Source organism: Indicator indicator, chromosome 2, assembly GCF_027791375.1.
Source record: "Indicator indicator isolate 239-I01 chromosome 2, UM_Iind_1.1, whole genome shotgun sequence".
Classification (NCBI taxonomy): domain Eukaryota; kingdom Metazoa; phylum Chordata; class Aves; order Piciformes; family Indicatoridae; genus Indicator; species Indicator indicator.
In genome coordinates this window covers 29475957-29752593 of record NC_072011.1, presented here as the reverse complement: position 1 = coordinate 29752593, position 276637 = coordinate 29475957, and the positions used below count along the sequence as shown (strand labels likewise).

The following is a 276637-nucleotide window of genomic DNA, read 5'->3' as shown; positions in this document are numbered from 1 at the left end:
GAGCTCCTAGGTACCCTGAATCACCAGCAGTAGCTTGGTTTCTCCAAGATGAAGAAGTGAAATAAAAGCTTCAATTACTGGCCACAAGCATTTGCAGTATTCTGTGCTTTGGAGGAACTCAGTTCCAGCCAAACAAGGGTGGAAGCCAAAGAGTTTAAATCAAAGCACAGGCTAGAGCAAGATTTCTTAAACATAAGCTTATAGGTACACACCAGAAGTTTCCTTCTTGGCAGATGTAAGCTCTGAAAAATGTGGCAAGGAGAGCAGGATGTTCAGTCAACCCTTTAATAACAAACAGCTGTAATACAGTCTGGGCTTCCTACAAGTAAAATAAATTTTGCCACCAAGATAAGTGGAGCCAGTGTTTCAGCTCACATAGCTGGGAAATGTCAGGATGGAGAGGACCCATGCAGTGAATTTTCTCCTTCAGTTTGAACTTTGTTCCCTCTTCTGCCACCTTTCTTTCTCTTGCCTCTACTGAGATGCTGTGTGCCACTCCAGCTCTTAAAATCATAGAATTGTTAGGGTTGGAAGGGATCTCAAGGATCACCTCGTTCCAACTCCCCTGCCATGGGCAGGGACACCTCACACTAGATCAGGTTGCTCAGAGCCACATCCAGCCTGGCCTTAAAAACCTCCAGGGATGAGACTTCTACCACCTCCCTGGACAACCTGTTCCAGCATCTCACCACCCTCATGGTGAAGAATTTCTTCCTAATATCCAATCTAAATCTACCCATTTCTATTTTTGTTCCATTTCCCCTAGTCCTATCACTATCTGATATCCTAAAAAGTCCCTCACCAACTTTCTTGTAGGTCCCCTTCAGATACTGGAAGGCCACAATAAGGTCTCCTCAGAGCCTTCTCTTCTCCAGACTGAACAGCCCCAACTCTTTCAGTCTGCCCTCATAGGAGAGGTGCTCCAGCCCTCTGATCATCCTCATGGCCCTTCTCTGGGCATGTTTCAGCACATCCAAATCCTTCCTATAATAGGAGCTCCAGAACTGAATGCAGTACTGCAGGTAGGGGTCTCACCAGAGTGAAGTAGAGAGGGAGAATCACCTCCCTCAAACTGCTGGCTATGCTTCTCCTGATGCAGCCCAGGATGTGATTGAGTTTCTGGGCTACAAGTGCACACTGGTGGCTCTTCTCATCCACCAGAACCCTCAAGTCCTTTTCTTCAGGGCTGCTCTCCAGCCAGTTCCTGCCCAGCCTATATCGGTGCTTGGGATTGCCCCACCCCAGAAGCAGGACTGTGCACTTGGTCTTGTTGAACCTCATGAGGTTGGCTTGTGCCCACCTCTCCAGCCTGTCAAGGTCCCTCTGGATGCCATCCCTTCCCTCCAGTGTGTCTGCTGCACCACACAGCTTGGTGTCATCAGCAAACTTGCTGAGGGTGCACTCAATGCCACTGTCCATGTCAGCAACAAAGATGCTGAACAAGACTGGTAAGTAGTGACAGGACTAAGGGGAATGAAAAAAAAATAGAAAAGGGTAGATTTAGATTGGATATTCGGAAGAAATTCTTCACCACGAGGGTGGTGAGACACTGGAACACGTTGCGCAGGGAGGTGGCAGAAGCCACATCCCTGGAGGTTTTTAAGGCCAGGCTGGATGTGTCTCTGAGCAGCCTGATCTAGTGTGAGGGGTTGGAACTAGATGATCCTTGAGATCCCTTCCAACCCTAACAATCCTATGATTCTATGAATCCATTTGTCACTGGCCTCCACCTGGATATGGACCCATTGGCAGCCACTCTTTGGGTGTGGCTGTCAAGCCAGTTCTTTATCCACTGAATGGTCCATCCATCAAACCCAGGCTTTACGAGCTTGGAGACCAGGATGTGGTGTGGGACAGCATCAAAGGCTTTGCTCAGGTCCAGGTAAATGATGTCAGTTGCTCAGCCTTCATCTATTAATGTGTTGACCTTGTCATAGAAGGCCACCAGGTTTGTCAGGCAGGATTTGCCCTTGGTGAAGCCATGCTGACTGTACCAAATCACCTCTTTGTTATTCTTCTGCTTCAGCAGTGCCTCCAGGAGGATCTGCTCCATGATCTTACGAGGCACAGAGGTGAGACTGACTGGCCTATAGTTCCCTGGGTCATCCTTCTTTCCCTTTTTGAAAATGGGAGTTATGTTTCCCCTTTTCCAGTCACTAGGGACCTCCCCAGACTGCCAGGACTTTTGGAATATAATAGAGAGTGGTTTAGCAACCTCATCCACCAATTCTCTCAGCACCCATGGGTGTATCTCATCGGGTCCCATGGACTTGAACACTTTCAGGTTCATCAGATGGTCATGAACCTGATCTTCACTCACAATGGGCAGTTCCTTCTTCCAGCTCCTGCCATTATCTTCTGTGATTCCCGGAGTGTAGCTGGAGCCCTTTCCAGTGAAGACTGAGGTAAAGAAGTCATTGAGAACCTCAGCCTTCTCCATGTCACTTGTCACCAGTCCACCTGTTTCCTTTCTGAGGGGGCCCACACCTTCTTTATTCTTCCTTTTGCCATTAATGTACCTATAGAATTTTTTACTGTTCCCCTTGACCTCCCTGGCTGGATTTAATTCTAACTGAGGTTTAGCTTTTCTAACCAGGTCTCTTGCTGCTCAGGCAGCTGCTTATATGCCTCCCATTCTAGCTGTCCTTTCTTCTACTCCTTGTAGAGTTTCTTTTTGTGTGACAGCATGTCCAGGAGCTCCTTGCTCATCCAGGATCTCCTTGTTCATCCAGGCAGGCCTCCTAGCATTCTGTCCTGGTTTCTTTTGTGGGTATACTCTGCTCCTGGACACAGAGGAGGTGATCCTTGAACATGGAGCAGCTGTCCTGGGCCCCTTTTCCCTCTAGGCCTTTGTCCCATGTTACTTGGGCCAGCAGATTCCTGAAGCAATTGAAGTCTGCATGCCTAAAATCCAGGGCTGTAAGCCTGGGATATGTCCTCCTAGTCGCCCTGAGGATCTTAAACTCTATGATTCATGGTCACTGCAGCCAAGGTTATCCCTGAGCCTCACATTGGTCACCAGCCCTTCTCTATTGGTGAGAAGAAGGTCCAGCATAGCACCTCTTCTCGTTGGTTCCTCTACCATTTGGAGGAGGAAGTTGCCACCTCTGCATTCCAGGAACATCCTGGAATGCTGCTGCCTAGATGTGTTGTCCCTCCAGCAGATGTCAGGGTGGTTGAAATCCCCCATGAGGACCAGGGCTTGTCACCACAAAGCTGCTTCTATTTGCCTGTGGAGGGCCTCATCTGCTTGGTTCTGCTGGTCAGGTGGCCTCTAGCAGACACCACCTTTCCCTGCCTTCCCTTTAATCTTCACCCACATGCTCTCAAGCAGCTCATCATCCTTCCCCAGGAGGAGCTCCACTGATTCCAGCTGGTCACTGATATAGAGAGCAACACCTCCTCCCCTCCTGCCCTGCCTGTCCTTCCTAAGGAGCTTGTATCTGTCTATCCCTACATTCCAGTCATGGGAATCATCCCACCAAGCCACTACATCATGGCTTTCCAGCAGCACAGTGGCCCTTAATTCATCCTGTCTGTTGCCCAAGCTGCCTGCAGTAGCATAGAGGCACTTCAGCTGGGCTGGCCGTGGCACCCTCTTAGGTGAATCCCCCTTGATTCCCTTGGGGTGTCCCAGTGCTTCCTCCTTGGCCTGCCTCAGGGCAACAAGTTGAGAGCCCTTGGCAGCACTCCATCCCTCTGCCTCTGGTGAGCTGCCCCAATGCTTGTCACAGATTCACAACTCCTTCCCCCTTCAAATCCAGCTTAAAGCCCTATCAATGAGCCCTGCCACCTTCTGCCCTAGAATCCTTTTGCCCCTCTGGGACAGGTGCATCCCTGGTTGCTTGCAGCTCTGGTGCTCTGTAAACTGTGCTGTGATCATAAAATCCAAACCCTGTCAATGACACCAGTCCTGGAGCCATGAATTGACCTGTTGGCTCTTCCTAAATGTTCCCTCATCCATTGCCAATGTCAGAGGGATGGAGGAGAACACAGCTTGAGCTCCTGATCCCTTTAGCAGTTGCCCCAAGGTCCTGAAGTCTCTTTTAATTGATTGTGAGCCTCTCACTGCTGCATCATCATCACTACCCACTTGAAAAAACAGAAGTGGGTAACAGTCTGAAGAACTCACAAGGGTGGGAAGTTTACCTACAACATCCTTTACCCAGGCACCAGGGAGACAGCAGACCTCTCTGTGAAGCAGGTTTGGACTGCCTATCAGGCCCTCTGCTCCCCTCAGCAGGGAGTCACCTACACCACCCTTCGATTTTTCTTTTCAGGGTCAGCTTTTACAGTTGGCCTGAGGCGAGCAGCTGGCATTTTACAGCAACAACAAAAAAATACCCTTGTGAAACACTTACCTAGCCACAAGCAGGAAATTTTCAAAGGCTGCCTTCACTCTGGTTATTTGGCTTCAGAGAACAAGCCCAGGAGACAGCTGAACTTCAGGGTCACAGGTAGTCTTGCCACATTTGGTAAGGAGGGAAGCTAAGGCTGAGGTCGAACCCTTGTGTAAACCTCTGGTTGGTTACTGAAATCACTGAACTATCTGAAAACCACAGAAGACTCTTTCCCTCCCTCACCCTGTTTTGGGTTTGGTTTTTTTATTCCCTCATTCATTTTGGAGACAAGCATTATAGGAAGACTGCAGTAAGCTATTTTCAGAGTAGCTACATGTTTTTTGACTTTTTGGCATCCCAGTAAAATCCTGATCTGCCAAGGGCATTTGGCCCTGTATCTTGGTATTGTATGAGGGCCAAGTTTCATAGCCATTAGGCAGTAGATATGATGAATGCTATGATTTAGAGGTTACCTACTGGAATCTTTTGCTCCAGGAGATTCAGAGTGAAATCTCAGGGGATGCTTGCATAAAAATGATGAGCTTTAAAAGTAACTTGTTGAGATAAAAGTGAGTAGAGATGGCTGCCAGGCTTCAGCCAAGCCTGGCTCAGGGGTAACAGGCAGTTGTCCACCCCAGCAGTTGCCCTGAGAGAAGGTGCCTTTACTGTGCCAAACACATGAAATTGTCCTGGCAAGAAGATCAGGCAGGGTAAGCTGTGGTCTGTCCCTTGGCACCTTCACCTGGAGCAGCTGGGAGGAGAACAGGAAGGTGCAAAGCTCCTGGGAAGCTCAGGGGAGAGAGGGTCCATTGAAAGAGGGATGAACTAGTTGTGATAGTTCCTTCTTTGCTCCATTAGGATGGAATACACTTGATCTCAGATCACCATCCTTTGGGGGCCATTCAGTACCACTGGGGAACTCCTGGATTAGGGATGCTAACAAATCTTGTGATCACCTCTGACCTCACATTCACTGACTCTGGAGAGGGCTATCAAAGCTCGACAGATGGTAGAAGGACAAATGAAGACATATATCCTCATTGTGTACTACTTGGTTACACCAGGTGTTGCGGTGTAAAGCCCATTGTGAAAAAGTAACAATAACAGATTTTCAACAGAAACGTACAAGTGTCCTGCTGAGAAGAATCAGCTGTGTCTGGTTCACCTGCTCTGTAAAGGCTTTCACTGGTATTAACTCATTAACTTAAAAATGTAGGACAACAAAACTACTTATTTGTCCTGACAGTAATGAGAACAGACTGACTCAGGTGGGTCATGGGCAAAGCCTGGGGGCCCGTCAGTGATTGCTGTCTACAAAGACAGTTTTGTATCTTACAGATGTGACTTGTGAGCTCTTTGGGGGTGCTTTTGCTGAGTGATCAGCAGGACTCTACCTGCTGCATGCTGCTTCAGCACCTGCAGCCATGACTTCAGAGGCTGTGCTGTCTGAACTTCAGCAACTATGACTGAAGTCAGCAATAAATAAATTGGTAGCTGCCTTTCAGCAGGCACATTTTCTACTCTGCCTTTACTAAGCTTCACTCAGTCATGAGACCCACTGAGTCCACATGCTAAGGCAACACCCACATGCCGTGAATTTGCCTTTATCAGAGAGAACGGTTAAAAGTTAAGACAGTGTTTAGGCAAGATTGAAGCAAACTATGGGTAGGTCAGATCCTAAACACAGATGGAATACCACCTGTTAATCAGCTGTTGAGGCTCTCCAAATGAAATTCTTCTTCAAATGCATTTTTAGTTTTTGTTGTTAGAAATTCAGCTGAAGAATAAACCAAATTGTGTTGTTTTACAAAAGCATTTCTGGAAGAACTGGATGAGGGCATGCAGAAATAAAATTGTCCTTGTAACTGCACATTTGATTCTCTTACACTTTGATAACTTGCTGCATAAGACAACAGACAGAGAAGTGAGACTAACTACTGGCTCTGACAGATTCTTCCTTTTTGTGACACGCTTTTAAAACCTGTACATAACCACCAACCAATAGAAAAATGGCCTGAACGTTTGTCATTGCCAGCTCTGGTCACTTGCACCACTTACAGTGAGCCTGCTGGTGGGAAGCAGTGAATGAATTCCTTATGTTGCTTTGCTTGCATGTGCAGCTTTTGCTTTACCTATTAAACTGTCCTTATCTCAAGCTACAAGTTTTCGCACTTTGACCCTTCCAATTCTCTCCCCAATCCTGCTGAGGGAAAGTCAGTGAGTGCCTGTGTGGTATTTAGCTGCCAGATGGGATTAAACCACAACATACAATTTTCAAATTGTTCCTGCAATATTGATCCAGATACTGCTTTGGATTGCCTGAAGATGACACCTTGCTGACGACACCAAGCTGTGTGGTGCAGCAGACACACTGGAGGGAAGGGATGCCATTCAGAGGGAACTTGACAGGCTGGAGAGGTGGGCACAAGCCAACCTCATGTGGTTCAACAAGAACAAGTGCAGGGTCCTGCATCTGGGTCGAGGCAATCCCAAGCACAAATCCAGGCTGGGCAGTGACTGGCTGGAAAGCAGCCCTGAGGAGAGGGACTTAGGGGTGCTGGTGGACGAGAAGCTCAGCATGAGCTGTCAATGTGCACTTGCAGCCCAGAAAGCCAACCAGATCCTGGGCTGCACCAAGAGAAGTGTGGCCAGCAGGTCAAGGGAGGTGATTCTCCCCCTCTACACCACTCTGGTGAGACCCCACCAGGAGTATCCAGTTCTAGAGCCCCTATTACAAGAGGGATATGGACATGCTGGAACGTGTCCAGAGAAGGGCCACCAGGATGATCAGAGGGCTGGAGCACCTCTCCTATGAGGGCAGACTGAAAGAGTTGGTGCTGTTCATGCTGGAGAAGAGAAGGCTCTGAGGAGACCTTATTGTGGCCTTCCAGTATCTGAAGGGGGCCTACAAGAAAGTTGGGGAGGGACTTTTTATGGTGTCAGGTAATGATAGGACTAGGAGGAATGGAACAAAAATAGAAATGGGTAGGTTTAGATTGGATATTAGGAAGAAATTCTTCACCATGAGGGTGGTGAAATGCTGGAACAGATTGTCCAGGGAGGTGGTAGAAGCCCCATCCCTGGAGGTGTTTAAGGCCAGGCTGGATGAGGCTCTGAGCAGCCTTATCTAGTGTGAGGTGTCCCTGCCCACAGCAGGGGGGCTGGAACTACATGATCCTTGTGGTCCCTTCCAACCCTGACTGATTCTATGATTCTAAGACAATGAGGGGTAGGGGGATATCAGATTTGAGTCTGTTACAGTGAAGTTCAAATAGATTTTAGTCTTTACAAAAAGTTCCAAATCTCATTGTGTCCACAGCTGTCATATAAAATGATAAAGCAAAGATAATTTCCCCAACAGCCTAATTTAAAAGCTTGGAAAACAAGTGCAGTGTATTGATTTCATTGTTTTTCTTGACCTGAAAAATTCAGTTTCTAAATTCTAGACAAAACCATTCTCGGCTGCCTCAGGCAGATTCAAGATGCCCCAAAGAACTCCAATGGCACTGAGGAAAGCAGAGTGTAAAGGATAATATAGAAAGCAGCACAAAAGCCTCGAATGTTCTATTTAAAGTGACTTTATTAAAACATTGTTAATATAAAATGTGACCAAGTACAATTTTTTTTTATAAGAATGCTTAATAAAAACATATTAAAGAAAGAAGGAGAATCAACTCTTGTCAAAGCACAGGAAAAACCTACCAGGATAAGTAAAAAAGTTCTGCAGCATGTTCTACCAGCTGGTCCCAATGTGTACTAGGGTTGAGTTAGTCGATGGAAGAGGCAGGCAGCCCACATTCTTCCCTAAGAAGCTTTAAGGTATTTAGCAGAGGCTTAAAATAGCACTCCACAGTAGTAGGAGACTTTGCTTTCAGCTTTCCCTATATGAAAGTCAGATTAGAATGTGCTTCTTCACATGGGATTTATAACTTTTCAGCAGCTGAACATACAGAAAATTAGATTCACTGGTAACTGTAAACCCCTGGGTTAACATTTGTCAGCTTTAAAAAGAAGGTGCGAGTCAATACTAATACACCTAAAGCACTTCTGCTAAAGTTGTTCTAAGCTGTATTAATGCTGGATGCTTCTAGCAAATGCTACAAAAGGTCAGCTAAGAGAAAAACCCCAGCAAATTCCAGGCTAGTAGAAACAGCAAGTATTGTCTCAACTGCTGAAACGCAGAGACAATATTCACAAATTACAGGAGTTTGTGCATCTCGGGAAGCATGTAAAGAAGCTTGCAGAAGTTTACTATGCAGTGACTTACACTCTGTGGCAATCCTCCCTTTCAGCTAAGAAACCTTTATAAGAAAGTATTAGAAAAAAATTGAGAGTTTGGCCTTGGTGGTTTGGTTTTGGGGTTGTTTTTTTTTGGTATGTGGGGTGGGTGGAAGGCAGGGAGAAGAGAGTGACTTACAGCATTTTCCTTGATCAGCAATTAAGTTTTAATGCTCTACCAGCATCCTCTGCTTGTTCAGGGCAAGCAGCACACCAATTAGAAGAAGGATTCTTACAGAACATCCCAAACTCTTCCTGTAATAGGCAGAAGAAAATCTTGCAGCATCCAGCTCTGCACACTTAACTGCCCCTGACGCTGAACCAAATGTCAAGTGCTAATCCATGAAAAGCCTAGCACAATTAAGGTCTAGGAGATGGTGACCTTCCTATAGCCTTGGCTGGGATCCATTAGAGCCCTGTGTTTTGCCTTCTACCCCAAACAAATCCTATGGGACTATTGCTGAGGTAAAGGGAAAGGTCAAACCTTTGGCATTGGAGCAGACCAGTCACTGGCTGTGTAGGGGGAGTTAAGGCTTCAAGGTGAGGTAAACACAGTGAGAATCAGTGTGTAAATCATGCTGCATTTCAGAGACAATAGATTCAAACAATAAGCTAGTCTTGTTCTCTACATTTTAAACACCAAACAAAGGTCATTCAAATGCAGAACTGGAGGCAAGTCTGCTGAGGGCCATCTTGAGGTGCCTCTCTGCACCTCAGGGACAAATGCAACCCAGATGCTAAGCTCTTAGAGAATGTACCCACACAGAGGAAAAAGCACCAAAGTTGATGAGTCCTTGAGACGATAAGCTGCTTAAAAAACAAAGAAGCCTTATACTGCTATGACCTCCTATAAACATAGTGGTTTCCTGACACATAGGTAATCTACACTCCAGCAATTCCCAGTGCTGTACTTCCAGCACTACTCTAGTAAGGAGGCAGTGAAATCATTAGGCTTGTGTTCCCTGAAGAGAGTTTCTCCCACTCATTAGGTGTTGTCCCATGTCCTTCCACCCACCCCCAAGTCTCTAATCCAAAGATCAGAAACACCTGTCATTTTCCCAGGTTATTTTTCTAATACTCTTATGTTATTTTAGCAGATTTGAAGGGTACAAATATAGTGCATCTTTGGATCCATCATTTTGCCCTCTTGAAAAAAAAAAAAAGGTTTCAAATAAGTGGTGCAAAAGTTACTTTCAAATTAAATGAAATATAGAAATCAATGCAATTCTTTTGTATGTTTATTTTTCATACTGGTTTTGTTTTGCTTTTTCTAGTTATCTGACCCATGGAATTATTTGCTTATTTGGAACCACTGCGTGTGGAATGTTCTTTCTCACAAGCCATGCTAGCAAGGTTTTGACTGAAAACAGGAATCCAGTCCTGTAGTTCCCATTTCTAGAACATGGAGACTCATTTGTTTTTCTTTAACATGTGCATGGTAACTTCACCCACTCTCTCAATACAGTAGCTACTAAAAACTTTAACAGATATTTAAAAAAATCCAAGTGAAACCACACTACTATCACTGTTTAAAAACCAAAACCGCATATGGTATTACAAAAGTTTATACAAAGGCAACATTTAAGAGTTTGAAAGTTACTTCTAGAAAAAAGACACAAATGCTAGTAAATTAACATACAAGGAGAAACTCCACTTCTTCCCCAAAATTGGTTTGATCTAAAGTATCTTTTACCAGTTGTCTAGAAAATCAAAGCCAGTCTTCAAGATAACATTACTTGTACTAGTCTGCAAGGGAAAAACAAAAAGAAATGAGATGTGGTTGTTAATTACGGTATTACAAACTTAGTACTTAACTGCCTATATATAAAAGAAAGTTTAAAATGTTGTCTGCCAATATTTCACATTCTTCACCTTGCCTTAGGATACCTAAGACCCACATCAGAAAAAAATACATCTGAAAATGCTACACATGGGAAAATACTCACAATGAGCAAAAAGGCAACTCCAGACAAAAATAAGTCTTGTAGTGGTCTGTGGGCAAAATGTCTTTTTTCCCCCCCATGGAAAAAAAAAAAAAAAAGAAATCATAAAGATCAATTTTTAGGCTGGAGTGCAGAGAATGAAACAAACACAGAACATAAGCATCAGTAATTCAATGGATTGCCTGCTGCCATGGCAGCCAGCTCATTCCAGAAAACTAAACAGTTTAAAATTTGCTGACAAGTTATTTCCAGGCTCTCAAGAACATGCTCACTCCTGCAGTGCCATGACATTTGGAAGTGATTTTAGTGTTCAGGAAGACTATTCATGAGATACAGCTGAGACTCTGGATTCTCTTCCCAGAGCACGGCTTTCTTCCCCAGAGCAGGGAGGAAAAGAAGAAAATTCCATCCTGTCCTCTGCTACTCTGTTCACTTTTTCACATGGGAGGTTGATCCTCCACAGAGAGAAAAGTCAGGCTTTAAAAACTATTTCAGTTAGCTAGAAAACATCCACAAATTAATTAAAACTGTAACAGACCATTAACAGAAATTTAACTAAATTTAACCAGAATTAAAGGACTACTGTGGTTTGTAGTAAAATGGCTCAAGAAGCTTACATCCTAGCTTCAGAAAAATACTAAAACGGCTTAAGTTTTGTTCTAAGTGCTGCCACTTACTTCTTCTGCAAGTATTTACCTCATCTTTCTGACCTTACATCATCTTTTTAGAATTTAAACAACCACTGTTGGGAAATACAGTAGAGAAAAGCTATGCAGCATGCTTAAAATGTACAGTAACATATCAGGCTTCTGCCAGAACAATGCTACAGATTCCAAACAGAACTGCACAGCTCTGTTTGAGGAACTATTCCCTTCTTTCACAGCTTTCAGGCTTTACATCTCTTCTTTCCCTCACCATGACATATCCTGTTATTCCTTTTCTTTTCTCACAGATCAGCATCTGCTTTTTAAATAACTTCATCTGGCTATTGAGCTGCTTAAGGTTATTTTTTGTTGTTGGGTTGTTTGGGTATTTTTATTTAAAAAAAACATTGCAGAGGCTAATTCTGGAAGCTCATTCCATTTCCATTTTGGACTTTAAGAGAAAACACATTTGAAAGCAGCCCAGCTGTCTGGGACAAAGCACTGAGAAGTGGCTGTTGGGCTATCACTTAAAACAGCTGAGAAACTAGCTTGCCATTCACTCTTGTGCTGCATGTACCAGTCAAGTATCCTAGACTGTACTTTTATGTACTCTTCAAGTTAAAACACTTATTTCTGTTAAATGTTTTGCTGTTTCAAGAAAAAATAAAACAGAAAATCCTCCTTGAATTGATATAGCAAGCTTTTTACCACATGGTGTTAGGTTTTGCTGTCAGTTAGCCACTGGATGCCATGTCAGCATTTCTGGTATTACATTTAAATGATGCCTTTATCCTATCCACTCTACTACATTACAAAACACTTGACTGAAAAAAACACTGTCAGTTAAGATTTTGATCAAACAGATTTATTCAGATTGGCAGGATCAAAAGCCAGAAAGCTTAGTTTTATAAAGCTCAATGCTTTACAGAGTCCCTAATCTTCCAGAGCAGCACCGCCATATTTTAATGTACTATATAGTTTTTAAATATAAGGACAGTGGATATAGCAGTCCTTACCTGTCCAGGAATTTGTGGATCTGTAAGTATAGTACCACCAGTATCTTCCTTGTTTGTCCTAGAAGATGCCAGGTCCTGCGGTGGGTCAGGAAAAAAGAAGTCATCTAGAGAGCTAGCAGGGAGTTGAGTGGGTTGAGCCTTCTCCCATTCGAGAGATACGGAAGGTAAGCTGGGGGCAACAGACTTCTCTGGTTTAGTTGTGCTGGGTTTCTCAGCTTTCACAATCTCCTTTGGAGTAGGCTCTTGTCTGTAAAACGAGGGAAGGGGTTTCTCTCCTTTCTCCATGGACTTGATCTGGCTGGGGGTCAAGGACTGGAACTCAGACTTGTCTCCTTCAAATTTTGAGCGCTCTGCATTTATCTTCCAGAAAGAGGACTCCTCTTCCTTTCTGGATGCTATCAACCCATCAGAGCCAGGAGTCTTACTGGCCTGAGAAGATTTTGGGACTTGGACACCAGGTGCTGCTTTAATGGGCTGCCTCTGTTCATTTTGCACTGGGGCACCACCTTGCTCTTGTATGGACAGAGATGCCACACTGAACTCCATCTGACTCTGTTCAGGGTTAAAGAAAAACAGTATTTCAAAGCCCTTCGCAAAGACACAGTTTTGGACATCTGATCTTTATGTACATAGATAACCCCTTTGACCACAACTAGGCAATTCCCAGCCAGATACCACAGTAAAACTAACTTATTTTCTCTGCAAATGCCTATTTTTGCAGCTACATAAAAACGATAATTTTTGAGTCTGAAGGGCAAGCATACATGAGTCCTAGACCTGCTGCAGAGGAGTCAAAGAAATCAACTGCGTTTGAGTTGGTGCCATCCCAGACAGCACACACAGCACTAAAACACTGGAATAGCGGCACTAAAACATCAGAACAGTTGCGAATGCATTTTCAAAGCCGCAGCTGTTTTGCATGAAAATAGAAAGCAAAAAGCTTTACAAGGTAGTTTAAAAGGCAGACTTCCATTATAGTCCTTGAAATAGCTGGCAACACACTACAATGCGGTAAGGATTAGATGTAATGGGTATATGCAAATACTATTCTAAGGAAGGAAGAGGAAACAACACCAGCAGGACCAGTTTCTCACTTATTCCAGAGCCCCGTTGTACTTTTGCTTGCAGTGCAGATAGCTATACTTATTTCTGAGAGGTAACACTGGGTCAAAGGGAAGCAAGTGGTCACAGTCAAAGAATGATACAGACCCCAAAGCAAACAGTTGTTCAATATGTTCATTTTATTTACCACCACTTTGCTAATCTTGATTGTCAACTACTTGGACATTCTTTAGGCTAATAAAACTTAAGTCACTATGAGGAAGACGTAAGTGTTACTGTACTTAGGAGCACAGCACCATCACAAGAGCTAGAAAACCACCAATTGTCTATAGACTTTTTTTTTTTCCCTGTAAATTTAAAAAAAAAAATCCATGTAATAAAAATTACATTTACTGTTAGAGCTATACTGTTGTCTTTACAGGCCTGGTTAGTTATGAAAAATTTCAGAAGGCATTTCAAATACTACCTTTGCTACAAATTGGTAATAGGTATTTTGAAACTTGATTATGAAAGTGAGGTTTTTCCCATTGTACTCCACTATCTGTCTTTTCCTGAATAAAAAAGCAATAGCACCTAAAGAGTTGGAAACAAGTTCTAGTTGCACATCATTTTTCACTAGAAATGTTTGATCTTGAGTCCTTAATCACCGCACATGGTAAGTTCAAAGGGATTCTAAATCTAACAGGTCCCACATGCCCGCTATTTAACATTCAGAAATTTCTCACTGAAGCACCAATGTTAACTCAGCAACTGATTATTTATAAAACAACCTCTTTTTTTAAGCAGTCAGCAGCTGCCTACACAGGTTCATGGACTAACCTCTGACCGTTCTAAAGAATTAGATACTTTAGATATCTTTTCCAAGGTTATAGACAAGTACAGAGTTCTGTGTTTTCATTAAGAATATATTGTGTTATCTAAAGGTGCAGAACACAAAACAAGCTGCAAGTAATTATAGTTTAGCAAGAATAAGGTGAGTGCAAGGATGCATGCAACTCTTACCAAACAGCTGAACACCCCACCCTGCCTGCTAAATACTAAGACGAAAAACCTTAGCGATCCAATTTAATTAAAAAAAAATTATGATGTAAAATTAAGAGCAGGGGATTTTTCCTTAGATAAATTCTGCATAAACAAACTATGGGTGCAGTGATGCTGAGAATTGTATATGACATTCCCTGTATTAAAGTATAGGGATTTATTTCCTAAGCTGATTTGGCAATACTACCAAATAGAGATTTACCACCCTGAAGTTAAGATGCTTTAAGACTTTAGAAATTATAAAATCCCAGCTTAAAAAAAAAAAATCACAACACAATATAAAATAGACTGGCACTTCTCCAGTATCCAAGGGGAAAAAAAGAAAAGAAATTTAAAAAACTTTCTTTCTTGGAAGACGTAAGTACCTTATCATGTAGGAATTAAAACAGTGCTGTTTTCTGTCCTTCAGCAGTCTTCCTTCTTCTGAGTAGCCTGGCCCTAGAGATGACAGTAGCTGAAGGCCACCACAGCAGCAGTCATTCTCAGTAAAATTCTTCCTTTACCCCCCAGCCCAAAAGAGAGGGAAGGTCAGTGCCCAGAGGGCAGAGGGGCCATCATAGCCTCAGATCCACCAGAACAGCATTGGAAAAAAAATCCAGGAAAAACACTGATGGAAGGGACACAGGAGGCTGTTAGAACAAAAATTTGAAAAAGGCAAACCAACAGGATGGCTTTGCTTTTCAGCAAGAGACAAGCAAAGCCAGGCCTCCTGGGAAGTTCTTATGATGTGGAGCAAAAGCCACTGCCTGTGTTGTGTTTTATGTTCTTTTGTATGAGTCCAAATATCAACTCTGAGGTCTAGTTTGGAAGTCGCAGACCACTTCTAGTGTGCAGAAAAACATGACACTGCAGCACAACTTCAGGCAGTTGCACTCTTTTCAATCCACTCATGGATGCATGTTCTGCAGAGGATGCCCTCTTTGTCCTTCTAGAACAGAGACCATGGGCTGTACCTTTTGATCTCAGAAGACAGGACCACCCGACCTGTGCATTTGTTGCTTTGGGGATCAAACCATTCATAACCTGGCACAGAATGATCTGATTGAAAATACTTCTTTGGGAGTTTGCTTTTTCCCTTAAGGAAGGCAAAGAAGACAAGACTACCCTGACAGGTTCTGAAAGGACTACATCTCAGCATGATGTAAACACTGCCTGGAGAGGTCAGATGTGTAATTCTGCTTCTAATATTTAGCTTGAAAAGATAAGAACTTCTGTGGACCAGTCACAAGTTATTCTATTTTCCTTCAAATATATAAATGCTTCTATTTGACTTTCAAGGTTACTTAAGACATTTGAATCCCTAAGAAACGTGGCTGATGAAAGGAAACTATTAATATGCCGTATCCTTCAAGTTACAAAATTGGCAATAAAATACTTAAGACACCCTGCTCCTCCAAAACAAAAAACAAAAAAAAAAAAAAACAACCAACAAAAAACAATGCAGCAGCAGTATAAGTAGGGAGATAATTTCACAGAAGACCCACGTGTGAAGCAACCCATGCTGACATCTAAGTCATGAGTAGTAATGTATGTTTTAATGAGTCACTAGACACTAGAAATGTGAGTTTAATTAGCATTCTGTTCTCAGTTTCTTTATCAGATTGCAAATTGGCAATTGATTGGGAAGGAAACAACATTTAAGACAGTTACTCCCAACATAACATGTCCTCTTCCCTTAGGTTTGCCAGCTGTGAGATGTACATCTCTCCTGGCCCCTGCTAACTTACAGTAGCAGCTGGTCCATAAAGGGCTGTACTGCATGTTTGCTCTCCTCAGGCTGAGGCAGAGCTGCAGCTGCACGCAGCAGAACTGCACTTGTGATACTCTACCAGCTGCCACCTTGAGGAAGCCAACACTGAACACTGTGGTAAGATTTGATGGTCAAAAGTGAATTGTCCTTTTGGCACAGTTTGGGATTCCAGAGAGAGAGTTTCAGTCCCCATCTGCTTTCACAGATTTTGTATTACTTTGAATGAGCTGCAGTTTCTGAATTTTAATTCCCCATGTATGGCACAAAATGCAAATACTTTCTTTTTCCTACCACTTGTTGAAGTTGTAATTCTGGCAACTGTTCAGCCCAGAAAGTCTTGAGAGTTTACAGACAGGCTAGTAGAGTCTCAAGTGCAATTTCTAGAATTTGTCAGAAATCAAATAACAGCAGTAGTACTTCCAAGATATTGCAAGAGCTCATTTTTCAACACTTTAAGAGAGAGAGAGAGTGTGTGAAAGCATGCATTAAGTAGTATTTTGAAGCAAAGCAAACCTTTAAGTCTGTGTTCTTTCCAGTCTTAATGCTTTGGTAGTACACCACTGCAAATAAAGGATGCCTAGGTCTTGGATCACCTTCCTAATAAATTCAAATAATATTAAAATCGCAAGTTTTAAGAAGTCTCATGTCCACCTCTCCTTAAAAAGATCATGTTATGACAGTTACCAATTTCATTTACTGAATTAAAATGCTTAGACCTAACCTCAGTTTCAAGGCAGGGATAACCCACTAAATTGTACTACTGACTGTATCTGCTCACAGGAAACAATGTATTCTCAGAGAGGCACCAAACACTAATAATAATACTGTATAAAGGCAGGTCTCAGTTCCTAAGTCTACATTAGAAACAAGAAGACCACAAAGAACTCAGTAGCTCTTTTGTTTGTTTGTTCCAAAGCGTCTTATTCACTCATCAGGAATGTGTAATATTTTACTAAACAGTCAAGCAAACACAGCCAAAACATACTGTTTTCCTTGGCAGCCTGAAAAAAAAGAAGATTTTTAAGACAAAGACTGCAGTAACACTGTAAAAGCAACTTGTTTTAAGCACAGACTGATACATGGAGAAAGTAAGAAAGCCAAGTTCAAAATTATTTAGAAGATTACTTTGCTGAATGGATGAAACCAAAATAAATACGGGATCCAAAGTAACTGCAGTTCTTGTTTTGTTTCCTGTCCACACCATGGGTGTTTCCAAGATGTTTCCAGAGCCAGAAAGAAATCCTTAGGTCAGCAGAGACCAGTTTCAAGGAAAAAAAAAAAAAAGAGCAGCAAAGTACTCAAAACCTAATTAGTAATTTTAGTCCCTACAGAAAGACAAAGCCAAACATATATGGCATGGAGCTTCAGAGAAAACATCATGATAGGTGATATGAACAGCATTCTAGTCTGTCACAGTTACAGGTTAGCCTGAGCAAAACCATACTGACAGTATCTGGTATGTGCATGGCTTTACACACAAGAACAACTCTCTAAAGATTGATGCACATAATTGAACCCTTAGCTGAGAACATCTGACTCTGTAGATGAAAATAAACATGGAGCACAGCTCCTGTTACCACAAATTGAGGGGTCCGTGCTCAGGAACTAATAGTCAACAGTAGTCTGATAGCACTGTGGTTTAAACATCTGTAGTCTAGATCAAAAATGGAAAGGAAAACTCAAAACCTCAGGCATCACTCTTCTTTCCTTCCAAGGAAGCACTGCCATTTATGCCAGCATGATAAAAATAATCACACTGAGGTACAGTTTGTAACAAGCAGTTCTAATATCAGGCTTCTAAGCAAGGTAAGGGGGAAAAAATTGTGCCACTGTCTTCCTATTTAAAAAATAAACAAAACCAACTAGGACTTGTACAAAGAATGGTATTGAGGACTGCCTTTTAGTTTTAGCTAAACAGCTTGCAAATATTATTTTTTAAGTGTAACATCATTTTTTTTCTTTCTAAATAATCACTGGGATTAGATCACTTCTGCAGTGATGTAACTGGGGAATTCAAACAGGGAAGGCAACAACCAGGTTACTGAAGAGATTGATGCTTGACACTGGCTTTTTACTCTTTTTTTATTTGTTTGCTTTTGAACACACCTTGAGGGCTTCTTTTTCTGTTTGTTTGTTTTCTACAAATATCTGAGAACCTGTTGAAAGTAGAAGAGAGTTAAAGCAGAAAAAGCCAGGACTTAGAAAAAAAAAATACAAGAAGGACTCACTAAAGCTACTTTCACAGCTACTCTTCTACCTGTATTAAGACCAACAAACTTTTAAATCTGCATGTGTCAATTTTAAGCATTTGGAATAAAACCTATTTTAGTTAACAGCATTAATTAGGAATAGATTTGAACTTACTCCTATGCTGCTCTCTTTGCATTTGATATGGTAGTTGAGATGACAGACCAAAATGGTGTTTTCTGTCCACTACTAAATTAATTTTAAAAGAGCACAAACAACAAAATACACCATAACCCAGAAAGTTGTGTGTTCAGGAATAGTTGCAGAGAAATTTTATTTCCAAACCCAGGCATGATACTTGTTTTCCATTTATACCTCAGGGTCTATGCTAAGTTTCACTGAACTTTTACTTCAAATAAACCAAGAAACCTCAAAGGCTAAACTCAGCCAAAAAATGTCAGCTTTCATCTCACTTAAACCTGAAGCCATAAATAGAATGCCCTAAATTCATAAACCTGGCTTTAGCTTCAGTTAAAAATGTAACCCACATTTAAAGATGTGTTATGCTCATGAGGGCTCCACCCATGAACCAAATCACTCCCTCCAGTTCAATCTCTAGTTTTGACATGTCAGCTCATTTGCAGTACCATGAAAACTTCTTGGTTATTGAGTAGTTTTCCTTCTGAGAAGTGCTCATTTCCCATTAAAAATTTTACTATTTTAAATGCACTCTAACAGATAGCAATTCTCCTTGCATTTCAGCTTTGCTTGCCTTGCTTAAGGGTTTTAAAATAAAAATGTAAGACAAGAACTTTAAATACACACCAAGCTGCTAAACATGGTGGAGATAATTGTGTCTGCTGTGATACAAACTTTCACTATGTTTCACATTTGTGTTTAAAAGGACAACACAAAGTTTACTTGTGACAGAAGTTGCCAAGACCTTCAATAACGTTCTGCCCAAAATGACAGTAATTTAGTACACTGCTATCTGGGAAAGACTGACAGCCATGGAATTAGTGAATGCACTTTGCTAGGAACTTGTCCATGTAATCGCCATTGGTATCACATTTAACAGCTGGGAGAGGCTCCAACTTGAAGAAAACTTGCCCTCCTCTCTTCTCATTACCCTGTCAGTTGGTTACAGACAAATACTGATTTTGCTGCTTTGTTGTCTTAGTCTTAATGACAAAAATAATAAATAAATAAACAAAACATAAGCCTGTTGCTTTTATTGATTTACATCTCTCCTTTCTCATTCTTTGCAAAAGCAGAAAGTGGACACCACATTCCCTTCCTTGGCTAAGCCAGAGCACATTCATGCAAAGCTGCAAAAGAATGAAGGAATTTCCTCATCGTAGCAATAACATGTAAAAATCCAAATTAACCCAAAACCTCTGTGTTAAAGAGAGATCAAAGAAAAGATTAGGAAAGAATAACCCATCATAGGATAGAGCTCATAGAATGGAAAGAGCCTGAAAACCGGAAATAACAGTGGGAACAACAGATATGGTTCTGAAAGTTGGCATTACAACGTGCCAACCTTATAGAACAGCTCACTCAGGTTTCTTCACTGTTTCCCCATGCTGGGCCAATTGAGCAAGGATGTTTTGTTCTCAGCCAGCATCTCATGGAGAAAGTGCCTTCCTATATTATTTTATTAAAGTACTGGTTATGGAATAGATCAAAGAGTAAGCATGAAGCAAGATCTCCACCCTTAGAGATGGAAGACTCAGCAGCTGAAGGTTTCGGCTGAAAGACTGACATGATATGAGGTACTGAGGAAAAAAAACAAAAGGAAGAACCTACACAAACCAATGACCTCAGCCCATAATGCAAGACAAAATTGATTCTCTACAGTTTTGCTAAAGGAAAATGTCATGCAACTTTTCGACCTACAGCTGATGCACAGCTTTTATCTTGGGTCAGTAAGGAGGGAGCAGGAGGGAATAGGGAAGTACAACTTGATTAGCTGAGACAAGCATTCCTAAAGCAATCTCCTCCTCACCTCACTTTTCAACAGCAGTCACATGAGCAGTCACACATTCTGCAAATCTCCATTCGTTGCAGAAAAGCAGGAAACTAGAGCATGTATCCATTGTGGTCCCTCATTTTGAGACACCAGGAGGACAGTGAAAATACTCAGCAAGTGATAAACAGCAGGCTAGATTGAAAAGCACTTCACCAGACATACTAGCATTTAAAAGACAAGACAACTACCAATTAAATAGAAAATCCATTTGAGCGAAGATGCATCTCTTCAAGGATCTCCAGTATGTACTTTACATAAAGCACAACCTCTAGGAAGGTCAAGTATTCTGAACCTAGAAAATCCTGTCAAGGCAGAGCTTCGAACTATGATTACAGCTGCCATGCTCCCAAAACTGAGTTTTAGGGTTTGCACTAAAAACAGGGCAGAGGGAATACTGTTATCTCCAATATATGATTTATTTCACCTTATTGACAATGGGGTCTACACTCGTCTCACTATTTTTCTTTTCTTGACAGCTTCGCCCAAGTACACCCATGATAAAAGCCTCTTTATTATACTACAAGACACTGTCTGCTTCTTTTAAGGGTCCTCAAAGACAGAAGGGTTTGCCTCAGCTACCAGGCTTCCAGTGCAGGAAATCCTCCACTGCCTCTTGAACCACCACAGTTTACAGGGGAGTTTGAAAGCAAGTGAAGGCTAACAATTGTTTCTCTTAAACTGCAGCACTGTAGGGTGCAAGGCTCCAGAAGTCACATCAAGTTCTAGGTTAATCAGCATTTGCAAAGCACAGATGGGATGCTAGCTGTGGGCAGTGACCTCGAGCAGGGAAGGCTGACAGCAAGTCTAGGGTCAACTGGATTAATTTAGTATTCACTGGTATTTCCAAAATAATTACTCTGCATTATACTAAGATTATTTTCAGAAGCTCATATATGATTATCTACATAGTTCAAGGGCAAAAAAATGGAAAAAATAGGGCAGAAGCAGCTATCTCTGGCAGATTAAGCCAGAAAACACAAAATCTGAAATGTGTGATTAAATTAACATGCCCACCATATCCAGCTGAGAAAGGCAAAGAGAGATGTTTTTGCACCCCAATTTTCTTCAACAAGAATTGAACTTGATTTCCCACCACAAATATGGCAAATAGTATTTCCTCATGCTGCAGTTTCAGAAAGATGGAGAACTCTGGCTCTATGCTAGTCTTACCACAATCCCATTGTAAATAATGTTTTAACAAAACACCAGAGGTAAAGCAAGGGGAAAAAAACCCAAACAAACAAACCCCAAATCGGAAAAATCATAGAAATATCACAGAAAAATACTTTCTATTTTGAAGGCTCTGCCTTTTGGAGAGGAAGTAGTGCAATGTTTCTAGCACAATCTAAGGTTATGAAGTTTCATTGCATTCTAGAATGTAACAAAAAGATGAAGCATAGGACAGACAGAATCCAATGAAGTTACTAGATGTCTGTTCCTTTCTCACCCAACTTCCTAGCTACTTTACTCTTAACTTTAAAAGTGAAATACATTAATGTTTATGCAATATCTGAGACACTGGTCTTGCTAAACATGGCAAGCTGTTTAAAAGGTTTACAATGTCATGAGTCAGTTTTACATCTGTACTTGAAGCCAGAGTATCAATTCACAAAGTACATTTTGTGTTTCTGTTGATATAAATCAAAACACACCAGCCCCCATTTCATTTGCAGGATGGTCACTTTACAAAGTTCTTGAAGAATAAAGGTGACATTAGCCTACTGAGTTTCAAAATTAAGACAATATAAATGCACAATCAACAGTGTAAAATGACAACCCAAATCTAAAAATAGCACTGCTGCATATTTACCTTTGTTTCCCAGGAGAAGGGAGCCGAGTGTTCATCTTGCCAAGTGATGTCCTGAAATAAAATTCAAGAATGACTAAAAATCACACGAACAGCTTTATCTGCTCAAAAGCATCATACAGATGACATTATGTTGCACAGCTGGAAGCATAACAACCACTACCATGGAATGTGCTAGAAACTATGAGCACTACTTAAAGATGGCACTGATTACATTTTGATATTGACTGAGGGCAAGTTCTCTGAGGGGAAGATTACAAATTAGTACACCAGTTTAACCTACCAAGTATATGGAGGTTTAACCTCATCTAAACCCCTTGAAATAGTTTCTCTACAAATAGCTTTAAAACATATTTCTGTTTTTATGCCAGGCATTTTAATAGTCACTAGCAACACCCTGGGACAGAAATAGTAAGAAGAACAGGAGCTTTAAAGGAATAAAGTCCTATTTCCACCCCTTCACAGACCAAAGAGCATGTGCGCACCCAGGCAATCACATGGCAGCAGAACAGCTGCACATCCATCAGGCCAAGTCACAACTGGATCCAGCCCTGATAAGACACATCACTGGGCCACTTCAGTGATGATCAGTCTGAAGAAAGCATTCAGTCCTGTTGAAAGGGCCACACAGCCTCCAGAGTAAAATCCCAACCTGAAAGAGCTTCTTGGCTTTGCAGAAGCAATCCCAATTTGAGAAATTAAAACAATCTCTTCACACACAGCCCTCCAGAAATGGATGCAGTACACATTGAAAAAGGAAGGGGTGAAAAAAAAGATAAATAATTATTGCCCACATTTGTTCAAGATTTGCAACACAATGGTCACACTTCTATTCTTAGTCATAGGTGAGACTCCTTTGTACACTGGATGCTGGAAGAGGTAATGAGTTGCACCCTCCATAGTGAGTATACTGCTGCTTGGCCACCCCAGTACTTCAGAGGAGGAACAGGAAATAGAACAGCAGATGGAAGAAGAAAAGCCCGAAGTAACTATGCACAGGGAAGGAGAAGGCAGGACACGAGCTGGAGTGCTTGTTTCACACTTCTGCTGTTCAAAGAATAACAGAACTAGACTATGTTTTAAACTCACACAAGAATTCCAGCTCTTGCCATGACTGCTCTTTTCTTATTTCTGACCTCTGCCTTTACAGAAGCACATTTCTCAGACATAGCATTCTCCTGATCTGACATCTCTTACTTCACCCTAGGCAGATTTTGCTGGCCAAGGACTACAAAATCACAATTAGAAGTGTCTGAAACCATCTCCTAAACATGAAAACATGGCATTCTCCAGCCATTACTCATTTGTAAAACACAAAGTTTCTAGTAGTGAAAACGGCTTGTGGAATATACGAGGGTGATCCTATGCTTTTAAAAGGACCTGGGCTGATAGAGACAACCTAAAAGGAAAACTCTGGGCTCTGATGGACAATACACTCTGGACAAAACAGAAATTTGGTGCAGGAAATTTTTGCCAAGGATACAAGTGTAATATCAGGTTCTCTCACTCCAGCAAGTGGATACTTATATTTATTAATATTTAAGGGGAACAAACAGAGTAGTCTTGCTTTTTAGCATCTGTTCCAACTTCTATCAGCATTTGTACTGTGGAGTGCTGCTGACCTATGGGAATGCCACATCACTTAGGTGAGATGCCTAAAAGCCAACGGATTGTCAAATTAGTTCAAAATCATTTTAGGACCAGATCCTTTGCCTATGAAACTGGTGAAATTGCAGAATGCATGACAGGAATCATGGTCCAGGAGGGAAGAGACAGGAAAGCTCAATGGCTGCATGGAGTCTGACACCATAACCCTTATGTCCACATGGGGTCTGGACAAATCAGTATTGGACTTTAACCAGAGAAGCAGAGGACGGAAATTGAGTCCAGAAAATTGAATAACACTCCTGCAAGCTCACACAGCACCTTAAATCTCCAGACACATAGGCATAGCTGTCAGTAGGTTTTACCTAAGGAGTTTAAAAGAATATCTGACTTCTTGCCTTTCACAGGACCCGCAAATCAGCTGTGACCAGATTTAAGTTTATGAGCAAGCCAAGACCATCCTCAACCCAGATCTGAGAAAGCCAGCTCTTTATTTTCTTGTATAAGGCAATGTAGACAGCACTTCTTCACCTATCACTCTGCACATCCTCAATTCAGCAATGACACTGTGGCTGTAACAAACCCTTCTGACAAAAGGCTGCCTGCAGAAGGACAGAAAAGCAGCATAGGGAAGGCAGAGTGAATGTATAATATGGTTGTGCACAGGGCTACCTTATTTCCTACAGACCACAGCAAGTCATCTTCCCACTTCCTAGAATCTGATGTCTCCTCAACCACCATTTCACTTGTTGAAACCTCAACTTGTAACCTCAATCTCAAGTTTAGGCAGAAAAAAAACAAACTCCTGAAATGAATTAATGGTATTTTGGTACTGGTTGTTAAAAAGTTCCTGTCAGAGACAAAACCTAACACTTTTGTAGATTATTTCAAAAGATAAAAGTAGTAGTCCATTGTTAGGCAGGAGCAGGTCCCTGAAAAAAAAAAGAACCATAGATTTTTTGTCTTAGAAGGATGGCTCATTGTATCTCAGGCTGCAGAGTCTAGGACACCTCAGGGCCAGTAAGTCTGAGGAGCTTTTCCCACATTCAAGAGATTTTCCATGGGATCTATCAAAGGATAAAATAGGACAAGACACAGCTCGAGGATACAAAGCTTCAAGTAGTTGATGTCTATGGTTATTTGAATGTACTTGAAGCTAGGATGAAGGAGACAGTTGTTAGCTTCTGTCCACTATCGGGGAAGGAAGTTTGTGGTCTCCATCTCTTGTGCCCTCACATAAAAGACATGGAGAGGATCAAGGGAGAAACAGAAGAACAACATAATTCAAGAGAAAGCAAACTCTAATGTGCCTGATTCATGTTTATCACCAACAAAATAAGTAACTTTTCTTTCTGTAGAAAAAAACAAGTTCTCACATGCCTGAAAAAAATACGAGCAAAAGCAGCAGCTATTATGATATTCACAAAAGTAAATTACAAGTGGAAATTCTACAGAAAAAAACTGAAGGCTATTTATCATCAATACAGATTAGAAGAGATCCATATCTGGTCAGCTTTTGTTTTCAGCACACAACAAAGCCTTCTTCCAGAAAAAGGCAAATAAACAAATTTTTGTTCAACAGTGTTAAAGAACCTATTTGTAAGAAAAAGGGCCTCATGCAACGTATTTCCGAGCTGAAAAAAGAGAGAATGAGAGACAAAAATCCAGCCATGCACTTGACTTCAGCAACCAGCTGCAGAATACATAAAAAAGAATCACAAAGTGTTTGCTACATGCAGACAGCTTGTTACAAAACAGCACCTGAATTTGAAAATGGAAGGCACTGGTAGAAATGTGCTAGCATATCTGGCATGCACATTGCTCAGTGCAGTTGACAGTAACCAGGCAGTCACCAACAAATGAAATGTTATCAAAACACCGCCATGCATTTGGGGTTTTTTAAAAAGCACAAATCTCTATCAAGCCCAACACAAAAAAATATTGTTATATTAAATATTTGTTGCTTTAAAGCGTTTTTAAGTAGGAGATAAAAGGGTTGATCCTCGGGCTTGGTGCCAAAGTTCTAAAGGTTAAACAAAACAAATACTGCATCTGCCTGTCAAGCTTTCCTATAGAAAGATGATTAATTAAGCTAACCAAACTCTCTTACCTGTGTTTTCTTCATATAAAATGTCTACCCCTTCCTAAAGCACATGGCATTTTCTTCAATTAGAAGTTTATTAGTTAGTCCAATTCTTTGAGCTGCTGGGTACTGCTCAAACACTCCCTTTATAGAAGAACAAACCCCAGAAAACAAAAAAACAAAAAAATAAAAAATCAGAAAAACAAGACTTTAAATCCATGTGTATGTCACACACTTGTGGATAAAGAGTGACAGTATTAACAGAAGAGTGAGAACTCATTGTAAACTGAACATGATTTCATCTTTCACTGAACAAAACAGAGAGGATCCAGTGGCATCAAGTAACATCAAATCAAATGCTTAACACAAACTGACCACGACATTGAAATTTTTCTACCTACTCTCCTCAGGGTAGCCTACAATTTATGGTGTATTCCAAAACTAGCCCATTTATATTACGTCAATCAATACCAGATTCTATTGCCAGATCTTCCTCTTCTCAGTTAACCTTATTTTTTTACCATTATGAGTATTAGACATAAAATGGAGAAATGCCAGCAACTGGAGAGTTGTTGGGAAAGAGGAAGCTCTGCTTGAAGGTTGTGGCCTCCAATAGCCCTCAGTCAGAATGTCTAGGCTGTCTAGAAGGAATATGATGGTGAAGCAACAAATGTCTCTTGGTGCTGAGCCCATGTGCAATGACAAGTCAATCTTCAGTCAACATGACAAAACTTCTTTCATGGGGGTGTTAAATGACCCTATTAGCCTGGAAGAGCTCAAAAACATATGCATGACTCTGGAAAGCACACGAAGATAGAGAAGCAAGAGATGTTTGGTTTCACTAGAAGGTGGTATTGGAAAATTGCAAGGCCTGTAACTCTATCAAGATTATTGAACTGGTGTACTCTGAGGCCTGTTTCAACCAACCCAACACTGTGCTTGAGAAATACTATTTGGGGAATCAGGGAGCCCAGTTCCTGTAGTTTCCCTTCTTTCATCAATCTTTTCAAGACTTTTTAAAACACCTTCAGTTCTTTGACAGCAAGATGGGAGAGTAAGAAAGAAGCGCTGGTGTCCTGGCACTGATCCTCTTAGGTACTGCATTCACGGTGCACACACAGCTTCAATTATTAACTATATGACTGGGACTGCTGCAATGAGGGTAAGGTAATGGAGAAGGTACAGTGGCTCTCAGCTGACTCTAGGCAGTTCTAATGTCTGAACAATCTTCATCATCCTCAGACTCTGAAGATGAGCTATCTGAACTGGCATATGAAAATGATGGGGGATCAGCTGCCAGAAGAGAAGAGGGATGTAGAAGATGACATCAGAGATGCAAAGCTGCAAACACTGAAGGAGCTTTTTCTCCAAAGAAGTGACATATGATTTGCTACAAGTAATAATGCTCTGATCTTTTTTATTTATTTTGATCTTTTTATATATTTTGTTTACAGTTTTCCTAAGCCTCTGGCTTCATTAGAGGGAAAAGCCTTAATACTTATTAGTAAAATGTTGTATCAATGTCATGTATTTTAGGGAATCTGCAGCCATGTAATGCCATATACACTTGCACACATACACAGACATTTATGTATATATAAAAATGAAGATATATCTGGAAACACGATGGAGCAGCTCATTCTGAAGGTCATCTCTAGGCACTTGCAAGAGAAGAAGATTATCAGAAGTGGTCAGCATGGATTTACCAAGGGGAAATCATGCTTGACTAATCTGACAGCATTCTATGATGCCCTAACTGAATGGGAAGATGCAGGGAGATCAGTGGACGTAGTCTACCTTGACCTTAGTAAGGCTTTTGACACTGTCTCCCATAGCATCCTTGTGAGCAAGCTCAGGAGGTATGGGATAGAAGAACAGACACTGAGATGGATTAGGAAATGGTTACAAAATAGAGTCCAATGAGAGCTGAAGAGCTGTGACTAGTGGAGTCCCCCAGGGATCAGTGCTGGGTCTGGTCCTGTTCAGCATCTTCATCAATGACATTGATGAAGGGACAGACAGACAGACAGTCTGCTCAGCAAGTTTGCTGATGTACCAAACTGGGAGGCTTAGCTGAGACACCTGAAGGCTGTGTGGCCATTCAGAGACTTGGACAGACTGAGAGCTGGGCAGAGAGGAACCTAATGAGGTTCAACAAAGATACGTGAAGAGTCCTGCACCTGGGAAGGAAGAATAAACTGCACCAGTACAGGCTGGGAGGTGATCTGCTGGAGAGCAGCCCTGTGGAGAAGGACCTGGGAGTCCTGCTGGACAAGAAGTTCTGCATGGGTCAGCATGGGTCAGCAATATGCCCTTGTGGCCAAGAAGGCCAATGGGATGCATTAAGAGGAGTGCGTCCAGCAGATGGAGTGAGGTTCTCCTCCCCCCCCTACTCCGCCCTACAGGCCCCACCTGGAATATGTCACCCAGTTTTGGGCTCCCCAGTTCAAGAGGGACAGGGAACTACTCGAGAGAGCCTAATGGAGGGCTATAAGGATGATTAAGGGACTGCAGCACTGCCTGATGAGGAGAGGCTGAGAGGCCTGGGGCTGTTTAGTCTGGAGAGGAGAAGACTGAGAGAGGATCTAATCAATGTCCATAAATATCTGAGGTCTGGGTGTCAATAGGGAGGGGACAGGCTCTTCTCAGTTGTACCCTGTGATAGGAAAAGGGGCAATGGATATAAACTACAGCACAGGAGGTTCTACTTCAACATGAGGAGGAACTTCTTTACTGAGGGTCCCAGAGCACTGGAGCAGGCTGCCCAGAGAGGTTATGAAGTCTCCTTCTCTGGAGACTTTCCAGACCCATCTGGATGCATTCCTGTGCAACCTGTGCTAGATTCTATGGTCCTGCTCTGGTAGGGATGTTGGACTTGATAATCTCTGGACATCCCTTCCAACCCCTAACATCTTGTGATTTGCTAAGAGTCACGCATGGTGCTTGCTGCAGTGCTGTGGCACTATGAAATGATGGGATTATGGCTACAGGATGCCATATTTTACTGTCCTTTTACTGCACATCTATTTTCTGTCACAGCCTTCCCACACAGCCATCATACTGAAAGGTGTTTTGAAAATATAAGAGATGCTTATACCTTGAGAACTTACCTGTCCTGGGCTACAAGTCCAGGAGATGAGCTTGGTGTTAGAAAAGATACATGGGAAACTGGGGGGGTAAGAAAGAGGCAACCTATTATCCTGTGATATAAAACCACTACATATATCCTCTGAACCACTTTATCAAAGTAGTAACATGCATGAAACTTGGGGCATGAAAGAGTGAGAGCCTTGGATGGGTAAATCTGTATCTTCAGCACTCACCCTTGTTTTGCTTTCTCTCACGTCCTCCAAAGAACAGAAGGTGAAAGAGATTAACTTTCCATGCTTAACCAAGCACAGGTAGATCACTACAGATTTCAACATCAGTTAACAGGGAAGATGAGCTGTAGCTGGAAACATGAAGCTTTTGGAGCAGGTGTCAGCAAGAACATCATCAGACCAAAACACTCACACTGAAAGTGCTGCAACATTAACAAGTGATTCCGAGGCATGCAGACTACTCTCCATTTCCTTGCCTCAGGGTACCATACACTAGGAGCCACGGACAGCAGTGAGGACGGATCTAATTGCCCCGAGCAAGGGTTAGGTGAACATAGTACATGCAGCAGTTACATCTTACAAAGACGGCAGCAGTACAGCTCAGTAAGCTGTCAGACCACCAGAAGACAGCAAGATAATAAAGCTCAATATAGACAAAAGCATTTGCATGCCTAGAAATCTGAACCAAAAACGGTTCAGAGATCAGCTTCAGTGGCTGTGTAACAGGAGGACAAGGAGCCAGGGCAAATATCCAAGAATCAGGTTGAATGCCAGCAAGGGAGCAGGGGGAGAGGAAGCTATCAGATGAGGAGCCAGGAAAGGCTCCAAGGCTCAACAGTGCACTTGGAAGAACTAAAATGGCAATGAAGGATTCCAAAACAAGTGGAATCTCCTTTCTTCAGAAATTCAATTTATATTAACTTCAGCTTAGAAGTCAAGGAGGAAGTCCGTTTGGGCAGATGCTTCCCAAATTAAACAGTTGGCATTAAGTATTTTAATGGAGCATGCTTTCTTTGGTTAATAGCTACACAAATGCTGACAACACCACTATTTGTATCACAGCTGTATTTCATGGCAAGAGGGGAAAGAAAAAATACTTGCCAAATTTCAGATGGACGCTCTAGCTGTTCTGTCAAGCAGGAAAGTATTATTTCCATACAGCACAGCACAGCCCAACAACCTACAACATGCTTGCTCTCCTTTCTGATCCACGTAATTCAAAGCAAAAAGTACAGCAGAATTGCCTAAGAGTGGGAAAGCTAAACATGCTTTCTACAGTCGCTAATGTAAATCCTTTCACAACTAACTTCAGGTTTAGCTTTCCTGTCAAATATTACTTACACAACAAAATTTACTGTCTTGCACTCCTCAATCTCTTTTTCACCAGGAGTTATGGTCTATTACTAGCAAGTATTTACCCAGAATTTCTGGTATCGTGGACTAAAAAAGACTGAGTTTGACCATATGTTCTCTAACTGTAGATACGTGTGTGTGGCACATCCTCACACCTTCCTGACAGGTGAAATACAAGCAGCAGTCTTCTAGCACAAAGCTGATCGGGAACCATGATGCTAGGAATCTCTGTGCTTCAACCACTCCTTACAAATCCCATTGCAAGGTATACTGGTGAGGAGGCTACAAGCAGCACTAGTGCAGATTTTTAATTTTTCTTTTCCTCGTAGAGGACATGTAAGTTAATAACTAATAGGTTACTTTTAAGATAGTGTAAGAACATAGTGAAAGAAGTTAGCTCTGTAATCATACCAAGATGTAAAAGAAAATATACCAAAAGGAAATCTCATACACAATAAGAGAGATACCGTATCTGAAAAGCATGGTCAGCAAGCAGTTAGACCTTCCTCTTCAACAGATCACACTCAGTAACACAACCCACTGCCACCAGATCAGGCACCCCTACACCTATGAATTTCTAGAAGGGCTGATAGACGGTTCTAAAACCACATTTTTTGACATCTATCTTTCCACACCCTTGTTTTTCCTGGCATATGATATGGAACAGTCCGCATTTTTTTAAGGTGTCAAAAATACCAAGAGCTGTAACGTTTTCAATGTTGTATTTTTAACTGTGTCTAAAATTAGAAACAAAAAGGAAGGTATTTATTTCAGTGTAAACATTCCCTAGAGCCCATTTTCAACAGGGGGCTATTTCCAGAGCTAGGCATGGACCATGCCCCACTGCCGGCGGGAGGTAGTACCGGCCTCTTCTCTAAGACTCCGTTTGGCAAAATCCACTTGTGCTTATCTCGGACAAACTCCAATTCGGTGCCTTTCCTGCCTCTACAGTCTGAACAAGTCATGGAGAGGAAAAGAGAAATCAATCTCATCACTAGGGCAACTCCCCTCACCCTTCTCAACTAGAGCCGCCCGCTCCCTTCCACAGCCGGCTCGGCGGCGCCACAGGCCAGCAGAAGCAGCCGTGAAGCCGGAGCAAGCCTACGGCCACCCCACCCACCGACGGCCCGTATGGCGGCGGCAAGGCTTGGAAGTGCCCGAAGCCCCGCCACGGAGGACCCCCCACAGGCGATCCAAGGCCAACTGCCCCCGTCCGGGCATTGAGGCGAGAGGGGCGGACCCCACCGGCGCCCCTTCCCACCCGTCCCCCGCCGGTACCTCGTCGCCGAAGCGCACCACCTTCTGGCCCGTGTTGAGGCGGAGGCTGGGGTAGCAGGAGGGCGGCGCTGCGGTCCGGGCGGCGCCGCGGTGCGCTGCGTAGCGGGCCTGAACGTGGGGATCTACCAGGCACTTATCGATGATTTCGTCCTGCTGCCGGGGCGGCAGCCGCTCCCACTCGGGCCCGTAGCGCTCGCGGATCCGCTCCTTCTCCGCCATGATCTTGCGCGCCATGGGGCTCAGCGAGGAGAAGTAGCTGAACCGCTTGCGCTCCCGCTCGTCCAGTGGCCGGTTCCCGTTCATCACGGCCGTGCGGGAAGCAGCAATCGCCGCCGCCATGGAGGCCATGGCTACCTCACCGCCGCCAGCCCCGCACACACCAAGCCGGGCGCACTCACACGGCGGGAATGGGAACCGCCTCCTCCGCCCTTCCCTGCTCTGCTCCTCTCCTGGAAACACCGCCTCCACTCGCTCCCTATAAAGACCCGCCGCCGCCCCATACACCCCGCCTCCCGCACGCCCAGCACCGCGGCCACCCCTGCCAGCCTCTCCCGCGGCGCCGGCCGCCCGGCCGTCTCAGGCGGCATTTTGCACTCTGCCTCGCAGCTGGGGTGTCCACCTCCTGAGCATGCTTCGGTAGCGTTGCTGTGGGTAGCGCGGGGCTGAGCGGGTCAGAGCGAACCCAGGCGTGCTTAGCCGGAGGCGAGTCCCAGGCTGCCGCCACCACCATGCCCTCCGAGGGCCCATGGGCTTAAGTGCCTGTAGTGTTACTCTCGCGTTCTCGAGGAGTCAAACAGTAGTATTCGCAAGCTGCCGAGGTCAGGAGCCGCTGGAAAAACTTGCCTCAGTTGGCAAAGCAGTGTCAAAGCCGAGAACCTGCCTTTCCCAATTTCTAAGTATAACATGTTTCTAGTACAAAAGAAGGTCCAGCGGCACTAGCTCTAATACCCGGGATAGGCTAGTTCATCCAGCGCATCGTTTTGAGCAGCAAGTCAATCCAAAGCCTCGGTATTTTTTTAATTTTCCCAAAATAAGCTGCAGACTAACTGTAACAAGTCCATGCAACACTAGGTATTACGTTGAAATAACTAGTTTTGGTTTCAGCATTCTTCCTCCAGGACACCTTTCTCCCAACTGTTAATGACTTAGGAGAACAGGGGCAAAAGGTAGTTGGTGAAAAATAATTGCAGCATGACACAAACGTTTTAAAAAAATGTTTCATTACAAAATTGTTCCATCTTTCTGAAAACAAGTTGTCAGCATTGTGACCAGCTTGCTTCCAGAGTAGGCTGTTTAGCGTTAACTCTTTTCTCCAAGTGTAATGTACTTACAAGAGTACATTACAAGAGGAGCTTGTGCTAAATCAACCTTCACTCCAGCATCCTGCTTGTTCTATTGGCCCTTCTCCATGCTTGGTGCTGTCCAAAGTCATCTTTATTGACCACGGGTGGCTGCAGTTGTCTGCCAGAACTCCCTAATACACCAGTATTGCAGATAGCCCATCAGCGCTGTGTAATATCTTAAAAAAAAAAAAAAAATTGACTAAGCATAGCCTTCCTGGTACCTGCAAGGGTTCCTAGATGCATTTTCTACAGGCAGTTGGTCATAGCAAATTTCATTAGTTGCAATTTGTATTATCCAAACTTGGAACTCAGTATTTGGAAATTAGAACATAATTCAGGTGAAATTGTACTCAAAGCCATTTCAGGTACTTTAAAATACTGAATTCTCCCTTAAGCAAAGACAGGTAAATAAGTCAGAGGATTTATCTGAGACTAAATCTGTTTTGGCTTTTATCCGAGGTAGTTGCATGGGAATTATTACCTTCAAAATATACATTCCATATTGAGGTTCAAATGAATGGGTTTTCATTGCTTAGTCCATTTTTCCTCATTCTGCTTTCTTTAATAGAGAAGTAGATGGGGCTGCAATACATTAATGCTCCCATTTAAGAGTTCAATTGATATCACTAGACCAGCTGTCTGAGATGACATGGAAAAAGGTAATTAGATTTCTCCACATATCTGGCTCTTAGGAGCCAACTGCAGTTCTCAAAGTCATCACATACCAGTTATATAATCCTGTTTTGTTTGTTAAACTTGTTTGAGAGCATCTGACTTTAGCTCACTTTCTTAGTCATCTGTATCACGCCCAGAGAAACAAGTCTTTGAAACACGTATACACACACACGCACACTCACACCTACCCTCCTCCCTACCTCTCCCATGAATATCATCTTTTTCTCTGTCGGTGGGGGGATGGGTATGGAGAAATGAGAAGGAAATCTGGGCAGCTGTAGAGGGTTGGCTTGTCTGTGGAAATTTCTTCTTCCCCACCACCCCTTCTGGTCTAATCCCTGAAACTAGAATCCTCTTGTTTTATAGTTCCAAGAACTGTCTGGTCAATGCCAACAGGTCCCCTTTCTCAATGAGTAATATAAAGTGTAAGAAAACTTTACAGGCTTCATACTATTAAAATACAACAAATGCGTGAAGTTAAGCACCTCTTCCTGGCTACTGTACCTGTTTCTCCATTAGGTAGGCAGAAAATAAGAATTCTTTTCCCCCATAATGAAATCTAACACAGGTTTCTGAAACTTCTAGACCTTTAAATGGAAGCAAGTAGTGCTTATTTCTAGTGGGGAAGGTATTCAAGCAGAAGGGTGGGAAAATACCTTTGTCACAACTGGACAGAAACTTAATTCAATGGAAAGTAATAACTACCTTGTCTTTTATATAAATTCTGATCAAGAAAGTTTAAAATGCATGTTTATTAGCATCAGCCAGACAAATTTGCCTTTAATGTATTTTGGTTAATGAACTTTATTTTAGAATTTCATATGCAGAGCTGCCTTTTTTTTTTTCTCTCCTTGAGTTTTACCTACTCAAAATTATACTTCTCCTTCTAAATGCTTAGCAAGATTATAAAGTGCATTAGTGCTCAATAATAGCTAACAACTTGGAGTCAAAGTGTTTTCCCAGCCTTCTGCATTGTCTTGAATTTTGAACACTCATCTGTTATTCCTCCCCTGATCAGATATACATACTTCAACTTAGTTATTTTTCCCTGCAAACAAGCAGAAGAGGAAAAAAAAAATAGGAAAAATGGGCTTAGACGTGTGCACAGCACTTGCTTTCTCATATTTGCAAAATGTTGATTTTTACAGCTCAAATATTACTCATTAGACCAATAATGATACAAAACTGGGGAGAAGTGGCTGACACCCCCTTAGGCTGTGCAGCCATCCAACAAGATTTGGACAGGTCGGAGAGCTGGATGCAGGCAAACCTCATGAAGTTCAATAAGGACAAGTGCAGGGTCCAGCATCTGGGGAGGAACAACAGGCACCAGTACAGGTTAGGGGATACCCTGCTGGAAAGCAGCTCCATGGAGAAAGACCTTGGAGCCCTGGTGGACAGCAAGTTCTCCATAGGACAGCAATGTGCCCTGGTGGCGAAGAGGACCAGTGGTATCCTGGAGTGCATCAAGAACAGTGTGTCCAGCAGGTCTAGGGAGGTTTTTCTCCCTCTCTGCCCTAGTGAGATCACACCTGGAATACTGTGTTGTTTTGGGGTCTCCAGTCCAAGAGAGACAGGGACCTACTAGAGAGAGTCCAACAGAGAGCCAAGAGGATGATTAGGGGACTTGAGCATCTCCCCTATGAAGAGAGACTGAGAGACCTGGGGCTGTTTAGTCTTGAGAAAATGAGAAGGGATCACAGTGCAGAGGGGTTTCAGAATACATGTTGTTTCACCCAAAAGATGTCCAGACTGAGTAGATGCATTTCTAACATGCGCTCCAAGGGCAATGAGCAGCCAGTTCATAAGCTAGACAAGCAGACAAAAGTAAAAGCTCTGAAATGCATATAATGCGGAAAGCGAGCTAGTCATACTGGGTGGGATGTACTGTCTCCTAACTTAGATGTAGTGTGCATCCAGTTTCTAGGATTCACTTTTTCTCTGAAAATCCTTCATACATGTAACAGTCATGTCTCCATTCTGCCAGTGATCAAGGTAACAAGTACTGAAATCCAACCTTAAAGCACCAGGGCTTTTCTTCTAATGGATGTCAGAATTCACAGCAGCTTCTAATTTAGCTTGTCACACTCCCCACCCCAATTCCCAAACTTAAACATGCGTAGAGACAGAGTCCACTTTGAACCCACTACATACTTGTGTGGAATAGTCAAGAAAAGACTCTCCATTCAATAAATTCACCCCATTCCACTTTTAAAGTAGGTCACCGTTCTTGATACTTGGCTGCATTTCTTTTTTCATTAAAGAGGGGATTGCGATTGCTGTAGCCAGAGGAAAGTAACCACAGTGTTGCTATTGGTACACTTGTGGTATGCAAGGTGTCTTCCCATTTGCCTTGGTAAATAAATTATTCCTGAATATATCTCATATTGCAAGGTCAGGACAGATATTTGCAATTGCCCAACAAAGCCTTTAACTGGAAAATTAGAAGCAAGCAAAGAAGAGAATATTTTTGTGAGAGACAGCAACAGAATCACATATTAGATCATCAGTATTAAACAAGTAAAGAACAGTTCTGTAGACTTTCTGGAATACTAAATATTCAGGCAGGAAAAAAAGGAAAAAAAAAAAAAAAATCAAAGCCGTGAAGAAAAATCAGACACTTGCCCATCCTGAAATCACTTGACCTGATAAAAGAGATCTAAAGTCAGAGCTCAAGCTAAAATGAGCAACATTCAGTTAGTGACAATAATATCATTATTACAATCAGAAATTGGTTCATGGTACTGTCCATGTTGTTTGAACTGAATTAGTCCAGCCCCACAGGAAGCCTGCCTTTCCAGAATGCTACCAGGCCCTTCCAATAAAAACAGGCCAAGGAGCTCTCCCAACAGACTGTCAACTTGCTGATATCTTTTGACAATGTGTCCCCCCACCAGTGCATACTTGGAAAAGGAGACTGATGTGTTTCTGACATTTACTCACCAAGAGCCTAACTCCAAATATGTCATTTGTTTGTTTTTGTTTCCAAACGATGTTTTCCTGAAACTCATTCTTTTAAGCTGACATCTGTTCCCTCGCTGGATTGCATTACATGAAATGCCTGTGTGTTTACCAGTTACTCACATGTGTACAGCTCATGAAGGTTTCCATGCAGAAGACAGAGGCTTTGAAAAGAACAAATGGGAATTAGAATAGTGGCGTTTCCCAGAAAAACTACTTTTCTCTTGTTTGGTTTTTGATGTTGTGGTTTGGTTTTTTTTATATGTGTGTGTGGTTTTTGTTTGTTTGTTTGTTTTTAATAAAATTTTAACTGCAGTCTGTTCAGGTAACTGTGATCCAGTTTCTGTTTGCTCTTTGGTTTGGCCCCTGAACGACTGTATTCCTTGTTAAGAGTATGTCTCAATACAAGAAATCATCTGTATTACTTTTTCCTCCTATTATTAGTCACAGAAAGATTCATTTTATTGTAGTGATAGCTAGTCAAGTAGGCTTACTCTATTAAAAAAAAAAAATCAAACCCAACCAATTTTGACTATAATATCCTCTTCAAAATAATTTATGAATCAGTACATCTTGTCCTTTTATTTATATAAATTATACAACAACTATAGTTTTTTTTAGACATTGAGATGAGTCTGTATTTAGTACTTCAATCATCGTTCTCAGGGTTGGGAAGGTCTCTGATACTGATGGTAGGCTCTTGTAAGAAGGTGAAATACTGAAAGAGGAGAAAAAAAGAGAATTATTTTTCTTTTGCTGAGTTTTATAGTTTCCTCAGAAGTTAGCATGTTAGCTTATACTTTTCTTCATCCCCTTCCTCCAACAAATTTGAGACATGAAATCAAGAATTTGTTGCCCACAATCAGCTTTTGTTTCTCATGACTCCTGACTCACAATACAGAATGAAAATAACTACATAAAAGAGTCTTTGTAAGCAGCAGAAGTTAAAGCAAAATTTTATTGCTTTAAGTCTTCAAGCTTTACTTACCTTACCCATTATTATTCTTCTAGCACCACAGACAAATTAGCCACTCAGGTTAATTACCATCCTATTATTACTTCAAGTCCTTTGGGCTGTGGTTCTACAGATATTTTTTCCTCAGCATCAGGCAATGAACAAATTTAGCATTTTTTCCACTCTTGTTCATTTCTTGCCCATTATACATCTCTCATTTAAGCCAGCAATACTATCAGTAGGACTACACTATGAAATGGTCTTGGTTAAAAATTAATTTTGGTTTTGGCTACTTGATGTGGCCCTGGGCAGCCTGATCTAGTTGAAGGCATCCCTTCACCCCCGTCACTACGGGAGGGTTGAACAAGATGACCTTTGGGGATCCCTTCTAACCCGATGCAATCTGTGAATCTATTTAGCACACCTCAGTTCCCTAATTTGGCTTGCTATGGATTCCCACAAATTTCAACAGAACAACTGAGTGGGTCAGAAACACATAGGCAGGGTAGAAATAGCTTAAGAAAGAAGTTGAATATATGAACTGGGAGATTTGCTGTAAAAATATTGTAGGAACTATAAATATTTTATATTTCCAAGACAACCGAGTCCCAATATTTGTGCAGACAACTTTTAATAAAAACTGCAACTCGCTACACTACAGTGTAAAAATGTTCCTCCTTAATAAATGTTGAATTTGACTTCATTTACATGTAGATTCTTAGCCCAAGTCTGACAAAGATATCCCTGAGTCTTTTTAATAGCCTTATTTATTTAGGAAGAGCTTTTATAGTCTAGTGAAATCCACCAGGCTGAGAACCACTGATAATAAAGTTAAACATTGATAATCAGTATGAGATATTTGGTATTAATAGCAGTTGTAGAGTTTCTCAGCCTGTCAGAACAACTCAGGTTTGACCCAAATTCAGGAGGTCTGTGATCTAACAAAGTAAGGTCAACTGCGAAGTCAGACTGGAGTGTCAGATTTTTATCCTGTCAGGTCTTTAAAACCTTCAGAGATTGAGACTGAACAGTCTCCCTAGGCAGCCTGCTCCACTGTTTGATTACGTTCAGTGTGAAAAGATTATTCTCAGTCTGAATCTCATTTCAACTCCCTCCCAGCACTGCCTGGCTCCAATTTCTCAATACTCACAGGCACTACAAAGCTTCTGCTAGGACAAAGCCTTCTCCAGGCTGAACAAGCCCAGTTCATGTCTGTTAAGGCATGTGCTCCAGACCCCTGACTATCTTGGTATCTCTCTACTTAGTTTGCTCCACTTTATCAGTCTTCACTGCAGATGCCCTCAAGCTGGTGTGGTCTAAAGTGTTGAGTATGCCCTAAATCTGATTATCCAAACAGCTGTATATCTGTCCTAGCTGTCCATTTGTCCAGATCATAATGTGCTGTCTTGGTATGAAAGTATTGCAGGAGTCCTAGCTGAAGTGTAAAACAAACATCAATTGCTCCTTCTCATCGCCAAATCTAGTCACTTTATCACAGAAAGGAACTACACTGGGTCACACATTTGTCAAACCCATGTCCAGTGACCCTAGTCACTTTCTCCATATACCCTGAAATGCTTTCCTAGAGGACTCACTTCATGACTTTCCCAGTGACCAAAGTGAGGCTGACCAGCAGGTCATCTTTCTGGGGTTCTTGAAGAAGGATGCAAGATTTCCTTTCTTGAAGTCCCTAGAAATGCCCGCTAATGTGCACAACCTTTCAGAGGTTATAGATGGCCTTGTAAGGACATTGCCAGTTCTCTCAGCACCCTTTAAGTGTCCTTGACCCTGACTTGAAGGATACTAAAACTGGTTTTACCTCTGGCCCCATTTGTAGATTCTGTATGGGAAATAACTACTAAGGGGTAAATTAAATGTACTGAATTAATACTATTGACAAGGAATTAATGTGTTTAGTATTCAAAAAGCAATATGAAAATAGAAATTTTAAAGCATTATAAAAAATACGTACAGTTATACTAAGTAGTATAATTCTGTATTCTGAAAACTTCCATCTACTTTGAAAATCTCCCAGTTAAAATAGCACTAAAGGATAAATGAATGACTTTTGACATATTAGTTTGAAGAGGTAAGAATGGAGGGGAAAAAAAAAAAGGCAGTCAAAACTTTTCCCAGCTTTGTTCACTAAACTGCCACATATATTAATGGTAAAAAATTACAATAGAAATGGAGATTTGACCACTGGACAAAAGGAAGAAGATATTAACCCAAATAATTGTTTGCAGAAGATAACATATAAACAAATGTTTAGGGTAATAACTACTCTGTTAAACTAAAATACCGTGTTTGTAAATTCAACTCTTGTCTTTTCAATATCTAGCTAGAGTGAAAAAAATACACTAAATCATTTACTAAACTCATAATTTCTAAGTAACACTTTTTATAAAGATTTAAATTTTATATATAAAGTCCTTCATATTTGATTTCCCCACACTCCCTCTGAACAAAAAGATTTACCTTTTTAGATTCATCCAACTCTTTGCTATTTTGCTAAAAGCTTCAGACCCTGGTGCTGTCATTGCTTCAAAATCCACCAGCTGTAAATGCAAACAAATAAAAACAAAATCTTAAGAAATTAGAGAAGCTTTAAGTTCTCTAATTTCAAGAAATTAATCCTCAACTATTCTTAACATATAAATTCAACTTTAAAAACATCCTTCCTTTTGTGACAAAATACAGCTTTTCTTGTAAGTTGTTCACACTCTTGAGTCAGTGCCAGAAAATACTGCCTTCTGCCCTTTTTTACAATGTCCAAATGAAATGGGGATATTTCTCATTTCTAATCTGCAAAATATTGTATCACGTGATTTGGTAGATTTATATTTGGCTTTCAGACATTCTGTATAATTTCCACAGTGGGTTTTCAGACAACTTGACTATATATAGCCAAAGACTCTTGCACCTTCATATCTACAGCTGAAAGTAAGTTTTCAGGAAAGCAAAAGAAAAGAAAAAAACAAACCAAACAAAACATAGTATTGAAATATTTAAGCTGACATATTTTTGCTTACCTATGCTCATAGACATAGAGTAACCTTAGACTAAGGTGGGTAAGACAAGAGTAAGCCTACCAACTACTCTGTGCCCAGACTACTTTGTTCTTCATCACCAGTCTGGAAGTCGGCATGCATGCCAGGCAGTAAAAGTCTCTGCAGGTTCTGTACGTTTGCACACTGGGGAAAACAATTTCTTCCAGCTGGTGAAAACTTCTCTAAAAAATGGTTTTGTTTAAATGCAGGCATTCTGTTCCAGGAAAAAGAAACTCAAATGTAAAAATGTCTTAAAAGCTTCTTGCAAGTCAGAAATCCTGTAATTTTGTAATCCTGAAACTCTGCTTGCCTGCATAAAAGCAGCCAGCAAAATGCACTACTGTATGAAGTCCTAAGAAGATGCATAAGAAAACCCACATAAGTGTTTTACCTTAGCTTGAACTCCCATGGAATGATGGGAGATACCAGCTTAACACCATACTGAAGCTTTCTTGCTACTAAGCAAGTGCAGTTTGCTCTTAAAAGCTACTAGGAGTTCATTATCCTGAAAAGACAAACTTCATTGTCTTCACGGCTTTCTAGAACAGGAAAAGTGCTCCTTCTTCCCTTATGCTGGATAGTCTCTTCAGCACCTTTGAGCTCACTGGAATCTCACACATTCTTTTGACAATACATTAGAAGAGACAACTCTCAACTCCTCTCATGCTGAAAAGGTAACACAACTAACAGACTAATAGTTGACTAAAGAAAGGAAACGCTTTTTTGAGCAAGGTGGTATAGTATTCAAATGCAGTTACTTACATACTAAGACTTATTTTAAATTAAGCAGAATACAGAGGACAACGAAATCGAGAGAAGCTGCAAATACATTTCTGCTTAACAAGCCCTAAATGCTCTGGAACACATTGAGAGAAAAGACAGAAAATTTCTGCTGTATGTCAGAAAAGTCATAAATTCTGCTGAAGTATTTTCACAGCCCTTCTCAAAGAAAGCTGGAAAGAACAAGCTCAGCACACTAGAAGTGCTTCAGTTACAAATACCTAACTACTGTGGGATACAAACTGCTAAAATTTGACTAACCAGAATTACTGCAAGAACTATCTCTAAATCTTACATGCTGTCAGGACAGCAATGACATCTTCAAAACTGTCTCAGGCTGTAAAAACATGCAGCTAGCCCATCTGCAGTAAAGAAGTGTGCAACTTCTGGTCATTCTTATAGCTTCTTCACATTTACAAGTATTACTTCCCACATCAAGGCTGATCCAAGTGTATTTTGATACTTGCCTTTCCTTTAGGGATTTTTCCTGATACTTCTTTTCCACTAGCCATTAGTGCTCCCATGATCACTGAATAAGCTATCACACTAAAATAAAACAAACAAATGAAGTACAGCAAGTCTTTCCATAACGCTATTTTAGACTACAAAACAGCACTGTTTCACAGAAGGTTCATAAAAACCTATTGTACTAGTTACTTTACTTTAGAAGCAAATCTGAGCATAAAACCAAGAAGTGAAATCTTTGTTATTTTCCACCACCACTGGAATGAAGTTACAATCCTGTGAGAGTTTAACTCCTGAAAAGCACTCTTTCTACAGTTGTCAGAATCATAATTTCAGACAAGGCTTCACAGAGGAGAAAACAAAGCAAACTTCTGTTCCTAAAAAGCTTAGCTGTAGCCAGTTCATGAACTTTACTGCAATAGAGCTAGAGGCACTGTTCAGTTACATCTTTTCTTCTCCCCCCCGCCCCCATTTAAACTTAATTCTTCAGTTGTGAAATTCAGACAGAATTTCGCTTAGTCTTTACATTCTGTAAGATAAAGAAAGTCTGATTACGAAAACGAAGTCTTAGGGTTTTTTAGAATTTTATTTTCTAATGAATTTTGTTTAATAATAAGCTTAAAGTCTTAAGTGCATTGGAACAGAGATTCATAATAGTCTTAGATGTAGCCAGCTTTGAATTAAAGCAGAATTTCTGTTGAAGAAATTTGTGATATATGGGACTTTATAGTTTTGTTTGGTGACCCTGTTACACTTACAATAAAATAATATACTAATATAATGTGAAATTTCAGTGCTGTTTCATAATATTGATCAGGAATCTAAGCATTACAGTTTAAAAATGATACTTCTCAATCTGTGAGCTAGTGTCTGTAAACAGACCACTCAGAATTTCAAATATACATGCAGCTATCAACAGCAATTACAAACTAGCTTTTAGAACAGTTCCCATTGCTGTTCTAAATGAAATGCACAAAATGAAAGATTGTGCAGGACACAGAGTGCAACCCAGAGCTTTTTTACCCTCTATTTATTAAAAAATATATTAAGATACTGCAACAGATGAACATTTTACAGCATGCATTCAAGATAATATACATGATAAAGACAATCACTAACCTAGATCCTCTTGAAAGTGGCATTAAATTATAGAAGTAATAAACTAATGACAGGATCAAGTTGCAAACTGCATCTACTTCCTAAGCAAGAGATAGATAAATAAATAAATAAATAAACATTAAATAAATAAATAAATAAATAAATAAAAGTGAATCAAAGAATTTCACAGCCAGGTAATACCATATATCAAGGAACACATACTGGAAAGTCTGAGAGTACCATGATTTTCTTTTTTTTTTTTTTTTTAAAGAATCATTTCAAATGTGAATAATGCCAAGCTAAAAAGCTGAAGTCTGATTAAAAGATGTTCAAGCAAATTTTGTTTTGTCATTAAAATTAATGTGAAACTGTTCATCTACACTGTGTTAAAGGATGAAAAATGGAAAGCACAAGCTCAGTTGCAGTCAGATTGTTATTGCAGTACAAATCAAACAATTATAGTGCTTCTCATGCATCCGTGTTACTTCTCATTTGTAGCCACCATGAGCCAAATCCTAAGCAGTGGTTATAAAGATGATGAAACAGTGTACACAGACCCATGAGAACAATGCAGAAAATCAGGTGGGAATGGGGGGAGAAAGGAACACACTGTGATACCGAGACCTTGTCTGGAGTCTCTCTATTACAGGAGAAAAGCACAGCAAACTTTACAATAACAGAATTATGGCAACTTCTTATGGCATTTGCCACATTTGGGCTTAAGCAAGCAGTCGATTTTATTAACATCTCTGTCAAAATTATTAGAACAGTGACTGTTAAACATTAGGTATAAAAGCACATACAGAATTTTGTTGGCTAATTTACCATTTCCATTAAAACAGCCTTACCCCCAACTCTGCCGACAGAATTAGGATTTTTCCTTTAGCTGTTAGATCCTTATATAGTGCATCTATTTCTGCATGATACAGCTGTGTTCTCTCTTCTGTTGTCTGAGTTTCTACTGAAAACAGTATGTTCCCCACTCTATCAAGATGAAGCAAAAAAGGGAGGTTAAAAGCTTTCTGAACAGAACTTGATGCATAAACTAATACCCAGGGTAAGTTAGAAACGTACTACAATTAAATACAGCACAATAACCTTTTTTTACTACAATTTTTCTTTAAGCATGATATTATATCTGTTACCCCCCTTTTCATAAAAAATATAATTAAAAAATGTTTTGTCACACTGTAAGTTTGTCTGAGAGAATATAGAAAGATTGCTGTCAACTCACAGATTAATTATTTCCATAGGAAAAAAAATACCTGACAAGCATTAGTGTTTCATTTGATAGGTAAAAGGTAAGAAATATGAAATATTTGTATTTTATATAATGTAAAATACATTCTATACAAAAATCTCAGGCCCGTGAAGATAAACCAGAGTTTTGCTATGTTTTAAACTACCAAAATGGAATTGTTTTGTTATGAAAGCATAGCTAAAAACCATGGATCAAAACACATTGACTGACACAGAAGAAAAATCTGTGTAGAACTTTTCCCCCCAAACAGTGAGACAGTGACATATATTTAATGTCATTTCACTGTATATAGGCATATGATTCAGACTATAAAATAAATTTTAAAATAGAGGTATGTTACCATTTTAGAAGAGAAGTTTAGCCTCCATACCACTCATTGGAAGTACACAAATTTTGGGAAAAGTTCCAGTGCATTGAAATTTAAATTTCAAAACCCAAAGCTTTTAGTTAGTGGCAGAACAGAGCTTCTGAGCCTCAAATTAATCCTCATTCTTTAGGAAGACAAGGAGCCAGAATCCATAAAGTGAGAAATTTACTATCTCAGCCAAAGAGTGGTGCAAAGCCACTTAATGCTATTTTTATATATCCAGGTATTATTTAAGTTGGCATTTGCAGATGGAAGGTCTGTAAATATCTCAAAAAATGGCCAAAAATCCAACAGGAAAATAACTTTTTTCCATTCTTAGATCACAGAGATTTCTATTCAGGATATTTCGTGACCATCAAAGATAAGGTCTAACAAAAATAAATATGCTTTCATATAGATATAGACTGAATAAGAAGGTCTCTCCTCACTTTACTGCTAGATGTTAGAGAATCACCTCAACTGAACCTAACCCATCAATGTTACCCATATTCCCCTTGTTAGGGAACACAACAGGAATCAGAAGTCCTCAAATGAACAACTTTTTTAGTTATTTACAAAAATACCACTAGAGAAGAAACCCACTTTACAAAAGTAGAATTTCATTTGAGAAGATTAATTGCTAATACTTCATCATTACTTAATGTAACTGAATCCCTGAAAAAACCAAACACGTACTTATCTCCTGTTATTGTAATTGTGAATCCATCATATTCTTTCCCTTGATCCTTGAGGCTGGGGACTTTTGTGTTCACAGTAAACCCATCCCTCGTTTTACTGTTAAACTGCTTTCAAAAGAAAAAAAATTAGCATGAACAGGGACAGACTGCCTAGCTATTGCTTTGAAACACCCAAAATACATGGAACAGAAATGAAAATAGATGAACTGAGGGAACAGAATGAAGAGTCATTGCCAGCTACATTATTTAATTTATCCTGTACTTCCTGCTGAATAGAACTCAAATACTGAATGAGGTATACTGACAGTCAACTTTATATAGCATATCTAGATTGGCACTGTTTATAAAAAGCAACTGTACAAAGCAGTTTGAGTTGCACAGATTTCTCCCCGTTACATGTTGAAAGTGACCTTGTGGTGCAACAATGTAAATGGAAAAGCAGGCATCTGAGAGCCTGTTTTATGTTTACACTAAGAATCAGTTGCATTAGTCTAAGTGTGGGTTCCAGAATACAGCTTGCAGCAACAATTTTACTGTGATCCAGTTTCAATTAGTGTTTATCCTCACCAGAAGGAAAAATATCATGATGTAGCTTTGTAAATTTGTTCATCTAAGTGTAGCCAAACTGTTATATAAACCAGACAAAACTACATTTAATTAAAGCCAAAGTCTAGCTTTTGACATACCACATTCTCCAGCTACCCCAGTAACCAAACTACATCCATATTAGCAGACATTCCTTTTACACAGGCACTATTAATGACTATTATGCAGTAGTGTTGAATGAATTACTCAGGCAATTATTTAAGATAGATTTTGTGATCCAGAATGTTTTGTTTAAAGACAATCTGTGTTTATTTCAAAGAAACAAATCTAAAAGCCTCTAATGAAAGACAGCATTCCACTGCAACGTAATTCCGAATGGGATACAGGAGATTCGAATCACAGCAAAAGGTACAGGTTATAAAACCCAGAAAGAGTATTTGCTGCCACCTGAGACATTTATTTCAAAGTAAGTCATGCACAGTCCACAACATGTATGTATTTACATCATCCTCTTGGAATAACCTACTTTTTTATCTCCACTAATAGCATCTCTTCTGGCCTATAATTCAACAGTAGCCATATTCAATGCTCTGCAAAGCCCTATTTGCAGGTTTATGTGTCAGTAGGGAACACTTAATTGTCTATCCACCCCAACATTTACTACTTCAGCATAAGTTTTTGCTTATTTTCAGTTAGTATCCACTTGGCACCATGTTTCAAGGCCAAGAATACAATAATATAAAATAAAGTAACACAGCAATATAAAAAGGATCTCCAAAATTAGGGTATGCTCTTTGAAGACACTTATTAGTAATACATATTTTAAAAAATAATTTTAAAAAGCATAGAAAAATGTAGTGCTTGAGCTAATGTAGCTTCTGTAAAGCAGAGCATGAGTGAACACTACTACTGTGAACGAATGCAAATACAGGCAGTCTATAAATAATAGCAGTGCTGCATCTTCAGAGATCTGTGTTCTGTGGCAATCCATTAGCTTTGCTTAGATGTAAAATCGCCATGTGGACACACCCGATAAGAAAGCAATGAGTTTGATTCTATTTAGAATTAATGTTTCTTCCCAAATTTTACAATATGCTAAATAAAATCCTGTTTAATCCTTTAAAAATAAACACTTTGTAACAGTGTTTTCCTAAAGCCAAATACTTGCACACTGCTTATCCTGGATTAAATTTGGAGGAGTTGGGGGAGAGGGGGCAAGATCATTTACTTAAACTCAGTTCAAGTCTTTTTGCTAGAGTATAAATCACTTTGTATATCGTATACCCAAAGCCCTTCTGCAAAGACCACCACCAGCAAGAAGAAAATCTGCAACTTTCCACGCTTCTTTTCTGACTGTCTTCCAAAGCACAAGAATGTAAACCTAGATTTCATTTCAGATTAGCTATCAGTCACTAAGGGCAACTATTCCCTCATTTCCCCGTCAGCTCCACAACATACTGATCTGCACCAATGAACCTAAGGTAAAAAGAGCTTCCATGTTTCAGGCACACATCTTCATTGTTTTCCTTGATACTGTACAGGTATAGTGGGAACCCATTATAGTGCATCTGACCATAAACACTCCCACAGCTGACAAAGCCAGCTTCATAGAACTACATACAACGTTTTATTTTCCTGTCATTTCATTACCAATTCACAGTTAGGCCGAGCCTTTCAAACATGTATCACATATCTGCACCTACACCCTACATATGCAGATTTGAAATAACCTGTTAGTGTTTCTAGTTATTCATTTCAGGCTTATGTGCAATGGTTATATTCTAAGGAACTGGATATCTCCTAGAATTTGCAATATTTTGAAAATTTTATTTAATTTACCTTCATTATGGGAAGAAGATCTTCTACTTTATGTACCTTTTCCAAAGCTTCTCGAACCTCTAATAGTCCTTTGGGGTTATTAGCACTGGGAAACAAAAAAACAAACAAAAAAAATAATTGCAATGGTTGAACACATGTAGCATTTCTGGAAATCCATCTGTCTTAAACATAATTAGTCATAATGAGGTAAGTTATGGAAAGTTATTTTATTATTTCTTATCTGAAAATTAGTTCCTTCACATTTGACCACACACTTTCCTCCTATTCAAAAAGCCATTTTCTCCTTTATTAGCTCAGCTTAGTTTTTCAGCTTGAAAGGTCAATTCCAAACTTCAGATTTATCTTTATTTGCTGTTGGCCACTCTAAAGCATTACCAGGACAAAGATAAATTAGAGAGTTTAAAGCTAAACCAGTTTCTTAATTTTTAATGTTATGAAAAGAACACTGTTGCCACAAATAATCCACAGGTGGGGAAGATGTTCTACTCAGAAAAAAATCAAGACACATTAAAAAAAACAAACAAACCACAAAACCCCCAAACAACAACAAAAATAGCAACTGAACCAAAACAAGACACCACAAAACAACCACCAACCAAAACACAAACACCACCACACCAAAGAAAAAGAAAAAAGGAAGAAAAAACTCCCCAAAACCCAACAACACAACACCCCCCCTCCCAAAAAAAAAAAAAACAAGGTTCAAAATAGATGCCAATAATTTTCAAATTTTTAGTCGCATCTCTCATTCAAGATTCTAAAACTGCCTTCCGTTCAATGACAAATTCATCTATGTAACAGGCAGTAAAGATTTTCTGCCCCTTTAAAACTACCTATCACACACCAGTCTCAATTAAAATTACCTCCCTATCTTCTTTTCTATTTTGTCCTCATTTCTATAATTTAATAAAGTAATCTCAAGATTCAGAGACACTGTACTTTATTCTACAAGGTGGAAATCAAACACCTTTAATAAAGAATATATTCTAGAAAGAACTAATACCCACTCATGCCAAAACTGTGGGGACAAATTCAACACTGTTACTAGTTTCTAGGTAGACTACACAGGTAATACTAAGTAATTCACAATTTTTTTTCCTATTAGTTTAAGTTTTTATACATGTCAATGAATAAAATTTTACATTTCCAATAGGAAATAAGACAATTGCAGACAATAAGAAAACAAGAACTTACTAAAATTAAGAACATATCTCTTGGATTTTCTGAAATTAGTATTATGTAAACTGCAAATCAGTATTAGCAGAGGAGTGAATCAAGGGGGGGGGAAGCACATCAGTGATTTACCCATGATAAACAAGGATCCTGTCTTTGATAAAACGAAGAATTTTCTCAAAATATTCCAGATATCGCATGTTGATGACCTGTCCCCTACAAAGAAAGGAAAAGGTTTTTTAAAGTCTTGTTTTCCAACCCAGCATTACAGGACTAAAATACAAATATTACTCATTAATATTTGACAAAATATTATCCACAGATGCTTTGTAAATTAAAAGGAAAGCATTACGTTTGTCTTAAGTGATGAATTGTCCATTCTCCATTTTGAATATGGATGCCATCATGAACTTGCAAATATTAGTAGTGTTCTCTGATATACATTTAACACATATTTCCCCATTTTCAGTGGGCCCATGTCTAGTAAATTTTATCTGAAAATTACCAATTTGTACAAGGAGATAATCTTTCTCAGTTATTTACACTTGTAGATATTACAGAACTAGGAGAGAATTCTCAGTCTGCACACAGATTTACTTTGAGAACCAACACTCTCCAGTTTATGTCTTTGCCAGTACATATGTGGATCTGCTCTGACAGTCCACATACATTTTTATTTATTCACTTAAGTTCCTCTACACTGAAGTAATTTTGCTTTTGACTCCTAACAGTGACAAGTAGTACTGTTAAAAGCAGGGGAAGGTTTTTTCTTTTCCTGAGTGGACTACTAAGGAAAAACTTGGTAGAAACCTGCTAGGATTAGAACCACTCTGAGAGGAAAAATTACATACCATTATTGCATTTGTAGGAGTCCTTCCTCTTCTCCCAGTCTACAAAACAAGATTTTATAAAGCAAATGTTATTGCTCTCTGAGGAAGCAAAACCACTGTCAATCACAGGAAGGTGTATACACCTAACTCTTTCCACTCTAAGTGATTTTTGGCAGCTTAAGTCCCTGTTTAGTACTGACTCAATCTCTCAGTAAGCCTAGTCTCAGAATAGTGGCAGACTCAGTCTTTAAAAACTGAACAGAATTAGAACATATATATGTATCTGCACATACGAAAGGGAGGTAGGTAAAGCAGGAGGATGAAGACAAACCTATATAGATAATTTGCCCTTGTTGTACGTCCCATCATTTTCCATCTGTATTTAAAAAAATATCTGTACAACAGGCAGAAGCGTGTCAGTACAAGGAACTGCATCTTCCTTTAGTGGCATCTTGGCAAATATATCCAAATCAGACCTAACGTTCTATAAGGCCATCCAGAACCAGTAGCACCCAAAAAAGACTTCTGGTGGGTGGTCAAAAGTGCTTTGTGTTTTTTTCCCCCCACTGTTTCTCCTTGTTAAACAAACACTCCCACCAAGAATTTAAAAGTAGCAGTGTTCCAGAGAGTGTCATAATGTTTTATAAGAATATTGAGTGTGTCATTACTGTTTAGCTGATCTCAAATCCTTGTTTAGCCTATGGAAATAACATTAGCTTTCAAAAACATTTTCTTTACTTTAAATGAAACCTGATAGCTTTGATAATTTAAGGCCAAAAGGAGATAAATCAAAGTTGCATTTGTCTATAGACTCATGAAGTAGTGATATCTGATATACTTGCATTTTGGAGAATGTTAAGATCTGGAATTATATTATATTAAACATTGTGAACTGCAATGTATTGCTTACACACCTTTTACTAACGGTCCCCAAATTGACTCAAAACAAAAAAAAAAAGGTTTTGTTTCCTAACACTCTCCAAATATTTTGCCAGTCTAGAAAAGAATCTTTCATTCAGCAGTCACTGGATGCTGGTAACTCATTTGACAGGAATTACTGAACAACAATGGACTTCAAATGCAAAGAATTCTGAGTAAAGAAAAAGGTTATATCACAAGATACCTAATCCAAATATTCTGGCACACAGAAATTACTGAAGTACAATTTAGAGCAAATAAAACCAGAGACAGCTTGAGCTCAGCATGACTACATATGTTACAGATACTAGAAGAACACCCAGGTGTTATTGTTACACTTCTATTTGACTGAACAGCTGATATCTTTGTATATTTAATAGCCATGAAAGGTGCCACTTGTCTGGCTAAAGAATCCACTGTTACATCTGGTTTACAGGTGTTCATCCTATAGAAAAAATTCAGCCTCAGTCATACAGTTATGAAAATAACTGCCAAATCATAAGCCAAATATAAAGCAATATATTATGTCTTCCAGAAAAAGTCAAGAGACCATAAAGTGATCACAATTATCAACAAAAAGGTATGAGCCCTGTAGTCTCTATCCTCAATCACCAGCCATTTTACAGTTGAATAGTGCAAGAAGATTATCCAAAATTGTACAATCCATTAAGAGTAAACTGTCATTTAGAAACCATAATGGACCTGAATATGCTTGAAAAGTAAATAAAACTCCCCACTGCCACTTAATATATTTATTTATTTTATCCCTCACTTCATGTGAAACCATTGTGAGAGAATCCAAAAGCAGTAAGAAATCACTACAAAAGAGCTGGGTCTCTTCAGCTTGGAGGAGACTGCAGGGTGACCTCATTAATGTTTATAAATATATGAAGGGCAAAGTTTTGGGAGGACTGAGCCAGGCTCTTCTCAGTGATGTCCAACGACAGGACAAGTGGCAACGGGTGCAAGCTGGAGCATAGGAGGTTCCATGGACACATAAGGAAAAGCTTTTTCAATGTGAGGGTGACGGAGCACTGGAACAGGCTGCCCAGAGAGGTTGTGGAGCCTCCTTCTCCAGAGACATTCAAAACCCACCTGGACGTGTTCCTGTGTGACCTGGTCTAGATGACCCTGCTCTGGCAGGGGGGTTGGACTAGATGATCTTTCAAGGTCCCTTCCAAACCCTAACATTCTGTGATTGCTTGTAGTGCTAAATGGGTTTCCAGATACAGAAAGGATGGAATCACCATCAGGTACTAAAGTATGATCAGTTCCTCAGGCAGCAGTATTTTTGCTGGTTCAAATCTATTATTCCTTCAAAAAAGTCCCAAATCAATAATTTTCAGAGGACCACTACCTGGGTATCAAAAAAGCACCTCTAAAATGCTGATGAGATACCCAAAAGTCAAGGATGGACAAATCCAAAGAGTTAGAATTAGATTCACTGTGGGCCTACCATTCTGAATGTTCATTAAGCTTATTTCAGACTTTTATGAAGTCACCAAAATAGCTGTTAACAATAAATCATGAGTTTTGCTAGCATTCCCTGTTGTGAGGAGAACAAGTACAGTATGTTGACCAGTGAAAAACAGGGTTGTTGACAGAGAGTCCCTGTACTTATTCTGGGACACATTTCCCCAGGTTAAATGTTCAATAATACTTTCAACATGGTAATCAAAGAGTTGTTATATAATGCCCTTCTGCCAGCACAGATCACCTAGAAATTAAGCTTTTACTCTGACATGTAAAATAAAATCAAGAAGAGATGACGTATGAAATGCATCCTTCTCTCAAAGTACAGACGGTTGAGGGTTTTGCTGCCTTGTACATGTGAAGAGAAAAATACAGTAACGGCAAAGATGGACAGAGCTTGGAATGCAAATGTGACACTTGTCTTGGGGGAAGGCAGAGGCCTGAGCATAAGACTGTTCAAGAAACAGCACATCCTGCATGGCACCTACAGATCTAGGCTGCGGCTTAACACTACATTGTAACCACCCCCTGAAGTAAAGCAGAGGCTGACAGAGGCTAATCCATAAAGTGGAAAGGAAGAGCATGGACAAATTATTATTAGCCTTTGTATGTGAACATTAGAATAATACTGATTTTCTCTGCCTGAAATAATTCTGGATGAGGCTTTACTTCCCTTACCCTTTTTCCACACAGCTTCTCAAAAAAGAAAGAAATAAAAGCAGAATGACAGATCAAAGATTCAATACTTCCCATAGGGGAGGGAAAAGAAGAAAAGAAAAAGAAAGGGAATTAAGATGAAACCTAGCTACGTATTTACTTAAACACACTCTGCTCCTGTGATTGACAGTGATGTTGCCACGCGGAGTCTTTCACACTTCTACCACATCACGGGAAGTAGCACAGTCATGGCTACCACACCAAGTCTTGCAGCATGGGAGAAGATGGAACGTACAACAGTGGTTGAATCTTTAAAATTTGACCTTGGTCTGCTTTAAAGACAACTATGGTTTTCCTCTCTATTTTAAATTGGTATTAAAGCTAATAGAACAGCATTGTTTTATTACTAAAATTTTAGGTGCAAAAAATCCAAATGTTCCACTAGAAAACAGAAAACGAATACTAAAGCAATACAACAAGCAGAAATACATTCAATACTGTAATACTGTGTTTCATGAAGAGTTTTTAAGTTTTGTTATAATCCCTCAGTATGTGTGGGAAGGCTGTTTGGTAAAACTCTCATACCTGATTAAGTTAATGTGATTATTGAAACCTCTGCTAAGGCTTCGGGCAGGCATTTGGTCCAACCAGAGCACAGGTTGGTCAGGGTCAGCTATCCTGCAAAGGATATTAATATTGTCACACATTTCACTCCATGTAATATTTTCAAATTGAGCATTGTTCACACACAGAGTAATTTCAGGCAAAAGCTGGAATTCAGAGATCACACACACACACACACACACACACACCACTTTTTATTTAAATGCATATAGAAATTTCTTAAAGAAAAAACCCAACTCATAGTATTTTATGCTGTAGGTACTTGAAGCCAGTAATTTTTGTTAGCCTAAACAGCTATATACCCCTCTATGGTCTTTCACAGCTTTGCCTCAACTACAAAATGCTATTCCCAACTCTTAGCCTCTTTTAACAAAGAAGAAAAATGGAGTATTTTCAGAAGTACATTCCCTGTATCTACACCATCCTCTTCCTTTATCAGAACACTTTCTAGTTATAGAGTGGGAGCAAGCGTTTGTCTCATCTGTGACTTCATTATTACAACCAGTGTAAGGCTTGTTCTCTCTGTCCTTTTACCATTACCTTCGCCATTTCACAGCAATATCAAACATATCTCTCCACTGCATCAGTCTGGTTTTGCCATTCATCCGAACTTTAGAGTTTGCCCAAGTCCGCTGTACAGCTTGCATCACTTCTAGAGTGGCCAATCCCATTGCTGGGGGTGAGGGAGGAGGAGAGAGGTACAAACAAAAAACAGAAACAGAAAAATCAATTTGAGCCAAATATTCGGGTTTGTACACAAAAGAAAACTGAAGAAGAAAAGTGACATATTTACAAGAAAAGAATTGCTAACATAATAAAATCTGGGAGATCACGAGCCCAATTAGGTCATGAAACTGCTGACATAGTATTTTAATTTTAAACTTTTTATCTGATCTGAAAGGAACAGAGCATAATACTAATTGGCAGATAACAAAGGTACAGTGTTAAACCAGCACCACATTGATTTCCCCCCCCCCCCCCAAATTTATGGTATACCTCTATGTATTCTTTTATTTGGAAGAAATCCTGGTGTCTCATACTGCATCATGGAACCCAGGTGATCTGCTGCACATATGAGTTCTTGCACATCAGGCTTATAGCTTTCAAAATTCTGAAACAACACATCTCTTACAGAAAAGAAAAACATGCATCAGACATAGGTAGGCAACAAAAATCCTGAAGCTTGTAAAATACAATGTTTGTCTTCTAATCACTACAATTTCTGTGACAAACACTCGAAAGCAACATAACGAGCACTTGTTCCTCCTCCCACCCTACACTGTACACTGCAGTTACACTCAATATCACAAATGAGACCTTGGTCTTACACTATTCAGTGGTAGACAATATTACTGTCACAACCTTCAGACATGCTCATAACAAGTGGTACCAAATAAAGTTCACAGACAATACATTATCCTTCAGTGTTACACTCACCCTAAGGAACTTTAACACTAAGTAAGAAAAGAACATGTAGAAACCAGAAACCTTATTCCATAACTTCTCATATAATTGTGTAAAAGTTTACTACGCTAAAAAAGGTGCATTGTTTTCATACAGACAAAAGGCCATAAATTTTTAACTCTGCAATTTTATTTTTTTTTTTTACACAGATGCACAAACATGTATCTAGAAACTAGTTTACAGAATGAGAAACTGCTATCTTTCCTTCACCTACATATTTTTGGATCCTATTCTAATAAATCCCCTGCTTTGCTGACTGAAATCACTCTCCTCCTAAATACTGGTTACCTAAATTACTCCCAATAATTTTTCCTAGAGAAACCCAGCTGCCATTAAAATGGATCTATTAAGTATCTAGGAAATCACACATATAACAAAATAAAAACTAAACACACAAGAAGGAACTGTAATAACAATACTACATAATGCTACACTGAACATTACAAACTTAATCAATTCCCTAATTCAAGAAAAAAGAAATAGAATAAGCAATAAGACCATACAATATGAAACAGTACATGATTACTGATTATATGAAGACAGAGATGAAGAAAATGACCACAGATCTAATTCTTCTTCTTGTACGAGCTAAACCAACTCAAATCTCTATGATTTTGAAAACGATTTCCACACTCAGTGAATTTCCACTTTCTCATAGTGTTAAACATTTATTAAAATATGCTCTAACAATGACTTGGTATAGCACTTTAAAAAGTCAAACTGAAAAAAAGCCACAACTGGCATAGGTGTAAAAATAAATTAATTACTCACTTTATATGTGGCTGTAACCCTGGCTGTTCTTCATAGTTTTCTATAAGAAAGGGAAGATTTTTGGCCCAGTGGTCCTTGAAATTTCCAGGAAGATCCATATCAACATTATACTCTGTCAGAGGAGTATCCAAATGTGCATGCAAGTATCTAGAATACTCTGGAGGAAAGAAATAAAATGAAATACTGTTTGCACAATCAGCCAATTCCTGTAATTACCAACAAAAATCAGATTATGTTTGTCAGTTATCCAACATGACTTATTAAAGTCATTACTTTTAAATAATTTAATTTTGCCATTTGCTAGTTTCCCAGACAGAAATAAGTTTATTTCAACTAAGTATTGCAAAACTCTTCACTATTACACAGAGATGTATATTTAATTTGTGGTCTTAGTTTAGCCACATGAACAAGTAAGAACCAGTGTACAGATTTTTAAACATACACAGCAGTGCTCAGGAGAAGGTACAAAAGGCCATAACTACGAGCGTGCTTGTGCTTTCAGGGTTCTTCAAAGAAAATTTAGGGGGGAAAAAAAAGGGAAAAACAAAACAATTCTAACTTACCTCGGAGGTATTTAACTTTCAGATATTCTGGGCTGGCCTTCTGACCTGGTAGTGGATCATTTAACATAACTTTAGTCTGAGCTTTTATACCTTCATAAAACTGTCCCATCGCAACGTGGCTGAGCCCTTTCATGTATTGGCATACTTCGTTGTATGGTTCTAGCTGTAGACATCTCTAGGAGATTGAAGGAAAAAAGCACCCAAAAATCAAAGCAGAGAATAAGTATCATTGAATAAATTCTTTGTCAGAAGCCTGTATGAAAAGATTTACTGATTATTAAGATCTGCTTACATCACAATTTTCTTTAAAATGATGCTGAGCACTTATATTGTTAGTGAATGTAAAATATTTCCAGCTTCACAGAAGGGCAGGTGAGAAAGGAACCACTAGTGCAAATATGCTTTTTGTCATACTTGAATTGTTATGAAAATAGATCACATTTCTCTAATGTGATAACTTTCAACATTAGTTGAATGAAATTAGACAAAACATACTCCTGGCAATATTAGTAACAAGTCATTTTTTGCTTGTTCAGCATACATATTGCGCCATTTCTTCCATAAATATCTTCACTAGCTCTTGTATTTGTAAACTTCACTCTGTTAGTCAACTATTCACTGCATGTAAAACGTGTAGCAGATACATATTTTAATTTTTTAATGATATGTTGTCATTCTTCAATTGACCAATTACATGTCTTTAGAAGAGTATTTCCATCTTAAAAGCTGAGATATCTTTTCAATTACACCAGTATTAACAAATTGTGGTATAGAAGGCGAATACATAATTGCACAGAAAGCATTCCACACACGTATTCAGGAACGGATGCAATTGTTTCCACACCTCATTTCATTCCTTGTTCTAAGGATATGGACATACAACTAACACAGACCTTTAGCGTTCTGTCTACAAAACGAGACTGTTATTTAATGACAGCGGAGAGGGACAAGATTATGCTTACCCATGGAACCATGCACATTTTTTTTTACAAGCTCAATGAACTGCAACATATTCCAAGTTTTTCAAAAGAAAAAAAATACCTCTGAAAAAATTAGAGAGATATTGGAACTTTATATGCTTATTGTAAGCTTAAAAATACAGAGAAGGCTCATTTCTTCATCTATCATGTGAAAAAATTTTAACCCAAACTAAAATATCAGCAAGAACACATTTACTAGCTTTAAAAAAAAAACAAAAAACAGAAAACATTTAAATCAGAGCTTGGTTTTAGAAAGTCATAAAACAGTTAGAGGAAGTATCTTAGATTTAGGAAAATGACATTTTTCATTAAAAATAATAGGGTTTTATGTAACGTTAAGGCAGGCTGCTCAAAAAAATAACTGTAGTTCAGGTGCACATCACATTCTGAATTAAAAACTTTGACATTTATTCATTTTATTGCATTTGTTGAATACTAGTTCCTGTTAAACTATTTTCGTTTTATTTGGGGTCTGCTTACCTTAAAATTCTTTAGTGCTTCATCTAAGCTACCATGATGATAAAGCATCATTCCTTTGAGCTGTAGTGTCTGAACGTGATTTTGATTTAGCAGCAAAGCCTTCTGAAAGCTCTCTGTCGCAGCATCAAAGTTGCCAAGTTCTCTAGGTGATCCCATAAAAAGCGGCAAGTGAATAATATAAAAGGTAACAGTAAAAAATGAAATTACTTGTTTAAAAAGCTGTTTTAACACATCCAAAGACGAACACAGTACCAATGGAAAACTTCTTTAACAAAGGCAGTAATTCTGCAACTATTATTCAGTGGTAATAACAGTTTTTCACTCCCAGAAATGCGTACTCTGAAATACAACCATAGAAGACCACAAATTTTCACAATCCTCAGTGGACATAAACCATAAAACCCCAGAACTACAGTATTTCTTCAGAAACTAAAAGAAACAAAGTTTCCACAGCAAGAATTCTTGGATAAATGTCCAAATTTGTGACAGATCTTTTAACTTCTAAACATAAACATATTTAAAAAAATACAATAACTATTTAAATGGTGAATAAGGAAGCATTTGGCGTTTGAAAGCTGAAACTAACTGAAAACACATTAACTGGAATTGCTCCATACACAGGATAACTTTTAATAAAAATAGCAAACAGAAACTATAATGAAAACTTAAAATAGAATGAATGAAAATGAAAAATTGAAATATGAAAATATGTCAAAAAACGAAAATAATGAAAAATTAAAATAGAAGTTGTATGCAATTTTTCTTCAGTTTAATCCAATACACTGATTTTAAGATCATGAAATTCTTTCCACATCAAATTATATTAGATGGAATTAATCCAAACAAGCAATGTTAGAAAGATCAAGATTTACTAAATACGGTTGCCAAAAGGAATTTTTAGACAGAATAGCAATTAACCACAGCTTCAAATAAATGCACAAACACTGGAGTCACTGTATTTGAATCAAGAATCAATAGGTAAAATGCTATAACTCATATTATATAGAAAGACAAATCAGACTAAGAATTGTCTATTTCCACTATAAAAAGAATTCCTTAAAAGGCATGTTTTAAAGCATTGTATTCAAAACTTATCTGATGCAGAAGAAAGCATTAACTTAAAATATAAGATTTTAGAACACAAGAATTTGGCATCTGAAGTTAAGGTCCCTGGTGAAATGAGATTACTTCTTCCTGTTTTAAGACCTGAGTGTTCATGGTTACAAAATTTAGATTTATAGCTGGACATCAGTTAGTGTCCTCACTTAGTAACCATATTCTATTCAGTTTCTGGCCCTCTCTAACTGCTGAGCATTTATAAAAGTCAACAATAATCAAGCTTTGCACATTGGGTTTTTTTAAAAGAAAATAAAATCCTTCCTCTATTTTGTTCCAAAAGATCAGAGAATTTTTGGAGGCAGGGGCCAGTGAAATGGAGTAAAAGCCACAAATCTAAGGTAATTAGGAATACTCCAGTTGAGTAACTCTCTTGTTTTGTAAAACAACAATGTGATGCAAAATTAAATATTTTAAGGCTTGCTTTTTTCTCTCCTTCAAAACAAAACTTATTCAGATTAAGCTTTCTTGGGCACAGCTGATGACCTGGAGAGGGAATCTCACATACAAAAAAAAAAAAAACAAAACCAAAAAGTTAAAGCATTTATTGGAAACACAAGAAGGCAAATGGCTCTCCTCAAGGCTGAATTGCTGACTATTATTTAGCATCTTGAAAATACTTACACACCACAATAATTTGTAACAGAAAAACTCAAGAGGAAGTGAGTGATTCTACAGTAAGTTCACAATTTAAATGCTGTGGTAAATAAGACAGAAGTCCACAAAGCAAAAAAATAACAATAAAAAATTGCCACTGTCTTGAGGTAATATTGCATGGTTTGTATGCCAAAGGATGCATACAGCTTAAAGAGCAAGCACGCAATCGTGCAATGCTTGCACATCAACCCTACCCAATTTAATCCTTGCTACACAAAACCCATTTACGTTTCAGCAGCATCTATGCTGTATATCAGTGCTCTGCAAAAAAAATCCAGAAATGTAAAAGAGGAAATAAAAAGGTAATAAATAAAGAGACAGAGCAGGTTCCAAAAAACTACAATGGGTAGAAATACTCAGTTGCTGACTGTGTTATGTTCTTGTATCATTATATACAAGCTACATCTACTTTTCTCCTTAGAAATTATCTGCAGACCATCTTTAAAGCAATAAATTTTATTCAACTACAAATTAAATTTTATTTTTAATGTAAATTAATGAAAAAGTGACTAGCAACCCTAGTAAATAGAGATTGTGTTTACAGTAAAAATAGCCTAAACAGGAATTAGATAAATTCTCAGAACTGTAAGTCTCTTTGGTGAGAGATAACTGATATAAGATCCAGTTGTTGTATGCAGTTTTTCATATATTTAAGCAGCATATTAATCAACAGTTTGTATTAAACATTTCCACCACTTAAAAATCATACCTAAAATACATCTTACTGAAAACTGCTATTTACCTAATCTTTGAGTCTGTCAGACTCTCAGACTCAAAGAGCTACTAGAGACTGAACATAAAAAAAATACAAAGTAAATCTAGAAATTATGTATATTGACATATGCTGACATAGTCACACTGGCTGGAAGAGCTACCAAATAAACAAATTTGTAGTTCTGTAACAAACACACAAAAAATAAAGAGCGCCATTTAAAGCACACCATCAGATAGAAAACTGATTTCAAAACTGTTTCTGAATGCAATTACCTGTAGGCTTGCCCTAGACTTTTATACGCATCTATGAAGTCTGCTTTCTGTCTCAGAGCTTCTTTGAACGACTCAATGGCTTCCTACGGGAAAAGCAACAACAGAATTTGTCACTTCTTGCCTTCATTTTAGTATCCTCAGAAGTTACTAGCCATGGATTTGCACTTATTCATGAAAATATTTGGAAGAAACAAAAGAAGGCATAAATTTATTACAAAATCTATAGAGTAATAATCATATAAATTCTTTACAGTAATGACCAACTTAGGTGGAATTCCTTTGTCTCATACGCTATGGGAATGAGTGATTCTTCTAGTATTTTAACATAATTTGTAGATTAAAACCCTTCAGAGTTTGCTGCTAAAACTCAGTCTGGTCCCCAAGGCAAAGCAGTCTCCCCTTATAGTGTTACTTTTTCATTCATATTACACCTCTTGATTTTTACAGTCCAAGACTCTGCCTTTCATTAGTCTGTTGCACAGTCAGCAAACACTCTCTCAAGGGATTACAGAGTAAATGGTAATCATCACACAATAGCCTGTACAGCTAATCTGAGGAATACAATGTATTAAAAACAAAATAGCTAAAAATAATTTTATACATACGTTCAAAGAAATCTTCCTTTTCAAAGGATTCGATTAAAAAGTCAGGCTTTTAAACTGGATTGGCTAGATAAATTGGTGTCAATTACAGAGACAACTATATAACGAAGGAATGTCTGAAAACCATCTTAAAGTCTATAGTGCAAGGCATTAAATGCTGTAAGGAAAGAGTCATTTGAATCTTTAGTTAATTTATAGATTCTTATTTAGAAAAATTATCAAATACATTCTGAGCACTATGACATGCACAAAGTATCTACTGAACAAAAAATATAAAATAATCACCTGCCACTGCTGATAAGCTCATGTCCTCTAGACAAAGTTTAACTCCAAGAAGGTTATTCCCAAAAGCAACAGTGTATTTTCAGACAAAAAAAAAAAATTAACATTCTCCCACCTTCATCCCAAATCTCAGTTTTCAGCAAGTCTGGTAAAACCTAACAAATGATATGTATAGCCTTCCTTTAAGAAGCAGCCTGAACCTGACTGGAAGCTAGGGTATACCTGCAGAGTATAACATTTCAAGGAGCAACTATGTCCCCTCAATTTAGATAAGAGCATTTCAGAATCAACATATAACTGAAATACACATACACAGATGCAGGGTTCTCCGTCAGCAACGTCCTTGATTACCTTCTAGCTCATTTGATAAAGAATTTTAAATTATTTTTCTCTTCATCTCTTTTCACAAAACCTAGGAAGTATCCATTCTATTGAAAGAAATTTTGAATAAAACCATAGAGATATTAGCAGTGGTGCCAAATACAAACATCTTTCAAAGCACTCCATAAACATATTAGTTATCACTGATTTATCAAGATTCAGCAAGACCAGAAGTATTTACATGTCATACTATGAAGCATTACAGTCAGCAGTGGCACCTTTTCTTACTGCTTGCACTCTTTTGCCTTAAAAAGTGTTCCTTACATGAGAGAAAATATGTGATACTTAAGTAGAAATATATGATATTTCTAATAGTATATAAAAGTAACTTCAAAGAGAGTGCATTGTACTACATAAACTATTATTAAATATAGCTTTACCTTCAAAAGTCCTCTGTGGAAAAAGGTTAAGCCTTTATAAAGCATAGCTATAGGCTGATTTTTGTTCAGTTCCAATGAGTGCTGAAAATCTTCATGGGCTGTTGCATAATCCTGTGATAAAACAGATTACGTATTAGAGACAACACCATATGAATATAGAAATATACATATTTTTATTTTCATCAAAATTAACTACATAATTTTGTTTAATATATTATTTCCGTCTCACGGATAATCTGCAACAATTGACAACTGCTAGTCAGAATATCAAATGAGGAATATACAATACACTTCCAATCTTACATCAAGTGCTATATAAAACAGAGCAAAGTGGAAAAACATCTGCAGAGCAAGTGAAATCAGAAGAATAAAGCGGGGAAATCAGCCATTTAACGTTCACACAGTCTTTGAAGATAAAGTCACTTGTTTCACATTAAAGTGCAAGAACAACACACACATATTACACAGCAAAAATAGGATGTTAGCATTTTTGTAGGGTTTTTATGCTTGCTGTGTAGAATGGATTTTTTTTTTTTCCCCAGGGTATATGGCAGTTACTGCCTTGGCCAAAACAGCTTTCCTTTTCAGTCTGACACACTACTTATATGGAGCTGTAGGTTGTAAATTAAGTTTATCCTCAAGCACCCAAAACAATCTGAGAATGTGCCCGCAATGTATTTGCACTCTGATTCTCCACATTAAGTTGATATGCAGAGGGAATACTTGAAGAATACCTCTGAAGTGTCAAAAAATCAACTATAAGAAAATCAGGGCTTTTGCCATTATTTTGGTTTTTAAAGTAGACAGGAAATAAACTCTTGAACAAAAGTAACAACTGGCACAAACAACAGCGACAAAAATCCACAACCAAAACCAAACAGGATCCCCAAAATCTACTAACCTCAGATATGAAGTATAGAGTACCTCTGTGCCTGTAGAGTCGTGCTGATGGTTGTAGCTGAATAGCTTTGGTGAGATCTGATAACGCTTCACTGATTCGTCCTAGAGGGGACAATATCTAAGAATATAAAAGCATAGTTCAGACCCAACAGGCTGAAAAGATTGTTTAAGCAATACGATGATTATTCTTTTCCATGTTCAGCGGTAACAGAATAAACTTTATTTGTTAGTACAGGATGGAGTTCTACAAATTTCAGAACTTACTGCTTTTAAGCCTATCAAGGGAAAACCTAAATGCATTTTTCTCAAAGAAAATTGCAGACATCTAGTATTCAAAACCACTCCTCCAAGTCAGCCAAAGCAAAATACTCTCTTCCAAGTTACTTCAACACGATCAACTGAAAATTACTTTCAAACTTTTTTGACAAAATATAACCCCCCGTGCAGAATGGTTTGTTTTCTGAATTATTTCAATGTCTTTCACATATTAAAATCAAGATTAAAAAAAGTATTTAAAAATATTAAAACCAAGAAAATTGTGAATTACAATTCCATATTACAGCAGTTATTATACAGTATGCTGAACTTAATATTCTTTGTCTACAAAGCTGCTTCTTGAAACCCTTTTGTAATTTAATTGGCAAAACAAAGCACAATTTTCAAAACTAAAAACATGTGTATATATAATATTTAACATATATGCCTGAACATAAACCCAAACCATTTGATTAAAAACTCATTCTTCATGAGTCCCACCTAATCCTAGCAATACATTTACTAAGGTGACACTAAGTGCAAACAATGAAGTTGGAGTGATATTTTAATTCACTATATTAAAAAAAACAAAACCAAAAACCACACACAAAACCAAACCTGAACCACACATGATCTTGCTATAGCATGCCAAAACCTAAAGACTTAAACACAATATATGCTATTCTATTGGCTATAGTAACTCCATATGCTGTACATTTCATTTTAAAAATAAACACTCCACAAATTACACTGTTTGAGAACAAATACATATGTTTTAAAAGAAAGGAGGACTGTTCAGAGAAAGACACAGTAAAAGCTTCAGTCAGGGAATAAACACTTGAAAACACTGTATAACAGCAACTTCTCCAAAAATCTGAAAATAGATTAAAACAACTCACTTCTGCTCGCTGTTCAAACACTTCAGGATGATCTGGTTCTAGACTAACCACTCTACTGAGCTCAAACAGAGCAAGTTCAGCATTTTTCATATCCTGAAAGAGAGAACACCAAGGTAAACAACTGTGCATTCTTAGAGTAATATATTCTGAAGACTGAAGAACAACTAAATTGATGAAGTTTTTGAAAGTGTTATCAGTTTACACAAAAAGCCCTTCACAGTTTGCTATGAACATTAAGGTGCAGCATTCTACAAACAGCTAAAAAAAAAAAAGCCCAGTTTTCCTCAAATTGTAGGCTGGGTTATTTAACTGAGAAAAAAAAAAAACCCACACTGGTTATATAGCAAGTTCTGTATTAAATTTCATCAATCTTTTTCTTTTTTTTTCAAGACAAAGAAATTTTGCATGTGCTTAATATCATCCTTTGTGTCTTGAAAGTGTCACTCACAGAAACTTTTTGAAGTGAAGCTGTTCAACATCAAACTGAACTGAGAATAACTGGGGTGTTACAAACATACAAGATCCTTTCAGCACCACTAATGAATTATTGTAAGTAATTTAACTCTGAATTTTTTTAAAAAACAAATTAAAGTCAGTAAATATATCAAGAGGAGCAATATAAAGCCTACTGGATTGCAAGAGCTGACAATGTTTCCAAGCTACAACAAAAGACTTTTGTTTCCAAATACAGACTAGATGTGAGGACAGATCCAGTGAGACTTCAGAAATCTGCCTCTCAGAGGCAAGATACAGCCTGTTATCTTATTTGTAATTCTTTCAAGTGGCTGTGGCTCCCAACCTTACCATCTACCATGAGCAATTGTATCTATATTCTCCTTTGGCACCCTTGCTTCATGTGCTTTACTTCCAGTCCCACAAAGCAAAAGCACCCACGGCTCTCATGATACAGAGCACCTGTCAAGGGATGGACCACTATAGTAGGACAGCACAGACTCTGGCATGTACCTATCAGGTTCTAATCAGTTTAGCTCCTCCTGTTACAGGCTGCCTTATACTTTGGTTACAAATAATTTAGATATTAATTTAAATAATTATCTACTCACATGTAATCCTTTTTTTCCATATGCTATCCCTCGTCCATAAATTGCACTAACCAGATCTGGTTCCTCCTGTTAAGATTAAAAATACCAAAATCAGTTGTGGTTGTTGCGGGGAGGGGAGGGGTTCTTGTGGGTTTTTTTTGTTTTGTTTTAATAAAAATTATCTTTCTTCAATATGTATATAATTCCTGCTGTCTTAACTTGTAAGCAACGAACAATCACAGCTGTCAGGCAAAAAAATTGATTGTATTACAGTTCATACTTGCATATGCTTACAACTTCCTATTCAATTTACTGGAATTGTTCTGGAGTATTTACCTGGAATATTTCCTAAAAGAAGTGTGGTTATAGTGCCAGTGATGACCTACCAGAACTATGTGCACATTAGGTTAGTATGTTGTCCAAACTTCATTACTTTTAACCTTATTGGTAATTATATGATTTCTTTTGTCTAAAGTCACTGAAGTGATAACAAACAAATACAATTCAGCCATTCAAAGTTTGTTCTGTTCTTAATTTGAGATTTAAAATTAGGAAACAGGAAATTGTGATATCCCAATGAAATCTGTACTCAGGTAGCAACTAAAACTAGAGGTATTCTGCCAAAATAACTCTGCAAAACCTTCCTTGGGTTAGATTTAAGTCTGTGGCTTTCCAGATTGAGCACCTAAACGGACGCCTCTTACATAGCAAATCTTCTACTTAGGACCATAGAATTGTTTCAGTTGGAAAAGACCTCTAAGATCTTTGAGTCCAACCATCAACCTAAGACCACCACAACCATTACACCATGTATCAAAGCTCCATGTCCACAGGTTTCTCAAACACTTCCAGGGGCGGTGATTCTACAACCTCCCTGGGCAACCTATTCCAGTGGGAAGTGGTAGAATCACTGTCCCATTCCTGTTCAATGTTACTTACTCTAGCCATGGTTTTCCATCCAAGTTTTAAGAACTACAACAGCACAACAATGCCTGTGCAGTCAATTTCCCTGAAAACCAGTCAGAAATGATACTGTCTTCACAACTGCAACCAACACAGGTGTGCTACAAAAGTTTGTAGCATAGACCTGCTCTCATATAACTGGGACAACTGCCAAAAGACAAACACTTTCACTGACAAAACAGATACACCATGGCACACCAATGCTGGCAGCTTGCCACATATAAGCAAGTTTACACTTGCCAACACCAACTTGGGTAACCTCCCTACTTTTAATACAGTGACTAAGCAAGGCTGTTTTCTTCTGTTAAATGTTTTAATTCTCCCTTCATATGTATTTAAAATTGCCTGATGGAAGACAAACAATCATAACTGCTTTACAGTATTTCAGGCATATAATGGAATGAAAAAAAAAAAAAGACAACAAAAGAAAAGAGCCCCACAAGCATTCTAGACCTCTGATAAATTCCCTGGAACAATTCCATTAAATTGTTACACTTTCACTCAATTTAAGGATAGCCCATATGACATAGGAGTTTAAGAAAATACATGCTAGTATTTGCAATACTACTTTCAGCCTCGCATTTGCATACTAAAATCAGTTTAGACCTAAAAGCAGGTCCATACTTCATGTAGTCCCAGGTTTTCAGCCATGAAAACAAAATCAGCTCTAGTTGAAGCTTTCAAACTGTTTAAACTATTGGTGTTGGTTTTGTATTAAAAGTAGCTGTCTTCTACTTCATAGAAGAAGATTCTGAATTATTTACCTTGGTCAGAAAAAAAAAGTTAGTTATATTTTACTTATCTGTTAAATTCACCAAATACTACTGAAAAAGGATAAACCCAGCATACAGAATCATTTATCATCAGCAATGTGGCACTTTCCACTAGCAATAAAAGATGTCAGGGCTTCTTTTCTGATGTTACTGGCACTATGCTAACACTTGCCAAAAATATTCACATTAAAATATCTCGGCCTACTCAGTAAAAGGATACGTACAGGAACATCAGTTCTACACATGAGATTTCTGAAGATGCCTTTTCTTTCTTTGTGTCAAAGTGCCACAAAAAGTTTATTCCTATAAATGAGAAAAATACTCACCAAATATCAGGTGATTCAGTATCTCAGTTTTTAAGAGTATTGTTTGTTTGGATGGAAAAAAATGAACAGACAGTGGCATTGAGTGCACCCTCAGCAAGTCTGCTGACGACACCAAGCTGTGTGGTGCAGCAGACACACTGGAGGGAAGGGATGGCATCCAGAGGGAACTTGACAGGCTGGAGAGGTGGGCACAAGCCAACCTCATGAGGTTCAACAAGTGCAAGGTCCTACATCTGGGTCAAGGCAATTCCAAGCACAAATCCAGGCTGGGCAGTGACTGGCTGGAAAGCAGCCCTGAGGAGAAGGACTTGGGGGTGCTGGTGGACGAGAAGCTCAGCACGAGCCACCAGTGTGCTCTTTGGAGCCCAGAAAGCCAAACACATCCTGGGCTGCATCAAGAAAAGTGTGGCCAGCAGGTCAAGGGAGGTGATTCTCCCCCTCTACTCTGCTCTAGTGAGGCCCCACCTGGAGTACTGCATCCAGTTCTGGAGCCCCTATTACAAGAGGGATATGGACATGCTGGAACATGCCCAGAGAAGGGCCATGAGGATGATCAGAGGGCTGGAGCACATCTCCTATGAGGACAGACTGAGAGAGTTGGGGCTGTTCAGTCTGGAGAAGAGAAGGCTCTGAGGAGACCTTATTGTGGCCTTCCAGTATCTGAAGGGGGCCTACAAGAAAGCTGGGGAGGGACTTTTTAGGATATCAGGTAGTGACAGGACCTGGGGGAATGGACAAAGCTGAAAGTGGGGAGATTCAGGCTGGGCATAAGGAAGAAGTTCTTCACCATGAGAGTGGTGAGAGCCTGAAATGGGTTGCCCAGGGAGGTGGTTGAGGCCCCATCCCTGGAGGTGTTTAAGGCCAGACTGGATGAGGCTCTGGCCAGCCTGATCTAGTGTGAGGTGTCCCTGCCCATGGCAGGGGGGTTGGAACTAGATGATCCTTGTGGTCCCTTCCAACCCTGACTGATTCTATGACTCTATAGTAATTACTCTCATAGAATAATTATTTTAATTTTAAAATCTTGATTGAATCTTTGTTTCAGTAAAAGTCATATATGTTTCAATGTATTTTAGGGGTCCGAACAGAAAACTTACCTGCAGCATTGTTGAAAAATGTCGTATGGCTTCATCATACAAGCCATTGCCAATCAACACATACGCAATTGCTAAAAAAAAATTACAAATGTAAATAAACAGAAAAAAAATGTGACTTTTTTTTTTTTTTAAATACATTTTACACTTTGGTTGGATTTAATGTTAAGTGCTTACACTGCACTAAAGTATTCAAATGACTTCTGAACTGCCACTGAAATGACCTCCCTCAACCACTACATAGCATTCATTATTATTCAGTTCATACTGTGCTCATCAGAATTGCTCTGGGGGGGTTGCGTTTTGGGGATTCCCTCTGCTGGGAAAAGGTCCATGTTTGCTTCAAAAGTACACAGGACCAGAAAAGGTACCATAATCCCACCCAGTGGCCCAAGATGCTTTCTTAATTATAAGTGAGCCTGGCTAACACTGGATAACTTTTTTGACAATTCCATTAAGAACATCTGACTGTACTTCTTTGTACACATCTCACTAAACTTTACTAGCTGACAATAAGTTTTTCCTGCATTTGAATTATCTAGAAAAACCTCAGCTGAAGCAATTCCTGTATTTATAAACGTGATTGAAACACTACAGAATCTTGACCCATGTTAAGCTTACAAAAATAGTTAAAGCTTTTGCCTACCTCCCAACTTTGGGGTAGAAACCAAGTGTTTTCAAAAGAAACAGAACACTGTTTTAGAAACATGTCCCTGTAGCCTCCATAAGATGTGAAAACACAGTCAAGTCACAAGCCTGGAAAGCTGTGATTGTGCTTGTAGGTCTGAAGTTCAGTTCTGACAGTTGAATCTCTCAAGATTGTGACACGTAGAATGTGTTAATCTTCCACAGTTCTTAACTCTGGACTAAGCTGTGTCTGTACCACCCACAAAAACCCCAAGTGTCTCACAGACCCAAGCTATGAAAGAAAGTGCAACTTTTCCTCAGGCAGTCTGCACAAACAGCTGACAGCAGAACTAAGAGCAGGAATTCACCTTTCCCCATACTTTTAATGAGTTTTAGCAGTCATATAAACAGAATGGGAGAGGCATCTATCAGCTTAATTATTTACTCAAACATGAGAAATGACCAATAAGCCAGTTAGAACAAAGGTATTTTTAATAGGACATAGACACTTATCTTTCATGCAGGCTAAGCCACATTGTTTTGGCAGTGTACCTACTCACTGTTCATTAAAGCAGGGAAAAAGTTAAATAAGAAATGTATTTAATCCAGAGCTTGCCTCACCCTTGGAACATTTCTATTATGCAGAAGTAATATAACCTTTTTCCACAATACATGAAGTTTAACTTGGTACAGATACAGCACTGCCAGAAAAGGAGTGAAAATAAGCAGAGTGAAGGATAGGTTGGAGAGCTCTTGAATTTTCCTCATTACATTCTCCTTCAAGACTACACAGTTCTTCAAATTGTCTTTATGGTTCCGATCCCAGAGCAATGAACAGCTGGCACATAAAGTAAAATATAACCACCTCAACCAAGACAGTATTAAGGAAAAAAGCAGAGAAAGCAAGACAGTGAAGACTCATCCTCTTGCTGATAGTGTATTTCTTTATTCAAGACTCTTGGAAAAATATAGGAAGCTGTAGACTACGTATGTAAAACTACAGCAAGTGATTGGCAGCTAGCAGCTGCTAAGAGCATCAGCTTTTAAAATTTTATCCCTTTGATTAAACGTTTAGTCTTTAATTAAACACTGCAAAAATAACTAAGTTTTATGAAAAATCTAAGGGCTAATAATGATCCATTAGCCCAAATATGTGGGTACCAGCACTGCTTCACAATGTCCCATACATTTCACACTGCTTTTCCTCAGAACAGTTAAAGGTAACACACACAAACAGGAAGGACCCAGGGGTCTCCAAATCATGATATACTTGAAAAAGTGGGTAGATATGTGCCATCTTACAGGCCATCTTGATAGGATAGGGACCTTCTGGCATAGTCTACTAAGCAGATACTAAAAGCATCAACTATTTTCTGCTGGATTGAAGTTTGGTATTCTCAGCAGGATTCTATCAACATAGTTAGGTATGCTAGGAATATGGAAAAAATATTAAGATACCAAATTTTCCTTGATAAGTCCATGATGGCAGAAATTATGTAATTTAAAAAAAATGCTCATTTGTTTTAATTTTGCTAGACAACTCATGAGCAAAGCCTCCCTTTGCTCATCTATAAAAGACTCTGCTGTCTTCCTTGACACACATCTTCAACAATCACATTGCTGCCTCTGTTTTTTATAGAGGATACCAGTTTTGGGGAAGCATTTGCAACTAACTCCCTCCTGAAGTTCTTTGAGAAAAATATTTCCTGGTTTTTTTTTTTTCCCTTTTTCCAAATGCCTCCACAGAAAAAGGGAAGCATGAAGCAGCTGAGACTGCTTAACAGGATGTAATCAAAATGCTTTTTGAACACCTGCTTAAGCCGACATGGTGAAGAATTCTATTGAGCAAATTAGAAAGATATTTTAGGAAGAGAGGTACATATTTTCTTTGCATGACCAGAGAAAATTCACTGTATTTTCAAGATCATTAGGGTCACTTTAAAATTAATGAATCACTAAGGAGTCAGTTTAGTTCAAAAACACTCAGTGCTAATAATTAGCACAAACCTTATATAAGGCATCTTACCCAATTCTTCATTTGTGTTGTCATTATCGGTAGCAAATGGAAACCGTTTTTGCTCTGCAAGCAGCTTTGCTTGATTCTGTAAAACATCACAGTTGTTGTAAAGGTTCAGCAAACAACAATAAAGAATCTAATAGAAATCCCATGCCTCAAATCCTTAAGAGAATTCCTTAAAACAAAGAGTTAAGACTAATGTGGTTGTTACTTTAAAGCAGATTCATTCCTAGTCTTCCACAGAGAGAAAACTTATCTTCAGTCTGGTGCTGCTGTTATTCTCTCTAATGTAAGGCTAACCAAATCTTTCAGATGAAAGGACATTGTCAGCACTTTACTAGTGGCTCATGTTTCTATATTACATCTGCTTAACATGAAAGTTTGGAATTATTTAAGACACATGCTACTTCATAGGAAAATTTACACTTTCTAACTCAAATTATTCCTTTGTCTCCTGCGAAAGGAAGAACACTACAGAAAAGTAGAAGACTAAAAATGAAGCACTGAAAAGAATATCACTCCAGCAATAGGCAAGTTTAACTTAACAGTGCTGTACTAAAGTAATAAGGCTGTCTTTTTAATAATATCAGCTACAGACTTTGTTCAGCCAATCGTAGCCTAAGATTTCTGTTCCACATGTAGCACGTCTACAGAAAACAATACTGCCAAATACAACCACTCAGAAGCACAGAACCACTCTACTGTGTTCATTATCACAAGTGGTTTCCACAGACAGCTCTAAGACTACAAAAATACCAAACTGCTCATTTAATAGGCCTTTCCACTGTTCACTTCTCTTCTTTTGCTTCAGCACGTATGTGTATCTTCAATTTCAGGGAACACAGTTAAACACTTTAAACTGAAGATCATATATTTAACTCATCATTTATCTACTGAGAGGACTGTACTTTGTCCTCCTCCCTTCCCTTCCTACCCTCATTACTTATGTCCATGATATATACATTTCAATGACCAATAAAGAGCAAAAGTAATTGGGCAAATTCCATTGCAGTTTCTGCCCTGATCATCTAATAATCTTAGGAATTAGAAGAATGTTTGGTCTGCTCTAAATACTCGAGTATTTTGGAAGGTACAAACAATTAGCAAATGGAATTTTACAAACCTTGTTTTTACTGAAATTAGAGATCATGTAAGAGCTGTACTTTACACTATAACGATCTGAGAATTATTACTCCACTTACTGCTGCACATACAGTAACAGAACAGAAAAGTTCTTTTCCTCACAGAAAAAAAACATTAAAACCAGCAAAAGAATGAGCAGTGTTCAACAGGTATATCAATTATAAAAACAAATCTACACTGCAGACCATGTATATTTGCAAATCACATGCCTCCAGAATTTCTTTGTATCACCAATGGCCTTCAGGTAATTTTCAGAAAATCTGCTTCAGAAAGTGATCTTCAGCATTTAACTCTGCAAAACATTATTCTTCCATGATTGTCTTAAAATTAGAAAATAAATCAATCATTTTTACTGAAGTACTAAACCCCCTCTTTGGCAAATTTACCAAAAAGGCCTTATACTTCTTTATCTGTGGACAAAAGATAAGATACAGCAAGATTCCACACTAGGTATTGGGAAAGAGCTACAACCAAAAGAATCTGACATTACATCAATATTTTATGAATTACAGAGCTGTATGTCACACTAAGCAAGTTTGCCCAGTCTTCATCTACCTCATCTGTTTTGTTATCATAGAATAACAGAGTACGTTTTGCTCTTGGGGTAGAGGAAAAAGGGGATTCATACTTCAACAAATTCTGAATCCAGTTAGAATCATAGAATTAGTCAGGGTTGGAAGGGACCACAAGGATCATCTAGTTCCAACCCCCCTGCCATGGGCAGGGACACCTCACACTAGATCAGGCTGGCCAGAGCCAGTTATAGGTTAGAGATCTGAAGCTCTACATGCAAAAAACTGTGAGTCATTCTGCCTTCAAAAAATGGGAGAATTTTCATCACAGCACCAGGCTGAACTGTTGATCTCCTTGAAACTTTGTTTTTTAAAAAGGTAAATTTCTTATGAACTAATATACATTTCACTGCCTTAGAAAGAATTGCTGGTACCACTAGACCAGCCTAGACAGAAGATCTGACCAATATTTGATGAAGCAACGTGTAAGGAGAATATTCAAGTTAAAAACTGGCTCGGTGGACTTGCAGTAGAGTAGTTTCCAAAGGCTACCTTTGAAGACATTCCTTCTACATTCCCCATAGCTAGTCAACTCCACAAATTTTCCAAGGCTTCTTTGTATATGCACTTGGGAATTATTTGAAGATTTTTGAGTATCTATGACTCTAGTGGACTGAAGAAGTAACATCAAACCTGTGTTCTGATGTAGACTGAAGTTTACGTTTGTTCAAAATCAATAGGTTAACAGCAGTATTGCAAGAAAACTCCAATTCCAAAATAATTCTTTTGAGGTATTCTTCTTTCGCTAAAATATTCTCCACACACCACGTCTGCATGAAGCCTCTAACACTTACCATCTGTGCACAGTGTTATTTCTGTAGCAATTTGCAAGTTCTCGCTTCTGCTTCTACTCGCATTTTGTGGCAAACCTCCTCAGGCAGTTAACATGAGTAAAAACTAACACATCTTTCCCTTTTGCAGCTATAGCCCCTGAACCTCTAAAAATAAAAAATTGGTAGAATAATCCATGTGAAGATCAGCTTTCAGTGGAAATACCAGCTTTAATTAGTTAAAACTGCTGACAGCTATACACACTCATGATGAAGTACAACAAAATCATACATTCATGAGCAACTCGAGTTCATACATACTTAAGCCTTTTAATGACTTATACCTACAGATTAATAAATTCCATCTGTCACTATTTGCCTGAACTTCATTCTAACTGGCCATTCAACTTAAGTGATCTGCAACTTCAACAATCTATTGAAAACCATTTTGTACATTATATCCTTGATACCTACCACAATTTTTTCTGTGTTGAAAGATAGCACAGATTCACAAGATGAAGACCCTCCAATGTCACAGTCTGATTCACGGAAGTGCAAAAATGATGAATCTGGAGGGAAAGAGAGAAAAATACCCTTAGGAACTCAAAGAATTACATGTACATTTTGTTATCACATCTCACATTTCCTCATGTTCATCTGAACAGCTTTCTGACTGAGCACCCCCTAGGACAGAACTTTCTGCTCACAGCCAGGGAAGCAATAGGTGACTGCTTTTATATACTTAGTTTTAGCACTACTTCTGCTTATGCTTTTGGCTAAAAATACACAGGGGGAAAAAAGTGCCCAAAATGGGGGGTAGGGTGAGGGATAAAAAGGGAGGAAGCTGGAAGCAAATAAGAAATATTGGGGGTAAATCTGTCCCCATTTGGTAGTATGATTTTGTATTCTGATCAACAAATCCAAGACAAAAGTGTAATTCCAGTTCCAGAGACAAAAATAAATTGAATAGACCACACAGAGTTAGGGCAAGATCTGCTGCTGGCAGTCCAGGAAACAGAGGTATTAAGAGCATAGAAAGCAGACAAAATAGTAAACTATAACTGATTGAACATATACAAAGGTCCTCACAAGTATACTACCAAGAAGGCTATAACAAAAAATCGTAAGATTGATTCAAATCGATGAAAAGTCAAACATATCTTCTGTCCAGAGGACGGCAACAAAGCTGGTGAGGGGTCTGGAGCACAAGCCCTATAAGGAGCAGCTGAGGGAGCTGGGGCTGTTTAGCCTGGAGAAGAGGAGGCTCAGGGGAGACCCTATTGCCATCTGCAACTGCCTGAAGCGAGGCTGTAGGCAGGGGGCGGATGATAGGTTGGACTAGATGATCTTGAAGGTCTTTTGCAACCTGGTTAATTCTGTGATATCTTGTTGGCACAGCAGAGGAAAAAGGTTAACAAATGAAACAAGCAGATAACAACGATAACTAAAAAAAAACCCTCTAGATTACTATAGTGACCTCTAGATTACTACAGAGGTCACTACTGCGCCTACATGGTGCTGTAACTGCTACCTGAACAGAATTGTTAGCTTTTAAATCTTCAGGTCTTAAAGCTTCTATTATTTTTAAATATTTCAAGAGTAACAATAAAAAGCAAACTGTATTATCTGTTAATTCCATGTCACAAGTACATAATTTTACCATCTCCCTTATGTTAGTAAATATAAACTTAATGCCAATTTTGAAAGGCCAGGAATCAATGCATTTTTCTAATTCACTTTTACACTGTTATTCTTACATTTTTCTTACATGACAGCTGCAGTTAGTTAACTCCTTATTTCTCAAATACAGTGCTGTAAGAGAAGAAAGTCTTCTAATAAAGAGAAGCCACAATACCACCTAAAATAACTCCCTGTAAATATAAACTTGGAACTAAGCTGAGCTGGGAGAAGTTTTACAACAGAAGAAAGATTGATGAAAAGCAGAAGGTCAAAGTTTAAAGTCAGGAAGTCCTGCGAGAAGAGTGGTTCACCACCCATAGCTTCCAGAAAAATCATTGCCAGGTTTCAACATAGCCCTTTGCTCTTCACATTGGCCAAACCCTCCTATGCTATGGCAAGCATTAACACATTATTTGTTCTGTATTGGTGTTTGTAAGTCAGTAACAGTTAAGAGCCAACCCTGCACTCACCGAGCTATTTTTACTCCACAAACCAAAACAGGTTTTGTGAAGGCACAGGCTAGCCTCCAGAAGATTCTTCCGCGTAACAGCAAGAATTCATTGAAAGATTTTTTTTTTTAATAAGGTGGCAATTAATAAGAACATCCTATCTGTTGTTAAGGGGAAAAGAACCTTTCAAATCTTTCAGCTCTTGAGGCAAAATATTTCTTTACTCATAGGGAAGAATAGATCCGCTTTTGTCCGCAAGTTAGATAGAGTCAAGCCTGTACCACACTGCCTCATTAACAACTTTATGGAAAAGCAGAAACACCAACCAGTGAAGTTACCCTGGACCTTGTAATAGCCTACAAGAGAAACTATTTGAGATAACAGTATTCTTAGCTTCTGGGAAAGCTGTACTAAAACAAAAACTGAGAGCTTAAGGGAATGTTTCAAATGGCAATTTATTTAGTGAACTGGTATAAAGCTATTTCAGGGTAAATATGCTGTTCTGTAATTAAGGGCTATCTTTTTTACCAGTGTATGCAAAGTACCTGAGGAACCTGATGACTTGAGAAATCCTTGTATCAATCCCAGTTACACCAGTCTCTTAAAAATAACATCCATCATTAAATCAAAATCTAATCTTCCAAATACACCTCTGAAGAAGTATCCCCAAGTCATTCACATCCTACTAACAGGAGAGATGTAATCAAATGCTTTGCCATTTATTGATTCGCGTGGTACACAGATTTTATCACAACACCAGGTGAAGCTCTTTTCAGCTTGATGCTTAAACTTTTAATTATTTGGAACAATGGTCACCTGAGATAACTTTCACTACCTGATTTAGTGCAGCCACTGCAGCCACCCCCAAAAAAAGCAGCTGATGTGAAATACCTGCTTAACACAGTTGATACAAATAAAAATTAACCAAAGAATTTTAAGCTGTGAACACAAAGGCACACATATAGAGGGAAAAAAAAAAAAACAAACAAACTGATGTAGAAAACTCATCACAAGGTTTGCAATCTTGAGTGGATTACACTAGCATTACATTGTTCTTAGCGACCACAGCAGTTGTTGATATGGGCACAAACTTTATGAAAAAGGGGAGAAAAGAAAAAACACAACCCTGCAGACAGTTAAGCAGTCATGACACATCACTGGTTATTCTCATACAAATAATTAACTGTCTGTATTGAATCGATAGAACTGTTTTCTTCATCAGTATTACATGTACATTGTGATTCAGACTGGCATAGTTGTATAGCACGTTCACAGTATGCTCGTGATCAAAGATCATTACAGATTACTTAAATCATATAATCCTGATGCAACAGATATTTAAGCACAGTCTGAACTGTGACTATATTACAAGCCATCAATTAACTTGAAAAAGTCCAGATCTGCTATCTGAACTTGGTGCTCATAAAGAAAAAAGCATTCCGTTCACCAGCAAAAGCTGAAAATTAACCAAGCCATATTCAACTCATAATACGAGCACAAGGCGTGGGCATGTTTGTGTACTACTGAGTGCAAGGATGAAAAAAGCAGAGTCCAGCAGCTTGGCAGGTCGGTGAGCGAGACAACAAAAACTCTCCTGCATGATACTATAGGCTCTGCGGTTTACGCGTCAAGGGGTAAGAGCTTTTCCCACGTTCACTGCCATAGCGGTGTTGCTTCAGGCAACACAACGGCACCACGTTACCGGCGGATGCAGCTTACACAGAAGATCCCTCAGTATGAGTCAGCTAAACAGCAGCAACGTGTACAGCCCGCCCTCCCGCCTCTAGGACCCCGCACCGCCCCGGGCTGACGTCCCCTTGGCCACTCACGGCGCCTCACTAGGAAGCGAGGCCCGGCCCCTCTTTCCTCTTCCGTTCGAGCAGGACCTCCACAGGGTAGAAAGAAAGGGGCGCACACCCCGGCGATCGCACCTCCCACCCCCGGCCTCAAGGCTCCTCAAGGCCGGCCAGGCTACGCGGTGCCGCTAGGCTAACGGCCCCCGCAGCCCGGAGCTGAGGGGCAGTCACCCTGGCAACGCCCCCCGACTCACCGCACTCTGCTGAGTATTGCTCTGCCCACTCCCCTGCTGAGGAGCAGCCCCCCGCCGGAACCTGGCGCTGCTGGTGCAGCTCCTGCTTTAGCAGGGATAAGGTCGGGTACTGCTCAGTCAAGGCAAACGCGGCGCAGACCAGGGCCAGTACGGCCAGTGGCACCCACAGCCCCGTCACGGCCACGGCGCCGCCGGCAGGTGCCATCTTCCCAGGGCGCATGCGCACCGCTTCCGTCTTGGCCAGAGCCAGAGAGCACCCCCACAGCCCCTCCCACAGGGCCGGCGGGTAGGAGGGCGCCGCCGCGCTGCCCCATGGGACATGGAGTTTCGCTTCGCCGAGACCCGGCCGACAGTGGCAGCAAAAAACCACAACTCCCGGAATGCACCGTGAAACGGGTCTTACCCGGTTTCGTCTCTGAACGCGGAAGTGAGGCGGTTTGAAGTGCTGACAGGCTGGGGCGTGCTCTCTCAGGCTATGGCAGCGCTTGGCGCCTATCGCTGCATCGAGTGCAGTAGGGAAGCGGCGGAGCTGTATAGGGACTACCAGCGCGGGGTGCTCCGTATCTCCATCTGCGTGAGTCGGGCCGACGGAGAGGGGAGGGATCCAAGCAGGAGGCTTCGAAGTCACCAGGTGGTGACACGTGGTGGCCTTGCCTGCCTGCCTTCACGCTGGGGCCTCGGTGTCGGGCGCCCCGTGGCGCGCCGCAGGCGGCGGGAACTGCCCCTGCTTCCCGCCCTTTTCCCAAGTGTAGGTTTTCCACTAGCCGTGCTCCTTACGCTTCCCGCTGCCAGTTCCTCTGGTCCTGCAAGGGCATCTGTGTGGTAGCACTGGCCCAGCGGGCCTCTGTGCTCCTATGCAGGGCGCTGTGATGGGCCCATGGTAGTGCTCTGCAACTTTTACTTATTGAACGACAACTCTGAGCACAGCTCTGTGGTTAGGCAATTTAAGTGCAGTTGGGAAACGGACCTAAATGTCGTATTTTGACATGGTGATTATTTAATGCACATGCACAAACTTCTGTACGGCTTGGCCAGCTGCAGCGGTTGTACTTTGCAAAATGGTATCAGTATGCTCTAGGCCGTTTACTGCTCTCCCTTTTCGCTCTGCCTTTCACAGGGTTCATTTTTTTTCCACAGTATTTCAATAATGTTAAAATAACTCTTTTGTCTTTTTCCATCACCAGCGTTTACTTGGTGGTTTTGCAGTGGCAGCAAAAAAACCCCCAAACAAACCCAAAACATTTACCTTTTCAGCAATGTTTTCAACTATTTCTAAGTTACTGGTTTTGTTAGTGTTTCACAACATCCTGTCTACTCCTTACAAAATCAGGAAACTTTGTACTTGAACCAATTGTTGAATATTTTGTAAGAATTTCATTGTGTATCATTCAAACTTCCTTTATGGTTGTTTCCCCCAGTTTGTAGCCCATTTTGAGAATGGTCATAGAAGATGGGTTAATTTACTAATCACGAAGCTATCAAGAGTTATCAACAAGAGGTTGTAAAAATGAGATATGTACAAATTACTGATGATAGTAGAGAGAGATGATTCATATCCTTCTCAGCAATCATTTAAAATGGCTTGTAGCACATGAACCACCTGAAAATGTACGTAGAAATCTCTGCAGATATGTCAAAAACTGGAGAGATCATTAGTATTCTTAGGTGGAAGACAAAGTAAGAGACTCATTTCTGCTGGCTTTAGACATGCATACCACAAGGAAAAGTTGATTTTTAGTTGCTTTTTATATTAGTATTTGTGGTAGGTTGAAGACTACCCCAGTATTACATGTCATGTTTTATACTGGATATGTAGTGCATGAGTCATTGGCAGTCAAATCATGTATTCAAAATTTTTCTTTGGTAAACAATAAAAATGGGAATTGTTTTCCTTGAAACTGTTTCATGTGGAGCTTCAAACTTGGCTTTGAAATCAAGGACAAGTTGGATACAAAAGGACAGGTATGAAGCTTGTGCCTGCAACCATATCACATAGGATTTAGCACATCTTGTAAACCCAGGTCAATAATTAAGGTTATTGATTTGGCTATGATGATCTCTTAAGGTGATCTGAGAGCCAGTAGATGGCACACATTCCTTTTTAGCATTTACCCATTTGAGGATTGAAGATTCGGGTCTTCTGGAGCTGTAGCATCTCATGTAGAATCAAAGACTTAAGTCCCAGCTGCCGTGAGAGATGCTAAACTATTCCAAGAAGACTAAAGAACATAGTAAAGGAAAGAGCAAAGAATCACATGTTCCTAGCAAATTTGAATTCTGTCCACCTTTCTTCATGCAAGTTAAGATCGGTAACATTTTTCATTTACTCCTACCAATCTGTTTCTTTTCCATTTTGTGGGTTATCCTGGTTCATTTTCAGTCTTGGTCCTAATTGCTCTTACGTGATGCATGTCATATCTCTAAGCCTTGCTCTCCATTTCTGGCCACCCAGGGAGTGTTGAGGGTAGGGTCAGTCCCCAAGAGTAACAGGCAATACAAATAACCTTAGTGAGAAACGTTAGCTCATGGTTTATAATGCGGAGATGAGAATTAGCAGATTGCCATGATCAAAACATTCCTGCAGTTGAACTGAATTCAGCTTTATCTGTGTATTGCAGGAAAGCACTGCTGTTTTCTCCAGCTACCAAGATCTCATGATTTTTAATAGGGCAATTCTTGGTTTACTTTTTCCTTTCAATCTGGAAGAGCAACTATGTCACTGCACTAACCCTCTGCAGGCTTGCTGCTGTATGCAAGGCAATGCTGTGCTCTGGCCAAAGACTTGAAAAGTTGGTTAGTGACAACAAAAGATAGTAAAATACAGAATGTCATTTGATACCTTTCACAAACTTTCACAAGCAGTGTCAAAACGAGTTTGTCAGTGTTAAGAATCACCTTAACATGAAAATAATTATACTTTAGAATTATCTACTTCAAAAAACATGAAGACCCTACTTAACAGTGTGAAACATCATTTATATCAGTTTTTTATAAAACTATAGGCCTCTAAAAACCTTTTTAAAAGATTGAAGGTCTGAGTTGAGATTAGAGCATGGGATCGCCCAGCCTGAGAAGTTTTCATCTGTATCTGAAAGGTCTTTGCCATTCTCAGGATGTTCCTGTCATTCAGCACTTTCTAAAACATCATCTTGAGGTTGATTGTATCTAAGTTCTCCCAACAGCATCTCTGTCTAGTCCTGCATTTATTTTTCAGGATATATAGGAACTGATCTGGGTGTGATTTTCAGATGGAAGATTTAAATTTGAATGCCTAAATAAAATACCATTATTTTGTATACTGTTATTAATCTGAGGAAAAGAATGGATCTTTCTTTTTCCAGAGGCAAACACTAAAAGCTTCCATTAGGGAACATGTGTTTCCAGTCCACAATATTGAGTACAACTTTTGCAATTCAGCCTAATATTCATAGTGCTGCTTCAGTTTAGTTCCTGTTGCGTTTGTTACTGCTCTTAAGATAATTAAGCGTTTCCTATTGTAATTTTAATGCAAGCAAGCATTAAGGACCTTACAAGTGTTACTATGCCCTCTGGAAATAAATTTGCAGCAGATACTGAATAAACTAAAGAGACCTTCTTTCTGTCAAACATAGAAGTCCACACAGTACCATGAAACTCCAGATGGAAAGGTCATGTCTTTTGTTAAAAGCCCTACAGGATGGCTAACTGACAAATTCCTCAAGTTCTATAACATTTTTTTTGGTCTGTTTTGTTTAGTCTGTGCCCCTTTCAGCAGAAGCCTAGCACAGACCTCTGGTTTTGTGTGTTCCTTCTTGCTTGAAATTTGCTTTTAGTGAATGAACTTTTTTCTTATCCAGCATATATTTTGCTGTGGAAATGCAGTTGCAAGAGATATGTAAACTACTGCTGCTTCAAAAGAACTTAAAGTTACTTAAAAACTGATAATAAAATTCTGAGGAAACTCACCCCCTCAATATGTTTCAATGGGCTTTTTCAATATGTTTTTATTGAGTGTGGTAATTGAGGGGTAGCAGGTTATGCAGGGTGGCATGTTGTGCAGGTGTGTTAGGCTTGCTTCCAACACAGGGTATTTCTCATAGTGGTTTTGCAACTCACTGGTCTGTTTCTAGTCCTGTGCTGTGAATGTGCTGATGTTTTCCCTATTCTGAACCAGAAGCAACGGTGAAAGTAAGCATAGGTGGTTCTTTATAAAGGAGGGCTTTTTTATTATTTTGAAATCATTAAAACTTAAATAATCTGTAAATAATACAGCAAAGCTTCCCTGAATATATTAGGAACCAACCATTAATCACAGTAATAAAAATTACTGTTCAGATAACATTGCCACTATACCATTAGTGCTACAGGGGAAAGAACCCTACACATGGCAAACCTGGAATAAATTCTGCAAAGTGCAATGAACATAAAAAGAAAGTAGCATATTGGCTTATTCAAAAATAGAAAAATGTGGCTTTAAAAATAATGTGGTTTTAGAATACATATGTGTTACTGTGTTTTTAAAATGTTAATCATTCCAGACCCTAACAAAAGGAAAAAAATCATTCATTACAAAATGCAGAGCTCAGTCAGGATCCCCCGTGGGTTTTGTAATAAGAAAGCCAAATTGCCTGCACAGTGCACACTTCATTTAGCTTTTCTGCCATTATAAAATAATTGAGAAGCTCTTTTATTGCAGAAAGGCAGAGAGACTGTAAATCCCTTGAATACTAAGCATTTATGTGGTAAGGTAGAAAATCTATGAAGTACAAAGGTAATCCTAGAAAATAAAGCATGTTATTTTTCATATTTACATAATTCAATCTACAGACCATGTAACTACTGGGAAATGTATCATATAGAAAAAAATTGTAAACTGATATTTTTAGTTTCCTGAAATAGAATGCATCTAAAACTTGGCTGTTTTGTTTTTCAACTTATTATGATATTTAGCTGTATCCCTAACAAAGAACCAATTCCTGAAAGAAGCAGAGCTAATTACGTGTTACTGTTCAATGGTGCAACTGAAGTTATGTAAATGTTGCTAAAATTTTCTGTGTATATCATCAAAAAATGTAGCTTAATTTTGCCAAACTTGCAAACATTGGCGAAAAGAATACTAAACCAAAACTGCTTCACTGGTGTTTCTAGTGTCCAGACATCTGCAAATCTCTTCCTTGTCTGGTTTTTCCTGTTTTGTTTTGTGTTGGTTTTTTTTTTTTCTATTCAGGATGGAGCTTGGTTATTCAATGTATATTTGTTGTTGTGTCCTGTGACTTCCTCTTCAAGAACATTTTTCCATTCCATCACTTCCATCCCAAAATACTTTAAAAGTAACTTTAATGTTGGAGAGAGCATTCTAAAAAGTCACTTTCTTATACTTTAGGAACTTTACCTTTCAGTGGCAGTAGGTGTTTCCTCAAATATTTGTACACTGTGTTGTATTTGCCATACATTTGTTTGTGATCTGTGTTCTCAGTTAAGTTTCTTTGATGAACAAGGAAGCAGTATGTCTTCTGAGTAGTGTTTTCTTAAAGGCTGATAGACATGATGTCATAATTAACATTTTGGTACTTCTTTTGTCTTATTTAATACAACGGAGATGCTAAAGTATATGGTATTTTGTTAACTGTTTTGGATTACTTTGATCAGAAATAAAACTTTATTTGAATAAAGGGAGAGTCCACAGGACAAACCCCTGTGGGGTCTCTGAAATTGCTGGAAGGTGCAGCTTCCCTTTTATCCTAAACTGGATGCAAATTTCCCTCTCCCTTTCTCCACTGGCTCAGATACTCAGGATTTGCAGTCTTCCTGATACTACTACATGTACCCCTTCACATGTAACCCCCCTGCATCATACATTGTAATTTCATTTAAATTAGGTTCTTCACTTCTCTGAGTGGAAAAGTTAATATTCAGCAGTCTGTCCTAAAAGTTCAGAAGTTCAGGCTGTGTTCAGTGTCTGTTGTCTTCAGACAGCCCCCCAATGATTTACAGCAAGACCCCAGATATGGCCCTTAGCAGAGGCCATTTGTAATTTACGTACACATAGATAAGGTGAACAGTCTGGTTCTTTCTCTGTTATTTCAACTCCCTCTTAGCCAACTCTTTATTTGTAAAGACACTACCCACCTTAATCCTATCACTGCTTTGGCTCATTTTTTTTTTTTTAAGTAACAGACAAGCATAGTCAAATATTGCTAAATATTTGATTACTCAAACACTTTCTGCGCTAATATCCATTTAAATTCATGAGAATGAAATACATTCAGTACCCTTCAATACCCTTTCTTAGGGGAGCTCAGGATCAAGCTCAGTATCAAACATTCGTCATTTTTCCTAAATTTAGCAATTTGGAAGAAGATGTGTAAATACAGCTTATGGTGTCAAGCTTGACATTTTCGAACTGTTTATGATGACTGAGGCGTTTCTGCAAGAAAGCCCAAAGAAGATTGAAAGAGCTAAGTTTATGCCTTCTTCAGTCATGCTGAACAGGCAATTGACTATGGCTGTGCAGAACTGCACATGGGAAGGAAATGTGAGCACGAATGTTATAGCTCACTCTAAACTGCTTGAATGAAATCCTAAAAGTAATTGTGCAAGCAGCTCTCCATAGCTGAGCTGCTCATACTATTCCCTGAAAGTCAGTGATTATTGATGTTCATAACATTGTATCAGTTTACCTAGATAAAGCAATCTAATTAAACCTATATTTACTTAAACTGCATTAATCCTTGCTTGCACTGATTTTGCTGAAGCCATGTTCACTTAGTTAGGAGTTTCCTTCCTAGGCATTTGTCAGATATTTTAGTAGTACAACTGGAAAAAATAACAAAAAAAGCCAGATACGGATAAAATTTCCTCCTAGGGAGTATATTAATTCTGTAATGTTTTCATAGTGTAGTAAGCATCATCTTCATTTTGTCCAATTACTCTATGGCAGCTTCTGCAGTAAGGTGATTCATAGATCTCACAAGTCCCTGCATGAGTTTACACTGGCTAGGTCACTGGTTGAATAAGCATAAAGGACTCATCCATCATATGATTGATATTCAAATAGAAATAAGGTATGGTAAGAATAGGGTTCTTACCTAGCTTTAGAAGACAGGTCAGACCTGAATGTTTTTGTTTCTGTGTGTGAAAAGTCCTTGAAGATGACTGCTCTTTTGTGATGATGACAGATTTATTTTTTTTTCCTGTTGAAATAACACGAGAAATAGGATTCTTAAGTGTTTAGTGGTGATATCATGAAATACTGAATTAAACATCATCATCACAACTGCAGAAGATTTGGTTGGGGCTGCCAGAAGCTGTGGAGCAGAAGACCCATTCTTAAGGGTAGCACCAGAATTTGTGTATTTGTTTCTAGCAGTCTCCTTATATATCCGCAGTATAATTTCTGTATCATTGGATTTGCCTGGAGGGTTGGTCTGATATTTTAATTGTCTAAAATTTATGTCAGCTCTCAGTGAAAACTTTTTAGTACCTCTTAACTGCAAGATTTTGGGCCAGTGTATGGCTGGTGCCGTTCACTTGAAAAGATTGTGTGATGGTTTGAAACTGTCTTTTTAATTTTTCCTTGCAAAGTGCAGAACAGAGAAAGTGAAAGAGTGTAAATAAGTCACTATTGGGTGTAAGAAAGCAAAATAACGATTGTTCTAAACACTTCCATTGGATAGATAGAAATGTTTAAGAACTATTACCCAAAACAAAGTGGGGCACTCTGCACATTCTGCGTTCTGCATTGGGGGCAGTTGCTGGGCTGTCTGGCTGCTGTTTCTTCTTCTCTTCTGGCTGAAGATAACACACTGACCTTGGCAGCTAAGTTAACAACTTTCTGCTTAACAAACTCTGCTTCTCTGTCCAGGGGGGTTTGGGGGGAAGCTCCTGGGAGAGAGAGAGGCCCCTTTGGGAGGGTCCCCTTGGGGGGAAGCAAAGGGAGATCGGTTGTGCTTTTCTGTTGATTGTATATATTTGTGAATGTTGTGAGTTTTGTATATTTGTACATACCCATTGCATTTCATTGTAGATTTTAGACTCTGCTTGTAAATACAGCCTTCATTTGCTTCCAGACTGAGCTAGCCTGGTTATTGTTGGTGGGGGGGGAATTTCAGCTCACACCAACACAGATTGTTTTTCTCAGAAAGACTTTTGATCCTAGTGAAAAAAATTCCTGTTGTAGGAAAATTGAGAGCATGACAAGTCTTGGGGTATTTAGGATATGCTAAGTCTCACTTTTGTATGTGCTTGTCCAGCACTTGTGTGAATAAGCCTATAAAAAAATTTATTTCCTGCACTACATCAACCTAGAGATTTGACATATGTAAATTACCACCTATAAGAAAATCTGTCCATGATTTGCCAGTAGAAAGAAACGAAGCAAGACACTGCCCTTAATTATGGCTGCAATTTCTTTTTCACGCTGTTTCACTCTAAATCCTGTGCCTGTGGTGTTCTGTTAATTACATCCTTTCTTCATTCTTGCTCATGTTAATTTTAGACTTAATAAACTGTTAGCTAAGTGTTGGTTAACTGCATAAATTTTGTAATTCGTTACCTCTAACTTGTGTGCTGTCATGCACAGTATTTTCTTGTGTAATCTGAATGAGCTTGGCTTATTTTTCTTGAGTTGGACCAACAAACACTGATTGGTGCTAGCAACATTCCTTGTGCACTGTTCTACTTACACATTTGTTTAGAAATGTCTGTTGATATAGATGTTGGACTTTAGAGTCAATTTGCTAATGAAATTTTGCTTTCTCAAATTCTTGAGAAATAGCAAGGCAGAGTTAATTTTGGACATAAGAAATCCCTGTAAAATTGGAAAAAACCTCTTGCCCTTTCCTGAGAGCTTGTCTGAAGATGTGTGTTGTCTAATGTTGCATTTTTGACTGTTACAAGGTTTTGGAAAGCTCTGTGTGTGTGTGTAGGTTTCTCTTCTGGCATTGCACAGCCATAAGCTCATTAAACTGGCAATAGAGATCATTTCTATGGCTGTTGTGGGGCATGCATGGCAGCTAATGGAACAGCCCAGGGGAGTGGGATTAGCTGAGGACGGGCTGGAGGAAACAAGTAGCTGAACTGGAGGACCAGCAAGAGAAAGCTGACCTGCAGGCCAAGCACACTTCTGCAATTGCACTTGTTTGAGCTGAAGTGGTTGCTGTGATCAAATGCTGCTGCTCTTCAGTGCTCAGCTGAAGTTGTTTCTCCCTCAGGTCTGTTAGATGAGCCTTTTGTAAGGCTGTTATTTGACCATCCTGTCTACAGGTAGTATAATAGCCTTTTCTTAGTCCTTCTCATTTAACTCAAGAGTGATTACTCATGTAACTCAATAAATCTGAAGGGGGTTGATGATAAGCAGTTCCCACTGGTCTAGGTGAAATAACCTCTCTAGTAGGCACCACAGGAACCAGCAGGTGTATGGAAGATTTAATGGTCTAGGGTGTTACTACTGCTTAGCAGCAACTTCTGGCTCTTTGGCTATATCTCTGTGTGAATACTATTGGTATTTGTCCAATAATGGAACATCATTTGAAACATCTGGACAATTTACTACTACAGAAGAACAATCCATCAGCAAAAACACATTTACTGTCTTCTTGACAGGAAGAAAAAGACAGGATAGGAGGATAAAGCATTCTGAAAAGAAGGAAGATGATCAGTTAACCTTTAACAAGATATTGGTGCATTTCTTGAATCTTGGGAAAATAGTTTGGTTTTTTGCATCTGCAGGGCACAAAATTATAACTAAGTACATCTTTGGATAGTGTGTTACCTTTGTTAATCAGATGCCTGTAAAAATCTGTAATGTATCTTTATGTTTTATAAGGGAAGTCTGTGTAGCTATAGTGTCAATAGACTATTTTTATGGATGAATTAAAAACCTATTGAAACTCAAGATTAAGGAAGGAATAGTACGAATGAACAGCTGGCTTGAATTTACACATTTGTGCTAAGAGCAGAGGAACATTTCATAAGCTTTTTTTGGTTGGTTAGTTGGGTTTTCTGTTAGGTTTTTGTTTGTTTGTTTGTTTTTTCCTTCTTAATTCTTGCTATTTTTGTGACTTTCAGAAATCATGCCAGAAACCTGTGGACAAATACATTGAGTATGATCCTGTTATCATCTTGATTAATGCTATTTTATGTAAAGCACAAGTATACAGACACATTCTTTTCAACACAAAGATAAATGTGAGTTGCTCTCTCTGAGATTTTTTTTTTTTTTTTTTTTGTTAAAGATGTATTTAGATTCGGTAAGGTGATCGTAATAGTTGTAAAGTTTTAGAGATTGTTCTTTTCTTGCTGTTTCCCAGATTCCAGCAAACCAAAGCAGTTACATCATGAATACACATGATATAACACATGACATCTCGAACTCCAGCTGTTACTAAGAACATTACTATCTCCACAGTAGTGATGCGCCAATACTAGCAAATACAACAATCATCTTACATATTAATGACAAGGAACTGTTCATGCAGTTTTCTACACCCTTTATCGTGTTAATTGACCTTAAAAGGATGAGGTACTAAACAACATTGGAAGAGAAAGATGTCATTCCCAAACTACATTTCTGTTGGAAACAATTCTTTCTGAAACGGGCTAAGGTAGTTTAACGTATCATATTCACAATACTGGGCCAGTTAAAGCTACTGTATCAATTTCTCATGAGTTTCTTCCTGAGCAATTAACCATGCCCTCAAAATTACAGCAACACAATAGTGGCTTTCACATGATATGTTGATGCAGATTTACATGGTCAGCTTAGTTGTGCTGGCCATGCTGGAGTGTACAGATGTAGCTTTTCTTCAGAACTGCATATTTTTACTTTAAGGACTGATATTCCAGGAGAAGGAATCTAATCTAGAACAAACAACCCAAGCATTAGGTGTACCTCTTAGCCAGTCCAGGTTAAGCAGTGTAGATAAATATACTTGCCTTGTCTTCCAAGTATAAATCTGACTAAAGATTTTTAATTAATTCAATGCTTCTGGAGACTGATAATGATGTCTTCTGTGAGACTTCTGGAAGAAATATACCATCTGTGGAAATGTGCTAATTTTTCTAAGCTAGTGGCTCAACGCAAGTAATTTGCTTGTGTTTCTAAACAAAACCAGTAAACATAAAGACATTGCTTGTGTAGAGATGTTGAAATGTATTTTAAATACCAATTTCATACTAATGCTTTAATTTATTCTGATTTAATACTAATGCTTTTATTCTTTCATTTACCAGATTCATGGGAAGCTCTACGTATTTTGTTTGCTCTGTGAAGCTTATCTCAGGTGGTTGCAGCTACAGGATTCAAGCCAAAATACAGATCCTGATGACTTAATCAGATATGCCAAGGAATGGGATTTTTATAGAATGTTTGGTATAGCTTCTTTAGGTAAAATCAATGATTAGTTCATGTCACTATCTACTCTTTAAGCATTGAATAATTTCATGAGTCTTTTCACAAACTTATATTGCAAAAATTAGTAGAGAGTGGATTAAATAATTATATGCATACTCTCTAACTTGCTTTCATTTAATGCAAATGCATATTTTCATCCTGACTACAGCTCAGACTGATGTGGTCAGCATTAGATATCAAAACACTACAGAATGCTAATATTCATAAATCTTCATCTGAATCCATTTGCGTAGTTTGAACACTAATATAGAGCTCAGCCTTGTTCCACATTTCATGCTGACTTCAAGGTTTGTTATTCATTAAGGTGATACAACATTATGGATTATCTTTACAGAAGTAAACAATAATTGGGAAAAGCAATATCTGGGGTTTTTGGGGGCTGTAATGAATACACAAAAATACAGAACAGTGTCCTCACTGGTAAAGACTAAATACTTCTATGTTTTAAGACTACATTTAAAGGTAGGGAAGGGTTTTTTCGTTTCATTTTGGTTCATACCTTTATTCTTTTATACTTTTATTCTTTTATACTTTTATACTTTTTCTGGTACTAACGTTTAAATTGAGCCCACAGACTAAAACTAGTATTTCCCTTAGACATTCAGAGATTAACTGAAGCCATTTGTTGTGTAATGTTGCTCTTACCAGGTTTTCATAACACGTCAGTAAAAACGTTAGAACTAATTTTTCACTAGTAATTCATCTGTTACAATTGTCATGAGAGTTGCTTCAACATCTGCATTAATTTCAGTGTTACACAGGATGCAGTATCAAAAAATGTCTGATAGCTCAATGATATTTTCACCTTAATGTTCTGTCTCATTCTGAATGAAAATGCTTCATTGGTGGTGGCCTTTTCAAAGAAAACAGGGTAACAGACAGTAGAAAAATCCCTCTTTTGTTAAAAAGGAAAAGTAAGAAAGTTCTTATGCTAAAATTCCTCTGCTGTATGGTGTTAGAAATTATGGCAATCCTATAGAGAATTCTATGATAGAATTATTCTGAATGTCATGATACTGAATTACTTTAAGTGATAGTAGCATTTGCCTATTAAAAAGATCACAGGAGATGGAGGCCACATTCATATTTATGTATCTCCTTAAACAGCAGTAGCTCGGATTCATTTGGAATATATCATTTCACTGAAAGTCATCAAAAAAAGGACTTGATTTTGACACTCTTTTTCCAACTCCTCTTATTTCTTCTTAGAACAAGCTTCGTTTTTGATTGGTATTTTTATTATCTTATGGCGGATGAGACCTGAGATGCTGAAGACAAAGTCTGACTTCATTTTACTTCTCAAAGCACTGCTGTTATCCAGCTATGGAAAGCTTTTGCTAATTCCAGCTGTTATTTGGGAACATGACTACACGCCTTTGTGCCTTGCATTTATAAAAGTTTTTGTCTTGATATCAAACTCTCAGGCAATTAGAGGTATGCTTCTGATTTTTTATAATTAAACTATTTGTATAAAATGTTTGTGAGAGAATGCAGCTGTTAATAGAAATCATTATTATTTGTATATTTTTTTAATTGGTATCAGATATGTGCCAGAAATAGCTCTAGCTTAAAACTGTGTTATTTAGGCTAATAGAAAGTGAATAAAACACTTTGTGGAAAAAAAAAGAAAAAGCACTTCTTATCTCACCATCATCTCTTTGTACATGCTATATTGTATCCATCAGATCCATGAGTTAGAATTTGAGACAACTCACAAATCATTGAAACATAAACCAAAATTCTTTTTCTGCCTGGAAAATGCAAAATTCATGTTGATTTTATGCATGGCTTTGAAATGCAACCTTTTAACAGATTTTGTGATTTCTTATACATACCAATTCTCACATTTCTATGATCTTCTTAAATGGTGATAAATTCATTCTGTTTTCCTTTACAGTTACATTGAACTTGAACCGAATGCTCCCGTGGCTGGCGATCTTCTTTGGATTAGTTTTGGAAAATGGTGTGGTCTGTTTGTTCCAGAAAATGGGATGGGATGTTTGAAATGTTAGTGCAGCTCTGAAGAAATATCAACATACATGATGATCATTTTCTAAGAATGATCTCTGCCAGCAGGCTCCAAAGGCATAGTGATAAAGAAGGCCATAGGTAACAAAAACTTGAATTACTGATGAGTGTAGACACTTTTAGGGTGAGTTAAAATGAGAAACTTCAGAAGTTTGGATGTTTAGTGTGGTAAGGCATAAAACTTCAGCCTTATCTTGTTTATTTTCTGATTTAAAAACCTGAATTTGTTACTGTCCTAACAGGTTTATAAATCTGGCTGCACCAAAACAAAAAAAGGGTACACTGAAAAAGTTCAGCACTGCTACTAATCACTGCATTATTGCAGAAAGAGGAGGATGAACTGTTCACTTAAGAGGAAGGCAGAGAGTCAGTAGAAAAATGTAAAAGCCAAGTTTGATATTTCCTCAAAAAAAACCCAGATTTTTCAAAGACAGAAGTAAATATGTGCAAACAACTTACTCTGCCTGCCTTTTCTCTAGTAAAACTGCAATGGGAAACTAAGTTATGTTTATGTAACAATTGAAAATAGTAAAATATCTAAGTTCTAGAGTAATCTCTAGAAACTAGTTTTAACTGGTTTGAAATTTTATGTGATGTCATGAATGCTGCTGCTTTGTCCTGGAAGTTGAAAAGAGTAAAAGGACTCTAATCTCCAGCATACAAAGTTGTTTGGGATACCACATCTTCTGCCCTTGATATTAAGCCACATCCTTCACATGCAGCCCTTATCTTAGCAGAAGCAAAAAGTGGTATGAGGCTGCTCAGCAATAGAGCAGTACTTGTTAAAAACAAACACTCCCCAAAGACACAAGAAACCCCATAAAACCTAAGCAAACCACAATATATGTTTAGACCTAAGTTAGTGAAGAAACATTTGTAGAAGTCCTGTACCTTTTTTCCCAGCAGGCAAAGAGAGCTGGATGGCCCACAAGTAACTGGCAGAATTGGTTTTCCACAAGACAGTAACTAGAACATGAGCCTACTTCTTTTGTAGAGACCAGCTTCCATTACATTCCATACAAAGAGTAATCATCCTGCTTCCATTCCAGAAGGTTATAATGTCTATAGGTTTCATCAGATGCAGTCTCCTCCTGTTTTGCAAAATGCATCAAATAACATTTTGCAGTATCTTCAATTCCATACAGGTTTAGAGTAAGTCTAGGTTATGACCACAGAAGACACCAGATGTATTTGTCTGATGCAGTTGCCCATACTACAGCAAGTTATTGATCAGAAAAGCAAATCAGTGCTGATTCTGTTTTCATAGGTCAGCGGCCAACACCGCTCGTGCCATTTGTGCTACACTTTCTGAGCATGTAGAGAAGGCAAAATAATTCCAAATTGCAACCTCTTAAATTGAGTCAGCTGAACACTGCAACTGCCCCACATAACTTGGAAGATGTATGAGGAATCCACCTTGCTACTAGTATGAATCAGTGGCCAAATGAGCATAGGTGTGCAGCTGCTTGTTGGGTGAACAGTAGCTTTGGCAGCATGGTGCCTAGAGCATGCTTTGCTTTACATAATGAGATCTGGGGAGGTACTCTGCCCCCAAAAGCTCTTGTAAAAATTGTATGTTGCCAAAGGTGCTTTGAATAGTGCTCATATTCCTCCCACAACACCAGCATATGTCATTGCACAGAGGCTGCAGGTTGAGAAAGGAGCAAAGGGAAAGAGCAACAGATGATTTAGAAAAGCTTCAGGAATACTGAGGTGGCCTTGCTTCTATTCTCCTCCTTCACCTTACATCTTGAGTTTAAGAGGGAATGAAGTGCTGCAGCAGAGAAAATGCTGGTGCCTGCTGAGCCAAACCCTGTTTGCTATTGTAGCCATCATCTGTTTTTTACCCAGCTCTCTGTTCATCTTTATATGAACTTTATAGCATTGCAGCTGATAAAAGTTTCTCACCACTTATGGAAATGTACATTATTTCTACTGCCAATTTTGTTAGATATTTATTTATTATTACTAATTATATGTGTCATTGCTATGCACAAAAGATTAATTTTTTTCCTGCAATTTCTCCCTTGTCTGTTCTGGCATTGGTTTTAGTCTAAAGGCTGAGTAAAGCACTTTTAAATGCAACTAATGTAAAGGGAAGATTTTGCATTATATGTAATGTAAATATTACCTAGTCAGCAGCTAGTAAATACAATGTATGTAAATTTTGTTTGGATACAGGTTTCTTAACATTTATTTGAATGTAAAAAAAAAAAGATTCAGAACATTTTCTGAGTTCTATTCAGAAGACCTGGAATGGACATGAACACATTCCAAAAGAGGCAATGCTTTTCTATCATGTCACGTGCCAATAACATACCAGCGTTGTACTCTGCGATGCTATTAGGAGCCACCATTGTCCTTATGTAGCTCTGAGGATGGAGAAGACAATTGAGAGCTACAGACCTGCAGAAATAAAGCAGGTGTCAGGCAGATTTTCAGTCTTCAGAGGCATCATTATCGTCTAGCAATGTAGGACATTCTGCCTTGTGTGGTTTTATGGCTACTCATTTGCCTTAGCTAACATGGCATATACACTGATGTTTCATGGATCTAGGAGGAACTTAAGAATGCCCTCTGTGTGTGGTGGTAGGTAAGTGTGCATTTTGAATGCTTTTGGAAAAGGGCTTCATAAAAGACTATTTTAAGGGCCTGCCTGTTTAGAACACTCGTCTCTCTCACTTTTATTCATTTTTGTCATTTGAGCTATTCTTCTTTCATAAATTCTTTGTAATTAAATAGTCATTTGTGTTGGATGGTGTGTGACAAATAGCCTGTCCTTTCTTTAGGTCTTCAGTTGCTTCATTAACGTATTGGAAAGGATTTACCTTGTTTAAAAAGTACAACAGCCTGCAAATTAATCCATGTAGACTCTGAATTTTGCTTGGAATCAAAAGGGTTATTGTGGCCTATAGTAAATCTGCAGCCCTATGGAGCAAAATCCAGAATTCTGCCAGGTGAAATGCAAAGAAGAATTAGTGAAAGAAGAATGTTATCTGTTGTAGACCTTTTTTAATAGTCTAAGTGGTAACATGAAATGGTGAAGGACACCTTCCAAACAGTGAAACCTATGAGTTTCCATAGCAAAGCTATTGATAACCTCGTTACTTCAGTGGTTTGTACCCCATCCTTGAAGTAATACACTTTTTAAAGATTTAACAAATACACAGAGATATAATTTGTCACTGTGAATAGGAAGAGCTGTGTGACAAGGGAGCTTCTCCATTCTACAACAGGGTGCACTGCTTTGTGTTTTGCTGGTGGAGGCAAGGGATACTACCCTTGTGACCTCATGCAAGTACAGACAAGTGAGTCCTTTCTTCCACATCGGGTTATATCTTTAGCATATAAACTGTTAGCCCAGTCTTCAGCGAATTGAAAGTAAAATAGGACATCTGCACTGGAAAACTAATAGCAGCTGATTTCTCATGAAACAAGAAAGCCATTGTTTTTAGGAGCCTGCATGGCTTTTGCAATCCAGCTTTCCCCGAGCTAGTTAGTGTTAAGCACCACAGTGCCATCTGGAGTTAAAAAGTAAAGTCCTTGTGTCCAAAGCTGGAAGGAACATAAAAGCACCAGAAGTACGTATTGTTTGAATTTGTGATTTCTAGAAAACAAAAATTCAGCTTTTAACATTCATTTTCAATTTGGTGAAATGTTAAAGTTAAGTTGATGATGAAAAACATGTCACAAAATACTTGTTTTGGTGACTTAGTGTCAAGGTCAATTCAATATATGCACCATGAAAGCTGTAAAATGCAAACTGTTTTAGCATAGCATCTCTTTGTTGAAGACATAAACAGTCCTGCAAGCTGGGGATATTCTGAGTAGTCTTGCTGAGCTCTGAGAAAACTCATGTGATGAAAGACATGATGAGTGCATTTCTGTGCTGCTAAAAATCAATAGGAATTTTGTTGCTGAATTAATTTGAAACCCAGGTTGCTGCAGTTAGAATTTGGAGGAAGATGCACATAACAAGATTCCCTTTTTCTCTCCTACCTCTTATAAAGCTGTTCTAACCTTCTTAAGCTTTCTACTAATGCTTACTATATTATTGAGATGGCTAGAAAGAAGATCTGAACATGAGGAGCTTTGTAAAGTCTTTTTCCTAAACATGATCTTCTGTGCTAAATGTATAAAGCTCCTTTGATCCCAGTATAGATAAAATACAGGTCTGCAAAGCAGCTAAGAAATACTGCCAATGATGTTTTGATTGCTGTTCACTAGGATAATAGATACTGGTTTGGATTTAGTTTTTTTTCCCCTGAGTAAAATTGTGGTTTAAATTCCTCTACATAGTAGCATAAGACTGTGAACTCACACAGTTTGTACATGTGCTGTCTGCTGCAGAAATAAATACAGATAACCCCCAAAATTTCCTACAATTTCTAACTGTAATTCTGAGTACAGTTTTAGGCGAAAGAACTGTTGCTCATAAGCTGCATGGAAGTGCTGCCCTAGCTGTCTGAGCAGAGGAGTGGGGTCCTGAAATAAGACCTGAATCCTAATCACAGCTCTAAGACCAACTGCTACTGTGACCTTGAGTAAGTCATGTATGTGGCTGCATAATATTCTTGTACCTTCACCACCACGGGATTTGGGGGAGGATTAATTTGTTCATGTCTGCTTTAAAAAGATGAAAAGCATTAAGTCCTCTCAGCTGCAGGTTGTTGGAAGTCAGTCAACACCTTGAACATCAGATGTTGAAACAGACATGTCAGGAGCCAGAAAGTACAAAAGTTTGAAGGTGATGTGTTTGAGTCTTCGTTATGTTAAGCTGTACTTCTCACCCTTGCTGTCATACAGTTCTATCTACCTGAAGACTTTTAGGGGTAATATACAGCAAATCATGAAACCCTTATCATAAATTTTAATCTGAAATTGTTTAAAAAACTTGGAGTGGAGAGAGCTGGAATTTTAACTCATCTTGCTTTCAACTGAAAGGAGAACTAAGCTATCTTATCTGACAGTTTAAGGCTTTGAGGTAGAAAACATGGGTAGATCTTGCATAAAAATTATCTTTAAAAATATTACGAACCATAGTTGCTTTTCAGTAAATTAATCCAGTAACATTGCACAAATGTAATTAAGGAAACAAAATCTCAACAACACAGAAGTGCTTCTACTCACCTTGAACTCTCCTCAGAATTTCTAATTCATTCCATAAGCATCTGTGGGTGTTACCTTTACAGTGATTCCCTGCCACGTGTGCTGTAGCCCATCCAGTGCTGTCATATGTGCATTACTCCTAAGCTTTGATCCCTTCTTTGGTCTTTCACTTCACTTGCAGTGTAAAGCTTTGGTTCTAACCCTCAAAGTCACTGGTGTATCATGTCTGGGCTACAGAAAAGATAGCATCTTTTTTCTCTCAGCAGGACTACAGCATTCTTTTGATCACCAGAAATCAAAAGACAATGAAAGTGTAATAATAACTAGGAAGAAAGCATTCTCCATAGTGAGCATTCACTACATAATAAAGAGCCACATACCAGCACTAGAAGAAAAGGCTTGGACTGTGCTGGGATGGAGTGAAAGTGAAGGTATCACCTTGAGCGTACTCCTTGTGGATTTTTTTTTAACAACAGGAAGTTATGTTTCTCTGTGGACACATTTCTTCTATTTAGTAGTGTGGAAATGGCAGGTGGGTTGCAGAGCAAGGAAAACACAATGCATCTCCTACTCATTCTGCCCTGGGAAAGAGCAAAATGAAAATAAGACGGTGCTGATTAGTGAAGAATTTTGTCAGCATGGGTGGACACATGATTCAAAACATTTCCTTTGGAAAAGCAAATTAACTTTGCTATGGATGAACGCAATGGTATTTGTGCCTCAGCCACGTGACAAGACTTAGTTTGTATTAAAACATTTTTTCAAACTTTTATTTTACACTTTTCTTGTTTTAAATGGCTTTTCCCCTAAAAATTTTACTGCTCGACTGATTTGTGCAATTTATGTAAATTATGGTGAGAAGAAAGGTCAATCCTCTTACAGTCTGTGCATTGTCTGCCTGCCTTATCTGTGTATAAAATTATGCATATAATTTATACCATATAAAGGTCTTACACTGAAAGAAAAAGGCCACCTGGGAGAAAGGCATCATATCCCCACAATAGTTTGACTTTGTTGAACAGGACAGACTTTTCAGTTTAAAAAAAAAAAAAAAAAAAAAAAAAAGTCATGTCTCTGACAAAACAGCATCAGAAACATCCAGATCATGTCTCCCTTCTCTCGTTGTTGCTAATCTGCTTTCATTTTAAAATCGCCTGTTTGGTAATGCTAATCTAATTCAGCTGCAGGAGCTTTGACAGAAAGTTGAGAGATGTGTTTTTAATTCTCTACAATACATCCTGATATAGGACAGCAAAACAGGAAGCCCTCATATGCAGAGCCTTCCTCACTGTAATGACAGAGTGGTAGGTGCTGTCCATAATTTCATGCTATTATACAAAAAAGTGCTGGCTCCTCTGGACTCCCCTGCAGCAGCTGCTCCTGAAGGCTCAGCTCTTTGTCCTGAGCTAGCAGCTGCCTCTGCCACCACGAATGGGAAGAGTTTTGTTTTCACAGAATCGGCTAGGGCTAGAAGTGAACTCAGAGGTCATTAGGTCCTTCCTCCAGCTGTTAGGCTGGATGGTCTCTCTTGACAGATGTTCTCACTGACAGGCAAAGATTCTGGCTCTGAGAGGCCAAAGCTACCCTTTCTAAATCAGGAGACTTGTCAGCTCTTACTGCATGCAGTCACAGTTTAATGCTCCATTGTTTTTCAACCATTTATTCAAGTAATATGATTTTGTGAAAATACAAGATTTCACTTGAGGAATCCGGACTGAACAGTGGCTTAATCTTATATTTTGTGTCCTCTACTTTTATTCTTCAGGTTGCACACTTCTGATTCCCTGATATCCCCTGCAACAGCCTTGCTAAGCCAGCAACATGAGGATCCATCAGATAGATTCCTTGGCTTTAAGGATGGCAGAACGTTTAAGACTTTTAAATAAATAAGGTAGCCTGTACCTCTTCATATCTACTTTTAAGACTTTTAAATAAATAAGGTAGCCTGTACCTCTTCATATCTACTACATGCTTCTTTTAAGGGCTTACACACTGAGTTACACACAGTTAAAAGTTGAAAAAAAAATATGATCACTGGCTACAAATGAAGGAAAAAGAGAGAATGGGCATGGTGAATTGAGAAATTGTTCCTGTGTAATTTCCATGGTGAGCACACTGTTGAGCAGATGCTCTTCCACATTAACATCTGCAGCAATAGTGAGCTATGCTTGGCATCTCTAATACTGACTGACGTATTCTGTCCATACACATCTGCACCTAAAAGCACAGAAAAGAGTATTAGTCTCTGTGAGAAGAAGACACTGAAAGCCTAGAACAGTCCTACATTTGCAACAGAAATAGAAAGGACTTTGAATGACTGGCTAGTGATAAGTGGTAGAGGGAAAAAAGATCTTATTGTGAAAGCACTGGAGACAAGACAAATCTATTTACATATGAAAAAGACCTCAAGCAATTCCTATGGAAAAGGACATGAGGCAGCATAAAAGAAATGCATAAAACTGAATTCCTTCTTCCTCACAAATTACTGCAAATTTCTACCCTCCTTTAATCCTTTATGGGAGTGCAATGACAGTCCCCAAAACACATTAGAGCTTTGTTCATAAATGTCTTTTCTAAAAATGCAGAGAGGTAAATATTGTATAGTGAATACGTGCTACATATTGCATTTCTCTCTACAGATTGTGTGATGCAAAGTATTTAAAGAAATGCATCTCCAATTTTTCCAACATAACCAAAGATCTGTCAGAGCAAGGGTAATCCAAAGATACAAGCCAAGACTGTGTACAATAGTAAACAGAAGAAAAAGGAGTTTCAAGATTCAGAGACAAGTTCTTCCAGCTAATTCTGATAAAATGTCCTTCCCCTATTCCAAACAACTATTTTTTTAGAAGTTTACTTTCTGCATAATGTGGCATATAAATAATTTTATTCCATGCTATGAACAGCCTATGATGTTATTTAGTAGTAATGGAACAAGTTAGAAATGTGGTCCTGTTTAAACTTGTACTTTACCTGTTCAAAACTGCCTCTGCATGCACTGTGTGAACTTTCCAGTATCTTAAGCAACCCTAACAAAATCATAGGCCCTGAGGGCTTTCAATACAAATAATTGGTGCTACAGGTTTTGGTTAAATTCCGGATTCAGTGAAACAAAAGATACTGTCAAGGGTTGAGAGAGAAAATAATGAAAAATACTGTCCCTATTATCCAGATGCTTTTATAACTGAATGAACAACCTTATTGTGTTGCCTTTTTGTAAAGTATTTAAAATGTTCTGTTGTTTGATGTGTCAGAAGAGTTTAAGCAAAAGCCTGTAGGGCTTAGGCAGGTAACTTCATTGTTTGTGACAGTGCCTGGTATCCAGAGCCAAAATGAGCTCTCAAACTCTTACTCATGTGTCTAGCCAGATAATCACAGGGATGTTTTCTGACCCATGGGAAAAAATGCTTGTGATTTCTGAAAGAGAGTAGTAAGCACTGTGAGGAGGATTGAGCTACTTCTGTTAACATGATTGTGAGGCAGCAATTTGACACAGGCTCACTCTATGCACTAACCATTCTAAACAGTCTGCTTTGGTCACATGTTTAAAAATTCTAACAATCCATGATTTGCATGGGATTTCTCATCTCATTTTAAATTGAGGATTTCTCAAAGATTACATTCTTTTGAAGATATTGTCTTAATAATGTCTTTAAAACCCATATCAAAAGCTCAGTGATGACTTGAATTAGTCACAAGCCTGTGTATTTTGACAGCAAATGGGTTTGTCTCTTTAAATTGCATACCAACCTTATCTTATTCTACTACTAAAAGCACATTCCTGTATAATCAGATTTGGGCTTCATTACTCAGGCCTGGTTGTTTCCACATCTATCTAATGAATTTTCTTGAATAGAAAGGATGAAAGGAAGCCAAAAAAAGAGTAAGGAAAACAGACTTCTGCAGTGAATATTCATTTACTTCTAAGTTCCTCTGTCATTTAAAAACAAATGGCCAAACTCACTGCTGGTCATCTGGAGAGCTCCTTGCTAGTCCTATTGCTTCCTTACAACACATAATTGTCCCTCAAGATGCAGAGAACAGTCCAGCACATATTGATCCTTACCTACTGTTTAATCCATCACATCTGCCCTGAAGCACATGTTTTCTGTAGGACCACCATCATTCTTCCAGACAACCTCAACTTGTAAGAGTGTGTTACTGTGTGCAGACTGTGTCCACACAGGTCCCCCAAGGTTCTTAGAGACATGGCAGAAGCTAGTCCTCACAGCAGACCTTGGATGTTTCCAAAACTAGTTGTGGAGTTGGAGTAACCAGGATCACAGAACAGCTAGTCAAGAAGCTTCAGCATGTAGTTTAGGGAGCTTTGAAACTCTTAACAAATATTAAAATCAATATAAGATGATTTTGCAAATAGGACATAGCTTTTAACTACTTTGCCGAGAAAATGAACAAGTAATTCCCTTAGGTCATGCCAAAGTTAAATTTAGTAGCTGCAAATAAAGCAAAGATAACAATGGATGGAAAATCATACTTCTGAGGAGTTGTTTTCTGAGAAAATGCATGTACTATATGAAAAGGATTATGAACCTCAGGCTGCTGTAGTAATACATCCTCCACAGGCAGGCATCATAAAACAGGAAAAAAATCTTTCCAAGTGGCTGAAGAACGCAGAGCTGCACATTGGAGAAGAAAAGGCCTGTTGATTGGGTTCCCTTTGGCACATACCAGATTAATCCTCCCATTTCACATTCCTCCCCAGCGGTCAGCAGAACGACAGAGTTAGGGGAATTAATTTCCTTTGCCCTTGGAGCAACCCAATTCCCCAAGCAAAGTGAATGGCTTTAATGAGGCAGCAAGACAAATAAAACACGGTCTTTCCAGTTGAGCAAAACTGTGTACCTGTGACAAATGACTGTACCACTGAACATACGTAAATGGCATATAGCATAGTCTAAAAAAAGTTGGAAAAGGCTGCAAAAAATCTCCCAAGCTGGCAGCAGCAGAAGTAAGGAAACATGGGGTATTAAACTATTTGTGTCCCAGGGCCAGGACCATCAGCATCTCCTTCCAAACTGCCCATAGCTCCAGCCTTCAGAAACTGTGATGTCCCTTGCCACAACACTCACCCTTTCTAGAATCCCATTTAGTCCCAAAGGTAACACCTGAGCTCTTCCCTGGCACCTTGCTGCATCCTCTGTTTTGCATCTTCACTCTCTAAAAGACCATACCACCTACTGGCACCCAGCACCATGAAAGACGATGACTTGCCCCAGGTGCTGCAGAGCCTCCAGCAGCCAACTGACCATTCAGCTTTTGCTTTGTGGCTGCTGCGTGCCCAAGCAAATCAAAAGGTACAAACCTTTTCCTGGGTGGCCAAAGAAATCAAAATTTGAGTTTAACTCGTGACCCTGTCTGTGGAAGCAGCAGTATGTCTCTGTCTTCCTCCAGCTGCTAATTTTACAAGGTTTGTAAAAACAGAACAACTTTCCAACTTCTATCAGATGTGGTTTACAGCAAACATATTGACAGAAAATGCATGGATGGAGTCACTGCATAAGAACTTAGTAACTACCCTAAGTATGAGGCGGGTATGTAAATAGGTACCAAGTGAATCAACTTTTTCATAAAGATGCCAGGGGCTTTGCTACTCTGTTCCACAGAAAAATTTGCAAACTGTATTGTTTACAAGAAAATGTAAACATGATTTTAAAAACTTACTTTAGAAGGTCATGCAAAATTATTTGGTAACCTATGATTAGAAACTAAATTAATTTAAAATGTAGTAGTTTTTGTATAATCCTTGTCCTTGTCTTCCAATTTCACATGACTACACTAAATTTTGTATTGAAAACTCAACTTTAGCGATCATCCCAAGTCCAAGCTACCCATAAACAGAGTGTACTTTTGTCCCACCTTTACTGGAAAACTCTCTGAGGCAACACTGATCTTTTTTTTACAAGTTAATCAAACACCTACTGTGCTTCACTGCATTATAAAGTAGTACATTTGACAATATTTGTAGTGTGTATTTGAATACCTCTTATATTGTAATATAGAAACAATGCAGCTCTTCCAGTCTTGGAAATAAAAGAGACCAAGCAGCAGTTCTGATTTCAGGGAAAAGATCCCTGCTTTGAAGTCCATCCCAACTAAGATCAACAGGGCTGACAAATACAGGCTGGGTAAGGAATGGCTTGAGAGCAGTCTTGAGGAGAAGGACTTGGGGTTCTCAGCTGATGAAAACCTCAACACAAGCCAGCAATGTGCCCTTGCAGCCCGGAATGTCAACTGTGTCCTGGGCTGCATTGAAAGAAGAGTGACCAGCAGAATGAGGGAAGTGATTCTCCCCCTCTACACCGCTCTCGTGAGACCCCACCTGGAGTAATGCATCCAGTTCTGGTGCCCTCAGCATGAGAAGGGTATCAGACTGCTGGAGCAGGTCCAGAGGAGGGCAACAATCAGAAGGCTAGAGCACCTCCCCAAGATAGCTGCAGCTGTTCGGTCTGGAGAACACTTGGAGGAGAACTTACAGTGGCCTTCCAGTACCTGAAAGAGGCCTGCAAGAAAGCTGGGAAGGGACTTTTTACAAGGGCTTGTGGTGATGGGATGAGAGGGAATAGACTGAGCATTAGGAAGAAATTCTTTACAGTAAGTGTGATGAGACACTGGAACAGGTGGCCCAGAGAGGTCATGGATGCCCCCTCCCTGGAGGTGTTTAAGGCCACGTTGGATGAAGCCTTAAGCAGCTGGGTCTAGTGGAAGATGTCCTTGCCAATACCAGGGGGGTTGGAACTCCTTAAGGTCCCTTCTAACACAAACCATTCTATGAATTTATGACTGATTCCACCAGGACCCAAAGCTGAACCCAAATGCTCATCTGCTACAACTGCCAGAACATCAGCTACACCCTCTTTATGACACCCTCTTTCTCCAGAGTGGACCATTTCTTCCAGACTCTTTATGTAGACTAAGATAATTTCCAGGGACTAGACTGTAGGACTCTGCAGTTGTCATAACAGTAAGATGAGGGTGGTACATTGTTCAAATAAACAAACCTTTAAATATGGCTAGCAGACAAAATCATTTCTTATTTTTTAACCGGTTTACTGCATTTGTAGGTCCATTGGAGAGAGGCTAGCGAAGAGTTACCCATGGTAGATTGCATTCTGAACCACTATACTCAGTTTTCCGTCTCTTCAGCAGCATGATCCTGACTGTCCTTGTTTTCTTGTAAACATGTCTTTTCCTGTGCCTACTCAGTACTGCCTAGGCTGGCTAAGCAGCATAGGACTGAAAAGGTTGTGCAGTATTCACTGGGTAGGGAAGTTTTTAAGAGTGTTATTATACTCTTAAAAGGTTACATCTAATTAAAATTGTGGTTACAGGATGAAAATGTAAAAGGAATTGGTTTTGTTATGTGGTTTGGACCAAGGGTAGCAAGCTTCTGTAGTAACACAGCTCGTTCTATCCTGTGTACAACCAAACCCTGACTTGAAGCTGCATGTAACAATTACTCAGTGTTTAACCTAAACATTCCTACCAAGCACCTCTCTTTCAAAGCAATTTTCCTACTTCATGCAGTTACAATGTGTAAAGAAATACAATTCACAACTAAAACAAAAGGCACAGAAATCTGCCTCTGGAACAATTGCTTATTGACTTAAAAAATTTACTGTTTTTAAAACCTTTGCCTATCTAGCTAGCCAGCCTTTGAAGCATTTGAAGTTTGTCTTAGGAATATATGCTATAACAGCTTCTTGCATGGGAGAGAAGTTATTAAAAAGGACAAGGTGCTGAAAACTTAACAAGTACTAATAATACATCTTTTCTTCTAATGCAGATAACGTTGTGGATTAATGCCTTGAGACTTTTGTGCTTCTCTTGGTATAGAAAACATCAATCAAATATTCCATGTTCCCCAACTCACAAACAAGCTACATTAAAAGTAGAAACAAACAATTTTGCTTTTTAAGTTCCGTTTATATAAGAGAAAACATTGTGAATTTTGCTAAGTCCATTCTCACCAGTGGCACTATTAATGCCAATGGTTGTAAGGACTTGTAAAACAGATTGTTTAGTTCTCAGATACAGGATTCTCTGTTGAATTAAAACAAACAAAATAAATTAAAAAAAACCAAGTAAAATCCAATTAAAATAGAGAACTATGGCATTCTCATTGCAAATAGAGGCAGGTAGAACCTTTTTCACTGCAATTTTAAAATTGCTTGCTTCAGTCCAGGCATAATGACTAGTCCTAGGTTTTCTAGGGGGAAGCTGGGGAGGAGGGAGTGTTTGGATTCACTGAAATGGTAAATTAAAATACACACAACATTAAGAAAGTTCTGCTAAACATCATGCTTTTTATTTTTCAGGAAAGAGCAAGAAAATAGCAGTACTTCAACAGATTAGAAAAGCCTCATCTACATACCAAAAGCACATCAAACTATATTCAAAGCTTATACATTCTTAAGTCAAAGCATGAAGCTGCATATACATATGTGTGTGTATATAGTCATACATATACACACATACTCTCACAACTTCTTAAATATAGATGTAGCCATTTGGATTATGTGTTTGCCTTATCCTTCATTTTTGGTTTGGGTAAGTGAAGTAATTAGACCAGAATTAACATAGAAAAAAAAATCCATCCTTAGTCACAAACTAGATTAAGAATTTATATCCATACACAATTACAGCACAGTCTTTTACTCTTGTAGCCTTTAAATTCCACTGAACTAAGCCAGTTTTAAAGAGAATGAGCAAAAGTTTCACCTTGGAAGCCTCTTGGCTTTTATCACTGCAACATCCTAGCTTTTGCTAAAAACTAAGAGAGGATCTATGCCAGAATGTGTTCTCCAATACTTTCTGTAAGCTGTATGCATGCCAGACATGAACCGTGCAAAAACCCTTAGAGATTTAAGCTTAAGTTATTAGCTTATGTCATGATTCAGGCACTGTGTTTTACAGCAGTCTGTAGAATTAAGAAATTAAAATTGATTTTACTCAAAATACAGAAGGGTGAAGACTTAGATAGTTGGCAACTCTCCTTTTCCAAGCCAATTAAGCATTACATGTACACACTGTAAAATAATAAAAACTTAACTGAGTGCATGAGTAAGTTCTGAAAACAAAAGTTATACTTTCAAAGAGCGAGTTAGTATAAAAAGTTTTAACATATGCAATGAATGTGTTCAAAATACTTATTTTGCATTTTTAAAAAGAGCTGTAGTTTACCTTACAGAAACAATGTTCACCCAGTATAAAATATTGCAATTTGTCCCACTGTGTCATATGAGGGGTTTCCTTATTCTTCATATGATCGAGAACACTTGCACAAGAGTTCATGTTATTCCAAGCCACACAGTGGCAGACAATGTTTGAATCTGTGCTTTTACTATGCAGTGCAGTAAAAGCTAAGCAAAGCATTTCAGAATAGAGTTCACCAAGTCAAAGAGCTACGTGAGGAATCCAGACAGTAGTATAAAAGTTGATGCCAAGTGGCAGTACCAAGAAAGCAAATTAGATCAACAAATTAGAAAAAAACCTGCTAACATCCACTTATCACATGTACATCTTGTAAGCTAGGAATACAAAAAAAGTCAAAATTAGCTTATGGAGATAAAAAATTACTTAAAGTGTGTAAACAATCCACCCAGTACAAAACTGGATGCAGCTGGTAAAAGCAAAACAGGCTTAATAAAGCTGAGGATGTGCGTGAATCCAGAAGCCAGTTCAAAATGCATTTATTGATATTGTTGACTACAAAAAAAAGGAAATCACCTATAGCTATTTACACCACAGCAGAAGCTTCCCTCCCCCTGTATGAAGTTACTACAACTCAGGAAGTCTTCTAAGCTTAAAATTCCAGTTATAAGCTACCAGCGTTTGTAAGTTGGAAACACCCACCTTGCAAATTAAATTGAAAACTCTTGTCAAGCATGTCTGAGGACTCTTCAAAAGTTAGAGTACAGCACTTTCCTCAAGTGGTATTTGCATGAGTAACTTGTACTGACAACGTGTTACAATAAGTTAATTTAACACTACTCAGGATAGCTGGGTGTTTCTCCAGAGGAGGAGAGATCCATACAGATTCCAGTTGTTCTAGATGAGGTTTATTACAGGGAGAGAAGGACAGAAGAACCTCAGTCAGCCTGGAGGTGATCTTCCTGCTAGAAGTATTCCTCCTCTTCATCAAAAAAACCATTTTCCAGAGCATATGTACAGTCTGCGTTAGAGTCAGCTTGGCAGGCACCTTTGTATTCTTGAATTGATTCATAAAGGGAGTAGAGCTGACACAGTAATGACATATCCAGCTGCCGGAGGCCAACCTGAGGAGGGAAGAATTCAAGCAAACAAACAATATTTACAATGGCGATTTTACTGGCAGGATAATGCTATATGGCTTTCATTGCTAAGTAGAGTATCAAGTTTATTTCCACCTTGAACAGTTATGAAATAATAATGTAAAATTAAATTTTCTCCCATGGGATAAACTAGACAAAAGAACAAGGTGCTATGTGATGTGATACAGCAGAACACAACCAAAGTGTTCTTCGCATCCAGAGGGTAATGCTCAAAGGCTTTAAGTCCAGATGGAGAGCAGTGACAAGTGGTGTCCCTCAGGGGTCCGTTCTGGGACCTGTGCTGTTTAATGTTTTTACCAATGATACAGACAGTGTGACTGAGTGCACCATCAGCAAGCTTGCAGATGGCACCAAGCTGAGTGGTGCTGTTGATACACCAGAGGGATGAGATATCATCCAGAGGGAACTGGACAAGCTGGAGAGGTGGACCCAGGTGAACCTCATGAGGTTCAACAAGGGCAAGTGCAGGGTTCTGCACCTGGACTGGAACAATCCTCACTATCAATACAGACTGGGGATGAGGTGATAGAAAGCAGCCCTGTGGAAAAGGACTTGGGGGTGCTGATGGATGAGAAGCTGGACATGAGCAGGCAGTGTGTGCTTGCAGCCCACAAGGCCAATCACATCCTAGGCTGCATCAAAAGATGCGTTGCCAGTAGATCCAGAGAGGTGATTCTGCCACTTTCCTCTGCTCTGGTGAGACCTCATCTGGAGTGCTGCGTCCATGTCTGGAGCCCCCAATATAGGAAGGACATGGACCTGATGGAGCTGGTCCAGAGGAGGGCCACGAAAATGATCAGGGGGTTGGAGCACCTCTGCTATTAAGACAGGCCTAGGGAGCTGGGGTTGTTCAGCCTGGAGAAGAGGAGACTCCAGGGAGACCTAATAACAACCTCCCAGTACCTGAAAGTGGCTTACAAGAAGGATGGAGACTGTTTACAAAGGTGATAGGATGAGGGGAAATGACTTCAAACTAGAGAAGAGCAGATTTAGACTGGATGTTAGGAACAGGTTCTTTACTATGAAGGTTGTGGAACACAGGAACAGGTTGCTCAGGGAGGTGGTGGGGGCCCCATTCCTGGAGATATTCAGAGTGAGGCTTGACAGGGTTCTGGGCATCCTGATCTAGTTGAGGATGCCCCTGCTGACTGCAGAGGGGGTTGGACCAGATGACCTCACGAGGTCCCTTCCAATCCAGACCATTCTATGATTGACGATTCTGTCATATAACAACACCTTACTTAAATTCCAATAAGCAGTTCACTCCTATCCAAAGCATTACAAACTCTATATTGCATATTATGCAAGAGAGAGATTTTTCCAGTAACACTTTATGTCTTTCACACACCTTTCTCACACAGTTTCATAGGCTCTCTGGTTTTGTTTAAAATATTATAGCCTAAATGTTGCAAGCAAAGGTCTAGCTGGTTTTCCTCTTCCCAGTTAAGTATCTTCTACCAGAATTTTCTATATTGACATACATAGGTCTCTGACAAGGCTAGGTATGTCTAGCACAACACAGCATGTTACTTGAAGGCAGCAAAACTACAGCAGAAGTGAGATGAAGACATACAATGTAGCCTGCAAATCTTCAGAATATTTTCAGGTGCTACTCAAGCTTGATTTATAAGTAAGCTCTAATACTCTGGTCCACAGACTTCCAAAATACTACTTTCAGAGTTAATTAAGATTTGGAGCAACACTAAAAAAAAAAAAAAAAAGTAACTTGTAGTCTGCATCTTTATATCAGGTACAAAATCCCTACATTGCACCACAAAGCTGAACAAAGCTAGTCATTTAACTCATGGCAGATATTGTCAACTCTCCAAGTCAGATGAAATTAAATCATTTTGTCTTGTAGTAAATTATAATCATTACCCAGTTTAACATTTTCAAGAAACAGACATTTCTGCCTAAATTTTCAAGTATGTATTAAGCTAATATGCCTTTCCTAGTAAAGCTCAGTTCCATCAGGTGAAAGGTTTTGCTACAACTCACATTCACAGGAAAAACAAAATAAAACAATGTTAGCAGCCTTTACTGCAGTCTGAATACCAGCCTACATTTTACCCAGAATGAGAACTCTTATCTCAAAAAAAAACCCCAACACCTCTCATGTTTAAATTCTAAGGACAGATACACTTAGCACACAAGAAAAAACACATATGAAGATCTTCCTTTGGCATTGCTGAACTATCCTATCAGCCCCTTTTTCTGAAGGATGGAAGGAGAAGGAAAAAAGTATCATACACCACAATGCCATTCCAACTTATGAAAATAGGATATGGGGTCTATCAGGACCAACACAAATTACTTGCTGAGGTCATAAAGCTGAGACGTGATGTTTCAAAGAGACCCAAAGTGGAATTTAGAACAAGACATCAAATAACATGTATAATGCTGCATTAGCTTGCTAGGACCTTTCCACCACCATGGATCTATGCTGGTTTTCTTACTCATCTCCAGTTTCCTCTGTAAGGAACACGCAAACTTTCTCTCTCCTTCTTGTTGAAGCACGCATTTGGCAGGAAGCACACTCTACTCTTCCTTGCTCTCTATTATGTAAGAGGAAACCAGCACTTGTGCAAAACTCCTGCAAAAATCTGTAAAACAAAACCTAACCAATTAAAGAAGACTGCAGGAGAGAAAAATAAAAGGAAGGCATTTGTACCATATCCAGATCCTCTGTCTAGCCCTGCTGAAGTAATTTCCTTAAACTTGTTAAACTAACAACTGTTTACCTGCCCAATAATAAAGTCTGAACATCAACCTATAGAGGTGACAGTTGATGAAGTTTGGTTAGCCCCACCTTAACAGCCTGCCCGCCTCAGGTTAAGGAAGGATGCTGTTAAACTGGACTTAACACTACGATATGCAAACATGAGACCCATCAGGACAAGGACAAGACTGCAATAAAGAACTGTTCAAAGAACAATTAAGAGTCAATTGAGCCAGAAAACTCAACCTGGAGATAGACAACAGGTTCTTCATCTCCTGAGGAAAGCAGAAGCATTTCCATCAGCAACTCTCCTCCGTAAAGCACCTCAGCGCTTTGTGAAGATCAGTTCTATGCCGAGTGCAATCTCCAGGACAGAACTGCTCAGCAGAATTAATTTAGCATGCCTTAACACCAAATAGTTATGTTTAATATTTTTTTGTAGCTGTCATTAGCGTTCAACAGTCAAGAACAAGACTATTGAGAAAAAGGCAGCCTCTAGCTGTTCACAGCTTTCAAGTATGATCTCTGAGGCAGCAAAAGCCTGAAGTAATGTCCAAGGCCCCTAGCAGAAGCATAAACGTTTCAACCCCAGCCAATGTGCATTTGACTCTAGTTTTATCATAACACATACAAGACAACCTGTAATGCACAGTCACAAACAATCAACTCTGTTACTCAGGATTATGGTTCTGAAGTGACCTCCAACTTCCTCTCTCCACCTCTAAAGCATCTAAATACATCACTTTTTAATCGCCAAAGACTTATATACATAGTACCTTGCTTGGTCATGTAGGGAAAGATGCTGCTATGCATTTCTTCCTCATTTGCTATTGAAAATTTAAAACAAGATCATTACTCAAGAGAAATACTACCTCTGCTGCAAGGAAGTGTTCAATATAAATTATAAAGCGCTATCATCCACTTGACGAAGGGCAGCCTACTAGTACGCAAGAGTCTAATTTTTACAGGCCACAAATAAGTATGCCTGGAAGTAAGGAGACTGTTGCTTTCAAGTCTTTGATGTGTTCAGAGGTAAACTGTCTTTTTCTTTAGAAGTGTTATCAAATTATCATCAGGGATAATGAGCCAAAAGGGAAGTCTAGCTGTCAAATTACTTTAAGAAGCATTTCTTTTGATTTTTCATTAAGAAAAATAGATCAGACTTTTATAATAAGTTATCTTTGCTTTTTTGGCAATGATTAAGATGACTCTTAAGATGACTCCTTGTTTCTCCTTTGAGCACAGCAGAATGAAGCTCCAGTGGTCAATAGCTACTTGTGCTTCCTGTACATCAATGCAACACAGCAACTCTAAAACACAGTTTTAATAATGTCTCAAACTGTATTTTAACTACTTGTTGAAACACTAGTGGCAGCCTAAGAATTCAGCACACTACATTGTCCTTCTGAATCCATGAAAAGGTCTTTCAACAGAGTTTCTGTGCTCGAACCATGAGAAAAAGACCTTAAAGTGGACAGATTTTCAACAATGTCATGGTTTGTGTATTTCAGAATACTAAGTGCACAGTGCTTACGTTACTAATGGTCCTTACAATTGCAGCTGGCACCAGCAAAGCACCAACACCCAAATTAGTGTTTAATCAAAAGGTGTGCCGGGTCGCCCGGAGGAATTTCACTAACACCACCACACTACAGAATCAAAACAAAGTCCTGTCGAAAAAGATGCCTAATTGCACTTCACTTGACATGAATGAATCAGTGCTGATGCTTTTTTTTTTTTTTTTTTTAACAACAGCATTTTCAAATGGATGCCATTGAACGAGGTGCTCGTTCTCAATTCGCGGGTGTAGAAGCCCAACCATTACAGACCCATGCCGGGGGATACAGAGATCCTGACTCACCCCTTGACCTTACCGGTGTGTTTCACGCTACCTGCAATCCGGCCGGGTTACGCGTGGCTGCACCAGCCCGGCCCCGCACCCTCTGGTGCTTACTCCGATCGGGCGCTCTTCCGGCCGCTGGGCAGCCGTTGGGCGGCGGTGGCAGCGCCCCCCGCCGCCGCTGGCCACGTCTGCCGCCCCCGCTGAGGCCCAGCCCACCCTGCCCCGCTCACCATCTCCTTGCGGAGCAGGGCCAGCGCCGCGTCCAGGTTAGGAGGCTTCGGCGGCCGCGGCGAGCCCCGGCCGCCGCCGCTCAGCTCGTCTTGGATGCGGGACTTCTGAGCGTAGAGCCGCTCCAGATCCCGCCAGCGCCCGCCCTGGCCGCCGCCGCCGGATGAGGAAGAGTTCAGCAGCCCGCTCAGGCTCTTGGGCAGTGGCGGCAGCCCCGAGCCGCCACCGGGCCCCAGCAGCCCCGGCCCACTCATAGTGCAGCAGCAGCGGCGACCGACGGAAAGAGCCGCCTCACCCCCGCTGCGGGAGGCACCGCCCGGAGCCCGCCCCGCCTACGGGCCTGGGCAGAGGGGAGAGGCCCGGCGGGCGGGGCGGGGGCGGAGGAGCCGGTGCGGGGGCTGGCAGAAGGAGGCAGAGAGGGGAGGGGCGCCCGGCCTGGGCCGAACGCGGCCGCAGGTGCGCAGCGGTGTGGGATGCGCCGTGGGCAGGCTTAGCTGCTGCGCTGCAGCGCGGCGGCTTTGTCTGAGGCAAGGTACGGCGTGGTGGTCCGCTTTCCCTCGGACAAAGCCTGGCTGTCTGCCGGCCAACTGGCCTGCAGCCTGAGCCTGGGGCTCGGGCCGGGACCGGCGGGCCTGTGTTCCACAGAAACACCCCCCGCGGCAGCCGCCTGCCCTGGGGCTGGCAGAGACGCTGCGACGACTGGGCTGAGCTTCTCGGCATGGTCCAGGGGTACCGGGACGCGGTTGGGGAGGGGATGAAATGCAGTGAAAGCAAGCATGAAAGCGGATTAAATGCCGCAGGCGGTGGGCGGCCGGTTTCTCTGCGGCGATAGTGTTGTTTCAGTCACCTGATAACACGAAAGTACTCTTCTCTTTCCCATTGAGGGATTCCCTTCACATCCTCACAGCCAGGCTTTGTTACCAAAAGTCTTTATCTTCCAGCGTCGCAACTAAACAAACTACAGTGTATGTGATCTGTGAATCTCATCTCTCAATCGGGGAGTTAGTGCTCTGAATTTATATCAGGGTTTATTCACAGAGCAGTTTATTGCGCTGGGTTACGGAAATCTCCACGCTCTTTCGTGAGAGTGAAGGAAAAGGTGCCACGCTGCAGGACAGGGTGGCTTTGGGCAAGGGTGATGCGGCACGGGAATCCCTGAAGCTGACAGCGCGGACACAGTGCTGATCTCAACAGGGACGTCAGCCTCCGTGTGTGAACTCTAAAGGTGTTTCTGTGCCCTTATTTCCCCCCGTTCTCTTCCCCGCCGCCTCCCTCCCCCCCACGCAACCTCCTTGACATGTTTGTATCTCTGGAGTCTCTTGAATAAATCACGGCAAATTCGAGTCGTTCAAAATCCAAACGGAAGCCAGGTATTTTAAAGATGCAGTCTTATTGCCACAACCCTGCTTGGGATGGGGCAGGGAAGAATTTTTGCCAATTTTTATTCATGTTTACACACTACTTTAGGTATTGATTGATGACATGATGGGTTTTTAAATGCGCTGTCATGAATCCTGTTCACGGTATATCAGAGGTTGGAAGGACCTCAAGAGATCATCAGGTCCAACCCCCCTGCCAGAGCAGGATCACTTCTGCCCAGGTCAATTGTGAAAAATAAAATAATGCTGATAACTTTTATGAAACTCAGGGCATTTTAAACCTTTACTATTGGAGAGTAAAAAGCATCAACAAACCTCTCATCCTTCCAGGTCAAGGGTGCCTGACAGCAAAAATACTGATTTGGTTTGCTAGGGATGTAGGCACTGTATTATCTTCCAGCTTGTTAGCAAATACATTTATCCCTTTTCCTTCTAAACCACCCTTCGTTTATTCTCCAGATGACAGCTATTTGGAAAAGCTTGTGAATATTCTGACCAGCTTATCTTAATTATTTTTTTCAGCTTGCCTGATTTCATTAGATTGTAAGTGCGTTTTCTTCACACTTGGGTACTTTAGGCACCTTGTTGCCATATCTTTACTATGGCAAAAATCTTTATGCTGGCTTACTGCTCAACTTTGTCACCTGGAAAAAAAGAATTGCCTTTTGTGTTCTAAGTGACCATTCTCTCTGTTGGCAACCTTATCGAGTGTTGATTGATACTAAATTCCTAACTGTAAATTAAAATCTAAATCTGCTTTATTTAGCCTGACCTAGTAATAACATGGTGATAATGAAAGCTGAAGTTCTTTGTAGCTGTGTCTTTTAGTTATGCGGTAAGGTTTTGTTAGCTGCATGAACCTCTCAGTCTTTGTTGTTTCCTAGAATTGAAATACAGAAACGTGGCTCATCTGAATTGCCCTTTGCTAAGGACGTTACCTAAAAAAACCTGCATTAAAAATACATGTAGTTTGTCATAAAGAATTAGGAAGTGCTAGAAGAGAGGTGTCCCATACCATTTCCTTATGCAAATGCATTATGGTGTATTTTTAATTCATATGTGGTGTTTTTTCCTTTCCTCGTCCATTAGGAGGGTACACAATGTCTATGTATCATTTGTATATTATTTACTAATGTTCCTCTTTCCAAATATGGTGATCTATATCCATTTTAGTGTATCTTTAACTGATATATTAAGACTGCTTCCTGCAGCATTTTCTGTGATGCTTTCCCCTCTAATAACTGACTTACTGTCGTAGTTTGAGTTAAATTAGAATTAATTCTGCTCACTGATTTTTTTCCTCTAAGTAACTGCACTTTGTGAAATTAACAGCATTTTTTCTCAGATGGTGTCTGCTTCTAGCAGTGATAACACTCAATGTTTCTAGTTAACACCAAAGATTGATACATGGACCAAAGTCACTGCTAAATCTCCTGTACTGCATATACGGTGCAAGTTAAAAAGCTGCACCTGCAGGGAGAAGCAAACAGTTCAGGTGATCCTAAACAAGGTATTCCATTTCTTATACATCATACTGGGTATAAAGCTGAGGGATCACAAGGATCAAGTTCCTCTTATTTCTCTTCTTCAATGCCTGGCATTCAAGAACTGTGTCCATTCTGCCTTCTATTTCAATCTATGAGTTCCTGAACTTTGTAGGACTTCTGCCACAGAATCAGTGCTGACTGTGACTAATTGCCGTTGGTTTGTATATCAAGGAATCATAGAATCCTTAGGTTGGAAGGAACCACAGTGATCATCTACTCCAACCTCCCTGCCATGGGCAGGGATGCCTCTCAACTAGACTTGGCTGGTCAAGACCTTGTCCAGCCTGGCGTTGAACACCCCCAGGGAGGAAGCAACCACAACCTCCCTGGGCAACCCATTCCAGGGTCTCACCATCCTCATTCTGAAGAACTTCCTAAGATTCGGTGTAAACCTACTTATTAAAATTCCCTCTTGTGAAAGCTCCCTCTCCAGCCTTCCTCAGGATGCCTTCAGGTATTGGGAGGCAGCTATAAGCACACACACATGCTTCTCTTCTCTAGGCTGAACAACCCCAGATTCCTCAGCCTATCCTCATAGCAGAGGTGTTCCAGCCCTTGGATCATCTTTGCGTCCCTCCTCTGGATTCACTCTAACAGCTCTGTGTCCTTCTTATGATGGAGACACTGGCACTGGGCACTCTGTGTATATATATATATATATATATATATATATATATACACATATATATATATATATATATACACACATATATATATATATATATACATATATACACAGAGTGCCCAGTGCCAGTGCCAGTGTATATATATATATATATATATATATATATAAAAATGTATGTATGTATTTCATTTTATTAAAGTTTGATTTCTTTTCCAAACTCTTAAGTCTTATTTGCTTTCCCTTCCCTTTGGCAGGGAGCGGGGTTGTCAGCATCTGTCACTGCTTCAGTATCCAGCCCAGCCCTGACCCTTGACACTTCTTCGTTATGACAACCCTGAGATAGAAGGCAATTTTGTTTTCTACACTGGAACGAGGACGCAAGGATCTAAAGACAGGTCATAGTTACAAAACATTACTAATTTTAAGTGCCTGGTTTGTGATTTCTAGGGATGATGTTCCGCCTGGCAGAACTGATCGAAGTACACATGCCTCTGCTTCAAGTTAGCCTGTACAGAGCAGCACCTTTACTTAAAGCCATCTTAATTACAGATTTAAAGTAAGACTCCAGATTTTGCAGTGATGCAGCTAATGTCACATTTCGTCCACTGTGCATCAGGGCTATCTTAAAACTTGCTAGACAAGATGCCCCAGAGCTCATCTGTCAGTGCCGTCAGCCTTTTTAAGTCCTTTGTGTGTTTGCAAGATGTCTGTCTTGGGCTAACTTTCAGTTGGGATTGCATGTCAAGGGAAGGTCAGGATCCAGTTATCACAAACGGCACATACAAGATAAATTAATAATTGATGACACATGCTTTACTCCTCCATTTGTTCCTCTAGTCAGAGTGCCTGAACATACCCTGTCTCTCATGAGGGCTCTTGTTTCCTACCACTTGTGGAGGAAGAGAGATCGCACTTTTCTGTGGTGCTCCGGGAATGACATGAAAGTTGATCCTTTGGGTCAGCAGAATTTAGAAGATGTTGGGTATAATTGGCACCTGATATACGATGCCATGTAGTGGCGCATCCAAACAGAAAATAGATTTTCTGCTAATGATCATTCAATTCTTAGGCATCACTTTTCATCTGAGAAGTGGTTTTAAATAAAAATGATGAATTCCTGATTTTGTCACTTTTTTTCCCCCCACAGGTATATTTCCATATCTACACTTTTAAAGTGTAAGTACACTTAAAAAGTCCAAGTACATTCTAACACACAGAATATCACAGTGGCTTCCAGCTAGGTTCCCAGCAAAGCTGTATTCTTAAATCCAGAGCAGAGATCCCCCCATTTAAGCTACCTGAGTAAACAGGAGCAATAATGGGCTCTTACTTCTTTTAGATGTCTGCTACCACATAGATACCCAAGAAGGACACCTCAGCCTTTGTTTGCCACTTCCTCTCCCAGCCTGTTTCTCTTGCCCTTGTTGCTGATTTTTTACCAGTTTTTCACCTTGTCCTTGCATGGACCATGTTTCCAAGCAATGTTCTTGCCTTTTGCTTTTGTCCCTCTTGTTTCAGCTTGCCATGCTGCTGCTTTCTTCAGCTTCTCTTCATATATCTCGTGCTGCCCATCAGCCCTCTGCAGTGAAGTAAGGCTCCTAATTCTTCCCTTTTCATGGAGAACTGGAAAAAAAAAGGCGGGGGGGGGGGGTTGGAATTTTGATAACAGGAGAGAAAGAATGTGTCTAGCACACGGGGAGTAGGCATGACAGAAAGATGACCAGGACTGGGCAGAGGAAGGACAATGGATTCAGAATGAAGCAGGAATCAGAGGTTACAGGAAGGGACTGGTCTGTAAAGGTCTCTTAAGTTTGTGTGAGTAACAGTTTCACCACTGAAGGCATGTTCCAGCCAGCAGTAACTGGCTGACAAGTGCTGCTGATTTGTGTTGCGAAGAGGAAAAAAATATTTGAAGTCTGTACTTTCATATCGGAAATTTTGGTTCAGGATTATAGGAAGGATCGTGTTTGGGAAAAATAAGGGCTTGATCTTATAGTATAGTTAACCAGACTTACAATTAAGGTAACCAACCATTTATTTTTCTGATGATGCCAAAATCTGGCTTGTTCACATCTCTCTTTAACCTTAGATCAAACTATAAATCTTCTGCACAGTACATCGTTCAGTGCACTGCAACACTGGTTTTAAAATCTCCTCACTTTGTCCCCTCACTTTTTTAAAATTAGATGTAACAATGCCAGTCTTTTTTCCTACCTCTCTGATCTCATAATTCTTCCCCATTTAGTGAACTCTAGCAGAAAAAAGAGTTTTTCATATATACCACACCACATGCATATTCCTGCTATGTGTGCTTGTCTCCAGGATTTCTGCTGTAATTAAAAAAGCAAGCCATCTTAGTATTCCATATCAGCCAGTAAAAGTGAAATGAGAAACAATGGTAGACTGTAGGAATTAATAATTTCAGTTTTATGTGAAAATTCACAGCCATGAAGGAACCTAGCAGAGTTTCATGAAATAAGTATGTAACAAACTAGCCTCATGCTTCTTAGTGGCTCTGAATATCTTCATCTCCTTTTACTGTGTCAAAAATACTAAAGAAAAGGACTTCAAAGTGCCTTTTGGTTGGGTTTTTGGGTTATTTGTTGCCTTTCTTGTGAGTTCTTTATATTTCTGATTAGCATTTGCCTCTTCAAATAGATGGCTTGAGGGAGTGTTTATTACTGCCACTCCACCATTAGTTTAGTTTGCCAGCCTCACAACACCTCGCTTCTTACTCTCAACAGTACTGACTTGACTTGCAGCAACAGCTTTCCAGAATCTGATTACTGAAAGCAGATAGCTGAGGAATCAGAGCTACAGGCTTTAAGGGTATTTGTCTTATTATCTTAGTGACACTGAGCAGACCCTTTCCTATAGCGAGATCTGCATTGGGGTCAGATCTGGAGGATGCTGTCTAAGCTGGGCTGAGGTCATTTGAGGTAAAAATGACGAGAGTTCTAAATCTGCAGGCAAAACTGCATGACAGAAAGAAAGTGCTGCTGAACAGGGATGGCTGCAGAGGTGCAGAAGAAGAAAGAAGGATTTGTGATTGCAGATTCTCCAGCAGTCTGAAACATTTTTGAGTGAGGTGTAGTAGTCAATAATTTTTTTATAAAGAAATATTTATTTCTCTGCAAAATGGTCAGTTGTAAGCAAACATGGGAGTTTTTATATAATGTTATGTTCAACTAATGTCACAGAATCATAGAACTGTTAGGGTTGCAAGGGACCTCAAGGATCATCTAGTTTCAACCCCCCTGCCATGAGCAGGAATACCTCCCACTAGATCAGATTGCTCAGAGCCACATCCAGCCTGACCTTAAAAACCTCCAGGGATAGGGCTTCTACCACCTCCCTGGACAACCTGTTCCAGTGTCTCACCACCCTCATGGTGAAGAATTTCTTCCTACTATCCAATCTAAATCTACCCATTTCTATTTTTGTTCCATTCCCCCTAGTCCTATCATTACCTGACACCCTAAAAAGTCCCTCCCCAGCTTTCTTGTAGGTCCCCTTCAGATACTGGAAGGTCACAATAAGGTCACCTCGGAGCCTTCTCTTCACCCGACCAAATAGCCCCAACTCTCTCAGTCTGTCCTCACAGGAGAGGTGCTCCAGCCCTCTGATCATCCTCATGGCCCTTCTTTGGACACATTCCAGCACATCCAGATTCTTCCTGTAATAGGAGCTCCAGAACTGGACGCAGTACTCCAGGTGGGGTCTCACCAGAGTGGAGTAGAAGGGGGGAACCACCTCCCTCGACCTGCTGGTTATACTTCTTTTGATGCAGCCCAGGATGTGTTTGGCTTTCTGGGCTGCAAGTGCACACTGATGTCTCATGTTGAGCTTCTCATCCACCAGCACCTCCAAGTCCTTTTCTTCAGGGCTGCTCTCCAGCCAGTCACTGCCCAGCCTATATTGGTGCTTGGGATTGCCCTAACCCAGATGCAGGACCTTGCATTTGGTCTTGTTGAACCTCATGAAGTTGTCATGTGCCCACCTCTCTAGCCTGTCAAGGTCCCTCTGGGTGCCATCCCTTCCCTCCAGCGTGTCTGCTGCACCACACAGCTTGGTGTCATCAGCAAACTTGCTGAGGGTGCACTGAATGCCACTGTCCATGTCACCAACAAAGATGTTGAACAAGACTGGTCCCAGGACTGATCCCTGAGGGACTCCACTTGTCACTGGCCTCCACTTGGATGCAGACCTATTGATAGCCACTCTTTGGGTGTGGCTGTCAAGCCAGTTCTTTATCCACTGAATGGTCTATCCATCAAACCCAGACTTTACCAGCTTGGAGACCAGGATGTGGTGTGGGACAGCATCAAAGGCTTTGCTCAGGTCCAGGTAAATGATGTCAGTTGCTCAGCCTTCATCTATTAATGTGTTGACCTTGTCATAGAAGGCCACCAGGTTTGTCAGGCAGGATTTGCCCTTGGTGAAGCCATGCTAATCGTACCTAATCACTTCTGCCGCAGCAGTACCTCCAGGAGGATCTGCTCCATGATCTTACCAGGCACAGAGGTGAGACTGACTGGCCTATAGTTCCCTGGGTCATCCTTCTTTCCCTTTTTGAAAATGGGAGTCATGTTTCCCCTTTTCCAGTCAGTGGGGACTTCCCTGGACTGCGTTGACTTTTGGAATATAATAGAGAGTGGTTTAGCAACCTCATCCGCCAGTTCCCTCAGCACCTGTGGGTGTATCTCATCAGGTCCCATGGACTTGAACACTTTCAGGTTCTACAGAAGCTCACAAACCTGATCTTCACTCAACATAGGCAGTTCCTTCTTCCAGCCCCTGCCATTATCTTCTGTTATTCCAGAAGTGCAGCTGGAGCCCTTGCCAGTGAATTCTGAGGTAAAGAAGTCATTGCAAACCTCAGCCTTCTCCATGTCAATAAGGAGATCATATCTGTTGCTTCTTGCATTCTTCCTTAGTAAATGTATATATGAGATACTTTTTTTCCAGGCAAAATATATGAATCTGCCAGATAACATACCTCCATTAGAAAGATGTAGATTACACTACTCAGGAGATAAAATCTTCTTTTCAGCTGTGAATGGCTATCAGGTTTGCTGGGAAGTGGGACATAAGTTTATATCCAGATGTACTTGTGTTCTTGAGAAATGATCTTCCTCTCCCAAAATCCAAGTAAACAGATTTGTGCTTGAACTGAATTGCTGAATAAATGCAAAAGACCCTGAGGCCATAAAAACACACTGCTTTACATCCTTCAGTTCAGCTGGGCCACATGACATCATCCCATACTCCCCTCTTCCTGCACTGGAGTACTGCCAGCTGGTGCGAGCAACCTGTGCTCCTATGCAAGTTCTTGAAAGTAAACAGGTTTCAGCAGGGCCTCTTCCATCCAGCAGCTGAGGCTGCACAGCAAGGATGAGGTTATAGTGATGCCTGAGAGTGTGGGACCTGCAAGCTGAATTTGGACTGGCCAAAGGCTGTGTGGAGCAAAAGCATCCTTCTATGGACCTGGATCTCCTTGTCTTATGCTGAAACTGAGCCACTCTGAGGTGGGACAAGGGCAATAATTTAACAGTGCATAATATTATTTCTAAATAGTTTAGAGGAGAAAAGTACTTTCTGTAACTTAAAGTTCATTTAAGTAGAGAGAACGTAATTACCTGGCACAGTTAAAGGAGCAAAGAAATTGTGAATTTCTGATGAAAGCTGTCATCAGCTATTTAATGGCCAGCATGTGATTAGGATTTTTATGTCATATTTCATAAAAGAAGAGAAAATTCAGGAGCCCAGTGACCCCTCAATTCAGTGCAGAGGCACTCAACAATTACTGACTCAAAGGCAGATGTTCTACTACCTTGACTATGATCATTGCTTCTTGCAGTAGTTTAGTATGTGGCACCCAAACAGCAGCAAGTCTCAGCCTTATTTAATATGGGCAATCAACTTTTCTAATAGTATATGCAAAGAAGTAACTTTAAAATATTGCCAGTATTTAAAATTACAATATATTCCACACAGCAAACCTAATGCTTGAAAATAACTTCTTGGTGTAAGTACTTACAATATCAGATTTTTACCTGACATGAAACAGTCAGAGAAATATTTTCAAAACAGTTCACATTTCAAATAGCACAAAACAATCCACCTCTTTTCTTAGCTTATTTTTGTTAGAAATATCCCTCTCAGGCCCTGCTTCTCTGACTCCCACCCAAGAACCACAGCTGTGGCAGCCAAAAGAGAGGATACTCCCTCTCATCATGTGCTGAGCACTTGTGAGCTTCATAACACAATCACTCCTCTCCATTTATTGCAGTCAGACATCACTGTTCCAGACAATAAATTACAGCTGGGGAACGCTTCCTCCCTGCTTATAGCTGGAGCATGCTTCCTCCAGCTTCTACGTTGTTCTTCCTTGTCAGAGATTTTGAGGAAGAGCTGTAATGCCAGCAGCCATCACTGGCAAGTAGGAAATGTGCTGAAGTGCAATGATTCAAATGCACACCTTAGGCACCTGTTGTACTGTTGGAGGCAGCTCACACATCTGGCAAGATCAAATCACATGATAATCTAGTCATTCCTTTACAACTTGGTGCCATCTGGGGAATGGCACAGGCAGAGCCTAAACCAAAAAGCAATCTGCACTATCTGTAAAGTTGCAAAAGGAAACTATAAAAAAATAAAGTAAAACAAGCCAGAAGAGTAGAACCCCTGCAGGGGGAAATGCAGCAACAAGTATCCACAAAGAGGGGAAGCTGCACAAAACAAACATCTGTGCTGGAAATGAGATTAGATCGAGTGGACCCCTGCAGCCACAATCACTCGCTGACAGGAACATAACAGGTACACAAACAAGTTAAAAGGAAAGAAGGAGGCTTTCTGAAGTCTGGGAAAATAAGAGTCCTTCTGCCTGGGCAAATACAAATGAAAACATTCCTTGTCTTCTTTTGCTGAATTGACTAAGGAAGACAGAAGCATACAGACTGCCTGAATAGGAGCCATCAGAAATACAATTGCTAACAAGTCCAACATTTGTCAGGCAAATGAAATTTTGATAATTTGACACTGTATAAACTTATTCTTTTATAGACTCCTGCTACTTTTTTTTTCCCTGTATGCTTAGTGCATCAGCGTCTAGCAGCTCTGTACTGGTATATAAATGTAGGTAAAATGTAAAAAAATACACTCTAAAAGTCAGTTTTAAGGCCCATCAATAACTTGCTTTCTACTTGCATCCTTAGAGTGCTAATGAGGTAAAAGTGATGGAGATCTTTTGCAGTTTTGAGTTTACAGGTCTGAGAGGCAACAGGAACTTGTCACTTCTGGCTCTCCTTACTCTCTCAGCTTCTTTTTTAGAAACTGTGATAGAGTAGACCAAAAGTCATTTATACAAGGCCACAAACCCTTATAGAGTGAGAAATAAGGTTTGGCATGCAAGGCATGCATGCTTTGGGTTCAACTTAATATTTTTACATGGTCACTTTTCAGAGTTCAGTTACTTTTTAATTAATTATGAACTTTCAAAACTTTCTGGAATTTCAGTGACCTGAAATAACTCACAATATAACTTACAAGATATCTTACAATTGTTGTCAATTTTCAACTGTAGTCAAAAATAAACAAGAACCAGCTCTTTTATGTTTCAATTGTTATGATTTTTTTTTTTAGAATAGAATTAACATAATTCTGTCAGTGCTCTGAAAGCAGATTATTTGCATCCTGTGGCACTCATTCTTTTGATAAAACTATTTATATTTACTACCTTTACTTTTGTCGAGTCATTCTTTGCTCTGATACTGCTTTGAGGCAAAGAGAGAGGGGTAACTTTATGTCCCTTTGGTGAACAGTTGCAGATCAGAAGACAAATAAGTAGTAACTTACAAATACCTTGATTTTCCAATAATTTCAGAACTTAAGTATTTTGCTGTTTCTGCTATAAGACTTGATTCTGAAAATAACAATAATTACTTTAAATTCTCATTCAAGGAAATATAGCCCTAGCTAGTTAAAATTGCAAGAAGTGTGCAATATAAATAGTTTCTAAGATTTTCATAAAAAGGTACTTCCTAACATGTTCTGGAGATCTCTGGCCCTGTGAGGCCTGATCCACTGATTTCTGTTTTAGAGGGAATTGGGTTGCATCCTTGAACTGAAATAAGCTCCCTGTCAAAGGCCTGGGCATGTCCTATTCATTAAGTAGGTAATACTCAACCTGAGAGATGAGATTATGTCACTTTTCAGTGGAGGCAACAGCCTGGTTGTCAAATGCACCCCTCTAGCAGCAATGACTATTACAGGATTTGTAAACACAACGTAGCACAGAGCCAAAACAATGCACAGGGGAGAATTTTGGAACCAGCAGCAGAGGCAATTATATTGTCAGGGGAGGTATGGCCTCTTTACACCTGCCTGAATCAAGACTCAGACTTTTTTGGGAAAAATGGGTGTCTGGAACTAGTGTAAACCAGTGGCATGACAGCCCGAGAGACTCATGTAGCCATGCTGAGTCAGTGCAGAAAGGGTGTTTGAGGTTTCTAGTTAACCTCTGCAAGTAACAAGGATAAATTGAAGTCACACAGATCATTCTGACCAACTACTTCTTCCTGTTCTTATAAAGTGATTTGATGTCTGTGGTGTTGAATATTTGAGAGAAGAACTAACTAACACACTTGCTGTCACCCTTTTACCTAGGAGAACTAAGTCCTTATAACAATGTTTATTTACCAAATAGTGCTGTGAAGTGCATAACATAAACAAGGATGAGGATGATGGTGTCATTTGCAATGCTAGCATGTGTGAAGGGCACCATCAAATAGATTTATAACAGAAAATGTAGGGAATTTGAAGAAAGATTTCATTAAACTGAGTATTAATAGGAATGTTTTACCACCTTTCACAGCCACTAAAATTTTGGCGTCTTTTTGCTGAGGGTAAGCACTTAACAGGTGATTTTGAAATGCTGTTTCCCATACTGGCAGTGATTAGAGATGATCTGAAGGACTGTGAAGGTGACCATGCCCTGAATTGTTGGTGTATGATAACATAACTGTTTTACTGCCAAATGTCCAAGTTGTGCAGGTAATGTGTCTTTAGTCATCCTGAATTATTTTCATGCTATTACTCTGTCTTGCTGATACAATTAAATGTGCTTCAGCCTTTCCTCAGGTCTTTTTTTTTCCCAGAAATATCTTTAACATTGCAGATGGAAAGGCCTTGTTCAATATAATCACTTCTTTTCCTCAAAGCTTCTCTTAGAAGTGTTAAGTGTGCTGCCACATCCATTTGAACCTCAGCATAGCATGACTACAGCAGAGCAGTTAGGTTGCATAATGCACTTCTCTAAATCAAGTTGAGCAGATGGGAAGGAAAATAGCTTCAGCTAGCAAAGCGTAACTCCCCTTGGGCACTTTTCAGATGGCAATGCAAGTCCAGCCTGGCAATGCCCTACTGTCTTAATTTTGTCCTCTTGGATGGCAGAGGCAGCCTAGCCTGAACAAAGGATTATTCCCCTCTGGCTCTTTGTTTCCTCCCAGTTTGTAGAACTATTCAGCTACATACATTTAAACCTTATTTGTATAGTAAATTTTTCTCAGTCATCACAAATTCCTTCCTATCTCCTGGTATTTAGGGGGGAAAAAAAAGCATAAATAAAAATTTACACACTCAAGTGAAACATAAATAAGAACAACATAAGTGAAAAGACAACTGAAAATAGTGGTGTTAGTAAGCCTTGGGTTTTGGTCATCAAGTAGGCAATCCACAGCTATAATAAGAAATTACACCTTGTCAAATTATTAAAAGCCCATGAAGAAGCCATGTTAACTTATAAAAACAGAAGGCAGAGAACACTACCAAACAAGGCTAAACAATATCACTTAATTCAACTCCACTGAAGTGATTAAAGTCATACTAGCCTAGATCTGTGTTCAGCTGGCATGATCTGTTCTCTGGTACAGAAGCAAATGGTTGTCTAAAACCAGTGAAAAAGTCAAGTTAAAGCTGACTGTTGCAATGGGGGCAAGCTATATTTTAAGACAATTGAAATAGACTCCATTGGTTTTGAACAAAAGCTTCACCTGCAAAATTTTTAATGTAAAATGGGCTGCATACATGAATGTCAATGGGAGTGCCATGGGTTTTAAAGTCCTGTGTCACCTAGTCAGTGAAGGAGGGACACGTTAATGATCTGACTGGAGATGCTGTTTCAGGCTACCTCGTGCTAGAACAAGGAAGAGCTCAAATCTGTTAATCACCCTTGCCCTACAGTGAGCCATGGTTGTACCTAAGAACCTGCCTGCAGGGCGATGAGAAGATCAGACTCTTTCTTCTGTCCTTGCTCTAAGACAGCAGCAGTGCCCTCTTTTTCTTCTTGTACTTCATCCAAAGATTCAGTTACTTTCCAACCCACTTTCTTCATATAATTTATTGATGTCAGTGGTTGGGAAATTGCTAACTACTTTAAGCTTTTATGATTCTCAAAAAGAGTGCAGCCCTCTGTGTGAAGAAATTCCCTTATGTGCGTCCTCTGCAATTTAAATTGTGCTAGACCTAGTTTACAATGACGGCAATATGGGCCAAAAACTGATAAAGGTATAGAGGGCTTTGGGTGTCAAATACTTTATAGTCTAGGGACAAAAACTGACTATTAGATAGCCTGGGGCAGCAAGGTGCTGAGACAGATGTAAGCCTTTCTAAGACAACTTGGTCATGATTGCCCTACATATGTATCAGTTGGGTAAACCTAACTGAATTTCCAGGCTCTGATTCTTCCTGATCTCCTTTTTTCTCCTCTGAAGTTTCCTAAGTTGTATACTGCACTGCTCTGTGTCACTCTTGCATCTTAACCCAGTGCTGTGTACTTCCTTCGCATTTCTGAAACTCTTTTACATGAGTCATTCTGCAACATTTTATTGTGCTTCCTTGTCTTGCAGAGGTTGAATTTATTTATCCCTACATTTTTGAAGCTTCAGTGTAATGTGAAGCACCAGGGGATCCCTTCCGGCTTCTATTTTCTCTGCAGGATTCTGTGCTTAGTTTATTGTCTTTGCAGTATACCATGTGAACAGCAGAGTTCACGACTGACACTGGAGGCTCAAAACAGCTATCACTATCAGCACAGGTAAAGCTGATGCATATTTCATCACTTTGGCAGGGGGTTTCTATGGGTCTTGTGATCTTTGCAGGGATCCTTATGGGAAATTCAATGACTAGAGTCTCAAAACAGATTGGAAAACAGGACAGTATAGGGGCAGCTTTGAGGTGGTTGCATTGGCGGCGAAAAGAGAGAGAATGGCATTGAAAAAGAAGCAGTAAAACAAGAAAAATGCAAAAAGAGAACAAGAGCCTCTTGTGACCTTGAGAGCTCTGCAGGGAATAACAACTTGTGTTCAAATACCATAGGCATTTGTCTAGAGCAAAGATAATGGGGAAGAGTAAGAAAATCCAAAGTGTATGTTTGGGGATATTGCTCCAGCAGTAGAGTGAGGTGTGAAACCAGTGAGACAATAAAGAAAGAAATAAAAAGAAAGATGTGGCAAAAGGAAAGAGAAGTTTGCTGGAAACAGCAACAATAACACTTTTAAAGCAGTTACTAAAATATTCATCAAGGCAGAAAGGAGAGGCCAAAAAGGGGAAAAGAGTAAAACAAGAATAGCAATGCTAAAATGCCTGCAGGTGATAGGGGGATTTGATTCTCCCATTACTTCTCAAATTTCTTTTAATATATGTAGTGAAAGTTCTTTTTCCATTCACATCTCTTTGCACCTTTACATGTAGCTTTTCTATGTTTACCCATATATATGGGACTCATGAATGGGATTATCCCATTTTGCATCACCCCTGAGAATTTTCAGAGAAGTTACAGCAGAACGCAGGTGTCAAAACCATCTGGTGGTCTGCAGTGTGACAATCTGATAGGCAGTAACTGATAAATATTTCTGACACCCCATTTCTCAAGAATTGCAGGAGTTTCTTGTTTACTTCGGAATACACATCAAGATGTGATTTTTGACCGCTAAAGATTCAATTCTTTCATTAAGAGATGTTGGGGGTTTATAAACTACATGCCTAGGTCTAATGTGCCACAGGTATGCAACACTCCCAGACCTTCTCTGTCCCGTGCCCTAGTCAGCAAAGGACTGTGTGTGGCTTTAAGGGAAAGATTACGATTTCATCTCTTTCCCCAGGTCTTAGTCTGCAGGGACATGGAAGGATTGGATAGATGGGGGATGTGTTTATTTCAGGAAATACTGTCTTTTTTTCTCAGAGAGGGAATATATTTGACTATGTGCTATTGTTAAACTATATATGTGCTCTCTGGAGAGTCTGGTACACAATGTACCATATTTGTCTGTAAGAGGAATAAACAGGCACACGCTGGTACAAAGCTGGGATCTGTAACAAGAGTTCAGCTCTTCATCAACAAGAAAAGTTCAGGTGACATTTGTGCAGGACTTTGCAGCAGCTTCTCACACAATATGACACAGACTGAAAAAAAAGCAGTCCTTGTAGAAAACAGATCAAGATGTGCTCCTCAGGGATTAGTACGTGGTGAGACTTCAGAAGCAGCATGCGACATTGGTAGCCAGCATCCCAAGAGCAGTCCTCTTGCCCAAGGCATGGCCATGACAAATGGGCATCCTCCCTTTGTAAAACTGGAGGGACAGAGGGAGTTAAAGGCATGCCTTGACATTTAGAAATTAGTAAACCACTCTGTCTCACTCCTCTTGGTTGCATGTTTGGCAGTGGGTGAGGCTGGTGAATACGTTCCCTGACCACAGACAATTTGGAGGAAAACTGGCAGATCTACAACTAGAACATGTGTCAGCATCTTCTAGTTTCAAAACTGTTCACTAGAGAATTGACTTTAATATGACAAAAAATAAAGGCTTGTGTTAACATTTTGTCTTTCTCCAAGTTGTTGACCATCTCTTTGTCAAAGTTTGCCTTTGTAGAAATTCTAATTCCAGCTGATCACCCTTCCCTTCTCCCTCCATCTCCCAGTGTCTTGTTTCTGTAATGCTACAGCTGGCTCAGCCCCTTATTGTCAGCTCTGCCTCCTTCTCTGCAGAGGTCACAAGTCCTCAAGGTGCAGGAAGGTGCTGCTGAGAGATGAGAAAAAGCTGAGAAGCAGTAAATCACTTAAAATTGTGAGCTAGGGAGGGCTCTTTTCAGCTTTTTTATATTCCCGGTTCAAGGCATGCTATCTTTTCCTTTGAAATAGAAAAGTGGGGGGGGAAATGCGCAGAAAAAAACAGTTTGCATTTCTTATTATATAATAGTGTTCAATCCAGTGTCTTAGAACATCACAAAAACACACTGTAATACAGTCATCTTGTGATTAACATTTTGATTATTAGTAGTAGACAGACAAATGGCTCAGTAAGGTATTGAAATTTTAAATATCAAAGAGGAAGAAGCAAGTGGAAAGCAAGCACTCGTAATTTCACTGTGGTCACCTCAACAACTTCTAGAATTCCTGCAGCTCTCATTCACCCCTGATTTCCATCTATCTCTCTGGGTGGAGATATACAAAAAAGCTGGCTGACATTACTCAGAGCTGATTAACATATGTGTCTTACATAGATATATTCATATCAAACAGGTTTACATGCAGGAAAAAAATCTCTACTAATATTTTGAGACCTCTGTTGTCTCAAATAATGATTTCACCAATGATGTCACTACATGACGTTCCACCCTGTGTATCACCCAAATTTTATCTTTTTGCCTGAGCAAAAATTTTGACTGAGCAAAAGTTTGTTGGTGGTAGTTATACCTTAGATTGAAATATAATTGCAGCTTCCACTGAAGAAATGGTTGAACATTAGCGATAGGATAAGAGGAAACAGCCTCAAGTTCTGTCAGGGGAGGTTTAGGTTGGCTATTAGGAAAAATTTCTTCACTGAAAGGGTTGTGAGGTGTGATGAATGAAGGGCAGAAACCCTTGTTGCTGCTTCACAACAGAATCACTTTATTGCCCGAAATAGCTGAATTATATAGTATTCCTTATCTTGCACATTAACCCTCTTAACCCATAGAATTCAGCCCTGTACACAAGCTAAAAACAGTCCCCTATAAAAGCACTAAAAATAGTTTCCTCTAAAAGTACTAAAAATAGTTCCTCATCAAGGCAAGTCCAGCCCCTCCACAGGTCTGGCTTTTGCAGGATGTTCTTGTGGCACGCATGCAATGTTTTTGTTTTGTTCTTCATAAACAAGTTCACAGCATGTAGTTCTTCAGTTGGGGAAGGCTTCACCATCACAGGCCTTCTGCATTATCTTAGAAGTTTTCGTTGTTTGCAGGACAGCAGCTGCCACAGTGAGGCATTGGAACAGGCCGCCCAGGAAATTGGTGGAGTATTTAAAAGATGCATAGATAAGGTGCTGAGGTTTAGTGGTGACTCTGTAGTGCTAGGTTAACAGTTGGACTTGATGATCTGAAAGGACTCTTCCAACTAAAATGGATTGTATCGTTCTATGAACATATTGTTCTACCCATAAGCCACAAAGTGAGCTGTCTGGGATTAGTAACATTTTCTGAGAAGACAAGGAAGACTGGGGAAATGTGCTTTAGCATGCAAGAAGTAGTAGAGAGTGCCCTCAATGGGACTAGGGCTGGACCAGCTCTGTGGACTTGGAGGAAGGCTGCACAGCCATGTGGCTGCTCCTGGCCATGTGTCTGGAACAGGCTCTACAGAGAATCTTCAGTCTCATTGAACCCCCAGGCAAGATGAAGACAGGAGAGATGAAGGGCTCTCTAGACAAGGGTGCAGGACCTATCTGAATGTATTTATAGTGCAGCCTTTCTTTGTTCTGCTCTGTGTCCTTGAGGGATGAGGGTCAATTAAGTCTTAATGTCAGAGCTAGCATTGCTACCCACTGCCACTGTATGAACAAAACCTTTTGGGGTGAATTGAATCCCACAGTGCATGTGGGCCTGCACTGTGCACAGATCATGAGCAAAAGCTCAGTTTTACCAAATCAGAAAAAAAAAAAAACCAAACACAACCCAGCAGCACTGAAACTGGAGACATTCCAATTATTAGAAGCAAACAGAAATCATTGCACTCTCCTCACGCAAAACATTTGTGGTGCTGCTAAATGAGCTGCTGCAGACGTTGTAATGTTCCACTGACTCTTTGTTACTCAGCAACTACTGTTGTGGCTTGGCAGTGAATGGGCTAAACAGAGTTTTCCTAGCAGAAAAATAATGCAAGAAAATAGAAAGCTCAAGATGTAGAAAGGGTCTCATGACACAGATTGCACAGCAGGTAGGAAATGAGGAGCAAATGAAAATTTGGCAGTCTCCTGGGAAAGGATATGGGGGTGACCATCCTATTACGAGATCAATGGAAGCCGAATGGAATAATTTAGAAGGTGGCTAGTGACAGGGAAAGATGGGGACAGAACAGCTTCATGCTAGGGCAGATATCCACGTGGTTTGAGACAAAAGAGTTTGGTAGGACTGTTATAATCTTAATCTTCCCATTAAAAACTGCAGAAAATGCCAACACATACTCAGGATTTCTGCTTGCAGTTAAAACCGGTTGAATGTTAGTGGCAGCATCTCCGGTTAAAAGAAGGTGGGGGGGGAAGAGAAAAAAAAAAAGTTGACAATATCCCTGCTGTTCTGCCTCTGCAGTCAGGAGAGCTGATCTCCATTGCAGCTGCCAGGTAAAGGAGCATTCATGCACAGCCAAGAGTGCTGCTCCCTTTGCGCTGCCTCCCTAGAAACCCAAGTGCACTCATCCACAGTGAGTGCATTTGCACAGTGCATCCACATTTAAACAGTGCATATTCATCTGTCTACAAAAATAAGGGAATTATTTTAGTTCCTCTCCCTGCCTTATCCTATTTTTCCTCTTTCTCAAATTTTCCTTAGCACTTTTTTGCCCATCTCTTTTGTTGCATTCCTATTTTGTAGCCTTCCCTCAGTATCCATTACTGGCTGCTATAAAAGACAAGGTAGAGCAGCTTCATCATTAGGCTGATATGATACAGCCTTTTATGTTTTTCCCTAAATAATGACTTGCTAACATTTAAATAATTTAATAAAAGGGCAAATGAAATAATCAGCTGGGGTTCTTTTTTCCTTGGGTAACATAAGAGTGGGTATGTTACACTCTGGTTTAATTAAGGCTATAATTATATTCACATTGCTGGAACTCATAAAGTGGCCTTATTTTCTGCATATTTTTCTTTTTCTGTGGAGTTTTTTCTTTCTATTAAATTACACATCCATGGAGGATTTGGGGGCACTCAGCCAGTCAATCCAATTTGGAGTTGGATGGTGGTTGTAGTGGGCTAAGTCCCTTATCTGTCCCCTTCAGCTGTTTTACTTCTCTGCTATTGATGAAAACATAAAATTAAAAGTGGAAGTGACTCAGAGGAAGAAACCCATCAAGAGACTGGGGAGGCAGGGTTGGGGGGGAAGTTGGGGAGGGTGATTCTGACTAATCTCTCTGCAGCTAGGGTAATATGCTGGCAGATTCATTTTTAAATATGTATGCAGGAGATTGTGTATTTCATAAATACTGTCATTTCATTTATCTTTGTGGGTATCAAAGCAAGTACAAGAAAACTCAATTCAGAGTGGTAATGGTTGCGGGTTTGTTTTGTTTGTTTGTTGTTTGTTCTTTGTTTTTTGAGAAGTGGGATATTTGGAACTATGTTTTTTTCATGTGGTGTCTGTTTCTTGCCATAGCCAGTACAGAGGAGTGACAGGATAAATCCAATCTCTCTGTGTAGGAATCATGTTCTCCAGATTGCTTTCCTCTTGCCCATGGGGGAGCTAAAGATGCACCAGGGGCTGGACTCCGTGTGAGGGGTGGGGAACAACTGGAGTATTGGAAGAAGGAGGTGTCTGTCTGTGAGACAAGTGGTGAGAGAAGGGCAGAAAGGCTGTGGTGGGTGTCAAGGAGGGTGAAGGAGCAAGGGAGTATCTCTGCAGCAAGGAGAGAGTGAAGTGTAGCAAGGAAAAGCAACATAAGGAAGAGGGAAGCAGAATCTTTGTACTTGTTTAAGAACATTAAAAGATGCTGTGATAGATTCAATGAAAATGTAGCAAAGGGAAAGAGAGGACAAAGGAAGAATAAGTTATTTTTCAAATCAGAAAATGCAATGCTAAACAAATCAGTAAAACATGTTGCTGGTGCAAGTGTGATTGATTTGGTTAACATCTATTTTCTCCCTCCTACTGGGCAGCTCGACAAGATTAGAAGAGAGTGGCACATAAATCTTTGATATGTGAGGTGGTGTGCTGATGAAAAAAGGTATATAAAGCTTGGCATCTTGTAGACTTGCCTTCCCACCTGATTGATGCTGATTGTCTCAGGGCATGGACGTTGCTCTTTGGATCTCTTACAAATTCTCAGTGGTGCTGCAAGGGGCCACTCCTCCCCAATCCTCTCCTTTTTTAGGCACAGGCATCTCTGAATTAAGATGCTGATGCTGAAAACTAATTTCCCTGGGCTGGATTAATTCTTATGGCTATGTGAAAGCTATCATGAGCACAGGAAAAGTGAAGAGAATGGGCAGATAGATGTGGTGGCAGAAAGTACTTCCCTTTACAGTGGTGGCACAGATGTATGACATTACAGAGCCTGTCTCATCACCAACTGGCACAACATGAGTCCCTGTGCTTTTAAGATGCCTCTCCTGTCTTGATTGTCTGCTGTGCAACAATGCAGCCATTGTTTACTTAACAGAAACAAAAGTGAAAAGAGGAAGTCCAAGGCAGCCACAGTTTATGCAACCAGTCAATCTGGCCTCATTCACCAATACCAACTCCTGCATTTCTCCCCAGTGATCCTGTTTTCTTGTCTCCTACTTCTTGTTTCTACAAGTAGCTTCCAAGTCTCTTGATCTTTTATGTTGTTGGCAACATTGCAAAAAATAAAGGAAGCTAGAATTCTATTTAAGTTTTGCCCCAGTAGTTACAGCCAAGCAGGTTTCACAGGTCTTCTGGTCTTTCAAATACACGTTCAGGGCATGATTTCTGGAGACCTTGTGGGAGATTCTGTTCCAGAGCTACTTGCAGAAGAGAAAAGCAAAGCCCATCTCTTGGGTATTTCTAGATCCTTAATGGCTCTGAGAAATTTACCCACTGGTTGTTTTTTGCTAAACAAATATAGCACTTTTTATCTTTCCTTACATACACTAAAGCTGTAGAAGGGGCCTCCCTTCTTGATAAAAGACCTTTCTCAGTGGTCACAAATTGATCAGCTTCCTAGCCCACTTCAGAGAATACTGCATGCCCTTTTAGTGACAAAAATGTCACCACCCCTTTTACGAAAGAATTTTCTTTACATGTATAGAGATTGCCACATGGTGGCAATTTACCTCCACTTAACAATTTGACATACAAATACCTAATTTAGTCTCGCTTCTTTTCCAAATGTCTATTTCCTTTCAGCCCAACCTGTGCCCTTAGGAAACACTTGCACTTCAATGTTGTGATAACTTACTCTTACTTTTATTTCATTGGAGGTATTAGTCCCTCTTTTGTCTTCTTCCCATCTCCTGGTGCTTAGGATGCCATTATATTTTCCTACCACCTTCCAGCATTTCTACCAAAAAAAGTGGTTTGGGGCAAGTTCGGATTTTATATAATCCTTGGCTAGTTTCTTAAAAAGCCAGTTGAACTTAGAATTATGGAATCATTAAAGTTGGAAAAGACCTTTAAGGTCATCGATTCCAACCACAGCCCAACTACCATGACCACTAAACTATATCTTGAAGTGCTGCATCCACATGCTTCTTGAACACCTACAGGGATAGCGAGTCCAGCACCTTGCTGGGCAGCCTGTTCCAATACCTCACCACTCTCTCAGGAAAGAAATTTTTCCTAATGTCCAACCTAAACCTCCCCTGGAACAACTTAAACCCATTTCCTCTCATCCTATCAGTACTTACTTGGGAAAAGAGACCAACATCAGCCTCACTACAACATCCTTTCAGGTAGTAGAGAGCAATAAGATCTTCCCTTAAATTCTTTTCCTTATAGGCACGACTGAAGTGACCAGCTGGGGAGATCAGGGAACCATGGCATCATGGGCACTGAGGGTTGAAACAGACTGAAAGTCCACACTCAGAACAGCTTCCTATGGCCTTCTCCTCAAGTGGGCATAAGGACAACATGAGGAGCCATAATCTAATCTCTGACATAATACACTGAAACCAAATCAGCTCTGTGAGAACTTTACACACTTACTTTAAAAACAAGGGCAGAAAATGCAACAAGAGCTCTCTATAATAATTGTACTGTGAAGGTGCTGACCATGGTCCCATTGCAAATAGTGCTGTGAAACCAGTCCAAAGCAGGACACAATTTCCTGCTCTCTACACACAGCTGCTCAGGGTCCAGTGATCTCACCTCTCAAAAGAGCAAGCAGCCTTCGGAGGGTGCTTCGGAGGTTGAACTATGGCAACAACACGAAGGATCTCAATCCACTGCAGGAACAGCAACAAAGAGAGGGCTCCTCACATGGCAGAAAAGCCAAGATGTCCCTGGAGTAATTCCAGAGACTTACAGGCCAATGTACATTCACCATATCACAGAAACATAAGATCTTATTTTTCAAGAGTCTTGATTGTAGGTTAGTTCCTGTTCTGCTTTCTTTGTGCTTTCTTTTCAACACAAATTTGTTAAGAAGTGTTGAAAACGAGCTCTTACTGAAATTTGTCTTGTTTTTATTGGCATGTACATTTAAAGCAGTATTTTCCTCTGTACCAAATTGCATTCATAGATCGCTGAAGTAGATGTAGAAGTGTATTTGTCAAGCGGTGTTTAGGATCAACCATCATTTTTTGCCATTTAACCATCGTAACAAGCATATACTCAGCAGACAGTCTGAATAAAATTCCTTTGTACAGAATTATATTCTGTTGTGAGTTATATTTTTTATGGCAGATTTACTCCTCTGACAGAGAAAATTCAATATGTAGCTGCATTTCTGTTACAGACACAGTCTTCTGCTAGCCCACTGATAAGCTTTTTATCAGCAGCCATACTTCTGTGGCACTCTTCTGGGCTCCTGCCAAGCTCTGCCTCCATTCCTTTCATGAACGGATCAATCTGCAAACATTTAAAACCCATAAATAACATAATAGCTACTTGGATGCACACTCAAAACCCCCCTCTAGAACTAAACTGATTTAAAAATTGTTACACTTACATAATCTACATAATGCAAATCTACAAAACCAAGGAAAGGGCAAGAAGCAAGCACATACCTACCACTTCTAAAGTTGCCCTGCCCCAAGGACCAAAGCATTTTCCTCTAAGCCATGCTGGAAGCCTACCTTCCCATGCCCCTTTGCTACATCACCCCTCAAACAGAGCATGCAACACCATCATCACCCAGAGCTGGAAATGTTGGAAAGAAAATTCTGGGTAAAGAACACGATGAAAAACATTCAAAGAGGAGAGATTACAGTGTGGTGTCCTGTTTGTTATGCATAAGAGCAATGCCAATATGTGTACTTGCATCAAAACACACTCCCATTGATAAGGACTCCAGCCTACAATTCAGAGATGACCACCAGCAGCAGCAGCAGCAGCAGCAGCACAGTGGTTCCTGAGGGCATCTTCCACTGATAATTAAGCACTATGTGTTTATGAGGCAGCGAGACTCTTCACCTCACGCTGCCACACAAGCTGCTGGTGTTATCCCAAGTGCATTTTATCTTCTCTGCTCTTGTGAACTCTTTCTCTGTCCTCCTTTTTGCGCCCGTGGAGATAATATCCCCTTCTTTCCTCTGTTGCCCTTCAAACAAGAGGACGTATGCTTAGAGTGATGCCTGTTAGCAGAAGCAGTGCAGGAATACTGCAATCAAAAAGTTCCCTTTGGGGAAACAGCAGTAGTAAAAGAAGAAAACTGGAAAAAAAAGTGCAGTGATCTTGGTGAGCAGCTATTGAAGGAAAAAAATGAGAAAAGAGAGACTGAAAACTAACTGGAAAGGGGGTCAGCATGTCAGGACAATATCAAACACGAAAATGTACAAGAAAAGAGCAACAATCAGAAGGAGAAACCATAAGCAATAAAACAAGAGAAACAAAAAAATGAATCCAATTTTTCTCCTTACTGAGGGGTTACACTGTGACGTCACTTATCTTTTTTTTTTTTTAACTTATAAACTTCATTAGCTTTTTATCTGTCATGGGGTATATAAAAGATACTTATGAGCTCTTACAGATGGTAAAGAGTTTAAGGGGATGCTACTAGTGATACAGAAGTATTAAAACAAAGATCAAAGCTAGGACTGCCAGAATAGGGTTTCTAGGTTATCCATACACCATTATAGCTCTAACAGATTAAAGACTCATTTGAATATAAAAAGACAAAAAACTACAGGGATCATCTCCATTATAAACATGGTTTGATTACAAAACATAGTAAAAGCCCAATTCTATCAGGCTCAGACTTGTGCTTTATGAATAGCTTTATTAAAATTAGTGGGATTGATTTGGTATAATCTCTTCCTCAGCAAGAGAAAGGGTGTCCAAAGCCAGTCTTCTCAAGTTCAGTGGCATTTTCTCTTCCAACTTCCAGAGCAGCAAGCATGACAGCAGTGCTTTGACTGCTCATTTCCATCATTGGTAGTGCACTTACAGTTACATAGATAAATACTTGCCATAAGGAGGAAAATCTATGCTCTGCAACATCAACCTGCCAGAGCACTGAGTATCATTACAGTAGGTGGCAGTTTCATGAGAAGTCTTTGGTGCCATGGGATGAAGGTTTCTGCATTCAAACTTTACAATTTCCTGGAAACAAGAGCTGTTCTGGGATCAGCAGGATAGGTAAATGGTGTACTGGAATATTCAGATCTTCCCTCTCTCAAAACCATAGCTCTCCTGGGAATAAATGCTTCAGACAAACTTTCCAAATATGTGGAAAAAGATGTTGTATGAAATACAAATCACACCACAGTACAGAGAAGATCAGATCACTTTTTCATCTCTATCTCAAATGTAATCTTTATGGAAATATCCTCCAAGACCAGACCTGGTTGTGCAGAGGAAAAGTAAGATTCAGTTTGGAAAAGAATGGTTGTACTTCAGAGATGGTTTATTTCTTGCCATTTCTCTCTGCAGTCAAGTGCAAACAACCCTAGGATTTTACATAAACTCTAGAGTAATGGTCAAAATATAAACAGAAATTTCATTGTATTAGAACTGTGGAAGTTGTAAGCCTCAGCTAAAAATCAGCTGTAAAGGGGATCTGTCTGGGTTTGGTGTTCAAACCCTTTAATTTCCACCACTTCTCTGGTATGTCCAGGTTTGCTTAGATGTCTCAGATACAATGCTATCATTCTACACGTTATGATCACTGTCATCTTACACATGCACAAGCCCAGGAAAACAACTACCAATGCCTTCTTAATTGCCTTTAGGATTATGGCTTCCAACATAGACTTGAAATTTGTGCCTTGGGTTCACCCATAGATCTGCAAAATCTTTAGCATACAACCACTTCTGCTGCTGCCAGATGGTAGAACAGAGAATAGAGACTATGAAGATAACAGCATTTCACCCACAACTTTTTCCTTGTGGTATAGTAGCATAAGGTAGCTGTGAAATCAGTAGTGTTTGAGGAGATTCCTTGCACTGTTTCTGTATGGAGGTAGCCCAAACACACAGTCTATGAACTTTCAATCACATGAAAGAAAAAGATACCTAGCCAGAAGACAGGCAGGTTTATGTGGGTCAGGGCTGCTTCTTTCATGTGCCAGAAGACAAAACTACCCCTTTTCACCTCGAACTGGGGAACTCTAAAGCTTTAAACCCTCGGGACTTTCTGTCCCCGCATCTTCACATGAGAATGGCTATGCAGGACACAAGAAGGAAAATAGCAAAGACTGAAAAAAAGGAATCTTTAATATATGTCTGCTCTCTGTCCCCATTCCTCCTTTTCTATGCATTAAGTTTCAATAATCTAACAAAAATAAAATCTGAAATTTGATAATGGTTTCCTACCTAGTGTCATAAATTGCTCACCATATCCTAAGAAACATTATGATACATTTAATATGCTCTCTGCTTTATTTTTTTTTCATTTGACACCAGTCACATCTTTAAAATAGCTGCTTGAAACAAGCAGCTCACATTTTAAAACAATCAAAACCCAGGATCTGCTTACAGAACTGAAGTTAATACAGTAGTACCCTTCTTGAAACACAGACGAATTTTTAAAAGGCAGTGAAATCACTCATGTACAATCTCTTCACTATGAAATCAAACCACTGTTACATCTACGCTAAGCATTTGTAGGGTAAATAAAACAGATGGGGGATTTCCCACTGCTGGTTTCTTCTTTCTAAGGATGGTTATTTTCAGTCCACAAACTCTCAGCTGTCATCCCTGATTTATCTTCACAGCAGATTTTTGTCGGTGTTGCACAGCCCCGAGCTCGGGCGCTGCAGGCTCCCTGCTCCCTGCGCTCTTCCCTCCCTCTCAGCCACGGCGTTTGTAATCCGCGTTCGCGCTTCCTTTTTAACCCCTTTTCCATTCTTCTCTCCTACAATGCCTGGTATTTTCTGCATCTGGGTTGTGCCTCAGCATGGTGAGAGCAGTATGACGAAGTGGCACACTCTTACTTTGTTGGGAAGCTTCCTTCTTTCTCCATTGCTCGGGGAAGGGAGAAACAGCTACTAGGGCTAAGGAAATGCCGCCTGCGTTCAATCCCCTACACAGATAACGGTTTTACTGAAACATATAAAGAGAGATCCTTTAAAAACTGTTTTCGCCGTCCCCAGCCGCAGAGAGAGCGACCACTTATTTGCTGGAAAGGGCTCCTCCCGCCCCTTCCTACTCCTGCCCTCCCTCCTCCCCCGCCTCCCTTCCCCATACATTATTACTCTATGCCACCAACCTTAAAACAAGCCCCATCACACTCACTGTCCGAGACACGGGCGTGAGGGAGCCTTTCACGCGCCCCGTGCAGCCTTCGGTCGCTGAACGGCTCCTCCGGCCTCTGCCCCGCGGCGCGGAGCTGTCTGCCCCTGGCGGGTGCTGAACACGGCGGCGCGACAGCCGGGGCCGGAGCCCTCCTGGCCTCGCCCCGGCGCCCAGAGGAGAGGTAGGCGGCGAAGGACGCCGAGGGGGATGGGGGGAACCGGCGGCGACCCCGCGCCTCCGGCCTGAGCCCACCGCGCCCCGCACACAAAGCCGCGCTGCGGCCATGGAAGAGGAACTGAAGTGCCCGGTGTGCGGCTCGCTGTTCCGGGAGCCCATCATCCTGCCCTGCTCGCACAATGTCTGCCTGCCCTGCGCCCGCACCATCGCCGTGCAGACCCCGGAAAGCGAGCAGCACCTACCGCCCTTGCTTCACCCGCGGAGTTCTGCGCCGCCTGCCACCGCCGCCGCTGCGCCGGGGCCGGGAGCGGCCGCGGGCTCCGCCGCCTGCCTGGACGCGGAGTGCGCGGCGGGCGGCGGCGCGGACCACGCGGACAAGCTGAGCCTATACAGCGAGACTGACAGTGGCTACGGCTCCTACACCCCTAGCCTCAAGTCCCCCAACGGCGTACGGGTGCTGCCACTAGTGCCGGCACCACCAGGATCAGCGGCGGCTCCGCGGGGAGCTGGCCCCGCCAGCTCCTCCCTCACCTGCCCGCAGTGCCACCGGAGCGCCTCCCTGGACCAGCGTGGCCTCCGGGGTTTCCAGCGCAACCGGCTGCTGGAGGCCATCGTACAGCGCTACCAGCAGGGCCGCGCCGCTGCCACGGCCAAATGCCAGCTCTGCGACCGCAGCCCGCCCGAGCCGGCCGCGGTGCTGTGCGAACAGTGCGAGGTGCTGTACTGCGCTGCCTGTCAACTCCGCTGCCACCCGGCCCGCGGGCCCTTCGCCAAGCACCGCCTGGCGCCGCCGCCCGCACACCCAGGCTCCCCCGGCGGCGACGGCGACGGCGGCGGCGGAGGGAAAGGGGCGGGCGGTGGCCGCAAGCTGCCGACGTGCGCCGAGCACGACCTGGAGAACTACAGCATGTACTGCGTGAGCTGCCGCAGTCCCGTCTGCTACCAGTGCCTGGAGGAAGGCAAGCATGCCAAGCACGAGGTGAAGGCCCTGGGCGCCATGTGGAAGCAGCACAAGGTGAGTCCCGTCGGCCGGCGAGGAGGAGCTGCGGCAGCTCTTGGTGCTGGGGCTTTTTCACCCCAATGACCTGTGGCTGGAGTTTGTGGAACCTGAGGCTACTCATGCCCGTCATCCTCCCTGACTTTTTTCCCCGTGGCACAGTGCTTTTAGCTCTCTGGTCCATCCTGACTGTCTAGCCACCGCACAGCCTCTGCTCAGGGTTAGACTCCCTCCCATATTTGCCTCACCTTAGCCAGCAAATCTTAGGCTCAATCAGACCTCAGGCACACATCTGGGGTTAGTGAGTCTATCTCACTAACTTGTGTGCCTTCCATAGGGTCTTTGGCCATCCCATCCTCTTGTGGGTGGCAGGAGCTGCCCGCGAGGAGATAGGATGGTTATTACTTCCTTTTACCACCTCCCTTTCACCTGGGGCTCAATGCAAGCTGCCCCAACCATTTTCCACCACCTGTCAATGAGGAAGAGTGGCTCAGGGCCACCTGAATGTTTAGGGTGAAATCTCCTAAGCTTCAAAGAGGTCTCTCCTGCCACTTGGTTCCCAAAGAGGCCAAGAGAAATGGCTGGAGGGACCTTCATTGTAGGATGGAAAGGGTCTGGAGAGAAGTAAAGCTTTTTCTAATTCAGAAAATGTCACAGTATCATTTCCTTTAAGTGATGCTCCTTAGCCTTCCCTGGAGCTCTATGAGAGGCATCAGAGTCAGCCACTTTTGCTGCACGGTGCATTTGCCAGGATCTGATAGAGTTGCTGGATTACATGACCACACTTTCCTTGTTAGAAACAAAACTTTGCAAAAACTTGAGTAAAGAGCATGACATGACCTTAGAATTTGGAAGAGTGTATAAAGTCAGCTCTTTTTTGCTAAGAATTGTGGACCCTGGAAAAATGATTAGTTAGTACATAAGAACACAGAAAAAGAACTTCAACCCTTGAGTGCTGAGAGCAGTCCTTTTTGAACTTCCCGTTGTATTAGGGTGATAGGACTTACTTCCCCACTTCTGGCAAAGAGCACTCAGCCAGCTCTACTCTCCTCAGGATTCACTTCTCTCCTCTCTCTGCTGCAGTTACCAGTGAAGGAAGCACAAACAGACCCTTTCATACACTTCAGGAAAGGACAAAATCAAGACTTGTCTCATCATCCGTCAGCCACGGAGTGACTGAGCAGAAGCTAGGCTAAGACGTTTGGCAAAGTGAAAAACTGGCTTTTGATATTAAGATTCAAAAAGATACCCCTTGGGGTGATTTGCCCTTGTTGTTTGTCCATCTTCAGTATGTGTTACAGTTTGAATGCTCTACCAAGGGCTCAGCCACCCATCCCTAGCTAGCATCATGGGTATTTGTGCAGAGGAGTCCTCTTGGCCCAGAAAGGGCAGATGCCAGTGGCAGAATCCACTTTTGAGAAGATTTATTTCAGTGAGCAGAGACTGAGTTCACTGTTCAAGTGTGGCTGATGTTTTGGAGAGTGTGCTGTATTATGGTCTACTGTGAGTTAAAACTATTTGATGGCTTTTAAACAATGTGATAAAATCTGATATAATGAAAGTTCGCAGTTAATTTTTTTTTCTTTCCCACTGTCAAATATTGTCAAAAGAGTGAACAATACCCTGGTGGTTTGTATTTTTATTGTATTTTTTATCAAACTCAGGTATCACAGAATGTGATTTTTGTTTTGATTTACAGAACCAATGTAAAGAATCTAGTGAAAGGAAAAAAGTATTCAAAGTTAACTGATTTTGGGACTCTAAAACTGTGTTCTTATGAATATTATTTTTCCTGGAACAATGTGCTTGGCAGAAAATAACGATGGAACCCTATAGGCAGGCAGCCTAAGTCATCAGCTCACATTAATTCAGGATAAATTGTTTCAGAGTTAGATCCTTCTGCTTAAAGATAGTTCTCAGATACAGCAATTTCTACAAGTTTATTACCTGTAGTTACTTTGACCAAACCATAAATTACTTACATTGAGTGGCATGCCAAACATAATTCAAGGTTTATGTGTTCTCTCCAGATGCCCCAGGTGTAGTGGGTAGAGGCAGCTGGACAGGTGTATCTGTAAGCATTCTTAGCCTGGCATATTTGGCAGACTGACAGTTTTTCACCATCAACTGATAATCACAGAATCACAGAATCAACAAGGTTGGAAAAGACCTCAAGGATCATCAAAGTCCAACCTGTCACCCAAGACCTCATGACTATCTAAACCATGGCACCAAGTGCCACGTCCAATCCCTCTTGAACACCTCCAGGGATGGTGACTCTACCAGCTACCTGGGCAGAATCACCTGTTTATCTCCTTCTAAGACTGATATTCTTCACCTAAGAAGGGCTGCCAGGGCCATTTCACAGAATCACTGAATGTTCAGGGTTGGAAGGGACCTGAAGAGATCAAGTCTAACCCCCCTGCCAAAGCAGGATCACCTAGGGCAGGCTGCAATGGAACATGTCCAGGCAGGTTTTGAAAGTCTCAAGAGAAGGAGACTCCACAACCTCTCCGGACAGTCTGTTCCAGTGCTGCATCACTCTCACTGTAAAGAGTGGGGTGCAACCTCCTGTCTTCTAGCTTGTACCCACTGTTCCTTGTCCTATCACTGGACAGCACTGAAAATAGACTAGCACCTTCATACTGATACCCACCCCTCAGATATTTATAGACATACATAGCCTGGTATATGTATATACCAAAATGCTGAAAAAAGGCACAGGTGGATAGGTCTGTGAAGGGCAGGCAGGCAAGGATTTGAAGGTAAGTGTGGGAGTCCAAATACCTGCTTTTATGTGCTGTTTTAGAGAACTGTGTTCCCAAAAACATGTGGGGTGTTTCAGAATTCAGTGCCAGGGCAAGCTTATCTAATCAATAGTCAATCTGCTGCTAAAGAGAGATGGAGAGAAAGCAAGTTAAATGAGCATGAACTGTCAGGTTGAAAAAACATGGGCATTATCTGGTTCCTTTTCTAAAATCAAAGGAAGCATCTGCTTTCCATGCTCATTTGAGTTTGATTACACACCCTTGTTATCTCTCTGTTCCTCTGTTTGAAGCAGAAACTTGGTGTCCATCTCCAGCATCCATGTTGTTAGTTGCAAGATCAGGTATTAAAGTAAAATAATACCAGGCAGAATACTCTTTGTCAGGAGTTACTAGTCACAGTCAGTGGTGCTTGTAACATTTCACTTTGGCTTCCATTAAAATTTTGGCTTCCATTAAACATTTGGCTTCCATTAAACATTTTTGCAGCACAAAAGATGGCTCTGAGTGTACAGGGCATTTGTTATGCCTTGGTTGGCTTACTGAGTGCTTAGTCATGCAGCTCCATTTGATTTTAAAGGGAACTGCATGACTAAATTCCACTGCTTTGTAAGGTATGTTTTACAAATACTTGGAAAAACAAGGCTATTATCCCTAAGTGGGTTTCACAAATGCCGATCTAGTCTTCTTGGCTTCAAGCTGCAGTTGTGTTAATGCAACCGCAGGCTTTAATGAACATGGCAGTTCTCTTACAAGCCCTTTGAACAATGAGTTGTTGAGTTTCTATTGCAGCTCTTTGTAGTAGGTGCGTGCTGGGAGCCAGGAGTGACAGTGCTAATTGCCACTGGTACATATGCTGGCTGCAAGTGGTCGGCAGTAATTCAGTTTTCCTATGGCTGCTGTGATGCCCACTTAAAGCTTTTGGCTCTTCTTATCTGGTGAAGTGCACTTTGAGATGATACCAGAGCTAGGGCCAATGCTGGAAAAGTAGAAGTTTCACTTTTGCTGTGATCAACCATTGGTTTTGACTTGAAAGAAAGGAGCCCTTCTCCTCCTGGGACAATTCGTTCAGGCCAGTCCATACAGAACATGCCATGCTTTTGCCTTCTCGCTTCTTTCCTGGTTGCTCTGGCAGGTGCTGGTTCCACTTTGTTACATTTGTTACAAATGAGTTGTAGTAAAGTTTAGCACTAATGTAATACCTACAACTGGGCTAAAAGGAAAAAGGTTGTGTGAATATCAGGAAAAGAAAACGTAGGATGGCTTCTTTCTCTATAATTCAGTCTCAGCTCCCAGTCAGGGTTTGTACTCACTCTCCACAGAAGTGTGAGGAGAGAGGTAGTGCCTCTGCCTGCATAAGGCTGCCTTGCCTTGGAGCTGGGCTGTGAAGACCTGCCAGGGTCTGGTTTTTGCTGTCTTGCATGAACGAGCAAGTGCAAGGGGTGGATGAGTAGGAGACATTCAGGCAGAAGGGTAAGCTCAAAACTTTGGCAGCATGAGCTGTGTCCAATCCAGGGATGGAGTAATTCTCCAGGAGCAAGAGGGAAGCCGAGAATGAGTGGTGAATTGGTGAGTTTCAATTAGGTCTCATCTTAGAGGCGTTTGTGCCTTCCTATGTATAAGGCTCTATTTCATACTCCTAAGGAAGTGAGATGGTAACTTTCAGAAAGCCTGACATTAGCAAAGATGCTTCATCTTCCATTTCTGATGTCAGTTTTTGTATCCATTTGGTGAGGTTAATTAACTGAGCCTTGGCGATCTGGTGGTTCTCAAATCTGTCTCAGGAGAAGGCCCACGAAGAGAACGTCTGACCTGCAGAACACTCACAATGGGACCTGTCTGCTCACACATGTACATTGTGTCTGCACGCACTGACAGGCAGAGCAGTAGTTTCTTGTGGTATATTGAGGCACAGACCCTTGCGGTGTCTATGAAGGAGAGGCTGGACACTGTGGATAGCTCAGCGAAAAGGGCAGGATCCACTTTACTGTGAGAACACAGGGTTTATATACTCTTTCTGTCACAGCACAAAGCAAGCATGATTCTAGCAGTACTTTTTCATTCTAGCAAAACAAAACTTATCTAAACGGTCATTGGCTGAGCATTTTAAAACTTCTTACACCAGTGAAGTCAACACCAGGTGTCCATTACCTGTCAGCTCTCTATCCTAGTACTTCCTAAGGCATCATCTTAAGGAGGGTGTCTGTTTCTTTATCCCCACACTGTTTCAGGCTCAAAAGTGATTAACACTTTTTCTTCTTCAATCCCCACAGTTTCTGTAATCAGAGGCAGGCTTCCAGAGAAGCTGCACCAGGGTTGCTCTGGTCGTGGTGGTTCTGGGGCTGCCATTTCCTTCAGAACTGCCATTTCCTTCCCATCTTAAAGGTCATCAAGAAGCCTGTGGTTTGGCTTAGAGATTTCAGGTGAGAGGTGAGGAAAGGAGAAGTTTCAGGGTGTGCTTACAGAAGACATACTCCATATGTCTCACCAGTCAAAAGTTAGAGGAAGAATTTTTTCCAGCTGTTGCAGAAAGATTCACTCTTTTGTTGGATTGGAGCATGGGAAATGGAGCCACAAAGTGACATTACTATAAAATCTGAAAATGCAGATTTGTCTTGGAAGTCCTAGTGTATCTCAGGTTTGGTAGGACCTACCACATTTGTAAAGAATTCAGGCTTTAATTAAGAAAAGAGCTATTTTGGAAAGCACTTGGGTTTTTTTTCAGCATGACAGATGCTATCACGTAAGTGTAAGACTATTCTCTTCCTTATATATGTGGGTAGTTGTCTTACAAAAAAGGATTTTGACTTAGCAAGTCACTGCAATAAAGTGGAATGTGCAGACATAATACTTGACTGCTCCCACATGCATATTTCACCTTTATTAAATCTTATTATAATTAAAATCTTAACCATTCCTTTCTAGCACAAACACTTTCTGCATGTAAGAATACATGTGTCAGCCGGTAAGCATTTTAACGCACCACAACCAGGGATTAGTAAGAAACATATTTACGTTTTATCTCTAATTTTTCCTGATTTTTCCCTCTTTTTTTTTTTTTTCCCACAGGCACAGCTGTCTCAGGCTTTAAATGGTGTTTCAGATAAAGCAAAGGAAGCTAAGGAATTTCTGGTTCAATTGAAAAATTTATTGCAGCAGATTCAGGTAAGTGTAGAATGTTTTCTGTTTTGATAATACAGTAATCAATAGAAGTGAGTGAATAATTTATTTGATTACTTTGTCTCCTGTGTTCTTCTCATCATTCCTGGAATAATGTAACCTTTCTTGAATGGATTTACAAGGCAAAATTATTCATCAACTAATGCCTGCAAGCCTCTCTTAGCTTCTAGACTGATGTTTATTGCAAGAAGTTGATACTCAAAGCTGGACACCTGAGCTGTGTTGATTAGTATTTGATTGAATTCATTGGTCATGCTTCTGAGTTCCTTCCTGACTGCAGTTCCTTGAATTGGACATTTAGGCTAAGTTCTCATTATAACACATTAAAAATCCACTACTTGTTTTTCATTTTACATTTTCTAAAAATGTACTTATTTCTGGACAAGATCCAGTCAGCCTGTTTATTTGTAGGAAGCCAAAAAAAGAAGAAGAAGAAACAAATGCTACTAAATCAATGTGGACATTTATTGAAGCAGAAGATGTTTTCATGCCTATAATTACCCAGCATTAATAGTTAGAATAGAGCGCATGGTGAGTGCAGTAATTGAGGACACAAACCTAAAAGAAAACAAGTTCCAATTTCAACCAAATTAGGACTTCTCAGTGCTGGAGGTCAGAGGATCCTCAAGGTCCTTTTCACCCTGCAGTGTGTGGCTGGCAATGTGCCACTGTAGTCTGAGCTGTACAGTGCCAAGGAAGGGACACTTATTATATGCAGCAGTAGTGCTCTGCAGCTGTAAGTTTTCTGTGGCATATACATCATCTCCTCTATGATATGCCCACTCTGCTGCTTGCTTATCTTCCATCAATAAGCAACTCCTGTGCTTGTTAGTAACAGAAAGAAAAAAGTTCAAAAATCTGTATTTAGTTTAGAATTTAATAATTAAAATATTCCACTTAATACTCCAGATGATGAATTCATAGCCAGATGTTGCAGGGCTGCATAGCTACCGACCCTCACAGTCCTCTGTGGTCACATGGGGAGGAAAACAAACCAAAGCTGAGAAACTGGGTAAAAAAACCCAACCAACCAAACAAAAAAGCCAATCTAACATAGTCATTTATCCTTCTTTCATTGTCCAAGGAGAAGGACAGGCATCTCTAGAGAGCAGTTCTCCATATAGGTGTGAACAGCAATTATAGGATGGGATCACTCATCCAAAAGAGCAGTCTATCACCAACCTTTTTTTTTGAGTCACCTAGCTCCATTATAAGTGTATTTTTCCCTCCTAAAACCTAAGGGTAGCCTGTATCAACTATTTATGACTCTGCTATAAAATTCTTTAACGTGCTCAACAGAATCCCTACCAAATTGTTCTGCATAAGGGAGCTGCTACAATCAGATGAAAAAATCAAGCCATTTAATTTGTGCTGCTCAGTACCTAAAATGCTAGAGGAGAACTCAGAAGAGGAAATTGTACACAGCAGTCATTCTCTAACATTTAGTCATTTCTGGACACAGAGCTGAGTCTGACACATTTTGAGCCAGGGTCCATCATGAGTCTGAGTGAGACCACTGGATTTTAGCAAACCAAGCCAGCAAAATTAATTGGCTGCATATTTATGCCTAAATAAAACAAGGCTAAATCACAGCTTTGAGACAGTCACCTGCACACTTCAATCCTAAATGAGCTCCCTGGCATGATTTTCTCCCACAACAGTTGAACTCTTTCCACGTGGTGCTCAAGCAACATTTGATGATAGCACATACTAAGGAATACTCTTGGTTGGCAGGTTTGGTACAGCTACGTTATTTGAGAGTAAAGAGTTTAGACATGCCATGAGCTGATCTGTGCCTTTTGGCATTCGAATAAAAAGAATAATTCCTGGACTGTTAGTTGGGAGGAATAGTTGTAGTCTTTGTGTCTGATTTATGCCCAGAACCATGCAGTATCTCAGAGCAGGTTACTTCCAATTGAAGTCTATGATGGTTGCCACACACAGACACAGGCATTTACCCCACAGCAAAAGTTTCTTTAAAATGTATGCTAACTCGGAGGACTGAGCAAGATGTATGTTTTACCATGCTGTTTTAATGCATGGCAGACCAGACAACCATCTCCATGCTTTATCTCCTCTTTTTTTCAGAACTACCAGGAGCTGTGATTTTATCTTGCTTGGGGCAGTTTGCAAACTCATAATACACTTTTCTTTTCCCTGCTTTGCAGATCTTTTGTTTCCCTCTTTTTCATTCCCTTCTCTTTTCTGAGGTCACTTTGAAATCTCTTGGCCACCTCTTTTCAGAAACTGCCTCCTCCTCATCACCACTGTTGTTTTCTTGCTTCTCCTTGTCACTGTCATTATCTGATTTTCACATTTTCCCATCTGCTGGAACAATTTCATTCTTTCTCACTTGAAAGAGGCATATCGCCAAACACCCTGTTTGATGTGTGAACATAAACCAAGGAGAGAAACGATGTACTACAGCATCTGATTCAGGCTCTGTACACAAACCAGCACTTCAAGAGTAGCTGGATGGAAATGGACTTAAGGGGGAGTTGGGTGTGATATAAGCCGAGGAGGGAGAGACACAAACAGGAAAAGTCTAAGGCAAACCTGTGAACAGTAACTGAGCTGTCTGGTATCTCCCCACACCCATCTTGCTGGCAGGTATAGGACTGGTGGGTGTGTATCAAGGAAGAGTGGCCTGCATCCCTCAACTGGAGAATGGGATGCATGGATTGCAGTGAAGGAAGGGAATACAGTGCTGAAAATTTTGCTCTCAAAAGAATGAAGACAATGCAAATGAACAGAAAAGAAAAGAAAGAACATAAGCAGAGGAGCTTGGAGCTAGTAAAGAGTTTGGCATGTACAGTGACTACAAGAGATGATGCTTCTTCAGCATGTGTTTAAAGTCTCAACATTTAATGCCTTTTTTTTGTTTGTTTGGGGGATGGGTATTTGGGAGGACAGCTGGTAGGACAACTGAACATCTCCTGAAAGAGGAACTTGAAAGCTTTTTCCTTCTTCTGGTCTCATGAGCAAAGGAAACAAAGAAGATCCTCCATTTGATGAGGTACTAGAGCACCAGTTTCATGACCAGAGAAAGCCATCTCCAAGAGGAGGGGCAGCTCAGGACCTTATAGTGCCATCTACTCAGATTTCTACAGCTGTATGGGTTTCTGTGGTAGCATGCTTTGTTTTCCATTGATAGGACAGGGGATACCCAGGCCCTACTTGAGGCTCAGTATTGTATACCACAGATGCTGGCCTCTGTGTAGCTGAGAGTTTTGTCACAATGTGAATGAAAAAGCACCTTCCCCCCCCCCCCTTTTATTTTCTTTTTCTTAATCTAATCAAATACATGCCTCCACTGCCAAGTGCTAGCAATTCTAAACAAAATATTTGGAGCAATACACATATCTTAGGGCTTTATACCTAACTAATTTCCTTGCAAAAAGCGTGTAGACCAAATGCTGGTTCATAATTCGGTTCTAATTGCCATGGTGTACAGCCAGTGATTTCAAAGTTGCTACAATGGGATAATTAAAACAGAATGCAGAATCCTCTTCTGTATGTATATGGATGCACTGTGTATGTTAGGTTTAGCTTTTACATTATGTTGTACTACATCTTTTGTCTGGAAAGTGCCAGTAAATCTGGGTTTCAAATCACACACACAGAATCACACAGGTTGGAAAAGACCTTCAAAATAAACCTTTATGATATAGCATCTTACTGTTTCATATTATAGCATGCAGCTATTAATGGTAGAGTTATCATGAAATCAGTGGAGTTGGACTAGATGATCTTCAGAAGTTCCTTCCAACCCCTGCCACTCTGTGATTCTGTGTGATTCCATGAAATCAGAAAGGAAACAGAAATGCCAAGCACTTGAAATGAAATCTTTTCTGAGTAGAAAAATCAGATAAGAATGAGCAATAACTTAAGTGTAAAATATGTTTTCTTAGCTGAGCATGACTCTCACCTTCTTCTAGGAGAACGGGTTGGATTATGAAGCCTGTCTTGTTGCTCAGTGTGATGCCTTGGTTGATGCATTAACACGACAGAAGGCAAAACTGCTCACAAAGGTGACCAAAGAACGTGAGCACAAGCTGAAGGTGAGCACAACTCTCATCAGCTCAGCACAGCAGTGTTACTGTGTATTTTGTCAAGTCCCCATCCCTTTACACCATGGTGATTCCTAGAGACCAAATCCTAAAGGCCCTCAGCAGGTTCCAGTTCGGCAGTTTGGTGGAACTATTCTTATAGACTTAAGCATATACTTCATCAGTTTGTTGAATCAGGCCATCAGTCTTCATTTATCTGATTATTTGGGGATATTTTGTGAGGTACTTATCAGGGAAACCTCTGAGTGATTTGGGGACCTTCTGCCTGTGTAAAATGCTGGGGTTTTGTTGTCTCTTCAAACCTTAAAAATTCAAGCGAGGCACCTCCAGAAATCCATGTACCACTCAAAAGATATTAAAGAAACACAGTAAAGATAGGTGGGAAGAAGAAAGCTATAAATGCTTGAAACAAGTAGCAGTCAAGAGACACCCAAAAACGTCTAAATAGACACCTTTCTTGAAATGTTGAACTGCACATGTGACTTTGAATGCCAGTAACAGTGTGGTGTCTTAGACAGAAGGAAAAACTGAAATATCTAATATCACTAACAATGAATAAAATCTACCAGAGATCATAATTTTACACCATCCATGCTTAACAAGAACAGACACTTAGGACATACTGCTAACAGCACAGCTGATCCTGCAGTTCGTTCCTGTTAGGCTGTTGTACCTCAGGAGTTGTGCTATTGAACATGGCTACAGCCATGTAGCAGCAGAATCAAGTCTAAAATCTGTAAAAATGAGATGCAGCTCTTTTATTTCTTAATCCCAGTAATGTGTTCCTAAGAAGAGCAGGATCAGTGGTGAATTGTGAAGAGAACAGTGAGAGTATAGTCTTTAAGAAACCACTCCTGCAGTTATCCACTATAATATTTGCCTTTTAAGTGAAGGATTTTTCAAAAGCTGAGATTTTAGTGGAAGTATGATTGTAAATGTGAATACAAGTGCAGAAACATATTCTGTGCCCAGAGCAAGCCTGATCTTTGAGCAATTAATCTGCTCTGAAAATTGAGATTCCCTGTGCACAGCATTTTGCCAAGCTAATTATCGGTATTTACAGTACAGAGCAAATGAGTGTAGCTGATGGAGATATGGCAATGGCCATATGGCAACTAAATTAAGCATACCTTTAACACAATTTTCCATTTGCTGTCTCTTCTGAAATAATCTTCTACAATTCACCATAAGCTGAGCCAGTCATCAGAACTGTACTGATGCTTGTTTTCCAGGTTGTTTGGGACCAGATAAATCACTGCACACTGAAGCTACGCCAGTCAACAGGGCTTATGGAGTACTGCCTAGAAGTTATCAAAGAAAATGATCCCTCTGGGTTTTTACAGGTATTTTTCTTTCTGATTTTCTGGGGAAAAATACCCTAAATATGTTAAAGTTAAATCTAAAAATGCACAGCTTTATTAATTAGCCACTTCCACATCCAAGGTAGGATCACCTGAATCCCAGTTAGTACTGTCTAAAAGCTCAGCCTGATGACTGCATGAACATCCTAGCAAATGGATGGCTTTGACAGCTGCACTCTGACCGAGGTGTCACCTCCCTGACCACTGATGTCTTTCCTCTTGCCAGCCCTTCCTTCTGGGCCAGAAGAAAGATCCTATGCAGTTAATGATAACTTCCTGAAGAAGATTATTTTGTTTTCACCCGAGAAACAGCACAGAGCTCCCTGATGAGGTTTGACAGATCTATGACTCAGCAGAGTAGTACTTCTCCCCCTTTTGCTTCTCCCCTTTGTATTACCCTTTCCCATGTGAAAGAGTCCTTTCAACATTTTCCCTATTGGGAAATCCAGCCTTAAGGGCTTGCACGCAGCTTTGCTTCACTGGGATTGTTGCACCTCAAAGGGCTCCAAGACCTTGCTTGAAGCTGGAGGATCCAGAGAGTCCCTCTTTGAAAAATACGTCCTAGCCAATAATTGACTGACAGGATATTGTTTCTTGCATGCAAGCAGAGAAAGTGTCTATTGATGAGATAGAACATAACAGGTTTTTAATCCAGTTAATTATTTTGCCCCATTAATTCTATTGCTTTTATTAATTATTTTATCTTGCCCTATTAGCCTTGTTAATTGCCTAAGGGGAAAGGCACATCAAGCAGCACGTGGTTGTCAGCTGTGCACACATGAATGCGTGAATGTCAGGGGGCTGTTACAGCATCCCTGAAAACCAGGATGAGAACTAGCCAACTTAAACCTATTAGCACTCCAGATTGATTGTTGCTGTCATGTCTGGTTTCAAGCAAGAGTAGGGGATGTGTGGTGTTTATTAATTTTAAGACTACAGAGATCTTAGCAGGCTGTCAGTTGGATACTGCAGGACAAATGAAAGCTTTAGGTCTTACCTACATGTTCTATTTTCATTTTGGTTTACTTTTCCTGTAACCTTTGTTGCTTTATTCTTTTCAGTCACCTTTTATAAAAAAATACTTCTGTTTTTACCCTTTCCTGGTTTATCTCATGAGGCTTTCAAGGCAACCAAGAAACACTGAAGTACTGTGTTACTTAGAGCAACTACTCCAGCAGTCAGGATAATGAAATACAGCCAGGGGATCTAGCATCCCAGTGAACGACTCCAGTGTTGTAGGAAGGCTGTGAGAAGCTTGCAGCGCAGATTGATTAGGAGCTGTTGATGCAAGGGCTCAGGCAGAAGTGTCTGCCAGTAACAGTAACAAGGAAAGGGATCCTAACTACTGCTATAAAGAAAAACTGCCTCTGGCCTGTCCAGAAGAAAATTCTGTTCCCTGTGAGTTACAAGAAGCTCAGTAGGAAGAACCTCACCCAGCCAAATGGCAGCTTCACTGAACTCAAGGACAGCCAAGTTCATTGATTTCCGCAAAGCCAGGAGTTTATTTCCAGAAGAGTCTGTTGTTATCATCTTAGTTAAACTTTTGGCCTAATTGCCTGTGAGCTGAGTGAGAGTAAAGATTTAAAAATTAAATTCAGTTTTGATGCAATGATAGAAAATCCATCATATTCTTTGAAAATCTACCTGACAGCTTAGCACTCTCACTGTGAGAAATATACACCTACCTTTCCATTTGATTTTTTTATTCCTTTCACCTTTCATCCACTGAATGGAAAGACTGTCTAACATTTAAGCCTTTCTTTGTGCAACTGCTTTCTAAACAGGAGAACGACAGTAGACTGTGCAGATCAGAGAAGAGAGTGCAGAAGTATCTGTGGCATCCAGGACATGATACATAACATAATCTTAACAGGCTTTATAAATGTGATTTTTACTTTCTATCCTGAGGTGTGATTTGTTTTGAAAAGACAAGATGAAAGGGTGTGACATAAATGGACCTCACTCAAAACCCACCAGATCCCATCTCAGTTGTTGTGCTGTCATATTCCTCTTTTGTTTGTGCTGTATCTCCCAGGCTCCCTGGCACTTTTGATGCATGTATCTGCCATTTCATTATAAGCCTGATGCTCTCTTTCAGATTTCGGATGCTTTAATCAAGCGTGTTCAGGTATCTCAGGAACAGTGGGTCAAAGGAGCCTTGGAGCCAAAAGTATCTGCTGAGTTTGACTTGACTCTGGATAGCGAACCTTTACTGCAGTCAATTCACCAGCTGGATTTTATTCAGATGAAATGTAGGGGTGAGCTCTTATTTTTTTTTTTCCTGTTTTTTTGTGCATGTGATGAAACAGTGCTGGGAGGAACAGGGACACGGAAGGAGAAAAGAGGAATGACTTGAAAATGCTGGATAGTTTTAAAAGGTTTTCAAGAAAATTCAGATTATTGGGTGTTTACTAGAAAGGTGTACTTAGCTCACATGCAGTGACCTGAACAAGCTCAGACAGATACCAGGTGCAATTAAAGATTTGAAAAGGTGAATTCTTCAGAGTAGGGCTATCTGCCAGCTTTGAAGATTAAAAAGACTGCTGCTTAAAACTTTATGTCATTTTACAGTATTGCTAGATTTAATATGGTGAATTCAAAATACCAATTGCCCCTATCTTTTCAGGAACAGTTAAAGTAGTAAATAAATATTCACACACATACGTGATTGAATAGGGGAAAAAACTCAAACTCTGATTTATATTTAGACTGTGCTGCAAACAGTGTCCAGCTTAAAAAAACCTCATGAGACAGGGAAGAGGAAAGTAGTTCCTGATCTTACTCAAATTATCTTAATGATTCCAAAGGACACACTAAAAGGAAAGGAATTTTTAAAAAGTATTTCAAAGCAGAAGCTGATGAACAGTAGCAAAACAAAAAATTGTTGGCATCATGTGCTTGGTTTATATGGAGCAGGATGTGAACTGCATCAGAATTAGATAGATCCATAGATTGGCTAGCTTTGAAGGCCATTGTGGTCCCTGGGAATGATGCCATTAGCTTCCTTCAGTGGTGATTCAAGCCTTAATTATACATGTGGGTGACACAGCAGAGGCTGCCAGAAGTCAGTGAATGAGTTAAGGGTAATCAAATCATGATGTCAGATGTGCTTTTATTTTGACTCCAAGCAAGCATAAAGATTTCTGTTCAGTTTATCTGTTCTCTCTGGCCCTAATTGTGAACCTAAGAGACCCAAGGCGAAATAATTGGGGTGGATGTTTTGCCAGATAAATATGTGGAGAAACAATGGATAAAGAGTTAAAGACCAAAGTCAGCTCACCAAGAATGTTTTTCATCTTGGCATAAACGAGCTGTGTTAAAGTTACTCGAAAAGGACGTGTCAACTACTCCTTACAAACACTGTCAGCCAGGAAAGCAGAATCAGGCGAGAATGAGTATCAGTCATAAAACTTCTCCAAATACTGTCTGCACTTGTCTTTTTAAATCAGTTTATATTTAATGATGGCCATATTTATTGTTAAATATCTTTAATACTAATCTTCCACTACTGTTCTTCCCAAGCATATAAAAAAAATTAGTTAAACTATCCACTTAGATTGCTAATTAACCACAGGTCACTTGAGGTAAGAGCAGCTTAGGTATTTGGCTTTTGACTATTCATCTGGCTTTAAGTTTGAAGACTTAGGAGACTTTAATTGAGGCAGATTCACTGGAGCTTTATGAAAGATAGTGCTGTCTGCTGCACTCATTTATCATACAATTGGAGTGAAGCTCTGATACTGATCTAGACACAGTCTGAGGAGCAGTGAAGACGACAGGGCTGCTTCTGCCCAAACTTGTGCAAAGCTTAAAAAAACCCTTGTGCTTTGCTTCCCAGAAGGACCTTAACAATTTGCCCTCAGAAAGGGCTTTTCCTTGGGCTGTTTTGGCCCTGACTACCTTTTGTATGTCCCATCAGGTTGGTCAACACAACTGATATAAGTATGTACACACCATGCAAAGAATGGTGGAAATGGCGTTATCCTGGCCACCAATCCTGAAAGTGTTTAAGGAATTTCGTTACTTCCCCGTCACGGATTTCTTTGTCCAAGCTACCAACTAGTCTGAAGCTAACATTCATGGGTATTGAGGATTGTTTAGTACATGGAGATAGATTTATTTATTTCATTTTATGACATTGAATCTATTTGGATTTTAACTGTTCAGTCTGACACTTTGGCTTTTATTTCTTCTGAAATTTTACTTCTATGACCCTGATCAGCTCCGCATTATCTTCTCATGCATAGTGGCCTTGGGTCTAGAAATACAGATACCACCGAATAAGCAACTCAGCATGTCAGCAGCTACCACCTAGACTTACTGGGAACATCAGCTGGCTGTGAGAAGCTGGTGTTCCAGGGCAATGCTTTGCTATCTATCACCATCAGGAGCTGTATCTTTCTGAGCCTCTACTTTGCAAAGGAAAATCTGTGTATCTCTTCACATCTGCTTCTCTTTCTCCAATCCTACCTACCCTAGCGCACTGGCAAGTCTTCAGTCTTTGCCAAATGTTGGTGCTGAGGCAAGTGTTACTGAGTTATCATGACAAGAGTAGATGCATTAAAGACATCAGAGATGACCTGTAAAGGGAGCTTGGGGAAATCTACAAGAATAGGACCGGCATGGCTTTTCCAACTGCAAGTTGTTTTATTCCAAAAGCTTTGCAGTGCAAGGTCTGTATTATTATTATTGCTGCTTAGTCCATGACTGAATTTCTTTTTTTTTTTTTTTTCCCCTAACTATGGCCTCATTCAACCTCAGTGAGCTTGCATGGGTCATTTACAGTGAAAGCATGCTTGTAAGCAAACACTGATTCACTCTGTTAGACAAAGAAGAACGAAAATGAGAATGAATCACATTATATTTACTTTGATGAGTTGTTCATATACTTTACTGGTGGACTCTTTATAAGCCCATATCTAAAGTTCATCTCAATAAATAAAGATCAGGGCATGCTTTTTCCTTTCTACAGAATGAAAAATCTATTTGGGAACAAATTAAATATGCAGGAATGTGATAGGTACAGAAGTAATGCTTAAGCAGTCATGTTGACCAAAATATCTCACCAATAGCCCTTTGGAAAGAGTCTTACACTCCTGAGGCTAACTGACCTGCTGAGACACATGCATAGCTCTAGTAATTGCTGGAATTTTGATCTTTCCAAAATCTCTTTCCTCCATCCATGTTTTCTTCTGTCTACTGTCTACTGTGCATCAGCACAAAATTCCTGTCCTCTTTGATGACTGGCTCAATGTGTATGTAACATTTCCTTAGTTCAAGATAGTGGCACAGACAAATATGTGTTCCAGGTTTGTTTTGTTCAAACAGCTGAAACTGTCATGTAGTTTTGGTTTGTTGTAAACTAGGTACAAACTAGGAAAAAATATAGCTATTCTCTACTTTTCTGTTGCACCTCTGACTACTCACATGCCCCTTCTCCTTGTCAGGAGTGACTCCTTTCCTCTTGTGCAAACCAGTCCATAAAGATTCCCTAGACACTTCTCCAGATGCAAATCTCTGCTTCTCCAACTGTGGGCTGCACAGCCCTGATAACTAAAGATTGACATTGTAGGCTTTATGCCTGATTCTCTCTGCTCTGTGTCAGGGACCCAGGTTTTCACTTGTAGTCTTTACTTCTCTTTTTGGTAACACTGGTGGCATGGCACTTGCTATGGCACTGCCTCATGCTATTACAGAGGGCCATACTTAGGTTTTGGTCAGAGTTTTCATGTTTCTGAGAGTCCTGTTCTTTAACTGCATTTAGTTCTTTAAAAATTAATCTGGGAGGGTGGAGGCATCATTACACAACTTGCTTGTCAAGAGTAGAAATAACAAGCAACATCTTAGAGCAGCCCCACGCTCTCTGTCCTGTGAGATCAGCTTTGAGATACATTGAGCAATGTTTTTCTGAAACTGCTGAGTTGACATGAAACAACAGTATCACATTTTTTAGCTAAGTGTGACCTGCTTGAAGCACTGTTAAAACAACAGGACATCATTCAGCCTCATTGATAGGTCTCAATGTGCCAATGCAGTATCATTTCTCCCTTTACATTTTTAATCTTTTCCTTCAAAAACTCTCTAGAGAACTTTAAGCTGAACAAGAACTGGGACAGCACTGTAATTTAACATTTGAGTCTTTTGGGTCTTTTTATGACAATTAGCCTATATTTTTCTTAGTCCTGTCTTATTGTTCTTCACTATGAAGTTTATCCCAGTGTCCCTATTATTCGATTGCTTCACACTTTCCTATGATCTTTACCAACATTCTCCTTTTCTCCTCCCAAAGGGAGTCTGAGATAAGGCAAATATCTGCTCATCCACGTCCACAGGAGGTGGCAGGAAGGCAGGCAAAACAAGTGTCATCCAGCAGAGCTGCACAGCTGCTTGGGGGGAGCTTCTTACCTCTCCTTCAGTTACCATAGGTTGTGCAGTTCAGGCCACAGCTGACCCAAAGGGAGTAAGAGACTGGTAAGGATTACTCACAAAAACAAACATCTGGTGACACAGTAAAGCAGTTGAGACACTGCCTCATAGTATGTGGGACTCGGACAAATAGGGCCAAAATTCACTGCCTATGGGAAGTGGGAACAGCAGTGCTATGCTGTGTGGACACATATTTCATGACAGCATTCTTACTTCCACAATTAAAAGGGACTATTAAAACACCCTCCCCTGGAAAAAATCTGCCTTTTCTTTTCTTTTTTTTTCAGCATTGTGCATTACATGAACAGTGTCTGTCATTGTTCCTAGGAGATATTCACAAGAGATTGGAGAAATTAGTGATTTATTCAGAGGTGAGGGAGTGTTGTCTGTTTTGCACTTTTTAAACTTCAGGATTTAGGTTTTCATAGAGTTTTGCCAGAGGGAGCCTCAGAAGTGAGAAGGACCCAGTGGATGCCTTCTAAGAGGTTTACCAGTTAACTCAAGTCTCAGGAGTTTGGATTGCTGATACAGTCCTATCTTCTCCCTGGCTAGCAAGCACAAACAAAACCCTAAAGTTAAAATGGTTTACTTAAAAAAAATCCCATTATGTCTGAAACCCTCGTTTTCACATTTTTTACTCTTATAATATCGCATTTCTGTTACTTCTCCAGAAACAGTGTCTCCTAGAGAAAAATTTGAACTTTACATGTGAAAAAGCAACAGATTTTTATTTATGACACCCTGTGAATCATCCTTAAATATCAAGGAGCAGGAATAAGGGTTTTTTTCACTCTTTTCACAGCAAGCTCTTTTGTTTCAGACCGCAACCATTCTTCTGGGCTACCAGGCATCCGTGTTCACCCTGGTGATGGATACCAGCAAAAAGCCACAGCAGCTTCTACACTGTTTGTTACAAATGTGATGTTAACTTGCATGTCACTTCCAGAGTGGGGGTGAAGACTTAGCCCCATCACAGTAACATCTATTTTCCTATGGACTGCTTGGTACACAAAACAGGAACAATCCTCTTTTATCTAGAGAGGTAAAATAGGACAAAAGGAGCAGCTCAAGGGCTTAGCTCTCATGTATACAGAGGGAAGAAAATAAACTAGATGCTCAAGCAGAGTAGATAAGAGGAAAATAACATTATTAAGAGCAAAGTCAATGAATGCTCAGAGCACTCAGCTCCTTGTAAGACACAGTTGAGTTCTGCAGAAATGATCCTGAACAGTGCAATTCAGCCTTGGGCAGATGATCAAGCAGGGTCTGTGCATCACTTACATCCCAGTTAACCTGTGCAGTTCCAACACTTCATAAGATGCATGCCAGATCTCTCTAGAAGACTGATATTTTTCTCTTTATAGTTTCTAGCAAAGAGTGAACAGTGGGAGTTTAGTTGTGTTTAGCAGAGAAGGTGTGGTGGAGGCCTCTTTCCTGCAGAAGCACAGCTGAATATTTTACTCTAGTTATTTTTGTTATCAAGATGCTGGTCTGGCCAACTGTCTCTTGGTGTTTCTCCTGAGCAATTCAATAAAAAGCCTCTTGGCAGATAATTTTGCACCTGTAATTTCAGAAAGGAGAGGGCCACAAGCAGTCTTCTGTGGTGAATTTCCTTTTACTACTTGAACCAAAGGAATTAGATACAATTTGGAAATGGAACAATTTTCTTCAAGTTGCTTTTAAGTTTGGTTGCCATAAAGATAAATATCCAAGGAGGTTTTGATGAAAAGCTAGGGGGATGGGCATGGTGGTGTGTTAGACTACACTTTGTAAAAACCTCAGTTGTCAAGAACTGTTTTCCTGATGTCGGTGGAGTTCAGGCTCTATACTGCTGTGGCTTTCGGAGGAGTGGCTGCTCTGCTAGTTAGTAACCCAGTTCTTCATTAATGAGCTGGGCTTCCTGGCAGCACTGCATCTCCCATGACATCTCATGGCCTGAGACACCCTCTGTCACCACTGCTCCCTTTTGGGGACAGTGGGGGGAAAAGTGCTCAAGAGTGAGAAACAAACTATTCCAGCCAGTGACCCCTGGGAAGGAAACCATACATGAAGTCCCCAGACTGTAGTTATTATGAGGCACCAGGAGCATGTCCAGATATGTTTCTGTTTATGTACTTCATATTTGTCTAACCAAATAATGACATTTTTTACATATTTTTTTACTGCCTTTTGTTCCAAGGAAGGGAATGGACCCTCTTCCTAATGAATATTGACTCCTATGCAAGGGGAGTGAGGTGAGCGATCACCATACTGCTTGCAACACAGACTAATGGGGCAGGGCAGAGTTACACTAATCTGTACCCAGTTCCTGTTACAGTGCCACCCGTCCCATTGCTGCAGCTGGAGAAGTGTTGCACCAGAAACAACAGTGTGACATTGGCCTGGAGGATGCCACCTTTGAGCCACAACCCGGTGGAAGGTTATATCTTGGAACTTGATGACGGAGATGGTGGCCAATTCCGAGTGAGAATTTCATTCAGCATTTATTTGTCTGTCTTTGTATGTGAGTTTTCTCAGGATATGGATTTGTGCCTGAAGGTGGGAAGAAGGGATAGGAAAGATACGGGTTGTCAAAACATCCCTGCTTCCATTGTGTGGATATAGAAAGTAGTGCAGATGCTGCTTATTTGAAGGACCCCCAACTTGGATTGGAAGTCTGGTTGAGCTTATCCTCAAGGCTCTGGCAAAGAGGGAATTGAAGTCCCTCTGGAGTGTACCAGAGCAGAAAATCCCATACTAGCCTACAGAAGCTGAAAGTGGTTCATTCCACAGAACAGAAATTTCTCGGGAGCTCTCCTCTGTTCATGCACACCAATTCAATAGCTGAGATTCTTGGTCCAGAAATGCAACTCAAATTTTTCCTGGTTTTATGAGTAAAAATGGGATCCTGCATACAAATACAGGGAGTGAATGAGACCAGGCTGGTGGAAGCTTTCCACACGCATGTGGTGATGGGGTTGATAAGTATGGGAAGGCATCCTGAGTGCTGTCCTTCCAGACCCTCAGGGTGATGCCACAACTGCTTGCTCCTGGATGCTAGTGCAGGGTACTTATAGGCTCCTATTCCTTCTCACCACATCCTGATAAACAAACTCCAGAAATAATTCAGTCAGCTTTCTCCAATCCATGTCCTGCTGGAAGCTGTGGCCCTTCCCCCTCAGGCAGGCTTCATCCTCCTCTTGCTCCAAGACCAGGCTTGAACAATGTATTCCTTGGGGTCTACTTGCCCTGAAAGCATCTGGAGATCATTGTGAAGGACAGATGCTCTCTTTAGAAATGGGAAATTTTGCCAAAAACATATGATGGCATGTCTTTGGGAGCATCTCACTGAAAACCTAAAGGTTCCTCAAATTGAAAAAATGGCTTGGAACAGGTTCACCTAAGGAACTGCCTGCCTGTACCAAGTGAACACCCATAGCCAGCAAATACATCTGATTTGGATTCCCCTCATTAGAAGAGACACTGATGTTGGCATGGCATTTTGAAGAGGGCACTGTGTTTCTGGAAAGTCTCCTCAGTTCCTTGGTCCAAGTATCATTTCACTTGGATTTGAAGAAGCTGGCCTCCACACTGAAAGTGTGAAAAGGTACTTTTGTGAATGGCTACTGTGAGCTGCCTCTATAGTTAGTCTTTTAGTAGCTAGGAGTGCTGTCAGTGCATGACGTTCTGAACATGAGCCAGCAGTGTGCCCAGGTGGCCAAGAGAGCCAATGGCATCCTGGCCTGCATCAGGCATAGTGTGGCCAGCAGGAGCAGGAAGGTCATTGTACCCCTGTACACAGCACTGGTTAGGCCACACCTTGAGTACTGTGTCCAGTTCTGGGCCCCTCAGGTTAGGAAAGATGTTGAATTGCTGGAGCATGTCCAGAGAAGGGCAATGAGGCTGGTGAGAGGCCTTGAGCACAAGCCCTATGAGGAGAGGCTGAGGGAGCTGGGACTGGTTAGCCTGGAGAAGAGGAGGCTCAGGGGTGACCTCATTGCTGTCTACAACTACCTGAAGGGAGGTTGTAGCCAGGAGGGGTTTGGTCTCTTCTCCCAGGCAACCAGCACCAGAACAAGAGGACACAGTCTCAAGCTGCGCCAGGGGAGGTTTAGGCTGGAGGTGAGGAGAAAGTTCTTCACAGAGAGAGTGGTTGGCCATTGGAATGTGCTGCCCAGGGAGATGGTGGAGTCACCATCCCTGGAGGTGTTCAAGAGGGGATTGGACGTGGCACTTGGTGCCATGGTTTAGATAGTCATGAGGTTTAGGGTGACAGGTTGGACTCGATGATCTTTGAGGTCTCTTCCAGCCTTCTTGATTCTATGATTCTATGATTCTATGATTCTATGATGAATGAAGAGTTAGGAACAAAGTGTTATGAATTCCAGTGCCTTGGATAAACCTTTTCAAGTGCTATTCACATCTAAATAAATACTTGTTAATAAATAAGATGTCATACTGGTGTGTATTCAAGCCCATTTGAGGGGGGTGTGTATTGAAACTGGCAAAGGTTTCTAAGATTGCCAGCGCTGCCATGTCAAGATTTTGATTGACAAAGGTACAAAACTATCTCAATCCTTAAAAATCCAGGGGGACAGCTTCTCAAGGGAACACTCTGCTTGCTGTGGTAGAAACATCCTCAGTTTTACCTATTGAAAGATAAATAGCAGGCTTCTCAGCAACGCCATTTAGGTAAGAGTTTGCTGACCCTTTTCATGAAGGGTTATATATCTGAAAGCAATGATGCTGAGTGTACTTTAAAGTGGATAAACACATGGCCCCACTGCAAACTTTAGTAACCCCTTTCTTATTGTTGACATACTTAATTCATTTCAGGTGCATATCAAAGAGTCTTAATCAGCAGGACTACTCTTAGACACATACTTAAGTGTCTTAACTGAACTGAGGCCTGAGTGAGGGAGTTTAGTCACAGCCTTAAGCTCTTTAGTGTTTTTGCTACCACAGATCTATAGATTTCACAAAATCTGAGAAACTGGAGGTGGAAAGGAATTGTGGCTTTCAAACCACTGCCAAGAGAGGATTTTTTCCTTTTCTGTATAAATGTCCTGTCCTGAACTATATCACATTACACAAGTGCTTGCTGCTTAATAAGTCCTTGAAAACTTCTATGATGTCTCTTGTCTAGTTACTGTTTCATCACGTGATCCTAATCTTTAGGAGATCAATACCTTCTATCTTTGTATTAAAAATTATATTTTAACACAGGCATGAGTCAACCTTTCCAACAGAATAAACTGCACTTAGTTTTTGTTCTTCCATGCCCCCTTTTTTGGTCCTACATAATTATAAGAATAGCCATGGTGGGTCAGACACTGACTGCTGTCCAAAACAGTGTTTTGGAGTAGATATTGAGAAAAAAGGATAAAAATTAATATCTTTCTATGTTGCCTTTTATTGCTGTACCCTTCCAGATTCATCTTCACCTTAGTGTCCCCACTGTCCATGTTAAAACATCGTAACTTCTATGTCCTGGGGTGCTCTTCATTTGTGGCTTACGTTTAGAAGGTTTTATGTGATCACAAGGTACAGAGAGACATTTAAACTATGCTACTCTTTCTCTATCTTTTTTTTTTTATTTGTTTGTTTGTTTGGGTTGTTTTGGGGGTTTTGACTGTTTAGGAAGTATATGTTGGCAAGGAGACTCTCTGCACCATTGATGGCCTTCATTTCAACAGTACCTATAACGCAAGAGTCAAAGCTTTCAACTCATCAGGAGTTGGGCCTTACAGCAAGACAGTTATTTTACAGACATCAGATGGTGAGTTGGATTTTTGCCAGTTTCTAATTGAAAAGCTGCCCGTCTCAGGGGCAGGACACTTCCATCCCTTTATACCCACTAATGTCTTTGGCATTTACTGCCATGGAGATTTTGCATCATCCGAGCAGAGAGGCTGGGACCTGAGTGTGCACAGGGACTGAGATCTTCTCCTAGCACTTTTAGGATTTTCCATTATCACTAACACTTCTGGTTTCAAATAATGCAGTTTTATTTGGCTGTAGGAGTTTGAAATCTAACTAAAATTCTTACTTGTTGTAGCACTCAGAAGGAGTTATGCAACACACAGGATAGTTTTGTGCCACTCGATTCTATGTATATGTTTGGAATTTGCCATTTTCTTCACTGCTGCTTCAATTTCACAGCAAGGTTTGATAATACAGAGATGGGAATTCATGCTTGTTCCTCTGTAATTATACTTGACATCCATATGGGCATTACAAGAAGTTCAGCTTCATTAATGATATTGTAATTAATTGAGAAGTGTATGCTATTATCATTTGCACTTCTATGCTGTGTTACCAAAATAGGCCAGTATAAAATATTTATACTATTTCTGTTGGTTTGTTTGTTTGTTTCTTCCTTTAATAAACAAGCAAAGTCAGTCCTCACCAGCATAGACAGAACTCCATTTCCGTCAAAGGTGATCCTGAACCAGTTCACCTATGTGAGCAGTTTACTTACTATGTGTGATGGTTTGAAACTGTCTTTTTAATTTTTCTTCTCAAAGTTCAAGCAGAGAAAGCTAAAGAGTGTAAATAAGTCACTATTGGGTGTAAGAAAGCAAAATAATGATTGTACTAAACACTTCCATTGGATAGATAGAAATGTTTAAGAACTACTACTCAAAACAAAGTGGGGCAGTCTGCAGTCAGGGCAACTTGCTGGGCTGTCTGGCTGCTGTTTCTTCTTCTCTTCTGGCTGAAGATAACACACTGACCTTGACAAGCTAAGTTAACAATTCTCTTTGCTTTTAACTAACTGCTTTCTGCCAGGACGGTCTGAGGGAGGAAGCCCCTGGGAGAGAGGCCCCTTGGGAAAGGTCCCCTTTGGGGGGAAGCAAAGGGAGCTTGGTTGTGCTTTTCTGTTGATTGTATATATTTGTAAATGTTGTGAATTTTGTATATTTGTACATATTCATTGCATTTCATCATAGATTGTAGATTCTGCTTGTAAATACAGCTTTCATTCGCTTCCAGACTGAGCTAGCCTGGTTATTGTTGGTGTGGGGGGAATTTCAGCTCACACTGACACTGTAGGAAAGCCTTTGTCTCCTCAATTACTTTCTTGTTACTGTGTGACAACTGCCCTTAGCAGATTGCATTCAGAGGAACAAGCACAGATGACACAAGGCATTCACGAGCTGACAAACAGCAGGGTACCAGTTCAAAGAAATATGTAGGTACCTGCAGTAACAAGGAAAGATCATCTGTATTACCTGGAAGGGCATTTGGGGCATTCAGGAAAGCAGAATCTCATTCTCCTCATAGAAATAAAGCAGATGATGCTTGAACACAGCCTGTTCTGCCATAATCCTGCCTTTCCTTTCCCCCTTCCACAGTGGCCTGGTTCACCTTCGACCCCTCCTCAGCTCACAGAGACATAGTGCTGTCGAATGACAACCAGACTGCCACCTGCAATAGCTATGACGACCGGGTTGTTCTTGGCACAGCAGCCTTCTCCAAGGGCGTGCATTACTGGGAACTGCATGTGGACCGGTATGACAACCATCCAGATCCAGCTTTCGGGATTGCCAGGATTAATGTTGTCAAGGACATGATGCTAGGCAAGGATGACAAGGCGTGGGCCATGTACGTTGACAACAACCGCAGCTGGTTCATGCATTGCAATTCTCACACCAATCGGTAAGTGCCACTTGCATGCTTTTCTCATCAATTACAGTTTTTTTCCGCTTTGCATCAGAGGAAGGAGTCTCAGCGATCCATCTAGTCCATCTCCCTGCTAAATATAGTGATTTTTATTCCTTCTTAAAAGTCTCTAGTGGCATTGACTGCAATCTGTGCTGGTGTTTGTTATCCTCACTGTTAGCGGTTTCTTCTTGAGATCTAGCCTGCATCTTCCCTGCTGTGACTTAAGCCCTTGAGAAGACATTCCCTGATGAAGAGTATGATCTGAGATCCTAAGTCTCTTGCTTATTTGGGGAAATAGTGTATTTTTATACCTACTCTATCATGATGGGAGACTGATGTACGAATAAAGTGACAGACCAAGGACGCATAATAGGTCTGTGGAAGAGTGGGAATCAATTTTTGGTTTAGCTTTTGCTGACTATCCCAGCAGGTCTTCCACATTCACTATCTCAGGTGCTGCTTCTGTTATATCAAATGATTAAAAGAAAGGCTTGCAATGATTTTTAAAATGCTCAAATACAGTTATTAACTCCTTAGAGAAGTCCATGCCAACATGCATCCTAATACTGGATGTCATGTCTCCTGTTGAATAGTCATTTATACTTTAAAGCATATTTGTATTTTAAGTAAGTATACTGCAGTTGCTGGGAGTTTTTATTTGAAGCATAGTTTGATTTTACAGTTCATTACAGAGAGGTGGAAGAATCTTGTAGCTGGATTTAAAGGTCTCTGAAGTAAATTGGGATGTTTTCCATGGCTCCAAAGACCTTAGATCCTGTCCTAAGACAATGTAGAGTAAAGCAACATAATAAAATAAGCTTAATCTAAAGGTTCTCTGTCCCTTTAACATCTTGATTCGATTTAGGGTGGAAGTAATGTTAAGCTGTATTAATTTTAATGCTCTGTGGAACAGCTTATGTTTTCTGGAAAAAAAAAACCTGGCAACCATTCTGCGTACTACCGTCCCAGAAACCTATTTTATGTATTTGGTCCTCGTCAAACTCCTCCCAGCAAACAACATGTCAGCTGGGCAAAAGCCTTTTTTTCTGGGAAGCACAAACAATGGAAACGCTTTGGATTTCCAATCATCCTGCTTAAACAAGAGAACAAAGTGCTTTCTGCTGATGGTAGTTTCCCATTTCTTGCTAGATAAAACACAAAGGCTTTGCAGGCACATCCAAGGCATGGGTAGACCCATGGAATATCTGTTCAAGGGAAGCACGCTCATAAAGGCCGTGCAGCCTTATGAAATCACATGCGCTTCAATGAAATTGAGTCTGGGCATTACATTTTTAACCGTGACAGTCAAGTAGGTCAGTGGTTTAACTCGTTAGCTGGAGTAGGCTCCTGGAAACAGTTATTGCTGCCTACTTGGTTTTCCTCACTGGAAAGAAGTGCATGACAGTACAGTATCACAGTCCAAAGGAAATTTAATGTCGGCTTTTACCTTCTTGAGTGTTACTGTGAGGGAAGCTACACCTCAGTAATCATTTTATGCTTCCTAATCTTCATAAGAATAAATTAAGGCAACAAATAAAGGACTAACTTCAATGGTAAGAGGAGTTGGAACTTAAAAGACTTTTTCATGGGACCGGTCATGTTTAGAGTACTTTCCTGTTCCTTTCACTCACTGCTTGCAAAAGTGGGTCTGCTTGCATCCTTTGAAACTAGTGTGACTGCTGTAATGCTAGAAAAAGAGGCATGAACAGAAGACTCTAATGCTATCAAAACCAGAGGGAACCTTTGAGAATAGGTTGAGCAAGCTGTTTAAGAAAACACTTTAGGATAGGGATATAGCTTTGTGAGGTATCTTTCAGCCTCATTTTTCCTGGAAATAACCAATTCACACCAAAGATGCTGTATGCCCATTGCTAAGGGGCACTGGCATTCATTAACTGATGACTTGTGGCTCGGAGTGAATGCTTTGTTGGGTTAAACACTGGGTGGATGGCCAGGTCCAAAGAGTGGTAGCGAATGGAGTTAAATTCAGTTGGTGATGGTCACTAATGATGTTCCCCAGGGCTCAGTACTGGGGCCAATTCTCTTTAATATCTTTATCAGTGACCTGGATGTGGGGACTGAGTGCACTCTCAGTAAGTTTGCAGATAGCACTAAGGTGGGAGGAAGTATTGATTTACTTAAGAGTAGGAAGGCTCCACAGGGAGATCTAGACAGGCTGGATTAATGGCCAGTCGTTTGAGATTCAGCAAGGGCAATGCTGAATGTCCAGCACTTGGGTCACAAGAACCCTATGCAGTGCTACAGGCTTGGGCAAAGGTGACTGGAAGGCTGCCCAGTAGAGAAAGATGTGGGGATGCTGGTCAACAGCTGGCTGAATAAGAGCCAGCAGTGTGCTCAGGTGGCCAAGAAGGACAGCATCATCCTGACCTGAATCAGCAATAATAGTATGACAAGCAGGACCAGGGAAATGGTTGTCTCCCTGTACTCAGCACTGGTGAGGCCACACCTTAAGTACTGTGTTCAGTTTTGGGCCCCTCACTGCAAGAAGGACATTGAGGTGCTGGAGTGGGTCCAGAGAAGGGCAATAAAGCTGGTGACAGGTCTGGAGAACAGATTTTATGAGGAGCAGCTGAAGAAGTTGGGATTGTTTAGTCTGGAGAAAAGGAGGCTGAGGGGGAGACCTTCTTGCTTTCTACAATTACCTGGAAGGAGGCTGGAGTGAGGTGGGTGTTGGTTTCTTCTCCCTAGTAACAAATGATAGGAGGAGAGGAAATGGCCCCAAGTTGCACCAGGGCAGGTTTAGATTAGATATTAGAAGAAACTCCTTCACTGAAAGAGTTCTCAAACACTGGAATAGGCTCCCCAGGGAGGTGTTTGAACCACCATCCTTGGAGGTGTTTAAGAGATGTCTGGATGTGGTGCAAAGGGTCATGGTTTAGCACCAGGCTTGGTAGAGTTAGGTAATGGTTGGACTCGATAATCTTAAAGGTCTTTTCTAATCAGAATTATTCTACTATTCTAGTGCAATAGATCCATTCCTTGGCAAAGTTCCCAAGAGCAGGAGTACCTGGTACCTTGGGTGATATTCCAGTCACTACAAAATTATGTTAAGAATGAGATGGAAATTGCCCTGAAATATTTTATATTGAAAGACAAGGGGCAAGTCAAAATCTGGAGAATTTGGAGTGTAGTTTTAAAGCCTCCTTGTGATCAGGAGAGTCTGTTCACTGAATTCAGAGATCTCAAGACTAGATTTTCATCACACAAAAATGTTAAAATTGACTGAGAAATACTGTCCTTGACAATAGACATGGTAAAGTTGTTAAGTTACTGTAAAGCTCATGATTAAAATACTGTTAATGAAGAATTAAATGGACTCTTCAGTTTATTGAAGTGTTCATAAATTGTAAAGCTTGATTTTTCAATAACATCAAAGCTTACTACTATTCTTCACACCAGTCCATGCAGTCCTTTTTGCACATTGCCCAAGCTGCTTCTGAAAACATCTTAGAATAACATCCTAACATTTCATGTTAACAAACTGCCCTACCTGTACTCTGACCTTCCAGGCTTCCACAAAGCATTTCCCCACTCAGGACTCTGAGAAAGGCATGTGAAAAGTGAGATTTAATTGAAATAATGAAAAACTGCTGCTATCTTCTTGATTAACCTTTAATGAATGCTTAATATTTATTGAAGAAGTATTGTAACAAACACTTGTATGTTCCTTTTACAGGTCTTGCAGATTATTAGGAGCCTGTGGTATAACTGTCATTAGGTAGTTTTAAAAATGCATTACAGTAAAGCAACAGCTTTTCTACATGCCACCACGGAAATACACCAAGAGAGAGGAGCATCAGTTTGAGTCTCTTGAGCTAGCTAGTGTTTTTATTGCAATTATGACATTTATTAGAAAAATTATCCTGTAATACTATCTAAATAATACACAGAAGAGTGAGGAAGTACTTTGCATAAGTTTGCTCATGAAACTTTGATCTTCTCACCTCTCCTCCAATGGGAAATGACCATGACAGTAGTCCTGAAAACACTGGAGTACTCAGAGTACTGTTGCCTGGGAAATCACGGGATGCTCGGGAGAAAGAGCAGCTGAAGACCAGCTGTTCAGCCTCAGAAAAAGTCCAGCTGCCCTGGAAGCAGCATGGCAAAGTGCGCCTGCTTGCCTTTGCCCTGGCCTCGTCCTGCTAGAAGTGGTTGGTCACTGTGGGGAGGTGGTGGCCAAGGAACTCTGTCTGCTGAAGTCCTGCAGGACTTGTGGCAGCAAGGAAGGAAGAAGGTTCCCTTTCCTCTGCTCTGCCTCTGAGACCCTATGGCTTCTGGAGGGGACTCAGCTGGGTCCTGTGCTTGTCTCCCCTGGGCACTGCAGGCAGCATCTGGCTGCTCTTCACCAGGGCTGTCCCAAGATGCTGCAGAAGAGTCACTCAGTGTCAGTGTGCAGTATGCAGCTAATGAACTCACAAGAAGCAAATTGACTTATCATATAGGAAAGAGCACAATAACCTCACAGAATCATAGAATTATTGAGGCTGGAATAGACCTCTGAGATCATCGAGTCCAGCCTATAACCTAACACCACCACATTGACTAGACCATGTCACTAAGTGCCACATCCAATCTTTCCCTGAACACCTTCAGGGACGGCAGCTCTGCCACCTCCCTGGGCAGTCCGTTCCAGTGTCTTAATTACCCTTTCCATGAGGAAGTGCTTCCTAATATCCAACCTAAACCTCCTCTGGCACAGCTTCAGGCCATGCCTTCTCGTCTTATCACTAGTTGCCTGGGAGAGGAGCCCAACTCCTACCTTACTACAACTTCCCTTCAGGTAGTTGTAGAGTGTGATAAAACACAGAGTTCCTGTTTCTGTCTCCATGAAAAAATCAATGTAATTTAAAAGGATGTCATAAAAATTTATTTTAAAACACTTCAGGATATAAAATGTGATGCCCTACAATCAAAGGCATTGCTAAACAGGGGGGAAAAAATAAACAGGCAAAACAAAAAAGAGAAGCATCTATTTGTAAATAGTTTTAGATCCTGGTATTGTTACTTCCTACAATCTCATGAATTTTATGATTGAGTACTTTTAATAAAATCAGTCTAGATACTGATCTACAGAGGACAGGTAAGCATCTTAACTGCTGTTGGAAAATAATTTACTTTATGGTTTTGGAGAGGAGCTCAAAAAGAAACTTATTAGTGCTTATAAGACCAGAAAGCAAATCAAAAGAATCTGAGAATAGTAAAGTTTGAAACCTAACACAAGTCAGAGCCATTTCTTGATTCTCAGCTACACTATTGTTTGAAGAGCTTTAAATGAAGAAGTCAGAATAGCATTCTATACTATACTACTATGCCACAGATCTTTACCTTCGAAGAAAATGCCATTTGTCATGTTACCAGTTCATGACACCTAGTGGACTAGATGAAAATGTCTCATCCTGCACTATATTCTTCCTAACGACATTTTGATCCCTTCCTTTCCCTCATGCCCTCCCTTTTTTTCAAATGTTTTGTCTACCTATTGTGATAAATTTTATGTTATAATTGAATTAATCTTGTGACCTGATGGGAGTGTGTGGGACAAAAGAGAGCTGCTTCCGCTCCTAGTGCAAATTATTTGAAATCTGATTTACCCTGAACAAATCGTTAGGCTTTAAATCCATCACAGAGCTGCCGTGATATTAGCAGAGTAGCAGTGCCTGTGGCAAATCTGCATATCTAGCAGATTTTGTTGCTCAGTACTCTTTAAAGTAATACTGGATTTGACTAACCCCCAAATCAAAGTGCATTAACGTCAAGTTGCTCAAGCGTGTAATGGCTGGCTGAGTCTGCCCTGGCAAGCTCTGATACCACAGTCACTCTCAGCATCTGCTCCTGACACAACCAATTATCACTGGTATTAATAACCATGCCTGCACACTTGCTGAGCCACTTGTCAGTCAGGAAGCTATGTTTATCCTTATCCAGCCCCACCTTCCCTTCCTCCCCCAAACCACTATCTGTTGTACCTGTACTGCCTCCCTGGTCTCTGGAAAGCTGCTTCCCCTTAGGGGATGCCAAGGTGAGCACTGAAACTAGAAGTTTGGATCTTGAGATGTTAGCAGGCTTAACAATCAGAAATGAGTGCCTAGGAAACCAGCTCTTTGCTTTTTCATTCCTTGCTGTGCATCTATTCACTATAGCAGGAGTGCTCTGAGGAGCTATGTCTCGAAGGACTCCTGTCCCACACACTCAGTAGCGACCTGACCCGCTCGCCTCCCTATTACTCATCAGCCAAGGGGACCTCTTGTATCTGTGCTCCATTTTCAGCTCTTAGATTGCTCATTAAGGAAAGATGAACCAAATTTCTCTTTAGGACCCCTCCATTGAACTCCCATGAATGTGGTACGTATGCTTTGGATAAAGGTGTAGGTCATTCCTCGACAAATGTTGCAGAGATAACCATTTCACCATGCTGCTCCACTACCCCTTTGCTTAGCAAGACAACCATGTTGTCATAGAAAAAGCATTCACCAACAGTGCGGTCCCTTTCTACCTTAGGACTGAAGGAGGAGTTTCTAAAGGTGCCACTGTTGGTGTGCTCCTGGATCTGAACAAGCACAACCTGACCTTTTACATAAATGGGCAGCAGCAAGGACCTCCAGCATTTGAAAATGTCGAGGGTGTCTTCATGCCTGCATTAAGCCTCAATCGAAATGTCCAGGTAAGTCTTCTGCACTTCAGTCCCACTTACCCTTCTCATCTGAAACAGAATGTATGCTGCCATTGCTTCTGGGGCTGATAATGTTGTCTCTAGATGGAATGGATAAGGGCTCTTTCCTTCTCAGACTGACACCTAGGCTACTAACACTTTTTGAAAAACTACATTTGACCTTCTGCCTTGCTTCACAGATGTGAGGAGTAATGCTATAAAACCCAATGGAAGTACCTGCACACACTAATTCCTACACTTATTTTGCTGCAGTTCCTCACTTGGAAAGCAGCAGTGCAAGGCTTCCTCTGCTAGTCTGACTGAAAAACATGAATATTGTAATTCCTCTTAGATCTTATGTTTGGAGGTATTAACATTGGCAAGGGACAGAAATGTGAGCAACAGTGGTAGAGAAAGCAAGGACAATGTAGGTCAGAGAATTAGTGCACCAGAGAAGACATAATTCCTGCTCTCTGAATTTTGGAGATTGCTCTCTGCAATCTGCATTTTTACTTCAAGACCTCTGAGTATGGATAGAAACAGGATGTGGTGTAAAGGAGAGCATATGGAAGCACACAGAAGCCTGAGGACTGAAGGAGGTCAGCTTAGGTTAGGCAGGACGAATGCAGCGAAGGGTGGAATGCTCATCATTTAAGCCAGAAGCCTCACATGGCCTTGTTAGTACATCTCCATTTAGCATTCTTTACTGATGGCATCCAAATCTTTCAAAAAGGTTTCATAACCATTATTGCATTTGATGCACATACATGGAAGATACAAGCACTTCTCTGGGCCCCTCATTATAATATTCAACACAGATTTTTACTCACAACCTAAGTTCAGTTTTAACTACTACTTGCTTTACGGACCTGCCTTACATTTCTTACCACAACTGAATTAGGGCAGAGCATGGCCGACAAGGGAACAGGGAGAACCTCAGAAACTAATCTTGTGTTTTCTGTTAAATATGCTCTGGTATGTTTGTGTGGGAACTCTGACCTTGTAGAGATGACAGGTAATAGAAGGAGCACTAAAATGTCCCGTCCTCTGTTCTGCCAGACAGCAAAGATAAAAGGATTTTTTTTTATGTTTAGTACATGTGCTCCACTCCTGAAGTATTTGGGGACCCTTCACACAAAGATAACATCCACATTCTGTCTAGCAAGCAGCACCCTCAATAACAGTGGCCAGATTTGGGAAGAGATACGGATGCCTGGCTTCTAAACCCCAAGATGAACACCTTGGATGGGATGACAGAAGGAGGAGGGAAACTTGTTTATTTCAGGGATTGGATATTGGCTCCACCAATATTCTTGATGATTTTAACCTCGACCTTGTCTCACAGCCTTTCCTCTGTCATTTACTTGCTCTTGGCTTTCACAAGTGCTTTTTGTTGTGGATGTCCCAGTTTTGAATTTACATGTTATTTTTTCTTTGTGCAGGTGACTCTGCACACAGGACTGAAGGTGCCAGAATGTGTAAAACAGCCCAAGCTGCCCAGCAACTAGTGAGACCCCTGCCCAATCCTATGCTGGATTCTGTAAGCTTTCCCAGTGTGATTTGACACTTTTCAGTAAATCAGTAAAAAAAGCATTCTCTTCCCTGACTTAAAACATTGTACAGCACGTTGCTCACCAATTGACTGCTGGTTACAGCTAACCCACTCCATTTTGAACAGCCATGGCAAGCATACCCACTGAACTGGCACTTGATTGCAGATGGGTACCTGAACATAGATGTACTGCATTGCATATGTATGTACACACATGTGCACACACATACACATACATTTATAAAGCAGGAGGTTAAATGAGTGTATTTTCTTGCTTGTGGCTGGATTTGTGCTTATAAGATACTAGGGATCCCAGAAAATAATGGGTAAGGCAAAGACTGAGGGACAACAGCTGGTGGAGCGATTTACCAGTAGGTGAACTGGATTCCCTTGGCACCTGAAGTCCTTAAATCAAGAAAGCACATGATTCAGCATCTTAAGGTGAGTCTGGCTGCTCAAGAATTCCTGGTTGTCCATTGCATTCAAGGACTCAAGTGACCATCAATTATTCCTTCTGGCTCTAGACTGCAGTAAGCTATAGGGTAAAGTTCCCCTAGAGTTCAGTGGCAGAACTTATTATCTGCAACAAGAATAAGGTTGGTTTCTAGTCACTGCTAACACGATGATATATGCAGAATTCAGATACAAAGAGTAGAGAGAAAAATATCCTTGATTCATTTTAGTGCTTGTTATTTAGGTTTGATGGTGGAGACTATCACATATGGAAGATCTGATTGTGGCAATCAGCACAGCTCTTCAAAAACAGTGCAGGGAATATCCCTTTGAATTGAATTGATAAAACATTTATTTAGATATGGCACATGCAAAGTATCCCATACAGAGAAATGGTGCTTTCCAGCCTTGATCCTGATAAGCCCTGGGCAACTGTAGTTCCAATGTGGCTTTGAGATCAAAAGCCTTAATTTTGTATTAGATTAGTGTGAGCTAATTAATATCTTGATCCTAATGAAGCACTTGAGCAAGAGAGATTCTTAGCATTAATGTTAAATCTGTCCCCAAGAATTTTTCTCAATTGGGACATAAATCTTTTGCAAGATTTGGCTTTGTCTGGCATTTCCCATGAGAACAAGGAGCTGTTTCAGGTGCTGCCCGTGAGAACTGAAGTCTGACTGACAGGGAGCTTTTCCCACAGCTGTGGCACTGGTACTGGCTTGGTGCCGTCAGAAAACACGGTGTGTGCTTCTTTTCCTGTGAACGCAGTTACCATATGCAAGCGTGTGTGCGTGCATAGCAGCAATGTGCAAGGACAAGATGCAGCAGATTGTGAGCCCACAACATCTCAGACTGTCACTCTAAATCCTACATAAGCATGGTGCTATCAAACAAGAAAATTACAGAGTCTTAAATCCCATTGATGTAGTTTTGGGTTTTTTAAAAAATCTTGCTGCTTACACAACTTTTCCTCTCCAAGCATATGTATACATGTATGCATACTGTTGGCTGATGTAATTATTATGTATACATGTATGCATACTGTTATCAGATGTAATTATTAAACCTGAAAACAAGTATCCTAACCAAAATTCAGCTGATTGCCTTGCATTAAACTATAGCCATATGTCAAACGGCACAAGCCTGCCTTCAGGTAGCCTGTCATCCCCCAAGCATCCTGCTGCAGGTCCACTTCTGGTCTCTGGCTGAAATAGATCACTCAGATAGAGGTGAGCAATGGCAAGGCTACCCTGTGGCAGAGTGGATAGGATCCTCCCTGGGAGCCTCCCACCTTGCAGCTGTTGTGGGAAGGGGGAAGCAGACCAGAATGAAACAGTCCTGGGCTATTGCACAGACAAAAAGCTGTCTACCATCATGCTTCCTGTCACCAAGCAAGCATCCTGTAGCCCACATCTCCTGCAGAAGCAGTGCACCTTCATGTCAAGATGGAAATAGGAAATATAACTAACAATGGGAAAAAACAATGTGAACTTTTAAGTGGAAAAGCAAGAGTACTTTCTTCAAAGTGTGGAATGGATTGCATTAGTAAACTTGTGGACATTGGAATAACTGTGCTACACTCATCTTGGTTTCTTAAAGAACAGCAGAGCCCACCTGTGTTATAATTTTTGGTTTCTTTTCATACTATATAAACTTGTGCAGGTTTTTCTAATTAGCGGGTCTGTTTTAACCTACCTCAGCCAGAACGCTACTGGACCCTGAATTTCCTTGAGTGTGCTCTTCTATGAGTCTAACAGTTGTAATCGTAGGATTGGCTTTGAGTATTGCCAGTCAGTGCAGTGTATGGGAATGCTGTACATAAGTTGCACATCATATTTTATATTGGGAAGTGTCCCATGATAATTTTAGTACTGAAGGCACTCCACTTTCACTTGTTATATTAAAAACAAAAGGGTGTTGTTTGTTTTGGAACTGAACTTTTGTCTTTACTCCCAGCTTCTGTGAAGGAAACTCAAATGAATTTACAATTTTCCAATCTTTAACAACTGCCAGATGTTTAAATTTAATTCTGAATGGGTTTTAGAAGTATTTGCAGTACTCGGTTCTGGTTTTCAGAGTTGCTTTGGTATTGGTTCCAGGTGTATTATACCTTGGGGAGAACACAGTGAGTGATAGAGGTTACTGCTTTCTAATACAAATATGGCCAGTAGGTTAGGACATGCTCCAGAGCTGTAGAGAAGCTTGTTTGTTATCATCTACACATTCTAATATGAGTAGGATACAGACTAGCTACCATTACGGTCTCCTTTTAACCCAATGAAAAAGCAAATAAAAGAAAAGGAATACAGTTAGAAGTAGGCAGTCTGCATTAGTAAGACAAATTTTGCCTAGGTCAAAAACTAAACAAAGTGATTGTATGTGTTGGTTGTATATACATTCAAGGGTTTGGGTTTGGCATGGCCCATAGCAATAAACCAATTACCCTGATAGAGTGTAGTCTCATGACTTCAGCTGGGTACATTTTGATAGTTTGATTAACAGAAATAATGCTTAAGTAGTTAGTATTATGCTAGGAAACTGACTACTCTACACATTAATATTTATGCAGACAGGGACCAACTGAACACACGCAGAGCACAATTTTTCCTTTGCAGAAGAGCATCATGTGGGGAGATGTGGGGCACCTCCACTTCTCTGCTCAGGCTGGAAGTAGTTTGCTTCTCTGCAAGTAACCCCCCTGAGGTCCATCTCCATATAAACTTATAAACCCATCAGTTTGCATGTACACTGAGCTTTTGTTTTCTGCAAATCCCTTCTTTAGGAGTGAGTCAGAAATTAGTACTATGGCCCTGACAGAAACTGTTGCTGACCATCCAGGGAGAAACACAGAGGCTCAAGATAGATACCCAAGGGGACTGCTTTGGATGCTCTTGCTTCCTTTTGATTCCTTAGGGTGTTTGTACAGCTCTCTGGGACTCCAAGCTCCTCTGGCATGTGGACCCACACAGAGCTGCCTTTCATGGAACTCTTCTACTCCTAGAGGTCAGGCTGCTCCTTTTAAGCAGGAGAGCAGAGCCTTTTGCAGTGGGATGAATCCCATCTGCTATGGTACACAGTCCACACAAGGTAGCCGTAAACTGACTTAATGTTTTAAAAAACAACCAACCAACCTCTCCTCTAAGAAACATAATAAAGCTTGGCTTCTGCATACACCAATTTACAGCTTCTGCACAACTGCTAAAAATACAGTGGGTAAACTGTCTGTCCTACAGAGCAACAAGGAACTTGGTTTTCATCTAGCCCTGTGAAGCCCAACCTTAGGTTTTGTGAACCTTCTTCCCGGCTCTTTCCTCTGCAAATTTCCCTATGAAGTTTAGAGGGAACACAGAGAAGTGTGCCATCAGGAGCGCTGTCAAACTTCCCAAGGTGTGCAGTGCTCTGCTACAATTTCCACTTCTGATGTGGAAAGCTATGTTCTATAAAATAAATGTCAGTGAGGACGGTAGCATACTCTAATGTATGTATGTAATTTGGAAAGAAATCTTGCTTGTAAAATCATGGAAAAATAGGCAAACAGCATTGTCACCTCATGTACATGCCTATTCAGTTAAGCTACATAGATGAAAATATGTTAGACTGAACAAAATAAATAAGCATTAGCTTACATAGATCAGAGCTTAGGAGGAAAAGTATTACATGTAATTTATATATGCACAATGTTCCACCATGTTGTAAATAATGCCATGATAGCGTATTGCCATGGTTTGTTCTTGGCCAGTGATAAGAGTTCTGTCATGGTGCTGTGTAAGCCTTTTGTTTTTATTTCCTTGTTTGGGTTTTTGTTTTCCAAAGTGTGGTTAGTAAAGCTGGCAGAGAGCACCCTATATTCAGATTTCTGCGTTGTTCTAGAGGAAGAAGAAATGAGATGCTTTTTTTCCCCTCTTTCTTACATAATATATCTTAAACACAGTAAGAGAGAGATGAGTTCAAGGCTGACTTGCTGCTACCACCATACGAAAAACAGTGTGTTTGCAACTGCCAACAAGAGGTAGCACATTTTTGGACCACAGTTCAGATTATCCATTCCTGTGAGAACTGATGCAAAGTACCAACAACCTGCTAACAGCAGCTCTCCAGTACCATCTAGTACATCCTTTGCTTACAGAAAGATGTTGAAAAACAGTTGTTTGACTTGGGCCTTACTAGCTTTGTAGTATCCTGCTTAAATACAAAGTCAAGAATTCACCTTTGAACAGAGCAAGGTAACACGAAAACACGAAGCATCTTGGGTAGATCAGCTTTGGAAGGGAGTTTACAGTTTGATGTCCTTCAATTGGTTATGGTAACAAATCAACCACTTTGCAAACATAAAGGATAGGTTGCACTGGGTGATCCTGGGGTCTCTTCCAACCTGGTTGATTCTGTGATTCTATGATACTTGTCACTGAAAATTACCAAACAAGGATGGAAAGTTTGGTGGGTTTGTTTGTTTTTTTTTTGGGGGGGGGGAGGGGTTGGGGAGTTTTTTGGGATTTTTTTTTTCCCCAAGTGAGCTGCTTTTAGTTTTTACTGACAACATTTCTGGCAATTCCTCTGCCCAGCACTACCAAATGCTGCACACACTGGCTAGAGCAACAGCCTGAAGCACAAGTTGATCCCAAGTAAGACGCACTTGGTCTTCTTACATCCAGAAGCCCATATGCAAGCCCCAGAGAAAAGAGGTGCAGGGCTCCTGATTCTTTGCACAATACAGGAGACTGGTGTGCGTTTTACCAACAGAGGCACTTGGCAGCATTTCCCCCTTCTGTTAAGTGACTTTTTTGTTATTGCAAATGGATCCATGCAGAATTAATTACAAAATTATTTTTTATGCTAATTGGAGGACTTCTAGTGTTTTCCTGTGAAGCAGTAGACAGAACTATTCCTGGATCCCAATTGCATTTCTTCATCCTCCACTTCCCATAAATGTTGTCAATAAAAACACTAACCTTTATAGGTAGCACAGTGAGAAGACATTATGTGATGAATGTTAAAAAATAAATGCATGAGGTAAACCTGCTGTTACTTCCGATTGTTAGATGAAGCATGAATAACACTAATTTAAATGTTGGCAACCAAAAACGTGCAAAGGACTAAGCTAATGGTGTTCACTTCTGGTTAAATGAAAGATGAAAAGTTGTTACTGTGTTTTCTTCTTACCCATAACATTTTTTTTCCTTTATCCTCACTTCTCATAGCTTATATGAGTTTGGAGCTGGTGAGATATACGTCTCTGCTGTGTCTATCACCAGATCAAAAAGAAAATACAAACTTTTTGTAATTTTGTACCTGTAGCAAGCATTTGTATTTTTTGACTTGGAAACAAACTGCTTTTTGTCTTTTGGTCCCACTAAAACTTTGTGTAGTAATATTATTTTATTATTACCCTTTTGGAAGACCTGACATGTGAGTTTATGCTGTTTAACAGTTTCTAAATAAATTCTTATAACATTGCCAACAAATTCAGCATCAGTATCCTATTTATTACTATAAATTATTGTTTTTAAAAAATATTGTCGTAATACAGACAAGGCCTTACACAGGACACACACCCCTAACTCTTTTGTTACCTGCTTTGTTACTATAGTCAAGAATAATCCTGTAGTTGGAGAAAGCCAAGAGTCCTCCCTCACAGCAACCATCTGTGCTGGATTCAGCAGCACGAAACACCTCACATCAGCACTCCATTAGCTCTGGCTCCTGTTGGTTATAGTACCTGGGGATGTGCTATTTAGCTCCAATCCATCTTTGGCACTTTGGGTGATTTCCCACTCTCCAGGAATTTCTGACAATGAAGCAAACCGAGCCTGGAAATAACTGTGACACCAGTAGGGTCCAGTAACAAAGGCCTTTGGGCAAGTATAAAAAAAACAGATGGGCCTGTCAAAGCAGTGAAGACAAAACTTTGTGAGATGCTTTAAAATCTTGAAGCTGCACACCTCTACACCTTGTGATGGACTGAGCAAAGTTACAGAGGCAGCACACTCAGCCCCAGTAAAAAGGCACCCATTGAAGCTATGCAACCTTCATAATCGTCTCTTTAAATAAAAGGCAAAATAAAGCATGCTGACACGCTAACAGCAGTGCCAGGGTAAGAAACAGGAACTCAGCCAATACAACCAAGAGCAAGAACAGACAGCAGTGTTGAGACACCATCCATCATGGGCTTTTTTATTTTTTTCTATCCCTGCAAGAGACAACAGCTTGGCACCAACTTGTTCATAGCAAAGGCTTTGACTGGGAGGAAATATAATCACAATAGTTTTAGCATATGGGGAAATGCGAATAAAGCTAACTGTCACAGGAAAAGACATGCAAAAGAGAGCAGATAATGAGAAATCCCTGCATTCTTCCTTTATCCCTCATTCCTCCACTCAGCTGCAGATAGAGGACAAAATAAGATGGTCCCCGCTCTCCCTTGCCCACAATCAATCAGTTACTCAGTCAACACTGGCTTTCTGTATTAGTAAATGCTCCAAAAGCAACACAGCTGCCTGAATGTACACTTAAGATACTCCCCTAATTAATAACATACAATAGTCCAGAGAAACATTAGGTGCATAATAGGTTCTCCACAGTTGTTTGCCAGATGTTGATGTTACCATTTTTGTTAATGAATCTAGCAACAAAATAGGACTGAAGGTACCATGCTTAACTGAGAGCAGCATCCTACAAGGATGTAGCATGGCCAACTCAAATCACCTTAGGGATTTGATATAAAGGTACAACCTGTTACCTCGTAATAGAAACCTTTCAAAATGCATACACACCAATGTTAAATAAATGAGAAAATGTACATTTCTGAATAAGCCTTTGGCATCTTTTGCCCCAAGCTTTCATGTTCTACTGTCAGCTTGGCATTTTAGTTTACAAGTTCTTAAGAACTGAGTTTTTTTAAACTCTTCTTTAAGAGCACTTACAGTGCGAGACCAGGACTGCAAAAGCAGACACTACATTCTGACCAAGTTTCACTCCCAGATAGCTTTTAGCAGCTGTGGAAGGGGAAATTGAACCCTTTGAACTACTCAAGCTGAGTGAGGACATGATACTCCCACAGAACACAACATCCAAAGCCCAGCTGTTGCCTCAACAAGTCTTGATGCTCTGTATTCAATTCTGCTTAGTGACTACACCTTCACACGCCATTGCTACTTGACATTTCTGCAAGTCTGTAACTAGGTAGGATTGTTAATTCTGGTTTGAATCTGCAACCAATACTGAATCATAAGAATTAAATTATGCAATTATGAAATGTGATAACAGTATTTAGCAATCCAGCTCTGCACACCCTTCCTCCTCCCAGATGGCTCCAGAAACACTCCCTTCTGCTTTTTACTCAGCTCCTTCCCTGCAGGCCCTATCCCTTCCCTTAGTCCTCTGTGCTGGCAGGACACTTCTCTAAGGTCTGAAATTAAGGTGAAGGTGTAGGGGAAAGCATCCCTTTCCGTGGTGTGGCTCTCCCAACTCCAGAATACTTCCCTGTTCTGTGAAGGGGGCAGCCTCCAATGCTGCTGTTGTGGGAGAGGGCTGTGCTACTGGCCTTGCTGCAAGCTGTAAACTGACACAGACCTTGCTGTCTGGTCAGGTTAGAGACCACCTTACTCAGGCTCCCAGGTGGCAGGCAGGAAGTGTGCTTCATTTCCTCAGCCTGTACACTGAATTTTACTAATAGACCTGGAAAGAGTTTCTCCAGTAAGGGCTGTTTTCCTGTTAATACACACCTGCTTTACATTCACTGCCAGACCTGTTCAAGCAAGCTACAGGTAACCACAGCATGAACTTCTTTCCCTATTATTTAACAGTTAACCTGATTTTTGCCTCCTCCTAAAATATTCAAGTTTCTTTAGCTTGAGGTAGAATGCAGTTATGTTACTCCTGCCCCGTATGTCTAAGACAGCAGCTGGAGGTGAGATATACAAGTTGAGTCTGTTACTCTTACATGAGATGAAACTTCAGAAAAAAAAATTTCCTTCCAAAGCAGGTAATTTTGAAACCTGAAGAGGTTTTGCTGGACGGGAAAACTGTTGTGCTATTTCCCTATTCACTAACAATTCATAACAATACAGAAACAAGTGTATGCCTGATAAATGTTTCTGGTTCAGAGCAAGTAAGGTATTGCTATTTTCATATTCCTTCCAGATAAAAGCAGAGAGTCCTATCTTTTAGACCATGTGGCCGCTAAGCTGATTCTAGCTTTTTTTTTTAGCATGTATTGCCTAATAACAATAATCTATGTAGCATTCTTAATAAAAGTCTAATTTTATTTATAAAAACGTTAAATTCTTATATTCTTCCCAAGACAGAATGGAATACAGAAATTCCTGCAATAACAAATGATGTAAAAAAAATAGAATATGGTGGGAAGGAAGGAGGTTCCATCAGTCTGTGTTGGTAGCAACATAAATTCCATGTTATGTGTATTGTCCATTTCACTGTATCATAAGTTCATTTGATAACTTTAGATGATTTAATTTTCTTTATATCATTGCTTTGCAGAATCAAGGTTCCATCTCTGAATTTTCCAACTTGTCCTGCAGGCCAAATGCTAGGCACTGATTTCTTCCTCTTGAATTTCCTGAAATAGGAAGAGGTAAAAGCAAACAAACAAACAATTAAGAGAATCAGCAGAAACATGAAAACTCTCAGTATGGTGAAAAATGTCACCTATTTATGCAATCCGTGTTAGGTATTATGCAATATAAAAATCATAGTAGGTAACGAACATTTGTTACCTGCATAGCCATTCAGAATTTCAGCATACTACAGAATGATTTATATTTTAAAAAGTTTAGAAACATGAAAAGTTTTTAGATAGAGAAAAAAGACAGAGCACCTTTCAGTGAACCTGCTATACTGATGTGATGGATTTAAGACTGTCTTTTTAATTTTTCTTCACAAAGTTTGAGCAGTGAAAGAATGTAAATAAATCACTATTGGATGTAAGAAAGCAAAATGATTATTCTAAACACTTCCATTGGAGAGGTAGAAATGTTTAAGAATCTCTACTCAAAACAAGGTTGGGGAGTTGAGCAGTTCTCAGCTTGCTTGCTGGGCTTCTGTCTGCTGCTGCTTTTTTTCTGGCTGAAGATAACACACTGACCTTGACAAGCTAAGTCTAACAGCTTCTCTGCTTCTTGACTCTCTGCCTTCTGCCAGGGGGGACTCGGGGGAGTTCCTTCTGGCTGGGGGGGAGGCCCCTTGGGGCAAGCAAAGGGGTTTTGGTTGTGCTTTTCTGTTGATTGTACATATTTGTAAATGTTGTGAGTAGTGTGTATTTGTACATATTCATTGCATTTCATCATAGATTGTAGATTTGCTTGTAAATACAGCTTTCATTTGCTTCCAGACTGAGCTAGCCTGGTTATTGTCGGTGTGGGAGGGGGATTTCAGCTCTCACACTGTTACAACTGATGAAGAACGCCACTTTGCCTTTCAAGCCTCTGTTTACTGTAGCTTGTGTTTTGCAGAAATTTCTCAGGACAAATGCTCTGAGTCAGTGGCATTTATATCCTGGGTCTGCACACAGGAATTTCTATCCATCTCACCTCCAGCTGCTGTCTTAGACATACTGGGGCAGAACTAACATATTTTCAGTTAAGGATTGTAACTAAAGCTTCTGAAACCACTAGACACAGAGCAACATCATCATTTTGTGACTGAGCTCTTCTGCAGTTGAAGAAAATTCTTCTACTGTGATCTGCATGATTTTGGTATAAGAATACACAGTTACACAGGGGAAATACACTGGGAAGGATGTACAAAAGCAAGTCAATTTTAACCATGTTAAAAGCAGCTCACCTCTCCTGTTCTTTCTTCTTCTTCTTAAGAGAATCACCTTTATGTTCCTATTTTTAAAGATACATATTTTAATGGAAATGGAACAGAGCATCTTGGCTAAATAACCACCTGCACACAAAACAGATTGCTTCATGGGAGAGCAAGCATATATAGCAGATTGGGAGACCTTCTGATGGGCCAAGAGAAGCAACATGTTACAGAGGCACTGCTAGGAATGCCCAGAGCCCTTCCTGTCACCTTATGGGAAGTATGGCCCTCTCATGACCAACATGCTGCACCTGCCATGTGAGGAAGCACAAATCCAGCCACATGAGGAGAGAGGCTTGCATCCTGGGCATGTGACAGATCCCTGGGTTAAAAAATGAACTTGCTACCTGGCAGGTGTGCCTGGTTGCCTCATTGAGCATACTTATCAAATAACAGGGTTTGGTCCTGTCTGGTCATGCACTGGATGCACTTTGAGCCACATGACAGAGGAGAAGTAGGTCTCCTGGGAAAGAGGGCGGCAGGAAACAGGGTCACAGAGCAAATACTTGCCCACAGCCTGCTCCCACCTACATAAGCTGACTCTATAGGGAGGCTTGGAGCCAGATGAATGGATGCAACAGACACCTCACCCTTGCTTTAAATAATGAGCAAGATCCTAGATGGAATTGTGCTGATATAAAAGTAGCTGATGATCCATCTCTGGGGTTAGACAACATGCAACTTTAATTGGTCATTTTTTAATCTCTTCACAGGCAAGAAAAAAACCCAACCTGCTCATTTTGTATCATCAATCTATCCACCTCAGAGGATAAGGCAGTGAAACCCACCACAAGCCTAACTCTGTGCCCTTCGTACTACACACGACCAGCTTTTACAGATGGGAGATTGCTGGAGCCAAGAGTTCATTCCACGAGGAGCAGAGAGTGTCAAGCTTGGACACTCCTCTGCCTGAGGCATTATCTGTCAGGCTCTTGGGCTAGCTCTTACTTGCTGCATTTTTATACAGAAAATTGCACACAAACCTTTCTTTTATCATCATCCTCCATTGTTTTTTTCTCTTTCATTTTCTCTTGGTAAGTCTTGTAGTTCACATGTTCCTTTTTAGGGGGCTGCAATAAAAATTGGGAGGGATACCACTGATGAAATTTTCAATTTGCTGCAAAAAATATTTACACACTTGCATGGACAACATTTTTCAAAGTGGTGGTATGGAAGCACTAGAAATGGCTTATTTTCTTTTGGGTGAGAGGAAGGGACTTCTGGGATGTAAGGTAGACAGAGAAACTACATCTTTCTTGGTGATGCCAGTAGGGAGGGATGCTTATGCTCTGCATCAGTCCTACAAGGCTTCCACATACAGCCAGGGCAGGAGCTTTTGTGTTTTAAAAAAGAAGCACTGAAACCCCCGCGTGGTTTTTACTATTCTCCTGCACTGCAACAGCTGGCTGACCACCTAGCACAAATCAAGTGACAATTACCTTGGCTCCCAGCATGATAGCACGCTCCTGTTCCCATATACGTTGGTCCTGCTTCTTGTAGCCAGTGATTCCAAACTTGTGCACTTCCAGACGAGCCTAGAACATTAAAGAAAATTGCCAGCATTTCATAATTTATCCAACTTGTTGTAAAATAATGACTACAGCAAATCCTGGCTAATACCTAAAAATCAGCGTGCTATAAAATAAAACTGATTTTGGAGCTATGCTGCAGAACAGTTAACTACTGTCCATCTAATCTCTGGATGGTGAGCACTGTTGGACAAGTCTTAGTTCTTTTTATTTCACATGGAACAATACATGGATTGGATCTCATCCATATAAAAGTGAATCACGTTGTGCTGCACCCACAGCACTCAGCATTTACAAAGTGTCCTCATTCCTTTCCTGCAGAGCATGAGTGAGCAAAGCAGGAGTGAGAATCACATATGGGCAGATGGCAGAATGGTTTGAGTACACACACACAGATAGAGCTGACACTATGCAGTACTCTGGCAAAAACAGTGGTGAAATCATAATCTCTTTAAAGTCAGTGGTAAAATCTCAGCAGTACAGAGCACCACACAGAATCTCCACTGACAGATTTGACTGGGTCACAGCAGGTCCCTGAGCAGAGATCAGGCATATAAAACAACCTGCACAGATCTGTAAACAAGTCAGTATCTAAGAAGGCCTAGGCTAGTTATACTCCTATAATAGCAGATAAGAAAAGGAAAAAAAAAGAGGGGGGGAAAGATAAATGAGAAAAGTCACCTGCTGTTTGAAAAACAGATGCTAGTACACCTTTTTACCCCTCCCACATAAGATCAGAAATCCGAGATTAACACCATAGGCCTGAAAAAGCTATGATAAACATTATGGGTATTTGCATAGCTTTACACAGATGAAATACATCGATCAAAAGATCACAGGAGCCTGTTCCAGCACCCTGTGACCGTTACAGTAAAATTTTTCTTCCTGTTGAGGTGGATCCTCCTCAAATTCTCATTGGAAGATCAGAAAAACCACAAAATTGTAACACGCCTCTCCTCATACAAAGCAGTTGACAACAGCCAGCATGCTCCTCCCTTGCCACAGCATGCAACCAACATTACCTGTTAGGAAATCCTAAGGACTTTTTCTGGAAGTGTTTCCCATCAACCCCACAGTAGCTTTCCTAAGGATATAAATACACATACCTGCACACTAAAATATGAGATTAGATAGGTCCTGCTGACTTACTTTTTCAAAGTTAAATTCTTGTTCATTCGCATTTTTTCCTTCATCCACTATTTTGGTCTACAAACAAAACAAAGCATTTCCAATTAACATAACAGGCAGTATCAGTTTAAATGCTGATAAATTTTTGGAAAACAGCTAAGTGTAAAACAGGTTGCAGGGAACAGCATACAGCTTTCCAGCGGTATCTTTTTCTAGCTTTACTACCTGGATTTACAGGAAGATAACTGCCACGAAATGCCCTGGGTGAACAATGGGGTGCCCCTCTAAGAAGGTGACATGGCCGGCAGCCCAGCTGAAGTGCCTCTACACCAAGGCATGCAGCATGGGCAACAAACAGGAGTGCCTCTACACCAAGGCATGCAGCATGGGCAACAAACAGGAGGAGTTGGAAGCTACCCTGCTACAGGAAAGCTATGACGAAGCGGCAATTACGGAAGCTTGGTGGGATGAATCCTATGACTGGAGTGTGGCTATCAATGGCTACAAGCTGTTCAGAAGGGACAGGACAGGAAGAAGGGGTGGAGGTGTTGCCCTCTATGTAAAGAAGTGGATAGAACATGAAGAGTTGTCACTAAAGAATAGCCATGAGCAGGTCGAAAGCTTGTGGGGAGGAATTAGGGATTGGGACAACAAAGGGACGTTTGTGGCAGGAGTCTACTACAGGCCACCTGATCAAGTGGAGCCTATTGATGAAGCCTTCTTACTCCAACTGGAGGAGACATCACAATCACAGGCTCTCATCCTGCTGGGGGATTTTAACCACCCCAACATCTGTTGGAAAAGTAGCATGGCTAGCTGTAGATAACCCAGGAGGCTCCTGGAGCACCTAGATGACAACTTCTTAAGACAAGAAATTAACAGCCTTACACGAGGGGATGTGTAACTGGACCTGTTGGTCACAAGTGCAAGTGAAGTCATCAGGGATGTCAAAGTCGAAGGCAGCCTGGGATGCAGTGATCATGCACTAGTGCAGTTCACTGTCCTAAGGGATATGAAGCCCATGAGAAGCATGGTCAGGACTCTAAATTTTAGGAAAGCAAAATTCCAGCTCTTCAAGGAGTTAGTAAATAGGACACTGGGAAACAGCCCTCAGGAACAAGGGAGCAGAATAGAGCTGGCAGATCTTTAAGGATGCATTCTATAGAGCACAGAAGATCTCAATCCTCACATGTAGGAAACTGGGCAAGGAAGGTAAGAGACCACCACGGCTGAGCTGTGACCTGCTGGCCAAACAAAAGGGCAAGTTGTGACTACATAGGAAATGGAAGAAGGAACAGGCTTCCTGGGAAGAGTATAGGGATGTTGCGTGGTTGTATAGGGACGAGGTCAAGAAGAACAAGGCACAGCTGGAACTGAACTTGGCAAGGGATGCAAAGAAAAACAAGAAAGGCTTCTACAGGTACATTAACCAGAAAAGGAAGGCTAAAGAAAGCATCCCCCCGAGATGAGCAACAGTGGGGAACTTGTATCAACAGACGAGGAGAAGGCAGAGATTCTCAACAACTTTCTTGCCTCAGTCTTCACTGGCAACCCCTCTCCTCATGTTGATGGTCCACAAGATGGAGACCAGGGAGACAAAGTCCCTCCCACCGTAAGTGAAGACAGGGTGCATGACCATCTGAAGAACTTGAAGGTATACAAGTCCATTGGACCTGATGAAATGCATCCCAGAGTCCTGAGGGAACTAGCTGACTCTATTGCCAAGCCACTCTCCATGATATCTTAAAAGTTTTGGCAGTCAGCCAAAGTCCCTGGAGACTGGAAGAAAGGAAACATTACACCCATTTTTAAAAAGGGTAGAAAGGAGGACCCTGGGAACTACTGACCTGTCATCCTCACCTCCATGCATGGGAAGATCACAGAACAGGTTGCCCAGGGAGCCGGTTGGGGCTCCATCCCTGGAGATACTCAAGGTGAGGCATGACAGGGCTCAGGGCAACCTGATCTAGTTGAGGATGCCCCTGCTTACTGCAGGGGAGATTGGACTAGATGACCTTTGGAGGTCCCTTCCAATCCAGACCATTCTATGAGTCTGATTGTTGGCTCACTCATGTCCAGCTTCTAATCCACCAGTGTCCCCAAGTCCTTTTCCTCAGGGCTGCTCTCTAATGTATCATCCCCCAACCTGTACTGATAATGAGGACTATTCTGACCCAAGTGCAGGATGTTGCACTTGGCCTTGTTGAACATCATTAGGGTCACCTGGGTCCACTCCTCTAGCATTTCCAGGTCCCTCTGGATGACATTTCACCCCTCTGGTATAACAAGCACACTACTCAGCTTGGTGTCACCTGCAAAATTGCTGAGAATGCACATGATCCCACTGCCTAGATCACTGATGAAGACATTAAACAGTAGTGGTCCCAGCACAGACCCCTGAGAGGTCTCCGTCTGGGTATGAAGCTATCGAGCACCACCCTCTGGATGTGACCACCCAGCCAATTCCTTACTCACTGAAAAGTCTACCCATCAAATCTGTATCTCTCCAACTTAAGAGAGAAGGTTGTTGTGGGGGACCGTGTGAAAGGCCTTGAAAACATCCAGATACACGACATCCATTGCTCTTCCCTTGTCCACTGATGTAGTCATATCCATACTTGTTGCAGAACAATGGCACAGAAGTAGTCAAGAGGCTTTGCTTCCTGCTTTCCTCACTTCTTGACGTATCAGCAGTCCTATCTACAGATCAATTTATTCTGTTGGGATACCACTGTTTCAAATACACAATACCCATCCATACACGATACACATTCTGAAACTGGGGCGGGGGGGGGGGGGGAAAGAACAAATCTTCAAGTTCTGCCTCCAGCCCTGCTTCAGCCTGCACTTCCAGTAAACCTGTTGGGAACGATGGGATTAAGAGTAGGCAGTGTCTTTACAAAGCAAGAATTGTCTAAGAGGGAATTGGAAGAGAAAGGGAGGAACCAGACAGTTTACTCTATCAATGTGTATGTAAACAACAAAGGGGCTCTGCTAGGTACCCTACCTTGAACCTTGCTGTGAATCAGTAGGGGTTCTGTCAGAAGACGACAGACACTGAACACAACCTGAACTTCTGAACGTTTAGGACAGAGCGCAGGCTTAATAGACTACTGAATATTAACTTCTCCGCTCAGAGAAGTGAAAAACCTAATTTAAATGAAGATACATTGTATGATGCAGGGGGGCTGCATGTGAAGGGGGGCCATGTAGTAGGCGTTTCAGGAAAGACTGAATCCTGACTGAGTACCTTAGCCAATGGAGAAAGGGAGAGGGAAATTCACAGCCGGGAATTTAGGATAAAAGGGGAGCTGCGTCTCCCAGCAATTTGGGAACTGTCCCATGGACTCTCCCTTTATTCAAATAAAGTTTTAAAAGACTCTCTGTCTCTGTTTTGAACAGGAACTTGTAAATCAGATTCATTTCTCCTTGCAGGAATCAGCCTCATCAAAATGACTGTCAAAGGATCCCAGCTGTATTAGTAAGAGGGAAGGAATCACACATGGGAGAGGGGATTATGAAAGACATCTCACAATTTATGGTGGCAGAATAGGGAGATAGAAAAGAAGAAATCAAAAACGACAAACCAAACATGAAAACAGCTTTGCTCGGTTTTAACTGACACCAGATAAGCACGTCCAAGGCCAGTATCTACTCGCTGTCAGGTCTCTTGTTTGGTTTTTAAACAGCCAGCAAGATATTCACCACATGAGTGTATCCCATTGCAAGAAGGGCCCTGCTAGGAGAGAGCTGCAGGAGAGGGCAGGCCTAGGGCTCACCCACCTACCCACCGCCCAGCCCTACCTCGGCACCCCCGGGTCCTGCCGAGGGGTTAGGCCGCGTTTTCCTCTTCCTCCCGCGGAACACGACGACCTCCACAGCCGGCGGCGCGGCTGAGGGCTGCGGGGTAGTGGCAGAGGCAGCGTCCAGCTCGGCCCGCAGCTCTCCGAAGAAGTCTCGGGCCCCGCGCCGCCCGCTCGCCGCCCCGCCGCCACTGCCCGCAGCCGGCTGCGGCCCTAGGCTCTTCTCTGCCGGCGCTTCCCCTGCGATCACTTCCCTGTCCTTCGCACCATCCCGGACACGGGACTCCTCACCTGAATGCCAGAGCACATGCCCCGAATCAGCCGCTTCAGAGTGAACATGCCCGGCCCCCTCACTTCGCCATGCCCCAGGGAAGGCCACGGTGCCGCCGGCATCGGCACAGCGCCCGACCTGGCACAGCCTCACCCTGCTCCCCCGCCAGTTCGTGGCGCGACTCTGCTCACCCACCCAGGTCGTAGAGGGCACCGAGCACCGCCTCCAGCCGACGGCACGGCTCCCGCGACCCCATAGTTGCTGCGGGCCGGCAAGCGGAAGGACGTTTGATCCCGAACGGCTCCCATCGCCCTTAAGATGGCGCCGCCCATCGCGCGGTCCCCCCTCCCTCTCCCGCTCGTGCCGCAGCGCGCCAGGCTGCTGAACCGGAGCGGCGCGCGGGCATGGACGCCGCGGGGGGATGCCGTTGTCGTGAGGCTGCCGCGACGGGGTAGGGCGAACGAACGGGGAGCCGGGCGGCGCGGCGGAGCTCGCAGGACCATGGCGACAGCGGCGCGGGGGCCAACGGCGGCGCCCGGGCGGGCGCGGCGAGGGGCGCCCATGTACTCGGTAGGCGGGAGCGAGGCGCAGTGCCGCGGCAAAAAGAGGCTATCCGTTTCACCCTTCGGCGTGTCGATGATGTTCGCTCTGAAGCAGAGCGACGGCGTTTGGCAGAGCCTCCCCTACCCCCGTTTGAGGGCCGCGCTCCGGAGGGAGGTTTCTGGGACTTAATCTGGGCGCGGGTGTGTCACCCACGACTTCTCCGGGCCTGCCAACGGCGTGCAGGTGGCAGCGGCACGGCTCTGGCGCCGGTGCTGCTCTGGACGAGGCTCGGTAGGGGACGCGGCCTCTGTCGGTTCCCAGCGGTGGGCACGTTGCGGACAAGAGGGAACTGGACGTTTCCTCTCAACAAGTTCACCTTCCCCAGCCGTTGCGGGCCCCACAAGCCCGCTTCTCCTTAGCCGCTGTTTCCCAGCGTCTGTCGTGTCAGTCGCGACAGACACCACTCTCAATCCTGAATGCCTCTTCTCCCCTCAGATGTGCTGTAAAATGCTGTCTGGCTTAAAGGTCAGAAGTGGCAGGAACTCGCCTTGAAAGGGATTTTCTCCAACAGTCCTGCAGCCGGGCCTGGCAGCTAGGCTGGCTGGGGCAGCAGGCATCCAAGCATGGGGCACATTGCAAAGCACCTCCACTGCTGTTGAGCTGTACAGAAACCTGACAGCAACAATTAATTCAGACTAGAAAATCATCATGAAGATGGGGTGGCTGAAGCAGGTTTTCATGTGTTACATGGTGGAAATTACTGACCTTGTGTTTTCCTTGTGATTCCTATGTCAGTCTCAGACAAGGACGCTTGGGTGTGGGATGCTAAACCATCTGTACTTGCATTTGGAGAAGGGGACTGGGCAGCTCCTGGTTTCAGCAAAGATTCTTAGACTTCTCTTCTGTGCCTCTTTTGTTGTACACTGGTATCCCAAATGCATCATGAGCACCCCCATTTTATTCCTGTCAGAGGTCACACGGAAGCAGAGGAGTTCCAGGCTACTGCGGTTTCCTTTGGTACTTCATCACTGTTGCAGTAACAGTGCACATAACTGAATTTTCTGACGTCAAGGTTTCCAACAGTGTATTTTCTAAATTGTGCTTTCTACCAGTCAGCACCTGGGTCTGGAACAGTCTGGGTGTAATGTGTAAAAGCAGTGTTCTTCTTTAGTGGTTGGTGTAGTGTGTGTTTTGGCTTCCTCAGCCCTACTTAGGACAGGGTGTGAACTATTGCCATGCAAAGAACTCAGTTCCTTATGAAATCTGGAAATGTCAAATGAAGAGCAGTGGCAGAGAGGTGACTTTTCAGTTGGCCGTGGCCTTTGTAAAACTCTGCTTCCCAGAGACATGTTGGAAAACGGCTGTAGCAGCATAGTGACTGCTGATGTGGCTGATGATACCTGAGGTGAGTACTGGGTTTCTTTGGCTGGGTTTCAAGTAGTTGCTCATTTCAGGATTTAAACTTTGGTAATTGACATAAATGCTGCTTAGGTTTTGTAAGCAATGACCTGTCACCTGCTGATGTTGGTGACTGACCCGTCACCAACCAGGATTTTCTGATGCTGTTCTGAGCTATTCTTTTTTGCTATTGCAGAACATAAGGGATTTTTTCCTCTGTGGTTATAGTTAATCAAGGAATTTGATATAAGGTGTCAATGGCAACAAATAGCTAACTAGTTGAAAGCTCTAGGAGAAACATATGGAAAACCGTAATGCTAAACCATACAGGAAAAGAAACAATAAAAGTTTTCAACTACTATGGGCATGGGATTAATACCTTGTACAGAATTGTTTTGAATGTCCCTGGAGAGTTCATTCTACAGTTACTGTGGGACAATTCTCAAAATTACAGTAGTGGAAAGAAAAGTTAGGTGATCTACCAAAGGCTACTGTAGTAGAAGGATGGTATCCAAATTTGACTATATTGTGTGGGGAAAAGAATGTGAGAAGGTCAAATGATATAGTAGGATTTGTGTTCTCTGCTAAAATTAAATTTGCTTTCTATACAATTGAGACTTTGAAGGACTTTTTGTGGTTCTTAAGTGGAGATATTCCTCATCTGAGTTTTGTTTTGCCATCTTGCCTTGATGAATGGATAGGAACTAAGTGTTTGCTTCCCGATTACTTTAAACGGCAACTGCTTTGATAGTGTTGCTGATGTAGCTGCCCTGAAACCTGACTCCCCCTCCCAAGGCTGAAAACCCAGCTGCCATGGCTATTTTGCATATCTCTTCTTGGTGTTCTCCTGTGAGTTTGCTGGACAGGCTTTTCTTTCTCTCAGCACCAGGAAAGGTCACTGTTAAGGGCCCATGGAACAACATGTTTCATCCTGATTTATCAGACTGATTTTGCACAGGTTGAATATAGAGGGAGAACACAGAATGAATGAAAGGATTGCCTGTGCTGCCCTTCAAGTGGTGATGTAGAGGAAGGCATGAGCGTTTTTACATGTTAGCTTCATCTTCTAATAAACATGCTTGCTCATAAGCAATACTTACATATTTGTGTTTCACAGAGGCTTGCTCTGGTTGCTTTGCTTCTCTGGTGGCAACTGCTGCTGTTTTGAAGTTCAGAGAGAGAAAATTTCAAATTTGGAAGACTTGAGTGGGCATTCATATGAGTTGGGTGGTACAGGAAATAACAGGAGACGTCTCTGTGCAGTACAGGGGATGCCTGCTGTGTCAAGGGAGTTTTGTCACTGAGATTTCTGCAGGGGGACAGATTCTCAAGTAGTTCTTGATGCACCATTTGTTTTCCTGTTTAGCAGTGGCATTGATTACTCAAAGGCTGTGCTCTTTTTATCTTCATGTGCACCATACTGCATTTTGGTCTTCACATGGCTGATAACTGGGTTTTTGAGTTTGTTCAGTCCTGGCTGTGGTTTGTGTGTTATGTCCAAGCTTGGTGAAAGCCAGTGCAAATTACTAAGGTCCCTGATGCAGCTTAAAGGAGCAGGGTTTTTTGGGTTTTTAAAATGCCATTCGTGTCATTGTCTTCATGCAGCTGTGAGAGTTGGAATCAAAGGTGTTTTAGTTAATACCTATTAATCATGGAGAGGCTGGAGGCAACACACTTTAGCTTTAAGAGTTCACATGTTCTCTCAACTTCTTCCTGTTGGGCAGAATTAAATAACATGTTGCATAGGGTGATTTGGGAATCTTTGTAGTCAGAAAGGTTTTTTTGTTACATGGGGTTTTTTTGTATGTGTGTTTTGTTGATGTTGGGTTTTTGTTTGTTTGTTTTTCTCCTTTTCCATTTAGTTTCTTTGTGCAACGTTGTTCCAAGAAGGTAATATTTGTTCATGCGCTCTGAATGTGGAGTGCAGACGCTATAGAAAGCCAAAAAAGACATTTCAAAAGTTTTGCTTGCCATTATTTTCATACTGTAGCCAAGCAGAGCACTGCTCAAGATAGTGTCTCATTCTTCATTTGTATGTTCCCAGCAGAAAGAGCTCACATCAAAGAAAAGAGATGAGTTTGAAGATATCTTGGAGGAAAGACGATTGTACAGTGACTTGAGATACGCAATGAAATGTTATACTCCTGTGATCTACAAGGGACTTTCACCTTGCAAGCCGAATGCTCTTAAAAGTGCTGTTCTCCAGTCAGAACAGGTTCAATATGTTATCAAGCAGGTGAGTCTGGACACTGAGCTTTAAGAAGAGTTAGACTGAAAGTCAAGCTTTGTGTGGCAGCAAGGAAAAGATTATTATTGACTTTGGCAAGCGTGGGTAGCTGTAGTTTGAAAGATGATCTGATAAATCAGTAACCTGAGAGCTGTACTCTTTTGGCAGAAATAGCAAATGCTGATTTACCATTAAGTTGCCACTAAGCTGGGCAATAGCTCGTTCAAGAAATAGTGTTTTAATTTTGCAAGTAAGACATTTCACCTTCTAACTTACCCACTGTGCTTGAGTTGCTTAGTTTTTTTCTTCTCTTCCTCGTCCACACACAGAGTACATTGTGAAAAATGTAAGCACTCTACTGTAGAGTAGACACTCTTGTAGTAGACACTTTTGTACTTTGGGGATATCTTGCAGGAATTTTATAGGCTAGTGATACATTTATGAATTGGGCATAAAAGCTACTTTCCTTGAAATGAGAGTTAAATTTCACAGAGAATTCTTTGGATTAGAAACAATGTCTAAGATGTAACTGTATTTTTGTTTAAAGATGAAGAGAAACGACTGCTCTGTAACAAATAAAATAGTTCATAGTCAAACTGGCTTATATTTTACATTGTGTTGAAATGACTGAACTAAGAGTATGTGCTAGTAGCCAGCAGAATAACTGTTTTCAGTATTCATGAAAAATAATTCTAGGCCAGTAGAAGTATATAAGATATTTTGGTTAGTCCAGAGTGAGTGGCTGCCATAAAATTTTTCTATTTACCTTTTTAATGGTCAATGTTACCTATGATAGATCAAAACCAGTTATGATGTGGTAAACTAAACCTTGTACTACACAGTAGTTCTGATGCTATCATGAATTGCTAAGTAGTATGAAATTAAAAAAAAAAATCTTTCAACTTCAGAAATGCTAAAATATTTATTGAAAGAAAATACAGAGGATTTGACAGAAAGATATTTTTGTGTGATGTTTTCTTCTGAAGTGCTGCTTTCTGATGGAAAACTATTTTTATCGATATTTTCCTGGCTGGCATCCCCTAGTTGGAGAATTAGCAGACCTGCCATTGCAGTGTAGTTTCCAGCTCTGCGCTAGAGGTTTCTGGAAGTTTCTAAATGAGGATGTCATGGGCAATATGCACAATAGTCTGCAGTTACTGTGTCTCCTGTTGGGGCAGAGTTTACACAGCTTTTCACAGGTGTACTAGAATTTGTTCTTGTGACAAATTGCTGAGGTTATTAATGGACAGTATGTGAAATTAAGTATATTTGTTTGGTTTAGTTTTGTATGTGTGACTGGTCTGGTTTTTTGATTCCTAATTTTGGAGAGTAAGTGCTTAGGTCTATAGTGGATGTGCACATAATTCATACAGGATCAATTGTGTGGGAAGGCTGAAGGGTGAATAAGAATAGTGTCTCCATCCTAGTGAATAACAAAAATAATTTTGTGTTGTCTCAAGGGAGACTGACTTTTTTTCTCAGGCTCAAGTGCAAGCAATTTTTTTACTTCTTTAAGTGATTAAAATATTCAGTTATAGCTACATGTGGAAATACGGAGGATGAAGGATAATGCATTTATTAAACGACAATTGAATATATGGTAGTAAGGTGATAGAGGTAGATTGAAGGAGATGCATATTCTCATAGGTCACAAAACACAAATAATAGGTCAGCAGGACTGGCCTCTAACAGAGCTGTGCTGTTTTGGAGACTTTTCTTCTGCAGTTCCTTCTCTTTCCTTCTCCGTGTTCAGTAAAAGGCACATCTCCCATTCTCGAGCAGCAAAAGCCTAGATCTTCACTTAACTCTCTCTATATTCAAACAATCAAGTAGGGAAAAACGTTATTTAAGTCTGTTTTAAGGAACTTCGAAAGCGAATGTGCAAAAGCAACATCAGAGAGATCATTGATATGCAGAGTTGGTAGAGACAGTGCTTTGTATGCGTTTCAGCTAGCCATTGCCAAAGTAATACATTACAGAGAAGCTGAAGCTGATAGGGCTGAGATTCTTCACCCAGGTCTTAAAATACAACCGAAATTCACTTCAAAGATTTACATTGTGAATATCTCTGCAAACGCAGGTTTTATTTTACTAGTCAAAATCACACACAGCCTTCTTCAGACCAATAAAATAGGAAATGTATTTTGGACTTAAATCTCCTCTGAAGACGCTGCAGGTTAAAGCATTCAAAAGGTATCTTTTTGGGGAGGGGGAATTGTTGCACACACTCCTTGCCATTGACAGCTAAGCTCATTTTTGATTTTAAACAACTTTAACCTGATTTTCTATTGCTGGCTGGCACATAACAGGTTCTGTATGATTAGATTGCGTGCCTGTCACGTAAAATCTTGTAGTAGTAGTTGTGGTAGTTCTGCCATATTGCTGTGACACAGAATGGTGTGCATGGGCAAGGAGAAAGGAACCACATCTCACTGCTCTTTTGTTTCTTTTTAGTTAGCAAAAGAAACAGGAGAATCACTTGATATTATTCAAGAAGAAGCTACAGAGATCCTGGATGAGATGGGTCACAGCATGCAATTAGGAGCTGTCAGATTTTTTGCATTTACTCTGAGCAAAATATTCAAACAGCTTTTCCAGAGAGTTTGTGTGAATGAAGAAGGAATGCAGAGAGTAAGTACTAAGGGTTAGAGGGGAATAGTTCTAATACTTTCATATCAGTCACTCAAAAGGGACTAATCTTCACTCCAAGTAACAAGCATGAAAAATACTCCTTAAAAAAAAAAGACTGGGAAAAAAATAAGGACTACACTTGTGTTTATTACTGTATTTCATAATAAGTGGGGAGGGAGGAAGATAGATGATATATAAGTACTTTAGAGGCAAACAGTCAGCAGGACTTTTTGTCCATTTTCCAAATGCTTCCTGTGGTGAGGAATACCATGTGTCAGTGATTCTGTTAGGTCATCTATGGAGAGAGTTTTTCTATCTGATACTATAAATTTAATAATGCATTAGGCTGAATCGGGGTGAAACCCTAATGTAATGCATCTGAATGGACTGGCTGTTCTGCAAAATATTTATACAGCTAAGAATGATGAAACATTGTGCATCTCTGAGGCAGTTTCCTGGGGAGCTATTGTCCCCCTGTTTCATTGCAGGATGATGTTCTGGAGGGTGCACTGCAGCCCCTATTGGGTTTCCCATCCCCATCAAAATGGATTTCAATTAGAGTATCATGTAATGAAGTGGCCCTGGGAGTCCTGTGGTGCTTGTGAACTACAGGTTGTTAATCTAGACACTACTGCTCCAAATTTCCTATGGTTCCATGCTAAAAAAGACTATGTAGACAGAGAATCCACCCTCAAACAATCAGCTTCTGTTTGCCTTAAGCCCTGTGAAGGTCTGTGTTTGCAAATATCAAGAGTCAGTCTGTAAATATTTGAGCACTATTGTTTGTGCTGATTTTTTTTTTCAGTTGCAACATGCCATTCAGGAGCATCCAGTTGTACTGCTGCCCAGTCACCGAAGCTACGTAGACTTTTTGATGCTGTCTTATTTGCTATATACGTATGACTTAGCTTTGCCTGTCATTGCTGCAGGAATAGGCAAGTATGTTATTTTTAAGAATGTTTTCAGGATACAGAGAATTGGTAGCAAGGGCTCTAGTGGCTGCTATGTAGTTGTGTTTAACTTTTATTCTAAATATCTCTTTGAGTGAGATTATTACAATGCCTGCAAGCTTCTCATTGGTGCCAAATCCAATCAAAGGTAAATTTTTTCACAAGTTTTCCCAGAAATACCCCAGCTGTAGCCCCAAGGCTGGGACAACAATGGTTGTTGTGAAGATGTCTGTATTGCCCTTTTTTTTTGTTTGTTTGTTTTTTTAGCCTGGAAACAGGCAAAAACTTGCCCAGGAGCTACTTTATATGCAGAACATTTTATGATACTTTATACAGATTTAAGTGCAATCACAGTCAGTAGGCAGTGAAGTGCCAGCCACCTTGTGCTTGTAGCTGATGTGGCAGGTTTGCTTGAAGTGTTGGCAGAACTGTTACGTGAAGAGCTGAGAGCAGCGCTGGCTGGGAAATGAAATTTCACATCAGAGGTCACTATTTTGGATGTACTTAATTCTAAAGCAGATGAAAGCAATGTATTTGCAGGAAATGATTCTTGAAGTCTGTAACAGTAAGTATCTTCTGAGTTAATGTGCTTTTTGAAAATCTTTACTCTGGCAACTCTCAACTGAGAAACCCGATCCTGGAAATCTTGTATCAACCAGGTCTTTTTAAGCAGGCAGACAATCTCAGGTCTGCTGCAGTGCCACAATGTGTACAGGCAAGCAAAGATCTGGGAACCTACTGCTTTACTGTAGTCTACTTATCCAGTCAAGAGGTTCAGAAGACCTGTAGAAAATCAGCACAATCTGGAAGAATGTGCTTACTAAGGAAGATGAGATTCTGCTGGCCTTTGAGTTATTAGTATCTTATCTCTGGGTGGTGCAGTTTAGATTCTGATGAATTTAGAAGCTGACATCTCAAATAGCTGCCTTGTTGAAGGTGTTGCAGCTACTTACCTATTGCAGATTGCTCAGAGTCAGCTCCCATGCTGTGACAGATACCCATGTAATCCTTTGCTAATTTTTGGATTATCATCATTTCAAGTTTTTGGCCTCAAAACAGTTTTTTGGGATACTATTAGTTTAGCTTAGAGGGATCCTTTTATTGATTAACCTTTTTTACAGTATTTAGTGTGTTTTGGGTCCAAAGTTCCTCAGAATTAGGGGTCTGCAGCTTCATTATGCTGCTGCATGTTTGTATTATTTTTAACTCCTCTGTAGTTGTATTTACTGCATATTGTGTTAGAGGTTCACCAGATGCAATTTTACAAACTCATTCTCAAAGTGGTGCTGGTGCTAAGTGGCAAGATCCTCTCCTGATGTAGGTGCCTGGACTTTGTTAGTTCTCACTTGGCTTCGAGTAGCGTATGGATGGATCTGTATTGATTAGTTAAGGGAAGGTAAACAGTAACACCAGAGTACATGGTCATACAGCACATTAGCAGGAATCTAGCAGATGCTGGGATTGTTTCTGTCTGATTCTTAGGAGGTAGTGTGGGAGGTAGATGAAAAGATGCATTTTGGTCCCAGTTTATGGGGTAGTAGTGTGTGGTGGAGAAAGGTATTAGGCGTGCAGTCAGCATCCCAGTTGGGAGGTTGAATATGCAGGAGTAGGGTGGCAGTAAGGGAAGGGATAGAATCTATGTTGTGGTGAGGGAGGGAGGTTAGTAGGACAATATGGGAAAAAGATGGACCTCTGAATATGGGAAGCTCTTACAGCTGCTATTGCTGCCCAGAGTCCTGCAGTCAGTTTCTTCAAACCTGTTTTCCCACGCTCTCCCTCCTAAATGTGTGACATCCTAAATGTGTATGGCATCTTCAAGGCAGTCTATCAGTGCTGCAGCTGGAAATGTGAAGTTATTTTACTGAATGAATATCTGTTCTCAAGAGTTCAATGGATTGAGGTGTCAAGGGGGTTGAAGCAGCATGTAGCCAACTATGTAGACTTGTTTTAAATGTTTCCCTAAGAAATTTAAGTGTTCCTTGGCTTTAACAAGTGTTTGATCAGCATTGCTTAGAACTATAAAATAAGTTCATTTTAAGTTAAAATATTTAAGTTCATTTAAGGTCGAGGGAGGTGATTCTCCCTCTCTACTCCACTCTGGTGAGGCCCCACCTGGAGTACTGCATCCAGTTCTGGAGCCCCTATTACAAGAGGGATATGGACATGCTGAAATGTGTCCCAAGAAGGGCCATGAGGATGATCAGAGGTCTGGAGCACCTCTCCTATGAGGACGGACTGAGAGAGTTGGGGCTCTTCAGTCTGGAGAAGAGAAGGCTGTGAGGTGACCTTATTGTGGCCTTCCAGTATCTGAAGGGGGCCTACAAGAAAGCTGGGGAGGGACTTTTTAGGATATCAGATAGTGGTAGGACTAGGGAGAATGGAACGAAGCTGGAAGTGGGGAGATTCAGGCTGGACGTGAGGAAGAAGTTCTTCCCCATGAGAGTGGTGAGAGCCTGGAATGGGTTGTCCAGGAAGGTGGTTGAGGCCCCATCCCTGGAGGTGTTTAAGGCCAGGCTGAACTAGTGTGAGGTGTCCCCGCCCATGGCATGGGGGTTGGAACTAGATGATCCTTGTGGTCCCTTCCAACCCTGACTGATTCTATGATTCTATTTGGTGCACACCTCCCAGAGTGATGAATCAGGATCATAATAGTATAATATAATGTAATTGGTCAGTTAATTTCTGTGCCTTCTAGGGTACGTTCAGTGATAACTGATCTTTCTGAAAATGAGCAAGACAATGTACTTCAAATACTTAGTCTTTATTATGGCCAAAATTTGGACATGTAAATTATGAAAACCAATTGCTCTAAGTAAATGCAGCTTATAACAAAACTGTGAAAGCACAGTATGCCATTCGTATCTATGTAAGTCTTGCTAGATAGTTTGAAAGCAAATAAAAGTATTTACATCAACAGAATCCTTGAAAGAGATCATCTTTATTCTGGTAATTGAATTAGTGTGTTAGAGAAAGTGATTGATTCTGCTGGCTGATATTAATAAATTTTTGTATGTGTTTTTGGGTTTTTTTGTTTGATTGTTTTTCAGATTTCCTAGGAATGAAGATAGTTGGTGAGCTGCTGCGAAGGGCAGGTGCCTTTTTTATGAGACGTTCCTTCGGTGGGAACAGACTCTACTGGGCAGTGTTTGCTGAATATGTGAAAACTATGTTAAGGGTAAACAATTACTTGGACTCTCAAAATGTATGCTTAAGAAATAATCTGCTGAGACGATTCATGTGAAACACTCTTGATGTTAGAGTTGTGTGATTGCAAGTCCCCACTGTGATCTGATTAAATGCATTTTACCTCAACTGCTGTAGATGAAGAGCATGCGTGCTCTCTATTGTTGTTTAGTTCAGCAGTAGGTAGTAAACAAATTGCTGCTTACTCTTTACTTGTGCCCGTATCTCATGACAGACATAATATTTTCTTAAACTATACGGTGTGGCAAATACAGTGGAAGAATATAGGCTTGGATGTGACTTAAGTTAGGCATGCATGGCTTCCATTAAAAAAAGGTTACTTGCATGTTACATACTTAAAACTATTTGTGGGTAATAAAGAAGAAATGTTTTTATTTTTCTGACCAGCTTTTTCTCTGTTGTTTTACCTTTGAAGAGTGGCTATGCCCCAATTGAATTTTTTCTTGAAGGGACTAGAAGTCGCACTGCCAAGACTCTGACTCCAAAATTTGGTAGGTTTGTTGAAAACTTGTAACTTTTAATGAGTGTCTCTGTGCTTCATAAATTCTTTAGACAGGAAAGGATGTTGAAGTGATGGGAAATTGGTAAGATCTGTCAGAGTAGTGGAAAAGCTACGGTTGGAGTTCCAGGCCATACAGAGAACAGTGATACACATCTCTTGCACTCTTCCTTTGTCCTATTGTGTACTTAATTTACCCTTTTCTTTCTAGAAAATAAGTGGCTCCAGATGAGCAGAGAAATATCATAATTTAACTGTAAAAGTAATGGGGAATCTTTAGAAGGAAGATGCTACGCAAGTGCAGAGCAGTGCTGCTGGAAAGACTACAAATAGCTGCTCAAATGCACTGCTTACCTTCTGTTTTAAAGTTTGCCTTCTGTTTTAAAGTTTGGGCAGTGTCTTGTGCTTCTGCTTGCTTGAAGAGGGAACAGGCACAGTGCACACCTATTAGCAGTTTCTAAAATTTGAATATAGCATTTTTAAAGTTAAATTGAAGTTGCTTTTCCCTCCTTGAAAAGATATGTTTTCACTACTTTTTTTCCCCTTTCTTTCCAATTTGCAGGTCTTCTCAGCATTGTGATGGAACCATTTTTTAAACGTGAAGTCTTTGACACATACCTTGTCCCCATCAGCATTAGCTATGAGAGGATATTAGAAGAATCTCTCTATGCATATGAACTCCTAGGAGTCCCAAAACCCAAAGAATCTACCTCTGTATGTAAATCCTTAACAGCAGAACATAGGTGGATATATACACACCCTGTAGCACCAGAATTTGAGTTTTACTCTTCCCATTTTTGTAGGGGTTGTTAAAAGCCAGAAGAATCCTCAATGACAATTTTGGCACCATACATATCTACGTTGGCCAGCCGGTATCGCTTAGAACCTTAGCATCTGGGAGAATCAATCGGTGCCCATACAATTTGGTTCCCAGGTACCACATCCTTCCATGGGGAATGCACAGGAAAAGCGTTTTGTTTAGTCCTCACTTACATGAAATAATTAAGATATTCTCTTGTACTTTCTTTTCAACTTTAGTCTCGCTTCCCCTCCATCTGCCTATTTAGACCACTGAACCTTTTTCATCTGAGCAGAGCTTTGTCCATGCTTGTGACTGTGTGTGTCTGAAACAGATTGTTACTTGCATAGCTTCGTACTGTTGAGAAGATGCCAGTTTAAAATTCTGTGATGATGCCTGAGTCAGGCAAAGCTCTCATTTCTCAGAAGTTGGTGGGTTTGCCACTTTAAAATTCTGCCTTTCTCTGCCTTCTTGCATTATTACAATGGGCTCTTATGTGATCATGTGCAAGGGAGCTGTAGCTATGACTGAATGTGGTGGCTTTTGCAATTTGTTAGATAAAGCATAATACTTTTGAAAATTTAAGATAGCAAGTGTACAGCATCAATACAGAGATTGTTTCAAATACTGTCATGCAGCTACCAATGTTTTGCTCTGCACTTGTGTTCTATGTAGCACATAGATTGAATCACCCTCCAGATGTTAGCTGCGATAAGGTAGTTAAAGATCTGGGAGCAATATGGAAAAAATAAGGAAGGTTGTAATTTCTATTCAAGTTTTTGGAGCTCTTTACCTTGAGCTGCGTTGTTCTTTCAGGCATCTTCCCCAAAAGCCATCTGAGGATATCCAAGAATTTGTCAGTGATGTAGCTTATAAAATGGAGCTCCTGCAAATAGAAAACATGGTTTTGAGCCCGTGGGTGCTAGTTGCTGCTGTCCTGCTCCAGAATTTGCCAGCCATGGATTTTGAAGTTCTAATAGAAAAGACCCTGTGGCTTAAAGGCCTAACACAGACTTTTGGAGGATTCATTGAATGGCCTGGTATGCAGAGAAAGTGTTATTTCTATTCGTTTTGTTGCTTGTGAAAGCTAAATTTCATGTTCTGTGAAAGCAGTGTATGGTGACAACTTTACAGAATGTTTTTCTCAGAGCTGTAAATGAATTTTAGGATATGCTAAAAACTATGCTAAAACCTGAGAGGGTTTTATTTCACCTGTAGAAGTTAATACTTTGAAAAACAGTTAGGTGGAAGCAGAACAAATATTATACTGTTATATCCTGAAGTGTGGAATGAGGGGGAAATTCTAAGATGCTGGTATTAGAGCACTGAGATTGGCTTTATGTCAGTCTTTCTGAACCTTAGATATGTCACAGGCAATTACTTGATCTACAGCAGTTAACTTGGTGTAATGCTACATGTATTGCTTGGTATTGATGATAGTTTTAAGTTGTTACTGTGGCAAAGAGCTAGCAGAAACAAATGGGTGAGAGAAAATCAAAACTGTAAGTTGTCTGTTGTTAAATTTCACTTTATCCCCAGAAACAGTGATGGCTTTTGGGGAGAAGGCATCTTTTGTGGTTTTAGTCATATACAAGAGTGTAGATATTAATATAAATATATGTATATATTGGCTGCTGAAGGGTTGATTGTCCTTCCTTTCTGAGCAGTTGTATTAAAACTTCCCTCCATGGTGCCACAGGTAGTTAATTTTAGAGCCTCAGGAGATAAGTAGTAAAGCCAGCAAAGAAGAATAACATGTAATGCAAGTACATTTACTTTTTCGCTCTAGATAGACTTAACCCATGGATCTTTGCTGTTGTATTCATGTGTATAATCAAGAACCCCTCTCTTTACTGCATAAAGAAATAGGATCAAGCTACAGTTATAACAGAACTCACATCCTTTCTGAGGAAAACCACTTCTCTTTTCAGGGATCTGCACCAAAGTGAATGCAGACAATGTCTGCTTCTGCCAGACTCCTAAAAGGAAGAATTTAATGGCAGTATTTAAACATAATTTAGAATTTTACTGCACACTATTCTGAAAAGCATACCACATTTGGGTTTGCTTATTTATTTTGTTTATTTTCTTAGCAATGATGAATAAGCTTTTGCTTCAGTAGAGTTCTGAAATAGTCAGGGAACAGCAAATAGGTGCATTAATGAAGTAAAGGAACAGTGACAAATGAGCAGGTTTTCTTGGAGTATGCTGGCCCCTCTCCAGGTATCAGTTGCATAGAAACAGGGTTTGTTGTTTTGTTTGGGATTGTCAGTAATTTTAAAGGTGTCAGCCTTTTAAAGGTGTGTTAAGCAGCCAGCAATTACTGTACCCCATCCATCCTTCTGTCTCCAAACAGCTAGATGCTTCTGCTGCTCTCATACCAGTTGGTTGGTACAGAGAACTTGCTTGACTGTTGGAGATTTTTTAATTAAAAACAGGAGCTGCAAAATTACTTGCTCAGGCTTCTGCTACTTATTACATAGAGAAACTTGGGAGCCTTAGCAAAACTGGAACAAACTAGGCTGAAGGAGCAAATAAGATGCAAGGAGATTCTGTGTGAAATCTATATTAAATGGAAAGAATATGATTTATCTTCTGTTAGAGGCTATATTGATTTCATAGGCTTGTGGTGTTGTAAACATGATGTAAAGTGTGTTTTAGCTTTCAATAAGTTTTTCTTGCATATTTTCTTGCTTGCCAAAGAGTTCACATTTGATTCAGAGAATGTTTGGTAGTGTTTTTTGTGTAAGACATTCTAAAAAGGTAAGTATATTTTCAAGACTCAAGATCTTGCTTTTTATCTGAATAAAGTTTGTGGTGTGTCACACTGACAAAAAAGTTTGACTGGAGCCCATATGTTTGCAAAACTCATGCTTGCCTTCAAAGAGCTTTATTGTTAAGAACAAAAAACTAAACAAAACCATCCCTAAGAAAAACCAAACCAACCAAACAAAAAAACCACCACCACCAAAAAACCGAACCCACACACCTTCTTACTTTAGGCATTTTAAAAGGATTGTCTTACAAACCAAGAAGAAATGTAGGCTTAAGTATAGTCTGTTTTTTCTTTGAGCAGGTATATTCCCCATAGGGATACATGAGGATTTCTTTAAACTTAATTTGGGATGAGACCCTCCTTGTATATGAGAGTTGAAAGACAGAGATGTGTGCATGTGATTCAAAACTTGTAGTGTCAGAAATGTATAAACAAAAGTATGGTCTGCATTTCCTTACTGATGAATATATCAATCAATCAATCAGATTTATGCTTCTTTATTTGGAGGCTCAGAATACTTGTTCTGTTATTGTTAGCAAGTGGGAAAATTCGAAGTCATTTAATTACAAAAACGTCTGAAATTTGTTCTCTCCATCTCATACTCCCAGACTTATGGTCTGGTTTATTTTTAGAATATCTCTCTAACTGTTTCGTGTAATAATTGGTCTTCAATTATAAGTCTTAATGAAATACTGTAAACAGATTTATGTTCCCTCTTGCATCTTCCTTAGTGTTGCGTTTTCCTTCTAGATAACCTGTGTGCCAAAAAAGCAGTTGTGTCTGGCCTCACCCTGCATTCCAACATTGCTCGCCTTGTGGATGGCCACGTGGTCCTAAATGACAAAGGAGTGGAAGATGGAGCCATAGGGGAAGTAGTCTTTAGGCGTGCTCTGGCCATCCTCATGTGTGCCACGTACAGAAACCAGCTGCTGAATGTGTTTGTCCGCCCATCTCTGGTGGCAGTTGCCTTGCAGATGGCACACAGCTTCAGAAAAGGTACATTTGGGTAGCTCCAAAAGTCCACTGGCTTTGCTCTTTATGCTGCCAGATGTCAGAAGAGCACGAGGTTCCTGCAGCTGCTATTGGAAGCTATCTGAGATCATTAGACTCTGGGCAAGGTCCTGTGGCATAAGGTGGATGTGCTGGGAGGAATGGAGCTATTTTGCTTGCCTTTTTTGCTTGCTTAATCTTTGATACTTTTGAAAGTATTTTGATTCTGCTGAGAGGACATAGTTACGATGAGCTCATCCCAGTTCCTAAGTGTTTTATGTTGTTGGTGTTTAGCAGACCAGCTTTTTAGGTTACAAGGTACACAAAGCTCATGCTTGCATAGAGTGCAGCTAGTTCTCAGTCTTTCTTCTTGCTACTTTTTCTGAAGTATTTCAGTGTTTTCCAACACTTGACTCTTAAAAAAACTTTCCAGAATACAAACTTTAATTTTGTGCAGCATCCAACTACCTGATATTTAATGCATGTCCTGAGAAGCTACAACACCATGCACTTTCCTTTTAGTAACAATCAAATTAAGTGCTTTGAGTACTTGGTCTTATGTTTCAGTGATTCCTGCTGTATATGTATGTATGCTTTCAGTGACATGTCCAGATTCTATTTGAAGTAGGTAATCTCTCTCAAAGAAGGATTAAATAGCTTTTCTCTTGTATGTTCTTAGTTAGTTTTTTAAAACGCTACTATTTTACAATTTTTTTTTTTCAGAGGAAGTCTATAGCTGCTTCAGCTTCTTGCGGGATATTTTTTCTGAGGAGTTCATTTTCTTTCCTGGAATTTCATTGAAGGTAAAAACATCCTTTACACAAAAATAAAGCCAGTAATATAGTCAAGTGAAATAGCATCTGATTTCAGGGCTCTGACAAGGAAGTGCTTTGTGATAAAGACCTACAGTGGTATCGAGTCAATCTGTAAGAGGGAGAATTTAAAAGAGGGTCATTTGATTTGTTGCAAAACATTGTCTGAATCCACAAGGTTGCAATCTTTTTTTCCCCTTCCAGTAAAAAAAAAAAATAAAAAACCTGCAATTGCCCAATCCTGAACTGTTAAAATGAACTGGAACACAAATTTGGCTTTTTTATTTCCATAAAGCTACCAATCTTCCAGCACAGATACATATGTATGTGTGTGTGTGTATATAATTAAAAGCTTTTAAACAAAGTGTAAATACTGTCCTCTTGCTCTGTAGTTATGAGAGAGATCTTAGGTATGAAGAAAACAGTGCTAATGTACATTTAACTGAGTTTTGTCACAGGTTTTGTATGTGTTCTGTCACTGTTCTGAGCTGTGTTCTGTCAGCTCAGAAACAAAGCAGGAATTCTCATTGAGGGTACACCAGAGTAATTTTTCCTAACAGCTCTTGCAGACTGTTAGCAGAGAGTTACTGCTGCTCTTTCAGAAAATTAAATTATAGGTGTTGTACCAACTAATGATCAAGCATTTCGTGCCCTTGTTATCTGGCAATTGAGTAGGCAATTCTTAATTTAAGTACCTATTGTCCTGGTTGATTAGACTCCCTAGTGCAGCTGTGATCAGTTGTTTTGTGTAGCTTCATGTGTGTGGTCTGTGATGGCAGGGATGCCAGAGGACTGTGCCAATACGCAGTGCCTCATCTGTTAAAATACACCTCTATATCAACCTCTCCCTGGACAGTGTCTACCCTGTAGTGTTTACACAGTGGCTAATGTGCCTCTTAGACCTCGAACTTTGAAGGTTTTGATATTCCTGTGCTGTCCTACTTTTGAGCCATGAGCAAAAGGACATAAAAGATATTTTACCCCTTCCCAAGGAGTAAAATAATAAATGCTCCACACTGGATTAGAAGTGTAAATGGAAATTCTATTTACAAATATATACAAAAGGCATTAAGGTAGAAGGAATACACCTGGGCCAACCAGGCCAAAACCTTCCAGAGCCTTGCAGCAACCTCCATCCCACTCAGCTGGCCCAAGAACAGGCCAAACTGCCCGCCTGCCCTACACTAGGCCCAGGCCTACTGCAGGCTTCAATACGCCCAGTGGCATAGCTGAAAATACACTGCCAGCCAAGGCCAGGAGAAAGCCATCTCCCTCACAAGCCATAAGATAACAGCGTGTGCATCCTGACCGGAGGGAGAGGGAAAATTCGCTGTATGCTCCCTTCAACAGAGAAATATGGGATAACAGAATGGAACAACAGACTATACGATATCCTGGGACAAACTGCCCATCCCCCTGGGGCTCTCTAGCCTCTGGAGGACTTTTCTTTGTGGTTAACACTTTAAAAAGTTTGGTAATGCAGTTGTAGGTTAAGGGAATTCAAGAAATATTTTAATGGTTCATGGTTGAGCCCTATTAGCTTTTTATTACTGGTGTTTAGCTCGTGTAGATTCATATAGTACATTGCAAGTACTGTGAGGGAAATGCTTACAGTAAGGCCTGATTTAAATGTCTGCAACCAAAATCTTCTACAGGGTAGAGGCGATGCAGCCTGTCAAGGTTTTTGAAGTGAGACCAGACAAAGCTGGTATTGTCCATGTGTACTGCCATATTATAGGGTGCAGTGTGTCTGTGTGCTCTTCTAGTACTGCTGGATGCAGGCAAGCTGTGAAAACGGGGCAGCACTTTGCTTTCTGCATATCTTGCTGTGTCAGTTTGTACACATCCTGCCCTGTCAGAGCTGGCTCTAATCCAGACAGCTTGACATGCAGGTGAGCACAAGTTTATTTGTAAAAAAACTAGTTCAATGTCATACGCAATACAAACTGGTAAGTCCATGTGTAGCTTCATTTGGATTTAAGATTTATAAAATGTGATTTTTATCAGTGTAAAGACCAAATGTCTGGTGGTGATATTTGTGATCTTTCCTGTTTTTAAAAAAAGATAAGCATAATTTTCATAAGAATATTCAGTAGTTGGGACTATATTGAAATCTCAATTTTATATAGAAGAGAATGTATCCATTTTTTGAAGGCTGATGGGCACCATTTTGTTTAGTTTTCATTGGTAGCAATTGTTGCCTCTTGCAGCAGGAAGGTTACAGGCTATGACTGATTTTACAGCAACTCCTTCATTTGACTCCAGTAATGTTAAGGGATCTCTTAGCAAGCCACCGTTGTAGTCATCCACATGTCTGTCATACCTGCATTGCATCCCCTCATGTTCTCTGTGTGTCCTGTGTCCCTTCCTTTATGCAAGTACTGGCAGTAAAATAGTTTTGTCGTTGACATTTCTGTGATTTGTAACTTTTGGCCATTGTTTTGCCTCTTTTGTAGAGGGCAGGTCAGTTGCCATTTATCACAAACGGTGGACATGAGATAAAGGCAAATCCTGAATTAAAAAATAAATTACTAAAACTCACCCACAGAAAAGAACTTCAACTGGACAGCCTGACCTGATTCTGACAAAATCCTGAGGGAGCTCAGGCTGGCTGTTACAAGAGCAGCTGCTTTCTTTGCTCCTAGGCATGTCGCCCTCCCACTACCTTTTTATAAGGCTAGTTCTGGTATGTAGGAAAATTTTGATTTGAGTCTCCTGAGAACCAAGTTCAGGAATGCAAGTGGTGTACTGCTGTGCAGTTTTTGTTGTTGGCTTTGTGGTGTGGTGGATTGGAATTCGCCCCCCCCAACATTAACTTTACCAGACTATCTCAGTTTGGAAGCAAATGGAGCTATATTTACAAGCAAAACTACAATCTACAATGGAATGCAATGGATATGTACAAATATACAGTATTTACAATATTTACAAGTATTTACAATTAGCAAAATAGCACAGATTCCGCCTTGGCCAAAAAAAAAACAGGGAAAGCTGCCTCCCTTCCTCCCGCTCCTTGACCCCGCTGTACAAAGGGAAGAAAGAAAGAAGCAGAATAGGTTAATACCAAAACAAAGGGATGCAGGCAAGGTCAGCAAAGACTGTTAGTATATCTCCCCAACAAAGAAGCAAGAAGAGAGCAGAACACACTGCCAAAGATTGTTTTGAGACCCAAATCTTAGAGGAGCTATCCCTCCAATGAAATTGTTTAGAATAATCATTACTTTTCCTTTTTACACCCACTAGTGATTTACTTACATTTTTACTACTTTCTGCTCAAGATCTGTGAAAAATTCAAAGGCATAGCCTAAAACCACCATATGTGGGAAAAGGCATCTTATTGTAGATGTTCAAGTTTCAGTTATGCTTCTCTCTCCCAGGATTTTGAGGAAGGATGTTTTCTGCTCACAAAATGTGATGCCATTCAAACAAGTCAACAGGAAGTCTACCCTACTGACAAAGGAAGCATTATAGTATCTTTCTTGTCAGCGATGTTCAGACCTTTTGTGGAGGCTTATCAGGTATGTTACTGTCCAGAAAATTACCCTTTTTTCTCCTGTGTTTTGTAGTAAAACTAGGAGAGCTGTGATACTTCTACAGTATAAATAGTGATTGTTTTCATGGATGGGAAGTACAAGATTTGAGAAATAACAGTACCAAATATCTTAAAAAACACCCTCTCTCTGATTTTAGCTTTTGGCTCTGACTTTTCCAAGTGATCAATGTAGTAAGTCCCTTGTAATATGATGGTCCATTGTGAGTTTATAAGCATCATGGGGAGTGTGCTCCTACCGGGTGCATTGTTCTGTCTTACAAGGAGCTCTTGCTTAATTCATTTTATGGAGGCTGTCTGCCAGGTATGGCATATGAGTTTGCATCTCATCTCTGGTAGCATTTTTGGCAGTCATTAACTTCATCCATATTCTCTTTAATTTTGTTTTTGAATGTTTTAATAAGACTAGACACGTTTCTGTAATAAGCAATATATACAAAACTAGGAGGCTAAAATCTCAGGTATGTCAGCATAAGTAGCATGGGTAAGACTAGACATTTGAACCTAGTGGAATTTGTTTTAATGTTCTGGTCTGAACTGCTCTGATTTGCCCAGTTTTTGCCATCTGTAAAACAAGGATCTTAAAGAAATTATACTGGGTTTGATTGTCAGAACAAGAATGTTAAATTAATGTCTAAGATTCCTATTATAGTAATACCAAATTTTAGTTTAATACTAGGATTCTTATGTCTGTTAAGCAGTAATAAAAATTTCAGATGCTTCATGTAATGATATTTTTTGAGTTCCTCTCCTGTTCTTTGGAAGTGTAATAGTGTTACTTAAGAGGACACGTCTCTTTGTAATTCACAACAAGCCAATAACCAAAAGGAAAGAAGTGCTAATTTTTCTCCCCAATGTTAGTTAATTTTCAGATACCTCTCAAAGGAAGCAAAGGAAGCCTTTACTGAGAAGCAGTTTATACCTGGAGTCCGCAACTTTGTTTTTCAGCTTCTTGAGAATGGTGTGTATAGGTGTTAAGCAGCATGATTTTACAAGTGTAGACTGTTAATGGACAGTGATAAAACTTGTTTCTGCTTTCTCTGTAGGCAACACACAGTGCTATGAGGCACTGTCTTCTGACATGCAGAAAAATGCCTTGGCAGCTCTTGTACAAGTAGGTGCAGTGAAGAAGAAGAAAATGTAAGTGAGGTTGGCTCCTCGGTGTGTAGAAGTCAGTGTGTGGTCTAACTGGGAATTCTTAATATCTGAACTGCTAGTATGAAGCAGAACCCTGACTTGCTTGAGCACCAGTCAGCTGGAGGTTGATTTAATTTACCTGACTTGTATAGAAGACCCAGGTAGTTCCTTTCTGTTCACATTGCAGAAGCAGAACGGCACTCCCTGGTAGTGAAACCCAGGAACAAAATTAATTAACTCACTAATAGGTCTCACTGATTCGCTTTACCTTTTGGTTTTCAAAGTTTCTCCCATGGCTTTGATAAGCAAAGAGAACAGTCCTGCTTCTTTGTCATAGAAGAGTTGCTCTGTATGTTACAATAAGCCTCATCAGGCCATGTAAGCAATAATCAAGAATACTAATTTTCAGCACTGACATCTCAAAACATTTTAACAGAAAGCTTAGTTATTAAAGTCTTTTCGTGCAGTTCACTATTTACAGGCCTAAGATTAAAAAACGTGCATTTTGTGTTATCAAATGAATTTGTGTTGCAGTGCTTCTTTTACTGTATTTGAAAGTATAACCATAGAAGTCCTTGATACAGGAAGCTCCCGCATTGTCCCAAGTGTCTCACAGAATGTAGTTGGTAGAAATGACCCTGAGCTATTTCCATATGCCTGTGCTCAGGAAATGAATTGGTTAAGGTTTATTAGTGCTCTTTGAAACTGCAGGAAATGCTGTTGTTACATCTCCTGCCATGTTACTCTGCTAAATAGGTGTCTATAGCTAAATTCCCCTTTTGGGTAAAAAGAATAAATCAGTCGAGTGCAACAGAATTTGACATCAGATGAAGATCTGGTTTAGTTTCAGAGAGTCTTGGAAATTGAAAAACAAACAAATGTCTTTTTGTGATGTTGTTCCTAATAAAAATGGGGAGAGAGATAGATGAAAACTGTGAACCAGTGGAAGGACAAAGTAAACCATAACTGTTCATGAGTACAATCTGCTTAGAAGCTTGTCATGTCCTTAAAATTAATATATATGCTAGTAGGGTGAAAAATATGATGTAATTATGAGAGTGTTTAATTCAGATTATTTGTATAGAAATGCCTGAAATAGTAAAAAATAATTGAAGAAGTTTGTTTTTTTTCCTCATAGGTCCAATGGATTCACTTACAGTGTAAATCAAGAAGCTGTTAATAAAGTCCTGGGCATGTTTGGTAAGTGTTCTGTAATTAATTTGGAGAGAGGTTTTCAGGTTATAAATTACTTTGGACAATGCACATAACTAGTTGTAGTGGGCTTTCCCCTGCAGTTACTTAGCTTTATCTGTATAAAAATCCTCATGCTATTTTTTCACAAATTCTGGTGTGATTGACTGCAGATTGCATTTTTCCTTATTAATTTGAAATAGTGCTCAACTCAGTGACAGAGGAAAATAAAGCAAAATGTAGTCTAAAGGAGTTGTATTTTACAGCATTTGGTAGATAATTCTTTACTTTTTTTTTTCCCCCCCCCCTTTTTTTTTCCTGGTAGACACTAAGATACCTGTACAGAAACCTTTGGCTGCTCGACTCTGAGTTGCTCCAGATACTGTAACTGGATATAAGTGCCAGCTGAGGGCTCTGACCACCACACAGCCAGATGGACCAGAGAGGGGAGCAGGAGAGGTTCCCGTCCTGCCCCACCAGCCTGTGAGCAAGGGACGTAGAGGGGTGTTCTTTAAGCAGAGCAGCTCTACTGCTGTCTCGTCAGGGTTAGAGTTGTGTTTGTATTCTCACTGTGTTGTTTTTGGCTTTTTAAAAAAACAGATTAAACGTCTTTTTTTTTTTTTTTTCTCATGATTATGTAACGATTTGTGCACAGTAATGACTACTTAAATACCTTAAGACTTGTACTATGGACTGTGATCTCAAATATTTCATGGATGTGGAAATGTAACAGGAAATTAGAGGACTTGCTTTTAAAATTAATATTTAGAATGCATTGCTGGATGGATAAAAGTAACCTAAGGCCTTTATTATTGAAGACCACAAATCAAATCTTGGGCAAAAATCAGAAATGCAAATTGTCTTGGATTTTGGGGTTTGTTTGCCTTTTTTTTAATTTTTTTTTTTTTCAAGGCAACTTGGCATTAATTACTTTATGAATGTTACATTTAAAAACTGAATAAAGCGGCGTTGACGTGTCTGTTCTCTCTCACCCTACCTCAATGACTTCAGTGTCTGTCCAGACGCCAGACCTCACCCCTCACGTCTCAGGCAGTGCCTTCCGCCACTCCCGCCTTAGGAGGGGCCGGGAGCGCGGGGCGGTGCTTCCCTCCCGAGGCAGGCCGCGCCCTTCCGGCGGTAGCATGGCGGCAGGCGTGGAGTTGGGCTTCGCGGTGGCCGCGGGGCCGGAGGGTGCCTGGCGGCTGCGCAGCGCATACTTCCCCAGCAAAGTCGGAGGGCGGCCGGCGTGGCTGGGCGAGGCCGGACTGCCGGGCCCTGCAGCCCTGCGCTGCGGCCGCTGTCAGCAGCCCTGCGCCTTTCTGCTCCAGCTGTACGCGCCGTTGCTAGACCGCCCCGACGCCTTCCACCGCACCCTCTTCGTGTTCGCCTGCCGCGGTGCCGGCTGCTACCGCTTGCCAGGCCCGCGGGGACCTCTGTGCGGTGAGGCAGGGGTGGGCGGTGAGTGAGCAGAGGGGAAAGGGTAGCCGCTGCCTCGCTGACCGCCACCTTTCGCCCCCACAGTGTTCCGGAATCAGCTGCCACGACGGAACGACACTTACCCCGAGGAGCCACCCCCGGAGGGGCCTCCGCCGGACCCTGCTGCCGCCTCCGCGCCCCCTCGCCGGCTCCGCTGCGGCGCCGCGCTCTGCCGCGTCTGCGGCTGCCTGGGACCCCGCGCTTGCGGGCGCTGCCGCCGCGCCACCTACTGCGGCCCCGAGCACCAGGCGCTAGACTGGCGGCAGGGGCACCGGCGGACTTGCGGGCAGTCAACCAACGAAGGTGGGTCGCGGCTGGTGGGGTCGGGTGATGCGCCGCGAGTTTGCTGTTGTTTCCGTCGCCTCTGAGCTGTGGCCCTCTGATGGGATCGCACAATACTCGCCAGGAAACGTTGCAAAGCCGGCAGTTCATTCGGAGTGCCCAGCTTGCCTGTTAGTGGGGTAGGGGCCTGCAAAGGAGAACAAAAAAGTGTCTGTGTTGGTTTGTGGTATGAAATTAGAAATTCTTTCAGATGCTTTGCTGTCTCTTGGGTGTTTGCTTCGTGTGAAAGAGGAACGTTGGATCTTTGTTGTTTCTGGAAGTCTAATACATTTAAGGCGTATCTTTGGCCTCTTTCAAAGACCTCTTTCCACATTCTGTCATAGAAAGCTGACAGAACGGAGACTATTTTTGTCCCTTTACAGTCGGATTTTAAGATAGCTTATTCGTGAATTGTAAAGGAACATACGAAGGTGATGCATTCACGGGGTACTTTGACGGTCAGCAGATGAAGAGTATTTCCCATGAGTGCGGTATTTTAGAGGCCCTTTTCATAAAACTGTCCTCTTCTGCTTTCTGGTCTCATTCAAAGGCTTGCTTGTTTGCTGGTTATTAAAGGAACAACTACACAGTATTTAAAGTATAACATTAATAGTTGATGAAACTTGCTGTGTGTGATGCCTCTCCTATCATTGTGGGATGCTAGTCTCAAAAACTTTGTAGGAATTGGAAATAAAGGGAAATTGGTTTGTGCAAATCAAGCAACAAGTCAGACGTTTTGAAACATTTAATTGAAACGGCTGAAACCTACTAGCACGTAGTCGATGCTGGCATTGCAGCAGGTGTGTACTCAGTGCATTTGTGGGAGGTTTGCTTGCTCACAACATGCAGCGAAACAGCAAGAAAAATGGTGTGGCCTTGGGGCAGCTGACACATGCTTGACTTGTGAGAATGAGACAGTACAGAGCTGTTGAACCGCAGGTTTGGGTTTTTAAAATGCAGCTTCTAAGATGAGTCAGTCTTCCATCTCTTGCGTTTAGAGAGATTCAAAACACCACATCACCAATTGTAGTTTTATACTGTTGTTAATATAAAATCTTCCTTATCTTTAAATCAGGTCTAGCAGTGATGTAAATTTTCTTGCTCGTGCAAAGTTTGTGCTGTATTTTGCTATGTAGTTTGCTGTGCAGCTTTTGGGGAAAAGGACATGGCACACGAGGTCACGTTGTGAAGTGGTACATGTTTTCTGTTTTGTAGGTGACACAGCAGATGCAGTTCTAGAGCACAATGACTTCCTTTTCCCAGAATATGAAATTTTGATAGAACCTGAGGAACCAGACTCTCCTGTTGACAGCAGTGTAGATCCCACTGATGAACAAAGAGCTGTAGATCCCTTTGTTCCATCAAAGGGCCCAAAAGAGCAAGAGGAACTCAGAGCTACAAGTAGTGCAGGTAAGAAATAAAATGCTGTCTGTGCTTCTTCTTTATGAAGTCTGTATAACATCCCTAAAATGTAAGACTGATTTTTCTAAGTGTTCACCATGTATTACTGGTGACCAAAGGCTACATCAGCAGTCATTTGTGATGCAAGGTTTTTTTGTAGGCATCCCATAACGTAAGCTGTATTTTAAGAGAGAGACTTTCAAAAGCTGTTGAGGCAGCTGCAGCGAAGCTGCAGGTAGCTGGGAGCAACACTGCCCCTGCATGCTTTCTGCAGGTAAGGACAAATCCAGTGAGAGAAACAGGGCCTTGGTCACCTGCTGCTGAAGACTGGGAATTAAGAGATTGAGTTAGATGGTCTTGTTTCAGTTTGTGTTAATTTATGGAAAATCTCCTTGTCTGTGCTAGAAGAAAACTTTTCTCAGGTTAATTTAATTGACCTTAACCAGAATCATGATGTATTTTGCAGCTCACCACACCAGCTTTGCACATGCCCAGGATAGAGAGCTGGTGGTGGTATGGGGAAAGCTGTTGGATTCCCAGGCATCCCTTACTGTGCTCTAAAGCTGTTGTGAGACCCATGTTGTGGAACATCGGAGTGTCTTCAGTGCCAGACACTGAGGTCTGGCACACACACGGCATGGCTGTCCTTTTCCAGATATCCCATTCTGAAGGATCAGCATTCTTGGCTATGCTTACTGGGAGCCATAAACTTTGGTAGATTGACTCCTTCCCTTTCCAACATTCCACTACTGACACCTGTGTTTAAAATGCAGCTAGAACTAGTAAATGGATCTGTGTGTGACTGAATCTCAGTATGACAAAAAAAGAAAAAAAAAATCTTTATTAAAGTGATTTACACTGAGAATGATTCTTGAGAGCAAAATGCACATAAGGTGAAACACTGGTTAGTTTTAGCTGTCTTGCAGTACCTGGTAACCTTTGGGATTCTTTCTTCTTACTTAGGTGAAGCATTTCAGTCCTTAGATGAAGAGACATTGGAAGCAATGGCAAAACATGAGACTAAAGACGACAAGATCTTCCAGATGTTTAAAGAAATAATAGCTGCTGAACCAGAGCAGGTAAGGAGATGGGGCATCCTTAGAAATTAACAGGTTCTGGCATTCTGCTGCACCTAAAATGTTTCACTGCCTTTTGTACCTACAGTTAGAAACAGCAATGGGGATGTTCGTCATCCTCCATACAGCTTAACCAACATACCCTAATCTTCCTTACATACTTCATGCTGAAGTAAGACTTCAGTGCCTGCTCATCTATCTTGGGCAGGATAAGAAGGCACAGGGGTTCTGAAGCCAACATGGTTTGGGGAAGACCTGCCATCCTGTGAAGTGGTTCTACCCAACTGAGGTGAACTGCTTCACTCTTCCCCAGCCTTTGGCCAGGTTGGCTTTCCTTCTCAGCAAAACCAAAACTGTAGAGGAGCTGTCACAGTTACCAGCCATGTGGGGAGGTTGGTTTGGCTTTTTTTTTAAGGTTGGAGTAATTGGTGGTATCCCCCATGCTTTTTCTTGTTGACACAAGAGGCTGAAAAAAAAGCCATGCGTTCAAACAAAAACTTGGTTTCTGGTCCCATTCAGAAGAAACACAGGCCTAAATCCATTGAAGTGGTGGAAGAAGAAATTATCTCTGTGTTTTACCTGGTAGCTGCGGAGTTAAGGTGCACACCCCAAAATTAGAAGACTGTGTCTGTTCCCTCAACTGCTTGGTGCATTACATCCATCTCTGACCATTCCCATACTGGTTGATCTGTGTTGTCTTCTTGTTGATAATGCCTGATTCACTAGATAAATATTTAGATAGTAACAGAACAAGTGATACTAATGTCTGAAAATACCTCCCCTTCTTGGACATTAGGACAGCCCCCCCTCATTTAGATGCAGAACTGCAACCAGAAAAAGCCGGGTGACATTCCGACTTCTCTGTACGCTTCTGTGTGCTAGTAATCAACTGCTCTTCCTCCACCTGAAGACTGAAAAATACATGACCTAGCATTCCTGGATCCCTCAATGAGAGAAATAAAAATCACTGCAGTTTATCCCTGGATCATTAGGGGAAGGGAAAAAAAAGCTGTATGAATAGCATGATTCAGATAGTAAAGAAAACATAGATATGGAACCGCTTATTTAGAATACTCCTTGGAACTGGAAGACTTTACCATGGGTATTATGTAAAGGAAACGACTTTTTTCTGCAGCAACCTACAGCTTTGTCTATGTCAGTAAATACCAATTTTTTTACCAAGATAGAATGAGAGTTGAGAACCTCTGCTCTATTTCAGATTATTAGATACTGCAGAGGAGGAGAAGGCCCAGTCTGGGTCTCAGGTGGAAATATTCCTGAAGAAAAAGACATCCCAAATTGTTTATGTGGTGCCAAAAGGATTTTTGAATTCCAGGTATGTAAATTCTTTTACAGATAATATAGGTAATATAGTTCAGACTCATTCAACCTTGTGTAGGTGTTGGTTTGTCACAGTATATCAGAGGTTGGAAGGGACCAAGACTAAGATAGTTGAAATTGCTACAAGCTATGCTAAATTGTACGGAGCCTTTGTTGACTATTATAACTGCTTTCTCCTGTAAGACTTGCACATAGAGAAGGTAATTTCCATATAATAACTTGCCCCATCTATAAAATGGTGCACTTATAAATACGGAACCATCTCTTAACTAGGCAGTCTTGTATTTCATGTTTTTGGTTTTTTTTAATAAAACCTTCACAATATGAATTGGACATGTCTGGATGGAAATACTCAGCTGTAGAATTTTGAATGCTAGGAACGTATGTATGGCCAATAACCTTAAAATCCTGAAAAGGCAAAACACAGTTATGAAGGTAATTTCATGTGGAAGGAGGCTTAAAAATCAGGCAACACTTAGTCAAATAGAACTTTATCTATAGATAAAGGGTCATGCCTTTGATTTCCTGTGCATCTCCTATGCTGATTAGGGAATTCCAATTTTTTTACTTGAGCTGCTGTTATTTAGCTTTGATTGGGCTTTTGGTTGAAGAGAACATATGTGAAGGCAGGACCCTTTCTTGGAAAGCGATGCAGAGAAAGGATAGAGAGCTGTGGCCTGCTTCTGAATTTTTGTTTTCTTTAAAGATTATGCCACAACTGCTGAACCACCTTAAGGTTGACAGCCTTGGAGAGAGCATTGACTGGGGAACACTGGTGGTGTACACTTGTGCTGACAACTGCAGTGAGGGAAATGAGTACCTAGAAGAGCTCATATGGAAACAAGACTTCTCTGCAGGCTCTGTTTAACATCCATCAAGCTACTAAGTTGAGTCTTCTAAATAGAGTACTTGCACTGCTTCAGTGCATCCCTGCACTTTGCAAAACGGTAACCAAGCCTGTCACCAGTAACTGTGCATCTTGTAACAGTGATAGAACTGCTAAAAGTAGACCATGACAACCTCTCTTGTGCTCCACAGGAGCTTTTACTTCAACCTAGTACTGAAGCCAGATGTATGCGTTCAGTGAATTTCACTTCAAATCTCAACTCTGACTGTTTAAATAAAGATGAAATATTTTTTGGATTGGTGAAGTATCTTTTGTTTGTGACTGAATTAAAGAACTTAAGACTGTTGTCCATCAAGATTTTCTTTGTACCACTCAAAAGCCAGCATTAATTCACAGACCAAACAGGCTATGATAAGATCACTTGATTGCTTATGCTCAGGTGGGGTACAGAAGTCATAGCCAAGACTAAGCCATGCGGCCTTTCACTGTGGAACTTAAATCTGCTTCTCTTTCTCAAAAGGTACACTGAAACTAACTTGGTAGTTGTTTCATATTCTGATTGAATGGTTATTCAAGGTAAAATGCACAAAAATTAAGCATATTTGACTTAAAAACTATTAACTGATTTAAACTATGTCTGCATGTGACTGTGATGCAGAAAAGTCATACCAGAACATGTTTGTCTTGCTGCTGCAGGCAAGAAGTAAAAGGTTTTCATGCTGAATTCTATCTTCAGTCTGCCATCTTTGGCAAAGCTTAAAATTAAGTGCACTGTGGAAGGATTCTGCTGCTTTTTGACTGCTGTGTAGCTGAGGCAAGACAAAAGTAAAAACGTAATGCTGAATTTACTGAGATAGTTGCTTGACTATTCCTGTGGCTATAGCTACATTTGCAGAAAATGTGCTTTTTTTGGGGTCTTTGTGAGTATAAATTTACTTCAGTTACATATTCCATTACTGTCTGCTTAGAAGTGATTCTGAAGGTGATTTTATAAAAGCTTTATGCCTACTGATGATTTTGTTTTTGTTTTAACCAATTTAGATGTTGAAAATACTCAAATGAGCAAGTGGGGAATGCTTTACAGAAAAGCTGTTCTATCATCACAGACCTTAAATTTCTAAAGGGTATTTTTAATCCTTGGTACATATCCTGGAACAAAACCCAGTATCTTACATCACTAGACTGATTTTATTGAAACCATCCCACAGTTACTTAAGGCTCCAGGTTCTCCTGAAGAGCTGAGTTATGCAGGTAAGTTGGTAGTATTTTGGGGTCCTGCAAAGCATGGACAGTCATACAGTTATGTTCACCAGCTCACAGCACAGAGTGGTGTGGCACTGAAGGCAATGCAGTATTTGGGTACCTTGAACTTGTTCTGGCAAAGCTACATTATTAAACTGCAGCTTTCTGGTAAGATCTGTTAAACCAACTATTGAAACACCTGGAGAAACACTGGTCTATGCCACCCTGTGGGAAGTGAAGAAGTCTAAGGATTAAGATCACTAAGGATTTGCAAATAGAGTGGTAGTAAAGCCAGCCAAAACTTCATTTTGTCTCAAATGAAACACTAACTTAGTAAACAAAGAGACCATGGTTACATTTGGGTTAGTTTTCAGATAAAAGCTGTTTGAAAGAATGTGCAAGTCATAGAAAGGAGGTTACTGTTACTGGAAATTTGCTGGTGAAAAGAAAATTTATTTTTAGTTCTCACCCCATTAAGCTTCAAGCACAGAGGGAAGACTATGTACATACTGACTCCAGTTGGGAGGGCTTTGACATTTTACAGGAACACTAATATAGCGAGACTGTTAGCTGGAAAAATAAAAAAGTAGTAATTCACATAAATTGTAGAAACTAAGCAGGGATCTTTTGTTCAAATTCAGTGAAGTGTAGCTATTTAAGACTTGCATAAAGCCTTTGTATTAAACATCATAGAATCAACTATGTTGGAAGAGACCTCCAAGATCATCCAGTCCAACTTATCATAAACCCAGCCCCATCTAATCAACTAGACCATGGCACTAAGTGCCTCATCCAGTCTCCTCTTGAACATCACCAGGGTCAGTGACTCCACCACCTCCTCGGGCAGCCCATTCCAATGGGCAATCACTCTCTCTGTGAGGAACTTCTCCTAATATCCAGCCTATACCTCCCCTGGCACAACTTAAGACTTACTTGAACACAAAACTTGCTTAAGCAGTCATCTCTTGCTTTAATGTACTAGAAATATTCAAGAGAAATGCTGCCAAGGACATGACTGCTGGCAAGCATGCCAGGGTGGTGGTAAGATTACCTCAAAATGACAAGTCACTTAAGTAGTGCATGGGCTATTTAAAAATCCAGATTAAACTTTAAAACCCCCCTGTCAATGTATTTCAGCCTACCAGCTGGGTAATTTTAGAATTCATTAAGACAGTTCCCATAATTGTATAAACAGGGTTTATTGTACATGTGGAGCTGAGGGAGGCAAGAGAAGGAAGGTATATATATTATATATATATATATATATATACAGTGAGCCATTTTTATTAATAAATTTATTCTGTCTTGCTTAATACTGGAAAGAGGGAATGTGTCTGGCACCAAAGAAATTTAAAATTGAAAAAAATTAAAAGCTTAAGTTTTGAAAATGATAAAATCCATGGTCTTATGGAAGGAAGGTAAAACATATATACATGGTGATTTAAGTGGTTTATACACTGAATGACAGTTGTATTTGTCTTTTAAACCAACTTACGGATTTTCTATTAATAGAACTGGCATTAAAACTATTTAAAAGCTAGAATATAAATAAAACTTGGAGGGACTGCTCCAGGAACAGCCCAGTAAAGCAACTCACAGTAATTCAGTAGACATAATCAAGAATACAGTTCCCCTTGAGCATCAGGGAAAGTAGGCACTAACTGGGAAATAGTCCAAGTCCTGGTGTTGCAGTTTCATTGGAAGTCAGTCTCATGTTAATGCTGTGCCATATGCAATACCTTGTAAAACATACCCCTGTTTTCTCTGAAAGATGTTGAAACTGTTACGTTGTCTTTCTGAATCCCTTTAAAATAGGATAGATGTTTTCAAATGCTTCATAGATTTCTGCTCGTACTTTAGCACCTAGAAAAAAAAGAGGGAATTAAGTTCATTTTTACCTTTCACCAACCCCTATAGTTTTTAGCTTTAAGATTGTTTGAATGTGACTCTTCATAAAACCTATGCATATCCAAAAATTCCTTTTTTTTTTGTAATGCACATTTCATACAGTGTTCAATACCAGCCTCCTCACTGTTTATTCTGGTAACTGGCAAAACTTTCATTAGCATTTCCATGCTTAAGCTATACTTGCAAATGGGATTTGTCTATGCAACTGCAAAGCACAGCCCCATAGGATGTTTCTGCAGAAAGGTCCAAGTGGTGGAGCTTTTCTTGAGAGTGTAAGCACCTGAGGGAGCAAGGTCTAGCAATGCAGACTGCTGCAGAGGCCTGCCACTTGCCATACTGCAGGGACACATGCTTTTTGTACGAGAGTCTTGTGGGGTTTTTTCCTCCATAGTAAGAGAGAGACCCTTCTTTGGCTGCTATATGAAAGGAGAATGGCAGCAGCCAGAGGTGTGTAAGCCACTTGCTTACATACCTCTAGTATCATTGTGTGTTCCCTGTAATACCATCTAAGTCTAACCTGTTGGAGTAAGATACCATCTTCACTTACCAGTTAAAACCACTTTTCCAGACACAAAAATAAGCAGAACAATTCTTGGCTTGATCATTCTGTAGATTAAGCCAGGAAACAATTCTGGCTCATAGCTGTAAAAGAAGAGAGCAACTGTGTTTAAATGTGCTTGTAGACTCATGTTCCAGTCTTTTGACTGCAGGAACAAGTACTGCAGATGTAGACCTTGAAGTTCAGAGAGACTAGCAAAGATCTTTTTTATGAGTTCAGCTGGGCACACATGAGTTACATGTGAAGCAGAGCAGTGATGGGAACAGATGCAGGTTTCCCTCTGGTGCAAGGGAATAACCTAAACAAATGTCACTCACTAATGAACTACTAAATATGCTGCAGGAATGATATCTAGGCAAGCACTTGGACTTTTTTACCTGCTGAACTGCTGGTGAGTGAGTACCAATCCTTCCAATCTGATGGGAAATTTCACATCACAACTGCCCACCATGTTTTGGATTTTAAAATCCAAAAATTTTGCAGGAAAACCCAGTTTCTGAACAACTCTTGCATACTTCCTTGCTGCCAGTCGGGATTGTTCCTCACTGAAAGAGAAAGAGGTATCTATTATTTCCTCAGTTAACTATTACTTGAAGCAAATAGCATTAAATGACAAATATGAAAATGGTAAAAAAAGGTCCCTGTTGAAGAAGAGGGGAAGGTCACATGCAAAATTTCTGCATCCAAAATAACTAATTAGCACTGTATGCTAATTTTAATACTAGGATCCTGAACACCATTAAGGTTGTAGTCACTTTTCATGACGCAGAAAACAGTAAATTATAAATCCACGTATTTCACACTTAAAATATTGACCCAGGCCATTCTAATGGGACATGAAAACTCTAAGTTTTCAGTATAGACCAACTTTGAACTACTGGTGCTAGAAAATGTGTATTTTTGTTAATTAAAAAAAAAAAAATCTACAAACTGCCCAAATCCTCTGCCTTATTCCAGACATTGAAACCTGGATTTAACATAACTGCATGGCCTTACGTGCTGCTGCAGAACTCAGTATAGTTCAGTTTTGTGAACAGCAGAAGATCTGGTTGTGCCTGATGCTGAGTAAAATAACTTCAACTTAGAAGTGTCACCAAGCAGAGAATGTACTTCCTGTACAGCTCGCTCCATTCATCTCTGTTCATTAGCTTATTCCTTCTGGTTTCCTAACAGACCAAAGCAGAATTTCTCTCCTACTGGAGTTGAGCTTATGTTTCATTTTCTGCTTCAATAATCATGTTAAGAATTGATCAGACTATAGGGACCACTGCCCCTACAGTTTAAGCAGTTCCAGTGCATAGTCATTGAAATTTTTTAATTATTAGAAAGATATCCAAATACTGGAAAAGCCAAAATAGTTGTTGTAATAACCTCTGCAAACCAGTTCATCAGACTGTATGAAAGAGCTTCAGAAGAGGAAATACCATTTCCCTTTTCATAGGGAAGTCCTTCCATGAGTAAAAGGACACTGTGCAGCAATGTTCACCAGTCTATTTAAAATAATTGCAAAACAACTTAGTTGCAACTGTACAACTTTGTTGAATATGTACAAATACTGTATAGAAATAACAATAGATCTAGAGCATCACGGTACAAGAGAAAAGACAGCCTTAATTAGTTTGCTTGTAATGCCTAAAAATACCTTTTTGCTCCTGTGCACACCATTTTTCCAGAGCTGAATATAAGTGCAGTAGTACGTGGTTCTCTTATTCTCATAATAACAGCAGCAAAACGCTGAAATGCAAGTGTTGAGAACTATTAGTGATATATTGCTGTAGTAATGACATTAAAACCTAATTTGCATATTCTGAGTAACAACTTACACTGTACCGCAAAGAAATACTAAGTTCAAACATACTTTTGGATCACTCAAAATTTACTTAAATTGTTAAAATTCAAACACACAGGTAGTGTCAGGAAGGAGGTTTACCAGTATTTTCCCATTTTGCTAAGCTCATCTCTCAGTAATTTATATGTTGCATATACAAAATGCTAACATTTGCATTACTTAAATTTAAAAGGTAATTTTTTAACACATCTTGAAATTGAATCTGTTACAATCAGGGTGGAAATTTCATGATCCATTTTGTTTCCCTGTCAAATTGGACAGTGTTAGAATACCAGCAAACAGAACAGCTGGAGATCAAAGTTCTGTGTAAACAGAAGGCACCTCAACCGCTGCAGTAGAACACAGCAGCCTGATAAGCTCTAGTATTTTATTATAGGTACTGCAACGTCTCTGCCTGCATTTCAAAACATTCTTAAAACTCTTTGAAGCAAGAGATACTGGAAACTGACGTGGGCATACAAAAACACAAAAACCTGTTTGCCTCTTTTGTTTAACTTGAACTACCTTACCACGCAGTCTCATGAAAGGTTTGGTAACAACCAAGGCCGTAGCAGCACATTTGTCAAAGTATGGCTTAAATAATACAGCCAACCAGCATCTTCCTTTGATAGAGGAAGGTACTGACTAAAAGTCAGGAGTGTGTTGCATAACCCTTCTTTCTCTCTACTGCAGCAAACAAGCATTTTGTATTGATTATTCTAGCCTACAAGTTTTATACAGCCACCTACCCTAAGTTAAGAGTCATCATGGCATGCTCAAATTTTTGCTGATATCTTATGCACATGTAATTATGTAACAGCATCACTGATATAAACTTAGACTAACAGTTATTTATCACATATGCCTGCTTGCATGCTTTCACCTCTGAGAGCAGAGTTCAGGTAAACTGCAGCAAAATCCCAAATACCAAAACAAACAAACTGCAGGAAACCCTTTGGATTTCCCATATCCCAGAAAAACGTAGCCTTCTAAGGCAAGTCAGTTCACCTACACAACACTTAAACCTTTACAGAAATACTGTCCAACTACTGTACTTGCAAAGATAATACTTCCAAGATGAGCCACCTGAAAGAAAAATGAAGCAACATAATTTTCCTGATTAAGTGCTCCAGCTCCTAAAGAATCCCATGGTTTAATAGACTGCTCTTTAGAAATACCTGGCAACTCTGAACTTGACATTAAAAAAAATTAACACACTTCATTTTGCTGACACAAAACTTAGTCATTGGAAGCAAGGAGATAGCAGGAGTACTGGGAGACAACATGAAGGAACAGAGCTCAGAGACAAAGCAAGACAGTAAAAATGAGCATCTGTGCTGCAACCAGAAGAATTGTAGGGGAGCAGTCAGGTGGAGGAAGCCATTGTGTATACAGAAAAACCTTGGCTCTGGCAGAAGCCCAGGAGTTGAACCATTCCTTCCTATCTCCTTTTTGGGAGATACAAGAACAAGACCTTATCATCAGACATTTCACAGTACTAGGCAAAAGGAACTTTCACAGAGCACTACGAGCATGCCCATATGAACAGTAGCAGAGGCCAGCTCTACAATGAAAAACTTGGCCAGTGCATTACACTGTTGGTTAGGTTCTTCCTAAATCTACCAAATTACAACCAGGTGTAAAATGTAGCTACATCAGTATAACAATGCCTTTTACTAATTTCACAGAACGTTCTAAGTTTATTAAAGATTTCTTTAACTGTAGTATAAAACTGCATTTATAGCAGAAGGTTTTTCAATCTGTTACAGCCAACTACACCCACAACCTATGACTTTGCCATACCAGTTACAGGATGAGCTCTCTGATACAATTCTCTTACCTTGGGATTATATTCAGCATTTCGAGCACGAAGCGCAATGGTTTTTAGGTCAAGCTTGCAACCAAGATTCACCGTGGATACAATATTCCTGAAGACATTCAAAGAAATACATTAAAAAGATAATAAAGAATTCATGTGTCTCACTCATTTTTAACCCAGCTTAATTTTTTAACATTTTAATCATTTTTAAAAATTTGTTTCTCCAAGTGAGTTTGAATGACATCTTTTCTCCTGACAGGTGCCCTGAACAGCATTTCAGATCAGAAGCCTCCTTCTGTAGGGCAGTAGCTTCTACGGTATAATTGCTGATTCTTCCTTTATCTGCCAGCTATTATGAAAAGTGTCTTATGTTAAGAATCACTATGTCAGTTTGGCAGGAAAAATCTTTCAAGAGCCCCCACCACCATCATAGAAGCTGCTGGAAACAGGAGAAAATGAGATCATGATAGTGCCACCTGAAATTCTCCTTGGTATGCCCTTGAAGGAAGACTAGAGTGGAAATGACTCAGGAGGTAAATCCACTGCTAGGCAGTAAGATAGCACATTTCCAGAAAGTTTAAAAGACGGTCCAAGATGTAGAATTTCCTTAGAAACCTTTTTTCTGGAACAACTCTGAAGTCTAAAGGTCCTCAATGGAGAAAAAAAGAAGAGGAACTACTCTTTCAGTTCAAAAAACATGTTATCTCTTTGACCCTTCCATAAATTGCTGTGTCTCTCCGAAAGTGAAGTTCAGTAAAAATGTTTTCATACTTAAACCTAAAACTAGTTCTAGGTATTGCCCCCTTACTACAAACTCAGCTGTGGCCATGAATACAAGAAAAAAGAACATGGAGTATTAAGTACAGCTCAGCTCTAGCACCCAGACTGGCCACAGCCTTCACCTTCATGCTTCTAATTCTCTTTCAGCTGTATTCTACTTTAATATTTCACTAGCAAAGTTCTATACACAGTGAAGTGGAGCTGTTTGCAAAGTAGACCTATTTGCTTTTCTGTGAACAGGTCACAAGTATCCAGAAAATTACAAATAAGAATTTTTCCAGGTATACCTACTTGAGTTGGTAATCTAGTATTTCAAAACTCCTAAACGAGTTCCTCATGCTTTAGCTATAAAAGGCACAGTTAAATGTTACAGTGGTGCTAAATGAAAATACATATGAACCCTCCATTTATATGCTTAAAAGATTATGTTTAACAAATCACTAAGAAGCTATATTATTAAGTGTTAACAAAGCTAAACTAAAAATAAAAGCAAAAAGTATGCATATTGCTAGAAGAGGCCCATAAATTCTCATGACCTCCCTTCCCACAAAAATGTAGTACCCAATTCTTGATGCAGCTTTGGTCTTAAGTCTTCAAAGGACTATTTCAGAAAGGACATACTGCACTAACACCCAGCACACTCACTGTAGCTGTGGTACTATTCCAGAGCTCTCAGATGCTGGTGTTGCAGGAGTTATTGGAGTCATCGGAGTCATCGGAGAGGGGTACAGAGGTGTGGTTCCTGGTAAAGGGGCTGTGGTAAGAGTCTGTGAGTGGAAGAGCTGGGGCGTTTGACCAGATGTTCCCTGTGTCGCTTGCTGTGACGTAGATTGTTGTGCTGCTTGTTGCTGCTGCTGCTGCCGCTGCTGTTCCTCTAGGATGGACAGACTGTTGGTACTCTGCACAGGCTGTGGTGTCAGTCCTGTGCCATATGGCATCATTGGGCTAAAAATTGGAATTCCTGGAGTCATTGCACCCTATAAAAGAAAGCATGAAGCAGAAACCACAAACTGTTGATTCTGTTTTGTTTCTAAGAGAAAGTTTTCAGGAGGAGTGTGGTAGTAACTCACTAAATACAGAAAGCCCATAGAACTGCAGTTCCTCCACAGAATAAAGTATTACCACTAAGGATCTGTCAGTTCTAGCATTGTTCATCTCTTGTCAGTGATGCTGACATGTTTCTCATGCTACCTTGCAAGCATGTCTCAACTCTGACCCACAATTTAACTTGCAATTGTTGGAACAAAGACTGTGCCCATCGTACCAAATGCATTCATAGCACAGCAAAGGCTCATTATGGACATTAAAGAGCAACCACCAAAATGATTATTTCTAACTTGTTAGTCTTGTTTCAATTTAAAGAAATCCTATATGCATGTTTCTTATACCTGTAGCTATATAAATTGGTGGGTTTAAAATTCTGCTTTATACTATTATTCAATACCTAGCAGAATTTTTCACATCTGCAAACAAAAAACCTGAACAAATGGAAAACACTGTCACAACGAAACCCAGATCATAGTTGTGTGTTAAATAATCTGTTCTTACCTGAGGGGAGGCTAATCCTTGAGCGTACGGTGGCAAGCTGTTGTTCTGATCCATGATTCCAGTTATTTCTTTGGTGAGGCCAGAAGTATTTCCTTCAATTAATTTTAATTAACTTCAAAACCTAGAGGGTTTTAACCCTTTAAAACATTCCAGCAAAGTAGCTTTTTAAGCTAAGCTAAAGTGTTAGCAAAACATCAGCTCCGGAGAAATGTGTGCTATGTGCCTAAAATACTAATCAAAGCCTGAAAAGAGAAGAAGTAGTATCTTAAAAATAATATCTAAACACAAAGCCAAAAGCAAACCTATCAGCTGCCCAGTTATATAAGATACACCCACATATAAATACATGTAACAGTAGTCACAGATGTGCACAACCCATAAAAATCACCTTTTCTGGGCACATTCTACAGAAACTTTACAGCTTCTACTGAAGTCCCTGGCAGATAACCTCACATGAGCAGGCTTCTAGCTAACTGAATGCTCCTGCACTAACAACTCAAGCTAATGCTCATTCTATTCCAAGCTTTGCTTTAGCTGCAAAAGTACTGATTTTTTAAAAATTCAATTTCCCTGACTACTAACTCACAAGCCTACTGACACATTACTTGTAAGTAACTTCTTGGCACTTTTAAAAATATTTTTGGAAGACCAAGCCTTATCTTCTATGGTAAAAGTACTGCTGGTCAAATCAAAACTAGGAAATCCTCTTTGACCCAATTCCATGCAAATAAAGCACAATTTCAGGTACACACGGGAAATGTACATATGACCATTCTTTAAAATTGTACTTCTGTTGCTATATTATGGAAATAACACGTGTAGGAATTTTAAATGTTACACCCTGATATAATTTTTTTCCATTAATTTACAATTTTCTTAACTGGATACCTATTGGCCAGAAATACTCAAGGACAATTTTTGGATAGAGGTCAACCACCTCAAAATTTGAAGAATGCCTACTCTTTTGTTTGTTTGTTTTTTTGTTTCTCTCTCCTCTAAGGTATGAGGGCTCAGAATTACATTACTTTTTATACTGCAGCTGAAAAGGCATACTCTTTTTCCCCATGACCGTAAGATATTATTGTCTTTACCCTCAAGGTAAAGGTATCAAGCAGAGCATCCAAGTTTTACAACCTGAAGACAGGAGTATATTAGAAGCCCAAACATTACCCTAGAAGAAATGAAAGGTAACTCCTCAACAGCCCAGCTGTTTAGTAAGAAGTCTAGATATCAGGCATGCTAGAACCTGCAGTTAGGACACCACCTACGCAGAGGACCATCTTGTAACCGCTTAACTCTGACTTATTCGCATATCCACTACAAACGCTGGGGAACGCTTTTGTCGAGAGAAGAGTCGAGGGCCAAGAGAGACATCCCGGAGAAGGCCCCGAGCCTCCTTTCAGGTTCGCTCTCCAACACACAGCAACGCTCGAAGCGCAAGCTCCGGCATGGAGACCGGCGCCGTCCAGACCGCTCACCCACCCAAAGAGCGGCCCCAGGAGCCCGCAGCCGCTCCCGCCGGTAGGACCGCGCCACTGCCACTACCCCCCATCCGCCTTCATACAGACAGAAACTGTGACCGCTGTTTTCACGCAGCCGGCCGCGGCCACGCCGCCCTCGACACCAACGCCTGCCGCTCGCCCCCAAGATGCGCCAGACCTCGCGAGAGGGGACCCACCCGCCACCTCCTCACCGCTGGAGCCCCTTCCCACTTCTCCCACCGTCCTCCACGGTTCAGGCCGCCCCGGAGGGCCCCAGCCTGCGAGGAGGTGCGGAGCGAGCTCGGCCCCGCGCACCACCTCCATCCTCCAGGCCTGGGCCACTGGTGCTGGCAAACCATCGACCCCTCCCCGAGCAGCGGAGCGGCCAGCGGCCGGAGAGAGAAAGGCGGGCGCGGCACAGACAGTACCTACCGCTCCCGGCGCCACCCCACCGTCTCACAGCGCCCGCGGGAGACAAGCTGCGCCCGCGCCGTTGGCGCGGCCTTGTTACGCCACTTCCGCTGCGCGCCCGCACCGCCTTCCTCGCCACCATCTTGAGTGAGGGCGAGAGGAGGTTACCGCTGTGGTCGACTTGGTGGAGAACCTGTAGGCCCTCCAGGCCAAGACTCGGAGGGGGCTCGGCGACCAGGGGTACTCAATAGCAGCACTCGGCGGCGGGACGCGTGGCTTCTGTGTCAGGCCTAGCCACAGGCTTCTGTGCTGGAAGGTTGTTCCACACTTCCTAGCTGTATAGATTGTCACACCTTGCTCATTGCCGCAAAGTTGCACAATCTGCAATGCTGCCGCCCCGAGGTTCGCTGTGCACGGCTCCCACACATGGACTTAAGCAACGCTTTCTAGAATCGGGCCTTAAAGATCATCTGGTTCCCTCCCATAGGCAGGGCCACCTTCTGCTACGATAGGTTGCTCAAAGTCCCATTCAACCTGTTTGAACACTTTCAGGCAGGGGATATCCCTAACTTCTCTGGGCAACCTGTAACAATGTCTTGCCACCCTCACAGCAAAGACTTTCTTCCCAGTATCTTACCTAAGTCTGCCCTCTGCATTTCAAACCGTTGCCCTTTGTCCTACCACTGCACTCCCTAACAGTATGTTCCTCTTTCCTGTAGGCTCCCTTTAAGTACTGCAAGGCCACTATACAATCTTCTCCAGAGCCTTCCCCAGGCTTGAACACCAACAACTCTCTCAGCCTACTCAGAAGGGAGGTGCTCTAGTTCTCTTCTTCCAGGATAGAGGGGCACTCTTTTCCTCTAGAGGGACCACATACTCCCTGCATTTCCCTGTTTCCACATTCTTCTCCTGTGGCATCTTTGCAATTCTGCTTCTCCTTCATGCTCTTGCTATGATGCTTGGCACCAAAGCCTATGATTCACCTCAAGGACCTTGTGTGCTCTGACCCTTACTCTACAGTGTTTCTAAAGGTGTTCTCTCCTTTTCCAGAGCAGGGATCACCCTGCTCTTCATCTGCCCAAACACAACAGACTCTTTCGATCACCTCACCATAGCTGCCATCAAACCTGGTTGCTTTCTCGACCAGGCAGGCACTCAGAACACAGCGGGGCTGACATCGCTTGGACCTTCCAAGCTCAGGCTGGGAAAGGACGTGCGTGGACAGGCACACACGAAACCCACAGCCTGCCCACCGGCGGGAAGCAGGAAAGGGGAGAGTGCCAGTGAACGCTGGGCATCCGCCAGCACCGCGCCCAACTGCCCCAGCGCGCCCGCCCGCGCAAGGTTCGCAGTCCTCCAGTGCAGACGAGAGGAGGCCGCCCGTGCCCTCCTAGAGCGGTGAAGCGTCACTTCCGGCTCCGGTGCCACCATTTTGCCGTGAGACAGCATTGATTTGGTCTGCTGCGATGTTGTCTACGGCTGGTTTTGTGGACTGCAGGCCAGAGATGGACTACAGGCTTGGCGCGCCCAAGCAGTACCGCTTCTCCCCCTACACCTTTAACGGAGGGTGAGGAGTCGCAGGCATGGGTTGGGGGGAGTTTGAGGCATTTCCTGAGGAATGTAGTGGTGGGGCTCGGTATTCTTTATCATATTCTTGCCTCCTCCTGGCCGACTGAGAGGGTTTATTTCCCCCTGCCAGTGCCCCTTTGTAGAGAAAGGGGGGTAGCATGGGGAGAGCTGAGGCTCGGCATTGCCCCGGGCTCGATTTTGCCTTGGACCGAGCACCCCGCGGGTTATTGCAGCTCTTTGGGGGTGTTCTTGCATGTTTGTGTCGCTTCTGGCACACTTGGACTCCCGGAACTTCTACGGGACAAAATGAGCAACTTCCATTTCCTGCTGGGCTATTTATTTATAGTGGATCAGGAAACCCGCGTAATGGGCGTATTACCAACTTTTAAATCTGTAACTGGGCTGAAAGCAGCTCTGCCATAACTGTTAAAATATGTTTTCGGTATGTCTAATATCTTCTTCCTCCAGTCGTAAGTCACGTATAGGCATGTGCATAGTTGGAAACACAGAAAGGAGTATAAGATGCTTGACGAGATGTGAGTCTGGATATAGAACTACTATATTTCTGTTGCCTAAGAAAACATTTGTGCTGTAAGTCATGATCATATGAATACTTTATTTAAGGACTGTGTTGGCAATTGCTGGAGAAGACTTTTCTATTGTTGCCTCTGACACGCGACTGAGTGAAGGTTATGAAATTCACTGCCGGGACAGTCCAAAATGCTACAAACTGTAAGTCCAGATCTTGTAAGAGTTGAAATGGATGAAAGATATTTTGTATTGCTGATTATGTCGTATGCCTGGAATCATCTGTCACTTTCTTAAAGCAGTATTCTCAGAGAAAAGGATTGTAACAAAATTGATTTTGGAGTCATGGTGATTCGTGCTGTAATGCAAGATGTGATGTTGTAAGCATACCAAATTTCTTGTTTCATGCTCTTGAAGTTAGCTGATAACAGAACATTTTTAGTATGATACAAGGATTAATGTAAAGTAGTGAGGGTTTTGGCTGTAATATCAGAAGAACTTTTGTCTTAACTATAGGAAAACTTAATCCTATGGTAGCTTGTTCTGCTTCGTTAGGATGCCTGATGTTGACATGTAAGTATGCCTGCTGCTGCCAGTTGTACTATGTCTCTCTAGTCAACAATCTGGCATTTGAAAGAGGAGAGGTAAACTTACCGGTAGTTCTGTTACTGAACTTTTTATGCTCATTTTATGCTTACCTTGACTCACCAGGATTGAAGCATTTCCTTGGTTTACAAACATACTGTTTACATTTTTTTAATGGTAGCAGGTGCTTACCCAGTAGACTGCCATCAACTACGTAAAACATGTTTTGTTTGTTTGTTATCAATGACACCAGGTCTTACAAAGTCGCGTTCTTCTTGTCTAACTCTCTACTACACCTTTGACTGTCTGATACTGTGCAAATGGAAGTTACTCTGATACAGTCTGTATACTGCACATGATGGCTTTGTATAATTCTAGTGACAGGCTGAGAGAAAATTTAAATTTAAGCTGTTTCCCAAATAAGTGCTTTGTGTTAGTCTATGTTTGAATGTTTTTTTCCTAGAAATTTACTAGAATTTACATCTCAAATGTGCATTGGTGTATTTAGTGTTTGTGGAATATTTTGAAATTGAGCAAAGGGCTGTCTTCTACAGTGCATCTGCAGCTGTTATGCTGGCATAGAAAAGCACCAACAGCATAAATGTTACATAACCATCAAAACATCTTAATGCAGACCTCTGGTGTGATAGAGTAAAACTGGGCTGAGTGATGGTATGTAACAGGCTTCCCATCACAAAACAGATCCTCTAGCAAGACTGGATGGCAATGCCCAGAGTTAGGAGTGCATGAAGAAATTACAATTTTTTTTTTGTCAATCTTGCTGTGGAAGTCAGTGGATTGAAGAAAAAATCTACATAGTCCTGCACTTGGAGTCCTCGGCAAGATGCAGGTTGCAGTTACCTTTTATACACAAAATATCTGTTACTACATGTTAGACAACTGTTACTGATAGCATTAGAGAAACTGAAAATACTCTTACTGTTCTCATAATAAGCTGCTGTATAAGAAAGTGGTATAGTTCATACTAATTCTATTTTTACCTTTTACAGAACAGAAAAAACAGTCATTGGATGCACTGGTTTCCACGGTGACTGCCTTACCCTTACTAAAATTATTGAAGCAAGATTAAAGGTAGCTATCTTACTGTGTTTAGGGTAGAGGAGACTGAGAATACCTTTCAAATACAATTTTTGCTGGTTTTCTTGAAGTATTTATATTGTGCCTGTATTGCTAGTGAAAGATGAGGCAATTGACTAGGAAACTGATGCTATATTCATACAAAGTGTAACATCATAAATTTAAAGAATGGAGAAGTTGGAGAGGGTAGTGTTAATGAAAACATGTATTCTTTGCAAAATTTCAGAAAAATGTTAGGTTTTGTTTTATAAGAAGGCTTTACTTTTAGGCAGTGTGTTTTCAGTTATACTAGCTAATAATCTCGCTTAACATCAAATTCTTCTGTAGTGAGGTTACAGAAAACGTGCTTCTGATTTTAGTGTAAAATATGGTGACTTTCTTCTTGGATGTGCTGTTCCACTTGCAGATGTACAAGCATTCCAATAACAAGACCATGACTACTGGGGCTATTGCAGCAATGCTCTCTACAATTCTGTATTCTCGACGTTTCTTTCCTTACTATGTGTACAACATAATTGGTGGACTTGATGAAGAAGGTAAGACTCCAGATAAAGAAGGAAAAAAAAGAGTAGCTAAAGGTCTGTGGTCAAATAGCTGCGCTTTTACATCTCAAGTGTACTGATGGAACCACAAAGTTTGTGTTCCTATTCCTAATACCTAGATTTAGACATTTCAGTGCCTGCACAGGTCACATGCATAGTACGCATCCCAGTTGTTTCCTACTTACCACTACTAAATTGATCTTCCAATTCTAAAGGTCTGAAAGTTTAAAAACTAAATTATAATTACTTGATTACAAGTGAAATCATCTACCTCTCATTACTTTACTCTAGACTGAACACTATGTAAGAGCTTTGCTGCATTTCTTAATTGTGTCTTTAAAGGAGATCACAGAATCACAGCATGATAGGGATTGGAAGGGACCCCTGGACATCATCTAGTCCAAATACCCTGCCAGAGCAGGTTCAGCTAGAGCAGGTTGCACAGGATGGCATCCAGGTGGGTTTTGAATGACTCTAGAGATAGTGACTCCTCCACCTCTCTGGGCAGCCCATTCTAGTGCTCCACTACCCTCCTCATGTTTAGATGGAACTTCTTATGTTCAGATTTGTGCCTGTTACCTATTGTCCTGTCACTGGGCACCACTGTAAAAAGACTGGTCACATCCTCCGGACACCCACACTTAAAGTGTTTATAAGCATTGATAAGATTCCCCCTCAGTCTTCTCTCAAGACTAAAAAAGCCCTGAGTCCCTCAGCCTTTCTTCGTAAGAAATAGGTTCTAGTCCCCTGATATCTTTGTAGCCCTCTGCTGTAACCCCTGTAAGCAGTTTCCTGTTGCTTTTGAACTGGGGAGCCCAGAACTGGACACACTACTCCAGATGAGGCAGAGTAGAGGGGGTCTTCTCCTTTGACCCGATTGCCACACTCTTCTTGATGCACCAGAGGATGCCATTTGCCTTCTTGGCCACAAGAGCATTATGTTGGCTCGTGGTTGACTCTACGTATGGGCTTACCTCTGTGTGTTTCTGTTGGGTTAATGCTCAAAATCTGGATCCTTTCGTATCCACCAGGATTCCCAAGTCTTTTCTCAGAATTGCTTTCCAGCAGATCATCCTCTAACCTGTACTGATAGTTGTATATGATGTAAAATTGTGCATATTTTACTTGGGCCTCTGAGCCTGGTAGAGGTTGTTAAATATGAAGATTTACTCCAGAGACAGGTTTCTACAATGATTTTTTTAAAATATTAACTAACCTCTAATGAAAGTCATGACTCCTGCATGGAAACTGCAGTTTAACATTCAGTTCTTTCAGTAGTTAGATAACACAGTACTTCAGCAACTCAAGCAAATCATCAGACAAGAGCCCACTGTCTTTGAGCAAGAGCTCAGAGGTGGTCTTTTATTCCCCACAATTTGTTGTTGCCATTAAGTTATACTGCTTTCCCAGTTTTGTTAGGACATGTCTATGATATGTAGAGCCTGGAAAGAGATTAGTCTGCTCTGGGTAGCGCTAAATCTCAGATTATGAAGGTGCTATAGCAGCTGATAAGAATCAGAGTGTAGTTTTGCATGCATAGGCTTAATTTGGGTGCCCAAGGTTGAATTGTTGTGATTTAGCATTACTTTCTGGGTCTTTGCTAGCTTTATCAGAGCTGTTCAGCTACCTGTGCTATGCTGCCAAGTGCACTGGCCAGTTTATTAAATTGGGTGCAGCATGTCTGAACAGAAGGGCTGGGCTTGGACAGGTGCTGTGTTTTGACTAGCATATCCTCATCAGACCCTCATGATTCAGACCTATGGTGTGGCTGCATGTCTGATGTTGGCACAAGCTAATAAGCTTTATACAGCCTGGCCTGACTCCAGAAGGAAGGTGTGAGAGACTAGAGCAAGCAATGCAAAGGCATCCAAGCATGCTCTCTGGAGCGAATTCAAGAACAATGGCTGAACTGCCTCTCTGCAATAGCTTTAGAACCAGCAGACCTCTTGGTGTAGCACTGTGCTCTAGCATGTTCTCCTGCTTTGATTATTCTGCATCAGCGCTTTTCCTGTGGTAAGTAGAAAATGTCTGTTAGAGCACAGTTATAGCTTAAATATTGAAAATAACCTTGCAGACAGTACAAGGCCACACCCATAGTGAGCCTTCTGTACAAAGTGTTGTCTGAACAGTGTTATTTGGTAAAAGTTTGCTGGGATTTGTGGCACTCTAGAGGCTGCTTATGGAGAGAGAGAGTTTTTAATGTAAATGCTTACTAGTATTGAAAATCTTTCTGGATTATGATTACTTTTGGGGTTCTTTTTCAGGGAAGGGAGCAGTATATAGCTTCGATCCAGTGGGTTCATACCAGAGAGATTCTTTCAAAGCAGGTGGATCAGCAAGTGCCATGCTGCAGCCCTTGCTCGATAACCAGGTAAAATAGTTCTCTTTCTCTTTTCTTCTTCTTTTTTTTCTTTTTTTTTTTCACCCCTACTTTATCATTATAAACATTCGTGACATTCAAAATAAATATAGCTTTACTTCTGGGGAATACTGCTTTTGAGAGAAGTTTTACATGCATTACATGTAGGACTGTTCATCCATACGTTTATAAACTGTGTGCCTTTACTTTCTCAGGAGAAATCAAAGCATTGCTTTAGAATCTGTTCAGGTTTTAGTATGCTACAAACATACTAAACATGCCTGTTTAAAATACAGGTAAATATTTCAATTGTGAATTATGTTTCCCATAGAAGGTGTTTGAGGTTTTTCTGCTATTTGTTTGGGGGTTTTCCCTAGCTGATAAATGTGCCTGCTGTGTAGCATGAAATAATGCTAAATTAAGAAGATAGAATTAGTGCATTTTATCACACATACACTGATACAAAACTTACGACTTTCAAACAATTTGGACACCATTTCCTAAGAATGTTCTTGCATAGAACTGCTGGAAACTTAATCTGTCTAAAAATACTTGAGTATTTTCATATTTAAAGAGAACTGTTAATTGTTTAATGAGAGAAATAGGAAAGCATGTTTTACTCATTTTGTGAGATTGGTGTTGGTATTAAGTCAGTTATGCCTGATGTCAGCAGAGCTTTTGTGCTTAAAAAATTGATTAGTTCTCTTAGTTCTTACCAGCTTAGAAAGAATAAAATCTTTCTTTTTATTTAACTTACACAGCTCCCAAGTTCCCAGCTTTGAGTTAATTTTTAACTAAATATGAAAGAAGTAAAAGGCCTGCAGAAACAAATTTTTGATAAGTAGTTTTTCATTGCTTAAGAGTTTGAGGCATAGGAGGTGACTCTTACCTTCCTCTTCCTGTTACAATACTTAAGTAGACACTTAAGTTTATCAGTTAAAATGCACTGTTAAATAGGACCTGTTATGCTCCAATGTAGACTGTAACTTTGGAATTCTAGGTACACTGAGGAACATTTGCTTTTTAAGAAATGTTCCTGCCTACAAATGTGTGCAGTTGTGATACTGCTAACCCAGTGAGAAATTTCTGCATAACTGTATCATTTCAGAGGTGAATGTTCGTTGTTATCTTCTATATGCTGAATGAGCAGGAGGAGCTATGCTGGCTGTGTGCTGGATCTGCTTCTGATTACTTTTCTAAGAACAGCAAGTTTTGATCCATGCAGCTGTAAACTGCATGGAGGAATACTTTTGGCAGCTTTGGGTTTCTAAGACAGACCAACCACTTCTTTTGAGTTTTCTAAATCTGTTCATTCTAGTGCAGAGACTGAAACAGCTTTCATGCTAGATAGATCATACTGTCTTTAAAATATATTTTCATCTTTTCATAGATTGGCTTCAAGAACATGCAAAACGTGGAACATGTACCTCTGACCTTGGAAAGGGCTTTGCAGCTGGTTAAAGATGTCTTTATTTCTGCAGCTGAGAGAGATGTGTACACTGGGGACGCGCTTAAGATTTGCATTGTCACAAAAGATGGAATTAAAGAGGAAACTGTCCAATTACGAAAAGACTAATTCACTTCACTTGCAAACACGTAATCTATAATGTACAATTTACCTGTATTATGAAGATACTTGTCTTATTAAATTTTTTTCAAGAATTCCAACTACTGTAATACTGTCTTTGTTAGAATGATAGTGGGGTTTTTTAAGAAACCAGAGCAGTTTATGGTAAGGAAACAGCTAAGAGTTAAAAGTCAGTTTTGTTCATTTCTTCTTAATCTATTGATCAATCTCATTCCAGTGTCAATTTAATCCCCTTCTTGAAATCCTTTTATGGTACAGTATGGTGGAGTTCAAATTTGTTAAAACTCAGGCTCACAGACTTTTGTGATAGTGCTTTCTGTTCAGCCTTGGCTTAATGAGAAAAGAATTTGTTCTGTTTGTGCTTCATAGCTTGCTTTTTGTATCTTCTCCTTGGTCTCTCTGACATGTCCTGACATTCGACTTCTGTACTTACTTAGAGAGGCTATAAATATGAGTCACCTGAAATCAGTTTTTCTGTGTAAAAGGGACAAAATGTTAAATCGAGTCTTTCAACGTTTAGTCCTGGACTCTACATATGGGCTCACCTCTGTGTGTTTCTGTTGGGTTAATGCTCAAAATATGAAGCATTGTCCTTTTCTGGCTACTGATGGAACGTAACTTAGTATGGAGAGTCTTGAGTGCCTTTTAATTTCTGGGTTGTGTTTGGTTTGTTTCTAAGTTCTACTACTGCTTTTGATGCTTGGGAAATTATATCAAAAGTAGAGTGTCTGGTGTGCTGTATCAAACTCCTGGGAAACTGGCTTCAGTAGTAGGACCTTTAGAAAGCAGAGCTGCATCCTCAAAGACAAGAGAGTCCTCTCATTTTGAGGAATTTTTTCACAACTTATAGCTATTTAGAAAAGGACATATAAAATATCTATCTGCTTGAGATGGTGTACTTGTTTTCTCAAAGAACGATTTTACTGATGCGTTTGACCCTACTCTGTCTCCTATTGGGAGGTGGCTGCCCAGGGAGGTGGTGGAGTCACCATCCCTGGAGGTGTTCAAGAGGGGATTGGACGTGGCACTTGGTGCCATGGTTTAGACAGTCATAAGGTTTAGGGTGATAGGTTGGACTCGATGATCTTTGAGGTCTCTTCCAACCTTCTTGATTCTCTGCAGCATTTTGGGTGCTGCACATTTTTCCTGGCTCTGGCTGGTTCTTCCCCAGCAATGGTGGTCTTAGGCTTTCTAGACAGTTTAAATAGTGGGTAGCATTTTGAAGCTCAGTAATAGAAACAGCTAGTGCGTTTGAACAGTCTAGCTGTGTTTGGGAAACTGGGTGAGTGGGAACTTGGAACAGCTGTTTTGCAAAGTGTTCATGAAAACACTTGGCCGCTGGGTGCCACTGTTGGGCAGAGTAAGGAGGCAGCACTTCATCTCCGCGTAGTTAGGCAGTAAGAAAGGTACACAGCATCTCGCTCTGAATAACGCCGGCTGAAGTCCTTTGGTCAACAAGTCAACTTCTAAGCACGTTCAACGTAACGGTTAGCATTATTTGCGAATAAAGTAATCTTAAATAGACAAGATTAGTTGTATAAATGACTGTAGCTGTATGCTGTTTTATGCTGAGCAAACTGCAGAGAAAGCTGTGTCTAAGGTACAAATCAGCAATACCAAATTAAATACATGCTCAGTTACTTCTATAAAACTCAATTAAAGCACTTTAGGCTCAGCTATCTTTGATACCAGATTTGTGTTGAATTGCTTGAGTGTTTCCTAATAGATTGTTATTACTTTATGCAAAGTTGGGTGAAGTCTAGTGAAACTAAAGACTATTTAAGTTGCAAAGAAAAGGAGCATGCCACAAGCTGACATGCCTGCCATTGGGACAAGTCTGTTTGCGGTGTTCAAGATCTAAACAGTGAAGAGAAGGACAATAAACAAAAGGAATTAAACTAATTTGTACCTGAATTAATGTTCTTACAGGATACCAAATATGTAGGGAAATTGCAGTGATTCAATTAACCAAAATGTTTATAAACTTGGATTCTTTTATATTTAAGGGTAAACTGTACATCCAGAATAAATGCATATCCAGCAAGTTTGAGGAATTACTTGGTTTAGTTGAGGCATCTGGGCTTGTTTCTTTAAGCTGTTTTAGGAGAAATGCAAAGTGATTTGAGTGGTCAGATCTCTTGTGTGATCTCATGTGTAATCTCAGAGTAGATACAACAGCAGATACCAGGGACCCACGTTTTCCTGCAAAGGTGCATGAGTGCTATCCTATCCTGTAAGAGCACTTGTGCAGACAAGGTGGTTATTTTGTATCCTTTTCAGTTTTCCATTTCCATGCAGAGTACTTGGGGCTGAAGAACCAGCTTTATCGCAAGCCCATTGACTGAAAATACCAAATTTCTTTTACAGAAGGTAGCACTACATTCACCACCTCTGTGAATGTGTTTGGACCCAGTGGTATGGGAAGGTTTATTTCCCCATTTGTTTTTAACTTCCCAGTTACGTTCTGCCTTGATGTCCTCACCACTCATGCTCAGAGTTAGAAGTTGAGGAGTGACAGAAGATGTGTGAAACCTGTTTATGAGCCACTCAGCTACAAGTTAGTTGTTTGCTCATTAGAATTAAAACACATTTGAAAATTCCAGATGTCAGATGTGACTTACAGATAAAAGGCACCGAGAGGGTGGGTTATTTTAATCCTCCGAGCTACTTAGCTTTGTTTGCAAAATATCTAGGGCTGAAAGGTAGGAATGCCCTGACTGTCTGCAACCCTCCTTAGTTCTGTGCCTGTACTTCCTGTATATAGATCGTGTCAGTAGTCATCTTGCACCATATCTACATTGTAAATTAACAGTTTGTGAAGCACCTTGAGCACTATGTGGTTACAGACCTGTCTAGGCATGGAGGCTGTAGAGGTACCTCTAGGCAAAACAAATGCAACAATACCACTTAAGGTTGCTAGAAGCAGAAGTCTGGGCTTGGCAGGTCTGCTTGGCTGGGGATTAGATGGCATTAATGAAATTTTATGGAAGAGAGGGAAAACTATCTTGCAGTGCCTTTTTTTAGTATTAAACGAGTTACATGCCTTTCTAAAGAAAGGTGTATTGCTGGGTCTGACTAATCTTGGAGTGAGCTTTTCTAACCACCTTGTTCAAGAACTCTCAAGTGACGGGTATAGAACAAGAGTGGTACACAGAAGCTGTCACAGCTCGACGTCATCTACAGCAATACTAAGTCCCACCGTAAGATGGCAATAGTTAGCTGATAGTACAGGCTTCAACACAATTACACACGCTGTGAGTAAAAATAGTCATACATCCTTTACCAGTTTCCCACTATATGTGCTTTGTGGTACTGGGTTTTGAGGAGCTGGGAGGCTTTATTTTGACCTCAGCCAAGTGGCAGTATATTGGTGCTTATATAAAGGTCAGAATTTGCCTTAAAAACAAGGTTTGTAATAAAGTAGACCTTACTTTATTTTTGGACACATTTTCGGCAATATTGTTTATGCATCAAACCCATTTTGTGCATGGGGAGGGGGCTTGTTTACTATGGAAAATGAAAGTGCTCGACAGGAGATAAATATTGCAACTACACTGTAAATATTTAGTGTATCGTTCACTGTATCAGTCAAGGATAAGTTTAATTTTCCTTTAACTAAAATGAAGATGTTCTTAAGGCTGAATCAAAATGTTGTTTTATAAGCCAAATACTGACCTTTCTCACTCTAGAATGATGTTTTTCATTTACAGTGAGATATGCCTGTGGTACTACATGTGCCATGGGAGTCAGGAACAGGCTGCTTAATTGTTTGGTTTTTTTTTTTTTTGCTATTTGCTAGATAAAACTATTTAAATGGAAATCATAAAACATTTGAAATATGAAGTTTGAAGTTGTCCTACTGCAACTCACTCCTTTATTTAATTACGAGGACAGAATTGTCATTTCCCACACTTGAAAAACATTTTTTGATGCCCTAAAATCACCCATCCTGGAAAGTAAGAGAAAGCTGCCTTGGCAAGTGACTTCAATTTAGTGATTCTGGATTTTACCAACCCAAGCTTGGGGAGAAGTGCCAGGAGCAAGTGAGGAATGATTAAAGAAGCATTTGTGTGAATCTGGGTAAAATATGTTAGTCCTGTCTCTCTCCAGTCTTGTAGAAGATAGTTTTAGGAGCATAAAGTAATTCCTGCCTTGTCAGGGTTCCTGATCCAGAGTTAGGAACAAACTTTTGACTAAAAGGGTTTTTGAAATTCTAGCATTCAAATTCTTTCAGCTGTTGCTTTTGTTTAGTGTCAATGTCTTTCACTTTTAGGCCATTTGGGGCAGTTGTAAAACAGACCACATGGCATACAGTCCTGAAGTTAACTAAGATTTCTCTCCTGGTCTGCTTTCTCAAACCAAATTCCTTTTGAGAAGGGTTTTTGTCTGTGTGGGTGCAACAGAGTGAGACCAGGCTTATATTCTTTCAACTCTAATATGTAGTTAAATTGTATGGACCTTTTTATGTACATTTCCTTTTCTAAGCAGTTGTAGCAAAGTATTCATAATTACACAAACATGGTTTAGCAGAAAAACAAACAAACAAATACTCAGTATCTTCCTGTTAGGCTGTTCTTGGCCCTTTTCCTAACAGTTGCTGGCAAAGTTCAAACTTCACTGTTCATTTCAAAGGCTCAAGTGAAGGTAGGGATGGATTTTGCTGTGGCCTACAGTAATTAATATTATTTGGCACAAGACACACAATAAATGGATACTTACAAGGGAGTAGTCACAATACCAAAAATTCAAACAGTCTTTTTACACTTTATGTCAAAGAATCATGAAAGGAGTTATAAATCAGGATTCCCATTTTTACCAAGGAACAAGATGTAGAAGATTGCAAGTTATACTGTAGTGTTACAGATACTTCACAGTTGGGTGAAGTGCTTTTGGCTTACCTAAGAGCTGACTTCTCTGAGATTTATATTGTTATTGCTTAGCTGTCTCCAGCCACACAAGTATAGTGATCTCCTGCGCTGATGTGCTGATCCACCTGGGTGCTCACCCGGTGTGAGTACAGGACATCTGCAGTGTCTATTCCAGTGAGATGGCTTAGCTGAACAGGGTTCCAGCTCCTCCGGACAATGCCTGTTTAATCAGACTTTGTGAAAACTGACTGTACTCAGCTTGGCAGTCAGAGGTGGTGTGTGATCAAGTTGTCTATTGGTCTTTAGATGCTATACTGTCATACTGCAGACCCTGGGTGGCTCAGGTAACTGTCTCTTCTTCTTCACAACCTGCCTGGGCTGCTGATGGAACCATACTCAGCTGGGTATACCTGGGAGGTGAGAGATACTGTGGAGTGCCTTTGGGAATCTGTCCTCTACCAGGAACACATCTTCAAATGTTCCAGTAGAAAACATATTTGTTGCTTGCCTATGCAGCCTTTGTAAAGAACATTGTGCACTGAAATACCAGAAAGGTAAGAGTCCTGATGAGGAAGGGAGAGGGCAGGAAGAAAAAAAGAGGAGGAGGAGACTTTTCCTCAGGTTTTATACAAGCAATCATTTTGCAGAAAGCTGCATTCCACTGTCACTGCCTATGCTTGATCTGACTTTTCTTAACATGTATGGATGGTTAACACAATCTCCATTAAGTCCCATGGCAAACAAACATTTTGGTGCGCCTGGTATTTGTTTGCTAGTTGCAGACAAGTTGATCTCATTAGAACTGCATTTACAACTTCTGCCAAGCATTTTGAAACTGGTTGACATGTGCAACAGCTGCCTGAGCTGGAATGCCATTCCATTCCCTGCCTTCATCTTATTAATGCAGGGGATGGCTTGATTAATGACAATTAGATGAGATTTTTTAAAATGAAAGATAATTTGTCTTTGGAAGAGCCACGCAGTGTGTTTTCATTCTCTGATTTAAAATAAGCCACAAAGTCTGGGGTGTTACAGCTTTTCACAAAAGCCAAGGGAAGTACTCACCCTAAGCTAACCCACAAAAGTTGAAGTAAAAACATTTTAAAAGGTGATTCCAATGCATTTTCAGTTTGTACATAGCAGGGCTTTTGCATTAAATCGCTCTTTAAAAAATGCAAGTGCTAAGTGATTCTGAACAGAATTCACATAAGCTCATGCGAAAACCCGTGTGGTATGTGACTCAGCTTGGGCTATGCATTTGTTAGACTGATGTATAATGGAGTTTATCTGCCCTCTTTAACTCTCAGGAGACATCACTTGGAAGACTAGTATCTCCTGGAAGCTGTTCCATTTCAGGCAGAACATGCACTTGGTCATGGCTGAAGCATTTCTGCAGAAACATGAGGACTCAGTTTCCCCCCTCCTCTCTCCAGGCCTTCAGTGCAGAGCTGTTGAGCTTTCAGCCTTGAGCACAGGTTCATCATTCAACACAGGCTATTACGTCTAAACCATCAAATGTATTTTGGTGGGCCCTGGAGCCTTTAAAGTCAGGGGCCATAGTGGCCCTTGATCTCTGTTAATATGCTTCTGTACTCTCCATCAAATTTAGTGAAGTACCAAACAGGCAAGATGCTCTTCTCTGAGCAATGGCCAAAGCAGCATCTATATGCAGGTATTCACATGCCTAATTTAACCCATAAGACTCCTGCACAAACATTTAAGAGAGTTTAATTTAAACCCCATATTTAGTTTAAGGTCTTTGTTAGCAGAAAAGCCACGCTCATTTTCACTCCCTGTGATTTCCTGGAGCTCTGAGCTCCAATTCATGCTCCCAGATAAATTTAACTACGGTGCTAGAAATCATAATTGCAGTTAAAATGTAAAAAGGACAGTGAATCAAACTTCTGAAGTAAGTGCAGTCATTCTACGTAGTTGCCTGAGATTAAAAAAATGGAAAAAATGGACTACTCATAAGAGAATGCACTGTAGTAATTTAATATTTTGACTTGCACAGGTAAAGTCTTTTTTCATATACTGTTTCCATTCAAAGTCAAAATGTGTTATGGAACTACTCCAAGGATTCAATTTCTATTAAAGACTACACAACTTTATCCTTTTCTTGTACCATTTCCTCACACTCCTGCTAACAAAAAGAACGTTGAGGCTGAGTTATCCAATAGAGACTAGTGGATTGTCCTTAAGTGTCCAGTTTGACTTCCCAGAAGTAGTCTTGCCTCTGAACTGGAGACTAAAAGTCTTTTGTTGATTTTAATTGAATTGCTCCAGTTAGTATCATTAGAGAGAAAGTAAATTTGGAGGTTGTCTGATACATTCAATTTCCATCTTAGAAGCTGTTGAGTGAGTTCACAAGAGAGGCGGTTTCTTGTTCACTTATGCATCCATATCCCAACTCATGCACAGGCTCTTGGTCAGCTAGTGTGGCTCTAGCTACAGTGTTGGACTACAGGTTTGTTGCCTTGTAAGTGCTGATTGCAAGTTTTAATGAGACAACCCAATTAAGTGGCTTGACAGACCATCACAACAGTGACGCAACAGTGCTCAAACCCCAGTACAGAAGCAGCAGAATTTCAAAGAACTGCTTTAAAAGAAAAGTCACAGAATATCTCACACGCAGCCTTAAAAACAACAACATATCACCCACAGGCTGTGCAGAGCAAGGGGAAGGGCTACGAGAGTAAAGGCAGAAACAAGTCAAAGGAATTAGTCCAAATACTGATTTTCGTTTCTAACATTCAGCACGAGCACAGCTTGGGTTTCAGATACCATCTATGGAATATAACTGCTTTATATAACTCCCACCACGCTGGTCTAATAGTGCCAACAGAGAGTTAAAACATGGCCTTTGCAAAAATGCGCAGGTACAAAATCACTTGTTTCAGGCAGCATGTTGCATTGTCCTACAGATACCATCTGATGTACAAGGCTGTATTCAATAAGGCATTTCCTGGAAGCCAGAGGAAATTTTAGTCAGTCAGTCTCCTGACTTCAGAGGGCAAACAGATCTACATTTTGGAATTTAATCTCCTCTTCATCTTCATCATTCATCTTGTGAATGATTCATACATCACCTGCTGTCCCTGGTTTGAACTAGGAGTTTGACCATACCCACAACTTGGTGCAGGTGAATGCTTAGCTCCAGATCTCTTGTTTTTAGCACCTTAAAGGTCACCAAGCCACCAGCCAGCTAATAGAGTATTTGGATGATACTCCCAGGACAAAATTCCGTTTGCAGAGTGTATGTTTGAATGATTCTCAGCAGTTACGGTCCTCCCCTGCTGACTGAAAGAAATGCCAATAGAAGGTTCAGCAGGCTTGGCAAGATCCCACTTGTCAAACCAGGTAGCATTTTACAAAGCTCTTCTCCTTTCCAAATGAGCCCCCTTTCCACATTTTTACATATGTGTCAAGGAAGATCCAAAACTGGCTGGCTACTGACATTGCTGTGGTTTTGTCAATGTTATTTTCCCTACATTAAAACCCCATATGTATACCCTACTTGAACTGCATTACACATGCATCAGAGAAGGGTATCTCAAAACCTGAGCCAATGCTGAGAGGAGCATTTGTTTGTCTTACTCATGGGAGTGAAGGAGACCCCTATGGTGCTGCCAGAGCACACTGAGAGAAATACAGGCAGCAGGGGCTCACACAGCTGGGTGGAACATCTGCTGCCCTACAGATGCTGTCGAGGTCTCTCTTCCCAGCTAGTCATTATTCAAAGAAGTATTACACAGAGGCACCTCCTTTGCCATCAGCTTTGACTGAGCCTTGTCCCAGTAAGCATTTGGTGGGAAGCATCCACTGAGGACTGAGAGGCACTGTACTGTGGTGTCAGTTTCAGACCCACTAACTGTAACACCACTGGAGCTGCAACACAGGCCACTACAGGCTGCAAACTCCTGGCTTTTCATGTTATCACTTGACACCATGGGAAGCGTTGCTGCCAGCTCTTACAGCCTCTCAGGAAGATCCAGCAGGATGGAGTCTCCCTCTCTGGAGATATTCAAGACCTGCATGGGTGCGTTCCTGTGTGAGCTGATATAGGTGATCCTGCTTTGGCAGGGGGGGTTGGACTAGGTGATCTCTTGAAGTCCCTTCCAGCCCCTGACATTCTGTGATACAACATGTCACGGGGGTGTTTTGTCTTAACAAGTCCAAAACAAGTTATTCCAACTCTTGAAAGGTGAGAACAGATTAACTCTGTACCACCACAAAAGTGTCCATATGTGTTTCTAGGGGTAATATATCCTGTCACGCAACAGTTATTTACACATAGCTAGCTAGTTTTCAATAAACTGTTGCACCCAACTGCTATGGTATTAAATGACAACCTAGTGTCTAGTAGCACCAGTAAAATCCAAGGACATCCCACTCCTAGCCAGTGTGCAGTCATAGCTCTGGAGGCTCTGACAGGCACAACAACATGCTTTAGAACAGGGAAGGTAAGGCAGGAGAATGTGGTAGAAAGCAGTAAAGCTGGCCTGCAGCCAACAAGTTCACTGGAGGTGCAAGGCAAGTAATGGGTTGGCAGGATGGAAGACACACCCTGGAGCTGCCCTTTATAAGCTTCTATCCTGGCCTCAGGGAAAGGGATACACCTTGAGGGTGCATCCACTCCACTCACGCATTACAGGCACCGGTGAAAGGCTGCAGTCACAGGGATGTGGTGGGCAGTGCACCGTGTCTGCTTTCTAGGGGCATGGACTTAGAGAGGGGAGACAGCTGAGCATAGCCAACCACCTCATTTTCTATACTCCATCCAGAGCACTTAAACCAGTGGCAGTTCATACTTCTGCAACCATATGTCAGGGGTTAAAGAAAAGCCAAGCTGCTGTCAAAAGCAAAGTGAACCTAGAAGGTCTGCAGTGTGCCTCCCATGCAGAGCACCCTGACACCTTTCTGCTGACAGTCTTTGCACCACTACTCAGCAGGCAGAAAGTCAAGCCACAACAGAAAAAGAAAGATGGAAGAAAAGCATTGCAAGTGGATTACAAGATGAAAGTCTTGGATGCAGTGACTGTGTGGTTATGTCAGATGGTGAAACTTGGAATAGTGGACAGCAACGCTATGGTAGAGGAGCAGGGCAATAGCAAGGTTTACAAGGCTTCCCCTGGTAACAGCTTCGATCCCTGTGTCCATCAGTCAAGTGACTGAAATACGAACTTGCATTAACACATAGGCACAGTGCAAGGCTCTGAGACGTTTCTGCCCGAAGCTTCCTTCCTGCTTGCTCAGACACCTGCACGATAGCATGTCATGTCAAAGTGCAGCATCATAGCTTGGTGCTAGATGTGCATCTCCCTTCTGCCCTCCAAAACCTGCCCAAATTTGTCACAACAGCTCAAAGCAGGAGTGAAGGCTGGCTCTCCCCTGCCGGCCCCCTCACAATAGATGATCACCCTATTTGTGTGCAAAGGAGAGGGGCTGCTGCCTGGGCCACAGCCCTTGCATCTGTAAGGGCTGGAGACAAGCCTCACAGATAGGCAGAAATCAATAAGCTGGCGGATCAGAGGGCCCGGCGGAGGAGCCGCTCCGTGCACACGCACAGGGGCCGAACATCTGTCAGGCAAACAAAAAGCAACCCAAGCGGAACAAAAGAGAGGATTATTTTCACTCAAGTTCTTCTTCAGTCTCAGCAGGCAACATTCAAGCCGTCCTCGTATTCAGACACTAAGGCCTTATGGAGTACGGGCTGTCCGGGAAATGCCAAATGCTGTTACCAGAAGACAAAAGAAGGAGGAAAAGAAAAAAAAAAGTATAGATATTGAAAATTCAGACTGTCTTGTTGAGTGCAATCGAGTAGGGGGAAGGTGGAGGGGGCACCAATAAGGGGTGGAGGGCAGGGAGCAGAGAGGAGGACAGCAGCATAACGATGTGTTGAAGAAGTTGATGACAAATCTCCACAGCGGTACTTGAAAACAAAGCTGATGTGCCACAGAAGCAGAGTACTGGTGCACAGCTATGGATCTGCAGGCACTGAGACTTGGCCCCCTGCTCCCTCCCTTGTGCTGGGGGGAGAATCACTCCAGACCTTTCACTCACGGAGGCAAATGCTGGGGAGCTGACCAAGCTGGCCTTGTACCCCAATACCCTCCTTACCTGGAGGGAGCAGAGTTTGCCTGTGAGCCCCTGACACTTACGCAGGAGCAAAGGATATAGGATAAACTCAGAAACAAGCTGTCATGCCTGTCCCTTGTGCTTGGTGTTAAACAGTGGACATGGTTATTTTGCAGCTTGGTTTCTCCAGCACAGCTGTCTCTTCTAATTGGCATGTCATATATGTGCTAGAAATAGGTACAAAAAAGTGAATTTGTGATGAAACAGATGAAATAATATCAGATTTGGGCTTAAATTTATCAGAAACCTCCATGCTTTCTGAAAGAGAAGACTTTTGTCCTCTGAATCGTTTCACAGTTGAGAACTGAACTCCCTCTATTGCATTCATGTGCTGCTGCTCTATGCCATTTATGCTGCTGTTGGCTTAGTGCGTTTTCAAACTTAAGCTGTATTATGGAAAAACCCATCTAGGTTTTGGGATTTCTCCAACACTTCCACAATATGTAATCTGCCTTCACTGATGAAAGCAGGAGCTGTTCTGGATAAGGGTGAACTTGCTTAGTTGAAGATTCACACTCTGACCTTGCAGCTCCATGCCCATGGATGCATCCACCCATCAAATACTAGCCCACAGCATGCTGTGAAATTGATGTGTTTCAGCTTTGAAAGTGACTCGAGAAGACCTGGAGTCTTAATGGCATTTGAGAGAATATCTCAAAGGTGTTTTGAGACAGCTTCATTTTCTTACATTGCATTTGGAATAGGGGAGGGATGTTAACTGTTAGAGGTTTTAATGTAAGGAAAAAACAGGCACCTGTGTCAAAAAAAAAAAAACAAAGTAAGGACTGAAAAAAACCCAACCTAAACCACATGCCTTACCTGTGAAGCTCCTGAATTTTCCCTGACTAATTTACAGTGCCAGATGGAATGGAGTTGGCTGCCTCAGTGGGAGCTCCTGAAAAACCCTTAAAAAGAGTAAGCCTTGTTTTTTGTTTTGCTGGAGAAACTGAAGAAGGAAGGATTGCCTTCCCCATCCCTGGGAAGGGTTGGAGTTTGCAGTCCCAGCTGGCCACAGGCAGCTTCCTGCACCTCTTGAACTCAGCCTCTATGCATCAGGGAGGAGTAAGTAAGGCTTCAAGTGACTTGCGTCATGTGTGTATTTTGTTCATATGTACCACTCACCTGAGAGGAACCAGAGGCAGCAGATGAGGGGCTCTGTCAGCAGCTGAGGACAGGAACAGCAGCTTGGTGCCAGCAGCATGCCCTTCTGTCACTGGCAAATTGAGGACATCTGCCATAGGCAAAGCAGCTCTCTATTCCCAGGAGCTTTTCTTGGATGGACCATGTGCATTTCATAACTCACAGGCAGAGCAGTAAACTCCACCAGCCACTGAAGATGCTGCAGACCCAGATACCTTCACCCCACATACCCCCGGAGACTCTCCAGAATTTGTGGAAAAGAGAAACAGACGTTTGAGCAGCAACAGACACAGCCTGCGTGCTACACCCCAGGTCAGTGCATGGAGAGCATATCCAGCCCCCTGGCACACGTCTTGACACATACCTGGACTGTCTGAACATTGAAAGAGCTCATAAGGCCAGAAGGATCAACTCTCTTCCTAAAACAAGTAACTCATGCCAGCCTTTGGTGTCTCCTTAATCAACCTTCACCAGTCCTGAGTTGTCACCTCTTCTGCAGGGCTACAGGAAGTCTAGCCCAGCTTCCCCCTGGGAAGCGATACTAATCCAGAAGAGCCAGCTTGCCATTGCTGCTCTTCATCAGATAGTTGTTGATCAACTTTACCTGGTCAGCAGTTACTCAACTCAGCTGCAGCCTTTCCTGCTCTGCCTGTACTACAGTGTTTTGTAAGAATTATTTCTAACCAGCTGCTTGGTCATGCCTCTGGAATTTCAGGGCTCTTCTATTTACCTTTTGCAAGCAGTGCTATAGACTATCAATAGCAAATCAATACCTCCTTATCTCTTGGTTAGAATATTTACTAATATTTGTTTATAGTAAATGTTTTTCCTTAAAGCCCAAGCACTTGAGTTTCTTCTGTTCTTTCTAGTATTTAATTTTTCTTTTTTTTCAAGCCTTGAACCACAATCAAGCACTATCCTAAGCTACGCAAGCAAATACTTCTGTAGAGCTGGGCTTTAGGGGGAGGGTGTTACAACAAGGGGGGTTGATGTTATTTTGATAAATAATAATAATAAAATACAAAGCTGATCATTTACAAGAAAGAAAGTTGTTTAATACGAGGAAGAGTATCCACATAAAAAGTTTTATGATAAGGGAAGAGTATAGTACATCACGCAAGGAAGATTTTTTTCCTTTACTTCCTACCACAGAAATGTGCTCTTGATTCTCCCCAGACAATGACTCCTCCGAAGAAAAGATAGAGAGGTAATAAAAGTGGTAAAAGTCATGGATATATGTATATCTTTTGTGTGACATTTTACAACCTTGTCTTTGGAAACTAAGCATGTTTGATGTGTTTAATTCTATCCTTGTCTACCAGCAATGAAAAAGAAGCCACCTCATCAGTAGGATCTTTTGAGGGAGGGGATTGGTTTTGAGTCAATGGCTGTGAGAGGATCTTGGAACAGGAGTCTTCGGAGGCATCTTTTTTGTGCACAGTCTGACTTAACCAGCTCCTTAAGAAAACAGGTTTTGGGGTTGCTTTGATGCATGTGATGTTGCTTTACATGCAAAGGGTGGATCTGGAAGACAAAAGCCGAGGGACAGGGAGTCTGGACAGCAGAAAACACTGGTCACCTGGGAATGGAGACTGACAGAGACATTCTCTGAGAGCAAACCTGACCTGTAAGTGTGATGGTCCCCATTTCCCCTGAGCCACAGAGCACCCTGCTGTTTCCTGCAGCCTGTAGCACTTCTTCTCAAAGCATTTTTAAATTAAACATTAGAGAGAAAATGTCAATGAGTTACATTAATATGGCTTTGCAGACTACTCGACATTGTCCATTAGATTATAGTTTGGGAAATCCTGCTCCAAATGTCTAAGAGAGAGAGACAGGACTCACCAGCAACTCTCCAACATGCAGCAGTGACATGTGCCACTCCAGTAAATTAACGATGGCCACAGTTTTGACAGTTTAATTTGAAACAACTGAGCAACCAGAGCAAATTTTTATCTTCTGTCTGCACACTATTACTCTCTTTGGGAGTCACTGCCCTAAGAGATGAGTTGTTTAACGAGCAAATAAATAACTCAAGAAAAAAATTAAAGCAGTAAATTCCCAAGAGGAGCTCAGCAGCCTCTTCTCCCATTAGCAACAATGGCAGTTGCCATGCTCTGCACCTCACCAAGTGATGGCTCTTCTCCCTCCTTTCAGCAGATGACTGCTGTAACCAATTTTTTCACCATGTCATTCCAGTGTGCCTCTTTTGTTGATTGGAAATGCACTGATTTTTGGTCAAGTTTCAACCTTGAAAAAAATTCAATTACACAAAACAAAATGGAAAGGGTAGGAGAAAGGAGATCAGATTTGTATGTCAGTGACTAAATTTTTTGTTGAAAAGTTTTGAATACTCACGTTGTGGATTAATTTTCTCTGTCAAGGAGAGAGGAAGATCAGTCATCCTAGGATCTGAAAAAAGTCAAGAAATTAAACTCAGGCAATTTGAGGATGATGGGTTGGCCAATCTCAATTACCTGAGTAGGACATATATAACAACCTTTTTCCATAGTAGGAAAGAGAGAGAAAAGTATTTTTATTGAATGCATTCAATGGGCATGCAAAGCATCCTCCAAGAAAGAAAATACCCTTTGAGTCTCTGTTGTGGTAGCATGGCACTGAAAAACAAAAGGTGTGAAGACAGTATGAAAACAGGTGAATGGCAGCCCAAAGACTGAAGTGTGGAGGAGGGGAGAAAACAACACAACAATAACAACAATCAACCAAAACCAGTCAACAAACAGAAACCCCCAAAATCCTATCTTCAACAGTAAAATAATGACCCAAACAGAAAAACTAAACAGAAGTGTTGGGAGTGTACTTCCAAACACCAGCTTCCCATGGACAGTAAGAGCAACAGAAGCCATTTCCATCTGTTGGGAATGGGAATCATAAAATATAACAGGCTGGGCTGGGAACATAACTGCTGTGTGCTCTCACATTTCTCAACTAAATCCAACACAACTCTCTCTTTAAAATATGAGGAATACTCCACAGAGGATGAGTGCACCCCCACCTAGCTGAGGTGTGAGCATTCACCTTCCTTAAAAAAATTCCCAACAGTTAAAATGTAATCATTTCATTAAAGCTCTCAGGAAAGGAATAAGTGATGGCACCACAGCAGGGTGGTAGGCATTTGGGACAGAGACCTGCAGCCGAACACACAACTTGTTGGCTGCAGCCATCCCTGGGGAAGAAGTTAGGGCTGAGGTGGTTGTAGGTGGCAGCATGCGCTGCTCCTGGGCACAGAGCTCTGCTCTGGGGCTCCTGTCTTCTCACAGCTGTGCTCCTCCCAGGAGGAAGAGAGAGGTTTATGCTCAGCCTCAGGTGAGGCTCTTTGACTTTCTGGGCAACCTGGCCCCACAGTACACCATTATACAAATGTCCCCACCTGCCTTCCCTTGGCATGGAGTTATGTTTCAGAGGTTTGGGCACTTCTACAGTAGGGCCTGCCAGGAGCTGTCTGCTTCTCTCCAGAGCTGAGGACCTGTCTTTGGCCAAAGCAAACTCAGCATGTGCTGGAGGATGATGGCACAACACAGCCCTTGCTTCACACTTGACCCTCTGGCCATGCTGGATGTCAGGCAAAATACCGTGCAAAGATAGATACTTAAAAGCAGGACAGATTTTTGAAGAGGGAAAGATTAAGCAGACAACGTCTCTAATGGAGCAACAACAGTGATATGTAACATTTTGACAGATATGGAGAAACAACAGGAAACAGCTATTCACCATTTCTCAGAACACAAATAATAACAGGCATCACCCGAAATGATGTGTCAGCAAGGTAAGAACAAATGGAGGAGGTGCCTCTATCAATTATGAAACTTTGGATTGATTAACCAAATCAAAGCAAAATGAAAAAAAAAAGGGGGAAACAAGAGAAAAAAAAAAAGAACAAATATAGACAAAAATAGTCCACAAATGCAATTCAACACAAAAGTCCTTAAATCACAGACTGCCAAATATCAGTACAGATTAAAAGAATTGTCTCCCTTTGCTAGCTCTGTTCTTACACAACACTGCTGACCACTGCTGTAGGCTGGAAAGAGCTTTACTGAACCCAAGAGTCTCATTTTCTTCTGTTTTTCATTTGTCCTTTGAAACTTGTCATATTCAGTGATTAAAAATGAGCCTGTCTTTGAAACAAATACATCCAAATCACAGGTGTCCAAAGCACTATGTTAACCTGACTGCCACATGTTTTGACTTTCAGAATATTTAAGCTTTTCAAAAGGATTCGGCTCATGGATGGGCTCATCTATTTCAGGGGATGATTGACAGGGCTCTGTTTCAGAATACCTCCCATTAAGGGGAAGAAAAAAAAAAAAGAAAGAAAACTACCTTAAAATGGTGAAGCAGGGAATGACAGCAGCAGACAAAAGGTCGTTCCTTCTTTGTTCTTCAGATCTGAAGAAAATACACAGAACTCCATTGTATGACTTTTTCATGCACAACATTGTCTCCCTTGACCCATGCACATCTGCAGCCTGAAGTCTTCTGTTATCTCTGGATAACAGCTGTTCCATCACTGATTATTCATCAGCAACACTTTAGTCTGCCTAAGGTGCTATGAAAAGCCCCCAGGTTGCTGTTTGCTAATATGAATTCAAGAGAAAGCCTAAAATTGCTGGGGAAATAATAATAATAATAATAAAAAGAATACTGGATAACTCTCACTGGTCATTTTGTTTGGCTTTCTGTAGCACACAGGACTACACTTTAACATATTGGAATTGTGTGATCTTTTAAAAACCTTATAGAATCCCCTAGTTCTCTCATCTTACTACTTTATACATTTAATTTGGCTTTGGACAGCAAAATGCAAGGTCAAGGAAAACAAGCAAGCCCTTCAGACATATGATGTGCAGGAGCAGAATTTGGAGAACAATTAATTAGTGAGGATTTCTAGTTAAAAGAAAGTGACTGAAAAAATGAGATATGCGCAAAACCCAACTCCTTTGAATGCAAATACTCCTTGATCTTTATTTGGGGCAGAGGAAGTAATTTCACTCTGGTTTTCTCACACTTCCTATGAAGACCACAATTCAGTATGCACCTTCTCCTTGGGTAATTCATCTGGGCTCTTCCACCACCACCATCACTCCTAATCATTTTCCACTCCTACCACTCCCCAATGAGAAATGCTCATATTCCCATACCCGTGCTAAATCCCATCAGTCTCTCTGTCAGAAGGATAAGGATGGAAGAGGATTTCTTTGATCTCCAAGACTCTTTCATGGGTCATTTGAGAGGTGAGGATGGAAGAAGGTGAAGATTTCCAGTTTATCAGCAAGGTGTTGATGGCCACCAGATTGCTGGGAACATAATAGAGGACATGCCTTTAAAAGAAAAGTAAAAAAAAAAAAAAGTATTTTGCGGCCAAGCACTAAGTTGTTAATGAGCTCTTGGTGTGAATTCATTTGGTGCAGGGGCTGTACCTAAGCAGGTGGCTCTGTAGTGTCAAGCACCACTCTGTTATCTACTTGTGGATAACTTGTAGAGCTCCTGAAATACCTGCATGCTCAGTATGTGAGTTTAGATTAGTGTTACAGAGTCCACAATGTACTGGGCATATTTCCAGAAATACGACCCCACCTTGCAGACTGTAAACCAGAGACAACAGTTTCTGTAGGAGCCCCAGGGGAGGCACAGGGTATTTCATGGAGTGGCCCTGAGTCCTGGAAACTGGTGGCTTGTTTGCCTTGTGACCATCTGTAAAACAGGCTGCTCAGAAGTCACCACCCTTTGATCTCTCAAAATATGAAGGTGTTACACATGTGGGTAGCTGCAGTTTGCCTGTCATAGTTACTAGGACTGTAGCTCAGGTATAGGATGCCAACACATATGTCTACTGAAATGATACAGAGGGATGGAGTTTGCAGTGTGATTGCAATACTGACTTTTTTTTGTGCTCTCAATTTGCCTTTTGTCTCTTCCAGTCCATCTATATCACATCCCTTGCAATTATATCACACTCCCTTTGTCCATGTGCCAAGATTTTGACAGAGACTTGCAAAATCCTCATTCCTGATTGTTTACCTGTTTTGTACAGGCTTTTTGCCTTTCCTCAGAAAGCAATTCTGCTGTTGCCTACTTCTGTTAGACAAAATTATGCAAATTGCATAGATTAAATTGCTGTATAATGGTTGATCAGCTTTTCCTTATTGTTTGCCATTTGTTACACAGGATTGAAGAGTTTTATGTGTTTAATAGTTATTTAAGAGGCTTAGCATAGCTAATACCTTCAAGCAGATCTGTCCCTGCAGACTACAGAGGAGTAAGGACTAGCTCTGTCATCAGTGGGTTTGACTCCTGCAGTATTAAAAATTGTTTGAAAAGCCTGAGTGACAGTGGAACTGGAGAGAAGATGCAGTGACTGCTGATGTTGTTTGGCGTGTGCTGCTTCTTGCCAAAATGATACCTGTTCATCTTCTCATAAAAGGAGCTACAAAACAGACCCAGCAGCTCCCACTGGTGGAACAAGCTCTGCAGAATATGGGTCTTCAAATTTCACATTGGCCTATTACAGCCTGTTTCCACTCATGTACATACAAAAGTTTAGATTCACTTTGGCATGAGCAGAGGCTTCTGTTCTAGCTGGAAGCTGGTTGCAAGCGAACACATAGGCATTTCCCCTCTGTCCCCAGATCCTGTACTTGTTAACATGTTGCCAAAACATTAATCATATCTCAAATCCCACATGCCCCTGAGCAGACTTTTCCTCCTGGCTGCCTCATCCCCATTCCTTGATAGACAGGCTTTCATCTCTCTCCCACTCCTTACACATTCTTGATCTTTTCCAAGAGCTGCAGGCCCACCAGAGCAAGCAGGCCAGAACAATAAGTGGTTTGCTGCCATGAAGCTGGCTCCTCCCTACGTTGCTGGTCACATAGCAGAGGCCACTCCAGTTCACTCAGCAAAGCACACAGAATCTATGCAATACCTACAGCTTTTCTGTAAGCAATTAACTGAAGAAGTCAGGTTTGGTTTTCTTAAACAAATTAGCCTTTTAGTATTGAGTTATACACACCGTTGAGAAAACAGAGAATAAAGTAAATACGTTCTTGAAAAGCAAGCCTTCGCCCATGCAGCCCCAGAGAGCAGTACTCACACATTTGCCCACTGCAAACAGATGGGCCATTTTCTTGTGTCTCTATTAGGTAATAGGCTCAAGCTGTGAACAAATAAAGCAGAAAACACCCAATATGCCAATGTGTTAATTTTGTCTTCCTGTAGGTGTCCCTGTTGATTGCAAAAATGAGTCAGGCTCAACTTTAATTTCTTATTTTTTGCTAACAGAGAAAAAGACAAGTTATAACCTTTTTCCTGGGCAAAATAAACTCTGGTCATTTTTTTCATGGGAACAGATACATACATGATGTTGATTAAGCCATGCGTGAGAAACAACAGAATTACCCCTAACTACCCTAACAACTTTATAGTCTGCCCTAGGCGATCCTGCTTTATTGATCTCTAGAGGTCCCTTCCAAGCCCTAACATTCTGTGATTCTGTGTTGCCTCTTTGGATAGCTGGATTCTCCTGTAAAGCATACATCTCTGTACATCTTCCTTACCAACCTCAAGTGTTAATGACATACCCAGACCCAGTCTCTCTAACGCACAGATGTGTACACAGAGTGTATAAAATTATTCGTTGTTTGCATGGCCTTTCTTGCTTGTGGTACAGTTCTGGTGCCTCCAGCATAAGAAGGACACTGGACGGCTGGACTGGGTCCAGAGGAGGGCCACAACAATGATCAAAGGGTTGAAGCATGTTCCCTGTGGGCACAGGCTGTGAGAGTTGGGGCTGATTCAGAAGACTTTGGGGAAACTTTACAGCAGCCTTCCAGTACCTGAAGGGGGTCTGCAAGAAAGCCAGGAGGGGACTTTTTACAAGGGCCTGCTGTGATGGAATGAGAGGGAATGGTTGAAGCTTGAGGAGGGTAGATTTAGACTAGATATTAGAAATTCTTTACTGTAAGGGTGGTGAGACACTGGAACGGGTTGCCCAGAGAGGTCATGGATGGCCCCTCCTTGAAGGTGTTCAAGGCCAGGTTGGATAAATAATCTGGTCTAATGGAAGGTGTTCCTGCCCATGAAAAAGAGGCTGGAACTAGAAGATCTTTAAGGTCCTTTCCAACCCAAACCGTGTTTGGGTTGGAATCTGTGTACTTCACTGGGGTACAACTCAGGACAGAATCAGGCTCAGGCTGCACAGAACTCATGAACTAGTAACACGTGTAAATGGTTCATCGTTGCTTTTATACACAAGACTGTTTCCATGCTTGCATTGGAACTGCCAGGAGGTGTCCACAGGGAACAGAAGGGAAGATAATGACCTCTAAAGAGATCTAGATGTTGACTAAAACTGACAAAGATTCAGTATTATTTTTCCAAATGGTCCAAATCTGCAGTTTTACTTATTTTGCCTATAAACTCTTTGCCTTTTCAGGGCTGAATTTGTCAGTCTAAGGAGGAGCAAGTGCTGAGTGCCACGATGATTTGTGTACCTTACAACACAAATCCAACAGTTCTTAATGCACTCAGGCCTATACCCACGAGATATAGAAGTGCTTCTCTTTCTTTAAAGTCTAACCTGATTAGAGTCACTCCTATGACTCTTAATTTACCACTATCAAACTACCTCTCCTATTGTTATAACCTTTCTTTCTCTCATGAAGGCTCTTTGGAAGCTTTTCACATACTTGTTAAATGCTCTTGGTCACAAAGCCTGCTCAAAGTTCCCTTGATCATGTCATTGGTATGGTGTAAAATTGAATTACTTTTACAATGCATGCTGTACCCTGGCAAAGTGAAACCTTTTTCCCACAGTTAACAGAGGTGGAAAGCTTCAAAAATAAATGAATAAATGAGGGCCAAAAAAAGTGAATTTTCATTTAAAGGAGGAAAGCCCCCTTTTTTTTCTTGAAATACAGGGGAGGACAAGCTCAAACAGCTCTCAGAAAAGTGTCAGCCAGGCATACTATCTCACTGTTTCAAAAAATAAATAGATTGACTTGCTGGTAAAAAAAATAAAGCATTTGCAGTTTTCTTGGGGTTTTTTGGGTTTTTGTGGGGTTTTTGGTGTGTTTCAGTTAGTTGGCTTTTTTTTTTTTATAATCACCCTGGATTATAGACAATGTCTTGTCCACTACAAAGAACTGAGCTTTTTTATTGCTGAAAATAGGTGTGGGATATCATAGGCTTGCAAATCACAAAGTTAGCTTTCATCCTTATTTGTGTCTTTTATAGGACTGATTATCCAAACCAGAAATAAGTATTAAAACTAGCATATACTCAAAGCACATTCCCCTTACTCCCAAAAGAAACACTCCTACCCATCCCTTCCTGGAAAACAACCCAGGCTTTGTTACTCCTATTGTATCATCTAAATAAAGGACACTGGTTAGCCCTGCTTGTTCCAGATTCTTGCTACACATCTGTAACACAATACAATAACAAGACTGCACTAGCAACCCATTGCTTCATGCTAGAGATAGCAAAGTGCCCTGTGGAAGCCCAAGACTGTCAGTGGTGCTACACCATCTACAAGGTAGGAAATGCATGCAGCAAAGCACATGGACATGTGTAACATCTTTTCTGAGTTCAGTGTGGTCCTGAAGTGACCCTGTCGATCAACTATTTTATCTGGTGTCAAAACCTCAGGCTAAAGTTCATTTCTTAGTTCCTGCTGCATGACCTGTTCATAATAGTAATTATTATACTTGTTTGTGAAGCTTCTGCTCCCTCCTGTCATAGCTACAGTGGTTACCTTTAGCTTCAGCTCTTCATGCACTTGATAACACTTTCAGTCCTTAAGACAGATGGGCTAGGACCAGCAGGAGCTCATGCCTAGGTTTACAGCAGGCATCTTCCAGGTCCTAGATGGAAAGGGTCTACATGCACCATTCTTACTGTTGGTAACTCAGACCTAGTTTCAGGTGCCCATAAGTCCTAACTCAGTTCAGGACAGTCCCAAGTGTTTTCAGTCCTCCCTATTCTGTAAAAGGGGCTGTTCAGCCATGTCACAGCATGATCATTTCCACTGGTAGTTGTGCTCACAGGTATATATTCTGCTAAAACCACACTTTCATAGTGAGAGCTTGTGTCCTATCTGGCAGGGTGATTTCATTGCGGTGATTTCGTTGCACTGTTTTTGTGAAAGGTGTGTGTGGGGAGCTCCTTCCACACTGGCAGTGCTGTCCTGCCCTGGAATGCAGGCAGAGCACATCTGGGGAGATGTGACCTCTCTGATGCTCAAAGGGATTGCCAGTTAACCAAGCAGTAAGAGGAACAATAGGAGCAGCACTCTTTTGACTTGCATGGTTTTCATCTTGCTTTTGCTTCCCTTGGATTTTCTGAGGCTGTGAATACTGAAGTGTCACCACTTGCACTTAAAGACTTTGCAGGTGATAGCATGATGCTTGTTCACACCAGTATGAGAGGAACCCCACAGCAGGAAGTCAGCTCTTTCAGACCTCTTTAGAAATGTGTTATAATCTTATGGTGGACCAACACTTTCTCCCTCCCCTCTCCCCCAGCCTCTAATTTCTCTTAAACACAGCTATGTTAGTCTCTACTTTTTGATGCTGCTGCTGACATAGCTCTTCCTTCTCTAAATTTGCTGTTTCACACCTCACTATTCCATATTGTTGCAGCATTCAGTGCTTTGGGGACAGGTTTATGTAGTCAGTCTACACCTAGCCTGCTGTGTTGTGCTCTGTGTGATGCTTTTTTTCCATATGCTTTGGAAAAGACACATTTGGTGATAAATATGCAGGCATTTTTAGATTCTCTTTCATTCCCCCTCCCCCTTCTTTTCTCTTCCCCTTGTGCCTTGCATTCTCTGTAAGAATTGGTCCACATTTAAATTTTGCATGTATGCATCATGTTCCTCCTGTTCTTACTATGCTCAGAGACAGTCAGATTTGGTGGGTTTGTTTGGTTGGTTGGTTAGTTTGTTTTTTAACATGAACAGCTTTTTTTAACCAATCACCCCAATTCTGAACAGTTTTCCAGGAAAGGAAAGTTCCAGGTTCAAGTCCCTCTATGAAATGAGTTAATGGCAGTTTGAATGTGAAGCCTCATCCCACAGTAGCACTTTTACCATAGAAATAATGTTTGTTCTATATATGTATTTGTTCCAATCACCAGCCCACCAAACAACCTTTGAAAGATTGTTTTATCTTCATGTGCAATAAAGTTGAAGGATTTGTGAAGTTTCCTGTCCAGCTCTATTTATAGCACTGTAGTATCTGAGTGTCTCTCAGAGGCTGATTAATTTTCTCATGCAGTCCTGTAAACAAGACAGTAACACATCAACTTGGGTTTAGAGTTGGGCAATAAAGTCACAGAGGACAGGTTAAGTAATTTTTCCAAGGTCACACTCAAAATGGGATTGTGCTGTCCCTCAAGACTCCCTCTCATGCCAGACTAATACTTTACTTCTAATCTCATCATATTGCTAAGTACTTTGCAATATTTATGCCATTATCTGATACCAGAGATCTGACACTTCCTGATTTCATTAAAGCTGTGTACAAACACTAAATTCTCACAGTGTATATCTGCAGTAGCAGTCACTATTTTGTCTCCTATGCAGGCTGTGACATTGGAGGATATATAGGAAAAATGACATGACCTGTGCTAAGAATCGTCTTGTCGCCATTCCCACCCTTCTACACACTGGGTTCCCTGTAGAGAACACCAGGTTCCCAGGCTGCTTTTCATTTGGTTAAACATTGGATGCTAATACTTTTGTGTACCTTATTAATCCTGGTGAAGATCAACATTTCCCTCTTTAGTACGATTGAGATTGCACCCACCAGGATTTACACACCAGATACGGGCCTCTCAAGAAGCTCAGCTGTAAAAATAATTCTCATCACACATTACAAAATTGACTGTGGTGTTAAACACAACAGTCAACGCAGCTAAACACATGCTAGGTGAAGTGGACTCCTGGACAGGACCAAGTACTTAAGCATGATAAGAAATGGTTCCCTCACTCAAACAGCATCCACCAAAATGGTTTTTGAATATGAACCCACTGGGTTTTCTTCACCCTTTCATCTTGTCAGGAAATCTCTGTGAACTTCCCTCCTCTCCATTTGCTTTCCTTCCCCTTTCTCTGCTGTCATTTAGTAGCTGGGCTATTTTCTTTAAAGTACCTTCTAAATGTCACAACCACAGCAAATAATGGAAATGCCCTCGTAACCCATCCCAAAGCACCTTTATACCAACACCGAATAATTTGACCTGCTCTCATTCTTGGAAGCATATTTCATGGCAGTGGCAGAGGAAAGAGAACAGTGTTAAGATTTTGTTCCTTTTTTTCTTTTGATGTAAGGCATCTCTACAAACACAAATTAGAAAAACCCTACAACCCAAAACAGACACCCCTCGGGAGTGTGCTGGCTAATACAGAATGAGGAACTTTCTGATTCTGAGTGCTGTTGCACGTGCTGTGTTCCCCTTATTATAAGAAAGTTACTTAAAAGTCATCAGGTACCTGTAAAACAAATAATCCATAACAACAAAGGGCGAAATTATGTGTATTTTAACACGGGTTTCACCTAGGAAAGATAGTCTGTAATGCAATATTTCAGGCAGAAATCCAACTCTTATTTTGGTTTTTCAAATACAGGAGTTTTTAAAGAGCCATGAGAACTGTTGCTTGAATGATTCTTTCCAATGTGTCAAAAGATACTTGCACAAAAGGCCCATGCTAATAGCCATTTAAACATGGTGAAATATATTAAGATATCCTACTTGACTAATCTTGGGACTTCTGCATAATTCATTCAGTGTTAGTTAAAGTTCTCTTCTCCAAAACGACTTACTTTTGTCTGCTCCTTTGATCATGGATAAATATGAATTTCATGTATTTTGTCTTCAAGATGTGCCTGAAGCAATATCCACAAATCAGCTCCTACCCAAGATCAGAAAACAAATATTTAAGTTAGTGTTTAAGCTTTGAAGATAATCTTATTGCAGTCTCAACAAGACCTATGGATCTAATCTAGATCAGGGCTTTGGTCACTGCCCCCTTTCTCTTTCGCAGGGATAGAACAATACTGAAGGAATTGTCTTTCTCACAGTAGTTTTCCCTCCTTCCCCTCAGGCCTTTCACTGTACCTAATTTGCTTACCCTAAACAAGCAACACAGACCTTATCTTCTGTCACTAGAGAGGCACTTCAAACCTGACCCGAGTTACTCTGGCTTGCAGGTCAGGAGTGAACAGAATTGTTCCGTTTAGCTTTCAGAGCTGTGGGTTTAGTGACACACTCAGCAGTTCACACACAAGCTCCTTCTGAACTGCTTCACCTTTACAGAAAACAAAAGAGCAGCACTGACAGTTCAACCAAACTCAAGTCTATATACTTCCCTGGACATGGCAGCAGTACACATGTGAAGAAAATCCAAAAGAAGGATCCCCTCCATAAATTAAGCTACCTCTGGATTTAGATAATGAAGAGGAAAAGAGTTCCCAACCAAATCCCAGCTGTGAAACTTAAGGGCTGACACACCCCTCCTACCTGCAGACCCATTCCTAGGTCTGCACTAGAAACTCCCCCTCAGACCAGCTATGGCATCCATGAGCTGTTCCTTCTCTTACCAGTGTGATTTTGCCAGGAAACCCCCTATTTAAGTACAATTAAACCAGCAGAATGATTCATTGCTAATTTTCCTTAGAAAATGAGCAGGCTCGATATCAGACAGAGGACATGACAGTTGGTAGCTGGAAGGCTTGCCAACACAGTTTGGGGAATAACTACTCCGTGATCCCCTCTGAAGCACAAAGCCTTGTCCTCCTTGCTGTGCAGCCACAGGAGCTAGCTGCCTCCATGACACAACGTGGCAGCATGTCCTCTGTTTATTAGAAGCAACATAAGCAAGAGAGATTTGTACACCCTGTTAGCCTCCTCTGTGTTTTACAAAACTACTATGGAGACAAATAGGTCTTGTGGTTGGTGGCACTGACCTGTCTTGCCAGAATGTGTTGCTGTGATACCTTATTTGTGTGCTGCAGCCCTTCATCTCTCATCCAACAGGGGTGATCTGGGCATGTATGGTGCTTCATAAGACTTGGCTCCCCTATCAGCTGTTGTTTCTGAGACCCCATACAAAGTTACTAATGGTAAGAGATCCTTTGTCCTCAGTGTATAAAATAAACAGAGTTAGAAGTTTGAAATACTTAGCTCTGACTTTTGCTGAAATGATGGCAAATGGCCAGTGGAGTTGGAAGGAAAGAGGCCCAAGCCCTCACCCACCAACCAACTGTACCTCTCCTATGAAGAAAGTCTGAGAGAGTCAGGGTTGTTTGTCCTGGAGAAGAGAAGGCTCCACAGAGACCTTATTGCAGCCTTTCAGTACTTAAAGGAGGTCTGTAAAAAAGATGGGGACAATATTTTCATCAGAGTCTGTTGTGACAGAACAAGGGTTAATGGTTTTAAACTAAGAGGGGGTAGATTTAGACTAGATATAAGGAAGAACCGTTTTTTTTTTAATAATGAGGGTGGTGAAGCAATAGTACAGATTACCCAGAGAGGTAGTAGAAGCTGCATCCCTGGAACCATTCAAGGTCAGGTTGGGTGGGGCACTGAGCAACTTGATCAAGTTAAAGGTGTTCCTGCTCACTGCAGAGAGCTTGGACTAGATGACCTTTAAAGGTCCTTTCCAACCCAAACCATTCTGTGCTTCTATGATTTTCATTGCAGCCTCTGGCTGCATGAAAGTCTTCACCATTAATATACTGAAGCTCATACTTTCCCAACCTGCCCTGTTGGCTTCCCCCTGGGATTTTCAAGCTCACTCTTTCTGGTGACCTGATTTCCATGTGTATGAGACGAGGTGAGAGCACAGTCATTTCAAAGCCTCGGAAATAGACCTCCACCACTGTGATGCTGAAGGAGGGCAGGGAATCAGCATGAGAATGTTATCCTAACACCTTGGCAAGAATGGGAGCCCTCACACAAACGTTTATTCAGAGGCAGAGGGATGGCCTAGTTGGGCAGGATTTTATTTTTCACTCCTAGAAGTGTGAAAGGGACAACAAGTAAAGAAATTTACAACTTGTAATTCCCCTTCTGAGACCTAAAAATGCTACAAAGTTGTGGAGGAACAAAAGGCTTTTAAGATGAGGGAGGAAATTTGCTGCCCATTATGAGGTTAAACCTTCTTCAGACAAAAAGTTGTTGTCAGTAGAAGATGGATCAGAAAAGAGCAATGAAATTTTATGCAGACCACGACTTTCAAAACCAATCAGAATCCTTCTTGTTTGTGGCTGGGAACACTCAGCAGCCTGATACAACATGGCTTCAGAGCTGTGCAAGGGGTGAGGTGTCTAACAGAAGATCAGCAAATCTGGTCAAGTAATGAAAGTTACCATATGCCTAGCAAAAGCTGTGAGTACTTATCTGGTGCTCATAGAGGAGCACATGGCATATTAATTAGTGTCAGAGACTAATGAAAGGCTAGCCCAGTGATTACTGCTGAAACAAAACAGTGGCTGCTCCTGCTGGAGAATGAAGAGTCTGGTGTTGAGGTGCAGCCTGACCTGGTCTCAAATGTGCCCTGGGAGCTGCTTTCATCTTCCAATAGCCCCTCTCACTCATGTCTTTCTTCTATAATGAGAACAGCAGACATGGCTTTTCACATTAACATGTCACACTTTTTTCCTGGATGAGTACACTTCTGGGAGGATATTTTGAAACATTCTGTCCAACTTTAGGAGGGGTTTGCAAAAAAGCAAGCCTTTTCTTCCTCCCCCTACATCCCTTAGAAGACCATCCCATAAGCATATTTGACATATGTAGAATGATGGCCAAATATCATGGGAAAAACTGTATCTAGACAGCGATGTTTCAAAACCAGAAAGCCCATTAGAGCTTTCTGACCTGAACATGTGTGTTCTAAGCATTCTTGGCCATTAAACCTCAGCCCATTCGTCTGTACTGAGCAGAGCTCTGTCTTTGGAAAGATAACAAATTGCTGTGCCTTGGTGGAGATTAAGAGCAGATAAACAGAGAGCATGGCCCTGGCCTAGCTCTCAGATATTTTGCACAGGTGAATTCACCCAGTTTCCAAAGTTTACCCACCTGTCAATGAAAAGCAGTTTACTTTAGTTTCCTCTTTTAACCACTAGTCTCTGGCTACCTTGTGTTAGCCTCACACTTCTCCAATAAGTGAGTCTATCCTACAAGTGTGCTCCTGGCCCAAGCCAAACCAGCTGAGGAGGAACCAAAAAAACAAGCCTAGCACAGCATCTTGATCTTATTTCCCAAACCTTCCCAACTGAATGAGATGTGCACATTCATCTGTGTATGAGAGGATGGTGGCACACCTAACTTCTGATAGTATGACTAGGACTAATGTGAGCAAGGCCACTTTCATAACAATATCACAGTATCACAGTACTTTAGAGGCTGGAAGGGCCCTCAAGAGATCATTGGGTCCAATCCCCTTGCCAAAGCAGGGTCACTTAGGGTAGCCCACACAGGAATGCACCCAGGTAAGTTGCAACAGTGTGTTAGCATGTGACAAACTACTGGTTTATTTAGTTTTCAAAATAAAAGCATCTCACTTTGTTAAGCCTAAAGGCATGAGTGTCTGTGTTGAGAGGTCACAGCAGACTATTTTCTATTCAATACAGCCTATATTTTCACTTCATGAAGAAAACTCTTTGGTAAAGAGTTTTGTGTCCCATAGATGGTAACACAGACTTCTTATTTGGAAGATCAACAGGTCCCAGAGAGATTTTCAGTGAACAGGTAATGCTCTGGGGCTCTGCAACAAGTTCTGTCTCCCTCTCCTCTAGAGTAAGACTGCAGCAAGACAATATTTTTCATCCTAACGCTGAGCTGCCTAATTCTAATAGTCAAATAAAACCCAGCACTTTGTATGGGCAGAACTGGTTGTCAAGGGAACTGAATTACCCTCTGGGGGAGAATGTCTTTCCTCTACTTTGAGTAGAAGTGAAGGGAACAATGTGGCTAACTCAGGTAACACTCACCTCAGGTAACCAAGCCACCAAAAATCTGGCTTCTAGCTTGTGTTAGCAGTGTAAGCTCCATTTACAGTCAGAGACAAAACAGACACCTATGGGAAGCAATTTTCCCACCATTTTTTTTTTAAGGGACTGAACTGCTCTCTGAAAATACCTCTTATGTCCTGACTGATGGGCAAAGGAAGACAGACCTATCAGTTTGGACCTGCAGCAGCCCAGCTTTCAGAGAGCTAATGCTGGGTGAGCATCCATAGGCACTGCAGGTTAGATGCCTCCAGTTAGTTGAGAGGAACGTGGAACAAATACCTTTGTCGGTTCCACATTTTCAGCATTGAAGACCTTCTAAAAAGGAGCAGAAAAAAATAACAGAAGAGGTCAGATCATAATACAGGCATTTATCAGACACTTATATTTTAAAATTGGATCATCTTCAGCTGTGTGTTGGCAAAACAAGAGCAATCATACCCAGCTGCAATGGTTTCAGTCAAATGACTAAACCTCCCGTCCTGGGCTAAGATCTTGCATTACACACTAGTCATTCTGGCTATTGCTATGCACACCAGCATCTTGGAAGATCAGATTGTAAGCTTGTACATCCACATGGAATTTTTGCACAACAGCCACAGGCAAGCTAGAAAGCCAGGTTTTTGGTGGCTTGGTTACCTGAGGTGGGTGTTACCTGAGTTAGCCACATTGTTCCCTTCACTTCTACTCAAAGTAGAGGAAAGACATTCTCTCCCAGAGGGTAATTCAGTTCCCTTGACAACCAGTTCTGCCCTTATGAAGTGCTGGTTTTTATTTGACTATTAGAACTAGGCAGCTCAGCGTTAGGATGAAAAAGATCGTCTTGCTGTAGTCTTACTCTAGAGGAGAGGGAGACAGAACTTGTTGCAGTGATCCAAACTCAAACTTCCTACCAAAGCATTTCAATTCCAGTATCACCGAAGACAGAACACAGCTGGCTACTTCTTTTGTGGGCAGCAAAACTATATGGACAATACAGGTTGTAGATTTAAAAGGGACAATTCAGGTTGTAGATTTAAAATACTCAAATAATTACAAATAGATGCCCCAAGACCCTTTGAGTTCCCACCACCAATAGTTAATGTTTGATATGCAGAGCACTGGGATAATTATAACTGCATCTGTTTTCTCTGTTACACTCTGCATTTTTAGCCATATAATCACTTACAATTAGATGGAGAATTCTCAGAGTGTGTTTACCAAAGAAGTGTATTGAGAGGCATCTGTTTCATTTAGTTTGGAATGAGTTAAAAAGAAGAAAAGAAGTAAAAATTGAATACTTACCCTGGAGCAATGCTGAAATTATGCTACATACTGAAGTCCAGGCTACTGGTCTATTAAATAAATGTTTAATGCTTCCTTCATAAATCTACCAACCTTTTCCTGAACCAGACACATCCACATTTCATGAGAATCCTTGCTGATACTAGGAAGCAACTGATGCTAACCAAGAATAGAATACAGAAAAAATTAATTCTCAGAATAAAACCAACTTGTATTTTGTACTGTTATAATAAGCAAACTCTAATTGAAGTGTACTAAGCAAAGCCCTGGCTTGCAGAAGCTCCTCACATACTGCAAAAGCTATGAAGGGGAGGAGATGCTTTGTTTGACAGCTTCTGCTAAAGAAAATAAAAATAAATACTTACATGGAACATTCACATAACCCCTTGCTCATTTCAGAGTCTGTGGTTTGCAGATCATCGCAGATGAACAAAAATTATAATACTTGGCTACGTAAATTCCCACACATCTGTCTCAAAATCTTTTTTGTTCTTTGAAGATGTAGGAAGTTTCAAGTATTAAAACCATCTTTAAAATCTTTACGAGATGGTGTGACACCGTAGTTTGTGCTTACAAGAGAAATGGAAGACCAAAGACCTACAATTTTTTCCAGCTTTTCTTATGCTAGTAGCAAAACACCTTCACACATAGAGATACTGTCCTCTCACCCATCTATTGTCCTCTCACCTCACATCTCCCTCCCAGTTCCTGGCAGAGTAGCTAGTAGAGAAGCACCTTAGGCTACAGAGCAGAGATGTCCGTTTTCTGAGAGATGACATTTCACAGGTCTTAGGTATGCCTCAGCTGTCCCCACATCACATTGTTTAGCCCTATTGTAGAGATGTAGATGTCCCCAGATCCAAAACCTGAAGGATCATAGAATTATTTCAGTTGGGAAAGATCTTTAAGATCATCAGGTTCAACCATTACCTAACTCTACCAAGGCTGATGCAAAATTATGTCCCTTAGCCCAGGTGGACTGTTAAAAACATCTCTTCCACTTGGGACATTCAGCCTTTACGTACCTGCATGTGGCTTGTTGCACTTCTTTGATACTGTGATAAACTACTTTTTTTCCATAGCTGTTCTCCCAGAAGCAAACTACCAAACAGACTTCTGATTGCTAACATTTAATTATCCAAACCAGAGAGTGCTTTGCATGGGTTTTGTATTTGTGTTAAAGCTCTGGGAAGTATGGTGACTTCCAAAAGGATCTGGAACAAACACCCTACCTACCTACCTACCTATGTATCTATCTATCTAGATACCTATCTATCATCTATCTAGATACCTACCTACCTACCTACCTACTTACCTACCTACCTACCTACCCACCCTACCTATCTGCCTGCCCACCTGCTCAAATCAGAGCTGCCAGTGTATTAATAAAACACTGCATAATACTTCAATATTTAGGAAACCCAACAGCATGAGGTGAGATGTAAATGAAAGCACTTTTTGAAAGTCATAAAAATGACCATCAAAGATTAACTTCTCACTACGCTTGGTTGCTGTCAGTGCAAAGAACTCAGCAATTCCATTTTTTAATGCCATGTAAATTATACCACGGTGTTGTGATACATCAATTAAGTTCTTTGAATAAATTAATCAGAAAATTCTGTAAGGATGCTTCTTTGCTTTTCTAAATGGAAAAAAATAATAAACCCAAACACAAACCCAGGCTTTGTGTGTTATTTGGTGGTTTGTTTTCCTCTGGAGTTAATTCATGGGTTGAAATCTCCATGCATATATATTCACACATGTAAATAAGGAATGAAAAGCTTCACATTCTGTGTGAAAGGCCTCAAAACACTTCTCATAATTTAACTTAATAGATGTTAGCAACATGCCAACTAAATAAAGTGCCTTACACACATTTAGATGAAGCATCAGTTTTGCAGCTGACTGCCTACTGCTCCATTATTTCTACTAATTACATATTTATCTGCTGTAAGGAGCCAGTTTGCTATTGATTCAACTAGAAACAGCTTGCACAAAGCCAAAAATAAAGCAGCATTATGAAGTCAGACTTTTACATGCAAATACAGGACCCAGTTAGCAGGGTATAAAGCAGCAGTCATGAAACTTTGCTAAGAGCTGCACCACCTCATCACACAACCAAAATTGTCTCATCTTGGGTTTTAACATGAAAGCAGACAAGTTGGTTAAATTTAGATGAACTTATGAATAACATGGCACATGAGAATATCTTCTGGGTAATGTAAACACATCAGTGCTGCACAAAAGAACAAAAGTCAGAGTTACAATTGCTGAGTATCATTGAAGCTCTCATCATGGCATGAAGAGGTTAGGTCCTTTTTAAGGGAGTAATGCTGTGTATTGAACAGAACTTAATGTCTCAAAAAACTAATAGATTCTTCTTTCTGCTTTAGCGCATACAGAACGAGCTGAGCTTGAATCTTGGGTATGCCTTCCTACCCAACCCTTGATTGCTGCATCACACTTAAATGCTAGTTTTTAATTTAAATTCTATTTTTTAAATTTAAATTAAATAATGATTTTTAATGCTTACAGATTCTCAGGGGTGGATCTGGCTGCCTGTGGAAATGTTTAGCTGTGCTTTTGCTCAGCCATCTGCAGGTATAATGTGCTTTCATTAGCTAGTAAAAGGCGCATCATTTCCCTTCTCTCCTCCAAACAACAATACAAAACAACAATGTATGGAAACCTCACCTGGCACAGGACAAACCACTGGTGCGGAAAGTCTATGGAGTTGCACTGATTTATGCAAACAAAGAGCTTAAATGCTGAACTGCTGCAATGGCACACCTGTTTTCAGACTGGTCCCTGTAATGTTCTCAAAACTCAAAAGTCACAAAGGAACATCATAGCCAGGTCAGACAGTAAAAGCTGAGGTCTTGCTGGTGACAAGACAGTGGCAAACTACCTTATAGTGTGCCTTTCCTTTCCTTTCCTTTCCTTTCCTTTCCTTTCCTTTCCTTTCCTTTCCTTTCCTTTCCTTTCCTTTCCTTTCCTTTCCTTTCCTTTCCTTTCCTTTCCTTTCCTTTCCTTTCCTTTCCTTTCCTTTCCTTTCCTTTCCTTTCCTTTCCTTTCCTTTCCTTTCCTTTCCTTTCCCTTCCTTTCCTTTCCTTTCCTTTCCTTTCCTTTCCCTTTCCCTTCCCTTCCCTTTCCCTTCCCTTTCCCTTCCTTTCCTTTCCCTTCCCTTCCCTTCCCTTCCTTTCCCTTCCTTCCTTTCCTTTCCCTTCCTCTTCCCTTCCCTTCCCTTTCCCTTTCCTTCCTTCCTTTCCCTTCCTTTCCTTCCTTTTCTTTTTCTTTTCTTTTTTCTTTTCTTTTCTTTTCTTTTCTTTTCTTTTCTTTTCTTTTCTTTTCTTTTCTTTTCTTTTCTTTTCTTTTCTTTTCTTTTCTTTTCTTTTCTTTTCTTTTCTTTTCTTTTCTTTTCTTTTCTTTTCTTTTCTTTTCTTTTCTTTTCTTTTTGATATCATATGAATGATATGTATGTAATTACTGTATGCAAAAGGAGGAAAGGTATATGTTGTATACAGGTGCCGAAAGTGCATGTATGCATGTGTGAGTAAATGTCCATACAAATTACATATTTTCAAGGGAACACAAGAGTATTTTTTCTGGATTAATGAACAGAGCCACTAGTTGATGGCAGGGGTGGAAAATTTCCCCATCCCCTTGCAAAACCAAACAGCGTCTGCACTGCATTCTGGCAAATAATAAGCATTAATGCCCTTAAACAATGTGTGCTTGAAGAAAAAGGATGGGTGGATTGAGGGAGGGGAGGTTTGTAAATATGGCCCACAAATCATTCAGTACTTCTTTCACAGTGCAGTATTAAAGCCAGACTAAATTAGCAGTCCACTTCCCCCTCTCTCCTTCCCACTCAAGTCATGTCTGTTTACCCTCAGTAATGACAAAACGTAGACAACTGTCTGCTAGGACTATGGTGACATTGGCACACACATACCAGACAAGCAGAATGTTGTGGGAAACAGAGATTGAAGCATCTTGATATACGAGAAACAATTATCATGGGAATTGTTGTTTCTCAATGCAACAGCTATAATAAATAGTTGCCATATGCTAAGCACAGATGCCTCCTTGAAAAGCAGCCCTGTGATGGCACAGCCCATGTTCTCCAGAGTCTGGGGCTTTGATGAAATGATTGGCTTTTTGCAAGCAGAACTGATGCCCCAAGGAAAGGTACTCAGGCCACTGAAGAGCTTAGGGGGTGGGGGGAAAGGCTTAGAAAGTGCTTTGTGTTTGGCTGGTGGGTTTTGCAGGGGAATCTGAAGCCAATCCTTTCAATCAGGTGAGGGAAACTGGGATGCCTCTTGGTAACATGGATTTCACCTTTGCTTGCTTCTCAAAAACCAGGTAAATGGAGAGGCACAGAAAATATTTGGAGGAAAGAAGTTCCAGTTGCCTGCTTCACACACATATTAGAATCACAAGAGGATTTGGTGCACTTCAGAGGTCTCAGGCTTTGCTTATTTGCATGACTTATGGGCAGAATGCCTCATATACATGATTTCAGACACGTATGTGCAGATATGCATGTGCCTTCACCTATGTGTCACAAGAATGTTCTGTTAATCTAGATGGGAAAAATTATTTTTGTAGCAGAGGATAATAAAGAAGCAAATGGTTCCTTCATCTGTTTCACTAACACTTCACAGGAGTCTTGTGCCATTCAACACCAAAAGCAAAACAAACAAAAACCTAACAGGTCAGACTGACTTACACAGCATCCTGCTGAGGTTGGTAGGATTGATGCTGTTTTATCATCACTCCTGTTTTTGCATCTGTCTAGGTCCCAGGTTCTTTAAAATCCTATCTTTCTTTCATGCCCATCTCCAGCCTTTCCTCCTGCACAATGAAGAGACTACATTGTCAAATTTAAGTCCCCAATAAGGCAGTGAGAGCCCAGAACCCGGACTATTAAATGTCTGACAGCACCTAACTACCAGATTTTGGTGAGAGTTAGAAGACTAGATTCTTCTGGAAATAATTTTAAAAAAAAATCTTACCTGTATCATTGGGCATCAAAAACTTTAAACCCCTTCTGCCTCTGCATTCTTTATGATTTTACTGCAGTCTCAACTCTTGCACTGTTACAAACTACTATTAATAATTTCTAATTCTTCACTTGTACTAAAATGGGATTGCAGTCTCAGTCTGGGCATCTAGGTGTCATTGTAGCAGAAACATCTGTTTAACTCTCAGGATGCCACTGCCAGCATGCTTGAGAACTGACACTCTAGCAGTCTCTGCTAAGCAAGAAAAATGGATGGAAATCTAAACCTGCCAACAATTTCTCTCTGCGTGTATGTCACTTTAAGAACATGGCAGGGCATATATTTGGAAAGCCAGCTGTAAACCCCTCAGATAGGCTTTGGAAAAAACCAGCCCATCATGCACAGCAGATGCTGGCTTCATAAATGTCACAGAAGGCAATGATGTAACCTGCTGTACTGTTTGGCTGACGTAATTGATGTGTGCTATCACACAGAATGTTAATAATTTTTTATTTTTTATTTCTTTTAAGTGTTAACCAAATTAACAAAAGATGTTACAAAAATCTTAGCTAGTTTTTAGTTTATCGTATGATTAACATATGACAGTGATTAACAACTATGAGAAATTTCCAATAACTTTTCAAATTTTTCATTCATACAGGTCTCCTCTAATGAGAAACCTTCTTTTATCTGAATTCAGTTGTGTGCTTTGTTAAGAACTGTAACACCAACAATACCAGGAACTTCATTATTATTTTCCTATTTATGCCAAGGATTCTGATTGCTACCCCTAATTCCCATCCCAAATTTAAAGGAAAATGGAAAACTGTTAAGGAAAATTAAACCCTGCTGAGTAGTTGCTTTGCATTTTGAATAACCCTTTTGTGTATGTATTATACATATATACATGCTACACCAACCTTTTATTGGATAAATTTGTATCTAGTGTATGTTTTATTAAACAGGAAAAAAAAGGCAGTTTTAAGGGGCTGCTTTTTTTCAGCTCTTGCTGTGTTCGAAGCAACACTTACAAGACAGCTGAATAAAGGACAAATGCTCAAGTGCTAAAGATTCTTTTTTTTTAGCATATGAAGACTTTACAGCTTCACACTTGTAATTCTCAGAAGTTTCCTTGTTTTCAGGGCTCTTATTGAAACATTTGAAACTTTTTTTTTTTTTTAAGTGCACCTAATGGTAATTAAAAAAAAAAAAAACCAAAACCATGGGATTTTTGTCACCAGCCTTGCTATTAACCTATTAGAGATAGTGCACAACAATGACAAGATCAATATATAAGATATTTTAACCCTGGGAATTCCACAACACTGTTTTATCTGAGGAACATATAGACCGAAACCCCACTGCTGCACCTGGCTGCTGACAGAACAGCCTTTACAGTGTCCCAAAGCTGAAGAGAAGGAATGAAACTCAGTACTAATATTAGAGCTTGCTTTAATTTAGACCTAGGATTTGCAGTCTTTACTTAAATCTTCTCCTCACAACATTAGTACTGAATGAAATCAAGGGAAACACCAGCTGGAGTAAGCACTCCTTTTGATTTAGCCTGTAGGTAATGCCATGCAAAACAAACCTGTTGAAATGAGGTTGTTCTTTGCTATTGGAGCACAAGGAAGCAGATTTGCCTAACCAGTGCTATCCATCAGTTTAGGTCAAAATACACAGAAGAGAACTGAAATCATGCGAGGAAGACAGAGAAGTGAAGTCCAGTTACTCCAAACTGGGATTCAGCTGCAATGGGCAAGTTGGCACTTGATGGCTATGA

General features: G+C 40.8%; 10 protein-coding genes across 12 annotated transcripts; 5 read left to right on the top strand and 5 right to left on the bottom strand.

The window, feature by feature from the left end:
- Positions 1–10307: 10307 nt before the first annotated feature.
- On the bottom strand, positions 10308–31868 carry C2H1orf198 (chromosome 2 C1orf198 homolog). The gene is made up of 4 exons (XM_054399192.1): positions 31521–31868; positions 22104–22154; positions 12222–12773; positions 10308–10364 (listed from the first exon to the last, which is right to left on the bottom strand). The coding sequence occupies exons 1-4, from the start codon at positions 31866–31868 to the stop codon at positions 10308–10310; spliced, it is 1008 nt and encodes a 335-aa protein (XP_054255167.1).
- A 5225-nt stretch (positions 31869–37093) lies between these two features.
- Positions 37094–77656, bottom strand: TTC13 (tetratricopeptide repeat domain 13). Its single transcript, XM_054393903.1, has 23 exons — positions 77437–77656; positions 73732–73826; positions 70782–70857; positions 68132–68202; positions 64994–65059; positions 63930–64022; positions 62777–62893; positions 61876–61986; positions 60231–60313; positions 57471–57612; positions 56011–56185; positions 55448–55604; positions 54209–54339; positions 53753–53885; positions 53174–53266; positions 48843–48926; positions 47538–47622; positions 45151–45260; positions 43696–43831; positions 42869–42948; positions 41752–41830; positions 39933–40012; positions 37094–37217 (listed from the first exon to the last, which is right to left on the bottom strand). The coding sequence occupies exons 1-23, from the start codon at positions 77654–77656 to the stop codon at positions 37094–37096; spliced, it is 2541 nt and encodes an 846-aa protein (XP_054249878.1).
- Positions 77657–77911: 255 nt separating this feature from the next.
- Positions 77912–90832, top strand: ARV1 (ARV1 homolog, fatty acid homeostasis modulator). Its single transcript, XM_054399119.1, has 5 exons — positions 77912–78010; positions 87484–87603; positions 88648–88801; positions 90038–90262; positions 90726–90832. The coding sequence occupies exons 1-5, from the start codon at positions 77912–77914 to the stop codon at positions 90830–90832; spliced, it is 705 nt and encodes a 234-aa protein (XP_054255094.1).
- Positions 90833–106101: 15269 nt separating this feature from the next.
- FAM89A (family with sequence similarity 89 member A) lies at positions 106102–111340 on the bottom strand. The gene is made up of 2 exons (XM_054399200.1): positions 111089–111340; positions 106102–106260 (listed from the first exon to the last, which is right to left on the bottom strand). The coding sequence occupies exons 1-2, from the start codon at positions 111338–111340 to the stop codon at positions 106102–106104; spliced, it is 411 nt and encodes a 136-aa protein (XP_054255175.1).
- Positions 111341–138797: 27457 nt separating this feature from the next.
- Positions 138798–173315, top strand: TRIM67 (tripartite motif containing 67). 3 transcript variants are annotated; one of them, XM_054393427.1, is made up of 11 exons: positions 138798–138920; positions 138996–139706; positions 145523–145618; positions 149572–149694; positions 150936–151046; positions 153163–153322; positions 159808–159953; positions 163110–163248; positions 164828–165131; positions 171657–171819; positions 173250–173315. In XM_054393427.1, exons 1-11 carry the CDS (start codon positions 138798–138800, stop codon positions 173313–173315), a joined length of 2142 nt encoding a protein of 713 aa, XP_054249402.1. The 3 variants fall into 3 exon arrangements, with proteins under 3 accessions (XP_054249402.1, XP_054249394.1, XP_054249387.1); XM_054393419.1 differs by having other exon boundaries at positions 138798–139706; positions 153163–153316; XM_054393412.1 differs by having other exon boundaries at positions 138798–139706.
- An 8797-nt stretch (positions 173316–182112) lies between these two features.
- C2H1orf131 (chromosome 2 C1orf131 homolog) lies at positions 182113–190624 on the bottom strand. The gene is made up of 8 exons (XM_054393236.1): positions 190564–190624; positions 190107–190388; positions 188256–188276; positions 186316–186362; positions 185077–185172; positions 184621–184707; positions 183611–183657; positions 182113–182387 (listed from the first exon to the last, which is right to left on the bottom strand). The coding sequence occupies exons 1-8, from the start codon at positions 190622–190624 to the stop codon at positions 182258–182260; spliced, it is 771 nt and encodes a 256-aa protein (XP_054249211.1). The 3' UTR covers positions 182113–182257.
- Positions 190625–190686: 62 nt separating this feature from the next.
- On the top strand, positions 190687–213957 carry GNPAT (glyceronephosphate O-acyltransferase). Its single transcript, XM_054396788.1, has 16 exons — positions 190687–190938; positions 194354–194545; positions 196991–197167; positions 197973–198102; positions 201165–201292; positions 201737–201812; positions 202383–202534; positions 202624–202754; positions 203436–203659; positions 206146–206391; positions 207109–207188; positions 210575–210715; positions 211609–211708; positions 211794–211887; positions 213023–213084; positions 213401–213957. The coding sequence occupies exons 1-16, from the start codon at positions 190687–190689 to the stop codon at positions 213442–213444; spliced, it is 2229 nt and encodes a 742-aa protein (XP_054252763.1). The 3' UTR covers positions 213445–213957.
- Positions 213958–214217: 260 nt separating this feature from the next.
- Positions 214218–219797, top strand: PDCD2 (programmed cell death 2). Its single transcript, XM_054397914.1, has 6 exons — positions 214218–214515; positions 214597–214854; positions 216088–216282; positions 217237–217352; positions 218569–218685; positions 219397–219797. Exons 1-6 carry the CDS (start codon positions 214218–214220, stop codon positions 219556–219558), a joined length of 1146 nt encoding a protein of 381 aa, XP_054253889.1. The 3' UTR covers positions 219559–219797.
- A 2386-nt stretch (positions 219798–222183) lies between these two features.
- TBP (TATA-box binding protein) lies at positions 222184–229456 on the bottom strand. The gene is made up of 7 exons (XM_054394053.1): positions 229222–229456; positions 228319–228650; positions 226915–227002; positions 224889–224980; positions 223624–223791; positions 223235–223329; positions 222184–222642 (listed from the first exon to the last, which is right to left on the bottom strand). The coding sequence occupies exons 1-7, from the start codon at positions 229273–229275 to the stop codon at positions 222563–222565; spliced, it is 909 nt and encodes a 302-aa protein (XP_054250028.1). The 5' UTR covers positions 229276–229456; the 3' UTR covers positions 222184–222562.
- A 3092-nt stretch (positions 229457–232548) lies between these two features.
- PSMB1 (proteasome 20S subunit beta 1) lies at positions 232549–239453 on the top strand. Its single transcript, XM_054397629.1, has 6 exons — positions 232549–232680; positions 233307–233414; positions 234806–234887; positions 235300–235429; positions 237700–237806; positions 239185–239453. Exons 1-6 carry the CDS (start codon positions 232580–232582, stop codon positions 239368–239370), a joined length of 714 nt encoding a protein of 237 aa, XP_054253604.1. The 5' UTR covers positions 232549–232579; the 3' UTR covers positions 239371–239453.
- Positions 239454–276637: the final 37184 nt, after the last annotated feature.

What these genes read in the sequence shown, in the direction of transcription:
- GNPAT (XM_054396788.1), top strand. Translation starts at nt 190,687, where the DNA reads ATGGCGCCGCCCATCGCGCGGTCCCCCCTCCCTCTCCCGCTCGTGCCG. An exon ending in CCATACAATTTGGTTCCCAG is followed by an intron (nt 202,755 to 203,435) that starts GTACCACATCCT and finishes TTGTTCTTTCAG; the next exon opens with GCATCTTCCCCAAAAGCCAT. An exon ending in TTTTCAGCTTCTTGAGAATG is followed by an intron (nt 211,709 to 211,793) that starts GTGTGTATAGGT and finishes CTTTCTCTGTAG; the next exon opens with GCAACACACAGTGCTATGAG.
- C2H1orf131 (XM_054393236.1), bottom strand. Translation starts at nt 190,624, where the DNA reads ATGGGGTCGCGGGAGCCGTGCCGTCGGCTGGAGGCGGTGCTCGGTGCC. An exon ending in GGCATCCTCAACTAGATCAG is followed by an intron (nt 186,363 to 188,255) that starts GTTGCCCTGAGC and finishes AGACCAAAATAG; the next exon opens with TGGATGAAGGAAAAAATGCG. An exon ending in AAGAAGAAAGAACAGGAGAG is followed by an intron (nt 182,388 to 183,610) that starts GTGAGCTGCTTT and finishes TTCCTATTTCAG; the next exon opens with GAAATTCAAGAGGAAGAAAT.
- FAM89A (XM_054399200.1), bottom strand. Translation starts at nt 111,340, where the DNA reads ATGAGTGGGCCGGGGCTGCTGGGGCCCGGTGGCGGCTCGGGGCTGCCG. An exon ending in CCCTGCTCCGCAAGGAGATG is followed by an intron (nt 106,261 to 111,088) that starts GTGAGCGGGGCA and finishes TTCCCTCCTCAG; the next exon opens with GTTGGCCTCCGGCAGCTGGA.
- C2H1orf198 (XM_054399192.1), bottom strand. Translation starts at nt 31,868, where the DNA reads ATGGCCTCCATGGCGGCGGCGATTGCTGCTTCCCGCACGGCCGTGATG. An exon ending in TGGTGCGCTTCGGCGACGAG is followed by an intron (nt 22,155 to 31,520) that starts GTACCGGCGGGG and finishes ATTTTATTTCAG; the next exon opens with GACATCACTTGGCAAGATGA. An exon ending in CCTTCTCCTGGGAAACAAAG is followed by an intron (nt 12,774 to 22,103) that starts GTAAATATGCAG and finishes AACCCTGAACAG; the next exon opens with AGTCAGATGGAGTTCAGTGT.
- TTC13 (XM_054393903.1), bottom strand. Translation starts at nt 77,656, where the DNA reads ATGCGCCCTGGGAAGATGGCACCTGCCGGCGGCGCCGTGGCCGTGACG. An exon ending in AAGCACTAAAGAATTTTAAG is followed by an intron (nt 56,186 to 57,470) that starts GTAAGCAGACCC and finishes TCAATCTCCTAG; the next exon opens with AGATGTCTACAGCTAGAACC. An exon ending in ATTACAATAACAGGAGATAA is followed by an intron (nt 43,832 to 45,150) that starts GTACGTGTTTGG and finishes TCATCTTGATAG; the next exon opens with AGTGGGGAACATACTGTTTT.
- PSMB1 (XM_054397629.1), top strand. Translation starts at nt 232,580, where the DNA reads ATGTTGTCTACGGCTGGTTTTGTGGACTGCAGGCCAGAGATGGACTAC. An exon ending in TTATTGAAGCAAGATTAAAG is followed by an intron (nt 234,888 to 235,299) that starts GTAGCTATCTTA and finishes TTCCACTTGCAG; the next exon opens with ATGTACAAGCATTCCAATAA. An exon ending in AGCCCTTGCTCGATAACCAG is followed by an intron (nt 237,807 to 239,184) that starts GTAAAATAGTTC and finishes ATCTTTTCATAG; the next exon opens with ATTGGCTTCAAGAACATGCA.
- TRIM67 (XM_054393412.1), top strand. Translation starts at nt 138,798, where the DNA reads ATGGAAGAGGAACTGAAGTGCCCGGTGTGCGGCTCGCTGTTCCGGGAG. An exon ending in ATTTATTGCAGCAGATTCAG is followed by an intron (nt 145,619 to 149,571) that starts GTAAGTGTAGAA and finishes ACCTTCTTCTAG; the next exon opens with GAGAACGGGTTGGATTATGA. An exon ending in TATTTTACAGACATCAGATG is followed by an intron (nt 163,249 to 164,827) that starts GTGAGTTGGATT and finishes CCCCTTCCACAG; the next exon opens with TGGCCTGGTTCACCTTCGAC.
- ARV1 (XM_054399119.1), top strand. Translation starts at nt 77,912, where the DNA reads ATGGCAGCGCTTGGCGCCTATCGCTGCATCGAGTGCAGTAGGGAAGCG. An exon ending in TTTTCAACACAAAGATAAAT is followed by an intron (nt 87,604 to 88,647) that starts GTGAGTTGCTCT and finishes TTCATTTACCAG; the next exon opens with ATTCATGGGAAGCTCTACGT. An exon ending in AAACTCTCAGGCAATTAGAG is followed by an intron (nt 90,263 to 90,725) that starts GTATGCTTCTGA and finishes TTTCCTTTACAG; the next exon opens with TTACATTGAACTTGAACCGA.
- TBP (XM_054394053.1), bottom strand. Translation starts at nt 229,275, where the DNA reads ATGGATCAGAACAACAGCTTGCCACCGTACGCTCAAGGATTAGCCTCC. An exon ending in ATGCTGAATATAATCCCAAG is followed by an intron (nt 224,981 to 226,914) that starts GTAAGAGAATTG and finishes CTTGCATTTCAG; the next exon opens with CGTTTTGCTGCTGTTATTAT. An exon ending in ACTCACCAGCAGTTCAGCAG is followed by an intron (nt 223,330 to 223,623) that starts GTAAAAAAGTCC and finishes CTTCTTTTACAG; the next exon opens with CTATGAGCCAGAATTGTTTC.
- PDCD2 (XM_054397914.1), top strand. Translation starts at nt 214,218, where the DNA reads ATGGCGGCAGGCGTGGAGTTGGGCTTCGCGGTGGCCGCGGGGCCGGAG. An exon ending in CAGAGCTACAAGTAGTGCAG is followed by an intron (nt 216,283 to 217,236) that starts GTAAGAAATAAA and finishes CTTCTTACTTAG; the next exon opens with GTGAAGCATTTCAGTCCTTA. An exon ending in TAGCTGCTGAACCAGAGCAG is followed by an intron (nt 217,353 to 218,568) that starts GTAAGGAGATGG and finishes GCTCTATTTCAG; the next exon opens with ATTATTAGATACTGCAGAGG.